This window comes from Poecile atricapillus, chromosome 3 (genome assembly GCF_030490865.1).
Source record: "Poecile atricapillus isolate bPoeAtr1 chromosome 3, bPoeAtr1.hap1, whole genome shotgun sequence".
In the NCBI taxonomy this organism is placed as follows: domain Eukaryota; kingdom Metazoa; phylum Chordata; class Aves; order Passeriformes; family Paridae; genus Poecile; species Poecile atricapillus.
The window spans coordinates 75,245,497-75,496,744 of NC_081251.1; the positions used below are offsets into that span (position 1 = coordinate 75,245,497).

Consider the following 251,248-nt stretch of genomic DNA (forward strand, 5'->3'; position numbering starts at 1 on the left):
AACTTGGCATCAGGACATGCACAGGCTTGGTGTTCAAGAACCTGACTCAGACTAGAGTAATCACCTTATTCCATGGGGCTTCTGTGCTTGCCATAAATATATGACATAGGAGTGGAACTTGTCTGCAAAGAATAGCCCAGCAGCTCTTCTGGGGACAAAGTCAGTATGAAATAATTGATGTACTTTCCCCCCTCTTATTCTGCACTTTTTTTTTTTTTCCTGTAGCCTGTTATCGGAGCTTAATGTGTATACTGCATTTGTATCACCTTTCAGAGCAGCAAAATGTGTCATGGCTTGGAAACTCTTAGTAGAAAACTTATGTTCAAATGACTGAGAAGTCTACAGCCCTGGAGAAGTCTGAGGCAAAAAATAATGATTTTATGAAAGATACTTGAAATAGAGGAACTCTTCTCCAAAGGTGTAAGTTTTAAGGAATTAGAGATTTTTTTTGTTCAGGGAAGTGCAAACTTCTGCATAAGTTCTGGCAGCACTGTGCACAGTGTTGGCATTAGTCAGTTCTTATTTTCTGCACAGGTTGTATGCTAGATTCTTTGTTTGAGCTAGGCCATGTAATGATAAATATCAGTTTCTTGTTCTGAAAATCAGAGCATCCCTCAAATGACTTTATGATCAGTGGCTCCAAACAGGTACTTTTCCCTGTATGGAAATTTGTCAGGGAATGTACCTGTAAGTCCTTTGTGTGCTGTTGTCATTCAAGTTATTTACCCTTTGTTAACCTGCAAAGCTCATTATGTGTTTTAGAGAAAAGAAGAAATTAGCAGCTTCAGAAACAATGAATGATTACCTTGTGTGAGTAAATTTTTTTCTTTGCAGAACTGCAGTTTCTTTTGCAGGTATCCTCAAGAGCAATTAGTAATGTGATTTTGATTGTTTTTTTAATCATCTTTAATTTAGTGCTCTATTTCTTGGCTGAATTTTTAACATACTTTTTTCAAAGCTTTGGTCTATTATACTTCATATGTTTATTTAGCTTGATTTAGCAGATGTGACCACTGCAATACTTTACCCTTTGTACATTGCACCTGAGTAGACTTTTCAAGCTACAGAACTATGCCAGTGGAGACTTTAACTTCATTCTTAATGATAGCATTTCTTTAGCTATCTCTTTGATTATACCTGGTCCTGTACACACATTAGGAAGAAACCAGAATATGTACCTTGATCTATACTGATATTTGCAGGTCTTGTTGAATAAAATGGGCCAGACTGGGGAGAGAAGAGAAGTAACCTCAACGACTGCATGATGTTCAAGCAAAATCATTTTGCACACCTGCACTTAAAATTTAAGTATTCATAGAACTAGATGTAAGCTAAATAAAGTGTGGAGGAAAACAACGTCAACATAAAGAAATTCAATCCTGAAGGCATTTTTAATCTATTATATGCAAAATAATTTAAACACTGCTTGTAATTGTCTTGCAGCTGGATGGCTACTTGCGCGAAACTGCTCGTCCAGTATAGCTCCTGTTGAAATTTTTAACAGTAACTATGTCTGGTCATGACAATTTGCAGCATGTCTGAAGGCTCAGGGCCTTAAATATCATTGGTGCCTTTGGGCTTACTCAGAAACTTTGAAATGTACAAACAGTAGAGTAATTGCTGGTCTTGAAATAAAGCAATGCTAAGTTGACCTTTTATTTGTTTGTTTGCTTTTTTTAATAATTGTGGGAACCGAAAAGAGAGGCAAGACTCAGAACAGTCGGCTGCAAGTGAGAGTATTTCAGTGTCATTGTTAGCTTTGTGCTGTTATATTTTGGTTTAAAGTTCTTGCATCCTGGGCCTCCTTAACTTTTAGCTAGTGGTGGTTGTGCTTTCATGAAATTAAAGCTATTTAACTTACGTTAAAGAATAGTTCTTGCTGTTTTGAAGTATTTACCTTCTTCTCGACTTACTTTTCAGATATCTTCCCTAGCTAAAATTTGGGAATTCAATGTAAACAGCACCCTCCAACATGCATTCAATGTCAGGTCCTCTGAATGTTTTAGGTTCAGTCTTGCATGTGTTGCGGTTGCTGAAGACTTACTCTCCTGATGTGCAGCAAACACAGATTTTGTGGGATCTTGTTTTACCAAAATGCTTCCAAGTCTAAGCGACTTTCTCCTGCAGTCATTCGGTACTGAAGCCTTCCTACAAAGAGAGGTAAAACTTGGCTCCTTTTTGCTTAAGACATAGGCTATTTTGGAAACCTTGTTTCTCCGACTTCAAGGGACATCACTGCCAGAACGAGTCTAAGGCATCTCAAACTACCAATGTTTCCATTTATTTCTTCTTAAGGAAAAACTAGTGGCTGAGCATGGAGATTTTGGTCACAACTCTATTGTACCTTCTCCTTGGATTACACCCAAGGGATGCTGTTCTGAAAGATGGAACCCCCTTTTCTGCTCCTAAATGGGGCTTTAGCTTCTTCCTTTGTGGAGTATCCAAGTTGTTTCTTGTTCTCTGGCATAATCCCTGAATTCTTTGCATTGATTTCCCATTTGTTTTGTCTGTATCCAGGATTCAGTACTGTTGCTAACAGCAAAGCACACATGCTGTGCACCTTCTGCTGCAAGCACAAGTCATCCTTCCTGCTATTAGCTGTTTCAATATTCTGAAGGCCGTTCAGACCAAGTTAATTTTTCTTACTCTTTTGCCAGTATGATCTGCCTTTGCCTTTTTGCTTTAATTAAGGTGGTTTTCCAGTTAATTAATGCATCCCCTTGAACATGGGTATCAAGTGTCTGCAGCAAGTATAATCCATATATATTTTTACACAGGCAGCTGCATTTTTTTCCTTGACATACTGGGACCAGTAGGTATTAGCACTGACGTGTTTCATGCTTTTTGTAGTTTTCCAGAGTGATGCAGTGTTGTCTTTCAGCAGTCACTGCTGACCTTCAGAATGTATATTTAAAAGGGTGAAACACGCACGCATTCAGTCTCCAAACTCTCAGGAAGTAAAAGCAGCAATATTGGCAGAAATCTCTTCTCAATGACTTCTGGTGCTACTATATAAAGGAGGGTATGAGTCATGCGATGAAGGTAGGCTCCTGTACATTTCCATGCTGGCATAACTTGGGCTTTTTCTCACCTGTCTTAAGCTTGGTGCAGGCTACCCAGCTGGGTGAGTCTTAGAAGAAATGTAAACATATAAACCACGTTTTCTAGAGAGTAATAGATCTACACTTTAGTTGTATAGGTGTAGAGATAACTTACCTATTTCTTACTAGCAGTTGTGTCAGCTCAGCAGTGCCTAATGAAGCCTAAAAAGTAAGTCTGAGCTATATCTTCATTTACAGCTCCCTGATGGGTATTACCTGTGTGTAATCTCTAACTGGTCTCCTGCACCAAGCAGAGTAATGTTCCACCAAAAATAGTAGAAATTATTGACATTGCATTTGGAACTTTGCATATAAACTAGGATTTCATATTTTCTAACTTTTTCTAGCTTTTTCATACTGTATGCTGTATTGCAAGACTGTATTAGTTTCCAAAAGACACTGGTAGAAGTGGGGAATGGTAAGATGTGGCTGTGAGATCAACATTAGATCTCCAGAGAGATCCATCAGATCTCTGTACAGAAGTTGTGGGATTGGTCTTTGGCACAAGCGCCCACAGTAGCTACCTTGGGAAGACCTGTCAGACAGAGGCCAAAGCTGGGGTAGATGGTGTGAAAGAAATATAAGATTGTTATTTTACTTGATCTAATCCAGGATGCACCATTTCTGAATTGAATTGTGAAGATGGTTAACTAAGATTTGAAGCACAGACTTCAAATATATTTTGTTTAATGTGAATTCCCCTCCCCATTTTGATAAATTTGGGGGTTAAGTACAATGTTTCAGCCTTTGACTAGAGTGAAGTCAGTGCACCATGACATGCCCTTTAGTCAAAAATAGCTTTCTGGCCAAATGGAAATGGAATTATTTTCCAAAGGAGATGATGTCCCTTCACTTCTGCCTACAGGCTGGTGAAAGGTGTGCCATTCCCAAAGCAAACAGTGAAGCCCTTTTCAAGTAGGCACCAGGTTGTGTTCAAAATGAACTCTGAAAAGTCTGTGGGCTAGGGAGCTCATTAAGATGAGGAGTTGGAAGTTTACAAGTATGTTTTCTCCTTTATTTTTATGATTGTGTTGAAATCAGGGATGTTTATTTAATCTTTAAAACATAAAGGGAAATAGGTAGTGTTGAAGAAAAAGCAAATTTTAGTATGTCGTTAATAGTCATCTAATAAGACAGTAAGTCTTAAAATGGATTGGCAATACTTTACTTCATTACACTACTAGAATCCAATAGATGTATAAAGATACCAGTAACAATGCATGTCTCTAGCTTGAACTGTAGTTAGCTTTCTCTTCTTTTACCATAAGGTTTTATGTTGCAGTCTCTTGCTTCACTCACAGATCTTGGGATTCAGGTATTCCTCAGCTGTGCTTTCAGAGAACTAAACTAGCAGGAGCCATACATATTGTACATATTTTTTCCTTACCCCTTTTCTGATTGTTGCAGTTAGGTAACAAAGGAAATGTGAATGGGCTGTACTGTGGCTTTTTACTTACATCTTTGTTTAGAATTTGGACTTTGTCTGTTTTTTCTCTGCTAGATTATTTCTTCTCTCCATTATGCTGCACTTTTGAAAAACTGCCACACAAAAAACATTTAGAGATGTCTTAACATGTCTTTCCTAAGTGGAAGTTTCTCTGCTGCTCTTAGTCTATTGCTTGGTGCTGTTTGAAATGAGATTCTACAAGCCAGGTGATAGACTAGTATAAAAAGTCTTCTGTATGGAAGTTTTCTCATCCCAAATTGGTTTAAAATTCTGTTTCATGTCCTCTGTATCGTAGATACAGAAACATGTTTGTGGTTCACTCAAGCAACCAAAATGAGAAATGAATCTAGATTTTCAAAACAAAGCTCTTGCATGAGGTTACTCATTCAAAAGAGCTCTTAGGCATTAGCTGCAAGGTGTTGGCACTGTATTAGCATGGAAGGCTGATGCAGCAAGCAAATGGTTCTGCTTCTATATGACTGGATGTTTATAGGATCTTGTTCTCTTTTATTCTCCCTTCCCTTTCTCCCTTCTTAATATTCATTATTTTTTCCACTTCCTCAAGGGTAAAAAAAAGCCCTATTGAAAAAAAAAAACCCAAAAAAAGTTTTCGTAGCTGCTTGCTCAAATACAAGCATTCTATGTCTGGAAAATAAAGGTACATTTACATATGTCATGGAATGACCAAGGCAACTGCTACAGACACTGGCATTTCTTTAAGCATTTTATTAAAAAAGAAAATGAATGCATGTTTGAATTTCATCTCAAGGGGATTATTTCTGGAATCTTTAGCAGAATGTGCTGTTGAGTTCTGAGAATCAAGGAGATCTTGCAGCCATGTGTGCCCTTTTTCTTTTGTTGCCTCCTCCTCAAAGAACAACTCCTTAACACGGGAAGGCATCCACTGTATCTCATTTCAGACTCTGGTGGTAGGCAAAGTCAAATACAAGACAAATAACTATTGTAAGCAGAAAGGAACCTGACTAGAAAGTCTTAAAAATAATTTTTTGCCGCTTCTTGCTGAGGGAATAGCAGTTGTTTTTGTTCAACAGAAAACAGTTGAAGGTGCAGGGCTGTGTAGGGTAAAATCAGCTATTCATGAGGGCACTAAAAAAGTGCAAGTGCGTATCTGTTTGAAGAGCTGTGAAATGCCACGGCCGTGTGTACCTGTTGTACCATTTATGTATTCATAAGCAATACTGTGAGTATGTTTATTGTATGCTGAAGATGCAACCTCTAGTATTGATTTGGCTGAATTATCTTGCAGGATGGAATTGTAAACATTTATTTGTGAAAGAGCAAGCAACTCAGGTGCACTGCAGGGATAACAGTTATGAAAACAATTTTCATAGATAGGAACATACGTAGCGGTGGTGGAGGGGGACAACAGAACAAAAACAACACCCCCTCTTTTTCCTGCAAAGACCCTATGAAACAAAAACAACAACAACAAAAAAACCACCCTTCCCCCCCAAACCAAAACAATAAAAAAAACCCTCAAAGCTGAAAAATCATTTAATGAACTTCATAAGCTCCTTTATTTTCCCTGGAAGTCAAATGATTTTCTCATGCCTCAGATTGTGTCAGAAGGTATCACTTCAATATTTCAGCTTTTGGGGTAATAATAAGATTGCATTATTCATTGAATGACACAAAACATCTGTAAAATAACTGAAGATAGCTGTAAGACACCTGTTGGTTAAAAGAAATTGCAGAAGAAACAGTGATAAACCTAAGCAAGATGTTTCTCAGTTTTGGTCTTGGCCTTTCTGCTTGATGTTGGAAGAGAAGGTTTAACTTTCTTCACCTTCAATGCTTTCTGGTTTATCACATTTAACTTTGTCAAAGAGTTTTTAAAAATAACATTTTCCTACTAAAAGCTGCAGCTATGTGCTCCCTCTTAGTATCAGACTGTAGCGAGAAAGACAAATTCGAGTGCAGAAAACAATCTGATTTAAAGAGAGTCCTTCAGAGGGCTGTGCAGTTGTATCTGCTCACTTAAGTAAATCCAGGCTAACAACACCTGTGATTTTTTCCTTAGCTCTGAAGCAGAGTACTTGTCCTCCTGCTACTGAATGCTTCTGAAGAGACAAATAATCAACTCGCAGGTGGTAAAGTTGGTTACCCAAGGCTGGTGTGTGTCTCGATCCTTGTGTATAAATGTTCCACTAAAATCTCAATGACAAATACTGGTCTGCAACTGATGTTTGTCAAGTCTCTGTGTTGAAAATCTTGCAATTAAATCTTTGACAAGTAGCAGTGGAAGAGGTGACAATATGGGCACAAAGAATGGATAATAGGTGGAAAACCTTTACTGTGAGGGTGACAGCGCACTGGAACAGGCTTCCCGGAGAAGCTATGGTCTCTTTTCTGGAAAGAGTGAAAACCTGCCTGGATGCCATACTCTGAAACCTGCTTTAGCAGAAGGTTGGAATAGATGGTCTCCAGACGTCCCTTCCAACCCCAACCATTCTGGAATTCTGTAATATAGGGCAGACAGGTTAAGGCAAGGAGAACCAAACCTACATTATTAAGGCTATGTAGTTATTTAATGTAAAAGAAATTTAAAAAAAAAAAAAAAAAAGATTAGGACTCTTCTACCAATTTTTCTCCTCCTGCCTGAGAAGTTGGTTCCTAAATTGAATAATGCTGATCTATATTGATGGACCTAGAACAAAAAAACCCAGTTAAATTAATAAAGCATTTCCAGATTTTCTTTTTCAGTCTGCTATGTACACAAATTTGTAAGGAAGAAATAAGAAGTGAAGTCCTTCCATTATTTCATGCTCAGAATTCAAAATTTAAAGTTTTCTTTTAATATTGGTCAAAATTTTGCATGATCATGATGATAGGGAAATAAAATGGGAAAATATATCAGGAAGCCATTGAACATTGCTGTTTTCAGATAATCTTTTTTACAGTAGAACAGATTCAGTGTTGTAATAAAATCTCAACTTACCGCTACTGTGGAGAAAATTAGGAAGCAAATATTCAGTCGTGGTCTCTGATGGAAACTTTACCCAGTCTTCTTTTGTGACTTGGCAGCAACAGCCTGTCATGAGCATTTTACGAGCTCTCCTGTTCGACTCTAGCATTGTGGTTTCAGCTTCTGATCAAGATTAGATGGGGTTCTCGGGTCTGAATTGTGTGCTGTTTCTGGTATGCTGGGGGAAAAGTAATCTCTTGTTAATTTTCATGTTAACATCTGATCCAACTGCCTATTCAATATCAGCAGTAATGAAGAGTAGTTGCTTGTTATGCTGTGTGCGCGTGTATGGGAATATCAAAGCTGCTCTGCGCTGTGGTGCTGATCTTTAGGAGGGAAGTTAAAAGAGCATAACAGATGTTCCCCTCAAACAGCTCCAAATCTAGCAAGGCTGCATTAGCAAACAGTCTCGTGGACAGAAAAGGTGCAAAATGCAAACAGCCTGCTGAATAAAATGTGCTCAACTCCTGGTTATTTCCATTGCTTCCATGACAGCGTGGGGCACCACGGATTGACGCAGCTGAGCAAAGTGGTCTCCTCAAACCTGGCTAATGACTCTCTTTCACACTTGCCAGGGACTAAAAGGAGAGGCCTCCCCTTTTGGGCTTGTTGGCAGCAGTGCTTCTGACAGTAACAGCTTCAGTTTATAGAAATTAGTTTATGGGCTGTTAGAGAGGAGGAGTGGGAGAAGACAGTGGAAACAAGGCAGAAGATCTGTCAGAGACACAGGTGGATGACACTAAATATCCATTCAAAAAGACAGAGTGGGAAAAAAAGGTGCAAAGGAAAGACCACAGCAACTGTCTTCAGAGGACTGAGCTGGGAGAAGAAAGCAGGGTGATTTAAGTGGGGATGGATGTCTATTTTGGGGAAAATGAAAAGGAAGGTATGAGGGAGCATCTGTAAGCTGTTGTGAGGCTCTGGCTCAGGTGGTGGCCATTTTTGTAGCCTTCTGGGAGCTCTCCTTTCTCAGAGACGTATGAGAGGGTGTGAATGGAGAAGGGAAGCCAATGCTTTTCTTTGCTATTGCTTTACAAGCTCCCAAGCTCACTGTGTAAGGATCTATATAAGCATATCTTTAATTAAGAACTTTGGTTTGGAATCCCACAAGCCAATTTGAGAAACCAGTATTTACAGATGAACGACTTTAATTTTGCTCTTATGTTCTCAATGAAAGGCATATGAAGGCAGAAAGAAAAAAAGATGCTCTGTCCTGTAACTCAAAGTAATGTTATAGATGTGGGAAGAGTGCTTGTGATGAAATTTCTAGGCTTCAAAGTGCCATTAGGCTGAGGCTAATAAAATTAGAAATACCACATAATTTTGGCAAGAAATATATTTGGTATTATTATTGTAACTTACCGTGTGATAAGATACAATAACTAAGTCTGCCTATTTGAGAAGTCTCTCCAAGTAAAGCAGATTTTGACCTTTTATTATTAATGAAGGTTGATTCACCTTTGCAAATATGTAAATGAAATATAAACTGAAAGTGACCCATAGTGGTAGACAGTTACTTGGAGGTCAGCAATGGGATAATGTTTCACATTAACTGAATTGAATGAAGGATGAGTACAAAAACATACAAAATTTGCTAATTCCTTTTAAGCCCCCACTAATCTATGTGATTGTGGATAATCCTTCAGGATGGCATCAAAATCAGTATGTGGAGTGTAGTCCTAAGCATGATGTTCAGCCTTGCAGCATTGTTTGTAGCCCACTAAAGCTTTTAGCACACTGCATTGCATATAACTTTTTTCTATTTGCCCAAAATAGGTGTTCTCAAATTTAGAAGTTTTAACAATAGGGACATTTTAACAATGTCCCTATTATCCTCTTGTCCTCTAGGTTTCTTCAAGATTAGATAGGATTGGGCAAAGAAGACAAACGTGTTTTTGCAAATCTAAAGACACAGGTTTGTTTAGGTCGTAGAGACATTGAAAGCAGGGAAGTTCCTGACTCACTGGGCAAAAAAAGCAAATTTTCACCTCCATATTCATCATATCTCTTTACAAGTATGTTCTGGGGCTATTTACTTTGGACTTAATGTTCTTTACCAAAGCTACCAAATATTAAGAATGCTCTCTCTAGTCAAAGGACCACTTGATCTAATGTGGTTTCTTTTTACTCTTTCTGTTTTCTTTTCCATCCCCGCCACTTGGAAGTCTTTCTCAGGACAAGCAAGCTGAAAAATGCAAGCCCTCAGCTTAGCAAGGAATTAAAAGATGCCTCAGTTATGCCTAGAAAAGCTGTTCTTGTTACATGCATGACATTCTTCCTTCTCTAGGTTTAATAGTTTGTTTTGAAACGATGGAAATTCACTTCAGAGTGGTCTTCAGTGTGTGACACAGGAAAATGAAGGGGTGTAGAAGTGTGGAAAGTGTCCTTACAGTTAAAATATCACATGCTTCATTAGATATATCAGTGAATTGAAAGTCAGAAGTTTTTGCAGTTTTGAATCAGAAGCTTTTATTTACTCTGTGCAGCACTGATTTCTGAGCAAACTTCTTCTAAGCTTTAGCAGCACTGCCACAGCAACTTGTTCAGACAGACAGATGGTGTGCTGTTAAATCCACCTGACTGCCTCATCAACAGGGACAGCAGGCATTGGATGGTTTAGCTGCTTTTAGGGAAGGGGAAGAAAAATACAGCATTGATACTAAAACAAATTGATGCAGTATTGTTTATGACAACCCTGAAAGTGATAAGGGGAACTTCTAATGGATTTGACTAGATTTTATTGTTTTTTTCATGAAGTTGGTCCTTTATCTTCACCATTGTTCTCTTGATTTTGTTCTGGACCTTTGATTGTTTAACCTTGAATATATTACACTAGAATAATAACATTGTGCTTAAAGAAAACAGCTTTTATTCAAATGAAAGCAATTGCTATCTAAATATGATATCAAACTCAGTAAGATATCTTAAAAAAATTAAAAGCAGCATTTACAAAAAAAAAAAGATTGTTCTTGTATGTATGAATAATTTGCAATGACTCATGCAGGTTACCAAATAACCTGATTCAAGGACTTTGTTTCTGGCAAAAACTAAACTATGACAAAAGGCCTTTAATCTGGCTATTAATCATTGCCCATTCTAGACTTGTCAAGAGACCTTAAGGCAAATGTACAAATGAAGAACGAAAAACCAACCCCCAAATTATCAGCCTATTTAGCCTTATCGAAAATGAAATATTAACTTGGTGAATCTTGATTAGTTCCTTATTTTCCCCTTCTGTAAGTGGTGGTTGATAGTTGACTGGCAAGAAACTAGTCCTGTTGCAAGTTTGATTAGCAAGGATGAAGGGCTTTTGTTTTGGTTCCATTTTGTTTGCTGTACTGGAGTTCAATAATATGGGGAAGAATGTTTGCACAACACACATTTCTTATGGTCTGGGAGCTTGGTCACGTGTTTATGTGAAACTAGTGATGCAGGTTCCTCTTTCTAATCAATGATCACTGAGTTCTACAGCAGTGGAATGTAGAGCAAGAAATTGCATTTCTTTTTATGGGATTTATGGGATTGTTTTGTCTTTCAAAACCTAAGAACGAATGTGGTTCTTGTATCTACACGTGCATTGGTTATTTCTGTCTGGTAGCTCTCCAACCTGCTTTTTCTTTTATTTATGTTGGAGATGTCCATATTTTATCATTCACAAAAGGTTTAAGTTTCATGATTCATTCTGAGATAAGACATTTTTGGAGACCAACGTATGGATGGCAATGTGTGAAAATAAAGATTAAAAGAAAGTGTCATGTTATGGAAGAAACACAGTGGGAAGTGCTTAGATTTTCTTTATTAAATGACTAAACCTCTGTTTTAGTGGAAGAATTCCCTCCACTTTCCCATGATCCTAAATACTTTTAATGGTGAGGTGTGCTGGAGGACTTTAAAAACTGGATGATAAAATGCATTGCATATGAAAAATACACAATAGCCTACAGATATATTGTTGAAGAACATGAGCCCCAGTAGCACCAAAATTATTCCTGTTAATTATTCCTATGAATTTAGATATTCATGTTCAAAGTAATAGCTGGTGGTAAAACACAGGGTCAGAATATGACTCCAAACACATAGGACTGCAGCATTTTCAGTCTACTCCAAAGATCACCTCTCTACCCACCTCCTCATATCTCCAACTTGCTTATTTTGTTTTGCTACTGAGGTTCATATACATAAAATGCCTTACAGATCTCAGCAGTGATAGTTCTGACACTGTGTGGTATCTTGGATTTGTGCTGAGCACAGGGTTGATAATATAGAGATGTTTCTGTAATTGCTGAGCAGGGCTTACATACAGCCAAGGCCTTTTCTGCTGTTCATGTTGCCACACTGGTGAGGAAGTTGGGGCTGCATGGGAGATTGGGAGGAGACAAAGCCAGGACAGTTGGTGATCCAAACTGACCAAAGTGATGTTTTTACTCTTCCACTCGTGGGGGAGTGAGTGAGTGTCTGTGTGGGGCTTGGCTGGTGGCTGGGGTTAGAGCATGACACACCCTTAAATGGCTTCTGTGCTTCTCCCATAGTCTGCTTCACCTTTAATTTCACTTATTGGAGCACTGTCTTGCTCTATTGCTCTCCATTACCCTAGTTCTCTCCCAGTTGTATCATTGAGAATGTGGATAATACATGTCATTAACTCTCTGACCCTGGGCTTGTGATGTATAGAGATGTTATTAAGGGTTTGAGGTGCTAACAATCAGAGATGATGACAAACTTTCCAAGTAAGTGCTGACCTGATGTACAAGGTTAATGTAACTGTTTGATCTGCTTAATGATGACTGATAACATTAAATATTTGCTGAGTAAACTTCCAGGAATCTAAATGGCTATTACAGATAGAAGGTAAAATGTGTGCAAGGAAGCCTAATTCACATTAGTTTAAGAGGATGTCCATGATAAATGGTCTTTTAGTTGTTGTACTATTTACCAGCCCCTGGTCTTGGGTGTAATATCAGATACCATTGTAAAGGACACCTTCTTCTCACTTGATTCATTTCTAGACACTCTCTCAGACAGTGTTAATAATAGATATTACAGTTAAATCTTTGAAAGAAACTGTGTTCAAATCTTGCAGTGGTGGCTCTTTTGGTTTTATATCCCTCTTTATGCAGCTTGAGGCAAGTATTTAAAGAAATCAGCATCTCTTCAGTGTGATCCAAATGGCCAAACACTTACTCAAATACTTATATTCCCCTTTGGGATAGAAACATGTTTTGTTTCCAGCTGGAGAACAGATTACAGTTCAGTTTGCTCTGAAGGAATATGCTGTGCATGCACCCAAATTACTAGGTGGTCTAAACCAGCATGAGTTTTTGTGGCTGATGGCAGGATTTGCTTCATGGCCTCATTGCTGCTCTTAAATAGAACAGTAGTGCAGGCACAGCGATGGGAGCAGATGAATGGGTGTTTTCTAATCTCGGGGAATTAGTACAATGTTGTCATTAGTGCCTCCCTGCCTTTCGTAGCAATGAGATGGGAGTTTGTTTTCTATGTACTAATATGGGCAGAACTGTCCCATCACAACTTCTGTGCCTTGGTCTCTTTCTCTTTGCAGCTAATTTGTATTGTGCAAAACGGAGCGTGTTGGATTGATGCCTAGATTGTTCATGCGCATAATGATGTGAATTGACTTGTTTATTCTCTGAATTCTCTTTATGGACTCCTCTTAAAATAACTTCCTCAGTTACTGATCTGAGTAGTTTGTGAGGTGGCTGAAAATGTTATAATTGTCCATTTCACAAATGGCAGTGCAGCAGCTGGAGTGAGAATGCTCACGTACGAACAAAGTCCAGTTTGCCTGAACCAAAAGCATGACACTGATGCTGGGGACCCTTAGCCATTAGAGAGAGAATGTACAGTGAGTGAAATTTGATTGAAATGTGCTATGAGATTCACTTGTGAAAAAGGTGTTATTTACATAATACTACAATGCTTCAACCATGCAGAGATGAAAGTATTGCTTAGGTAGACTGTTTTCTAAGCAGATTTAGTAGCCAGCAAGTGCAAAGTGTAAGTGGGTTGGTTTTTTTTTTATTTTTTTATTTTTAACAAAAGAAAATGTTCTTTCAAGAGTCTCTTTTTTTTTTTTTTTTTTTTTTTTTTTTTTTTTTTTGTTATTGAATTTTGTTCTTGTTCATAATTTTTTTCCCAAGCTTCATGGATGTGATCTCACTTCCCATAACAGTGAAGAGAGGAAAGAGAGGAGCTCCAGAACTGCTCCTTTTGCCAGTTTTATAGGACTGAGTACTAGCTAAGAGTTTTGCATGCTTTTTTTCCACCCCCCATAATTTTCTTCATCTGTAGAGGAAATTCTCATTTCTGGAATTGCTGTACTCTTCCTCCGCAAGGAAAAAGTGCTTTGGAGCCTGGTGCATTGCTTTTGGGAAATTACAGCCTCTGTGTCTGACTTTGATATTTGCTTTCCCTGCTCTTTCAATTCTTTTTCTCAATTTCTGATGGTAGAGTATTGTGTGGGACATTAACTTTTATGTTTCTACTTACTTCAGATGCACCTAGAAGAACTTAGTGCTGCTTTTGTTGTTTCAATTGCATTGAAAAGCTTTATGCTATCAGAGTGCTGTGTAAACGGTGAGGAATATGATGCTTGGCTAACGTAGGCATTTCAGCTCTCAAGAGAAAAAGTAGATTTGCGGTGCCAACAGTAGAGAGCTTTTAGGAATGGGTAGATATTTCATGTGTTTCTGATTTGTGCTGTTGGAATGAGTACACATGATAATGAATATCCATATACTTATTTAAATAACCCAAACACCTCTATGTAGAGATCTTTTCTGCATTTTCTCTTTTACCTTGTACATTTCATCGTGGTGCTCTGTGCTAAGTAAGCCTTTTAAGCATGTATGAAGAGATAATGCCACTGAGGTGAGCGCAGAGCATGGTGCTAATAACACCAAGGTTGGAGGTTTGATCCCTCTATGGGCCTTCACTTAAGAGTTGGACTTGGGAGTCCTTGTGGCTCCTTTCCAAGTCAGAATATTCTGTGACTGTGTTAATATAAATATTATCTTCTACTTCATGCTTTTCACATGTGCTTCAATGGCTCACTTAACTCTTCAGCTGCCAGAAGAAACAGCTTTTCCCTGGTGAGTGGAAAAAGTTCTATACTGACAAGTGCTGAGATGTTGTTGGCTCATTCGTGGATTCATTGTTTGATTTGAACTAACTGTTTTCTATTACTATAGATGCTCAGAATATAGTAATTTATCATCTATCATCACTAACTTTGAAGCTTTTCTCCTTCATTTTTAAATAATTTAATAAAGCAAATAAGAATTGCCATTTTGTTATTCTAGAATAATATTTTGATACAAATGCTAAAATAGTGACTGCATAAGGTCACAGAATTACATTATATTTTGGGTTCATTAAAAAGCAAATCATAAGGAAGACTACAGAAAATTGCAGTCTGGTTGAGTTTGTATCCCACACTTTTCTCCTCGGAAATTTGCCCCAGTTTCAAAGTCTCAATATCTTTGTAAGACTGCATCTTAGATCATTTTCTTAAATGCTATTCCTAACTGTGTGAGTATTCTCATAGGGTTTTATCTATATTTGCTTGAAAAAATGTAATATTTGTTTTGGTGTAAGTGTATTTTAAGCCTCCATCAGAATGCATACTGTATCAACATTGTTGAGATACCAACAGTGCATCTAATATATTTTACAGGTTCTTTGGGCTTCAGTGTTTCACAATTAATTTTCTTTCTGCAATTACACTGCATTAGTTTTATTGCTGCTTCATAAATAGACTGGAATTTTTCTCTCATTTTTTGAAATTAATTTTGCCTACAGATTTTCTTAATCATGAACCTTCATCCAATCTTTATTTTCTATAAGCTGAAATAATTTTTCATAACAGTTGCCTATATCATGTGCTTTATAGCTAATAAACATCTATTGAACACATCAGCAAATTTTTAAGAGGAGAACTCAGTAGAGTTCTGTAGTATAATGTTAATTGTAATGTTAACTGGGTAGATGACTTGTGTGGCAATGTTTTTTTAATGATTTTATGGAGTACTTTAACTATGCAACTACTTCAAAATTTTTTTAGTAAAACACTCTTGAACAAAGCTGATGTCTTACTCTTTGAAGGCTATTGCTATTTGAATTTGAATGGCAGGCCATTAAAGTGCTCCTTTTGTATGCTTCACGCATTGAAGTAATTGGTGTTTTCAGAACTTTGTAATAGTGTCTTTTTGTCAGGAAAAAAAAGGTATATAAACATTACAGTAATTTGTATATTGTCAGAGAGCTTTTCTTCAGCATTATCCACAAACATGAGACTCTTCTGGGAAACCTGAAAACAACCTATCAAGAAACCATAACTAGTGCCCACTACAATAATTTTGTATCAGCTGATGTACCTGACAAAGCTAGAGATTGTCTATGTTAAGTTGAGAATAATGAGGTCTCTCTTTTCTTGTTCTTTAAAAGTTTTGGGATGTTTTTTTATTTTACTGTAATATGTATTTCTCACTTGCAGTTTTTGTTGGAAGTTTATGAACTGCAAATCTGAGAGATCTGAACTCTTGGATCCATTTTCTTATTGGTGTTGATAGATATTTTTAAACTGAGTGCCAGTAGTGATGCACACCTATAATGACAACTAGTCTTTTATGAAAGTGGGGTTTTCAAAGGTAGGGATGCAGCAATCACCAAACACCTCCTTAAGTCTGTGCCACAACAGCTCTTGAACACTGCTGTATCTTGTCTCATTGTTGCTTTTTACAGCTTCCCTCTTTACAGGCCTCTTAATTTTGACATCACACACACCTGCTGTTTGAAGAATGCAGTTTTTCGTAACTTCCCCACCAGGAGAGCTACATATACATTTTGTGACATGTTCTGTCCCTAAAATACAAGTACTTCTCTAAGAATGCTTAGCAGTACTCTAAAATCAGTAGATTTTAGCGGTACTCAGTAAATCAGTGTATGCCATAGCTTCTGCTGCTTTGGGCAGTAACTGAACACTTGTTGTTAGAAGCTGGGAAGTTCTGGAGAGGATGGGTGAAGAAAGGGGCAGACAGAGAAATCTTTGCACATTTATCCTGTTTCTTACTAGTTCTCCCAACAGGTTGTACGATCCTCTCTGAGCCAGATGTTGGCCTAATAGTTTCAACCTAATATATCCTCTTGCTTTTATGCCTGCGTCATATTTGCTAATCACATGTGGCTGCTTCACTGCGATAGTTTTAAACACAAGCCTGAGGGAGACATAGCCAATACAGACTTTTTGAATAGCTTTTCATTAAGGTTGCTGCTGTTACAATTTAAGTTCATTGCTGTTAGGCATGGTTTCTGTGCAGTATGTGCTGTAGCGATCTGTTGCTTCAGAGTTGGCTCTACCCTAAAGGGCTGCAAAGTTCTTTCTGTCCCTGCCTACCCTGTCCCCAGCCCCCACCTTTTCTTTAGGCTGATGTGGATTTTTCCTGATTCAAAACGGCATCAGACTTCTGTTTCTGTGACAGAAATACACCCACACAAGGAGTCTGCATCCCCTAATTTCAACAGTAGCCATTACACAGGCTTGTTTGTTTGCTGTAGCAGCTGTGTTTGAAAACTCAGATATCTGTATCCTACAGTCCTTAAGGAGGAATTTCTATTAGTTGTAAAATCATATTCATTATTAATTTTGTTTAGTATTATCTGCTGTAAGGTAACTAGAAACTAATCCCTTCCCACTACCAGTGTAATCCTTCCATTTCCTCTGTAATAGATGCCTTTCAGACTAGTATTGCATGTAATTAGAATGGCACCATTTGTGAGTTTGAATCAGAAGTAATTGACGTTTACACCATATGTTGTTTGGTACTCTATTTTGGGCAAGTGGTTTAAAAAAGCATTTCTGTCTGAGGAGGTTATAGGAAGAAAGAAAAAAGGCATCTTTCATCGCCTGTTCTTCTTACCCATTGTCACTCTACGCTGTTGGTCAGCAGGCTATTCCGTACCAGAAATTTTCAAATTGTTTTATGTGTGTCCCTATGTGAATTGTTTAGGCAAACTTAAGCAATCTATCAATATGTGCAAGGAGTTTCCTTCAGAAAACAAACCATAAATCTTTCGGCCCTATTCCCACTACAGTTTCACGCAGTGTTTGACAGTAGAAGCCACGTTCCTATTTCTTTGTTCTGACTTAAAACCTGAGTTCAAGCTCCATGTTCAGCAGCAGCAGCAGCAGCAGTAAGTTCTTGCTCCGAGAGGCCTCTTGGCTGTGTTCACACTGCACCCACCGAAGCGCTTGTGGGACAGCTGACATATTCCAGACCATCACCTGTAAGCCCATGATCCAGGCAGGTGGTGTTCCCTTAGCCCATGCTGAGATCACCCTGTCCTCATAGCTCTGCCTTGGTCCTCCTGGGAAGCCTCCTGCCCATGGCCTGCTTGGGTCCCTGGGAAACCAAAATGTGAGCTGATGTTTCCAGCCTTCTGCAGGATGACATGCAGGTGATGGATATTGCAATTCCTGCATTTCCAGCTGAGTGGTTGTGTGCAGCAGGAGCAGGATCTCTGCTCTGTCAGAATGTGACAGTGTGAGGAGTGGGGTGGAATGGCTGGAAGTTCATAATATGTGACCAAACAGGCATCCCTTGTTCATTAACCTAATTTTAGGTAGATATACCCCAGTACCGACTGCTTGTGAAGTGGAAAGAGCACTCTACAAAAAACTTAATAGATTTGAAGTGTGATCTGGCAAGAATTTACCATTAAAATAAAACAACTTGAAACCGGTAGTACCATATTTTAAGTATTTAAATACACTGATTACAGCTTCAAGTGCTAATTTTGCTCTCAAAACAATTGAAACAAGTGAAGAAGAATGGTTCGTAAATTCTGGGAACAAATGGAAATTACTGCCTGCCAGCATACCTGGGCCTATGGAGTATCTATTTTGTCTAATGGATACATGGAAGCCAGTGTGATTCCAGACAGGCGTATCTGTTTGTGAAATCTCTCAACAGAATTTAAATCAAAACCAAACCACCTTGTTCCTGTTATCTGTCATGTCAATCCGTGTATTTTCTCCCCATATTTCTTCTTCCCCCTCTCTAACCTTTTATGTGCGACTTTGTATTACAAGCTAAGGAATGAGTTCATATCTTTATTTTGTTGAAGTGGTGTTCCTGTCAGATATGTGTATAACAGTGATGGTGTTAGTGAAGTGGTTTTAAGAGGAGGGATGTTTGCTTATTAGTGGTAGGAACTATTGTTCTGCATCTTACCTTACCCAGGGTTACTCAGCAAATGTTCAGATCTCACAAACTAATTTTTTACTATTCAGCTTCCAAAGATGATGGATGAAAAACATTCACAGTTTTGAGTCAGAAACAGAGGAATTTAGCTCTTTACCTCAGTACTTATTGCTAATTATTGAGCTTCATAGTGCTATCTTTAAAACGCCAGCAGCTAGAATTGTGCTATTGCATTAGAAATGTGGCTTTATCTTTTTAAACTAAGATATTTATTTGCCCTTCTAGAAGAAGCTTTGAAAATGGGAATTGGACGTGGTATAGCCTGAAAAGCTTCAAGACACATGAAAAGAGTGCAATATTAATCTCGGAGGACTTGGTTGTTTTTTGAGTGGGTCGTGTGTTTTTTGGGAGACAAATCTCCCATTTTGAATTTCTGTGTTGAGCAGCTGAGCGGGCTGAAGGCACAGGAAGGGGATGATGGGGTGGGGGAGCTGGACAGGGCTTTCCCATGCCCCTTGGAGGTGCAGGGGGTCAATCACTTTCTCCTTCCAGCCCTATTACATGTCCAAGGCCAATGCTAGGAAGAAATAGTTATAGAACAGAGACTTCTTTTTCTGATTGATTCAGTAATATGAAATGGCATTATTGTAGCTGTCATCATCAGTAAAATCTTGGCACAACAGAGTACTGGGCCAGGACTGGGGTTTGCAAATAATGCTGGCAGTGTATGTTCCAAAGCAACTGATAACCAATTCTAATTTTGAAACAATTTAACAAATGCATATCTTTATTTGTGGGAAAGATACTACTCTTTGCTAAACAAAATCTCATGTTAGAAAAGGGAGATAATTATTTTTTTAATCCTTTCTTCATGCCATGTTTATGCCTCACAGCTTGCACTATGCTAGGAAGTATCTGACATGATTCCATTCTCAGTTGTTAAAGAACATTGAGTTGCAGTATATTATTTGACCACTAAATGTCTCTGAAAACCATATAAAGTGCAAGCAGGAGCAAGCAGTAAGTACATCACAAGTAAGGAGAAGAAAACCCACACAATTCTATTGAATTCCACAGTTATCACTAGTGACTGGCACACAGCAAGTTCTCACAAATTATATTTCCTGTAACGTTGCATATCCCGATAATTGGCCCATTTCTTTAAGTTCTTCTGCTTCTTCCTACTTCACGTATTTGCAGAGTGTAAGCCTGGAATCACCTGCTGCACTGTATCTGGTTCTCCCTGGGTTATCCTGGGTATGGCTTGCAATTGTACTTAAAAGAAAATGTCCAGAATACAGCCAGACCTCGCTGAAAGACTTCAGGGGACAAACACATTCTTTGCATCTCTTAGCAGTTTGTTTCTCTGTCTTGAAACTCTGGCTCAAAAGGTTTTTTTGCCTTTCTGGAAAGTGGTGGGCCTTGGCTTCTGCTATTGTTTCTTTATGTATGTTCCTCATTTCAGGTATATTGGAGGATCAAACTTGTCCTTACAGTTATGATACCTTCATTAAAGAGCTCATTCTAATGAACTTATCAAAAAGCTAAAAAATAGTTCTTGGGGTGTTCTCCAGCTGTTGTCGCATACCTTCTGCAACTTCCTTACATTCTTTTGGAGATATGGAGATCAGACCTGGATCAAACCCATCTGCAGAAGCAAAATTCTCACTGCAGAGTAGTGGCAGGAGCGAGAATATGGTGTCTTGAATCTGCTATTCAAATCTCCTTCTGAGTCACATGATTTTTTTCTATGCAGTGGTGACTATTTTTGTAATCTGCTGTCCAGAGTACTACTCTATTCACTTGATTTTTGTGCTTCCTATTCTGTAAATTTTCTCTTAAACTTCTCCAGAGATGATCCAAAATTGGATTCCTGAGATTTATTTGTAGTAACCTGAGTCTATTCTTTTTAATCTAGCAATTGTTAAGGACGTTGAAAGGCTTTTCACTAGCATTTAGCCCTAAACCCCCCAGGGTTTCCTTTATATACCTAATCAAGTGTGATCTTCTTGTTTCAAGTGTGAAAGTCTTCATCAATACTTTGGTTTGGCGAGTAATACTGTTTGATATATGAACCTGGGCTGTCTGTCTCAAGTCTTCAGCTTTAGAAGCACATGCATATGCCTTCAGAAGGGTATTGAGATTTTTTATACCAAAAAAAAATTTTGTAGGTTTTAAAGGTCTTTGAAATCCTGTGATAATGGATTTTGTATTTGTTTATTTCTGACAATAACAAATTAGAAGTTACTTTTTTCTTCATTTGAACTTTGGACATTATTGAGCTGTTTTGTGTGAATTATTTAATTGCTTAAAGAATGATCTATAAAGTAACGAATAAAGAAGGGAAAAAATATCCTCAATGACAAAAATAGATAAATAAGATCTAAAGAAAATTGTTAAACATTGATAAAAGGCATGACTCATTGTGCTTAAAAACATAGCTGACATTTATTATTGAGTTTTATAACAACAGGTTTTAGTGGAGCTGAGTTTGTTACCAAATTTCCAACTCTGTTTGTTGCAAGGGAAATATATCTGCTTTGGTTGTTTCCCCTGAACAATCTCCTCGGAATCAAAGCTTTTCACACAAACATTTTGTGAAGAAAGTTTCCCTTGGGTGAAGGTAAGGAAGAAGTTTCTGGGGGGTGTGGATGGCAGTGCCTATGGTGTGACCCAAAGCAGGGGCGCTGGCAGAGGGGCACAGGCTGGGCTGTGCGGGCAGTGGTATCAGGGCTGAGTCAGATAGCGCTAGGGCAGGAGAGGTTGCTTGGCCAAGTGTTAGAGGTGTTGTTAATGGTCTTTCAGTTGTCTGAAAAAATTTTGGGGAAAATTTTATATGCCTAATAATATATAACTTCTATCCAAAGACTGTTGAGTTGCCTCTGATGCACATTGCTGAGAAGTGTATGCGTAAAGGCTTCTGGGCACCGTGGTGCTCCTGACTGTATTTCACAAAAGACTAACTGCAGTGTATATCCTACCCTGTGTCGCCCTGAAAATGAAGCCTTCTGATGATCTTTTCATGGCTTTAGTTACTTTCCCATGAAAGTCCTATAAACATGTTGTTTATCACATTCCTTCTAAGAAATGTCTTTGATGGACATTTCACATGACCAGTCTGTTTGAGAAGGTGATAACTTAATTATCCAATCCCTGGTCATTGTCAAGAATCTATAAATACTGGAGTCAGAGAATAAAAGAAGGTTTTTTGTTCTTACATTGACAGAGTTTGTGTGAATCATTTCATGTCCTTTAGCGACAACCCTGTTTTTCATATGTATAGAGTTCTTTCTATGAAAGATCTGAATTGCTGGTTTCATCAGCAACAGTAAGACCTAATGCTAGAATAACATCCTTCAATAAAGTTATTCTCTTATAAAGAAACCATAACTGCGTTTGACCCCAGTCCTTGGGTGGCAGTGGTAGAGTTTCCATGGCCATGTAAGTGGAAAATACGTGGAAGTGATCCACGTGTGTAAGTTCATAGGAGGGTATGTGGGCAGACACAGCTACTGTATCACAGTCACAGGATCCTCTGTGACTACAGTTTTAAAGGCTATCATTTTTCTAATCTATGTGTGTTATAAACACTGAAATACAGATTGAAGAGTAACTGCAACAGCGTTAATGATTTACAGTGCTTGATATATAGAATTTGGCCTAGGATGGGAGTGTTTATCATCAATAAAAGGATAATATTTCTCTAAAGGTTAACTTTTTGTATTTACAGGTTATATTACCAAGATGACAACCTTCTTGCTCTCTGCTTCTACAAGAACACTGGCAGTGAGTGTTTCCTGGGGCAAGAACATGCTTCAGGGAAGCAAGGACCATGTTGAAATCATTAACATTAAATAAATTAAACTAGCAAAGTATTGTTTGTACTGTGGTGATGTGGTTTATGAATGGTACTCTCCAATATAGCGCTCCCACTGAGACTCTCCAAACCATGCTGCCACTTACTTGCTCTCCCTTCTCACTGGGGTGGCATGGAGCGGAGAATTGGAGGCACAAAAAGGTGATGAACGTGGATTGGGGTGAGGACAATTTACTGGAAGCCACAATGTGACAAAAAAAGTGAATAGCAACAGCAACATTAATAACAAAAGTGTACAAAAGAGAGAGTGAATCACACGCAAAAATGCTCACTACAGCACTCAACTCCCCCACCACAGCCTTGTGTTTCCCTGGCTTCTCCTTCCAGCTCAGAATTGGTGCTACCTGACCTCTTTCTCCAGGCACAGGTGTCTGGGCAGGGGACACTTCCCTGCCTATCCTGCTTCAGCAAAACTTAAACAAAGAGAACTTGTGCTACCTGTTGCTGCTTAGCTGGCAGAAGTTTCATCAGTTAGTAATTTTTTTCTTTTGCATAATTTATACAACAGCTGCTATTTGTCTATCCCACTCATTATGCAGGAGGCTTTGTATGGAATATGCTGTTTAAAACCAGTGCCAAAATAAGAATTGTACAGAGTATTTAGTACTTGGTGTTGCATGAGTAATAGCGCTGAACTAGAGTGGTGTAGAGCAATGCTCCCTGTAACTCTTTTGATCCCTTAGAAATTGTTTACAATTCTCTAGTAAGATGTATTTGCATGCAATTTTAATTTGGTAATTTATAGAGCGAGCTGTAACTGACACAGCTAAGAGCATTATAAGCTTGATTTTTGATGCTGCCTCTTTTACAGTCCTCGTGATAAGCAGTTTACTGGCAAAAGTTATGGACCTATGCTTGCCAAGAGACACATCTTTGTAGTTTTGAGGAAGGTATTTCTAGATGTGATCTTGAGGTAGGAAAAATGCTGCTTCATTCACTATAAAATTTGTAACTTTACATATTATATGTTTCAAATTTATCAAAAGAATAAATTAATGAAAGCTTTAGGGGGAAAGCTTCAGCTAATATTAAACATTTTTCTGTCTTGTTTAAATATTTTTCCTTTTTCTCTCTGAACATTTCCAAAAATATTTTGTATTTAGAAAGTACAGGAAAATGACTTCATAAAATGACTGTGGTAATTTTTGGAATTAGGCTTGGCATATTTGTATTATTTTAGATGCTTCAATACCCTATTATTTAGGCAGGTATCCCACCCTTATCCCTATTTTTACAGACCATTAATTCACAGGAGAGTGGTGGTTTCTCAGCGTTCCACAAGGAGCTGGTGTCTGAGAGGGAATTGAATCCAGGCTTCTCAATGTCTGAGCTTGATGCTGTTCTTTCTGCTATGGTAGGGAGAGCAAATATAATACACTCTGCCATGACTAGAGAGACAGGGAAGAGTTGTTCTATAGTTGTTCTATTTATATAAAATTCAGAGAAGAACATCAGGGTTCTGCCCTCCTCTAGTACTGGGAAGTTTAAGAAATCTTTCAGAGTTCTCTCTGGTTTTGGCATTTCTCTGGCTGAGCAGAGCTGGGCCCTTTCCAGACATACCGGGGGCAGCTGAGTGATATTGTGTAGCCTTTTATTCTTCATTCTTTGCTTAAGAATATCTGAAATAAATCTAGTGTTCCAGAACAAAGAGTGAGGATTTGCAAGAATTTGGAGCCTGTCAACATGTAAAATTCCTGTCACTGCTACTTTTGCCATGGTTTTCCCCAAGCAGCACAAAAAGATTTGCAGATACTTGTTTCAAACATGTGGAAACAAATTCAGAAATTTGTAACTTGGCACTAGGACAGAGGTCCATGTTGGTTCAAAGATCTTAATCTTCATCTTAACAAAATGTTGGATTTTGCTTTTATTCACACTACTGTAAATCTTAACTCCGTGGAAAGCTGTTGATTCATTCCAGAATTATGCTAGTGTGACAGAGTAGAAGTTCCTTCATTAGTTTTGTCCAAAAGCAAAGGCTGAGTACCCAGGTAACTGAGTTGTTGTGCTTAAAGAAGTAAATGACTTTCTATATTGTATTCTCCTTCCAAGGAGAAACCTTTGAAAGAGGTTGTTTTGTTTGTTTAAGATTTGGAAGGATTAATAGCCAGCCTTGCCTTGCCTGTAGCCAGTCTCTCTGTGTGAGCTGTGTGCCACTGCCTGTGGCTTATGCTGTGGAGCTGATGCCCAAGGGGGTAATTCGGATGTCTGCACATTGGCCCAGTTCCCTCTTTGTTCTTGTTGTCACTTTTTCCCTTGGCTAATGCCAGAATTACCCTCTGTGCTGGATATTTGCTCTCGTGTCTCAGGGAAGGGTCACCCTGAGGCATCTCCCTGCAAGCTGGTACCCGAGTGTGGCACATGGCAAATACTGCAGCAAGCCTTGGACAGACTTGGGCACAAGGAATGAAGCAGGTCTGCAGCTCCCCTGCCCCTCTTCCTTTGTCTCTGATCACTTACAAGTTCAGAAGAACAAAGCTTGATTTTTGCATTTGGATTTGCCCTAGGGAAGTGGATTCTTGCAGTACATTTGTATTACCTTTTTATAATAGCTCGTCTTAGCGCTTTCCTTGCTCTTGTTACCCAGGAATTTTTGAATGGTTTATCTGGATAAATGTATTTAAGCATTCTAGGCAGTCATTTTCCTCCTAGCTGTATAATAATCTTTATTTGTTCAAGCATTTTTAGTACTTAGCTAAAACTCTTTAAATTAACCGTTTTAATAACTAAAAATAGAATAATGTCTGTGTGGCTTAGTGTAAAACACCTATTAGGCTCCTTTCTAGCACAATGGGAAGGAAAGAAAGTGCACCTCAGCCTTTCCTTGGAAGGGTAGGAAAGGAATGTGCAAATGAAATTAATTAATAAAATTTGAAATTAAACATTGACAACATTTCTGTAAGTGATGCCTGTAAACATATGCAATTACCTCCCAAGTGCTACAGTTCATGCTATTTTTTCCCTTTCAAAGAAAGCAAGAGAGAAGACAGATCTTCACTCTAGGAAACAAATTGCAGTTTAAATATGTGGCTTCTTACCTTCATCATTTTCTTTTAAGTTCTGACAGTGTACCTGTACTATTTATGATACAGCATGAATTTTACAGCAGAAAGAGATGACAAGATTTAGAAAACAACTTGTTTTTTCCAAGCTATGAGACTTTTTATTTCCATCACGAGGGTAACTTGCTTCCTTCAGTATAATTCTATTTGTATCTTTGGCACATCTGTTCCTCTTGGTGTTGAGGTGCTTTTACAAGATGAATTATACAATAATTGCAGGGTGCCAGGGCTAGATGCTGCCACCAGCTGGGTGTGGATGGTGGCAAGGAGAAGCAATTTGGATGAATAGCTGCTGTCTTGCCTTTTAGCCTGGTGCACACATCCTGGGGAGTATGAATGGAAAACGAGGTCTCCCTTCCTGATAAATCTGTAACTGTAATTCTGTTGGGGTGGAGAGACTGGTGTTGCATCTTTCACTTTATATGATCAGTGTAGTAAAATAGTAGCTTAAACTAGAGATCATTGAATGAACCTCTTTGGCTGGGGGACCAGCTCTGCCTAACAATCCTAACTAGTTCTGTTTGCCAGGATAAATAGGGGAACTCATGAAACAGTATTTTCGTTTGTGAGAATTCAAGTCCTTTTCCATCCCTGTGCCCTTCTACGGCTGATTAAAAAACCCTTACCTGTAAAGACTGAGCAAATATATTTCAATCATCTTTTTTGCATGCAGAAGAGAAAATAAGTGTAGCTACAGTGAGCAGAAAAATTGCTGTTGAGGAGTGTACCAACCAGTTGTGCTTGGCATGAGTGAGAGCTAGGTAGTTGACTGAAGTACTTTCCAGGAAAAATTGTTTGAAATACAAAGGGATTTCTTTCCCCTGTAAAGAAGAGAACAAAACCAGCGCTTTAAAGATTTGTTAATCTTACAGCTCCTGCTTTACATTGGAGTAATTTAGATATAGATTACCTTAGTATATGGACTTGTCACTGGAAAGAACCAGTAGAAAAATATTGTGATTTTTTCGTTAAATATGGTTTTACTAATGATGACCATTTACTAATATACTGTAGTGTAAGTGAATAATTGAAGAGTGCAGAAATAAATGTATCTTGTGGATTTAAGTGAAGAGTTTTACAACATTATGACTGTGTTTTAGTTCATGTGATTTTTATAAGCTGAACTGTAATTTTTAATACATCTTACATTGGGAAAAGATACTCAGCTGTTTCCTAACTTGGACAGCTGATGGAAGTGAAGTTTTTCAAAAACCCTGAATAAACATCTGTCCTGAGTATGCAAGTATTTGATGGAGCAAAGCCACATAAGATGTGAATAACAATGCCTCATTAGCTATCATTTGTTTCAGTTCAATTTTGTCATTGCAGGCTGTTTCAGTTCACAAATTAGCATGCCAGTGGCCTTTGACTGCATTCATTTCAATTTTTTCAGGGCGCAATAGCCAACTGATTAGGGGGTCTCAGACCAGATGGCAAGAAACTTGGAACCTGATTCTGATTCTCCTTCCATAAGGAGAAACAAGAAATAGTGTTTATGCAAGTGAAACTTCATGTAGAATAAAATCATTTTAAAGGCATCAGTATGAAAAACCATAACGTTTTCCCTAATCTCCAGAAAGTCCCATAAAGTCAGATGTTCAAATTTATTCAATTTGAATTACATTCATGTGCATTTTAAATTTCTAAGTGAGCTCAACCTTTCAGTGTTTCAGTTAATGTTCTGAGACAAATCTTACCCATTGCAGTTGGTAGACTTAAACTCATAATTAAATTGGCTCCTAAATTTTAATTTTAGTCTTTCTAGCTCAATGTAAAACAAGTTCCCACAGAACTCATGTGTTACATATATTTATATTTTCTTTTAAAATGAATTTGAATTGTAATCTAATCTGTTTTTTTAGTATATTGGTTTTGTTTTCTCTTCTGCTTTTTATTCTATTCCTTTGTCTGGTGGTATTTGTTCTAATGATAGTTGGGCTTTGTGTGATTTCTTGGAAGGCAAAACATTTCAGAAGCCATAATTAAGCTGTGCAGCATTCTTTCTTCATGATGATGACAGTGATGTCAAAACCTTTGGGGGTGATCAATGTATCTGCTCAAAACAAAGACAGGGTTTGTTTTTTTTTCTGGATTTTAAGATCAGGGAAGTTCAAGCATTCTCTCAAAGTAGTAGCTGTTAATCCAGATATGATTTAAAAGAATCCTCAATTCAATACATGCATCCAAAATAGTTCTATGAAGTAGTTTTGCAACACTGTAATTTGTACATTTGTACCTTTTAAGTGTGCAAACTGGTGAGAGATTAACCAATTAATTGTGTTTCCAGCGTCTTGATGCTGATTTTTGTTCATTGTAGAGCAGCTGAGGTGAGGGAAGGTCCTGTAACATCTTTCTATTGCTTGAGATGCCCAACCATAGAGACAGGCAAAACTTGTGTACCCCACCTGAGTTACAGCCAGTGCAGTGCATCTGGGTCATGTCAGTTTTTTGGGGAATGCTCAGTAAATCCCTGTTTGTTGACAAGAGTACTGGGGAAAAAAGAGAGGTGAAATGTTTCATTCCACTGAGAGCTTTGCTATGAACCCTTCTCTTGAAGGCTTCCTGTTGGTCTGTACTTGCTTACCCAACGTATGCTTTTGTCTCCTTCTGCTTTTAGTCTGTAAAATGAACCGTCTGGGCAATAACGTTGCTATTTAAGAGTGACTTGGAAGATCAGGGATATGTTGTGTTGACACTGAGTCAGCAGTTGTCTTGCTGTACATATGTCAGAATGACTGAGGCTTCGGCAGGCAGCCAAAAGCCATTTGTAACATATTTCTTCACAGAACTCTGCTGTGGTAGGAAAGAGTTGGTAGACTTTAATTGCCAGACTCCCCGTTTGTGAAATATGTCTTCAATGTCTTTTAGCTCTGGCCTTTCATAGTAATTTTTGTTCAGTTTGCTCTACAAAATCCAATTATTGGTTCATTTATAAATCCAATTATTGATTTAATTAAATGATAGAGAGATAAACCAACACTGAGTGACTTAGTGAGAATGAAATATTGAGTAGGTTTGCCCTGAGCAGATGTGTAAAGAGGGCTTGTGCTTGCCATAGCCACCTTTCCATGAGGGCACCTGGCAGTTCTCTGGGAGCACAGGCAGACAGGTCTCACCAGGAGACAAGTATTCTGCTCATGCATGCAGGGATAGGTTTTAACAGCTTGTTTTGACCTACAGTGGAAGGAGGCACAGACATACAGAAATGTTTATCAAAAGTACCTGGATGGAGAAACACTTGATGCAGAGCAGGCATCAAGTAAGAACCTGGTTCCTCACACAGTCCAGATAAGTAGGAGTCACAGCCTTTCACCCTTTCTGGAAGAATTCACCTTAAAAAAACAGTAGTTGGTAAAACTGTCCCCAGTTTAAATGATGCCAGAAAAACTGGGGTTATTCTGCCCCTGCTTTCAAACTGCAGTGAGATTAACTTTGAATGAACTCAGAGATAAAAAAAAAGACAATTTAAAATGTTGTCAAATTCCATTTGAATTACAAAATGCCACCAGAAGGAAGCAATTTTATTGTTCTAAGCCAAAACTTTCAAAAGGTTAGGGTTAAAAAGACAAACTTGTGTTTTTTCGAATGCTTGTGACTATGAGGTCTGATACTGCATTTAATTACACAGTCACTAAACACTTCTTTTGGAAGTGTGTCACTGATTGAATGGAATTTAGAGTTAATTGGTGTATGTTGTTTTTTTTATCCTCTTCCAACACATTTGAGGGCTTGAACGTAACGTAACGTGTTACTGTTGTCTGCTCTGAAAACCATGTTCATTTCTTTCAGGTGCATTTGCATATTTTGAAGTTAGAATCTGGAATGCTTTAGCAAAAACACAGTTATGAGATTAATGGGGCTGTTTTGCAGCTTGAAGAAAGGGAGATTATTATGGCATAGATATGAAAACAAAAATATTCTGGAAAAAATAATAAATTAGCTGAACCGTTTCAATTAAAACTTAGGTACAAAAGTCCTGTGGCTGGAAAATTACTCTTTGGAGGGAATCTTTACCATGGCAGTGTTTGCTAGTTGAAATGGGCTGAAGTAAGCTCACGTAGAAGCAGCATCATTCCCAATTCTAGAAAATGCGGTAGCCCTACCTTATAACAGGAGCAGACCTGCTTGTTGGTGCTTTTATCATGCATGGATTTTCATTTAGCATTTCCTTCCCTAATTTGTTTGTATATTTTGTCCAAGAAAAAGTTAGAGTAATATAGGAATTATATTTAAGGAAAAAAAGCCCTAAAACCACAAATATCTGTGGGGGTATGGCAGAGATGACTCATGAATCATATGTCAGATTATGTAGTACACACCAGAGACACTTTGAGCCCCTCTTTAGTAGCATATTTTTAGAACAGGATTTTAGTGAGTGACCAGTGTTGTAAGCTGTGCTGCACTAAGCTTTTAGCACAGAGATGGGACACAAGTTGATAACTTGTTTATGCTGTGATGTTTGCAATACCTGTTGCATTTTGCCTTGAATCACAGCAGAACTGTTGCTGTGCTGCTTTTTCAGCTTTTAAGAGAAGGAGAAGCAAAAATGTATTGATTCATTTGGCTGAATTAAACATGTAATATGTACAAGAGCTAAACTTGTTCTATGTTCTAGCAACTACATCAAAACCTTTAATTTTTCTATTTTTTAAAGTGGTGAGATGAAGATGGTGAAAGGTCTAAGCAGTTATTATTTGGTCTGTGATCCCATTGCTTGAACTCTGACAAATCTGTTCACAAGAAATGCAAGACGGCTGGCACTGAAAAAGATATCTTAGTGTTGTCACATGTCCCAGAATACCTTCAGATGTTGTTGGAGGTGTTGCTCTCAAAGGTGTTTGTAGGAACAGAACTCAAAATGCTGTAGTTCTTGCCCCCCAAAACAGAGGCTGTTTACAGTGATGCCACAGTTGTGCCTTCCTTGGGTGAACCATTAGGGCTGAAGTTCATTTCCTTTTAATTTATGAAGACTTGCAGTGGTTTGTTTCATGATTATCTGTGGGAAGAAAGATGTTGGAATTGGCCCTCATAAGCATATATGCAAGTAACTGTTGTGGTTTACAGGGGAGCCTGTGGCAGAGAATGTTGAATTTGGGCTGTTGAGGGAAAGTCTAGAGTCCCGTGCATAGAAACAGCCTAGGTTTACTTAGACTAATCTGTAGAACTGGAGGAGACCTCCTAAGTGCTTATTTTTTATTGTCAGTAGTAGAGAAATGCTAAAACTTAGAGAATAGCCCTTAAAAGCATCTCTTTGAACATTTGGTGTCTCCATGGCACACGCCAGCTCTGACTCACCAATGTCATTAGGAAAATGCATTATCACAACGTAGCTGAGCCTTTTTCCTGAGCAGCTGAATAAACTGCTTTCTTGAGGCAAATATTGTTGTACCATGGATGGAAATCTTTATCTCAGTTTAGTCTGGGGCTTAAAGATTTCTTGCCTTCCTTTCCTCTTCCCCTCACCCCATCTGCTCCAACTCAGCCTCTTACCAAAAGGCTTTAGTGTAACAAAATATGTGAGATAAGCAGCCTTTGGAAGCCGTGTATCAGAGCAAAGGTGATGTTTTCAGTTGGTCAGCATAGAGCAGACCACATCTGCAAATCTGTAATGAAAGGGCAAGGTGTTTCAAACACCCTGACACTCATATTCCTGCCAATAACTTATTTTTCCTCTGTTTAAAAGAGTTAATGGCCATTCTTCCTTTTTGGCACAAATACTTATTGATTGTTTCTTCATGCGGTCCATCTGTGGATTTGATGAATGGAGAAAGGAACAAGGGAGACCATAATTTAGCAACTCTTAGTGTGAGAGGACACAGGGTTGCTGGAAAGGCTGGGTAATTACAAAGAGCAGGATCAAATACCTTTGGCAGTCCTTGACACCCAATGTATTCTCAATATACCATTTAGCCTCTCTCCAGCCGGCTTATGCATCTCAACAACTTACCCTGACAGCCAAAGCTGGTGCCTTGCACACATCATGACTCTGTGGAAGTGGACAGAGCAAGCAGCCTACTAGATTTGGTGCTTTGAACTGAATTTCACTTTCACCAGTTCAGTTTGCTCCCCTGAAGTTGAATATGAGTCTGGGTCTTCAGAGTTGGGAATGAATACAAACTTGCTTTCCTGGAACAATTGGAGCATCATTCAATAGGATGTCTCTTATTTTTCCACAGACCCATATGCTAGAGAGCTGTATATTATCTATTAAGTCAAACCCCTCTCTTTTTCAATTGATTGGTGAGAGGTTACATTTTTTTTATACTTGTTAGCATTTCTTTTGTTTTGCTTTGTTTTCTTCCTTTCTTTGTAATTATCTTTATACCTTGTTGAATTTGACTGTGTTAACTTGTTCACAGGTGTCTGGGTAAAGTTGAAAGGTTGATTATTTTTAAATCATTGCAAATTAGCTGTGTTCCAGTTGATTTGTTTACTGGGATTGTAATGGAGAGTAAAAAAGGAAAATCCAGAATACAGTAGTATGAAAGGTGGGGAAGTTTCCCACACCTGCTTTTTTAGTTGCCATTAAAGTAACACCTGTGAACACCTGGATCTCCTTTACTCAGGAAAGGGACAGTACAAAATCATAAGTAAAAGAGGCCTGGAACTGCTTAGAAAAAATCCCTTCTGCAAGGAAGATATTTTTGTCCCTTGGTACCACATCTCAGCAGCCTTCAATAGCACAATTCAACAGAGCAGTTTGTGTTCTTTCCACTATTCTTGTTAGGCTTTTCCTATAATGGAGAAAAATACTGATTTATTTATCTAGAATATTTTTGTTTAGTCTTTCCAGTTTATTTTTCATTTAGAGTGTTTTGATTAGGTTTTTTGTTTTTGGTTTTTTTTTTCTTGAGCATATCATAACTTTTTAGCCCAAAAACCCAAAATGGCCACAGTGTGGAGTTCCTGTTCATCATTCACCCCAATCCAGGCTCTTCAAGGTGGGTGGTGTCTGCTCATTTTGTTCAAAAGTCAGTCTCATATATCTCCTCTGTACTCGCCCACTTGTCCGCGTTGGTGTGCCAGGGAGGAGATGTTTTATTTGGCAGGCTGTATCTGAGGGCTTTCCCTGCAGGGGTCTTCACAGCTCCCTCCCCCAAAGAGTGTTTTGCAAAGGTGCTGCTGATGTTCCAGTGAAACTGTTTTCCTTGTGGTCCTTCACAGGGATGTAGGAGTGAGCGCTGAGGGCTGAGAAGAATTAATTTAATAGTAAATGACAGCAAATCTGTGTCAGGAATGGGAATTACTCTGTGACTAGTGAGAGGACTTGAGAGGAAGGGGGGATATGATAGAAGTCTGACAACTGGTTACTACATTTTCAATATTTCAGGAACCCAAATAATGATAGTTGTTTCTTTCTTTCTTACTCTGGGTTAAATACAGACATCTGTAGCTTCAGCTGTAGAATGAGGAACTACTCAGGCAAATAATTAAAAACGCACACCAGATAAAAAAATTTCAAAACAGCTGTCTTCCCTCCTGAGGAACTTTGAATGAGTCTCACTTGTCCAGGATTACTTGCCATGAATAAAGGACAGGTAATGCAGAATAGCAAAAATATTGATGAAGCTACTTGCTTGATGTGTTATTAGAAAAAATGACGGTGAAGTGGAGAACCAGACATGCAGATGAAAAGGAGGACATAAAATTCTACATTAAATAATTTTTTATTTAATAATATACTTTTTGAAAAATGCTATCTGAGGAATGTAAAGCTTTGAGCTGTTAAAAGGATCAGACAATTAGTTTCTGAATCTGTATTATGGCTATCAGTCCATCAAAGTCAAGACATCACCAGATAACTCAAAACTTCACGGACTAGGAGTAGGGAAAACATTCCTTATTATTATATGTGCAGAATTTCTGTAAAGATAAAATATTAATAATCTGTATATATCAAATCCATGTTACTTGATTCCTTTTTACTTACGTTTCTTTATTTTGTTGTGAGGCAGGATGTAAATATTAGTTTTGTAGAACAGGAGATGAGTTGAAGTGAAAACAGGTTCTAACCAGGTAGATCAGTCTTGGGATGGGAACACACTGTGCTGAGTTGCCCACACAGTGCTGCCAACGTATGTGAGTCATGAGTACCAATGCCACTTCCATTTATAGATTCCTTAGGAACAGAGGCAGCTATAAATGCCATGGAGTGGCAATTTTTTAAAAGAAGGTTTGGACTCAGATGTTGAGCTCCACAGAACTAATTAAATCAACACAAGATGTCCAAAGTAATTCCCCTTTGAGAAATTATTGAAGTTGCCAAATACAGCTCCCATCCTCTAGGGAAGTGCCAAGACTTCAATAATTGCATTCATCCCCAGAACACTCAAGCCATCAGAAATGTTCATGTAAGACATTAACAATGAAAAATGAAGTTTAGAATATCAATATTTTGAAGTACAAACTTCTTGAAACAAAATGCTTGGTTCTTATTTTTCTAATGGAAAATTCCAAGATTTCAACAGCAAATTGTATCAGATTCACCTTCTGAAAATCCCCAGGCTAGAAGGCTGCTCAGTTACAGTTATTTCACCTATTTAGGTGGTCACAGATTGAAAGAGTAGGTTACCTTGAACTACATGCATGTAGCATAGGTGGAACATAAGCTGTCAGTAACCATGTAGTGTAACACACTTTCAGAGGTTGAGAACACCATCCATAATGTACATATATTAACTTAATACTTATGCACAGACTTCATATATATGCATAAGTTTTGAGTAAATTAATCTACAATTCCACACACCAAGTATTTATTGAGAAACCACGGAACTAAGAGAATAGCAGTTCCAGATTCCTCTTCCATTATCTTATGGAAAGAGTGGTCTTCATGGTTTGTATAATTCAAACTGCAAAATATCCACTGTAAATTAGGCCTTTGTGTCTGATATAATTATTAGGCACTCCAATGGGATATTTGTTGTTTCTGTTGTTTCCATTTAGATGAATATTCTTCTTCTTCCTTCCACAGTAAAAAATTTAGGGGATACTGCCGTTCATATGCATATACTTGTGTGTATATCCATATGTATATTTTTATAGTTAAATCTACACCTAGGATTGTTTCTCAATGTCAAAATTTATCACTTCTCAAGAGAGGAAGTTTCTGGCATCCAGATGGAAGCACCTACCCTGGCAGAGCACACACACACAGGTCAAGTACTTAAGTCCTGTGGATGTAGTTCAGGCTGAGAACTTGGAATTGTCACTTGTGTCCTATATGAATGTCTTAACCTTGAGGCAGTTTTTGAGATGTTACAATTTCTGCCTCTCTTGTGAAAACAGTTCTGCTTTATGTAAGTAATTAAAATACTAATTGAATCTGGATCTTTCACAATTTGAGATAAGTCCCATAACTAGTAGGCTTGGAAAAACAGCCTAGTTAGCCCTGTGAATGTGTAATTAGTTATACAAGATGAGGTTACTCCAGTAGAATAATTGAGAGCAGTTCACCTGAGAATAGAGAAGCTGGTAATTAGTGCAGTCACCTAGTCTATAGGAGAGCCACCCATTCCTGGTAGGACTTAGCCTGCGCTGGGATTTGAAGTATGGCATCTTGGATTTCCAGTGAGGCTGTGACTGGTTAAACTGTGGGAGATGATTGTCTAGATTTTCACAAGAATTTTCAGATGGTTTGGGGTTTCTCTGGATGAAGTGAAAAAGAGATCCTTAATTTTTAATTTTTTTTATTTTTTTTGTAGCAGAGGAGTTTCTTCTTGCATAGGTCTATCAAGATTAACAGCACAAGAAATTCAAGAACTTCAAAAAAAAGTATCAACAATGATTCCTGAAATATTCATTTATTAATGCTATAATTTATGATGATGCATAATGAAAGTCACTCCTACTGCTGATAGGAAAAGTAGACAATGGGAAATGTGATGTTTGCACTGGTCTCTATTTGTGTCTTCACTTCTCATAATGTTTATATGCTTTTCTTTCTCTTGAGTTATGGAAAAGCCTTAGCACTCTGTTTATAATAGATTCTGCATGCAGCAGCTCCTTTGGGAAAACAAAACTCAAATACCTAGGAAATGTTGCAACCTATCTTGCCTTCCATAGGATATGACAAACTTCCTCCTCACGCGGTACGTGGTGTCTGCCTGCAGTCAGGTTCCAGAACTTCTGATATGGGCTCTTCCCTTCCACGTGCTCTCTACCCACCAGGATGGATCAGTGAAGAATGCAGGAAAAACATTGTGGAGTAGCTTGTGCTGCTTAAATTCTTAACTGTATTTGTTCCTTGGAATGAAGGGAATGCTCCTCTCCAAAACAGGCTGGGGCTGTGTACAACAGATGCAGTAACAACCTGAGCTCCAAAATATATTAGCTTACCTTAAAAGTACTTTGACAGAACACAACCTCACAGAAAGTCTTTTTTCCCCTCTCTAAAGGTGCACTATTTGCACAAAACCTATCCTGCCTTACAAAATATGAGGGTAAGTGCTCCTGCACTTAATTGGTGGCTTGGGAATTTAGTAGATAATATAATCCTACTTATGCAAGACTGTGCTTTAGTAGTCCTGTACTTTGAAATGCTAAATCTGTCTATAAATCTGATCTCTTCTGTTACCTGCTTTGGTTGTCTGAGAGTAGTTTGGCTCCATAATTTGTAGGAGGAAATGGATACATTGAGGCTGATTTAAGTTTCTGTTATAATGTGTTGCATATTAAATCGGCAAATAGTTGCTGTCCTTAATTGCAAACTCTCTTGGGTCTGTAGTCTCCTCTCTTTAATTTTTTTTAATTGAAAATATTGTGTTGCCTGATGCCAGTGAATCATCCCAAAATGTGTTCTGTTTCTCTCACCTAAGCACAACTGTGATGCTGTGCCAGACTTAACTGGAGCAGCCTTCTGACTATGACAGAGAAATAGTAGATGGCTCCTTCTGTGACAGCACCTTAATAGTTTTTGGCAGTTCTTTTTGGCACTCAGAGGAAAACATTACTGAAGAATCCTTGTTCTGCTTAACTGCTCTATCTGATGTTCATTAATGGGAAGCACTGAAGGGAAGGAAGTCTAGATCCACCACAGTGGGTAGATAGATTGATGTTCAGTGGTAAGGTAAACTATTATTTTTATTGTAACTCTGACCTGTCTGGTGCCAGTGTGCCAATGTCCTCATGTGAGATATTTTGAAGATTCGGGTGCAAGTTGTTTCTACTTTTGCACCTGTGGGCCAGTCAGGAGACCAAACCATTTCTCCAGTGTCACGGTCCCAAAATTTTCTCTTTGTCAATTAACTGATGAGGCACCTTTAATTCTGTTACTGTTCTAACTCTCCTTTGCACTTGCATTCATACTTCAGGCTATTGCTTGATATTCTTAAAGCATGTACAAATGTCATCTGTCACTTCCTCCTTGTTAGGCTTTAATATTTTATGTTCATATGGTCAGCCTATGATACCTGACACCTTTTCTATCCAAGGGATTCTGGATTTCTCCCATGAGGTTAAGTTCATCTTTTATTGATTGCAGTTGTAGAGTTCCATGATTATGCATTGGCAAGGAGAGCAGATCTAATAACATGACTAAAAATTTTTGATTTAATATCAGTTTTGATTCATGCTTCTACTTTTATCCTCCTCCCTAAATTTTTAGAAGTTTATCAAAGCCTCTTTCTGACCTTGGTTTGCATTGCTTAAATTGCAGGAGGGTTTATTCATCACCATATGGTCTGCTTCCTTAAAGATAAGGTGATAGAAATGTAATGATATTCCTTTATCTGCCATGGAGCTGGTTTGAAATAATAGGCATGGGTTTTGTCTTCACTCTCAATAAAATGACCAATATGTTTTGCTATGTCTGCTAACAACTGATCTGTTTATTCCACTTGGGAAATGAAGTGAAAGTCACCCAAATGTGCCTTTTTGTTTGTGAAACTTCAGTTGCTCATTGGCCTAATTTTGTTTCACCCCAATGATGATCAGTATTAACAATAACGGGTATTATACATTCTGATCTTGTTCCAGTTGTGATCACGAACAACTGGACTGTCTGACAGCACAATTGTTATCACAGGCTTTTTGAAAATCTCTAATATTTTTCATGAATGGTGCTTGTAACTTTCCATTAGCTGTATAAGATGAAAACAGCCACTTGACACTTGGCTTAAAATCTTCCTGGTGCTTTCTGGCCTGGAAATATACTTGCTTCTAAACAGGTTGCAGAAGGAAATTGCTCTTGATTTTTATTTCCCCTGCTCCCTGGTGTGGAGAATAATACAGGGTTTTGCTAGATGTTGAGGCTGACAATGCTGCCATCATCTGAAATGCCTGCTCTGAGTCTTTCTTCTTTCTGTTGTTGTCTTTTGTACTTTCCATATTCTTAAAAGCATGAGATGAATAAATGTTTATTTGCCCTTTGTTTAGCAAATGCTCTCTATTAAATTTTTTCTTTTTGTATTTACTCAGTTTTATAATTTCTGGCACTTTGAAGTTTTAAAATTAGCCTGTCAGAAGATCTATATTGCCAAATCTTGTTCATCACTTAGGCTTGATCGGTTAAAGACAATATAAGCGTATTCTGATTGTTAATTTTCATTTGAGCTTGCTATCTGTTGAGAATTTTTTCTGCTCGTTTGTTGGAGTGCTGATTCAAAAAGCATTCATTGGCTGTTTAGTCTTTTCTTGGGATCTGTTGCCTTTTCAATCTATATTTCTCTGGAGTTTTTGTCACTTGCTTTTGGTCTGGTTTTTGTTTTTTTTCCCTTCCTGTACTCTTATTATCTAGACTTTGGCTTTCTTTTTGTTGCTGCTACTAAATTAACAATAGAAATGCATTCCTTCCTTTTTAGCTTAATTATCTTTGGAAAAGTCTTTTACTTTTCTACTTGGACTATGAATAATTGTGATTACCACAAGAGACATAAGTCTTCAAGGTAGTTTTTTACCTTTCAGGCTTACAGCTATGAACTGTAAACTTGAATTAATTTTTTGAGATTCTTGTCTTTGATTTTCACTTTAGCCCCATTGTGGTTATTGTTGCAGCCTGTATTTGTTTGTTTATGTGTGTAAATATTTGCTGAAGGATTGTAAAGTTTACTTTAAATGAAGTAATTTATATATAAAGTTCTACACAAATTACAGTCTTGCTTTCTGTTTTCCTGCAAGAAAATAGGGATAGACTTGTGAACTCTCCTTGTGGAAGCTACATTGTTTTTTGTGAGAAAAATATTTTGTAATCAAATAATCAAATTAAAGGCAGCTTGAACCAAGAATATCTGCACCCTGTTGGAGGCAGCAACTCTTTTGTCATGAGGGAAATAGACTTCAATGCTGATGATGGTTAAATGCATTTCAGCTATGTTGTAAAGTGAATTCTTTAAGTGTTCCAATGATAAGCATTTGGACACAAAATCTGTTTCTTCAGTTGTGTGCTGGAAAGGTTTTGTTCGTGCTGTATAACTGAATGTTGGTTTAAACTGTTGTGCCAGGGTGTGTTCATATTGAAGTTCTCAAACGCCATTATAAAATCCTTGCTTTTTCTGGCAGTATTTCTGAATACTTAAGATGCTTAGTTTCACATTAAGGCAACTGACTTCTGTTCCTCCCTCATACCTGGTATTCAATTTCTCTGCAAAGAATTTGCAAGTATAGACACTCCTGTTCTAACAACAAGGCAAGGTCAAAGAATTTTTACGCTCCAGAACCAATTAAAGTCTATGCAAGGGCGCTTAGTTATTTTAGAGAGAGACCTATTTTGAAAATCAATTAACTGCTGTCACCTCAACTCACCAACCTACCAATGCTCCCTCTAGTTCAATGCCTCAGGAAAAAATAGTAAAAAATAACTCTTTCTACTGGAAAATGTAGTAGTTTGACCTTTTCACATGTGCCTCATCATCATGCCTGAAACTTGCTGCAATATGATTTTTTAATTTTTTATTTTTAAATATAAGAGTTGTGCCACTCTTACTAGGAATTCACCCACTAGCAGTGAAAAAGCACAGGCCTCCAGTTCTAGAGCCACTTACAGTGATAGATCAGCTTAAGCCAGCTCAGAGCAATTCACTGGATTCTGAAAACAGCTGCCAGAGCTAACAAGCCTCAAGTTCTCATTCTGGCAGTCTGGATACGTATAGTGCCGAGCTGCTGTTAGCTGTGCTGAGGATGCCTTTCTATAGATAAAGCTGTATGTGGGTCAATTTCAAATACTCAAAATCCAATTAAGACTGAGGGCTTTCAATTTGCCCTTCAGCTACTATGAGGGCAAAATAATCTCATTTTTGCAAAGAAAACTGTCATTATAAATGTTTGTCTTGGCATTGTCTTGGCATTGTGAAAGACATTTTTACAGCAAACTGTACCTTCCTCATTCTGCTCACAAGCAAAGATGAATGTCAGTGCAACATGGGTTTGCACACTTAGAGAAAACACACTTGGCAATATCATTTAAAAAAATCCAAAACCAAGCAACGAAATTTGGTAATAAATGTTTTAGTGTGGATTTTATCTATCTAGAGTGCTCAGGTGGTCACATACAAATTTAGTACACGTGTAGACAGGAGCCAATTGAAAAACAAGCAAATTCAATGTTTTATTATTTCTTTTATTTTTGCAAGCCCTAAACATATAATCCTTAGCCCACTCAACTTTTGTATTTTCCCATTACATATGCACCCACAATGTGATGAATGCAAATGCTTAGTAAATGGGCACAGTAATACAGAGTACTCCAGCAGTAATGTCCCTTTTGGTCTCTTGAAAGCCTCTTGATGCAATTGCTACTCATGATGCAATACTTTCTCTATCAGAGACAAATTGGAGCATCCAAGCCATATGAAAGCTTTCCCCTTGTCTGTGGGTGAATATTGTTACACTCCAGCAAGGTTAAGATTGAATTTGCTCACATAAAAAAAAATAAAATAAATCAACACTTAAGAATTTCTCTGGCTATTAGAATAGCTCATAAATGGATTCAGAAACCTGATTTATCTAAAAATCCTGTGTAGAAGAAGGGAGTTATATTTCCATTTGTCTTTGTCTATAATAATTGTCTACTATGGCCAATTGAAATGTTTAACATTCAGTAAGATGAGTATGAGGGTGTCAGCATTTGCAGTACTTCTTATACTTCACATTAGGTGAATGGAACAGCAAATCTTACAGTAATTTGGCTGAGTTGTCTGAGACAAAGTGCTCACAGTGCTGACTGATCCATGGTTAGGACTTCCAGGTGCTGTGTGATACAGTTAGTCATATGCCAGTTTCAGGCAAGGTTAAATCCCAGCTGTACTGGTAATTTTCCATGCTGGATGTTAATGGTAATCCAGTTCAACTGATGGTTACCTGACAACTAAAATGAGGAAAAAGCTCTGATGAAATTAGACAGGGAACAACTGAAAATTAGGTGGACTGTTGATTCATTAGTTAATTCTTTCTTTATGGAGTTATAAGGATTATTTTTTTTCTCTCCTTTAACAGCATGAATTTAAGCTATAAAGCTGATACAATTATGCCTTTTCACACATAAATGATGTGAAAATCTTGCAAATCGCTCCTAATGCTTCAGACAGTATGACTAGAGGTTTTCCCTTGAGGGGGTTATGGTTTAAAATTGTGCATTTGGTGAAAGTTCTGCAGTGGGAGAATCTTGAGTTAGTGTATGTATAACAGAAGAGCCATAGAGTTTTCAGGAGTTGGAAATTGATTGTTATTACTTAAAATCTGTGACTGTCTCTCAGAGGCTCCTTACAAAATTTAGTAGACAGAAGAGCAGTGAGAAGATCCTTTCAATAAGGAAGAAATGTTTGGAAAATGAGGAAAAGCAGTGAATTAAATGGCAAACTTTCTCAGGATAGGGAACTTGCTATTGAGACCTGTGCTATTTATAAATACTATAAAAAGGAAAACAATTAATTTGGTGGTACTATGCCACTGAGGATAAAGAGAAGCATTGGTAATAAAGAAGCATCAGGATCTTCATGTGCAACAAAATGGCAGATGATGGTGAGTACAGATACGTGTAACCTGTTGCATGTGTGTGTGAAAAAAAATATAAATACCAGTTTTATGTACACTGTGATTGGCCCCGGGCTGACTATTGCCATTCAGGGAAAAAAGGGTGCTGATGTTATTGCCCCAGTTCCATGAAAATGTCAGCACAGCACATGGTAGCTATGTGAAGCACAACACACTACTAGAAATTATCAAGAAAAGCAAAGAACAAAATGTCTTCTTGCCATTGTAGGACTGTATGGTGCACCAGTGGCTCAAATAATGTGCAGACCTCTGGTCCTCCTACATTTCAGAAAGGAATAGTACAGAAATGAGAACACCATGGAGACCAGCCATTAGGGCAATCAAAGATGTTCCCTCTGAGGAACAACTAAATAACCCAAAACTCTTGGCTTGAAAAGGAAACAACTGAAGGAAATGAGACAGAAACCTACAGAATCATGGTACTGGGATGAGGTTAATAGAGGCTGGCCACCTTCTCTCCTACTGCAAGGGCATGGGGCTGCTGGATGAAAGTAGAGAGGGCTTCTTTAGAGTAGTGAAATAAGCTATTGATTTACTGTCTTGTGTAATTAAGCTGTGGAGCTCCTTGCTACCAGAAGCTAATATGTGTGGGTTCAAATGGGGCTGTACAAACTAATGGCATAAGAGATTGTAACTGGCTGTTAAATAGAAAAAATTCTGGCTCAGGAATTCTCTGACCCATAGAAAAGTACTAGAAGGCTATTCAGGAAGTATCAGAACACTTTTGCCATGTTCTCTTGCTTTTTGGACTACTGATACAGCCTGCTGTTGGAGAGGAAATACTCATCTCTGTGGGTCTTTGGTCTGAGCTAATGCCTTAAGTTTTAGCTTTCATATTTTTCAGATTCTGCACTGCCTAGGTGTGTAGTTTTGAGCTTCATATTAAGTGTTAGTGAGCTCTCTTCACAGAGTAGGTAGACAAAACAATTCCTTTTCTAGCTTAATACGAAGGACAATTGTTAAAAGTTTCAGGTCCAAAAGCATAAACAATGGTGGACCGAAGAGAGAAAATAAGGAGGATGGGACTTCGTAACCTGAAGCTGTAATTGGACAATTAATTCCAACATGCAGAAGAACCAAAACTTGTAAAAGTGTGAGACCTCGAGATCAGCCATCCATTTTGTGACCTTTTTGAGTCCATCTTGGGTGTAGCCCTGGCCAGGCCCTTGTACTGCCCAAGATGTGTCATTTAAGGCCTTTCAATAAATACCTACTTTATTCTTAACTCTGTGTAGCCTCTGCCCTAGGTCAGCCTTATCCAGGCATCAGAGCCAATGTGTTTTGCTGCAGCTCTGATAAATTGTCCCTTGCTCACATCTTTGTTGTCTCCTGCTCCAGGTGTAGCAGGCCTCTCCAAGACTCCTAATCCATTTCTATATCTACAGATTTACCAGGGAATACCTGTCATCATAGAACAGATTACCAAGAGTTCCTATTTTGACTGCAGAAAAAGCTTAGTGAACCTAAGATGTTTCTGAGGAAATACTTGGCGCTAAAAAATGGGTGTGTCTGGATGCTCAGTTCACCAGCAAACATTCACTCAGCTCTAGTCTCCAGGAGTTTGTAAAGCTCAGAAACCTGTATCCTGATAAAGGGCAGAAAGGTAAGCTGGATAGTAACACTGCCACATGTGCCTGCAGGCCGTCCTGGAGCTGAAGCAGGGCAGCAGTGCCATGTAGCCAGCACTTCTGTTCTCTGCCCTGTTGGGTGAACACCTGCATCAATGCTTCATCATGTGAATAAACTACATTTTAGCCAGTTTACATTCATAACAATGGCCCTTAGTACAGCTGTCAAAAATCCCTGAAACAGTAAATCTACTTGTTCTATACTGCTCAGAGTTACCTGATGGTAACTATTCCATCTACTTTTTGCTGTGTTTCCTTTTACTGTGAAAATCTGGGCATAATGTTTGAAGCATAGACTAAGTGGAAATCTAGTGAAATGAGAGAGACTGGAGGGTTTATGGGTGAAGGACAAAAAGAAAACATTTTTCTAGTTCACCAATTCTGGACAGTCAAATTATTGCCACATAGTGTATCTGAAGCTGAAAGCCCTGACTGGCAGTACATGATTGGCTGTACAATTATTCAGGTTGCTCTCTCTAGAGACTGATGGAATATTCCTTGTGACAGATAATGTCTGAAGCAGCTGTCTGCATCCAGTTAATATAACTACTAAAAATCCCTTGTTTTTGATTAAAGCAACAGATTCATCTGGGTGCACAATGGACCTTCTGGAGCAATTTTTACAGTGTTGTCTTTGGTAGAACTACTCCTGATTTGCTGGAAGGAGAACCAAATCATGCCCCAAATACTTTTGTTTATATGGAAACATCACAGAACTGTTCCCTGGAAGACCTTTGCCTGTCTTACCCACCTACAACCAGACTTGAAACAGCAACACTGTGCAACTCTTTTGTGGTGTAATTCTCTTCCATTTTTATCCCTTCCTTCATTTTTGTGTCGATGTCAGTTTTGCTCAGGGTATTTCTAAGACTGATCAGACAGAGCACAGTTAGGGTGGAAAATGACTTAAAATAAGGTGCTGGTATTTATTCTTTCCCCAACCTGTGCTCTACTGGTGATGTACTGCACTGCTGAATTCCCTATGTTTTGTGTGCAAATATCAACCCAGCATCTGACCCATTTGTTTCTACAAAAGTAAATGTGTTGACTCAGTATCCTGGCCAGATTTCAACCTGGGTAATTACATACTTCTGTCCATAAGCTACCTTCTGACTCCCATTTCAATAGATAACTGTGTTCAGCCTGTTGTATTTCAACCCCTTTTAAATTCCATTTTTGGTCTTCAGTTGTCCTCTGATACTTGACAGTACCTTCATTTTGAATTCTGTGGCAATCCATTAAAATATTTTCTCTCTTGACACACAACTCATACTGAAACCTTCAGGGAGCAAACGTACTCCTATGTGTCACTTTATTATTATCTCAATTACAATTATATAAGAGAAAATATGAGCATATTTTCAAGTTAAAACCAAGGTGAAACAGCAGAGGACAAACACTAAGAAGAACTTTTGTAATAAAAAATATACAAGGCTATAATATTTGAATATTAAATCTTTTCAGAATTTCTTAATACACAGAGACAAAGAATTGCAGTAGCAGTTTCCTAAACAAAAAATTAATTTATATTTATTTTTTTTCTTTTTGTTTTTACACTATTCCACTCTCATCCTTGTACCCTTTGCCTTGAGGAGAAGAGTAGATTCCACAGAGAGTTTTGATAATTTCCAGTTAGATAATTTCCTTTTTTTTTGGGAAGTCATATCTTTCCTTTAGTTTGTGCAATTAGAAAAATAGGAAATGGTCTCTACTTCCAAAATTCTTGTCATTGTTCGTGATTAAATTTGCAATTTGTCTTCTTCCAAAGTGGATACACTTCCTATCAGGCAAAAACAAAAAAAAAAATACTGTGTTCAAGGGCTTTTTCACTTATTTGGCATTAATTACTCTCATCTCTCATATTTTTAGCAGTTTTTGTTGTCTCCGTAGCAAAATATCTACAAATATCTACAAAATGTCTACAATAGCATGTATATATATATATATAAAAAAATACATACCTGTAAAGATGAACAGGTAACAATGTGAAGTCAATATCTAATTTTACCTTGTCTTTAATTACCAACCTAAGGTGCCCTAGGATATCATGTACCTCCACTTTGTCTAAAGTGTATTGCTTTACTTTTTCATCTGCTGTTATGCTTGCTAGTTCTTTGATTTGTTCTAGTCTTATGCTCATTCACTCATGCACCTCACATGTTGATGGACTAGACCTATTTGTTTCATGGTCTATATAAGGACTAAACTTTTATTCTAGGCACTAACAGCTGGCCTCAATCTCTTTCAGGGGAAACATTACTTTTCTGCAAAAGTCTTTGAGTAATCTGTCTATATCTAAAAATCACCAGATAGTTATTTCTTTCTCTCCCAGGAGATCACAGAATGGTTTGGGTTGGAAGGGACCTTTAAAGGTCATCTAGTTACAGACCCCTTCAAAAAGCAGGGACATCTTCAACTAGGTCATGTTGCTCAGAGCCGCATTCAACTTGACCTGGAATGCTTCCAGAGATGGGACATCCACCACATCTCTAGGCAAACCTGTTCCAGTGTTTAACTCCCCTCATTAAAAATATTCCTTTCTTATATATATATATATAGTCTGAATCTACCTCTTTTGGTTTAAAATAATTACCCCTTGTCCTATTGCAACAGGCCCAGACAGAAAGCTTGTCCCTATATTTCTTATGAGCCTTCTTTAGGTTTTGAAAGAGCACAGTGAGGTCTTCCCAGAGCCTTCTCTTTCCAGGCTGAACACCCCCAAATCTCTTAGCCTGCTTTCATAGGAAAAATGTTCCATCCATCATTTTTCTGTACTTCTTCTGGACCCACTCCAATGGGTCCATCTTGTTCCTGTGCTGATAACTCCACAGCTGGTTGCAGTGCTCCAGGTGGTGTCTCACAAAAGCCAGGTAGAGAAGGAGAATCAGTTCCCTCCAGCTGCTGGTCAAGCTTCTTTTGATGCAGCCCAGGAGAAGGCTCTCTGAGTCACAAGCACACAATGCCAGCTCAAGTTCAGCTTTTCATTCACCACTACCCAGAAGTTCTTCTCAGCAGGGCTGCTCTCAGACCAACCTTTCCTTCCCCAGGCTGTATTGATTCTGGGAGTTGCTCTGACCCAGGCATTTGGACTGTGCATTTGGCCTTGCTGAACCTCAGGAGGTTTCCATGGGCCCTTTAGCTTGTCCAGGTCTCTCTGGATGGCATCTGATTTCCCAGACATGTCAACTCCACCACTCAGCTTCATGTCATCTGCAAACTTGCTGAGGGTCCACTTGATGCCATTATGTGATTGATGGAGATATCAAAATAGTCCCGGAACAGACCCCTGAGGGGACTCCACTTATCACCATTTGTCATTTGGATACGTAATTATTGTCTGCTACCTTCTGTGTGTGATCATCCAACAAATTCCTCATCCACTTAACAGTCTGCCCATCAAATTCATATCTCTCCAATTTAGAGAGGAGGATGGGGGGACCATGTCAAAGAGCTTACAGAATTTGGGATAGACAGTATCCATAGCTTTTCCCTTGTCCACTGATCTAATCACTCCATCATAGATTGGTCAGGCTGAAGCTGACCATGCTAGCTGTCTTGTATCATCTCCTTGTTCTCCATGTGCCTTAGCACAGCTTCTAGGAGGTTCTGTTCCATGATCTTCCCAAGCACAGAGGTAGGGTTAGTAGTTCCTGGAGTTCTCCTCTCTACTTTTTATTAAATAGGTACAGTGATGCCCTTTGAAGTTGAGGTGAAGATGGGTCAATATTCACTTGTGACTATTTTATCCTTAAAATACTATGCAGTGGTAGTAATGGGGCCGTTATTGCTATGAAATGTGTAACTGAGAATGAAATGTCGGCATCTGAGGCCTCATAGCAGAGGCAGATTTCATGATTTAGAGCAACAATCATTGAAAGTACGTGGGGAGCAACCAGTGCCTGTTAGGAAGAGAATAGATGAGGCTCCTTTATGCTATGCAGAATTTGTGATCACTTACATACTTCTCTACTTATAAGCTGTTTCAGTCTCACTGTTAACATGGTCACTGAGCTTTAGCATTTCATGCCAGTATTCTCCAGGCTGTTCTTTAGAAGAATGAAGCACATCAGTGCTGACCCTCAACAACAGCTTTTTGATGAGTGTTGTACAGGGACCAGTCAGTCTGTCACCAAGCTTGGTGTGCATTTTATGGTTCCCCTTGGGAACTGTTGACTACATAGAACAAAAGAGTACGGCAATCATTCACATTCCTTTTGGCAGGTTAATTTATGTGAAATGAACATTGGATGGTACCTGCTGGGCACATTTTATGTGACTTGATGGTAGTTCAAATTCACTGCCTTGAGGCACTCTTCATGACCTAGCATAAGCAAGGGTGTATGACTCAAGGAATGTGTTGGCTGCCATCTGTCCTGGCTGGTGCGTGCTTTCAGATGTGTCCCCCAAGGCTAAGTAAAAGAATAAAGCATCTGGAAGGTTTTGCCCAGTTTTAAATGCCCTCCTGTTATCTGGGCATGACTTAATCTTTTGACCATTAATTTATTATGCAAAACCAGTAAAACATCTGTGGTTAAAATTCACTGGAATTCATGTGCTGTCTAGAAACTTGTTTGAAATAGTAGTGCTTTAGTTTGAAGTTGCTATTCTTAGTAATTTTCTATGAAGAAGGAATTGACCAATCCAGTTCATTTACAGTTGCACGAAGGTTAGGATATCTGCACAGTTTTACCACCACACTCTTGAAGCAAACCATCTGCCAGTGTGATTTACATGAGAAAACTGCTTCGCCTCTGAGCCGCTCATATAAGGAGAGAGCAGCGCCATTGCTGCAGTGAGCTTTGTACCGCGGCTCAGTGTCTGACAACAGCTCACAGAAACTCGCTCTCATGTGTAGCTGTGCATGCCTGTCATTCTTCAGAGCATTCTTCCTAGCTCCCAGTGATTTCTACTGCCTGTCTTCCCTTTCACTTACCTGTGATACCACGTACTCAGCCTGTAGAGAATTTGCAGGCAAAAATAAAAGTCGTGTATGTGCTGGATTGAGTGAAAACTGAGCTCCTTAGCCTTTCTGGGAAGACATATATTTAGAATTGTAGTCATTTGTCAGCTTCAGCACTTAAGCAGCACTGAGAGTTACAGTCTGAGGTACCAAATAATTTGATTTCTCAAAATAGGAGCAAGAGTTACATTTACCTGAGTGTTCTCACTCAGGTAATTTCCCTCAGTTTGTGAGGAGAAAGGGAGCCTCTTTGAGGATTTGTAAAAAGAGACTTCACCAGCCTTAGGGTACTGTAGACCTGATTCTTTGTGTCCCTGAGTCCTTCCATGTGTGCTCTTCTACGGATTACTTTTCTGTTCAGGGAATAATCCATGTAGCAGTAGGTGTGATTAAAGGGGTTAGAAAGATCAAACTTAGGGTGATGTTGTCTGGCCCTGAAAATTATTTAGGTGCTTTCAGGTGCTTAACTGGAATTCTGAACTGTCTCCAGAGTTATTCTTAAAATAGATGTTCTTGTTGACTGGACATCTAGACATCAGTGAGGACTGCTGCTGTTTCACTGCTCTTCCTCAGACGGCTTTTATTCTCCATGGAGTGTCTTTTTTATTTTCTTCTTCTCTACATATGTATTCCATATGCTTCCACACATTGTGTTGCAGACTCTAAGGGTGTGAAAACTGTTTTGCAAGGGTGAAATTCAACTGTTATTTGTTTTGTGCTGTAACAAGTATTGCAAAATGTGTCTAGGTTGTACAAAAAGTCTTTAACTTACAAACCACTTGTATAAATATGGATGACTTTCCCAACATATTTTTTAAAATTCTGATTTAAGTTTTGCTTTCCTGAATAGTGAAGATAGCAGAATGACAGAATTAAGTACAGGAAGAGCCATGAACAAATACTGCAGTCCATGAATATTGTATTGACTCTGAGATACAAGAGTAAGTTGTCCCTAAAGATGTTATTTTGTAAACAGTGCTAGTGTAAACCAGGTTTAGGAAATGACTACTGTTGCTTAATGGCTTTCCAGCAACATTAAGTGCTCTTTCACCCAGAAAAACAAATGCATAGCAACTGGAAATTTAAAGTGGCTCCTATTTATATGATTTGTACTGTTGTCAAAGCAGAATTTTTAAACATTTAATGATCCAAGCAGTTATAATTTGATGCAAAATATTCCAATCTCGTGTTATTGACATAATTGGCAAAATATTTTAAAAAGTTGTACTCTTGAAAAGTCTGTTCTGATATGCCTAAGTACTCCCCATTAATTTAACCATATTTACTGGTTCTGATACATGTGTTCTTCCCTAATATCTCCCTATTACCATACCAATGGGTTTTGCCTTGGTTTTGTACATTTTAATTCTCAGTTAATTACTCAGGTAATTTTAATTCTCAGTCAGCTATTTCTTAGTTGTCTTCATAAAAAGAGAAAAGGGAAATAGAATTGCTGTCATCTCACTTAATTCTTTGTGTTAATCTTTGCTTTTGGAATAGCAAGTAAGGGCTGCCCTGGCCCAGAGAGAAGGTGTGTTCAGGGACTTGCTACCTTATGCATTTCTCTGGAGCTTCTTGGCAGCTGCTGTGGCAGTTTTGGTGGGCAACAACAGTTAGAGGATGGTCAGAAATGACTAGGTTTATAGCTTTGCCCTGAGAATTTAACCCATAGCAGCAGCAGCTCATGCTTTTGTCAGAGATGCTTTTTTAAGGACTTGGGAGAAGGTGATGTGTGCTCTTCCTCTCAGATACTGCCTAGAGGCTGCTTAGCTCTTTTCTCCAGTTAAAAGCTGGAGTTACTCTCCAAGAGATGGTGCCCCAGCCCTCCTTAGATTGCATGATCTTGCTGTGTCACCAATGCATCATAAAAATGTTGCAGAAGAAGTCCTGAACTAAATAATTCTGTTAATGGGGCCTTGACTTTTAGGGGTTTTTTCAATTCACACAAGAACAGAATAATAATTGCAGTCATAGGAAAAGGTATGTAGTACAGATGTGCTATGCTGAACCTGTGTTGCAGACTCTGCTAGCTGTGTCTCTGCCACCACCCCTGTGTGGGTCTTCATCAGCCACCTTGCTTCTGAGGAAGCAATGATCAGGAGATGCTTGGTTCTTTATATGGTATCTCTGATACCATCCTAACTGCAGAAACCTCCCTTATTAAAACACCCCATGCCCCCAAAACAACTGCAAAATGCATATAGCTCGATATCTGGTAAACTTGTGTGTGTCTGGGTACCTGGCATTTCTTTTGAAGGAAACAGCAACAGCAGAACCATTTTGTCCTGCTAACCGCTGAAATTCCTTCTGTGGCTTGTGTGATAGCTGTGGCTTTGCACACCAAAAGAAGCAATCTGCTGCTCCTGCTAATCCTTTCAGCCTCTCCTGAGTAATTCTGGGGCTACGTAGCCCGAGTTCATCAATGTTAACACGAAATCAAATATTTTTCAGAGAGTATTAAAAACGTTGTTTATAATAAAAGTCCCGTAATTCCCTTCTTAGTCTGTTTTGAATGTGCTAGCAGATGGAAAGCTCTCCATGCAGGCTGTGCTGGGAGAACACCATCTGCTTAGCTGTGCCACCATCTCTGTGCCTCTCTTGCCAATCTGGCTTTGGAGTGTGGTCTGAAAACACTTAGCTTTTCGTCTCCCTTTTGTGGATCCTATGCCAACTGTTATGTTTGGGTCTTTTCCTCCTGCACCTCTGTGATTCTGCTTCTCCTCTGGCATCTACAGATCACAGGTCTCTGTGCTCTTGGTGTCATATGCCCTTAGCAGTGATGACAGACTTGACTTCCCAGTAGTTTTCAGGATATCCTCTCCCAGGACACATATTACTCCTGGTAGGGAAAAGCAGTTTTGAGAATTTTCAAGCCTACATAATGTTGAAGAAGTATTACATTCCTAGTCTGGCTCTTTGGTTTCCTAACCTGGAAATGTGATGGAGGCAAAGAGTGTTAGCCACAAAATCTGAAGTATAAATGCAAACAATTTGCTATTTTATTTCTAAAATATAAAACTATATTATATAACTGGCATTATATTGCCCTGCTGGTGGCACAAGAAAACTTCATAATGGATACCTGCTTAGAAGAGTTCCATGCCTCAGAGGTGTCATGCTGTGTCCTAAGAAAATCTTTAGAGATATACTACTTTTCTCACCACATCTATCAAATAGGACATGAATATTAGTTTCGTTTTCCAAGACATTCATTAAACAGCATAAATATTAAAATATGTCAACAAACTGAGTCACTCATAACATTGCATGTTTTCAATTTCTCTGCTCTAGAGCAAAGCAGGGCAGCAGCAAAATTGCAGCAAACTGCTGAGATTCAGTTTCTGGCAAATGACCTTGCAGGGATGCATATTCATTAATCTTCCAGGATTATGACCTATATCCCTGTTCCTCCTGTGTTGATTGGGCTCACCTAATTAAATCAGCTGTCACCTGATTCCTGGTGACATCACAGCTTGGCCTGACCTAAGCTCTGTTCTTGAAACAGGTAAGTAAAATGAACAGAAAAAACCAGCAACTTGAAAAAGACAAGCTGGCAGAGATCCTTCAGCTTCTGTCTCTTTTCAGGACTGTAGTTTCAGAATGTTTAAGGAAGAGACACAGCTCAAGGAATAGCTCCAAAACAGCTTATTGGGCTGTTTTGGTTTTTAGAAAGACAACAGGAAAACAGTATCAATCTTCCCCTGTTTAAATGGTCTTGTGACCATTATCTTGTGACCATTATCTTGTGACCACATGATCTTCCACTGTCTCCAGCCTCTTTCCTAGGGTGCCTGCCTAGCTTCCCTCAGTACCACCAGATGCAGTGTATATGAACTTTGGCAGTGTTCTCTGTTGTAGCAAGGTGGCCTAAAGGTTGCACCTTAAAGTCCTGGAGACATCCATTGTGTATTCTTGTTGCTTTTCCCCAGGTGTGAGGAGGGTTGCACGGGGTCTGCTGGACAGGCTGCATCGTCAGGAAAGGATGTAGTGCTTCTTTCCCAGATGTAGTGTTCAACAAACAAGTGTCAGTGGTTAGATTGGAAAATTCTCTTTTTTCAAGGGAGAAGGCAGCCTTCACCTTTAGAAATAGTCAAGGGAAAATAAATTTTGACCTGAATTCGAAGTGTCCTCTTTCCTTTTCCACAGTTTAGATAGGCTCTCAGAAAGATTTCTTCCTTTCTGTGAAAAGTGTGGAAAACACTTCAATTCTTCTATTCCTATTCAGCTAGTCCTGGTCCTTTCCTTGATCACCTATACTGGGGCAGAATGGCAACACCCACTGCGAGCTTCTCTCTACCTTGAATGGACCCAGCCTGGAAGGAGCACGTGCCAGAGAATAAAGGGGCACCTGAAAAGCTCTGGTTTGTCCTATTCCAGCTTAGAGGCAGAAGGCGCCAATAAGGTGGTATTTGCAGGATGTGAATTTCTATTTGTCATTCTTACAGGTTTGTTCCCATGCTCAGAAACAAATAGGAATCTACAAATGAAGCTTAAAAATTCCTATTAGAATAAAACTTGTAGCCACAAATGCACATTTATATTCAAGCAAAATTCCACCTGGAAAAAAAAATGATGGCTTGCCTATAATTTTATAGTCTTGCCTTGTTCTAGGGTATCTATTGGTTTTTAATTCCATAACTTTCTAGTTGCTATCTTTTGCATTTAAATGAATAGTAGAATCTTTAATTATTTGTATTGCAAGAGTTAGCTATTTGAATTATTTTTTTAGTAAAAAGTTTCATATCTGAATAGCAACTCTTGCAGTAGGAAAACATATGTTTTAATAATATACAGGGACTCCAAGTAACCAAAGGTTTTCTGATTCAGGATGGGATTTTTTTATTTCTTTTTTTTATGCTTTATTTGTTTCTTTTGAAGAAAACTACTTTCTCCTGAAAATTGTCTAAATTTCTGCCCCCAACCAACTTTCCAAACCTTACTCAGCTGGAGAATTGGGAACTTGACTGTCTTTGCAACCCTCTTTTTCTTCATGAATTTTGTGGTGTTTAGTTCTGAAAATTACTGCTCTTGTTCTTATCTGTCTATATTTAGAGTATAACATCTTGAAAATTAGTTTTCTAACTAAAGTCAGGAAGAACAATATAAAACATATTCAATCTGTACAGTGGATTTATAAGCTGATTTTGGGTACATACAGCAGGGTTTAGAGGGAAGATTGTTAAATGCATATATGTATATCTAGATTGCTAGCTATGCAAGATCCATTTTGTGCTGCTTAAAATTGAAAAGTAAGTCTTGGTAACATTGATTTAATCTTTTTTAGCGTGAAAAAACCATCATTGTTCTGTGTAAGAAAAACAAACAAACCCAAAACCTAAAAATGCTAGTATGTTCATAAATAGTGCATATCCAGTAGAGTGTTATTTGTACGAGGGCTTGTCTTCATTTACAGTTTCATGAATAAACTAGTTGGCAGAGGGGCGAGGTCTGTCATGCAGGCACCACGTTTCCTTTTGTATTTAGCCACAAGACTGCGCATTTTCTTCTAAGCTCCATAAATTGTGCTGGGACTCTGCCAGTCAATGGCAATTGCAGCGAGGCCTGGCCGTCCCCAGCTGGGCCAGCCACTTCCATGAGCGCCCCTTCCAGCGCATGCCACGCTCTCATCCGCGCCTCGCCGCGGACGGGGCCGCTGCTGGCACGACTCACACGGAAAAGTGTTCTTCCCACCTCCCAGGCAGAAAATCTTCATTTTGGCTACAATGCCGCTATGTCGTTCATGACCTCCAGACTGAATTTTTATGTTGTATAATTTGAGTCAGAGAAGGAAAAAAATGTGGAGTAATCGCTTCGTGCCACGATGCTCAATAGGGAAACTCTCTAGACAGATGATTTTTAAATGCCTTTTCAGTATGCATTAAATAGTAATTCAGTATGTATTTAACTTAATTCCTTCATTGATTTTTTTGCTTTTGACTAAGAGGTCAAAGTCCTTGAAGCAAATATTGGTTTAAACTATTATTTTCATCACATTCGAAACAATAAGGAATGGACAGGCACAAAATTGTCAAATTGTAGCTTTCTCTCAAACTTCCTCTTGCTTTGGATAGGAGCTGATTTGGTTATGTATCAAAACAAAATTTAAAGATATTGCATGCTCTCTGCTAGCTCACACTTTTTCCATTTTGACCAGCTAAAGGATCCTATAACTCCTGGCTGCACATTACATTTTAGTGTAATACATACTACAGCATTTTACATCTTGATTAGCTGTTAACACAGTCTACTCTTACTTTGTAGTCTCCAACCCCTGCACTTCTTCATCCAGATTGAAAATATTTCTGGTAACAGTGTAGGGTCAGCTGGTTAGTACTGGGGCTGTGTTGGGTTTGCTGAACAAGCTGAATCCCACGGTGAGAAAGAATTACACAAAACAAGTAATGTCAGATCTCTGATTCTCTGTTACACACCGTAGCTAGTCCTATCATGAGCAAGTGGAGTCCTGAGGAGACAGTAAAATATTCCTGGAGATCTGCCAGATATGTAATATGTGCTGTCTGGAATTTGACCATCTGCAGATTTATTTTTTTTTTTGAAAGTTATTAGGTCATATATAGTTCCTGACCCAGCCATGTTCTGCAATAACTGTTTCTAACAGTAGAAACTTTTATGTCTCAAAGTTAGGAGGGTATTATTTTCTTTAAGTTGCATTGGGCAGAAAAGGGGATAGTGAGCAAACTGAAGCAGTTTCTCCAGTTTCAGGTTCTGCCTTCTGATTTGCAGAGAGGATCACTGCTGTCACCCTCATGAGGTCATCCGAGTTTCCCAACTGCTGGCATTTGGGCAATCTTTTTTCACTTCTGACCATTGTTTCTGTGGGGGTCGTCACAAACTCCTTCCTTCCTTTCCTCATCCAGTGTCTGCAATGCTGCCACTGCCAACTGAATTCACTGCTCCATTTTTTAATCTGGCAAAATATGCAAACTGCTGTCCTTGTCATTAACTGACTGGTACTAAAGACACACGTCTGAGTTGGGGTACAAATGACAAATTTGAAGTTAGCATATTGTATACCACATGTTGATGGATGTTAATGAGATCCCTGTTCTCCTAGCCTTGTCACCTCTGATTCATTCATTAAATGACAAGGCTCCAAAAATTAAAGTAAATCCAGAGTACCAGCAATTTGTTTTCTGCCATCAGAGAGGATTAATTTCTATCCATCTTTGGAAGAAAATCAACTCACATTAAATTTTGTATTTGTCTTATAGGGGATGAAATTACAGCAGGTGGTGGTATTTTCAGGACAAGGAGGGGCAGATCCTCCTGCCTGGAGCTGATGTCTGGGAATAGAGCTTGTGTGGGACCCAGTGCTCTCTGGGGGTCCATGGCCATTGTGGTATTTCCCCTTGGCCTGTGTATTTGCTGCCTCCTGTCCTTGTAGCCCTTCAGAGGGGGGAGTAGGCTGTGCGGTTTCCTCTTTGAAGTTGAGGTGATACATATGGGTCATGCTAATGGCTGGAGTGATCCAAGTCTCTTTTCTTTGTCTCGTGTGCTCTGGGCCTGTCTCTGCTTCAATACAGTTTGCTGGAGTTCCTTGTGACCAAAGACAGGACCTGGAAGCAGGAGCTGGCAGCTGGGGGCACATCTGTCAGCAGCCTGGGCGGCAGCGGTTTAAAAAGAGAGAAGCACCTACCGTGCCCTGTGCCCCTGTTGGGGACTGGCCTTTATAGCTCATCATCTGCAGCAACACAGGCAAACAGGCACAGTCAAACACAGACACCATCCCACTAAACTTTTTGCTTTACAGCCACTGTTCACCTTGCACTAAAGTCTTAGGTGAAGCCAAGGCTTTCTATGCTTTGCCTTAGCCCAAAACTCAGTGTTTTCTGGAAAGTTTGAGCTCAGTCACACAGCTGGTCAAAGTGTTATTTTTCTCTCTTTTGTTTGGACTTGCCTGTGAGTCTGTTAGAATACAAACTGCATTATTAGCAGCTCATAACACTATTTGTGACTAATATATTATTTAAGATGAAGATGAGAGTAAATGATCATGCATTCCCTATACAAATTATAATTCAAGTGCATTAGATTATTTCCTTGTTTTAAGAATTTTAATTACTGTGAGGTAATGATGTCTTAACACTATGAATAAAACCCTAAGTAGTATGCAAAATAAGTTATATTTATTTTATATCCCTCTGATAGATACTCGGCATAATGTAGAACATAGCTCAAAGTAAGTATTCTTGTACAGTGGTGGGAATTTAATTTCACATAGTTTTTCAAGGTCACACTAGCTTTTTCACTTGGGATTTAAAAAAGAATAAGTGAGGGTGAGCTCATAAAATCATATTGAATTCATATATACAGGTTTTATACATATGTTGGATGACTAAATTAATTGTAGTGTTTTAGAGATGCTATCATTCTTTACTGGTATTCATAATCCGAGTGGGGGGTATCTTAAAAATGTTGTGCTCAAATTCAAAATTCAGCCTTTATTCTGTGCCTGTTTTGGATTTGCATCTATTGATGCATAATATCCACATATCTCTTTACTTTGCTGCATGTCTGCAACTAATCAATAATTTAAAATTTGGCTTTGTTGCGTTTTTATGCTTCCTCTTTGATAGAAGGAAACTTTGGAGAAACACATTATGCAGTCTCTCATACTCCTCAGAAAGGCTCTTCCACTAGATTTCTGAATAACTGGGTAAGATACTAAAATTAAGACCCTTCTTTCAAAGACAAGTTCTCTCTTAAAATTGTGAGCCCCTGCTGTAGGTATTGAGCAGTTACTGCATTTCAAAACAGGGTGTGCTCATGCGCACACGTACGTGAGTGTCTCCAATAAAGACACGGGCGTTTTCAAAGGCACAGATGGCAGCTAAGCTGTTCAGTCTTTCTTGGCCCAACCTAGGACCAAACGTTCTGTCACAGCTGTGGGAATTAATAACGTAGCAGGAATGCTGATCAAATGTTATAAATGAGTCAGTTTTTATTTCCAGGAGTCAAATAGAAAAGAGAAATGTCTTTGTGAGTACTGGGACTTCGTCTATTTGAATTGGCTTTTTACCTTCCCTCTGGTGATTTGGAGGAGGTACAGGTTGGTGCAAACTGTAGTTCCATCCACTTTTAGGTATCTTTCAGCTGATGGGGCAGGTAAAGGGAGGTTTTAGTTAAAGGGTAATGGTTCTATTAATTATAATGTTCTGCCCTGTGTTATTTTAATGAAGAGAAGTTTCATATGGGAGTGTGAATTTGCTCAGCTGTAGGGGATGTCATCTATATTAGCCTTTCTTGAAGAATAGCCATGGCTAATGCATGTAAAGTGCTTTGATTAGGATAGGGGCTAAACTTGGAAGGTGCTAAAAAGCACTAAGTGATGGATGTGGCAAGTGAGTTTTATGAAGGCACTTACAGACCAACTTCCCTGAACATCACACACCTCATTGCCTTTGTATGTGAATTTCTTCTGCATGAAAATTGAGGTGCAAGGGGAAGGAAGTGCAATTCAGGATCACTTCCTAAATCTGCAAGCAGGGAAGCACAGAAATCAGAGATCTGGTGTCTGGGAACTGAATACTAACCCTGCTTTGATTCTGAACATCTCTATAATTGCATAGCTGTCTTTTTAGATGATGTGTGTATAATTCTGCTGTGTCATCTGCATAGTGGTTTAGGGAATTAGAAATAGATTACAGTATTACAGGAATCAGTCCTGCAAAGATTTATGTGGAACATTTTGCTCTCTTTCATTATGGGGTCATCTATGTCATTCTGTAGGAACAAAATTTACATTTGTTTTCCTTACTAGGAGACTATTGCAGGAACAGTAGTGAAGAGTATAATAAGAAAGATTCTTAATACTGGTCCTCAAGTTTTGTTTCCAAGAAAAGCAGGCTTAAGTACCATATTCGGAAATTAAGTTTTATATTTTGATATTTTCTGTTACTGTGTTTGTACTCCTTACCTTTTTTTTTTTTTTTTTTTTTTTTTCTTTTCCCACAAATGAAGAGTAAAACTTGCAGTTTCATTCTGGAGCACAAATCAGTAACCCAAAATTTTAATAATCTAGACATTATCCACCCATCCAATTAATTCTTCTCTGCATCCTTTTCTAATCCTCACTGTTATCCTGCTCCCTCTCTGAGATGCCTGGAGAAAAAGGAAAAGCAATACTTTCTCAGGGGCCAATAGAAAATCTGCTTTTCTCTAGCAGAAAGTCCAAGTGCATTTGCTGCTGGGTAGCTCCTGAAAGCCATGGCATTGAGAAGAAATCAATCTGACCCCCTGAGTGGGTGCCAATACTTGTTGGGTTTAGCAATCAAGTAAAATGAAACTAATATTTGAAGATGCCCTTATTGCTTATAATCACCTCACTGACAAGAAGTACATAAATCACATGGGAAATCCTTAAACTATTTTCTTTCTATGATCAGTTTTTATTTTTTTATTTTTTGTGAAAAGGCTTAAAACTGTACAGAGGCTTCAACCTTTGCATAGAGACTTGCTGGTTGCATTGGCTTCCAGGATGACACTTTAGCTTCGGAACACAAGGATAATTTACCCTGCATGCCATACCTTTTCTGACCTTGCAAGTTTACACCCTGTTTTCTGAGCTGGGAATATGCCTTCCCCCATGTTTGTCTGTCAGTTTAGCCCAGTGATTAGCATATGTCAAACTTCTGTGGTTTATAAGGGAGAGGTAAATATTCTCCAAGTGGAAATTGTCATTCCAATGAACGAAATTTTTGGAGAACGCTGCCTTTGGTACAGAATTAAAGCATTGTTTTAGCTGAAAGTCTCATTAAACTTGAGAGCAATGAAAACCTGAAGCAGAAACGACATTGCTTTCATTCACTTTCTGTCTACAGGAGACCTTTGGGGAAGGAGGTGTATTTGTGCATGGCTTTCCATGCAGTGACAATAATATGAAATGAATGTGTGTTGGTCATTCAGAAACAAAATGAGTAGCATTACTGCTCCCCTGCTCCCCTTGCTGGTACGTTGGTTCATGTTTTGTGAACCTCTGCACTAGCTGACTTTGATTTCGAGTGGACTGTTCACAAAATTATCTGCTTACACTAACTGCACAGCTGGATGTGTACTCAAAATGAGGAATATAAAGATAATTCTTCTTGTGCATGCTTTTGAGTCATTCAGTCTAATAGATTCCAGAAGTGTTCCCAGCTCTTTATAGAGCCAATTAGTGTTAGTGAAAAGTGAAAGCTGCAAAACTTAGGAATTTGTCTTTGAAAAATTGTTGGTGTTATGCAAATGCTTAGCAGTATCACCCAAGTAGCAAGTGTGACAGCTGTACACTGGTCTAATTAAGTTTTTCAGGCCAGGTGTGCAAAATGAAAATATCAAAAGCTTGTGTATTTTAATGAGTAAATCATCTTCTAAGCTTGTATTTACCAGTCCTGTGGGCTGAAATTAAAGGGTTATCTTTCTTTATTCTGGGCTGTGTCTGATCTTCTTGTTTAATTTAGACTGTCTATTTTACACATTCAGCTGTTACTCCTGGACCACACGTGGCTGTGCATACTCAGTGTCTGTCATACCTGTATCACTGGACAGAAATTCATATTAAAGAAAGAGTCTTTAATTCATGGATCCTTCACAACAAAAGAGAGACTTCTGTGGGGACCATAGCAGTAATGTCTTTGATATGACAGAGAATGAGGATTCCACTCAAATCCATCTTTCCTTTTGGAAAAACATAATAAGGGGAAAGGATGATGGTGATGGTTTTGAAAAATTGTGCTTAGAGGCAAAGCAAGTAGTAACTGGTAAATGTGTGTCATGTTATCTGTTGTTTAATTACTGCTGTGGAAAGACTCAGTACAAAGTGTGCAGCGTCTTACCTAGACCTAGGAAAGAGTCAGGAACAGATAATATGGACAAAAGTCAAACAGGGTTCCTCCAAAAGGAATTTTAAACAAAAGGCTAATCAAAATAAGCTTTAAAATGAAGTGTTACCATTCCATCTCATTCCCTAGATATGAGAGATACCATTTATCACTTAGAGTATTTTGTCTTGCTTTTCTGATCTTTTTCAAACCTAAATCCTTCTGGGCATTGACTCTTTAGTGCCTGGATTGTTAAGAAAGTCCCACAGGAACCATCCTAGCTGAATGCTGTGATGACATGAGTGGCATGGCAGCTATAGAGTGATTCTGCATCTACTCAAACAGGATGGAGGTCACATGTATGTAGCTTATTGTATGAGGAGGTTATATGCTAAAAATACAATAAAATAACAGTCCCACTTAAGCTAATTCTTACAGGAATTTATGTTCGAGTCTTTGTAGCAAGTCCTGATAAACCTTTGTGAGCAGACAGAAGCAGTGACATCAGAAATCTTAAATACCATGTCAAACAATAGAAGTACTCATGTGTAATGATTTCTCATGGTAGATTTAGTTGTTTTGGTGTTTTTTTTTTCTCATAAAGAGATTAGGAAACTAAAAATATTATTTTGGAGCTCCATCTTTACTCAAAATCTTTATAGACTGAAATGCAAGGGTACTCACTATCACTTATTTTCTCACATGCAAGCTTATTGCATCTGAAATTTTGGAAAATGGTTTATAATGAAGCTGAATCATCAGTTGCTTGCACAAACTTTTTTTTTAAATATAAAATGCATCTATTGGAAAAAATATTTTTAAGGGGCAGTGCATAAAGACATAATGATTTTTGAGATTTGAGAGGTTTTTCAGCGACCTAAACTTTTCACTGAAAAAGGAAAGTTTGTTATAGCTTCAGTTGAGGCTATAACAAGCTTCCAGTGATAAATGAAAAATACAGTGATGATTGTGCTGGTTATTGAGCATAAAGTGTGCTTGAAAGCTGAGTATAGCTTACACTCAAGCACGCTTTCATTATTTGAGACTTCCCTGAATTATATTCGGTTGGCTGTTAACTTAGGTTAAAGAGATATTTAATCTGGGATCTGGTAAAACTCAGATCAATGAATAAAACAAAAAAGCATTTGAAAGCATAATCAACCACTATTCTAGTGAATAGTGGAGTGAAAAAAAAGTTAAGCTCATGCTGTTAAATATAACATGTTATTATTAAATATACAATGAAACCAGCTATATGAAATTAAAATCATTGAAACATGTAGTTATTAAATAATCTGTAACTGTTTTCCCATATTTGAAATAATTAAAGGTTCTGATTTCTTTATCTGTGCTTTTCCACATTAGTAATAATATTTGATTAGTTGTTTCTATGTTTCATGAAATGCTGTAGTTTCTCAAATTAGGTTGCAGTAATTATTGATTTTTGCACTGTCATTTGTGCATTACTCAAACGCCTAATACGTGCTTAATGCTTATATAGAGAACATGTGTCCTCTCTGAAGAGCTGACTGTAGAAAGGCCTTGATCCTGGGAACACTGAGTGATGCAGGTACCTTTTGGCAGATGAGTAATTCCACCCTGACCAAAGTCCTACTTGCTTATATTTCACTCTGTTGAATTAAGTGAAAAAATTCCAGTGTGTCTTGCCATGAGTCCCAAATGAGAAGAGGCTAAATATTTGCATTTATGTTATGTGTACTCTCTTTTCTGTCCTCTTCATTTAATCCAAGATTTAAATCTGCATGTGTATCGGGGGGAAGGGAGGTAGTGGTGTTTGATGTTGGTTGTTTTGGGTTGGTTTTTGTTTCTTTGTTTGTTTATTGGGTTTTTTGGGTTTGTTTGTTTGTTTGGCTTTTTCTGCATGCCCGACTGGATGTGGAGACTGAGAGGAATTTGGTTTGGAGGTTTAATTCAAGTTTTTCATCAATTAGTGCATTTCTTTTCCCCCAGTAATTCAGAATATTGAATCCTGCACGTCTCTATAATGGTAAGAAATCTTAGGGAATTTTGTGATGAACTTTCAGAAGGCAAAATGCCATTGTTGGGTGCCAGTTGTTCTCCATTCCTTCTTTTCTGAAGAGGGGAAGAGATGTCATTGCATGTTACCATTTGGTAAATTAATAGCTTCTCATCAAGTGTTTTTAATGCAGTAATTAATGTCACTTCAGGTCATGTTTCACGGCTTGGAAACCCTGCAGTTCAATAAGGTTTTGCAGCTGCCTGGGGTCACAGGAAGTGATGTGGTGACAGAATAGACAAAAGAGGCTGCTGTTGGTCCTGGTCTGTGTGCTTGCATGCTCTGGATCTCCACAGTGCATAAGCACAGCACGCCCACAGCGCGTTGTGTGTCTGGTGTGAGCTGCTGTGTGCACACTGTACACAGGCACATGTGTGTATTTACCATGGGAAATCCTAGAAGCAAGTGTGGTAGCCCCAGCCCTCCTGCCCTAAGTCAGCACTGGGATCATCAGGGCCACGGGGCTACTGATAACTACTGGCATTGTCCATGTGGCTGTCCTGTGGCTGGCTGCACACCTTGCCTATGGAAAGCTCGGAACTGACCTCTGACAGCTCTGAAACAAAACACCATGTTTTTATCAATGATGAGAGTAAGTATTTTCAATTCAGTTTAAAGAGGGCTTCAAGAAAAAGAGGTGCTAAAAAGGTAGAGTCCTGTTTAGCAGTGCAGTTAAGCCCACCCCATGGGCAGCTGTGCTGGAAGGGCACAGACTTGTCATTGTGCTCCTGCATGCTCCCAGCATCTCCTTTTTCTCGGGTACTGAAGCACACCTAGATCCTCGGGGTTCTGTTCAGAGGACCTAAACCAGCAGAAAATGTGTGTATGTAGAGTATAATTTTAATTCATTGTAAGCTCCCCAGGAAAAGGCAAGAGAAGGTGTTAAGGGAAAGGAAGAGGGAAGGTGACAGAGCATGAGAATCCCTTTACCAGTAGCAGTGGGTCATTATAATGTCAAACTGTACCACTGTAGTGATGATAACTAAAGCAGTGAATCCGTGTAGCAGATGGTGTTCTGTGATGAGGCATGGAGATGTAAGGGGATAATCCTGTATTTAATATGAACCTAGTTCTGTTCATAACTCTATCACAGACCTATTGAGAGGCCTTGAGCAAGCAGCTTCTCACCTCATTGTGTGTTTCCCCAATTAAGAGACAATCATATTTCCTTCTTATCGACAGCTGCTATTCAGGTGCTTAGCTGTTCTCTGGTAGGGAACATTATGAAAGTAAAACTAAAAAGTGTAGCACTCTAAATATAGAGAATTAGTAAAAGATTCTAATTTTCTGTACTTCAGTATTGCTTGGACCTACAAGCTTAAAAAAAAAGGAGCTTTCTTTTAATTAAAATTAAAGCTTCATTACTCCTGAGTACATAAGAGCTCGATATGAAAATATCATTGCTATTCAGAACTACCATAATCTATTGAAAGTCATCTGTGAATCATCTCTAATTAACAAGGTGCTCTATTACAGGGCTTTCTGAATAATGGCAGGCTATTCTTTGTTACCCTCTGAGCTAAAGCCTATTAGCTTTTCATTATCTCAATTACTTTTAATATTCTGGAAAAAGTGTTTGTGGGGCTTGCCTGATGAAAAACTCCAAAAAGCAAAGCTGCCACTGGAAAATAAGGACACGAAGTTTGCCCCTCAACTCCCCAGGAAGGATATGCAGATTCCCTTAAATATCTAGAAATCAAAGTTGATGTGAAGTTTTTGTGGCATCTTGATGTACGAGCCACAGACTCACTGTTTATTTTCAGATGGTGGGTTTTGGTCCCTGAAGGCTTAAGGCAGCTGCATATGCACTGTGACCCATTTGGTAGCTGTCAGATGTACCTGCATATGTTGTATTTTCCAAACTATGTTTGCCCAGTCCTCATGCTGTTGTTCACAGACGCTCTCAGAGTCTTTCTGAAACTTTACAGGAAATTTTGCAAATGTCTCTTTTGACTGCCATGTCGTGCAAATTTTTTAAGAAATACCCTTCTAACCAGCACTGATTCAGTGTTCTACTGAGCCACTGGCTTTGAAACTTCAAAGTTTTAAGAGGGATTTAAGAATTGTACATTTATCTAAGAAATAGTAGATGGTATTATTTATACTGTTATTGCTTAGCTTCATTCTATTTCAAATAAAAATCTCCAGGAAGTATCCAAACAAAACTCAAATCAGGGTTAGGGGAAAATTCAGATTGCACATTAGTGGTTGAGCAGGGGAATTTTCTCACAGCTATGTTGGAGTTGATACCAAAACAAGCACTACTATGTTCAAAGTTAATAGTATGCTGAAAAGATGTGGTTATTTATCAAGGGAAGAGAATGGAATCATAGAATGGTTTGAATTGGAAGGCACCTCAAAAATTATACAGTTCCAGCCCTCTGCCCTGGGCAGGGGTGCCACCCACTAGATCAGGTACCCAGGAACCCATCCAACCTGGCATTGGACACTTGCAGAGATGAGGGAACCACAACTCTGGGCAAGCTCTTCCTGTGACTCATCACCCTCTGAGTAAAGAATTTCCTCCTAGCATCTAACCTAAATAGTCCCTCTTTCAATTTAAAACCATTTTGCTTTGTCCTATCACTATCTTCTTATGTAAAAAAGGCACTCTCCATCTTTTTTTATCAGCCTTCTTTAGGTACTGGAAGGCTGCTGTAAAGTCTCCCCCGAGTCTTCTTTTGTCCAGGCTGAACAATCCCAGCTCTCTCAGCCTTTGTAGGAGAGGTGCTTCAGGCCTCTGATCCACTTAGTGGCTCTCCCCTGGACTTACTCCAAGAAGTTCATTTCCTTCTTATGTTGGAGGATCCGGAGAGGGAATCAGAGAGCTTTCCACCTTATTCCATTGAGTACACATCGGGTTTAGAAGTCCCAGTTAGAGTATACCACCAAGCAAGACTGGCTAAGTTTCCAGATTAATTTACAGGGCAAAAGTGAACTACAAATTCGAAATAGTAATGGAAAAATTGAAGAAAATTCTAAAGCACTTCTTGTGATGAAGAATTACTAATTATTGCTACCACCAAGACTCCAATTAAAAAATCTTCTGTTCATGACATCTATAAAGAGAATAAACATAGACATGGTCAAGTCTAGGACAGAGCTTGTATTGGGACACAAGCAGGGAGAGATGGTTGAGTGAGGGGAGGTTAAAATCTCGCTCTCATTTATTATAGCCAAGTCAAAACTGTGAGGAGATATGATTGCCCTTTGAAAAAGGATCTGCCTGGAAAGGTGCTAGTATAAGAGTAAAAGATTTTAGCTGTGGTGCATCTAAGGTAGGCACTAGAGTGAATAGGAAGGAGTTTCTAGACAGCCTCCCAATGAGACCAGCAAGTCCTGAAAACTTAAATAAGTTGTATAATGATTTTGTGATGGCTTTAAAACAACTTCAGAAGAGTTCAAGAATGTTGTGTGTTTACTGGCTGCCTGCGGTTACATCCATGTTGCATTTGATAATGGTTCTCAAATTCACTGAACAGTATGGATCAAACACATCCAAACCATGCAGTTCAGGTCATGCTGTTTGCATTCACACTGGTGTCTCAGACCTGTAGCACCCAACCTGAACTCAAGTTCTGCATATGTGCTGGATAAATAAATACTGCATACCTACAGAGTTTTGTAAGAGGTGCATGCTTGTGTGTGCAGTTATACAGTTTTGGGAGAACATGGAGTTGCCTGACAGGGAAAGGATTAGCACCCACAGAATATTAAATCAGATAAGTGCCAGGAAATACTGTTTAGAAAATCAGTCAAAGTGGTACTATTTAACACTATTGGAACTTGCAGTCTTAGTTCTAGGAGTCTTACTACACTCCTAGTAACTGGGTCTCAGCACTAAAGAGGAGCCCCGTCGGTTCTAGTAGGGTTATCGGCTTTAAACAGCCCTCTGAATTTCTGCAGTGCAGCTGTAGGTTACTCTCTCACTCATTTTGGGATATTTTTCTTTTTAAACAATCCAAGAACCTTTGATAGATTAACATTTTTGGGAAGCACGTTATCTCAAAGCATAAATCCAAGTTTTGCATGTTTTTAGCCAATTCACTTTGGCTAGTTTTATAATAAAGAGAAATACTTTAAGAGATTTTAAAATGTTGTTTCTATACCAGAGCTGTTATTTTAACCTTCACTGTGATCGAAAGGATAGTTTGACGTGGCCTGCTCAGTGATTCCAGTTCTGCCAGGCCAGGCAGCTGCAGAGTGCCAATTTTCTGTATCTGGGAAGCCAGCAGTTCGTGTTGGCGTTATCCATCCCTGCCAACAGAGGAGGCAGAGCCACCTCACAAGCACACACATTCCTGCCCCCACCACTGGAAAAAATATTGAGTAGGCACAGATATTTGTTTAGTGATTCAGATCAGGGAACTGAACTGGTTTAAAATTAGCATTCTGGGGTGGTATTTGGACAAGTTCTCCAGTTTGGTTCATTCTGTGGCTGTGGGAATACTTGTGCCAATAGAGAGGAAGAAGAAAGTGATGTCCTGGAGATGGCAAAGTGAGGCCACAAGTGAGGGCTTATGCCAGGACTAATGATATTCCTCTAATGAGGCAAGAACTTTTGTCTCAAACACAGCAAACCTCTACACAACCTCCAAACCCATGTTTATCTCTGAGGGAAGCAGGTGGATTTAGGTCCATTCCTCCTTCCCATGAAGAACTTGTTTCAGTTCCTGTTTCCCAGCATGTCTTATAGCTGCACCTGTCTTCCAGCAGGTTAACTAAGCCAGGGCTGTTGTATTTTCTTTTTCAGTGAAATCATAGAATCATTTAGGTTGGAAAAGATGTCTAAGATCATTGAGGCTAATCATTAACCTGGTACCGTCAAGTCCATGACTAAACCATGTCCCCAAGTGCCACAGACATCTTCTAAATACTTTAAGGGATGGTGACTCAACCACTTCTCTTGGCAACTTGTTCCCATGCTTGACAACAATTTTTGTGAAGAAATTTTTCCTAATAGCCAGTCTGAATCTCCTCTGGTAGAGCTTGAGGTCATTTCCTATTGTCCTATCGCTAGTTGCCTGGGAGAAGAGACCATACAATCTCCTTTCTTCAGGTATTTGTACAGAGCGGTAAAGTCTTCCCTGAAACTCCTTTTCTCCAGGCTGAAAATCCTCAGCTCCCTCAGCCAGTCCTCACAGGTGCTGTGCTCCTAACCCTTCTCCAGCTCTGTTGCCCTTCTTTGGACTCACTCCAGCACCTCAATGTCTTTCTTGCCCAAAACTTGAACACAGGATTTGAGGCACAGCCTCACCAGGGCCAAGTACAAAGCACTGCCCTCTTTCTGCTGGTCACTCTGTTCTTGATACAATCCAGGATCCATTGCCCTTCTTGGCCACCTGGGCATACGCTGGCTCATGTCCAGCTGGCTGTCCACCAGCACCCCCAGGTCCTTTTCCACTGGGCAGCTTTCCAACCTCTTGTCCCAAAGCCTGTAGCACTGCAACAGGTCAGCTCTCCCTCCTGACTTGGCATCATTTGATGCAAACTTGATGGGGTGCGCTCAGTCCCCTCATCCAGATCATCAATAAAGACACTGGCCAGGATTAGTCCCAATACTGAGCTGTGGGAGACACCACTGGTGACCAGACACCAGCTGGATGTTTCAACTCTAATATTTCCCATGTATCACTACGACTCCAGAAGCCAACAAATTTTAAAGCTTTGTGTAAAGCTTACAAAAACACACAGTAATGCTTAAAAATTCAATCATGCTGCTAAAAGGATTTCTTTCCATCTATTACCTGTTTAAGTGTTACTACATGGCAGGTACAGCCCCATGAATATCCCTTTCTGATTTGTTCTGTCTCATGTTTCTGCTTGCATGTTTTTGGATCTTCTGAAGTCCAGAGATGTGGCATAAAATAGTCCCTAAAAATTGTCAGGAAGTAGTCCTCTTTTCAAGCTCAAGTTTTGCTTTTGAATTTTTTCTTAATTGTTATTTTTATTATTTCAACTTTCTTGAGTTAAGAGGAATGAGTCATGCATTTGAAGAGAAAATCTGGGGAATAGGAAGTAAGAAGAGACGAGGAGATGGCTCTGGAGTGAAGGAAGGGACTAAATATGTAAATATGAAGAACATAGTGAAATCATGGTGGAAAAAAAATAAGCATTTTTCAGTCTCCATGGCGTAGCAAGACTCTGCTGTGCCTTTTTGAAATATTCCTTGATGTCCTTGCTTGCAGTTCCTAAACAGCCCAGCTAGACCGAGATGCCCTTGAAAAGCTTTTAGGAAGCTGTAAAAATTCTCTTTTGTCTGTGATGATGAGAAGGAGGATCTTGTTACAAGTCTGTGTTGTAGTTGCATTATTTGTTCCTCCTATCTGACCTATACATCTATTTTCTCCTTTGGGAGTTGAAACAAAAGAACAATCTCAGTCTCTTAATTGGTAGATATTCTGCCCCACATCATTGTGAATGGTAAGATTTCAGATATTTCAGATGTTAAAGGAAGTATCAGAATATGAAATCAGATCCCAGTAGCATATTAGGGCAAAGGTGTCTCAGTGAATGTATATTACGTGAATCACACACTATACACTGCAAACTTTATGAATTTGAGATGACTGCTTTGTAGCATTAACAGAAGTTTATGATTCAAAGGTAAGTGGTTCTCACAGGATTTTTGATTGGTTCAAAGAAAAATATTGACATCAAACATCAGCATGGCTAGTGAAGCAATGAATTTAATATATTTGTTGTATGTTAAAAGATGTTTCATTTTGTTTGAAGAATGTCAATGTATTTTGGTAGACAGTATCACTTGAGAAGCATTTTATAACATCTTGGCCACAATTGTACATCTTCCCTGTATATTGAAGCATATGAATAAGTATTTGAACCTTTACTAAATAGAATGGCTATTATTATAGCTATCTATTATGATAGAATTAATTGCACACTTTAATCTCTAGCTGGAAAAACAGGTAAAACTGCCAGTTTTGTGTTGTACATATGGGGAGATAGATTCTCGTTTTGGTTGTGTTATACATAGTGTTGATTATTTCTCTGTGTATCTCATGTTAAGGTTATTTTGGGATTTGAAAAGATTTGTGAAATTCACAGAAAGATGTTAAAGGATTAAATTGAGTTAATATGATGAGTGACTTTTTTTTTTTTTTTTTTTTTTTTGGTCCATTAGGTTAATCAAGAATTTGGATGTTGAATGTTCCATGTGTGCTCGTGTGCTCTTTATAACTAATTTTACACACTTGTTAGATGAGTAGGAAGACATATACAAGATGTTGAAGTTTCTTGCAGATATTTGTTAATACATCAGCCAGGAAGACTCACTTCCAGTGTGGGCAGGCTCAGTTATGCAGGAAGAACCTCGTGCACTTCCTGCTGCCTGCTGGCTTAGGTGAGAGAAGTGACACTACACTTCAGGTGATATGTTGTGTATCTAAAATTAAATAAGGAACAAGTCATCTAACACAATAAATATATCCAAATAATAGTGCAATATTGTGAAAACAATCAGTCCTAAATGAGACATTATATGGTTTGTCTTTCTTGCCTTTACTTGTAAGCAGTAAAATGGGACCTTGGACTTTATTGTTCTGGATGAATTAAGAAATCGTTATGTATCTTGGTGAATATCAAATGGAACCTAACTAACTTTTTGAGGGTTAAAATTACATTGTATTTTTTTTCCAATTTCACACTTTCTGTGTTGCTGTATTAGACACAGAATTTAGTCTCTTCTTTTTTTTTTTCTCTGACTGTTTCTTCAGCTTCTATTTCAAACAGGCAGGAATAGATGTGCCTGTAATCTGGAGTTAACTACTGTCTACATTAATTTAAAGCAGTCATTCAAAATTTGTCTAAAAAGCCATACAAATCCAACAAGAAGGAAATTAATGCTACAGATTTCAAGAGTGATTACTTTTTTTTAATTTACAAATCTCATTCTTGTTGTGTGTAACATGGTGTAGGAGTTCATACAACCTTAAGCCAAATTTTCAGTGTGTTAGGTGTGCAATATATTTTGAAAATATTTCATGTGTCATTTCTCCTGCTAGATGTAATGCCTACTGAGGTAAATTTACATGTCCCATTGGTTTATTCTTTGACATTATTCACAGTTAATCTGTTTCTGTAAATAAATCTAGCAAATATGTGACAGCCTTCAATTAAAATTTCAGCTGTGAAACACCTAATATCAATCATTGTGTTTTCTCTGAAAGAGCTGTCATGCAGTGGCAGAATACTCCCAGCCCCATTTTATGGAAGGAGATTTGAAGCAGTTTTTTCCCTCTTCACTGCAGTGCAGGTGCAAACCTTTAGGGTCTTGAGTTTACATACCCACTTGTCAGAATGCACTCTGTCTCCTTTCTGGCTGAAAATACCAGGAGGTATTTTCTTCACCGGGGACAGGAGGTGCCAGTTGGGAAGAATAAGAGGAAAATGGTGCAATCTGTACGCCATTGTGATAGAGGATCCAGGATGTGGCTGGATTTTGTACATGCCCTGGAGCTAGGCATAGCTGGAGTGTTTAAGGTTTTTCAAGGTCATATAAATTGTTTTGGATATAAAAGAAGGATATTAATTCAGGTCACTTGGTTCAACTAAATATGATGCTTTTGTATACCTCATTAACTTTTGTACCTCATGTGTGATTTTGTTAAATAATTAAAGGCAAAAATTGTACCTAAAATTGGTACTTTCCTGAATAAAATTTGCAAGCCCCATTATGCACTTTTCTGTTTCTCCGGGTTTCAGTGGCAAAGAGTGGGCTGGCTTTTCTGGTCACTTCAGTCTCAGCTTGCTCTGTCAATGATTATTAGAAGTAGAAATGGGTGCTCCAGTAAATGTTCCATGCACTATTTCTCCTTTTAGGTGTAGGATATCTTTCAGAGCCTGTTAAGGGAAAATTGCCTATTAGCAGATTTTTAACAAATGCCTCTCCTTTTAATATTGTTCACAGCTAGTCTGAATAAACAGTAAACATATGCTGTGCATAATTAAATTCTTCCATCCAATTTTCTATTGTATAATGTACGCTCAAAGTGATATTCATAAATATTCATATGATAAGACTGTTCATACTTCAGTTACTAAGTAGCATTCTTCCTTCCAGAAAACTTCCAGTCCTTTATAGTATGCCTTTCTGATTGTCCAAAGGAAAGAAAGCAGAATTGTATCTTCAGCAATCTCCTTCGTGTTGGAGTAGAAGCTTATGTAATATGAAGGGAGTTGGATTTTTGGGTTCTTTGTCTTATAAGAACCCAAAGCTAAGCCACCAAAATCCAGCAGGACCGGTATGTAGTATCAGCCAAGAAAGTAAAATGCTCAGTGGCACCACTAAAAAGCAGAAAAAGAAAATTGAGGCTGATACCCTTCCATGCAGATTGTAGACATTGTAATCCCCATCCTAAAAGTGGTCCACAGCTGACTGACGTGTGTGTGGCCAGTGAAGCTCTGTTGCATGTCCCCCTGAGTCTGTAAGAAGCAAAGCACATATGGGAGCAGTCAATACAGCAGCAGTGACATTTGCCAATCTGATGTTCCAGCACTAACACAAGATGCTTTTGTGAGAGTTAAAATGTCTGACATGTGGTGAAAACTCAACCAAATATTGTTTTCTTATTTCTGGAACTATTATTTCAGCAGCACTCCCAGGTCTCCCTGCACAAATAAGAACAAGCCGCATGTCCCCATGGTGCAGCTCATTTGATAGTCTGAAAGTAATACCATAATCATGTGACTGGTGGGTGCTTAGGCGGGATTGAGGAAGGTTTTTAGACCTCAATGGAGACCTCAGTGGTATGAAGCTGTGTCAGGAATTGTATCATATATTAGGAAAAGACTTGTCACCCAGAGGATGGTTGGGTACTGGAACAGGCTTCCCAGGGAAGGAGTCACAGCACCAAACCTGACAGGGTACAAGAAGAGTTTAGAAAATGCTCTCAGACACACTGTGGAATTCTTGGGGCTGCCACATGCAGGGCCAGGAGCTGGACTCAATAATCTTTGTGGGTCCCTTCCAACTCAGGGTATTACATGATTGTTCTGCTCCAGCATGGCACAGAGGTGGTTCACACTCTTAGTGCCACTGTGTATTTTTTATTTTATTTCTAATTTTACCATTGATGTAGTCTACTGAAAACTCTTAGGACTTTTGTCTCCATCTAAGCTACTTTCATCTCTGCAAAATACCGATTTCAAATCTATCAAGAACTTATTTTGATGCCCATTTTTAGCAATGCTTAAAGGTGTTGGATGGAATTCCACTAAGTGGAATATCACCATATCAAGCAAAACAGGTCTTTTAAAAGTTGCTCTCCTGTGGTTGATGCACTTCTATGTATACTATTTACTCTTCAAATAATTGCCAGTGTGTTGGACCATGCTTTTATCAACAAGGGAATTACATAGATGTGGGTATAAGAGTTACTCTGCTTTTTCCTTGAGGTTACAAGTGCAAGATTAAACAGGCATTTTAGGGCTGTTTTGTTTCTCTTGGGATGAGAGAAGACTGTGTCCAAGGAGCCTGTGTCCTGCCCGTTTGTCAGACCCAGTTAGACAAGATGAATGACTTTGTTTTTTCCTTCCTTCTGAGACGTGATTTTAATTTGCAAGATGGCTGAAAGGGGCCTGCACCTCCACTGGAATAACACATATACAGAAAAGTCAAAATTCAAAATTACTAAAGCCTGTGGTACACAGCTGGGAGGTGAGAGAGGGGGAAAAGCACTTTCTTTCTTCCCTATTCCCTTGTATCCCCATCCAGCCAACATGGCTGGTCACTTGTCAATGCTGGTGAGACATGGCAAGTCACTGCCTGTATTCTGCAGTGCTGGCAGGGCAGTGCTCCTTTTTGAGAGAAAAAAATCCAGTAAAGTAAGTGTGTGCTAAATAGGACAAGGTACTTAACTTTGCACAGCAGCTGGAAAGGCTGAGACCCACATTGGTACGTTGGTGTAATGAGAGCAAAGCCCAAGCAGTTCTTCGTGCAAAGCCCATCATGTATTATTGAAAGAAACATCAATAAGAAAAACAGCCACCTTACGTATTCATTGAGGAAACAAAAGCCAATGGCAATTTGTCCAGCATTCAAAATGAGGAAACAGCAGTCACTGAAAGAGTCATATACAATCTTACCACTGGGGGGAAAGTGTTGTTCCTTATTCAGCTAATTGGTGTCTCTTGGAAACATCTGCTCTTGCTCCTGAGTTTCTTTGATAAGAGCATAAATGGTACTGTGTAATTCACCTTTTCTGTAGCATTGTCTCTTGGGCCTCTACTCTGGGAGTCTCATTTTCCTTTTCTCTGCCTGTTTTGTTCTGATAATCTTATTTGTTCTATCTGTGGTGTCTCTGCTTCTGATGCTTTCTTATTACTCTCTGGAAATTTTCTGGCTTTCTGATGATCTTACTGAGGAAGGATTGGTAATACTGATGGCATTTTCAAGGAATATACTATCAATTCATAGTTTTTACTTCTACAGTGATCACTGAATTTACTCAAGTAGCAGAGTCATTCTGGGTTTGCTCATAAATTGTTGATTCACATAAAAAAATAGAAGGCCTAATTTTGACATAGGGCCTGATGTTCTGTGTAATACAGTAATACAAAATTTCTCTTGGTAATTATATCATCCAGTTTGTGGTAGATATCTTCGACTTGCATGTTCTATCATTTAGAAATTGATGACTCATCTGGCATTGGCTACTGGCATCCTTCTCACTTGGGTGCTGTTCAGGCTGTTCTGCTGCCCCTGTTTTTCCTAAGCCTGGGTCCTTCAGTCTGTTACTGTGCTTGGTATGATCCATCTGTACACATCAGGAAAGGACCTTTGGCTTTCATTAGATATTAACTGGGAATTCTCCATTTATCTTTTAAAAATTCAAACCCGGGCCATGTAATATCTAATTTTTGTGATTCCTGTTGGAGAGTTTGTCTTGAATCCTGGCTATGAGCTTTTTGGTTTGGGGTTTCTTTTAAGCCTTTTTCCAGCTGAAGTAAACTTTATTTTGCTGTTAAGCTCACTGGGAGGAGGGGCAGCCGTGATATTATATTTATTTAATTCGTATTACAGCATATATGATTCTAGTTTTAAAAACATAGTTCAGAATACAGATAAATATTACTGGTTAATGCCAGTGTGTCCATATGTCCCCTCCACCATTTTTGTTGTTCTTTGTTGTCTTAAACAGAGACATTTGGAGAGTTTTTTTCCTCCTTCAGGTTCCTCAGCAGTTAAAGTTGCTCAGAGAAGATAAATAATTTAAAGACATGAATTTCTAATTAAAGTTAATATTTCATGTTGTAGATTGATCTGACACTAGTATGTTTATAAATATTATGCTGAATGTTCCAATTTAATTGAATTTATTTTTCGGCTGGCACCTTTTTATTAGAATCACTGTGAAAAGTGATTGTTGTCTGACTTATGTGAAACTTTGAGCTAATTATTTTGATGTCTCTTATTTGTTTTTCTGAAGAAAAGTTAAGTTCAATGTCTTGAAGAAAAGTTCAATGGAGCTGTAGTAGAATTTGCTTTTAACATATCTATCCCTATGCTTTAATTTTGCATGCACATGTATTTTGTTTAATTTCTGCATTTGTATTTTTTTTATGTAGATTTTACATTTCAGTTGCTTTTGCGTTTTTGCAAAAGTTGGAATGTATTCTGTAATATCTCTGCTGCCAGGTAGAGCAAAGATGGTTGGTTGTCCTTCTGTATTTAATCCCTAATCACCTGTCTGAAAGCAGAGTAAGAAAACAAGAAGAGCACGCCTATTTCCATGCCTTTGTCATGTCGGGGATATAAGAGAGTTACTTCCTATCCATGGGCATGGTGCTCAGTGTTACAGTCTAACTTTTAGCATACAAGGCCAGTTTTTGACATGCACAATGTATTGCCAACATATGGTGATGGATTTAAAAAAAAAAAAAAAAATTGTGGTAAAGAACAAAATTCTGAATGTAATAAGTGTACCTGATAGTTAGGTATTAAGTCACGGCCTGTGTAATTTTACTGGAAGTTTATTACAGTGCAGACACATTTAATGGTGAATGCACCTCCCTGCGTGTGAAATCACCACTAATGTAATGAGAAGGGAAGGTTGTGATAAATCTGCCACTGTAATAGTAACAGGCACTCATATACTTCATATTATTAGGCACAGCCTCTGTATTCAAAGCTGGGAAATTATCATCTCCTCTGCATTAATAAAGATGTCAGTGAGCAGGGATGCATCTGTGATGGGAAGGGTTCAGAGACCTTACCCTGGACTTGTCTGGTTGCTATTTAAGGCTCAAGTGGTTTACACAGGTGGGAATGTGTGAAGCTGCCAAAAGCCTTTGCCAGCACAAAGCCTGGTCCAGCTTGTGCCAGGACACCTTTTGCCAGGGAAAAGGCAGGAGAGAAGAAGCAGCAAGCAGCTATGTGGTGTGTCAGGACAGGTGAGGGGGAGGTCAAGTAATCAGCTGAGTGCTTGAGGCTTTTGTGACAATGCAGATTTTACTGCAGCAAGGTTGTGAGGAGGCACAAAAATTGACTAGAGAGGCTGCATCAGCAAGTAATTTTGGCATTGACCAGCTAAATTGCCCTTTTAGCCTATTCATTGTTTTGCCTGTGTATAGGTGTACCTATGCATACCTGAGATTTTCTTCTTGGACACTTGCCTCTGCTCCAGGATCTTTAGCTGGGGAAACAAGGGAACTGTAATAGCAAAGGGCTCCTAGGCTTGACATAGCTTGCACTGGGGCAGCACAGTGAAAGCAACCCCCAAAGGTATTTTTGTTGCAAACCAAGAGAATTAGAGAAGCAATCAGAAGGTCTGCTGAGAAGGGACAAGGAAAAAGCAGACAATCCAGACTGTCACTGTGAAACAGTTACCTTTGGCTGGGGTAACACCATAGTCCAGGCATAGCAGTCAGGCCCTGTGAGATTACAGAGCCCAGCACTAATGGCAGCCTTTCCAATATGGCCTTCTTTTTAATGAAACCATAAATGTCAATTTTTAAATTATTTTTATTTTTATTTTTCTTCTTTTTTTCTTGTTAATACTTCTCTGGGTGCATACGAACCATGGTGAGCTTTAGGCAGAGGAATGGAACAGAGAAAAAAGCAGATACTGACAGGCATTGCTAGCCAAGGTAGTTCACAGCAGAGCCCAGATATGCAAGCAAAACAAAATGCACCTCTCTTTTAGAGCAGATGGACTTGAGAGGTATTGTCATTTAACCTCCAAGTCTTTTCAGGCTGTAGTGATGTCCACTCTCCTTGGGCTTATTTATCTCAGTTATTAATAAGTCATCAGAGTAATTCCCTTTTCATGTGAAGTTATGGGAGAAAGGCATGTCTGGGTGCTCCTTAGTAGTCAGAAAGGAAAAGCTGCCATGGAAAAGGAGCCTGAACTGTGTGCAATAAGCAGAGAAAGCTCTTTGGTCTCTGGAACACACTGAGATTCATTAGTTTTTGAAGAAAAGCTGAAAAATGTGATATTATTGTGGGGAGGTGGGGGTGCCGCTGTAAGTCTGCACGTTTGCCATGCAGCTCAAAATTACAGCCCGTAAATAGATGTACATACTTAACCTCCTGGAAGGGCTGTAGCTCCCTGCTGTAGTACAATAAGAATAGTAATACTTACCATTTAGATTGTGCTTTCTATTTTCAGAGCTGTGCCAGCCTTAGGTATTTCAATGTAAAGCGGGTGGGTGATTGTGAATAGGATGCTGAGCTTTTCAATTTCGGGGAGGGGGGGAACAGTGTTGTTTTGCATACTCCTCGGAATAAAAGGAGATTCAAACCCTTCTATTCTGGCAGTGGGGGCACGACATCTTTCAGCTTTCTTCCAGGAGCGACTCTCACAGGGGAGCCGATTTCTTCTCGGCTCTGACCACCACAGCCCTCAGTAATTATAGCAGCGTCTGAATTCTGAGCTAAAAACAGAAGTGCAGCATGTGCCTATTCCCCATGTGATTCAGAAAGCAGGAAATTGAAAGAGCCTGACTGAGAGGAGAGGGAGCGCAGAGCAATAGACACATCCAATATTTGTCTGAAAGCTGCTACGCCCGGGACGCAGGAGCTGTCATCTGCCGGCGCTGATTCTGCGTGCAGCCCGAGCCGAGCCTCGCTGCGCGCACCGGGGGCGACAGGCGGCGGGGACGGAGCTGGGCTCGCCGCTCCCCCGTGTAAACACTGCGGGGCGAGAGGGAGCCCGCCGCCTTCGTGCTCCGGGCAGCAGGCGGCTGGATGCGGGCTGCCCCGGACCTCCGGCAGGTCTAGCTGTGCCCGGCTCGATGAACAAAACCGGGAGCTTCGGAGGATCTCCTGCCTGTGGATATAAATAGGGATAGGCAATCGGGATGCGCTAGCTTTCTCCGCCGGCGCCGCAGCTCCTCCGTGCTCCGCGCCGCCGCTGGGACAGGGCGATGGACATGAACATGAAGAAGTTCACAGTGCGCCGCTTCTTCTCGGTCTATCTCCGCAAGAAGTCTCGGTCAAAGAGCTCGAGCCTAAGTAGATTTGAGGTAAAATTCGCCTTAAGTTTGTTACGTGTAGCGAATGGTGTTAGGTGCAGGCAGCAGAGGTACGGGAGAATTGTAATGCTGCATTTACTGATGTGGTAAGTAGTTAAAGGTGCTCTTTCCCTGGAGGTGGTGATATTCGCACCTAATGTTCTTTGTTTCGGTGTAATTCAGTGCTTTTTCTCGGTAGTATTCAATACATTGCATAATATATTTAGTGTGTTGCCAGGAGTCCTTTTATCAGCCTTGCAGGGGAGGAGGAAGCTGGTTCAGGACATCGTGAAGTTGTAGGAAATAATTGCAGATCCACTTAAATTAGCACAAATGACACCAGAGTTTGAAATAGCCTCATATTTTAGTCTTCCCCTGCACGCATACCAGTCTTTCTTAGTGCTAAGTTTCCAAATAATTAATCAATTTGCTAGTGCCTTTCATATATATGTGGTGTGTTAGACAGGGACTCTCTTAATTGTTTCTCCATAGGTTCTCATGTTTGCACATATTTTTTTGTATTTGTCTTCTCTCCCATGTAGCTCTCTTGGTATTTTTTCATTTACTTTGTTTTAGGAGAAGTTGTTCTTTAGGAGCTGGGGGCACAATGTCATATTAAACCTTCCATGATTTAGCAGTGTGGGGAGATGAAGGCAGTTCAGGTGGGAGGTATTAACAAACTGGAATGTGTGAATGGGTTAGAACCCGGATTTCTGCCTGCCTTCCTTCAAACCATTGTTCTTCAGCCCTGTATTTGGAGCTGTGAATAGTCGGCAGGATGTGAGATCAATTGAATAGATGTCAGTTATATTTATGTTGTTCACTTTATCATTGCAGATGATCTGCAACCTCTGCATTAAAATAGAGGTAGATGGGGCCTGATTCCCTTCTGTCTCACATTTATTTTGTGCTGGTGTACTTCAATTGACCTCTGAGGAGTTACTCTGATTTGCACTGGTACTCCCAGGAGAAGGATTAGTCTCATGCTGTGTGAATACGTTTTGAAATGTTATTCCCTTAGTGTCCTATTTAAAGCACCAGGTAATTGTTCGAACATAAAGTTCTTCATGTGTCATTGCTTAAACAGGACATGCCAAAAAGCCAAGTTTGTGACCTGTTTTGTTGGTTTTTATTTTCTTTCTTAAATATTTAAAATCAACTTTCTTGAAAAATGATCATGTAGAATTTTATTTTCATCATCAAACAGACATGCTATGCATTTAAAAAAAACCTAAAAACTTTCTCCTTGGAACAGTCGCATCCCAGTAGGACTGAGGGGAGAGATGGGGATACCTTTCCTTACCCGATTTTATAGTCAGAATCACAGAGTTTAAGCTAGAATAAATGTTCTTCATAACACATTGTAAATCCTCTAAGCTCATGCTCCAACAGAGACAACAGGAAGTAGACCTGGAGTTACATGAAGGAGTTCTGAGACAAATGAGTGTCTTCACAGGCCACCAATGTCAGGATGGGATGTTAGGAGGGGAGTTGGTTTAGAGAGAGCAGAGCCCCACCAGACCTCATAACTATTCATTTGACAGTGCCATAGTTTAGGAGAAACAGATTCCATAATACTAATTATTTAATTTACTGGATAGTCTGGTGTGAATGACCAGTACAACTCAGCATTTGTATCAGGCTAGACTCTTGCTTCACTTACAAAAAGAAAAGGAAAGAAAAAGTCTTTGCAATCCCTTTGACCACCAGTGTTAGATTTACTGAACTTTCCCAATCATTATTAAATTGTTTTCCCTTAGGTGAGCTGTATTGTAATGATTTTTTTTCTGATTTTAAATAACTTGCTTCAAGGAGCAACATGATACGTACCCTATCGCACATGTAGCTTCAGAGCATTTCACCCACTTCCCTCCTTTCTTCCCTGGCTTGTCAGAAATGACCAACATGATGCAAAGTGACTCAGTATTACAATGGAGTGGAGAATAAGGGCTGTTCCAGCTATGAAGAAAAAAATATTCATAAAATCTGTTCTTCTATTTAATTGTGAAAATCATCAGAGATGTTTCTTCTTTGGGCAGAGGGCGACGACCGAACATGGACATCAAGTCTCCTGTGTGGTTTTCATCTCTGAGGGCTTCTGTGTATAAATTTGTAATTGCAGGTTAACAAATACTTATCAGACAAACAGAAAGTGTGAGGAAGACCAATATTAGATGGTTTTTTAGAAGTGAGAATATTCTTCATCCTAGTGGGTAGATATTTTAAAAGATGCAGTAAAAAGGTACAGGTTGTTACATCATGGAATGAGTAAAGGTAAAATAAAGGAAAGAAATTTGGAAAAAACACATGGTGCATTGCTTTGCTTAGTGTGCATTAGCTAATGTATCTGGCAGAAATTGTGTTACACGATGTCATTTGAAATTTGGAAGGGAACTGTTTTTACTAGGTTGTGTGGGATTTTTGTTATGTTGTTCTTTTGGCAAGTTGGAAAGGAGGGTTGAAGGGCTCAAGATAGATACTCCTAGGCTCAAGCATTTAATATGTTTAAAATACCACTATTAGAGTAGATTCAAAAATAATACAGTATTAGTTATTAATATAATGATTAATTACTTTTTCTACTGTGGCATTCTACACTTCAAATTCACTTGTAATTACAGTCATAGCTTACAGGGCCAGGATACAACTGCAGAAAAGGACTTACCAAATCACAGCTTGTTACCCGACCTTTACTTGATTGTTTCAGATGCCAGTGTCATTGCTATACCTGAAACAACAAGTACATCACCTTGTGTAAATACCTGGGTTTCACACTTTATCCTGCTAAAAGAGGCAGAGTGCACTCTGGTAAATGAGATGGTATTAGGGTTTCATTTCATCTTGCCTAAAATGCATGCCCTTTTTATTATTCTGGAAAAACCTGGCTGAAATATGAATTTATTTGGCTACAGTTTAGGGGTTTCAGTTTATATTGTTTTTCAGTATGGCCTGCATTGCCCTTCATTTAAAAGGTACCTAGTGATGTAATTTTATTGAATATGCAGAGCCAAGTTTTGCCCTTCTGCATGCACAGAGTTCTGATTGAAGTCAGCTGAAAATCCGGCAAAGTCAATGGGAACTGCATGTGTGCATCTGAGAAAGGGCTTTGTTTATGGTTCTTGCTGAGTGTTGATGAACATGAATGTGAAACCATCAGGATAAAGTACACACAGTGGGGATCTGCTAAAGACTTTGAGACCCAGTGGAATGCATCTTATGGCAGTGAGAAATATCCCTTGATTTATAAATCAAAATTTAAATATGCCATTGGAATAAGCCAGGAAATACCTAAGCATATAAAGACTGGTAATATTTATTCTAATTATGCAGGAGCATCTATTTCTTTTTCTTCTTTTTCTTTTGAGAAAACAACTAATTAAAACATTAACTTTTATTATTTTTGGAGATGTTTCTGACTTTTATATTTCTGACATATTTTTAATTCATTATTCATACACTTTAATTCTTCTAATTAGTTTTTAGTTTTACTGGTAATGATGAATCCAAATTATGCTTAATCTATGTATGTGGCTTAGAGCCTAGCAGGGTTCTTGGAAATTAATTCAGAATTAATTTGGAGCCTGGTGTGCCTCGGCATGGTCAGTTTGAGAGGCAGGATTTCCTGTAGATGATTCAAGTGTGGGTCCTCCTTTGGTTCCAACCCCGGGCACGTAGGAAATGGAAGCGAGCCTATGCGGGCTTGTAAGTGGTAGTGCAGGAGGACTGGCACTGGCTTTGTAATACTTTGTTACCAGAGGTTTTTTGGTTCTAATCTTGGGCTCTGGTTCTGATTTCGTGTGAGGTTATATTCAACAAGTTCAAGTTACAGCAGCCTTAGGAAAGAGCCCAGAAAGTGCTGAGCTAAACTGCTCCTTTTCCACAGTGGGCTGGAGCAACAACGCTTCGCTTGCAACCGCTTGTGGATTCTTCTGCACTTGTATAAAGAACAATTCTCTTCCTTATCAGCAGTGTCTTTTTTTGTATTTTTATAGTTACTTGGTAGAGGAATAGAGTCTTTCTGTCAAATGTTACCCAGAATAAAGGCAAGGTAAAGAAAGGAGATGGGGATTATCAGCCCAAGAACATCTCCACAACGTGTAGGTCCTGAGGCAGCTTTAGTTTTTTGGTTTTTTCCCCTGTGGTAATGATCATTTTTGTGATGTGTGCTCTTGTTACAGCAGAAGGTACCAACACTGTTGTAGTGTCTAACTTCCCCCAGCTGCAGGCAAAAGACTTTTATGAGGAAATGCTGAAGTTCTTGTAGTCTTGCACAGCTTGCTGGGGGGAAGGGAGGCAGAGAGGGGAGAAAGAGCAGGGGGAGCATGTAGTCCCTCAGATAGGTCACTTGAGGAGCCAGGAAATCCATTTTTCAGGCTCATTTTGACGACTTGCTGTGACATCACAGATGGTTCAGACCTTTGTGCTTTGCATTTCCCATTTGAAAAAAAGAAAATTATGATAACTATTCATGTCCTTAAATACTATTCTACCTATTTACATTGGGTTTGGTAGCAATACTCTGTGTAAATTTTCATAATAAAGGAATTGCTCCCAATTCCCCAACTGCTTCTGACTTTATCCCACATAAAGACTCATGTGCCTCAGGCTCGATATGTGCTCCTTCCAGCAAGCCTCAAATTAACAGCTGAGGTACACAAAAGGAAAATTAAGCAGGTAAATATAGGAATAACTTGTACACAGGAAAATCACAGAGAATTGGGACTGGAAGACATCTAAAAATCCTTTATCTGGATTCCTCTTCCTCCTTAGACAACATCACTATATCTAAACTCTTGCACCAAAGACATTTTTCTAACCTCTTACTGAAAGCCTCCAGTGGTAAATCCCCATAACCTTTGTATGTGGCATATTTTGCATCATTATCCTTCTCATCTGAGGTTTTTTCCTAATATCTAACACAAGTTTTCTTAAGGCAGTTTAAGCCTGTGTCATCTTATCCTCCCCACTGTAACTGTGAAAAGGAGTTTTCTTTGCAGCAGGATTTTTATGCATTTGAAAGCTGTTCACGTCCCTTTCTGGTAGGGTAGGAAAAGTATCTTTTCTCCTTTCTGAAAGTTAGGGACTTGCAGGAACAAGACCCTGGGCCAGTTACAGAAACACTGTTAGGGAGTATCTCTTCCTGTTTTGGATGGTAATTGTCCCTTGTAAAAATCACATATATCTCAAAGGCCCCTACCCTGCCAAAGACCAATTCAAATTGTCATTTTATGCTCCATTTCCACCATCTCAGTGTCTGCATGACTCCTTGATTTGATGGTATTTGTCATCCAAGCCAGTGCTGACAGAGCTGATCCATGGGCTCTGGTGTCAGGTGAATTCTGACATAGATCACACAACTAAACGTGGGCTCTGGTCACACAGCCAGGGCACACAAATGTTTGGGCATAGGGGCATGGGACCATCATATAACAGAAGAGGTCTTCATTTGGTGGTGGGATGAGCCCTGTCTGATCCACAGGTGGGACACACACACGCCTACAAACCTGGATAGATAGAATGACTGATGGAGACAGGGCAGTGCCCTCTCTGAGCCAGGCAGTGCCCTGGTTCCCTGTGCCTGGAGCATCTGTGTGTGGGTGTGCAGGAGATGAAGAGCTGAACCTCAGGGACTGTTTGGGACCTGTGGGCAGCTGAGCCCCTGCCTAGCGTTTATTTGGAGTAATGTAGCTTTATGCAAGTGAAAAACATGTAATTTTATTTTAAATTTTAGCTCATAGTATGATGTCCTGTCTGACCCTGTGGCACAGGAAGTCTGTTCTCAGGGGTTTTAGCTCTCCTACATCTATTTTTATTATTAGTAGCATTTGCTTCATGCATTTTTCTGCTAGTTTCAGGAGAAGACTCCTTTTTTGTGTGCTTTCTGCATTTGTGTCCTCACAGGTAACTGGAAGTATTTCTAAAGTAAGACAGAAATCAGAACAAAACCCTTCCTTATGTTGATTTACCAGTTACACAAGTGCAAATACTTTTCACCTAAGTATTTGCTAGTCATTTCCTTTTGTTCATTTAACAAGACTTACTGTCCCAGTTCAGTAAGGATTCAATAAAAGAATTTGCTGTTAATGAAGACTCCAAGTACTTCAGAGAAGCAGCACTTGGTTCTGCACACAGGACACACTCTGTGTATGTGTTACCATCAGCTCTTACAAAGTACAGTTTTGCTTCCTGGAGAACAAAGTTTCAGGAAATGGAAAGAAGCCATTGGATCACTAAATCTGCCTTTCTGGCTGAGAATGTATAAGGAAACAAGTGTTCCATCCATTCAAGGTCCAAGCTACATTTCACATGCAGGGAAGCTCCTTCCAGGCAAAGAGTTTGGGGTGCAAATTCCCCCAGTGAGTGCCTGGATCGTGATGGGGTGGCCACAGCCTGGCTTTGGGAGTCTTCGAAGGGAGCAGTTGTCCTTTGCTGTTCAGTCTCTCTCACTGCTTCGAAGTGTACTGCATCTGAAATGTATCAGTATTTCAGCAGAGCTGTTTTCACTGTGAGATGTGGGAAAACTTACAGCTCTCCTCTAGCTGAGAGCCAGGAGTTCAAGGGTACTGGAAATGCAAACCTTTTAGAGCAGAGAAGACAAAACCACAAAGTTTCTAATGAAGAAAATATTTTCCTCAGATTGCAGTGTATTATTAGGCATTGTGTAGCAGTGCACAGGCAAGAAAGGAAGATACAGTTTGCCAGTGTGTCTTCAGGTGGTAAATAATGATAGTAATTGGCAAAATGAGTTAACTCATTAAACCTCAACACCTGAACTCATGAAAAGTCCAGATGTAATTCAAGGGTGTCACGCCTCTTTCCTCCAGGGCCAAATCTGAGCCTGTGTATGACTGGCAGAAAGCAGTAAATAGTTCTACTTTCAAGAGTTGTTATGAGTAAACTGAAGGCTTTGCAAGGGGGGGAACTGAGTGTGTGGGTTTATCGATAACATTCACCTTTCTTTTCTTTTAGTAGAAATTTCTATTGCATTTTGCTAGTGCATAACAAAGAAAATCATAAATTCAACTTTGTTTTCTCTACCTTCACGTTGCCAGCAACTGGTGGACAGGTTCTGTGGCTCTGAAAGATATCTTAGCCTTAAACTTCTGCATCAGCAGACCTCCATGCCAATCTTTCCTGTATCATACAACTTCTGTGACTAGAATATGTCTGGGACAGCAAATGACATTGTAATTGCATTAATTGAAAAGCCACCTCTCTAAATATCTGAAACCCTGCTGGATCTGCTGCTAGTCTGCACAGTTCCTACTTTGTCCCTGTTTGGTTATGCATTGCAATTATTACTAAAGAGTAAACTGAAAGCAAGCCTTTATGTTAGATTATTTCAGTAACACAGTTTAAGACTGATTCATATCACTAGATTTGAATTTTTTTAGTACTTAGTGTGTGCAGATGTTAAATAAAACACACTTTAAAAGGCTTTTTATAATATTTCATTATGTAATAAAAACTTGAAACTCTTTTCTGGGAAGTAACATCACTAATTTTTATTCCAAAACAAACTAACTTTTCTACTAAATCAACACTATTAAGATAGCTAAACTAATACATTTTCAAAATGAAAATGATTTTCATGTGTTGGCATTGTATGGCTGATTTCAAACACACTGCAGTGAGTGCCTAAATTTGAAAGAATGAAGAAGAGGACATATCTGTTCTCGTTTTTCAGCTTCTTGAATCCTTGAGAGTTACCTTTGTATGTGGCAACCAGTGAAATAGACATAAAAGGAAGGAAGGAAGGAAAGTGTGGTAGTTAATATTAACTCTTCCTTCCACATTCTGTCAGCTTCTCTTCCAATTCTGCTTCCAAAGGAGGACCACATGGTTGGGTTTACTCTAGAAATGGGTGAAAATGTGTTATATGAATCCACACATAAAAGTGCTGTGGGCTGTGAAGGCAACAAAGTTCCCACTGAAGTAGGCATCAATTAATCCCTCTCAGTCTCTCCAGCACTGTGAAGTTGTCCAGCTTTATGATGCCTGCCAGTCAGAACTAATAATGCTGTTCTATTTTCGTTATTTAATCCTCTTTTGTTCATGGTGTAGTTTTAGCAATTCTAAGGCAGAAAATACGTACAGCTAATAAAGCAAGAGTTGGGTCAAACTAAGCTGAGGGGGATTGAGGGGAGGCTTTGCTTTCTCCTTTAAAAAGTTTTAATATGCATTATCCTTAGCTTTGTGGCTAAATCAAGCCATTATATCATAAGGATGAGCACTTCGGAGGCGTTTGGTCTGGTCTGAAAAAAGATGGCTGTGCGTATTATGTTGACTACAAATTGATCCAAGACAAAACAAAATCACCCATGTTAGCAGAGCTGGAGACAAACCAGCTTTCCAAAATCAGTTGCTGAGATTTGTTTTTTCCTCCCATGATTTCAAGTTTTTATGCATTTGCAGAATTGAAGAATCCATGCTAAAAGCATGCTTCATGCTTTTTCTTTTCATAATTTTATGGAAAAACTAATGACGCAACATAATATACCAAGCAGCAATGCTGATAAGGATGGTGGGCCACAGAACTCACACTGTCTGCAAAGCAGATAGGATTTATTCACCTACTTTACTCTCTTCCACCGGTACAATTATGGCAGCATCCAGATGTCTCCTTTTCCCTTCCTATGGCTGTTAATGCTACAGCATCCCTTCTCACACAGCAGAGGAACTCCACCTGTATTTGCTGTTCCCTGAAAAAAAAAAAAAAGCCAAATGGAATCTTTTGCCTGATGGTATGAAATGAATTTCTGGAAGTCTTTTCTGCAACAGGGATTTTGTATTCTAGCAAACAAATTTTTCATTTCTCCCAGACAGGAAAACCCATGTGGGACATATGAAAGGAATACTGTTAATGACTCTGAGGATTGTCACTTCCAAAGCACAAACTATCTATTGTGATTATCTGCCAGAAGATACATGTTTTAGTCCCAATTGTCTTTTTGGAAAATCTCTCCACATGTGAGGATAAAGCTTATACAGCAATTTACTCTTGGAGATGGGTATTCCACTAGGAAAGGGTGTAAGTTACCCATAACAAAGATAATTTTGTGAACGGTGCCGACTGAAATTTTTCCCTTGCTTGGTTTAAAAGTATTTCCTTTCTCTATAACAGGTTGTAAAAGAAGCCATAAAATTAATTTGAATAATGTTTGTATTGAAAGAAATGCTATAATAGGCAAGCATTTATGATGTTATGGGAGGAGTTGTTTCCCTGGAGTTGTATGGAAACTTTTAAAGTTTTGAGTTAGTATTTCTATCTTTCTCATAACATTGTCAAAGGGGTGAATTAAAACTGTAATCTTTTCCAATGCAGGTGATCTGGGTCATTTCAAAAACACAACAATTTTTGAAGAGCCTTATTTATGAAAAACAAATCAGTCCTTTGCTTCTGCTCTTGACCACTTATTCTTCTATTGATCAGTCTTGGGTTTGCTTTTTGCCTCATTTTTTGTGTTTATCTCTTCCTCCTTGTTGTTAACCACAGGCACAACCATGGTAATTATAACCTATCCCCAGGGAAGTGGGGACTTACAAAACATTTAACAGGCTGTATGCACCACAGCCAAGAAAAGGTTTGCCCTTTTACCCTAGCTTTTAAAATTATTCTGCCAGTGTGAAATTTGTGGGACTGAGAGGGAAGTGAGAATAGGGCTCTCTCCATGGAGTACCACTATGGTTTACAAGCACTCATTTATCTTTCTGGTGATCAGTGAGCCGTTGTTGTCTGGGATTTTGTATCATCTCTTCAGGGAGGCAAATCAACTCATTCAGTAACATTTTTCAGTTACTAAAGAGAAGAAATTAAGTTGTTTTGCCCTCCTGGGATATGATTCTTTACTCTTGTCTGCAGGCTTTTCTTCCCTCTTGTAAATAAAGGTTGAAGTCCTGAATGTGCTGTGTGCTGGTGTAGAATCGCACAGCTGGACTGCGGAAATACTGAGCTCCACACTGATGGAAACTGTACCCTTGAGACCAGGCTCTTGCCTCCTGGTGTCTACTGAAACTCACTTTGCCTTCTCTGATGTTTCCCTTGTAAGGTAACAGTTCTGCTTTTTCCTTCTCCCTCACCATATCATTCATCTGATTCTGCTTTTTTGTTTTATGCTTTAGACTCAAACAGTGCAGTCATGTGTTTTTGCTTTTCTTGTACTGCCTCTGTTTTGGTACTTTCCACCTTCACTTTACTGAGGTAACTGGGCAGTCATCAGTAAAAACAAAGCTTTGTTTGAGGAAGCTCTGATTCAGAGACGATACTCACCTCTGAGGCTGGGCAATGGTCAGATGGCTCTGGAGCCAATCCCAGATGCAGTACTTATTATATATCCCAGAAATATCCCCATCTCATATACTACAGTCCTTGCCTATTTCTCTTCAAATGCCACTGCATTCTGGCTTTCTGTAGTTTAAATGTCTTGTGATCATTTCTCCTTCTGGGAGAGCAGCAGAAAAAACTTGTAGGGAGTCCCCTTGCCTCACAGCTCCCGAGTGTGTTGCTGAGGGTTTCATACCTATGACTCAGCTCTGCTCCCAGTTGAGCATGAGCGTCTGTCTGTCTGTCTGGGATCTTAGCTTTGTATAGTACCATCTTCACAGCACCTCTACTCTGATTTTAAAGCATGGTTACTATGGCACCTACAATATCATAGAAAATAGTGAAATAAAGAGATCAGTCTTAACATTTTGTGTTGCACAACAACTTTTGCCTCTGTTTTCACCCTCTATGTTTTGTTTTGAACCTCGATGAAAAAAACTCACAGTGAAAATGAGATGATGATTTAGTCCCTTATTGTTCTAGATATGTGAAATCATGCAAAGTTTCATGATCTGTGCGCAGTCATCATCCATTTCAGCTTCCTGAAAGGAGTAAACCTGCGAAGTTGTTCATCTTGGGATTTCCATGACAAAGTTAAAACTAGCCTGCATGAATTTAGTCATTTATGATGAAAAGATCTTCCACTGAAAGCACCTTACCCTTGTAGTTAAGGGCTACTTCTGTTAAATTTACAATGCCATAAAACCTAAACCAGTGCAAACTTACATGATTCAAAGCAAATGAAAAGCAAATTAAATTGCTCTTTTTCCCTCCCTGGAACTGTTACGAGATCTAAATCAGAAGAAAACCTGTATTGCTTTTGTTGGGACACTAAACACCATAGCAGACTGGCACTGTTGATAGAGCAGCATTCCTTCCTCATTTCCGAAACCTGAGATGTAGCAGAATGCTTTAACAACCTCCTCTGGTACAACCTTCCTTGGCTTCTCTGTCTTCTGGCTGGTGGCCTCAAGTTGCCAACAAGGACTATACCAAAAAAACCCTTGTAGTTTAATGCACACCTTGTATTATTACCAACTTTTGGGCTAGCACAAAATTAGCGTCCTCATAACTGAGTGTGTAAAAGAGGGTTATCCCCTAGCCAAGCCTGTGAAACTAGAAGGCTAAATGTGATAGTGTTGGAGGGTAAAGTGCCCTTGGCAATAGATCTGGATCTGAGATCACAATATTTTATCCATGTGACCTCTAAAATATATTGACACTGTCAAATCAGGAATCTCTCTCAGTGTAATTCAAACTTTTGTCCTGAATCTTACAGAGTGTCTTGTTTTCAGTTTAGGAGGAAAGAACTCTTCAAGGCATATTTATTAAATGAAACTGGCAAAGTGAATCTTGAACTGCTGATGTTCTCAGCTAGTCGTGGATGAACGAGGTATTCTGTTAATCCTGCAGGGATGCAAACAAAAATGTCAGAGTATTTATATGACATATATATATATGTCACTGATTTTCCTTTACTTTTCTGAAATGGGGATGTGTCAGTGTGCTGTGTGTGTGTCATGTAGTCATCTGTGTGAATACAGGAAATTGTTGATTTGGATTCATTTTTTACCTAGGTTCCTAAAAAAATGAGGCTTTATACATGCCCCCACACCCTTTTCTGGCCCTTTGCTTTGAAAGCATTGTCAAATTTAACAGAGAAAGGGAGAAAAAATAGTGTTCTTGAAGACATAATGTTCATAGAAGATTCTTGAGAATAGGGGCCTGGAGAAAGGACAACACTGCTACTCCAAAATGAAGAAATGGGAAGCGGGAGCATATTTATTTTCCACTAAAGAGACTAAACAGAAGGAGATGGCAGGAAAGGGAGAGCTTGATAAGAAATGGGGATTTCTCATTCCACTCTTTTCAGAACATTGCTAGATTTTGATGCCAGGAAGCAAAATAGGATTTTTTTGGTGAGAAGTGTATTTGGATTTGCTGCAGAAACAAGTGGATTAGTCTATTTACCTGTGTAAATATTTAGGCTTTGAAATAAATAGTCCCCGGCAATGATGTCATTTATTGCAATAGTGCTGTCTTTTACTAATGTTTTTCCCTTACTATGAAGTAAGCAAGCTCTTTTGTTTTAGCAATTCCTGCTTTTAATGTAATGGGTGAGGCAGAAGTCACTAGCAATGCTATTTTATCAAGGTTACTGAGATGCTTTTGCTATAAGGGGCAGGCAGCTTAGTATAATACTGTGTGCTTTTCCCTTTGGAATGCAGTGATCATCTTTGTGTGGAAATGTATTAAAGATATTTGCCTGAAGCCACTTAAAACATGATGTACCAAGGGGGAAAAAGAAGCATTTCACTATAATTTATAGAATAAAAAACTCACAGAACTTTAAAAAAAAATAGACTAATTTATCAGTAGAATTATTTAAAAAATCCTATCTAAGTTAGTAGAATGTATAGGTTGACAATGAATTAATGAGAAAAAAAAATCACAGTATAATAACTTCCAAGGTTTCAGAATCCTTTTTACAGAAGTATAATAGAATATCAGTGTTTGCTTGAAATATCTTGTCTTGCTAGCTCATTGTTGCTTTGATGACATGAATAATTAATTTCCTTGGATAAAAATGGATATTTAGACTGGCGAGAGAGGCTTTGCAGGTACAGTGAGGAGTCCTCAGGCATGAATATTTGGAGTAAGGAAGTCTGGGAAGAAAATTGGTGTTTACTGATGTTGTAATTGAAATAGTACACTATAATAATTGTTTTTAAATTCTGTTGTATATAACTAAACACCATCAAATTACTTTGGTGTCTCATATTGGCACGCTGAACAGTCAAGTGGGTCAATCTACAAAATTTTGACGTTTTTTGATGTTTGCAGGATGTGTAAATAGCAAAGCAAAATTTCTACTTGGTGACACTTCACATGGTGAAGCTGCCAAATTTCTGAGCCAAGACCTGACTGCATACCTGTGCTCCACAAATTGGAGTTAAACTCATCCACTTTTGCCCAGCCTCCTTACACTTTGCCTCTGAATTGCAACTGAGACATCAATGCATGCAGGAGAGAGGGGGACTTGTGTGGGCACGTATGACAAATGTTTTACACTAACCAGATTATACACATCTTTTTAACAGACAGTCTGTTCTGTTGTTTGCAGTAAAGGGAACATAAGCAAATAATGTCTAGTGGTCTTTGCTCTTTTTCAGGACAGTTTCTGAGTGGGATTCGTATGATACACTTTCAAAAGAATATGTTGTAATTACAGCCATGGTTTGTGTGTGCATATATATACATGGCATTTACATGAATAATGCATTTAACGGTGTAAATACATATAGAACGGCAGTTTTTCCATGGAAAGTGCTACTAAGAGGATTAGAGTTTGATCTCATAATACCGTACACAGCCTCTCATTGACTCAGAGGGGAGGATTGTTTAGTTCTGGCAGTCACCAAGCAGATCAGCAGCTCACATTCTTGCTGCTGACATTCTGTTTGAACTGAAATTGCTAAAAAGATAACTTGTTTTTTAAACTCATGAAAATGTCTCCCCAATCTGATATTGTGCAATTTATTTAAAAAAAAAAATTCTCCATCATGGTTTAAATTCCTCTTAAAATTATTTTCAGGGCATAAATGAGCAATTTCTGACCTTGTTCCTTCCCTTTTGTTCTCAGCTGTTTTTTCTATATTGTCTCTTGTTCTCACAGGTGTAGATTTTTTCCATTTTGGTCTGTAAGATGTTTTTCCTGTCCCTGAAAAGTGCTCCTAATGAAATCATCTTTTTCCCAGCTGCTTGAGATGCATCTTCTGTTCCACTGCCGAAGCCCATAGTGTAGACAAAGCCACTTACCTCCCCTTGTTTACATAACTTATAAACAATCATTTTTGCTTGTTTGTTTGAAGCAAACAAGCTCAGCAGATCATTTCATGCTACAAATGTACTCTCCTTGAAACTTCTGAGTTTTTTCTGCTGCCCTCACTTCCACTTCCTCTGTAGCCCTTCCCTTTCTCATAGAATGGCAGAATGGTTTGGGTTAGAAGGGTCCTTAAATATCATCTTGTTCCAAGTTCCCTGCCATAGCCAGAACACCTTTCACTAGACCAGGTTGCTCAAAACTGTATCCACCCTGATCTTTAACACATCCAGGGATGGGACATCCATGACTTCTCTGGGCAGGCTGTTCCAGAGCCTCACCACCCTCACAACAAAGAATTTCTTCTTTATAGCTTACCTAAATCTAGCCTCTGTCAGTTTAAAGTCACCATCCCTTGTTCTGTCACCACATGTTCTCCCTTCTGGTGTTGTACCAAAGGCTGAGGATCCCCTTTGGCCAGGGAATGTCTCCAGGTCACAGAAGGCAGCTCATCATTCATATTTCAGTCCTAACAACTGAGAAGTGGTTTTGCCTTCGCACTGACAGTTTTCTTGCACACACTGCACCATCTACTAGTGACACAAATGGCTTAAATATGAAATCACCAGTTGCATTCCTCTTTGTTTTTTTCAAATATCTGTGCTGTTTTACAAAGCCTTCCAGCTTTTCCTTTCATAGTTCATCATGCTAGGGAAGGGAATGGCTTGCACCCAAAACTCTCTCTGGGTTGCCAATGCATTTATTAGCATAATGTTAATGACTATGAGAGTTTTTTGTTCTGTATGATAATCAAAACTGTCTTCATAATTATGATGGTAAAACTCCAAAGCAAAATTCAGACATTTCCTTTGGTTCAAATAATAGATGTATGTGTTCTCCACTGGGCTCCATTTCTTAATGATAAATAGCTCTCACTTAAAGAGAATACCTGCACTATCAAACTTCCCCAGTGTTAGTACACCTGTGTTTTATTTCACAACCAGTCCGTTCACAAGCTACTTATTTTTCTTAGATACTTGAAGGTGGGAAGCCCTCCATTTATTTGTGGTGCTGGTGTCCCTCAGACCAGACAGGCACTCCCTGGTTCCTGCACTGGTGTTCTTTACTGTGCCACCATGGTGAGCTCTTGTGCTCTTATCTGCCCTGATTTCAGTGGTACAGCAGCCCCCTTCTAGAGAATGAGGTTTATGCTTACTACTCCTACACTGAAAGCTCTTTAGTTCTGGACCAACCAACACTGCTGAACTCCTCAGCAGCCTTTAAGTACATTTTTCCTAGAGCCTACTTCATTCACCTCATTCACACTCAGGATTCATATTCAGGAATTCCTGATAGTCTGAGCAAAGAGACTCAAATACTGTGAGGTTTTCAAACCCAGAGAGTTTTATCTTATGAAGAAAAAAGAAAAAAGAAAAAAAAAGTGTGGTGTCAGAATAACTTCTGCATGTGTTTCCTTGCCTTTGTTTCTTCCCCTGCTTAGGTATTATTGGGTTTTGATCAGGGTGCTCTAAGGGGATTTATAGATTTATATTCAGATCTCTGCATCTGATTAATCTTAAAAAGTTTTCTATCCTATCAAGTCCTGCACAGCTTCCCATCCCAGATATTCCTCCGAAAGGATTTGTGCTCTGACCACATTGTTTCTCTTCCTGACTAGTCACATTCAACAATACCCCTCTCTGGAGGGGTGTATAAACAGGAAAACAACTAAATATAGATCACAGAGAGAGAAGGAATAGAATGCAACAGTGTGCATAAAAAGAAGGACTGCTTGCACAGATGGTCTAGGGCCTAGAGGAAATGTGGAGGGGGAGAGAGAAAGAGAGAGGCTTGAGAATGAACAGAGATGGGGGAAAAATTACCTGTGGTGTAAACTGTTTATAGGAGAAAGGAGGCAGACAGAACATCCTTCTGTTGCCTGGAGCACTCTGTAATGAACTGGGTTAGCATGATCAGAGAATAGAGGCCAAACTAGACTTGAAATCTTGTTTCCTTCATGATTATCTGCTGCCTTGATTAGAAGCTGGTCAGCAGAACAATCTTGAATACTGCAGCCACCTTCTTGAGGGCAGCTTGCTTTGGTGGAGCAGAAGGCAGGAGAGGTCAGCCTTCATATTTAACAGAACATAAATATAGTCCCGTGGAATGGCACACCATGAGAATTTTAGGAAGGTGCTATTTCAGGCATCTCCCTGCCTTGGTCTATTGCATTTTTTATTTTTATTGTCTTATGTATTAACACAAGTTGCTGACCCAGAGCAGCCTAACTGCCTCTGGTCAACAGACTGGCTTACGGGAGAAAGAGGAACCTTACACCTCTCCTTCTCCTTCCTGCAGCCCTCAGCCAGCTCTTACCCTTCCTGCCCAGGCAGGTGGGATGTGACTGCGGCACATTGCTGTTTCCTTACAGATACGCAGCAGGACCCATAGGTATTTGCAATTTCCACTTTCTTGGCAGGCATAAGTTGCTTTGAGTGCCTCTGTAAATTGGGAACATGGGGTGCTTTTGTGGTAAATTTTGGACTTTGCAGCAGTGGCAGCAGGAGGGAATGGGTGGTTGTGCTTCGGCAGCCTGCAGACAATGCCTTGGTGTCTTGGCTCGAATCATGGACAAAGCAGGCTGACACTGATACCCCAGGCTGTGGACTAGGGCACTGGTGGGCAGATCTCTGTCTGTACTGCTGTCTCTGACATGAGTGCTGTCATTTTCAAGGGAGATGGAGAAACATATTCAGTTGGGAAGCAGAAATATGTTAGATTGCCATTGCTAAGACTGCCAAACCCTAATGGTTCATTTTTGGGAGAGTACACAGAAGTCTGAGTAAATGAAGGCTGGATTCAAAACCTTCTGCTGCTTCTTGCTGTGCACAAATAACTTCTCTACAAATAATAAATACATTGTCTGACCCCCAGCATCCTTCCAACAGACCTGCACAGGCTTGACTGTTAGTTGCTGATGACCTCTTTTTGGAATTGATGGTTATGTGGGGCTTTTTATATTGCCAAGCAATTTAACACTCTTTTGTTTTCTGTTCTATGTATAAGTCTGCAATTACTCATATATTTTGTTTAGAAATATGTTTGGAAAAAAATTATAGTGACAGAAAATAGCCATCCAATATCCCGTTTAAGTGTTAAAAGCATTCTTCATTCTATCTTTCATTCGTGAAATGAGACACATGTTCATTTGAGGAAATTTTTTCTTGTTTGAGCAAGAATGAGGGAAAAAAAGGCCATTGCAGAAGAACTTTAAGGGGTCTATTTTTCTGGAAATTAAACAAGCAGCACATTTGATAGTGCTCCAAAATGGGGAATAAGTCAGTTTGTTGGTTTTGTTTGTTTGTTTTTTATTTTACCAACTCATTTAGAAGAATATTATTTGGCGGTTAATTTACAGATCAAATATATCTGTATTAGTATTGTCAGATTTAAAGCACCAGAGAGCTAAGTCTGATATTCATCTGTTTGTGGAAAGATCAACTTTGGAGAGATTATACTGCTAGTATTTTGATAAGAAATACTACTTATTATTGAGAAAGAACCAGTAATTGCATTTATATTACAGCAGAAAATTATGGGGAGTAAAATCAATGTATACCAGCTGTTCAGTTGTCTTCAAAATCCTGTAGACTGACTCCATTCTGTACTCTCCTGTGTGGTAAAATCTATTGTGTGTACCTGCATGGTTTTGGTTTTATTTTGTTCCTTTTTCTGACTGTCTGGAAAGGCACCTGACTGCATGAAAAGATTAGAGTGATTATAGCACAGAAATAAAAGATGACACATCTCACCCCTTATTTCCCCGGTTAGACCAAGGCAGCCCAGCAGTAGAGCCACTGAAGAGAAAGCTGTACAACAGAAATATGCTCCTGGTCCCTTAGAGATGGAGGTCTGCTGCAGACTCCAAATTGTTCTATGAGTTTTGCTCTTTCTTTTAACAAGGAGGTTCTCTAAGGTAGAATTGGGAATTTTTTTTTTTTTTTAATGTGGTATTAACTGGCATTACTTCTCAGGCTGAAACTCTTTAACGGCAATACTTGCTACATCCTTCTAACCTTATGTTGGTTAGACAAGTCACTGTGAATTAACAATAAAGTAAATTGGTTAAGAATCATTTTGTGTCTGCCAAATAAAGGCTATTGTCAGTTATTGTTAATGGAGATCTGCATTTTTGTTGCTCTATGTACTGTCTGTTATTCTAAAAGTATATTGTGTCTTACGCAGCTTTAAATGCTCTATATTTATGATAAATTGCCATTCAAATGGACAGTTGGGTGGGGATGAGTTGAAGCCTTCAGTTTCTTTATTCAGCACATACAGAGAGCTGTAGATTCTCTGTGGCCCCTGCCTCCTTTCCCCAGTTCTGGCCCCTGATGCCATCAGCAGTCCTGCTGCAGTCCCTGGATGTACACAGGCATGTGCACGCAAATTAAGCCACACATATACACACACATGTGCCTGTCCTACCTGGTCCATGCTTCAGACAGCTCATTTCACAGATTTCAGGCTTTACCCCACCTGGGGATCACAACCAACACAGCCTGACCCCTTTGGTCCTACCCTGAGCCTTGGGTGTGTCTGAGAAGAGGCTGTGATGCCTTTCTTTTTGGGATGTTTTTCCACACCAGAGATGCAAGAGGAGCAGTGGCCTTTCAGTTCAGCTGAGGAGGTATTTCGTAGCTGTGACTGCTCTGTGTTGGTACCCACCAACAGGACATGGCTGTGCCAGATGCTTTGATTGCAAAGATAGAAAATACCTGTGGACTTAGTAAGGGATGTGATGGTGGGGCTGGAAATGAGGGGCAATAGCAAAAAGTGGGGGAAGTTCAGCAAAATTTAGACCAAAAATGCAGCTCTTCAGAAGGGAGGAAGGCTCCCTTTGAACTCTGTTTAAAATGAGAGCAGAAGGGAGGAGAGAGGAACGTGGCAGAGGGAGGAAAGGAAGCACACTGAAATAGAAGACAGAGAAACAAGGGCGTGGAGATGATTAGAGTGAACACTCAACACAAGGCTGAGAAACTTGTCAAAAGCTCACAGAATGCTGGATGTCTGGAAAAAGCAAAAACCTGTTTTGACTGTTTCAGCAGCTGTTCCTGCCAGCTGGTTTTGTACTCTGCAACTCTTGCCCCCCTCCCCCTACGCCTTCCCCAACATACACTGTGGTGAATCACAGCTGGTAACTCCTCCAGCTGTAGATGCAGTTTGAACAGAGGAAAGCTAATATCCTCTGGTGTTTCCAGTTTTTGGCTGGAAATCCTGTGAATGATAGACAATCTACAGGCTCCTGGTTTTTCTAGCATAGCAAGGTCCAGCAAAGAACGTGCAGATTGTGCCTGCAGTATTTCAGAGGAATGCAACAAAAATCTCGCTGAAAGAGGGAAGCAAACCCAACAGGAAGACTGTGCTTGGTCTCTTGTCTCTGTACCAGACACATCTCTGTCTCTACATCTCTGTACCAGACATTTCTTTTTCATGTTCACAAATAACAAAGCTAGGCCAGCAAAATCTTGATGTTGCAGATCAGGCCTTAAATAATAGTGACATAAGCCAAGCAAACTCAATTTCCCATTTTCAATTACATCTTTTCCAAGTTAGATACTGCTGTTCTGTGACACCTTCAGTAGAGCATCGCAGGCAAACTGCCATTTAAAATTTTGTTTAAGGGCTTTGCTGGAAGAATAACCTGTCTTTTACAGCATTCACTGCATGTGTATGGGACTATAGTCACAATCTGAAAAATATCACTATCATGACATTACTAGGTTACTGTGATTTTCTAGATTACATTGTTATCTTTCTGTAATACAAAAATGCTAATACTTACAATCTCACTTGCACTATTCTTTTTGCTTGGTTCATGTACTTTGCACTCCCCAAAACTAGGATAATGAACTGAAACTGACAGGTCTGGGGTTGGTTTTGTTTTATTTTGTTTTTCTTCAGAGTCAAGAGTTCCTTGAGTTAATTTTCTGGGGAAAAAATGGCCCCACAGACTGAAGGGCTCATTTGTCAATATATGGTGCATGCCAGTTTTTATAAAGATGCTGGGTTAATTTCTGCAGAATATATGGGACTAGAGAGAAAAAATATTTATGTACCTCCATTGCTATAAAGTGTTAAAGATATGCACACATACAAAAAAAGGCCCCATATTTAACCCTTCAATAATTATTTCATTTATTAAAATTACCACCAGAACTCTGAAAAGCAATGCTGTTCTTTGCAAAGCCACTTCTACTGACTTTAAAAATCTATTTTAATATAACTTCCATTTATTTAAGCAAAGACTTCAACATATAATTTTAAATTTGAGGTGTAAATTTTAACACGCATTTTCAAGACCTAAGCCAAAATTACTTGCTGAGACCAGGCTGCATTTAACATAGAATATAAAAGTAGTACTTTGGAGTACAATGGAAGCTGTAGCTCAAGCTCAGCTATTACAAATTCACTCTGAGGCCTTGACTGTGGCTTGGACCAATATGATGATCAAGTTTTCATCTGAAGGGAACATTTTTCCTACTTCTGTGTAGTACTGCAAACTGTGTAAGACGGCAATAGTAAATTACAAATGCATGCTCCCACTCCTGCCTTTCCAGTGGCATGCAAGGCAATAAGAAGCTGATAGCAAATTGGACCATGTACAGAGTAACAATTTTGAGTCAGGAGAATGAGTTATTTTCATTGTGCACGAGGTGGATGCAGGTGATCAGTTCTCTGTTGGGATGGCAGGTTAAGGTGCAGTTGTGCACTGGGCTGCCCAGGGAAGCCCTGTTCAGGGTTGCTGATGTGTGAGTTCACTACCATAGGCAGCATGGCCTGGGTTTTTCTAAACTTTCCCCAGTACTTTTAGCAAAATATGATCCTCTTCCTTTGAGCTCTTACCTCTGTAAAATCATGAGATCTATAGTGTCATGTGAACTAAGAATTAATGTGGAAAAACAAATCAGTAACACACAGCACACTTGTGTAAGCCAATGACTGCCCAGTTCTTAGGCTGTCCTGTGCACTGGTTTTACCACCAGTTCATGTAAAAGCCTAATGCATCCTCTTCCTGGTAGTTTTCTCTTTTCATTGTTGACGGGATGTGCTAAAAATAGTCTCCAGTCTATAGATATCTAAACAATGAAACAACAGATACAATTTTGGGAATGGGAATGTTGTCACGAACTATTTTTTTAAGCTAAGCAGCAGCAGGAGGCAAAACTAGTTTCTGTAGATGTGACTTAGTAGTAATGTCTCCTGAGGTTAGAATATAATTTCTTCCTCATTTTGTATTCAGAGAATAGTTGAGATAGAGTAGAAATATACTTTCCCCCTGAGGAGTGGAGCAATTTGTTTTAAATTTCTATGGTAGTCTGTACACAGCTCAAAAATCCGGAAGACCTGAAGGATAACTCAGCTCCAGCATGCAGAAATTAATGGAATTTCAAGTTATGCTTTGGACAACTATGTCTTTTCCAGTTATGGTGCCTGATTAAAAAGCTATAAATCTTAAAGGATACAAATAAGTTTACCCTAGAATTAGATGAGTTGTTCTTGGTCCATATCCTAAAATTAAGTAAGGTAGAGATGAACACCTATGCTCACCTGGAGACAGAGAGTGGTATTCTGCCTTCTTAAATACATTTCCTGTGCCAGTCTCTGTTGAAGGAGTTTATACTCATTCCACTTGTTGTATTCCTACTACTTGCAGTGAGCATGATTAAGGCTTGCAAGCTCTATGCCAATGCCCCCAAAATGGCTACAGCCGAGGTCTTTGGCTATTTCCCACCACTGCAGGTCAGTGCTGTGGTATGTCAAGCCATTATAAAGTATTCAAGGAGGAAGAGCGCATGGGAATGGAAGCTGTTACCTGCTAGACCTGCTGGAGAGATGCAAGGAGTCCAGGCAGGACAGCAAAGTTACCAAGCTGTGGCCATGGGACAAACACAACCCATACTGAGCAGTTTATGAGAGAGGACAATTGGTTTCTTTCCCCATCATATTATAAAAGTAGATATAATGCACGTTGGAATGTATAATCTGAACTGTATTTATGATGGTGAATGGGAGATACGTTATACTGTGAAAAGTGGTCCGTGATCGTGTAGTGCTATTTTCATGCTTATTATTAATGACATAGCCTGTTGCATACTAGGAAAAGAATGCAGATTTTACACTGCTGCATTTGTCATACAAATCATAATCCCAAGACAAGTCCAGGCAAAGATTGCTAATATTTTTATGAATAATGCAGAACTATGCCTTAGCTGTGTCTGTCTCTCTACAAAAATTTTCACTAGTTCAGGAAAGTGAATGAGCTTCCTCTTAAATTACACTTGCTGACTCTCAGAAGGAAGAGGATTTGTTGGTCTGCACATCCTGTAGCTCTTCTTGCCGCCACCCAAGGGTTTGTCCAAGGGTTGTTTTGTTTTATTGTTTGTGGGGTTTTTTTTTTTGTTTTGTCACATTTTAGTTGATTTTGGTTTTGTTTGGTTGTTTTTTGTTGAACTCAGCCTGTCTTTTCTGCTTTGTTTTCTTCCTCTGTTGCCTTCTGAATGGTCCCCTGTGCATTCACCACTGCTGATTTCTCTCTGCTTCCAGTAGGTCAGTAATATTTTCCCTATTGCATGGAGGCAGATGGTGTTAAAGCAAGGAGACTGCCTATGTGGCATGCAACTTCTTAATATCTGTACCTATAAATACCAGTATTAGGCATGAGAGAAAGAAAGATATCTGAGAATTCAGTTCAGACACGCAAGCAGTTGCAATCCAGAAGTCTCCTCTCATCAGTTCTGCTCTCAAATTCATTTATCTCATGAGGCGGAAGAGGTGCAGTGTCACCCTGTGCCCCAAAGCCTGTCTCTAGCCATGACAGGGCACAGCTTGATGCCACGTCCCAAGACAGAGGCTGGAAATTTCAGAAACTCTCCTTACCCAATACAGTAGGCATACAGGCTGACCTTAAACATCCTGAGCTTTCTTTTCAGGCAAGATAGTAGAAAACTAAAATTGAAGAGTTTTTTTTAGCAATAAAACAGTAATCTGGATGTAAATGAGACTGAATTTTGGAAGCAGCCTAAAAAAGGGAATTTTACAAGGCAGGATTTACATCTTAGTGTTGGATCCCAGTGTTCTCTCTCTCTTCCTTCTCTAGTTGTTTAAGGGATTTCCTGCAGCATGTGTCAAAAACGTGCTTCTAAGCACTTGGCTGGTGAATTGTTCCTCCATGGTGAAGTGTGCCTGGAGTGTTTTACTCTTCTGCCATCCTTAGAATGGTGTTTCTGGGGAGTGGGTACACACTGTGATGAGAAGCCAACTTGAGAGTGTCTTGTAGTGTGTCTTAGAGATGGTCCCGTTCCGCTTGACCTCGTTGTCTCTGGAAATGCCTTTTACAGCTCAGGCTTTTCATTCAGGAATGCTTTACCTCTGTTTCTCACATGCTTCACTGTGGTCTCTGTGTGGATTCTGTATGCTGTGGTGGAGTTCCCCTAAGGGAATCCAAGTCATGGGCTACTTCAGGCCTTCCACCCTGAGGAAAAGTACTCAATTCCTAGATCAAGTGACAAAAATTGCAATGAAAAGAAGGACAGTAATTCCTTCTGACAGGTTCTCAGGGTAGATGAAATGATTTGCCACTTTATCTGAAGTTGTATACAGGACTATGACTGTTAAAAAGTCAGATGAACTTACTTTAGGAATATGTTTGGGAATGTCTTAATTCTGAAATGGTCAGATATTACTTGCAAGCCTTGTTTTTTTCTGTATTACTGAAAACAGAACTTTCCTCAGTAATAATTGTCATGAATCATTGAATACAAGGATTTGTCTGGCAAATAAGTATTTATAGTGTATTCATCAATAATAAAGCCCATTTTTTTCTGCTGTGGTTTTCTTCTTTTTATCCTTTTGTCCTTTGTGGAGGAATGCAAGCAAGAAAAAACATTTTAATTGTATTTTTTGAGTGCTGTGTCACATCTGACAGCCTTGTAGCATATTGGTTCCAATAGACATATGAGTAGTAGCACAGTCCAAAACTGACATAACAGAATTACACATTTTAATACATCATTTGAGAAGTGTGAAAAGGGCAGCAGTCTGTGGAGCAGGCAGTCAAAGAACTTGGGTTTCAAAGAAAGAATGACCTTTAGGCAACCATGCCTATTGTTCTTGGGAGGAGTTGGACTGGGGAATGTAGCTATTCAAATAAGTTGGAAAGTGCAGGAGATTTTACTCTTGCAGTTTCTTTTCCATTCTTCATTCCTTTCTTGGCATTTTTGCTCACTCCCATCTTTGTGATGCCTTTTACCATTGGAATTCCCATCCTGTTTAGAAAAAACCCCAAGTTAAAAAGGTGACCTCAAACAAACAACTGCTGTGTACACAGATACTGGGTGCACAAAAGCAGCACCTTCATTAAGTCCAGTGCACAGAAGTCCTAGTACAAATGTACAAACTGACTTGCATGTGCCTGGATTAATTAATTCAGATTAACTGCTGAATCTTGCATGCTGATCAAAAAATCAGCATGGCCAAGTGACAAATGGAGAGGAGGCAGCCTGTGAAAGCTCACACAAGGCAGTGGAAGTTGCCTGCACAGGGGCTGTTGTGGTTTAGAAAGTAAGCTGGTGATGTTGGGGGCTTTTTCTGTGCCTTACAAAATATCTGGCATGCAAAAGGCACTGAAGAACTTTTCCAGCTACAGCAATGAGGTGGAATTGCCACTCAAGCTGTCCCACATTTCTGGAAGTGATGGATGAACATCAGGACATTTTGAATTGACCTGAATGTCCAGCAGAAGACAAGGAGGATCTTCAGGTGCTTTGAGTTGTCTTAGCTCACATTACTTCCCAGAGATTATCCCAGCCTTATGAACAGTCACCGTTTCCTTCACTCCTTGTAGGAATTTAGTGTAGGGAGGAAAATTCATGGGTTCACAGCCTTGGAAACCAACAAATCATTTTGTTTATGAAGAGCAGAAACAAGCATCTCTTTGCTATGTTACCATTGCCTTCTAAGAGAAACCAGACAAGATAGTAATTCAGTTTTTACGCACAGGCCTATACCTGCTGATCATATGCCGTGTGGTAGTAGTGTTTGACCGAAATTTACAGGGAATTCATTGCAGAGCATAAAAGTAATCTCCACAGATCAGTTTGTTTCTGATAACTACAATCTGTTGGCATTTTAATGAGTGATAAAATTAATGTTACCAGTCACTTTTGTAGGCTTGACCTCTTAAGGTAGCAGTCTTGCTTTATATATTATATTTTTATATTCAGAAAGGGAAAGCTTGTTCTGAGTCTCAAAAATAGTCAGCAGCTGCAGCAGAAAAAAAATTTCAAAGTATTAAAACCATTTCAGAGGGTTTTTTTTCTCAAATTCTTTTTTTTCTTCTGTTTCCCTTCTTGCATGTTACTGTCCATCCCTCACCATGGTCTAGGGAAAAAGCAGCTGCTTACAGTAAGCTGCGTGCAAACTACAAACAGGACCTGGAGGCAGCTGCCCATAAACATCTAGGAGGGGTTCTTTTTAATTTTCCTTTTTTTTTCTTTTTTTATTTTTTTCCATCTCCCTGACAGCTTGAAGATACCACAATTTTGTTTCAGAGGGTCCAGGATAGATAGCAGCTCATTAATAGTCTTCTTTTGAAGGCAAGTCATATGCTGCTGGTGACCTCTGTCACAACACTTTTGTTCTTTGTGACTACTGTCTGGGCTCACTAATGAAATAAGGCCTTTGAAGGTTTAGACTGCACTGCTAGCAGTGTTTCTAAGGTGGCAGCAATTACTCACAATCACGGAGCAACAGCAGCCAGAGTGCAAAATTTGGGTTTGTTTTTCATCCTTTGTTACTGCCTCTTTAATGAAGTAGTCAAGAGAGATTCCTAATTATGAATAAGATTGTTGTATTTGGCATCAGGAGCCAAATAACAGGAAAAAAAAAAAAAGAAATAAAAAAGAAAAAGAAATGTGGAAATACAGATCTTTCATGTGGGCAAGAGCAGTATGAAGGAATAACAGAAGCCAATTGTGAGCCACTGGACAAGCACAGTCATAAAACTGGAGAGAGAAGGGCCCTTAATTTCCTCTTGCGTCACTGGAATTCTTTATCTGCTTCATGGCACTGAAAAATAGTAAAAGGTCATGGAAAAAAAGTATCTCAGCTCTCTGTTTCTCTGTTCCATAGATGAGAGGGATGAATGGGAGGTGCCCCCTTGGAAGTGATGACTGAATTTGACTCATTGTATTTACTTAATTTTTTCAAATGTTGGTTTAATGGTGATTTTAACAGTTTATTTGATGCATGCAGGGACTAGGGATGTTCTGTCAGGATTGCTGAGCTGTGCCTCACCCTCTCGTTTCCCATGAGATTTTTGGTGTGCTGAACATTTCTGCTTCTCAAATACACCAAATTAGGGAGAATTGTGGAACTGTTCCTCTGTACATTTTCTTTCCATTTATAAAATTTGTATTATAAAATCTTGCTTTAGACTGTATCTGCCATTTCCTTTTATGGGACAATATACTGTCACACTCTTTTCCACCAATTGATTTGCAATTGATTGTTTTCTTTTCATGAGGCTGGAATAGTAACTTGGATACACATGAAAGTAACATTTAAAAAATAATACTTTTGTGTTTCAGTGGATGGGAAAAAGGCTTTTGGTCAAATTACATAGAGTACCCTCTGAACATGTCTTTTATTAAATGCAAGGCCTTTCTTTTGTTGCAACAAAGATGTAAATTTTACAATTTTTTGCTCTCTTATTAACGCTGTGGATGAGGAGGTGGGAGTTAGGCATTCTGTTGCAAGACTATGATAAATATTTTCAGGCATACATAGCAGAAAGCACAGTGTGTTACCATGTTCTGTAGTGGCTGGACTCTCAAGAACACTATAAATCATCAGCATAGGCCGGCACAGTCTGGTACAGAGACAGGATTAATGACTCTGGCAAAGCGTTGTCAATAACCTGATCTGTGTTTTTCAGGACCCAAGCTGGAGTCTCTGGTTTAGCTCCATGTTATGTGAGGTGCTGGTGTCCTTAATTGTCATGGAATTGTTCATAGAGTGATTTGGCACTCTGGTGTACTGTGAGTGACTGGAGTTATTTATTTTTGTTCCGAAGTATGGATGTGAAATATGAGTGAATTGAAAGGAGACTGGGAATTAGGCCCATATCCTGCAGATATTTCTGCAGATGTAGCAGATGAGTAGGCATGCTTATATTTAATCATGTGCATAAATGTTTACATGAATAGTGCTTCAGTTTCTATTTTTGAAGAGAGAAGGAACTTTCAAATTGTTGCCTTTTCTTAATTCAATAGACATATTACAAAAATTTAATACCTTTATAGCTTCTTGAAAAATCTGCTTGTACAACAAAAAGTCAATTCAGCTTTATTACAATATCAAAGGAACTATGACCATTGTATAGCTCTAAATAAGTAGTGGAGATACGAAAATTATCCAATATAGCAATTTTGGTCAAATCAAAGTCAGAATTCAGATGCATTTCAAGTAAGAAGAGTGGACAGCATATACTTTCTGACTTTCTAAATGAAAGCCCTAAATACTTGTAAATACAGACACACAAGATGCAGGTAAGTTGCTCCCTTGATCCTCAAATTACTGACAAAGAGTCAGTTTGGAACATCACAAATATGTGAATGTGGTGGACTGACCCTGGCTGGATGCCAGGTGCCCACCAGAGTTGCTCTATCACTCCCTCCTCTGCTGGACAAAAAGTAAAACTACATTGAAATAACCTTGTGGGTCAAGATAGAGGGAGTTTAATAAAAGCAAAAGCTGCTTGTTGAAGCAAAGGAAAACAAAAGATGAAGTCTCCATTTCCCATCAGTAAGCAATGGCCAACCACTTACTTCCCTGGAAGCAGCACTACAGTACGTGTAGTGGTTTGTCTGGAAGGCAAATGTTGTGATAATGAATACCCTGGGACCAAAGTCATGGTTTCTCCTCTTCTGTGACTGCCTTTGCTTTGTAGGTAGGATTGTACAAAGTAAGTTTCTAGTTCCATGCCTTCTTCCAATAGAAGTGGTCCTAAACATCTGTCTTGGATGAAAGAGGTCAACAGGTGTGTTACTAAATTAACCTAACATTTTTTCATCATACTCCATAAACGGAGAAAGTTGATGTTGTTCAAGCCTTTGTATTACAACTGGCCATGAGGATTCACTTACTCTGCTGGCTTGAATCAAATATTTATGTATAAAACAGTCTCTAAACTTCATTTGTGGGTTGGTGAGCAGGCAAATATTTGTAGAATTTATTTGGTTTTAAATAGAGGAAGTTGACAGCATGATTTATTTGCCTACAAATCATTTTTCAAAGATATGAAAGATAAGGGAAAGCAGCAGATTTGAAGCAGTAAAAGTATGAGTTATGATAAGTAGAGACAGTTTGCCTGGAATTTACGGAGGACCCCCAGGAAAGTCCTGGCCATTGTATTTATATTAAGCTGTTGTATATTAAAACAGATTTTTTTTTTTTTTTCCAAATGTGTCTTCTATGACTCATCGTTTTCAAAATAGTTCATCTCGTAATTCAGCAAAGACAACACATCACAGAGATTCTTTTCCTGCAGGTCTGCAGGATGATAATGACAATACAGGGTTGGTTTGGGGGAAATATGCCAATTTACCGATCCGTCTACAGAAGAGAGGAGAGCTGAGGCTGGCTACAGGGAACAGTAAAAGTTATGTCTCCTGGATAAAACACACATAGAAAAAATGTCTCTTTCAGTATTTAAAAGAAGAAAATTTAAGTATTTAGCCAATAAGAGACTGCCAGAAAAATGAATCAATATTTATTTCTGGTATCAGTCCATCTAAAGGAAGAATATGTGGCCAGAAAAAAGAAGGAGGACTTGGGCCATTTTGTGATTTTAATTATCAAAATACCACTGAAGAACATGCCCAAATCCCGCTGTACTCTAATGAACTGCAGAAGACAGGAGAAGCAGTAGGCGAGAGAAAGCAAACAAGGGCAGAGAAGCAAGTTACAGGAATGAAAACTATTTTCAGAGTCACATATCCAGTGAATGAGTTCAACTCATACAGGGACAGGGGCAAATCGAAGGATAAGAAAAACCTCTCTTTTTTTGTTGTTTATACTGTGCAGGATATTTAAGTTACTATATATAAGTTGCTAGTATGTAATAGGACCACAATTTTGTTTAAAGCATGCAATATAAAGCATATATCTATCTTTTACATGTTGTTTTAATGTTCTGACTGTACTTGGAAGGACTTTTTTTTTAATGAAATCTTTATGAAGAAGTAAAATCCGGATTAGAAATTACTGTCAGCCAAATGCAAGGGGTAACCAGATGTCCAGCTAAGAAAGAGGCTTAGAGAAAACTACCTAGTGTGCCAACTCAGAATTGAGGGGTTGGCCTTTTGTTTGTCTGCAAGTTTAAAGGCTCAGGAATTTAATTGAAGTCACCTATTATAAATTAAAATAGTTCTATTCCTGCTGTGAAGCTACTGTCAAATGCTATCTTTCCAGTATCAAATTAAAATTACTATAGTCTGTAAATCATAAAATATATTAAAGACCATAATTGCCACTCTTTTCCCCCTTTCCCCAAGATGTAGAATCTGTCAAAAAAAAATCTTTGCTTGGAACTCTAATGCTTGGCTATATTTTAAGTATGGTCTGCAGTTTCCTATGGTTTGGGGGGTTTTAAAACATATTACTTCTGCTGGATTAAAGTGTGTACAGCCTTCTGAAAATCTTCAGGGCAGCAGAAATCTAGGTAGCAGTCACAGTCAGTCAGTTTCAACATCACTTCTGAAGCCACAGTTCAAAAATCTATCGCACCCTTACTTTTTTTTTTCTAGCTGCTGGTTTCTACTGGGACACATTATAAGATACAGTGAGTACCTTTAACATAACAGAAGGTACGTGTTATTTAAAACCAAATGAACTGTGGAAGTCATGACATTCAAGGCTTGAACTGCCCTGGTCTACACTGTCTGTTGGACCTATGGAAAAAGTCTGTGAGAATGTGTTTGTTTATCATCCACATTTTTCTGTGATTTGCATTTCTCCAGACAGGAATGCTGGTGCAGTGAGCAGGTGTGTGATAAGGACCAGCTCTTAGTGGTGTGTTGTAACTGGGTGTAGTGTACCTGCTTCTAGTTCTTGTGAGCCTAACTGCTCCTAGCAGGCAATAATAGACAGTCCTACGGACTTCAGCAACCACTTGAATCAGATTCTAAATTCCTTATTTAGGCGCATGCTTAAAGATAGATTTGACAGTAGCAGCAGTTATCTCCATGTAGTTAGTTGTCAAATGCATTTTATATTTGCTTTGCTACAAGTACAGCGTTGCATTACTTATTGCTTCCTCTTTCCCCACCTCCCCACACTCATGAGAAGTGGCAAGCTAAGTTATCTGTCAGACTGTAAACAGTTTTGATATTTTTGTGAAAAGAGCTTGCTTAGAGGATGAAGCTGCTACTTCACAAAACAAAGTATATGAGTTCTTTATCATCAAAACATTGGATCATTTTGTGGATTGACTTGCCAAATGCATTTGCAAGTATGCATATCTCACTAATAATTCAAGCCAGCCTGCTGTTGCTGCCCTGATCATCTTGGCTTGCAAGAGTACAGGACAGGAAGTATACACACATCTCTGCTGAGAAAGCATTAGGTCTCAGTCATGTGGTTGTCTTTTCTCTGACTGTAAAAATGTGTTGGTGGATAGCATACCCCTAAGTGGTTTATTCACTCCACATTAATAGCATATTTGCATATACACAGGGTGTAAATGAAGGTTGCCTGACAACATCGTACAATTCTATAATTTCCCAGTCCAAGGTGGAAGCCTTGGAATTAAGAGCTGGAGCTTGTGAATTCAGGAGCTCACCCCTGATAGAGATTAGGCTTTGTTTGTATACTATGGGATTTCTTTATAACAGAGAACTAAAACAGAATTTAAGAGGTCAGCAGCATGTGTCTTCCATGGCAGCCAAAAGGAGTACACAGTGGAGACCTATAGTGTCTTATATGTGAGGGTTTGGGTTTTTTTTTACCTCACTGTGAAATGCAGTGCTTGACTTGGATGTTAGTTCTTACAAGTCATAGGGCTTGTTTGGTTTTTAGATCCAAGCACAATATTGCCACCTTTTTATATATGCAAAGTTCATATATTTCATGTATTCATGTATTACCAGTCATTCAGAAGAGAAAATAAAACTAATGTTCCGTCAACTGATTGTACTCTCGCCCAGATTACCTTGGAGTAATGTAAAGCCCTCAAGTGTTACTATACATATATATATGGTTATGGAGAAAGATCTAGAATCTAACAGATGCAGAGTGCAATGGCAAAAGTTAGGAAGTGTTTTGCATGTGGAATTTTAATTGCTTATGTGGATTCCAGGAGCACCTAGTGAAGCACCTTAGTTAGGCTGCATAGCCAAAGCAAACAAGATTGCCAAATACAGTCCACTTTTTTACAGCTTTTCAGATGCAAATCAGCACAGCAGAAAGAACACTAGAAGATGGAAGAAGACTATTATAGGTTTTGTTAATCGCTGGGAAAAAAATTAATTTTTAGTGTTTTTGCCTCTGAGAACTACTTTAAACTTTTTAAGAAGGGGAGAAAATCTCATTGGAGAGGATGCAGAATGACTCTGGTTTTCTATTTAAATATTGTTATTTTGTCCCATTAAATCAGGACCAAGAGCAGTGGTTGGATCATGATTTAAATCTGTATGTGGATTTGGGAGAAAACAAACAAAATAAAAGATATTTAAATGGGTTAAAGTTTGATGATGGTCATTTGGGTCTTGGGCCATGAGGTTTTTATTTAAGAAAGGAGATGCACAGGGTTGTGTGAGGAGGAATAAATAGCAGTTGACCCAGAAATGACTGAAAATAAGCTTCTTGGTGTCAGGTTAACTAAGTATATTAGTAACAGCTGCTTTTCATGTATGCCAAACAGGATCCCTGACTATCAGCTATCGAATTTTCTAGCAGGCATCTGGACTTTCAAATGTGATATGCAGCAGCCCATTACTATTTTGAACAAGACCTCATATTTCTTCTTCTGGTGATATATGAGAAACTGTAGTTGTGGTGACCTCTAGGAGACCTGTATGACTTAAGCACCCAGGATCTCATTTCTTCCTTGATAATTGTTTTTCTGCTCCACATCTCCCTTGAAAATTGAAGGTATTAGCTTGTTTCAATCATGTGTGACAGTGGTACTCTCTAAACTCTGCATTAGAAATCAGTGATGTGAAGCCAACCTGGCCTATCACATAGGAGGAGGTTCTAGGGGATGGAAAGTGGAGGGGTCTTCGCTCAGAGTCTCTCCTTGGTAATCCCAATTAGTAATGAAGAACTTGCTGAAGTGGAATTTGTGTATAAATTAGCTAAGTTTTTAGCATAGAATATGTTCAGCAGAGTAATACCAGAATACACAAAATACTTAGAGCAACTATAAATACCTTTCTTATTCTGTGCTGAAGTAATGAGAGAAGATGAGGGACTTGCAGCAAAACAGGGGAACATGAGTTGCTTTCCAATGCTTGACTCCCTTGAGGAAGCCAGTGAGATCTCTTCTTGGGCCCAGACCCTACTCAGGAAAAAAAAATTATGTTGACTCTGGCACAGATGTGTGTCTGTAACTTTGGGAATAACTTTTCCCTGAGGGGCACAGATGATTTGCATTCAATTTTTATGAACCCTCATAAGGCCATTGTTCTCCAGTTTCTGATTGATTGACTTTATGTAATAAGGACAGCTAATATAGAGTTGTCAGAGTCACTGAGGAAGGTCAGCTGTCACTGTTTCAGTTTAACACAAGCTGCTAGGGTTGCAGGATGAATTATGTTTTGTTGCATGCTACAGAAAAACACATTATTTAAGTGTTGTTTTTTTTTTTTTTCACTGATGCCTGATGACTTGTGTTTTCTCCCTCTAAATCTTATTCTACTGTAGAGTAGTCCTAATCACAGCTTAACTTAGGTTGATGCATGTCCTCTGGCCACAGTCTCTGTCAGTTACGGAAGGCTGATGTGGAGTAAATTGTTTGAAAAGGGTCTGATTAGGGGTTCTCATGAGGAGGGGTATCAATTTTCAGAGCAGGTAGTCAGTCACACCTTTGAATGAACAGGATCTGTAAGTATTCAGCATCTCAGAAAGCTGAGCCCAAGCTTTATCTTGTGGGCACCTGATATTATTCATTATTCTGCCAGAGTGTAGGGGTAGGAAGGTTGAGAGACCATAGACTCTGCAGCAAAGTTGTTATAAGGCCAGCAACTCAACTTTGTACAATCCCCAGCTCAGCTGCATTATATTAATTAGAGAGTAATGCCAAAGGGTGTTTTGATGTGGGTGTGACAATGATGTCTGAATCACCTGTCTGGACTTCTGCAATAAAAAATTCCTTGCTGCTGCCAGAATGCCTTGGTCACAGACCCAGAGCCCGTTGCATCAGCCCTCCACAAAACCTAAACACAAAGTAAGCAGTTCTGCAGGAAATAAAATAGTCTTGGGTGTACCCTTGCTCCCAGGCTGGAGTAGCAGAAGGAGGTACTGGCTGCAGTTAAGCTCCAGTGAGATTCCCAAATGTCTTTTCATGGAGTCCTTTCTGTTCCTTCCCCTGCACAGTTCAATGAAGGCCCCCACACCAGCCTCAGAGCCTCCCAAAACTTCCACCTGTTCTGAGCTTCCCCACTGATCCGAGCACAAACCTATTCATAGTCCTTGAGCCACCAACCTCAGCCATTGTAGGTCCCTCCCAGCTATTTCCACCCACTATTTCCTTTTCCAGTCCCAAATCCCTGTCCACCTACACCATCTTCCCAATGCCAGCCTTCCTCTTGCATTCCTCTTCATCCTCATCTCTAGGTCCCTAGGGTGCTACACCCATCTTACCCCTCTGCTTCTTTGCTGCTGCTACTGCTATACCTTTGGTGGTCACTGTGAACTCTCTCTTGGCTGCCTCCATTCTGGGCTTCTCTTTCAGAAGAAAATTTTCTTCTGCTGTGAGGATCTAGAAAGCCCAACTGCACCCACCAAAATCATACAAGACAAAAGGCAGGTACTTGGAGGATTGTGTTTCTTTTCATTTGCTCTGCTTCCTGTTCATTATCCACCTCAGAGAAGTTTGTTTGGTGGGCCAGTTGTGACTGTGGAACAGGTCATTCAATTCTTGAGGCTCTACAGCCACCCCATGGCCCTCCCCATTTTCTGAGTGTTCTTTAGAGCCTGAGCCTTTCCACTTCATCCCTAGTCTGCCTGTCCTCTGGGCAAAGCTACCCCTTGGACAGGATAAGAACCACACAGTCCTAATGTCTTAAAGGGAAGGGACTCACTGGAATGCTTTTACTTTCCCTTGAGGAAAGGACTCTTGAAGACGACTTTGCCTAGCTGTTCTTCACACCAGTAGTGAAAACAGCAGCTGTTCATGAGTGGAGCACAGGCAGAGAATGGTTTGCTTTTTTTTTTCTTCTGATTATGACTATAAATGTCAGTTTTGTGGGCATCACTCAGCTGTTTTTAGCAGAAAATTACACTAGATGTGACAAAAAATACTGCCCATTGCAAGCAGTTCCTGTTTTTCAAGAGTGGCCGGATAAATTTGCCTCTCCCAGTGCATAGGAATGGATTGCATTGCCTTCTCTGGTGGTAGGCTGCTAGGCTTGCAAAAAGCATAATAAATTTGTCTTTCCACACTTAAATATATAGCTCTGAGGCTATTTTTGGTGATCTGATTGAGTTTCCAACCCTCAGAGCAGAGAAGCTGGAAAACCATTCATGGAAATCTTGTCCGGGAAAGAGGCTTTTCCATGTGGATGAAGAGAGAATTCCTTATGAAAGGCATGTTATTGTCTCATTTTTATAGCTGACTAGATCTTGATTTGGTTGTAATGTGAATTACTGTTATAATTTAAAATCTGTTGTTAGAGGTTGGTGCATATTTTGGAGTAAGGTGGCTTTTTCTCTAGGTCTATTACAAGAAGGATTTAGGTTTATTGCAGTGGTGGTAGTGACTGGTACCCCAAGGAAAAGGTTTGGGAACTTTCTTGGACTCTGCCCGTACAGCATGGCTGCATTTCTTTCGACAGCTAGTGACCACATCATTTCTGTCTGGACTGTTTATCTGTCACTATCGAGACCTTTGGTGGCAGACCTGTTCACATAGGTGAATAAGAAGTTTAACTGCATAAAAATGAACCATGAAATAGGTATTGCCTGTAAACGGCTCTGTTAAACTAACAGCATTGATAAATCCATGGATTGCTGCTTGCAAACAAAGCCGTGAAAAAAAACCAGCCTGGATTAAAGTACTGTTGCATAATCCATGGGTGTGTTGTGATAATTTTAGAATGAGAGGTGATGTGTTTTGTACTGTCCTCCTTTACTCTGTAAATAATGTATGAAATTGTGAAGATAGATGTTAAGAACAAAACATTTCTAACAGTAGGGAAGAGGTTATTGTGTGGAAATTGCTGTGGTTTAGATGGTGGGTCTGGATTCCTGTGCTTGTTGGTGGGGACCTGCACAGACGGGGGGAAAACAACATATAATATAATATTTTTTATATATATATTTATATATATAGTATATAAAATATACTATATACATATATACTATATGTATTCACTATATATATATACACACCTTACATATACACTATATATATATATATATATATATTATGCTTCAAGGCCTTTTTACATTTCCAGAGGAACTTGATAAAATTGTGTATTAGTATTAACTTTGAATTTTTCTACATTCTCGTAGACATAAATTTTCATTTATATCCATAACCCCAAAGAAATAAAACAAAAAGAAATATACTCTAAAAATTGAATTGAATGTAGTAGAGGAATTGAGAAGCTGAGACTGGGAAAGGGAGAATTTATTTTAAAAAGATCCTTTTGCCTTACAACAGGGCTGTCAGCATCATGCCCATTCCAATCTGTGACCCCATCAGGTCACAGAGACTGCTTCAGTGGAAACACTGTATTTTCAGCAGTATTTCACACCAGGCAGCTTTTTGTTTTGTGTTATTTTATATTTCTTCTGCCTAACAGGAAATTCAGTTACAATTCTGTTGAAAATTTTATTTTTAAGTTTGAAAATGAATATTCCTATTTGATACTGTTGCACTCTTCTGTTCTGCCATCTGTAGCTTTCCTGTGCTGGCAGAGTAGAGGCTGGCTAGAAAATCTGATGTAGTGTTAGGGTCAGTTTCTGGCTAAATTTGATCTGGATGTCACTGAACACTGTAGAATTCATTGTTAATAAAATAAATTATATATTTTCTTTTCAGATGAATATTGTCCATCAGAGGATTAATTAATTATTTTAGCTAAAATAGTTTGTAATGGAAAATTTGAAAAAAAAAATTCAAATATGTTTTATGCATCCTCTATTTCTACAGAAATTTAAGAATTTTGCAAAACAGTAATTTTTTTATTTACAAAGAAAAAAAAAAGATTTGATATCGACAAGCTGATATGAAGTGATTATTTTTGCAGCTTTGTAAACCAATCTACAAAAATATTTAAAAGGTAGAAAACACTGTAAATGCACGGTGTATCAAGTACCCTGTCTAGTATTGTGTTGTCTCCTATTATAAAATCCACACATTTCAGAAAAATATTTTTTAATTTGATGTGACTGTTGCTTTGTGGCCAAAAATGCAGTTTCTGCAGCACAGGGTCTGTTCTGCACTGGTGATGTGTGGTGTTTGTAGGTGTATGTACTGTTCTCAGTTTTACCTCTAATACAGTTAAGTGCCTTTGAAGCACAAGAGGAGTTTTTAAATGAGACTTAATCTCATTATTTGCTTTGATCTGATCCTATCATTTCTTGTTGCCTACATAGTAGGAAAAGAAAAGCTCCCTGGAAATCTTGTTATCAAGTGTGGAATTAGTGTGAAATTGGTCTTTCTTTTTAACAGGAGGCTGGCAGGGAGGGGAGGGGGTGGATAACAGATCAGAAGCAGAGTGCACCAACATTTGGCTTTGGTTTGGGGTTTGTTTGTTTACTTTGTTTGCTTTCCCCAAAGCTGCATGAGTAGAGGATTTCAGTTTTGTTATAATTCTCATTAATTGCGCTGTTAATCTCTCCACTGTAATTTAAAGCTCCAGTTCCTCTAGAGTTACAAACCAATATTTGATGTATCCATCATGCCTGCTAAGGGTCTAACTATAGCAATTTCAGTGTGTTATTACTTGCTCTAGTTGTGCTGAAGCCTACAGTGGAACAGAGATATTACTCAGCAAATGTCTGTGGCAGCAGTGGGTTGTAATTGCTTAATTAGGCAAATGTATAGTAATTTAGCCACTGAATTATTTTAGCCATCCTTGATTAAATTCTGTTCTGTGTGAGTTTGCTATTGCACATGAAGAACTAAGGGGGAAAGTGCATCACAAATTGATCAGAATGCTTCGTTAAACTGAGTTTAGATTTTCCTGAGGATACAGCTGTAATAAACCAGTTTAAGTAGACTATTTCCTCTAGGAATTCAAGCATAAGTCACTGTCAAAAAAAATGTCATTAATTATTCACAGCAGGTCTCAGTCATTGCTTCACTTTGGTCCCTTCTTAATAGGGTACTCTCTTTCCATGTATGCGTATTCCTAGAATTCCTGCATTTCTTTCCTGTAGGCAGGGAGTACTGCAGATATGCTGAATTTATATATTGTTATTTCCTTCTTACATGTAAAACATGTGAAATACCTATAATCTGTTAAAGAAGTGGGTGTATTCTTTTCTTCCAAAATATATTCATGGTGTGTGTGGGGGAACAGGAGGAGGAAGAAGAGGAGAAAAGTAGCATGATCCATTTTAATTTAGAAACCTTTTTGAATATAGTGAGCTGGGTACTCCAAGAAGTTTCTTTACATGACACAACATGGTGTGTGGTGAATGTGGAAGACAAGTGGAAATTCTCATGGAAAACTTCCCTGTTAGAGGCATGCCCACCTATATAGGCTCTCTTCTGTGGAACATCTTCTTTCCCCCTCTTGCAACAGATGGGGCAGAACATGGGATAGAAGTGTGTGGTTTCTCTAGTGGTGCTGCTCTCATGTTTTGCCCAAAAATAGTGTTTGGAGCTCAGGAACCTGCAAGCAAACCTTTCTGCTTGCTGGGTTGGAGCACAGTTTGGGCAAAGGAGAGTTGAGTGTGTTGTTAACTTCAAGGTATTCTAGAAGGTTTGAATGTTTTCTAGTCATGAGGTGGAATGCAGAGATGATGGAGCTGCACCTGCCAACACAGCTGCATTAGGGCTTCTCACATCGCAGCAAAGTCCTGCTCTCCTCCAGTATTGCTCCCTGGATTTAGTGGATAAAACATGACATTTTAATCTTTGTCACTTTTGCAGGGAAGTCACAGCAGAATGGAGACAGCTCAATGCTTCACACTCAGTGCCCCACACCACAGGTGCCCTTTAGGGAGGTCCAAAGCACTGGCTTATGCTTGAAGTTTGAAATCAGGTGTCGTGGTTTTGAACCAGTAATTAACAAAAAGGGGGAAAAAAAAGAATTATTTATTTCTTGCTGTGAGATATGGATTAAAATAAGAGCAAACCAGGCATAAAACTTAAAAGGAGTAAAGAAAGTTTATTGACAAACTACAAGAATAAGAACACTATAATAAACTTTTAGAAAAACCTTTTCATTTCTCACTGCTCACCATTCTTTTGTTCATATAACAGAGACAAAAACTTTATAATTTTGATGGTTTAAATGATCTCGATTCTTTCTACAGTCTTTTTATCAGTTTCTGTAAAGAAACAGAAGTTCCTTTCTGTTAATTTATGGAGTTTTTCACAAGAAAACTATTTTTGTTATAGTTTCTCGTTTTTCTGATATCAGCTGCTCAGAGCTGCTGTTATCAAAGCTCACTCCTCCTATTCCACATCACTCTGAAATGTGTTATAGGTCATTAGTTTGGGGATAGCATTTTAAGGATAAGTTATTCAAAGGCAAAAAGTATTCTTCATCTGTTTTTGTGACCTTCACTAGAAAACAGTTTTCTCATTGCCTCTCAAGGCTTCAAATCTCTCAGCACTTCACTATACCATAATTACTCTACTTTTTCTCAAATTTACACTTTGAACACTCTATTCCTCCCCATACTCTATCATGGATTAAAGGAGTTCTTTTGAGGACTTCATTGTCCATCCCCATAGTTTTAACAGAAAGATATTTCAGCTTAATTAAAGCATCTTCTTAATTCTCTACCTTTCTTGAAGTTTCTTTTCTTTCTTGCTACTAGTAGTTTATAAAGTCTCTTTTCATGTTAATCACTCTCTTTTTCTCTTTCTGGATAAAAAGATTAATCCGCAAGTCTTATCTGGATAAGAAAGAGTTAAAATCTTGCCCAAGCTTTTGTAGATGGTTCGGTGATCTCTGCTGAACAGGAGCTGGAGCTGTCTGCGATGGAAAGTTCCTCACAGCTGCTCTGGAGAGCACAGTCACCGTTTTTGCTTGCAGCAGGCTTAGAGCTCTTCTTCTTTACTCAGCAGTTTCTGGTAAATTCCATCACGGCAAAACCTGCAGCCAAGCCAGGAACCGGCCTGGCCTAGCTTGGCTCGGAGCAAGCTCCCGCAGGCCCCATCTCCCGGCCGGGAGACGGGAGACGCGGTGGGCCCGGCCCGGCCCCCGCCTGGCCACACGTGGCCGGGGAGAGCGAGAAGCCGAAGCTCTGCTACTTTTTACAGCCAGAAAACAAAGAGAACCACAGACTTCTGGTTGTACACTTTAAGGTGGGGTTCACAACTTGATCTCACTTTTCAATGGCTAAAACTGCTGTCAATTCTCAGCAATGACCGATAATTGGTCATGAGAAAGACTGCAGGCAGCCCCCAGCAACTCCAACTTTCCTTAAAGGTAAAGTAACTCCATGACATCAGGGCAGGGCAGAAGAAATTGAGAACAGATTTTTGATCTTAAGTTTCCAGAAGGTAACAGTATTTTATGCTACTAGTTTTATGTTCCAGGAGATGTATGTCCTGTAAAAAATTGTTATAAATTATTTATTGCAGAAATCTGTTATCTCAGAGTTGTATTCTCTTCCTCTTTCAGAGAGTATCTACCTTTCTCTGCCTAATGTTTCATTCTTATTCATGAGCAGCATTAATGAAGAAGGTGTATAATGTAATTTTGTTTGCACAAGAAATACCTGCTTATAGTATCCATAGTTTGTTCCAGTGAGGAAGAGGCACTGAGGTAGACTGTTGAAAATTAAACCTGTTCTCTCTGCTTCTGGAAAGTGTAAATAAGTTTAAGAATCAGAAGAACCTGATTTCATCAGATTGTAGCAGTAAACAGTGGCAGCAATCAACCCTGAGAAGCAAATAATTTATGCAATAATTAGGAATCACTTTCCCTTATATGGAAATCAAATATGGAAATCAAAGGTTAACAGCCTTTCTCAAGCACTCAATGATCTGAATCTTGGTTTCAAAGACAACTTCCATGTCCCAGCTTCAGCCAGCTGAAGTTTTCTGTAGCAGGTTTGCTGCCAGACACTCAGGCTGAGTGACAGCTCCTTATTGGCAGCAGGGTTGCAGATCTGCCTCTTCTCTTTCTCAGTGTTTTCAGTCATACCTTTGTTCATGCTTCAGCTTTCTGCAGTCTGTTTATTCCTGCCTGACAGCATTTGTTTGTCTTGCTGGCAGGTCACAGGAATATAGCTGGGGGTTAGTCAAGTGCACAGAGCAGGCCACTTCAGTGGTACAATTTTAGGATTTTGAAAGGTGTTTCAGTACTTGGAGCATGGGAACTGAACTTTTTCAAATGTCATTGCACATCTGTGAAACATGGCAGATAAAATCCTGTTTAATGAATCATAATTGCTAGGAGATTGTGATATTAAGATATAGACAGCTATACATTGTTAAAATGTGTGCAATTTTTATAGGGAGAAACCCCAGCTAGGTGCCTAGTAACAAGGCTTCATTCAACCTGTACTGGATAAATTCAGGTCATATTTATTTTAGATTGACTTCCAGAATGATGTCTCTTGGAGTGTTTCCAGAAGATAATCAATACACATGGTGTGATAGACTGTTTTTAAAATGTGCATGACCACTTTCCAGTTTCAGATTGGTCATGATAGGCAGATTATCAGCTCTCAGTGAACTCCTAAGCAAACTAAATAATGCGACACAATAATGCAGGCAGATTCCTATGATTGGGGCTGGCAAAACACAAAGGGGCTGCCCAGGACATTCGATGGGAATAAGCAAGAAGCTGTCAAACCTGCCAGGTTCCTTGTAGGGACCTTCTCCTTTCCTGCTCCTCTCAGCTGTACTCTGAATGGGAGTTTGGACAGGATTTTGCCTGGGGACAGAAGGCAAATATAAACACAGAGGAGTAACAGTCACTACATTGAATGGAGTGGAATTTTCCATCATTGTTCTTATACTGCCAGAATGAGCAGCATCCCTGGCCAGCAGCCATGGTCCTCCACTCTGGTGCTCCCAGGGGACACGAGATGACCCTACCCAGGGAACTTGTCAGGCACCCACAGGACACTGCAAAACAAGGCAAGGCAGACAGACACAGTGGCAGATGGGAGTAAAAGGAAACAATAAGAGAAAATTGAGCAAACTGCAAAGCAACCTGCTCAGCTGCCAGTAGCCCTAATGACGGACAGTTTTGATTTCCTTTCTTCCTTTTTTTTTTTTCTTACTGTCTTTTTTTTTTTTAAACCATAAAGTAGGTGTTTGATACGCTTCTTATTTTTTACTAGTGCAATGTTAATCCTGTCAGTAAATCTTCCTCTGTGTCAGTTCCTACTAAGTAAATTTTGACACTTTTCCAGAACATAATGCACATGATGGAAAAATGAAAATATTAGTCTGGATGTGGGGAAAACTCACATACTTGACCTTAAGGAAATGAATAAGAAGATGAAAACCTCGGTAAAAAAAGAATATCTGGCATGTTTTGGTAGTTTTCTCAGGAAAGGGCAGATGGTCAGGAATAGAGAAACAAATGTTTTCACCCTCTGAATCCTAACATTTTCTCCTCAGTGGCTTGCTTGAATATTTCTCAACATGTGTGTGATGCTGTTAAGGGCTGCCACAGTTACAGAAAGCTTGAGGGCTGTCCTTTCTTGCAAGTGATCTTTCAGTTTTGACAATTTTTGAAAGTCATACAGAATTCATGACAGCATGTAAGGAATGTCAATAGTAAATATTAAGAACAAATTCTGGGTTATTTGAGGAATTTCCTCCGGGAAGGGTAGCTGCCTGCTGTGGAATGTTTTATGCCAACTTTTGTGGGAGAAAAAATCAGTCCAAGGACAGTTTAATGGTTAAAAGGCATCATACAGGTCTAAAAGGCAGAGAGTTCCCATTCTCTTAATTTGATCCTTGATGAACATTGCAGATTCAAATATTAAAAGAATTATTCTTAAACCATGTGGAGTCTCATAGATCTTTAAATTTCTTTAAAATATTTCTGTATTGTGAAGTAGAAGTTTTCAATGATGAATTTTTATTGGATGTTAAAAATGATAGTGACTCATGTGAATGATCCACAGATGTGACACTGTGGATCTTTTCTATCAGATTCTATTTCAGTTTCAATTAGAAATTCTTACTCAATATATATTTGATTATGTATGTATTATTACATAAAAAGAGACTTTCCAAGATGCTAAGGGCACTTGATAGTGAACTAAGAGATATTGTTTGGAAAAGCATAGCCCCCAGTTCTAAAGTCTGAGGGAGTGATCTGAAAAGATTATAATTTTCTAAAAGTGAGGAATAAAACTTGCTCATAGCTTTCAGCTTCTAACACTGATGGGTACTCAGTGTGTAGGTGTGATTATCAGCATAATAAAAGTCCATTTTCTATGTGAAATGAAAAAGAAAGTTACTTTGCCCTTGATGATAACGCTGCTAGACATGAGTAATCTTTAGGGTTTTATTGAATTTGTGAGCAATCATCTGAAGTAGCTGCACAGAGCTTTTAAAATTCAGTAGAAGTTTTTAATTAGCTTTTTAAAAAATTTTGGTCTTAAATTCAATTCCCTGTAGGGAAAACTAATACAAAACTGGCATTTGCATGTTATTTAAATGAGAAGTTACCAAAATATTTAATTCTGCTAGGAGTAAAGATAGATGAGTTTGGTACTAGTTGGCTGGAACATAAAGCCAAAGTATTACAGCATTTTGAATGTTGTGCAACTACACCTCCAGTAAAATTTAGACAGTATTTTTCAGATGTATGTTATGCTTGTTTATAATTTTCTGCATTCTCTATAACTCATATGAAAAATTAAAAGTTTGATTGATTCTTCAGGAGCTCTACTGTGTAGAAACCAGTGTTGTGCCTTCTTTCCTATAACTTCAGTTCAGACCTTAATTCTCTGATAGTGCTGGACTTTACTTATTGTGGTGAGCCTCTGCTGTGAGCTGGACCATGGAGCACCTGGGGCTCCTGAGGCCTGGCAGGAGGGGATGGGGAAGGGAGGGCTCTGTGTATCCGACACAGCCTGGGGCTCCTGCAGCCGAGGCAGCCCCTGCTCATCTCCCACTCATCCCACTTTGCCATGGCAGTGGGGAGCAGCTCGGGGGTTGTATCCAGCGGCACAATCTGGTTTGGTTCACGTTGCTGTCAAAGAGCGTGTCCTGACTTTATTTACTTTGGGCCTAATGTGAGGCATTGCATAACTTTAATTTTGTTCTTTTTGCGATGCTCGGCCAGTGGCACTTCAGGCTGGGCGAGACACTGTCCTTAGCTGCCTTTATTTGTAGGTTTTAGGTTTATGTAACCCACTTAATGTTTTTTTTCCTTATATTGTTGCCAGATGGCACCCCGTGTACGTATTTGCCCTTTGCAGCTCATTCAGCTTTTCTTGATCAGGGCTCTGCCTCTGCAGTGCTAGCAGGGCTTGCCCCCACCCGACAGAGGGCAAACAGCTCAGAAAGGGGTGGTCTCTTGGCTGGAGAAAGGGAGGTGAAGCAGCCCACCAGCCCTGGCAGTCATTCCACAGCCTGGCCAGTTCGTTCAGCTGGGAATGAGGAGGCTCTGGATCTGCTCCGCTCTGTCACGTTCAGACCTGAGCAGGAAGGAGAGCTCCTGTGCTTTCCGCAGTGGCTATCGACACACATCAGCTCTGTGGGAAATCCCCTGTATGTGAGTTTCTGAGTGTAGGGACTCTTGTAAAAAGTGTCTGTTGTGATCAGTGCATTTCCTTTATTGTAAACAGGTGCATGGTCATGTCCAAGATGCTGTCACAAAATTTTCCAAGAATTTGAACTTTAGGGAGGGCTTTAAGACTGTCCCTTTTAAAGTCCATGCCAGGTGCCTGTCTCCCTGTCCTCAGCTGGTAGGTGGCTGCAGGGTTGCCAAGTGAACACCCACTTTCCCAGGACAAGTGTTGAGTAGCTGGTGAAGTTCAAATCACTCCATCCGAGCCCAGGTGTCTCCAGCAGCATGACCAGTCTGGGCTCCACCAGGGAAAGCAGGTTGGTCCAGTCTTACTTTTCTAATTTGGGAGTGAATTGGTCTGTACTATGCTGTTTCCCATGTACAGAGAAGTGCTGTGAAATTATGTAATTTGAGGTAACAGCAAGCCTGGTAGGGTTGTGTAGGTGTGGCTTCCATCCCACCCATGTCTCCTTATCTTTTCTGCTACAATACCAAATTTAAATGACAACTACCTAACTAACATGATTTTCCATTCCGACAATTTTCATTTAACTAAGAGAGTCTCCTAGTTAAAGTTTTTAAAGTCACCAATTCAAAGTATTTCTAACAGTTTTCAAAGTTACTTTAATTTTACAAACACTTCCTCAGAATTTTTGCTTCAAAATATCATGCTTTTTGTACATAATTCTTCAATTTTTGTCTTAGGGTGCTCTTGAAAAACAGCATCCTAGTATTTTGAACCTACCATCAAACGAAGATGAAAATAGAATTTTAAAACAGGAAGGAAAATGAGTTTTTACAGCACCTTTAAAGGATTTTTTATAAAATTGTAGCTCAAAAACTGTTCTCAAAACATGCTTAATAAAATAACCCACCTAGTTCTAATTTATAAATCTCTATCTGTATATTTCAAGTAACCTTTGTAATAAAATCCAAGACAGTTAAATAAAATTTCCATCAGATTCTTAGTTGAATACAATATTCTTTCCAATAAGTAGATGCTTCAAATTAAAAATGAAACAGGATGAAGTCTAGTAGTTGTTAAAAAGTGATTTTTAAAGTTGAGCTGGAGCTCCTCAAGAAAGAAGTCTTTATTTTAACATTATCCATGTGACTGAGATAACTGGATGCCTCTGGCTCCAGTTTTAAACACATTGTACATGCAGGTAGTCCCAGACATTCATGGAGAGGTGATTGTCATTAAGAGCATCAGCTGGTATGTTCTAGATTTTGGTTTTCTTTCACTCATACTAAGAAGTCCATTATTCTAGAACTGGTTAAACCCTAGAAGTATGACATAAGTTACGTTTAGTGGCATTGCAAGCACTAATTTCACTGTTTATTACCTGAAATACTGGAGCTGACATTTTTGGAGCTAGAGAAACCTTTTTCACTGTGTATTCTACTTATAAGATTAAAGTACTTTTTCTATGCAAATACTGCCTTCCTGTAGGATTACTATAATTGATGGCTCTGTCCACTGGATTTGTGGAGATGGCTATTTTCAGAATGTCTGCAGGTAATGACTGTTCTCTGACTTGTTAATCTCTTCTGATTATCTGAGCAGATGTTGCCAAAATGGCTAGGACCACTAAGAGCAACAAACCATGCAAGTCAGGGGACAAGTATGAATAAAAATGGGGGGAAGTTGCAGTCAGTTAGCAAGAGAAATGAAGGCACAATGAAGACAGGGAAGGTAAAGAGAAATTCTAAAATTGTATTTTTCATGTGAGAAACTTTCTGGGATGGCCAGCTTTGGTTTTGAGTGAGTACTGGAGGTAGTTTCTGGACACAAGGAGTGACTGACTACTTGTATGGTGGTCTGAGGCATGCGTGCTTCTCTGTGCTTCTTCGGTGAATGGTGTAAACAATGAGTTTCTAAAGGGTGCCTACCTGCAGCTTGTCTTAGCTCTCCACATCTGGGTGCTCTTGCAACCACTGGAAAGAAACAATGTGGAGCTCTTCCAGAGAAATGTATCAGGCACACACTTGCGTCCGCAGAAATGGGACTGGGGAATTGCGGCAGTTGAGCCCTCTAACAGTTCTAATGAGCCACTGTTTGATCTTGTGGAGCCAGAATATCCTATGCCTGCAAAAACAGGCAAGCACACTGCCAAAACACACTGGAGACCCTCACACCTAGTGAGGGCATGCTGAATGTAATGGGAATGACCTTTCTTGGTGGCATTTCAGGCTGTGCTGGCGAGGGTTGGGTCAAGGTTGCACAGAGAGGAGCGTACGGAAATGTCCCAAGGCACCCTGTGCAAAGCTGGCCTGGGCACTGCACTGCCAGCTATGGTGACGGGTGATGGAACCTGAGAGCTGCATCCCAGCATTCCCATACAGCTCTGTCAGCATCAGCATGCTCTAAACAGCTTGGTGTTTCGAGACGGGCCAGTTCATTTCCATTAACCTAAAACCAGCTTTTAGTGTATGTCGTACATTTGAACCTGAAGTAAAGCATTAATACCTGCTAGTACAAGCTCTGGGGATTTAGAAACATGAGTTGTACAGGCCATTAAATTGAAATGAAGCAATTGCATTGGTGTTGCCTCATGATAGTGCTGGGGAATCGGGAAATTTGGCCTCTGTTTCTGGTCCTGTCAAATTCACTGTGTGACCATAGGCAAGCAGATTAACCTCACAGCATCTGAGGTTAATACATTCCTAACTTCCAGGGTTTTCTGAGGCCAGATTAGTGTTTCTGTTGTTTCTTTGGCATCCTGTAATGGATAATGTTTGCAGTGCATATGCTGTTGATAATAGCATTAAAAAAAAAAGTAAATTACTTTTTTATTTGTTATAGGTGGAAAAATGTAGAAGTCACAGCCTGTGTTTTAACATTCTGAAGAACACTGCAAAGGATTTGATAAAAATAATTGCAGATAGTCAAGCAAGTAAATTTATATAAGAATTTTTTTTTGTTTGTTTTTAGGCATGTGATTAATTCTAGGTGTTTGATGACCTAGATTAGGTCATCATTGCAGTTATTTTAGCAATGCAGTAATTCAGAAACTTTCCAATGGAAAATTATAGCAATGGATTCCCTGAGGAAAGAAATGTACAAAGCAGCCATTTCTATGGCAGTCAAAAGGAAACCATCAATTTTTCACTGCTTCATAGATGTAGCTCCAAACTGCAAAACTCGTCTTCTTTTAGTGTAAGTGGTTTTGGGGCCTTTGGCATTAGTGGTCAGTGGAGTAAATCCTGTATGTGGATTGTTGAAATGCTTTTTCAGTGGCAACAGAATGGCAATGAAAACTCTCAGGGGAATTTAATTTCTCTTTCACAGAGAGAGAAAGCAAGATGAGGGGATATTGCAGGACTAATGCACTGCTGGGCTGCTCCTCAGGCAGTTACCTTATGCATTTATAAACAAAGGTTTTATATTCACCCTCTACAGTCAAGTGGTTCTGTTTGGCAAATCATTTTACACTGGATTACTGAAGATTCTGAGTCTTTCATGGTCCAGGTGAACCATGCAGCTTCTCATTTGGCTTTCAGCTGAATTAGCTATGAATTACTGGATTTTATGCAGCTCTATATTATTGAAAAATTTTTGTATAGATTTCTGTGTCTACTGGCATCCTTCACAGGGAGCTTTCAAATCTGGATGAAAGCCTAGATCTTGATTTTCTTAGTCATTTTCTGTATAAACATATAAGCTTGAGTTTTTGTTGTTTAAGTAATCACGTGTTCAGACTTGTATCACTTAAAGAAAAGTTTCTTTAAATACCTAGACCATTTTTAGTCCAGTTTTGTTGGGTTTTTTTTCTTAATGCTTGTTCTTTGCAAATCATTATATTCTATAACTGAGTTTTTTCACAGTGAGGAGTGTTAAAATATAAATGGTATGGTTCTGGAGCTCTTCTGAGGAGATTGGTGTATCAGGAGCTGTGGGAATTCCCCCTTGCAGATTTGCATGTCAGGGATACATGGTCCAAGCAAGGTGCCACCTTGTGAATACCAAAAGAGTTGGCATTTAGTTCAGATATTTGCATTCTGAAGGAGGATGAAATTGTAAAACTCTGGGTTTTCATTCTGCTCCCTTTTACAACACGAGGTGAAATAACACAACATTATCTGGTTGTTTAGTCAAGCAACAAGTAAAATAAAGGCCTAATTCCTCAAACTTTTATCTTTTTATCATTACAGTGAAGTCACACTGTTGGAAATCCACAATTAGGATCTAATAATTTACTATTTCTCAAATAGGTTTTAAAAACCAAGTGATGAATCTGCTCTTCATCCCTGACTTTTCTTCATGGAATGATGCTATTTATGTGTTTTGATGATGCTTTAAAGTCTGTAGGAAGTCCTTTGATGGCTGAGCCAGTATTTTGTCAACAGGATGTTTCCATCTTCTTTTACTGCTTTAAACTTACCAGAAACAAATTTAGAAACTCTCCCTGTTTATAAAGGAGATGACAGTGCTAGCTGATTAAAAGGGGCATAATTTGTTGCCCCACTTATCTCATGTTGTTGATTAGCTGCAACAGATATTGATGCCAAATTCACTTTTTATATGAGTAAATTTGGCACATATGCATGACAGTTCTTCCTCTTGTACCATCATTAACAGACTCTAACTAACTGGCATTCTGCCAGTGGGGAAAAGGAGAACTGTTTTCACTCAGTGTGCATCTTGTGTTCACCATCTGTATCCTCTGTTTTTAGGGCCTGATCCTGCAAAACTATTACAAGAACAGTTAGTTCTCCAACATCTACTTATGTTGCCGGTAATTAATTATGCCTATTTATAAAGAGAGGGGTTTTCAAGAGCTGGGGCTTATATTTGTAAGCCGGATTCTGAATATCTGTTATAAATCTTGTAATGTTCACCATTCGTTAATAGGATTCGTTGTATTTACAGATATGGAGATCATTGTGGGTTCTTGAAAAAAACACAACAAAAGAGTGTAATATCAGGACAAAAAAGAGGTAGCTGAAGGTAGGATAGAAGTTAGCAACACATTAAGTGGCATCTCTTCTGATGTTTTTCTGCCCTTCCCAGGGAAGGATTTTCCAGACATCTCACCTGAATTTTTCATGCTGTGGTTAGGTTTATTGCTACTGACTGTATCCAAAGTATAATTTAGGTTTGGTACATGTCTCTAGTTTTGTAAAACTGGCAAAACACTGCAGGTAGACATTATAACAGGCTTAGTTTAGGGCTTGTGTTTCCATGCACACATTAGATGGTGGAAAACAGCTTTTGCTTAGGCCAGCAGTGTTATCCCCAAGTCCCAGAGTGGCCTGGGAGGGAGTTGCAAAACCAAGTCTGAGAGCCTCCCATGTCTGCAGTGCTCACACGGGTTGCAAACTTGTTTCTTGCCTTTGCTTTCTGTGGCTTTTACACTGCAGCGCTGAACAGTTGTGTGGCTGTGACAGGCTGGGAGATGGTCAGCTTTGCTTGGAGTGACTTGCCACAACCCAAAGCCTTCCATCCTCACTTTGACGGCTGGCTGCTGGAATGTGCCCTATGTGTTTTGCCCTATTTCTCTCCCAGAGCTGGCCACAACCACAAAACAACTTGGCTCCTTTCATTACACCTTGTGTGAACTGCCACCTCACTTGACTGTGGCTCCCTTTCAGGCTGGGATTTAAAAGACTCCTTATAACTTCCCGAGAGCAGAGCAGCTGGAGACCTTTCTGAGGGAGTGCCTTTCTGGGTTTGAGGAGCTGAGGATGGGCTGAGGGGCAGCAGCTCTGCTCATGTCTCCATCATGCCCTTCATGATGCTGGTGTGGATCCCAGGAATCTGCAGCTGCATCCCACCCCAGTTACTGCCAGCCCAACCCTGCATCCTCTTGGCACTCTCCCATACTCAGCTTACCACCCAAATATTTGTGATGGGGTGACTGGAAGGCAGGCAGGAGGTTTTCAGGTAGGGTGGGCAGTGACTTAGTTTGCTTGTTTGTTGGTGAAGAAAATCCTGCAATACTGAATATCCTTTCATTGGTGCCTTTCATAGGTGACTTTTGAAGGAGAGAGATTCAGTAGCTAACTTGGCTGACAGGCACTGTTCCGTGTGCAAGGGACTCCTTAGGTCTTCAGATCAACTTTTGCTAAAAAAAAAAAAAAAAAAAAAAAAAGGTAAAAAATTTCTTCTGATTTTGCTCCAGATAAAATCCAGCATATTCATGTGGATATACATCATACATCACATATTTTTTCCTTGTCAATAATGGGAATAATGTTGTGCACTTTCTATAATACTTATTTGCATTTGGTATACATCACCCAGGTCAACTTGCAGCATTTGTATTAAAGACTATTAGATTCCTCTGCTCTCTGCAGTTCCAGGAATCTTAGTTATAACTGCACCTAATCAACCTTCAGTGTCCTTAAAACATACAATTACAGCTTGTTGGCATAGAAGTCGGTACAGAGATGAGAAGCTGATGTGAATTATTTGTTTCTCTTTACTCTTAACCTTCAAATGAAGGCTATTTACACAGCAGTGTTTTATGTCACCCAGCTTCACTTGCTACTTCATAGAACTGGAAGTTTAGAAATTGCAACTATGCAGAACTGCAATTCTTATGTTACTTGAATTTTTAGATGGTTTCAGTAACATAGTTTAATCCAAACTCACTGATGACATCCATGTGTGTCTTCACGAGCATAAGGAGTTCTATGAAGACAAAAGATTTTGGTTTTGACCTGTACAAAAAAGTTTCAGTTGTAAGTTCTGGATAAAATTCAAAGACAGCAGATGACAATTTACTCAGCCTTTGTGGTAAAGAAACATTTTGAACATTGAAAACAAATCAGAAAAAGCACAGTCCAAAAATAATGTTTTTAGGACAACTGAGCTTTTAATAAAGCAAGCTGAAACTCTGCTTTGGCATAGCAGGACCCTGCTGTGTAGTCAGCAAGAAAAAATAATGCTTTTAAATGCAAATAAATTTAAGAATACAAACAAAGCAAAATTTGTGGCAAATCCACAATCAGCTTTTCACTGTGTTTTACATTAAAGAGTTTTTTTCCTTACAGTATTGTCTTAAACTGCAGAAACTTTACCTCCCATGGTGTCTTGGAAACACTTTGGAATTGCTCTTCTTTTATGACAAAATAAGGAAAACTAACGAGCATTGGAGTTATGAATTTGACTAAACACTTCTTTAAAGTAACACTTTTGTGTGGTTCCAGCTTTCCTCTTTGGTTTTCACTTGTCATCTTCTGGTTGTGTTCTCTATTTTTCCTTTGTCCCTAATATTAATTTCAGCTCATTGATTGATTGAATTACTTCACTTCCCACTCAGTTGTCTTCTTGCTGTTGTTCATAAAATATCACTACAGTTACATGTGATACAGACATGGTTGGCTGCCTAGGGTTATAAAATAAGACTCACTATAAATGTTATAATTTACTGTGGGCATAATTGTCTAGGACTCCCTGAGAAGCACGAAAAATGTCTTATCTGTAAAGGAACAGGAATAGCTGTTGCTTGTTGTCCTGTGTTTCATACAGAATTACTGAATTTGAGTGATTTTCAAATTTTTTATGCGGCATAAAATTATTGGTGTTTATAATGTGTCATCAGATTCTTTTTCAGAATTCTGTCTCCCAGCTTCATTAAGGATTTCACTGATATTGCAGCCCAGTGGAGCCAGCTGGTGATTTTGAGTGTCAATGGGATAACATCCACCATATGGAACACCAAAAAGCATTTTTATTTTATTAGCTTCATATTAAAAAAAATGAGTAAATCTCTGTAATGTATGGCACTGTATTTTTCCATTCATTTTTCTTTGTTCAGGTTACTAATGGAAGCTGTATCCGAAATGAATGTTAAAAGTCAAATAGGAAGAACTCATTTAATCTGTGCCTATTCACTTTTCTCTGAATGGGAGTTTAGTCTCTTCCAGGAGTCCCAGACAGCTCTGTGGTTGCTCTGAGCATAGGAACAATCTCACAGTCTACTGTATAGTAACCTTTAACTTCTCCAGCTCATTGGGGATAAACTTGTGGGAGAGGTCATGATGGTGCACTACAAAGATCTTTATCTGTGCTTTGGTCTTCTTGTAGATACAGCTCTCTAATCACTAGTGAGCAACCTGTCATTTCAGTAAGACAGTAGATTTAAATTTGTCTTCTTTCTCCATCTTGTCCCTTTACAGTGTACAGCAAACTGATTTTCAGTAAAGCCATTTGGATTATCTTTTATTTAAAAAAAAGCAACAACAACAACAAAACAACAAAGCCTTTACCCATTAAGAAGCTGTGTGAATTTGTTTTAACGGTTTTCAGTAAGAACAGAAAAATATCGAAATAGCTGCAGGTCAATGAAAGCTACCCAGCAGGAATTTGGTAATCTCCATTTGACCTTTTACTTGCTTGTGTATGTTAAAAAAATACTTGTAGAAGGGAAGCTAAAGCAGTAAATTTGCTCTAAAACTGGTATACTCAATACTTAAAAACCACAGAAGCTTCTGCACAGAAATGGATTAAACAGAAAGAACTCCTTTCTACTGCCTTCCTTCATCATCATCATCATGTACCTTTGTTTCAAGTAGGGTTTTTGTGAATAAGGTGGCTGATGATAAAAACCAGGACCACTTGATGTAAATGTCCCTTTACACAGTTGGGTGATAAAAGAGCTGCAGGGCAGGTGAAAGCCATGCCTCACAGTCTGCAGGAAGGTGGTGATGAGCACTGCAGCTGGGCTCAGCTTCCAGTTGTCTTGGCAGTTTTCTAACTGATGCCGGGTGATCTAATGGGTCAAACACTACAAGGACTGTGCAAACAAGTAAAATTTATTTTGAATTAAAAGGCTGAAGAAAATGTTTTTCCCCATACCTGTTAAAGTTTCTCCCAGTGTAAAAATTTGTCTGACACAGGGTTGCAGGTTTGCTTCCAGTTTCATGGCCAAGAGCCCTGATTTCCCTGACTTGTGGTGGCAGATCATGGCAGTAGCCACACAGTTAAACAATGTCTCTGCTGAAGAATATTGCAATAGTTTATACAAGTGTACCTCAGGCCAGAAAAATGAAACTATGAGAGCATCATTCATTGTCTGCTGGAGACTGTAGAAAATGAATAGTGAAAAAGGTGGGTTGATCAAAAGCTGGCCTGAAAATATTCAGTAAAATACAGTGTGTATCTTTTGTGGAGCGCATATGCTCCATCTAATGCTAAAAGAGTCATTGAGGAATGAGGGAAATAAGAATTAATGTAAATCTGAACTAATTAACATAGACTTGCTTTACAGTCAGCCAGAAGAGGCAAGCTTACTAAGTCCTGGTTTAGACTACAAGAAATGTACTGTTGTCTGAAAAAAAGAAAAGCCTAAGAGCACCTTTTTTTTTTTTTTCAGCTGTACGGAAGTTTAGACAGCTAACTCAGACAGAGTTTGGTTGTTGATCAGAGTTCAAACATATGTTTGGATGAATTCTACTCTGGAAATAATTTTCAGTAGACTTCAGTAGACTGAGGATCAGCTTTGACTGAAGCTTTGCTGCTGTGAAGCTGTCATGTTGTTTGTCAAGATTCTGTTCAGCTGACAACCAACTAATTTAGCACCACTCCCCTCCTTTTTGTAATACAAAATCACATTATCCATTGTAAATCTTTGCAGAACAGAGTGGTGCAGCAGTTTGACCTCTTTGAAACAGGAGAGTCTTCCAAACAGTGTTGCAAAGGTGTTCTTTGCATCCAGATGGATTTTTTGTGTTTTGTTTGTTCTCATTCTCAAAGTACACATCTTTTCAGTCAGTGTGTGTACATAATGTATACTTCTGTTTAGTATGGTAATTGTAAACAATTATTCCGTTCACAGAAAAGAGGATGTGTGATAATTGTTTCGCAGCTTCTTCCTTGGAGATTGTGAGTGTGAATCTTTGAGGGACATGACCTAATCTAAAGGTTTCTAAGTAGTTAAAAAGACCACAAAATGTTACAGGCCTTTTCCTGGGCCAGATTTTCAGTAGACTGCTGAAACTCTGCTTAAAGAGGTACTTGTTCCTGGTAACAGTCCTGAGGCACTGAAATACAAATTTCTGCAAATAATGACCTGAGGTTTAGCCATGGTTGTAATAAAAGTATACAGCTGAAGAGCTAAGTTTTAGTATCCCTTGCTAAATATTTGTCCATGAAACTGGAGCCAGCATGAAATGAGGCATTGTCAGGTACTTTGTGTAACCTTTTTTTTATTATTTTATCTGTGTGTTTTTGTAAAACTTAAAAAATTGAAGCTAGTGTCTACATAGATAAGTGAAGTCTGGATCCACTGAATTCATACTGTGTTTTGGAGACCCAGTTGAGTTACTGGAGGAGGCTGGATACCCAAGGCTGTTAACTAACTGTGCAGCAAAACAGCTTTGGTCCCCATCATTTGGGGACTCACCCTTTGTTTTGGGAGCAGTTTTGAGTGTGCCAGGACTTTTTACCATCTTCCCCATCATATCAGTACATACATGCATGCCTGTACTTTCTCCTCATCCCAGGAACATGGTTAGGTATTTAAATTTAAGCTGCTTCATAACAGGGGAAAAAAATGCATTTCAAGTAATTTAATATTGCAGTTCTCTTGGTTCAACTCTCTGTTGGTATAGGCACAAGCCAATTGCCCTTGTGTCCTTTTTGATACCTCCTTTTCACTCTGCCCTCCATATCTTATTCCTCTGTCCATGTTGCTAAATTTGTCCTATCATCTCTTAGAATTTCCTTCTTGCCATCTTCTCTCTGCCTCATTCAGCTGCTTCGGCCTCTCTCCTTCAATGCCTTCACTGATGCTGTATGTTGTGAAGAGTAGCATTAAAACTAATTTGTATTTCCTTTGATTCTATAATGACCTCCCATTAGTCCATTTCCCTATTAGTAGTCTGCCTGTAAAATGCCATTGAGATAATGAACCTCATTACAACACGTTTTTCCCTAACATAATGCCAATAGGACTCCAGTTGGTGAAGTACAAGCTGGTTGAACCCTTAGCGGATGCTTGATTTAATTAATGGGAGGATGCAAAATGTGCAAGCAGGTCAGTATTCCTCTTGGAGACAAAATGATAATTACCATACCCTACAAGTGATTTGTAAACAGCAGACGGGTATATTTCCTAAACTGACTAATCCAACACTTCAGTAATGTGATTATCTCTTATTACAGCCTTTTGTTGACTCTGCCTCACATTTCAAGATGAAACCTGGTATTTTTCCTTTAGTATGCATATTAAACATGATTCAGTTCTTTAAAATCACCATGCAAATGCCCCTGGGCTTTGTGTTTTCTGCTTACTGTGTTGTGGTGCCATTTGCACTGCTATGGTGGGCAGTGTTTTATTTGGATCAGGAAACTGAGGAAATGGTTCAAAATATGTTTTGCTTAAGCAGTTTATCTTCCTAGTGCAGCTGGAGTTTTTATTTCACACTCAAATGCACTAGGAAAACATCAGGCACCTTCTTATTCTAGTTTGTGAAGCAGCTGAGTACAGCAATAAGAAAATTGGAGTAATTTAGCAAGTATTTATATTTCTTGAATAGTATCCTTAACATATAGACCTTCTTTTCTGTCGTCCTTCTTTTTCATGCCTAATGTCCTAGTATCTGAGCAGTTGGTATCTTTCTAGTGTGCAGTGCCTAACCAGGGAAAGAGGGAGATGGCCTCACCTGCATTTTATAGATGTGAAGCTGGGACACGGGGATGTGGGGGCTACCTGTATTCTGGAAATGCATGGAGCGTGGGTTGCCATCACATTAGGACTGTCCCCTTAGGGCTTTCCTGTGAGTGCTGATGCACTGCAGCAGGTGCCAGCCAGCTCTGGTGGGAGGCTGCAGTGGCCGTGTGTGGGGGCATCCCTGGGAAGGTCTCTGGCACGAGTCCCCCAGGCCATGCACAGGGAGTTTGTGAGTTGTTCAGAGCAGAGTGCATAGGGAACAATACTGACCTGGGAACCAGCCTTGAACTATGTTGCAATGTGATTATTTTTCAAGGCAGTCCAATGTGTGTTGGCCCCTACCATTGCATGTATCCCTCTTTAGGTTCCTGCTCATAAACCTGTTTAGTGGTGGCATAGAATCATCATAAGGAAACAAGAATGCTCACCCTTCTGAGAGTCACATTTTCTTCCATGCACTGGCTCCAGACACACTGGGAGTTAGTTCCTTGGTGAATGAGTGGCAGATGTTCTTCTTTTGCCTGTTCTCCAGCAGAAACAGTCAGCAATGGACCTTACAGCTCTGTGGAGTTGTGAAGGCCAACGGTGCACCTGGAAGCCATGCCAAGTAGGATCTTGGTGAAAATGTTCCTGCTCTTATTTACTGTAGAATGAGCAATATTGCTGAGTTCTTTGTCCTTTAACAGTGTGACTCATTTTGAGACAGTTTAGTAAAGTTCACAAACGTATTTGAGTATTTGTAGAGAGTATGCCGTATGAGTAAGGCTGCCCAACTCTTTGTAATTTTTGTGACCAGATGGTTCTGCTTTTGTCTTTTTAACCCCTTGCTTTAACATCTTGCTAGGCACTCTTTCTACTCACCACTCCTCATAAGCTATTGCAGTTTGCATCAGAAATAACATAAAAATGAGAGTTACCCTGGCTAGTGTCCAGGTTTGAAAGTTAGATCAAGAGTTGGTGTCTCCCTGTACTTAATGCATATCTGCACTTGGAAGTGGAAGATTGCTCTCCTCATGTAACTTTGCAGTCATAGTTTTGTATATATTTGTCCTAGTCAGGGACTGGGTCTGTAAAGACACTAGCGTCATCATCAGACTTCAAAATGTTTCAATCTGAGCTAAAAGAGAATTCAGTTGTAGGCTGCCTGATATCTCATGTATACTGGATACATTTCAGATAATTTGTCTGTCCATTACTGCAGTATGAGAATTCCAGATTTTTTCTGTTACTTCTCATGATATTCCCACAGGATAGCAAAAAGCAACTATCCCTATTTTTTCAAGTTAGGGAGGAAGTAGAAAAAATGCCTAATACTCTGAGCTGCAAAATCCTGATAAATGGACTATTTCCAACACCTTAGAGTGTTTTTTTAATTGTCTAGATGTTTCAAGTCTATAAGTTCTTTTGAAAAATCTTCCATTTCATGGCATATATCAGCAAACATATCCCTTGTAATGGCATTAAAAATCTGGCCACAATACTTCTCTATTTAAGTGTGTTTCAAAATCAAATGACAAACATGAATTAATCTCATGCAACTGCAGAAGCCCCCAACTCAGCAAGTTATCTTAGGCCTTCTTCATAGTCATCAGACAGAAATGTGCACTTTTTAGGATGTGATTTCTTTTAAGGATCTGATCTCTCTTAACTCCCTGCTTCTCTCTATTGGCTGCAAAGTAAACTTATTCAAAGCGTTGTCTCCTGTGCTATAAATGCTTGCATTTATTTAGCTGAGCTCAGCCTTAAGTGATTCATCAAAGACACACAGGATGCCTTGTAGCACAAAAGATTTTACCCAAATCTCCCAAATACTTAAAACTTCACCTCATAGACTTCATCAATCTATCCAGCAGATTGTATTCACTGCCTTTGCTCTCTGTGATTCATCGCTTCCCATTTAGTTTGTTGGACTTTAGCTGTTCCCCAACTGTACAGGCATGTATTAGGGAGAAGAAACTAAAAATGTAGGATGAAATATTAGAGCTGGAGAGAAGCATTAAAGCATTTTAAAGAGAGCTTAATAGTTCCCCTCTCTAGAAAAAGTTCTGCTAAATTTAACAGCTGATTTCCACAGAAATTGCTCTTAAGGTTTTTGTTTTCCAGTAAGTTATGACATAGTTTTGTTTTCCAGTAAGTTATTACATACTTGTTGGAATTCCAAATTCAAGATAACACATTCTATTCACCTTTGTGAAAGATCTGGAAAAGAAATCCCAATGTCTCTTAAAACTGTAATGTGTTATTTAACTCCGTATGACCTTTGGAGAAGGTAGGTAAATTTACAATGGAAAGCCAAATACTGACCTGGCACAATGTCCAGCAAATTCACTGTGAGTTACACATGCTTCTTTAAGGGCTCAGTAGGTCCAATTCATTGTTGTTAAAGCAAATGTGTATTTGACAGTAGAGAACAAAACAACCAGGCCCATTTATGGTATTATTGCTCAGTTTACATCTTTCCAGATGAAAGTAGAGGCCAGAACTTGGATTAAAACCTATTTAAAATGGAAGATTTCTTTCTCAACTTTTACTCCAGCTTCCGGAGACTGGCTTGGGAAGAGTCTAATCAAAATGCACCAATCCTTTCTTTTTTTTTTTTTCTTTAATGTAGATACTTGTCCTCAAAGAACTGTATGCAGGCCAGCAATTCATTTCCTGCCCTAGGCAGCATTTGAATGGCCTGTTATGTCTATGACACAAATTACTCTCCTATGGGTTGAGCCAGATTAGAAACTGTGAAACAGAGGTAGAAACCTGGCCTCATCTTTATCAGACACATCCTGTCCTAACTATTCCCATATCACAGTTTTAAACATGCTTTCGTAATGAATCGTATTGTTTTGAAATGTGTTGCCTGCCATACTTGGTAGTTAAATAATTGTGATTTGGGTTTATGTGAGGTGGTAACTTGCCAAATGGGAAGATTGGTAACAAAATACAAACAACAGTAAGCTATCTTCTGAGTTATCATTATTTCTTATTTCCTCCTGCCACATTTTTGTTGAGTTCTTCATTGACCTCAGATCCTAAAGCATGCAAGCCTAAATGCAGTGTAGAATCAGACCCAGAAGAGGTCTTTATTGTATTAACGTAGAGAAGCACTCTCCATTCCTCTTTTAATGTATTGCCCTCCCTCTTCTATTCTGTCCTGCTTGACCATGTGCTTTCTGCAAGCCACCAAGAACATCCATCTCACTTTTGTCACGGGATGATGCTTTTTGTGAAAACATAAATATTTAGAGAAGTTTACAAAATATTAAGCTTCATCAAATCAAGCATTCTTGCTAATGCAGTGTGGGACAATACAGCAGGGACCAAGAGCCTGGGCTGGTGTGCACAGCTGTTGAAAGGTCAAACTGTGGAACATTCACTTTTGATTCCACCAACTTCACTGAAGTTGGCTGTTTGTTTTTTTTCCAGAAAGAAATCCTTTCCATCAAAACATCTTCTTCAGTGTGCAGGCTTCGTCTGTATTGTGATTTTCTTGTCTCAGTTTTGTTGTTGTTATGCAAATTCCTGATGCAGAGATGGTGCACTTGCTACTGGAACAGTGAAAAATAAATCTGTATTAAACAAGTTTCTAGTGTGCCACTCAGACCAAAACGGTTGGGAGACCTGCCCACAATAATTGTGCTTTGACAGTTTGGGTTTCACTCTGATCATCAATACGTGAGAAAAATAATGCCAGATTCCATATTAGCATAATACAGGAAGACTTCAAATGAGAAAATCCCATGTAAGAATGTAAATAAAAAATATAAGACTGTTTGGTTTGTGCTGGTTTGTTTGGGTTGGTTTTTTTTTGCTAGAAAGGTAAAACAAACAAGCACAAGTTATTCCGTGATTTATGCAGCCAGTAGGTAATAAGATTATAGAAATACATTCAAGGCAAATGGGTGCATGTGTGCAAACACCCCAGCATGTATTTCCTTTAAGGAGCTGTGTCTGTCTTCAGTCTCAAGCACTGCCAGTTTGGCTTTCTGCTCCAGGGGGAAGTGGATTTGTCATACCAGCTAAAATACTATCTACCTCTTGGACAGCTCACAAGTGACACCACTGTGGTGATGATGGGTGAAAAAACAGCTGGCATGCTTTTTCTTCAGGGCTGCTTTGCTGCCCCGTGCTAGCGAGGCGACCACAGGAAATCCACAGGAAATCCTACCTTCCTAGAAAAATATCCTGCTTCCTCCTAAAGGCACATGGATAAGCCAGCTCCACTGGACTGTGGAAAAATCAAGAGAATAATCTCTTGTAGGAAGTGGTTCAAGCTTCAGTGTTTGAGACACTGCAAACCACAGTGGACAAAAAACCAGCTGGTTGGTCTGAATAAGTGTCAGTGATATTTTGGGCAGGTCTGTTAGATCAGATGACCTCTAGAAGCCTCTTCTAACCAACGTTTTTATATTTTGATATTCACAAAATCCAGCATGTTTTTTCTTTCTTTAAAATCCATGCTTCTCCAGTTAACATTGCTCGGCCTTGTATTTTGTTACATTTTCTGTAAATACTCTTTTTTTTTTTTTTCCCCATATCTTTTAATTAAAGATGCATATAATTACTGTTTTTATTGCATGTTATAAATTATTTATGCTATTATATGGGAGTGTAAAAAATTTTTAAGCATTCTTCCAGCAAGCTGAATTTTCATAATTTTAATATTTTCGGTATATTCCGGTAACTGAATGTGTTTCATGAACCTAAAGAGGTTATATTAAATTTAGTAATACAATGAGAAATATGCTTAGGGTTGTAGGTCTTTGACTTTGATGAGTAATATGAATGGGCAAATCGAAACTCACTTATCATTTAAATTGCAAATGTAGCTGAAAGTGACTCCATGGTGCAGACTGGAGTACAAAATAATTGAAAAAATTATATATTTAGTATCAGAAAGTTATGCTATCTCACACAGCAATTAAAGTCAGAAAAATGAGAAGAGAGATCTTGGCAGTTCTGTACTTAGAAATGCTTTCAATCTCTCTGTGAAAACACATCATTGGTTTTAAGCATTTCCTTTCAGGCAAACCTTAAACTATAGGAATTATGATCAGGAAAAGGAGTTACTCTGAGATGATGATTATTTTCTATAATTGTGGTAGCATGAATGAACTACAGGAAACCTTCCAAACCAAATAGAGGATATAGTCCACTGTTCCAAAGTATGTGAGTATAAAGAGGCAGGGTAGGGAAGAGGAGGGATGAAACTACAATATTACCAATAAGAAAGCAATCTGGGTAATGCAACCCATGCATCTGAAAAATTACAGCTAGTAGAAAGCGACAGCAATTTTTCCGGAGGAGAAGAAAATCAAATTTATTCTTATTTAGCACAGAATGTGTTTTGGCCAAAATTTTCAGGGTTTTTATGCATTTTTGTTTTTAGGATGTTATTTCTGTTTTCTAAACATTAGTTTTTAAGAGTGGGGAATAAATGTTATATTACTGGGTGTTATAAGGATTTTTTGGGGGGAGAAAGGAAAATTGCTGGAAAAGTCCACGTAAAAATGTTTGTGATATTCCAGTTATTTCTGCTGGGTGCACAAATAGTCAAACTTATTCCTAAATAAGTAAGTTCCTTCTTCCATCCTGGGAGATGGAAAAAAAAAAGTTTGTACTGAAAATCCATATTTTTGTTGTGGAGAAGTTAGAACAAATAGTTTGAAAAAAAACCCAAACAAACAAACAAAAAAACTCAAATGTAGGTATACAAAACACTACAGAAATAAAACGGTGTGTAATTATTATCTTTCCTTATCTTTGTGTCCTTGAGAAGCAAGTTCTTTCTTCCAGGTTTCTTTTCACCTCAGTGACTTTCTGGGTTGCTGCAAACTCTGTGTAGTCCCTCTGGGTCTCACATGACCCAGTTCCTTTGTAGAGGAACATGCCAAAATAACATGGAACAAAAAACTGAAACTAATGCCATATGTCACAGCTTGCAAGATGAAGGTCCTAGTTCAACTGATGTCTTTGAGGAATGTGCATCTATTGACAGAGGAAAGATTTTAACAAAAGAATCTGAACAAATCCAAAGCGTATAAAACTAACTCTTGCAAGCAATAAAGTGTGTGTCAGTTTTCTCCCACCACCACCTAATTTTACATATAATCATTAATTTGTTTTCTGTTTAAATGGTTACCAGTAGTAACTCCCCAGTTTTTGAGATAAATAGGAAAAGGTTCTTTCAGCAATGTATTTTCTTCATTACCTACTCATTAGAAGAATTGCTGCTTAAGACTAAGGAATATTTTTAAGTTTAACTTAAATGATGCTTTGAGGGGAAGCTGTGAAAATATGTGGGGAGAAGTGTGATGGAGCCTCTCTAGTGCAGATTTGAGTACATGCCATTCTGCTAGCAAGGTCTCTGATGGGCGCACCAAGCTCTGCAGTTTATTTTTGGCTTCAGCTTGTATAATCTGTCTTTATCTAGTCATATCTTGAGGCTCAATAAACAGAAGTACCAGGTCTGGATGTCCTGACAATTACCCTTCCCAGCTGGTAACAGGCACGTGGAATATTTAGACAAACATTTGTTCCTGTTTTCAAAATTTGCTACACGATTGTAGCATCACAGAAGACGAGCTTTTAATTAAAAAGTATGTTTCCTTAGGATAATGGCTCTGATTTGGGGATTTTTTTGTTTTGTCTTTCCCTTTACAGGAAGAAGGTATCGTGAAGGAAATAGACATCAGTCATCATGTCAAGGAAGGTTTTGAAAAAGCAGATCCTTCTCAGTTTGAACTGCTGAAAGTATTAGGACAAGGTTCATATGGAAAGGTAATTTTTATTGTCATCTAATCACCCAGAGCAACACTGAAAATATTGTGTCCTTTCTCTGAGTTCATTTACGCTGCTGATATTGTCTGGATATAAATTATATTGTAAAGGCAGATAAGAAAAGCCCTTCTATCTCCATTTCATTTCAGTCTTTTAGCTGGATTTCTGCATATGAACCAGTTTAGGAAATAGCACCTATGTCCCTAGACCTGGATTAATGAGCACAAGTGATTGTTAGTAAGCATCATTGTTTATAAACAGTGATATAGCATTAATAGATAAGCAATATTAGTGGGTTCTGACCCATCCACCAGGGAGGTGAGTGTGCCACTGCTGCTTAGTTGGAAGATGTAAATAGGAATATTGAAAGACTTAAGTTAGCTGCACAGTTCCCACTGAGGACAACCTTAAGCATATTTCCATGTCCTAGATTTCTGTTTAGTTCACACTCAAAGACCTTGAAAGGTCCTGGAGATAAACCCCAGTGCAGAATACAGTAATCATTATCGCAAGAGCATGGGGGGAAAAAAATATCCTGCCTGTATGACCACAAGCACCACAAACTTGTGGTGAAATAACATTCTCAACATATCTTAAGACAAAGGATTTTCTTAATTCCAAAGACAGTTCTTCAACAGGGCATGTTGGTTGAAAATGAGAACAGGAAGGAAAGATGGAGAGAAAGAAGAAGCAATTCAGCCTTAGAGTCTTTCTATAAGACACTGAAAACTTTGGAACAGAGAACCTAGTTGAAACTAGGCATTGAAGTCCTCATAATTATAAGTGTATTATTTTGTAGGGTTTTAAAAACATATTTTCCAAACAGAACCTTTAGTTTTTTTCTAAAGGAAGCTATGTTAAGAGTATTTATCAACTTCCTGGTTATTCTAGAATACATTGATGATTAAATCTATTAGAAGTTCCCTGAGATGAAAGATATCAAGAAAGTTAACATTCAATACCAAGTCTTGAGCTTGAGAATTTCTTCTGAGCACAGTGTATTTAAGTTTTAAATATTAAATGAATGTGGAAAAGCAAACAGCTCAAAATTAGGTTTACTATGGGACTCGGTGTGGGAAGGATAAGAACAGAAAGAAACATCTTTGATAAAAGTAACAGAGGCAGAATATTCAGTTTTCATATATAGGCAGTAAAGATTTTAGAAATCGTTTGCTGGTTATCTTAGATTGCATTGATGTATTTTCAGTATTGTTTGTGTTGGCCTTCTGGCCTTAGGCGTTTAATAAACAAAATGCCTGGTCTCTGCAACCTCTTCCCAAAAGGAAGTCTGATTTCTGGGGCATAAGAGTGTGAGTGTGGACAATGTACCTGTCTGGAGCTGCATGTAATTACAAATCACTTTCCATATCTTATGTGAGAAACAGAAGAAAACTCCCTGGAGCAGCAAAGACATGGGGGGGAAGAGAGGTCTGCTCTGGGTTACTTATGCAGTCCCCAACCACCTACATTTTTATCACCTTGGTATTTGAGCTAATAATTCAAATCCATGTCCCTGGGGATGCAAACCAATACGTTTTCAAGTTGTTCACCCAAGGCCTAAATAATATTTTGCAGGATTAGAGATGTCTTTGATGTAAGAGAGAGTGCCCCCAACACTCTTGAGATGCAGAGCACTTGATTAGATTTTTATATCAGGTTTTGGGTGATGCACCAATTGCTCCAGCTAAGGGAGTTCTGCTAGTTCATGTGATAATAACCTGAGGTTCTTGCAAACATATCAAACTAGAAAATTGAAAGTCATGCTCAACCACATGCACATGCTATTCTGGCAAACCAGCCTAGTCCAGCTAATATAACCCGTCATGTAAGCACTTCAAGGCTAGTTGGTGGTTTCAAGAACGATGTGTCACATTGCATTTCAGAATAATCAGAAAGGTGACATCATTTTGCAGTACAATGCATTTTCATTTGTTCTGTTCCTTTCTGGTTTGGTGGTTATTTTGATGTCCTCTGAAATAGAACACAGTGTTCTTGACTCATCTCTTTTGGAGGGAACGTGGACAAGTGTCCTATCCCGTGCTACAGTGAACAGCTGACTAGTGACTAGTAATGTAAATTTGCTTATTACAGCAATGTATTACAAGTTCTGCAAGATTATATGGCACACCAGATATTTCTAGAACTACAGCCTTATATTTCTGCAGGTCCTGTATGCTGTGCTGTTTTATGGGCAGTGCTTCTGAAAACCATTATCTTACGGGTTTAGGTTTTTGGTTCTTTTGGGGTAAAGAGCCCATAAATGTTTCTTAAAAATAATAATACTACAGCTGAAAATATAGTGTCTGTACAAGCTTGCTTTTGATTTTCTCATCCTTTTTAATGTAATAAAAAATTAAATCTTTTACTTGGCCTGGCCAGAAAAATATCCCAACTTTTCTCTGTAAAGTTCTAAATGAATTGACTTCCTGTTAATGCTGGAGCAGCTGAGCTCAATTTACCATGAATAACAACAAAAACACACTTCAGAAATTCTTACGTGCACCTATTGCATCCAGAGTTCATAATTTTTTCCTACAGGTGTGAGCACTGGAGGTGTTTGTATGCTCATTAGAGTAGGAAGCAGGGGCTGGGAGCAAACAACGTGTGCCCAAGCTGGGCTGGTCAGGGCAGCTCAGCTGAGGAGCTCTGCAAATCTCATTTGCACAGGAAATGACTTGAGAAGGACCATCTCACCAAAACCCTGTCAGACCATGTTGTACCAGTGTTGGAGCTGTCAGATGTAAGAGTTCTGATGAATTTGTTCAGAGAGAATTTACTTTTATTTTTTTTTTCCCCCAGCTTCTGTACCTACTTGATAAAATTTGTTCTCCCTTCCCACAAACCTTTCCTCAAATGGATTTGAGAAAATCTAATCTGTTTACAGGTTGGGGTTTTTTAGAAGGAAGAGTCTTTCAGCTTTCAAAAATAGTGCTAGAAACATACTTCCTCCTTCCTTATTTTTTGGCTTTTTATCTTTTAGGTGGAGACAGTCAACAAAGCTGCAAGGTTCCTGGACAGGCAATTAATAAAATAATTGCCATGAAATTTTTAATCCAAATAGACATTCATTAGTTAGACAATTTCACCTAGTCTTTGTTAATTTGTATATTAATGAGTATATGGGACTGAATGGACGTGAGACTATATTTTTATTTTTACATTTGGCTTCACTTCAGCTTCTGTCCAGTACCACAAGTGCTGAAATAAAAATAACTGTTGCCTGGTACTTCTGACCTCAGCAGACAGAGAGTGTCCTGAGAACCAGCTAAAAGAGTTGTTTATTTTATTTCCAATTATTAAAACACTAAAAGTCTTATAAAGACCAAACTGAACCACTGATCCCATTGTTCACTACCCCTCTAGTGCTCAGATGCATTGAGGGGCAGATCAGAAACATTTGCATGTAACACAATAAAAAGAGTACAAGTTTAGCTACAAATTTATTTTATTTTATTTTACTTTAATTAAATTTTTACACTGTCAGAAGATGAAGCATAGGAGACTGTAACAGGAAAAACTGTCCTTTCTTTTATAATAACAACAGATTTTCAGCTGTATGAACTTTCTGCTTCAGCTGCATCTTAGGCAAGTTGTTATTCATGAGTTATAGCATGAATGGCACCAAACTGACTTTTTTCTTTAATTTAATTGATGGCAATAATTTAAGACACTGCACATTCCTAGACACATACGAGACATATTTTTTTTTCATATAAAGCTGGTCAGAATGTGAAGAGATATGTGCACACTGATTCTAACTTTTCACCCATCTTTAACTGAACATATGATGTCAATTAATAATATTGAAAATGGATTTTGTGAGGTGGTAAAGGCTTAAAATGAAAATTTCCAGAGCTAGTTCAACCAATTGCAGGTGAAATAGACATGAAATGCTTTCAGCTAGTAATTTTCATTAGATTTCCTGAACCACAGTATCTATTCTCCTGCTGAATGCAGTAAGTCTTGTAAGTAGAAATTTAGTACTCATCTACAAAAAACATTTGCTTTTTACAGGTATTTCTAGTCAGGAAGATAAAAGGATCTGATGCAGGCCAGCTTTATGCCATGAAGGTACTTAAGAAGGCAACTCTGAAAGGTAAGGATTTGGGACAGTGGCTGCAGTTTCTCTTTCTGTGCTAGGTAGTAATTTATTTTTCTTGCTATTTTTTACATTGTTGCTGCCTTGCAGTACATGAATGCATAAATATGTCCCTGCCATCCTCCAAAATTCTGCCTCACTTTAGGTGAAAAGAACTTTTAAACAAAAATATGTTACCTATACAGTGTGAGAGCAGGAAAACAGGTTTGCAGCTTCCCAGATGCATGCATGCTTTATTTTCTTGGTATTATTTTTAAGACTTCTATTTGGTATATATTAATTTGTATTGAAGTGTCACTATCTTTATGTTGCTGAAATAAACCTGGCTCCTACTGGGCAGAATGGCCTTCCCAGCTGGTGGGTCTCGCTATGTGCCTGAAAAACCATGGGAATGCGTTTTCAAGTGTGAGGAGTTGTTCTGAGACTGTTTAGATCTTGCTGTTTCCTAGCTCATGGGCTGTAGGAGGCTAGGGCCAAAGGACTGATGTTTAAAGCTGATCATTCTCTTCTGGGGCCACTGCCTGCTACAGACAAAACAGAAATTTGTAGTCAAGCCCAGGACTGAAAAGCAAAGAGAGTAAGTTCAGTCTCAGTTGAAGTCCTTACTGTTTGTTCCCCCACAGAGTATGGAGGATGCAGTCATCTTGTTTTCCTGACCTAGCACTGTTCTGATCTTTCCCTCAAAAGCCTCACAGTTCTTGCAGATAAAGAGGAGAGCATTCATTTTGTCTGGAGCAGATATTTTGCTTTGTCTTGGATAGTGTGGGTTTGTGCAATGCAGTGTAGTGTCTAAATTTCTGTCCTAGTGCAAAGAATAATCATTAAGTGACCAGATAGTTCTGATCACTTAAATTTCGTTAGCATGCCTTGCTTTGGGGAACCAAAACACGAATAAAGCTTCCAATAATTGCAAGCAAAGGCACACCAGGCCTTTAGGCAGTCCTTTCCCCTAAGAAAGCCTTTTCAGGGAAACATGAGTTTGAAGCAATGCTGGCGTGCTTATCTTTTTGTTTGGAATCTAGATGAGAATGTTTGCTCTAGCAGAACAGCCCAGGCTAAATAAGCACTTAAACAGTACTGGACATAAGACATGCAAAGAAATAGGTCAGGCCTGTGTACATCACGTGTATGGCAGAGTGATTCTCTGACTTCTCAACCAAGAGCAGGACTGTGAAGTGCCCAAACTGGGCTGAACTCAGCTGTCAGAGTCTTCCCCACTGGGGAACACCTTCTTCTGATAGTGTCTGAGCAAGGTCTGTGTAACCCCTCAGACATCAGCATATACCAGAAACTTATTCCTGTTTCTTTTGACAATACAGAGGTTTTTTACCAAACGGGAAAATTGGATATTCCCTCTTTTTCAGTGTAACTCTGAGGAGTGTTTAGCAGGAAGAGCTTTGGCAAAGGGGATAGGGTTTTTTTTGCATCCCCAAACACTTTACTGTTACTTAATGTTTGATGGTGAAATATGTAAAATTTGATTCCACTGTAAAAGAAAAAAACCTTTATTGTGGCAGTATGTCAGGAAATGCCAAAATTTAGGTTGCAAGTTTAAAGTACCCAAAGTGTTCCATTAAGTTTCTATTCTGTCAAGAACAAGAACCTCTTTGCAGTTCTGTGGCTCTTTATAGCACAAAAAGGCTATTTATTGTCTTTTTGAGTGTGGGTCACAAGATCCAAAAATTGAGGCTACTTTGTGATTTTGGTGGATTGCATTTCTTTCCCATTCAGACTACTTACCTCTCTGACTGCTAGCTCTGGATTCCCCATTAATCTCAAGATAACCAGCACAGGGATAGGAACTAATTTGTCTGCACCAGTTTCTACAAGTAAGTTTAAACTGACAGCTGTTTAACTCAAAGTACAAAAATAAAGACAGAACCCCATTGGCAACAGGGTGAGCGAGACGAGCAACAACGAGGATTGCTGTGAGTAAGCTTCCATATAACTTTTGGCACAGAGATAATATTTCTGACAGCTTAATTTCATCTTTTAAGTGAGAGTGCTGAATTATTGCTGACTACTTACACTCAAAAAGACTGGAAGTCACTCCAATGCGAAGTGTTTATTACCCTGTCAAGCAGTGGGAGCAAAGCTACAGGTACATGTTAGCACTGTGTTCAGCATCTGCTGACAAAAGACACGCTACAAGACAAATTTCAGATGATTTTTCTTTCTGACCTGTGCTCCACACAAGTACCACATGGAGCAGGAAAGACAGAGCTCTCCATGCCAATTCCATTGACTATGGCCAGACAGCCCTAAATGTTATAGCAGTTATTTTCTATAGTGAAACAAATTTGCGAAGCATGTGAATGGAGAAGTCAGAAGGAAAAAAAAAAAAAAAAAAAAAAAAGATGGGATAGCAAAGCTGATTTCTTTCCTGGATTCATCTGAAAAAATAAAACCTGGATAAGTAAGAGACCTTCAGAAGTGATGGTACTTGCTCTGAGGAACAGCCATAGTAGGTCCTGTTGAGGGATTTCCTGCCCTGGGAGCCTGACTGTGGCTGTGGCTATCTGGTAATGTTTAGGAAGAAGCAGAAGTACAAAATGGTGCTTTCTCCAGTGAGCCTGCTGCCCCTTTCCAGGGTAGTTGCCCCTTGTTAGCATGATCCCAACTTCACCAGCAGCAAAGGTTAGCATAAGAAGGGCACAGCAAGCAGCAGCAGAATCCTTCAAGTGTTTACAGTTAAAAAATGTTTTTTGATACAAAAGAGACTTTGTAGGTCAATCACATATGTAGATTTGAGCTTGAAAAAGATCTGATAATCAGCAGCACCACTCCTGCTGTGAAGGAAAAATTAGGCTCCAGAATATTCCAGTTTAGCTTGTAAAAGCTGGCAGAGGCACATGCTGTACACACGAATATTTGTGAAAATTAAATTCATTTTAAACTCATGAACGTTTATTTTAAACATAGGATGTATCTGAATAAGCGCTTGTAATAGCATGGGTCCTTGAAAGAGCAAAAGCTGCTGTTAGTTTTTGTTGTAAATGAGAGTATCACACGTAAGTTTCTTTCCTTTCTGCCTCATTTCCTTTTTCAGGAGCTTGTGGGTATCTGATTTTGAAGCAGAAAGCTTTCTAGATAAGTGTTTCATTCTAATTATCAATTTTAGGAAAACCTTGTTCAAAATGTTAAAGGATGTTATGTGTGTTAGGTGCAAGATATGGAATACATCAGATTTAAGGCTGCATGTACGTGTAACTCTAACTTATCTCTCTTTCAAATGCTGTATATTAAATTACATTACCTTAATAGCTTCCTTTGCAAATATAAACTCTTTTGGGGGCATCTAGGTGCTCAAAGATATTTAGGCATTCAAATACCTTCCAGGAGTGAGACTTTTGCCCTTCAGAATGCCATTAAATAGTACTCTTAAAATACCATCTTAAAATGTTGCCTTCAGGTCTTTGTCATACTCTAGTTTTTCTTTAAAATCAGAGTTTTAGATTACAAGTTGACAGATAATAAAGTTGATCTATATGTTTAAACACTTACAGAAATGTATCAGTGAGTATTGCCCACCCTGAATTCATTGTAAATCTGAGCCAACCAGAAATAAACCAGGGAGTGTTTATTCTGTGTATATGTGTGTCTGGTATTCACCAGCAAAGCAGGAACAGAGGAACAGGGCAAGCTGATTGTTCTGATTCATTCAGTATTTCTCTCAAGGTGTCTCAGGCTCCATCAGCTTTACTGGATGTGCTTCAGAATGCCATGATCAAGAGCTGTTTAGATTGGTTACGGTGTAAGCCTCATTAAACACCCATGAAGTGCCCATAAATCCCCAGCAGGTTGCTGTGCTGGAATGTAAGGGAGCTTGAAAATCAAAGACCCATTCCTCCAGGAGACGTGCAATCTAAGAGAAAGTGGCATGAAGCCATAATTCACTGACATAATGCTCATTAACTTTATAAATATTACAGAGATGATGTAGCAAGGGTTATGTGATGGATCATGAGGATGCAGTTTGCATCTGCCCATCTGGTTGGCAATGGGGTGTGTAAGTCCTGGAACTGGAAGCCATTTGACCCTGAGAATGCAATCTACCTTTTTGTGCTTATGGGGTTTAGAAATCATAATCTCTTTTGTCAAAACCTGTGAAGTGCTTTGCAGCTTATGATCCCCTCAGTTTAAGCCAGCAGGCTTAGGGGTTTGCTGGTGTGTGGTGGTTATAGGTGCAGTAAGCTGTGAGAGCAGCTTTAGTGACTTACAGAGAGCTTGGCTGTTCTCAGGGATGCAGGATGGATAATATCAATTGTACCTGAAATCTAACAACTAACTTGGATGTTACCAGGCCAAGTGTGATTTCTGTCTAAACCACCGATAAAATTGTAGTAGTGATTTCCCTGATTGGACACCAACTGAAGTGGCTTCTTCAGCTTTCCTCTGTATTTGACTCAGTTTCCCTGCAACAAATATGGTGTTTAGATATCAGATACCAAAGTCCAGTGGTTTCCCTCTGGTTTGAAAGGAATAAAATGTCAACAAAACAAGAAATTGTAGACAATTTTACCCTATCAAGCAGGACTCAGAAAAGGTCTTCACCTCAGGTAAAACTACCTCTGTTTTGCTGAGCTTTTCAAGGTGTCTTTTTCTACTTTTTACAGTCCTTGTGTGTGGTGAGAGGCCCTGGTGCTCATCCAGGCTCACCATTTAAATTTTGGGTTATTATCTTTTCTTAAAGAATCCTGCTATATTTTTTATATCTTCTTGGGCCTCTTATTAGCTGCTTCTGAAAAATTCACGAGGGAAATCCTGTTCACAGGACAGTCCAGACCCCACAGCAGAAGTACCCTTGTCCTGCAGTTTGGAGGAAAGATTGTGTGCTCTGATCGATTCAGTCCTTAGAATTGATGCATATGCATGGTTTCTTTAGTCTAAGAATTGTAACCCTCCAAATGTCAGGGGCTCTGAGGTCAGAAAAACACAAACATTGCTGGACCTGGAAGTGCCCTTAAAGATCCAGCTGAGACACAAACTCACCCCTCTCCACAAATAGCCATACGCTAATTTTTCAGTCTTGGAAAGAAATAGCAACTTCTGTGTGCATAAACACAAAATTATTTGATTTCTCTGTATATTTCCCAGTGGCTCAAAAATGTAAAGATCAGCCTAGTGAGTAAGTGCTGAACCAGACAGCAACGCTCTCGGGTCACCATCTGGACCTGGCCCGTTCACATGCATGTTCTATGTGGCTAGGAGTCAAGAAGAGCTGCAGAACGCACCAACCCTCCTCACAGTTTAGGAGCAAATTGGATTTAGTAGCTGTCATCTGAGGAAGCAGAGCTTTCTTTCCTCTGCGGGAGTTTTGAAAATGAAACCGAGAAGTTCTTCAACAACCAGTGCTTAGGGGTCACTTTTGGGCTGTGTTTTTACAGTGCCTTTCCAAATTTACTTGCATCAGACCACCTCCTTCTTCGTCCCCTAAAAAGTCAGCTTTAAGGGCTCACTTAGGCTGGTTCTAATGGGCATGGAGAATAATGTGGTTTTGTGTATTATAAGGAAATGAACTGTGTTTAGGCAACTCATTGTGTGTCAGTAAATATTATAGCGAGTCCTAGCCTGAATATACAGCAGACAGGTCAAAAACAACAAAAAGCATTGCTGGAAGTTTGTTTTCATAGTATTTGCTAAAGCGCTCATTGAGCTTGTAGCTTCTGAGTTAGATACTTAATACTCTTTAGGGACTATGCACAGTGTTTGGATTCAGATTTGGAGGAGAAAGGAAAGCTTTTGCCTGTAAATATAAACTGAACACGCATCTCTTAAAGATTTTATTATCTGTTTAATTCAAACCATATGGGGGTTTGCATTGCATGAAGTCCTGATTAAATTATTGTGTCTTCACAATGCCAAGTACACTATGAAGATCCTGTTAGGAGGCGAAAAAATTCCCACTGTTGATACATTAAAGAAATGAACACTGGATGTTAAAAATGCTCTCTATTTTGTAGCAAGGGAATATTTTGGCTCATTTGTTTTTACACAAAAACCTGTTGTTCCTTATGGGGTTTTCCTAAATGCCAAAGACAACTGAGCTTTCCCTTTGTGAAAATGTTGGCTCTTGAGTTCTGTATAGGGTCCAGAGAGGGGCAACAAAGCTGGTGAAGGGTCTGAAGCACAAGTCCTAGGAGAAGCCGCTGAGTGAGCTGAGGATGTTTAGTCTGGAGAAAAGGAGGTTCAGGGATGACCTTATCACCCTCTACAACCACTTTAAAGGTGGTGAGGGTGCCTGCTCTTCCTGGCAGAAGTAGTGCTAGGATGAGAGGACATAGTCTTAATCTGCACCTGGGGAGGTTTAGGTTGGTCATTAGGAAGAATTTCTTCACAGAAAAACATTGGATGTGGCACTGAGTGCCATGGTCTAATTGACAAGGTGGTGTTCAGTCAAAGGCTGGACTCCATGAGCCCAGAGGTCTTTTCCAACCTGATTGGTTCTGTGATTCTGTTAAAACTGCTGCTCCCGTTCCTGAACAGCAGGTTCTTCCTGTTGTTGAAGCAGGGCAGAATCACCAAGTCTGTGCCTAATTATTGGTAAAAGATTAAAATCAACCTCCCTGTCTTCCAAACAGACTGATTCAGATAGGAGCACACACTTCTGTGTTTGTGATTTCTGCTGTAGGTAAATGCAGCAATGTTGCCCAGTCCTTTCCTGTCCACACATTTCTTTCAGTGTAACTCTTCTGTTGCAATAATATCAAATTATATCTCCCTGCACAGTTGTATGTTCACTTGGAAAGCAGCTTTAGCCACTTGGGACACTGCAGCCTGAAACATTTTCCTTTTAATCTCCCCAGAGAGCAGACAGATCAGGACTTGGAAGCAAACTCCAGCTTTCTTCACGAGCAGTTCAGCAGCAGAAACTGTGGTGGGTGTCCTAGTCTCCAACAGCATTGGTGCTTGGGTTTGACTGAGCTTTTGAAGGAATTCTTCCAGGCATCCCGCTCTGCTGTGCCTTGGTTTGCTGAGCACAGCAGTTTTGGAGCACACAGAGTTCCCTCCTGATGAAATTCACTCAGGAGCCCACCCAGTGCCCTCCAGCCTCTCGTGGATATTCAGGTCACAGCCCCAAAATGTGACAAAAAGAGTGGGACAACCTCAGGTGTCAGCACACACTGTTATTTTCCACAGATTGGAACCACACTGCTTATTAGTGCACCCATAGGTTTAAGCCAAAGTTTCAGACTTGGCTGTGAAGACAGTGAGTGCACCCCTGCTTGTGTTTTTCACAAGGTATAGCACAGAGCTGTCTTAAATTTTTCCATCTTTTTGTTAGGTTAAGGTACCCACGCCCCGGACTTCTAATCCTTGAGCAGTTCCACGGGCCTCAGCATCATCAGAGGGTTGCATTATTCAGGTTTTCATGTGATGATTCTCTAGAGAGCACAAAGGTGATTCAAATCTGAAGTCAGAGGAAGAAAGCACTGAAAAAAACTGCTGGTTTCTTTGGAAGAAAATATATGTTCTTTGCCTGTGATCAAATTATATAAGCTTGTTCTGAATGTTTGTTGAGTCACTCTTCTGTCAGTGAAATATGGAAAGAATGACTTTTTAAAATATAGGAACCTGCAGCAGCTCATGCAGGTTACATTTGATGTTGCCCTCTGGTTATTCTTGACTGTAAATATGTGGTTGCTGGGTAGCTGGGCTGTTGGTTTTTTTTTTTTCAAGAATGAGTAGTTCATCATACTTATGGCTTTTCTGATAGTGCAAAGCAATTTTTCAACTCATCTTGTAATTTTCAGTCAATATGCCATTTACCTCTTTAAAGTTTCAATTGATCTGTGTATTTGCCATGATGAATAAGCAGCAATGGAGACACTTTCAAACTGCAGCTCTTGTAGGTACCACTATTAAAAGGTTTTCAGACCCAGACTCATTCTTCAAACTCTCCATCACAGACTTGTTCAAGAGTTTCACTATAGCTTGATTTCCATTGGATTGTTCCTTTTGTCATTTCAATTGCATTGTATATCTAATAACAGATATTTGCAGTTACTCCCAAACTGGTTATTGTTTTACAGAAAAGACCACATTTGATATTTTTTATTGTCAAATAGCAGATTGCTGTTAGTTGCTTTTGCTGTGGATTCAGGAATGGAGACATTATGTGGACAGTTGTTTTGGAGCCACTAGTGAAATATTTATCCTGTTTGAAAGTGTGATCCAATTCCATTTTATCTGTAGAAAAATTCCTTTTACCTGGAAAAGACTGGTTCAATGACCTTTGTGAGCCCTCACACCCCTCATCAGCACAAGCTGGAAAGCAGAGAGAGGAGAGAAAAAGACAGCTTAGCTTAATTAGAACAGATCTATGAAGACTGACATGAAGCTTCAGCTGAAAGAATGAGTCCAAAATGAGATTGTCACTGCTGGCCACGTACAGTGCTCTGCCTGGCCCAAGAACCTGGGAATGAGGACTAGCTGAACTTCAGGACAGCCACAGAGGCTCAGTGGTTCTGCTTTGGAAGCCTGGATCTGTTCCAGGTAAACCCACTGGTGTGCTACTCTGGGAGGGTTGCCTGTGCCTCGCACTGCTACTGAGGCATCATTTGGAAGGCACCTGAAGAAGTCCCATGGCCCACCCCTGACCTAGCATGGTACAGTGATGCTTTTGTGTCATCCCTCACAGATGTTTGCCTAACTCATTCTTAGACTGTCTCTATCACTATATTGTTACAAAACACTTCCTAGCATCTGTCCAGTGTCTGCCTTGCCACAGCTGAAGCTGTTCATTCATCTCCTCTCTCTCAAGAGCAGTTTCGTCTTTGTGGCTTTCTTCCGCATCTTGAAGTTTGCTATGTTCAGCTTCCAGCTCCTGTAGGCTGAGAATCTTTTATGTTCCTTTACTTCCTCAGTGTTCATTTTCCCTAGATACTCATTTTAGAAGATTTAGCTATATACTAGGTAAGTCAGAGATGATATTCTCTGCTCTGGCTGCATGCTCTACCTTTCAGGTCCTCTCTGAGTGCGTTGCTGTGACAGAGCAGAGGTACTCCTGCTCTATCACAAAGACTATTGAAAATTCAGGAGTTATAATTAAACTGGTAGAAATGTCTTGCTTCAAAGACAGCAGAGTGGTCAGATTGTTGAGATGTTTGTTCCTTTGGAAAGTCCCATTCAGAGAAGGTTCCTATAAAAAGCCAGTCCTTGGGCAGATGGATTTGTAAAATGGTGTGATTCTTGGGATGTCCCATGCAAGGCTAGGAGTTGGTCCCAGTGATCCTGATGGGTCCCTTCCAACTCAGCATATTCTGTGAGTCCGTGATGCTGTGAGGATTTCTGGAGGGTGGTTGCCTGCAGCTGTCAACCTCCACACTCCTTCTCCCATGTGTGCAGTTTAAGAATTAAGCACATTATCAGTGGACAGGATGTTCCCAGGTCAGTCAGGCTCTACCAGTGACAACAAAACCCTGGTCATTGTTTTACCTTCCCTGCTGCACTTTTTCTTCTGCCTCTCTGGCTGGTGTCCTATAAGCCAAATAGAAATCTTCATGTGAAAGTCTACTTTTCTGGTTTTCTTTTGTCTTTGTCTTGAGGCTTGAATTATTTCGTGTCTTGTTTGTCTTAAGGAGTTTTGTAAGCTTTGTGTTTGCTTGCAATGCTTCCAATTTTAAGAAACCCACTGCCAACAGAGAGAAGCTATCTCTGGCAACCCATCACGTCAGCTGTGCAGCATGTGAATGAACTTCTGGAAGTCTTTTAATCCTGCCTGACATCCAAGAGCTTGCTGATGGTACCACAAGGCTGCAAATTACAGGAAAAGAAAAATTGCTCTTTTGGCAAATACAGGCTCAGATGCTCTTAGTCTTCATCTTCTTTGAATTATGTCATGTGGTCTGTTCTTTCATGGCTGGCTGTGTCTAGCATGGGAGCTGGTACATCAGTTTAGGAATTACAACACTTTGTGCTCACATTTCTGCTGCCAGCCAGTTCCATGAACACAAACCAGCTACCCTTTACTGCTGCTCTTCTTCTCCATCTCCATATTCTTAATGCTGACTCAGTTATGCCAGCCTGCTCTTCACAGTGCTCGCTGCCCTTTGGAGGAGTAATAGTCAGATATTAATGGAGATGTTGTTAACACCCCTCCTCACTGAAGTGCAATCTATTGCATTATGGAATTTAATGGCTAAAGAGTCTTCTGTATAATGCATTAATTATTTGAAATGAATCAACTCTGCTTTTGAGTAAATTTATAGCCGTAGTGGAAAGCTAAACTGAAAATACAACAGCTAAATATCCCTGAGATTTTTAACCGCCCTGATGGACTCTGCAAGTCATTGGCTGTGGTACGAATCCATTATCAATATGATAAGCGTTTGTTTGCTCTTTTCACCATTTGTAACAGCCAGGATGATTGCCATTTAACCAAGTTCAGCTGCCTTCAACTGCAGTGCATTTGCAGTTGGTTGGAAACCAAATTCATAGGCGTCCTCTGGGAGGATCTCATCTGCTTTTATTGGTTCCCACAACACAGCAGAAAAATCTTATTTCCTTTCAAGCATGAGGACAGATTAACAGTGAGGTCAACGCTGTCACTTGATGCCACTTTAAGTCAGAGTGACAGCAGAGGATAGGGGTCAGTTGCACTGGTGATGGTTCTCCTCACAGCACTGCAGCTGGATCGCTTGTAAACCTTCGCCAAACAGCTGGCCAGGTGTTCTGTTCACAACTGCTCCAGGAGGTGTGCTAGCACTTAGCTGGCTCTCCACAAAAGTTAGATGGCACCATGTGGGAGACTACCATCGGGAATTTGTTTCTACAGAAGCAAACTTTTGTTTTCACACTCTTTGTGTAGGTCACAGACATCAGTTTCAGCTTCCTCTGGCTGAGGTGTTTGCGCCGAGATGAAGGTTTTGATGACTGAGGAGAGACCAGCAATCAGCATCAATGACAGCCCCTCCTTTCTATTTTCTCTACAGCATTTCCTATCTGCATTCTATAGTAATTGATGCACTCAAAAGGTTTCCATGTGTAGTAATTTACCTGACATTTTCTCAGCGGCAGTAGATTATTTTTGTAAATTCGGGCAAAGCCTAAATTGTTCAGAAAATTGTACTGTGTCCCTGGTCATCTTTCAGATCTTTGTTTGGGCTATGACATAGTTGCCATTGAGTGGAAATTGTCTTCATCAATACTATAAACCTAGAATTGGCTTTTCTGCTGAAAGAGAGTCTACATTTCCTCTCTTTCTGTTTCACATATCTCCTTTTATTTATATTCCTTTATTTCCTTTTATTTTGATAAATAAGTCTTTGTCCTACATTTTTATATCCTTTAAATACTTATCTTCTTTATAGGTTTTGTCAATGCTTATCTGTTCAAATTTGATTTCGTTATGGATACAATAAGCTCTGCAATGAAAAATATCAATGTCATATACGTACTATGTTGATCCTTGTATATTATCATAAGAAAGAAATATTTGTAGGTGTACATTTAGAAGTACTGTTTTGTATTTTTGTTCATACATGTGATTCCCAGCACAAAGCAAGCAACTTCCAAAGCAAAGTTTTGAGGAAGCCTGAAAGTTTGCACTGTGTGTGTGAGGAGTATGGTTTGCTAGCAGTCACTGGAAGTTCTGTCACAGGGCTGGTGGTCACAGGGCTCTGCACTACCCCTCTGCCCTACTCACAGCTGTCACCCACAGGGTAACAGCCTTAGAGATCAAGGATTCTTGATAAGGCTGTTTGAGACCGCAGAATTAAAGGTGCTGTGTGGAAACTAAACTGCTCATGGTTATTCTCAGGGTTTTCAAATTCACTTCCGATATGAATTTTTGGTTTCTGACGTTTTTCTCACTTTGGTGGAATGTTCTGACATAATGCTATGTGCTTGAGTCCTGCTATAAATGTCATGTTTCAGACAACCTTCCAAATACTTGTGCATAATAATGAAACCTAAATTTTTTATTTTTTTTTTAAGATGTCCTTTATTGAGGTGGAGTCACTGCAGCAAAGTAGCACATAGTGAAAAATGCAGTCTCATTCCCCTGCAGTCAGGACAGGCAGGTTTCTTACTAAATAGTTGTTTAACTTTTTCTGTTCAGTTTTGTTTTAAAATGTGTCAGTAAGGAGGTTCCAATCCCAAGCCATTGCTCTGCTCTGTAGGGGTTCATGCAGTTGAAGTTTGCCCAGCATAGCCTACATTTCCTCTGTTTCTGTTTCGCTTACCTCCTCCTATTTATTTTAATTTCTTTCCTTTTATTTTGATAAATAAGTCTTCTTTTCCCTGCATGTTTATATCCTTTAAATATTTATCTGCTCTCCTCCTGTCTCCCTGTAGTCATTGCTCAGTACCGTTTGTGTTTAGCTTTTGGCAGCTACTCAGTGACATAGGGAAAAAAAACCCCAAGATTTCCTTTTCGGTTAGGTATTCTTTTAGAGCTCCAGCAGCTACATATATTTTTAGAGCTGTATATAGGGACTGAGATGTAGATGGTGAGATCCTATTAATGTCAACAGCAGTTTTACTATTGACTGTTTTAGGGCCATGATTTCACCTAGAAACTCTCTGAACTTAGTCATATCTTCCACAACACTCCCTATACAGTGGTGGAGTCCAGGCTGAAAACAAATTCACAATGGTTTGAGGACTGTGTTCCTCTCCTCAAAGAAGAAAACATTAAATTAGCCTTTTCGTCGTTGTTGTTGTTTGTGTGGCCAAGGCTTGCTGATTGCAAAGCTTTAATGAGCATGTTGATAACACCAAAAGACCAGACTTTTTCTTATGCTCTAATTTAGGAAATGACCTTGCCTTGACTTCACACCCTGCTTGCTGGTGGGACTGGAGGCTTTTTCAGTGACAGACAGCCGTCTTGCAGATACTTTTTCATTTTTATGAGGCAAACATATCAGCAGAGCTATATTAAGTACGTCTGCATCACGTCAGGTCCTGGGCAAAGCAGAGGGTTATTTTGTCTGAATGTTAACATTAAATGCCACAATTTTACTGAGCTATTTAAATTCTAAATTCATGTCTGTTTTGTGTGCAGGTAGTATGGAGGGCTGGGTTACAGGTAAACTGATAAACCTTATCCTGTGTGGTTTACAAATAGCATCTGTCTTGGCTTCATATCTCCTAAACAAAGTGTGCCCTCATTGTTGGATAAGCCACTATCCCAGCTTCCTCACGGATGCTTTAAATATACTAGTTATTTGTTTCGGAAACCAAAATTTTTATAATTCAGTAACTGAAACACTCATCCAAAAAAAATTTGTTAGAATGAGTCAGATTGGACTGGCTCTATGTTTACCACATCCAAGCAGCCTAATGGAAGGAGTGTTTAGAGTGAGAAGTCAGCATAGTGCAGTTGTGGTCAGGACAGCTTGGGGAGAATGTTGACATTTACCTCCTGTCCTTTGACCAAATCCATCCAAACCCTCCCTTCTGAGAAATGAACCTCTCACTTGCCAGCCACTGCCTCACGCTACCCATATCAGAACTAAGCTGGTAAACTCTAAGCACAACAATCACAAAAACATCACTTCATAACTTTGTATGTTTACCTTAAACCTGGAAGATATAGGGGTTCTGTTTTAAAACTTCCAGGTGGGTTTTTTTTATTATTCCATCTTCTGAATTTATGTTACAGCTGCTAAGGAAAAGATGAGTTTCTGACAGAGCATCTATCCGCGGGAACAGGACAGTTGAGAGAAGTTTTGCTTGACAAATTATCAGTATTAAGCATTTCAGCAGAATTCTTTGGTTTGATTGCGTACCTTTCTAAACATTATTTTATAGTTGTACATTACAATTACAGTTAAGAAAGAGGAGATTAAAAAAAAATAAAAGAAAACCCTTAACAAAGAGTACTTTGATGCAGCTAAAACAATGTTTCTCAATTTAATTTTGGAAAAACTGACATATTTAGGCTTTCTGTTCCAGTTAGAGAACAAAAAACTCACAGCAAAAACATCTTCAAAAATATTCAAAATTATAAGTTTCAAACAGGTCTACAGAAAACATTCACTAGGATTGCTTCAGCCTATGACTAAAACTGCCCTGGTGGCAAATGACAGCATCCCAGTACATTCTACACAGAGAGGAAATACCACATTTCCTCTCCTTCCAGGAATTCTCGCTTAATATTTTATAAAAGATTATTGGTCTCATCCTTAAACATCTGAACTGGACCAGGCAGAAGGTTTCATACCATGCCACTAGGGGCTCATATAACAAAAGAGAAGGGACTTGGGTGGGCTTTAAATCACTCTCACACAGGGGCCCTCACTGTCACACACTTTGCCTTGAGTTGGTGTGCCAAGAACTCTTGGGGAGATCCTGTGCCACCCTCACCCCCTTTCAGCTCTGCCAGCTTTGCAGGTGAATTAGTAGTTGCTCAAAGGTCCTGAAGAAGAAGAAATACCCCTTCCAGTACAACTGGCTTCCTAGACCTGGAGAGATTGAATAAAGGGGACAGTTTTTTTCCTGTAGAAGGCTGGCATAAGATGGAATATCTTTGCATTTTCATCCCTGAACCAGTGTTCACACCTCATACTTTTTAATCAAAAGCTGTATATTTGCCTTTGATGATATGCTGCAGAAAGTGTTTCTGGTGAGTACCAAAGCACAGACAGCTTTCACACTTCCAGAGTAAAGGTGATGCACAAACTTTATTCAGCTCTCCCTATAAAACCCACCAAACAGCAGGTGTGTTTTCAGAGCAAAGAGCAACAGTGGTTGATTAAACCATGCTGGACTTCAAGCTTAAAAGGCAAGTGGCAAAGCTCATTACCCTGAGAGATCCAGCAGTTCCTGGACGTGTGGATCATCTCCATCACAAGCAGGACAAGAAAAAACAGTAACTTCTTCATTGCTTCTGTTGGCTTACCAACATCTCCTTAATAAAACACAGGTCAGACACTCATTTGATACTGGAATGTCCTATGGATAGGGAATATGAATCTTGGTGATGCCTCTTCTTTGCAGCTGCATGCAAGTTAGCCAGCACTGCAGCAAAGCAGGAGCCACAAGGGGAAAAAAGAGTCTCCCAGGAGACATGAGAGGAGTTCAATGGAAAAAAATTCATCTCTCTTTATCCTGTATTTAAGGGTAGGAATGAGGACTATATGTCCTGGTCATCTTTGGGTTATTGGTTTCTTGTATGCTGGAACTAAATTTGAAATACCTATTTTGTGTGGGGAGAAAAGGCCAACTGTCTCATACATGTTTTAAATAACTTTACTGTAAAACTGTATAAAACCAGTTTCTTCCTTCAGTTCATCATAATTTCCAGAGCTGCTGATGATCAGGGACCTTTGAATTCTAAGGCCAGCCTTCTTATTCATTTGTCATTTTGAAATGATGCCTATTCCTAGAATAATAATACCTAGAAAGGTAATTATTGCCTGTCAGTAAGAGTTAGTACTGAAATTGTTATTGCCTGCAATAGTAGTAATAATAATAAAAAATAGTTAAAAATACCACTTCAGTACAATTGGAGCAAATGAAGTATAGGAGCATCCTACACTAAAATTCAAGCAACAAATAATTTATTGATGATTTCACAGGATATCACATCCACTAAGGTAAATAAATTTAAATCAAATGTATGATTTCCATAGAAAGAAAAAAAAAAGTTCCAGGTGCAACTCTGCAGAGGTATTGAAGACTTTCAGTTTTGCACAAGTTGTGAACAGATGTATTTCCAGCTGTAGGTTTTAGATTTTTAGAGGAAGTTCCCTTCTAGCAGATGGCAGCTTTCTTTTATCTTCGTCAAACTGTTTACTGAGTCTGGTTTTACTTCATTAAGTTAGAACTGATTTATGCAGTTGTAAGGGGTATAATTCTGACTTTGATGGTGATGTACATGACCATAGGATTTGGCTTGCTGGTATCATTTCACATCCACAGCTCACAGACCTTGGTGGGAACGGTTTTACCTGGCAGCTATGCATAAGGGCCTCTGTGGATATTCAGTGTTCTAGTTCTGCTTAAAAAAACATTAAAAAGTTGTAATTTCACCTCTGTATAAGGACATGAGATTTATGTGATCATCTGGCTGGTCTGTCAGTCAGTATTTCCCTAATGATGGGGTTGAGCCCAACAGCTAATTTCAGCCAAAAATCTAAAACACAATCTCCTGCAGCATCTGTGGATTTTTTTTTTTTTTTTTTTTTTTTTTTTTTTGTCAAGAAGAAAGATCCAAGATCCAGTAAGGAAACAGCAGGAGATTGCAGCTGCCAGAGGCTCCATGGGGTAGAAAGGAGACAAATGTGCAGCACCCTCAGCTCATCAGGGTGCTCCTTCCTGGGCAAGGCTATGAGTAAAACGTGTCAAGGGCATGAGTTACTGCTCTGAGGATTTATTTTCAGCTGAGTTTGTAAGCCCTAGAAACCATGTTTGCTCCTGGCAACTTCCATGTGATTTTTTTTTTTTTTTTTTTTTTTCTTGTAGCATCAGACTTCATCAATCTGTTCTTTAATTCTCTTTGTTGGAAAATTGAGCAGAGGTACTTCAGAGGGATACTGAGAGATTTAATTAACTTTTACAAACAGAGGCAATAATGAATAGGTGATAAAGACTATAAATGGAAGTTCAATACTAAAGTGTAGTATTGATTTGGAGACATCTGTCATTCCAAATGACAAATTCTTAACATCGAAGCATCAAGGCTACTTTAAAATAAAACAAACAGAGGCAACTCTTTGATTTCTTTAAAGCCAAATGTGTTGTTTCATGTAAAAGGGATAAGAAAAAATAAAAGGAGGGGAGATAAAGTGACCTCCTCCAGACCCTGGACTCCTAAAACCCAATCTACACTGTTATTGATTTTTCCGATTTGCCCTTCTACAAAGGAGTGTCTCCTGCTCTGCAGATCTGTTTTTCTACCTTTGCTGCAGAAGTGTAGGGCTGTAAAGCTATGGTATAATGGCTCTTCCCCCATCTCTAAAAGGTTCCATATTTCAGGACACAGAGGATCTTTCTTCCAGAAAAATAACCTTCCCAGAATGACATGCCTTTCAAAAGGAAAGCACATGAAGTCCCTATGTGACATTACTGGTATGCTTCTACATCCAGTGTGTCAACAGGATGCTTTTCTGTTTTTCCTTTGTGCTGTAGTAATTCTCTGCTGCTGAAGGTGCAACATGAAAGGCTGCTCTTTAGAGGATTTGAGTTTAGAACTGCGTGGAACAAAAACACAGTAAAGCAAATAGTATTTCCAAGTAAAACCATTGAAGAGAGACTGTGATCACTTTTGAAAAGCCTTTTTTTCTCCGTATCTCAGGTAATTAGGTACCACATACATACACTGTCTTCTGGACATAGGCAGTGTGGATTTGAATTTAGAATGTAGCTCTCTACTTTTGCCTACAATAGGCAGTATTAAAAACAGATTAAAATAACAGCAATAGAATTGAAAAGGATGTTGCAGAGAGTTTTATGTATATATTCTATTTTCATTATCTTTTTTGTGTTCCTGTGCTATGTGAAGAATTTGAAATTGAGTTGCATGTTCCTAAGCCTGAGTCCTGTTTTGCTTTTGCTCCACTTGAGGCAAAGTACTGAGTTTTAAGAAGTGAGGAGGGTAATTGAAAGCCATTGTTTTATTCACTGATTTATTTCTCCTGCTGCAATACTTTTTGATGCTTATTTAATTAAGTTAACTTAGTTTGTAGCTCCCCTTGTTCTTGCTTTATTAATTAATTAGTGCTCCACTCCTCTTCAAGCAGTGACATTTCTTATTGAAAGGTCATTTTGAAAGGTAGGGATGAGCAAATAATTTATAATCAATAATGCTTTTTGACAAAAATCTCTGGGAAGATTGTGAAATCTTGGACCTGAAATCTGCATGTACCTTCCTTCAGAAACAGCTTTCTGTAAGTGGCAGTCGCTTTTGTCACACATGCAGGGGGATTTCTCTTCCTGATATTTCAGGTAAGGGGATTCAGCAGCACTTTGGTTAAAATTGTCAAAAAGGACAAAAAAAAAAATTGAGATAAAGTCACTAAGACACCAAACCTATCATCTGACAACCCATTCCTAATTTAAAAAAATCTAAACTTTCAAACACCAATTTCAGCCTGGTGACATCAAGAAGACAGTTTCTAAATCACTGGAGAGAGATTGTGAGAGGCAACCACAGAGAGGCAACCAAATCACCAGGTGCTGTCGTGAGCCAGCTCCAGGGGACTCAGGGGAGAGCCCAGGCTGCTGGACCTCAGTGCCCTCAGCAGATATTCACACTGGGACTTTGCTGTCCATCACGTTTGCTTTGCAGCCCAGTGCCCTTGGCCAAGGAAGTCCATGGATGTTTGTATATGCACTGCCTTGCTGGATCTTTCTCTATGTAAGATTTTAAAGAGGAAAGTTGTAAGTGGAAAGTGGTATCTGCCATGCCAGCACGAATTTAGAGCATCCATACCCTGACAGGATCCAGCTGGCCCCAAGGGAAGTGTGGTGGGGCACATGTGGGGCACCAGGAGGGTCTCAGCCCAGGGCAGAGCAGGGCAGAGCCCATCTCATCGCCATGAATGGTGCCTGAGGGTCCTGGGCTGGCCCAGGCTGTGTGAGGACAGCAGTGCCCAGACCGGAACAGTCTGTGCTGCTGCTGAGCCTCCCGCTTGACACGCCTGATTTCTGCTCCCAAAAGACAGGTTTTCAAAAGGAATTGCTGCCCCATTGCAGCAGCTACAGGTTCAGAGTGGTGACAGGGCCGTGACTGGAGAGTGAGATGTCTTCTGTGGTGACACCACCTCTCCTTAAGTCTGGTGTGCCTCTTGTGTGTGTGGGGAGAAGGGTGACACGTGTGGTTACAGGTCCACACCCAGTACCCACGCAGCAGCAGGCAGGGCACAGGGCTTTGGCAAAGCTCTGGGCTGCACAGCTGGGCCTTTGCTGCTGTTTTTCACATGTTCCCCAGCCTCTCTGTAGCCACAGTCCGCCCTGCTGCAGTCCAGAGAAGGGGGAAAATATTAATAGCAAGAACTATTGGGACAAAAACGAAGCTCTCTCCTTCCTGAGATGGTATTCCAGCCTTATTCTGGGGATTGCATGAGGAAAGATGAAGAAACTGATAACACGCTCCTTTTTGAAGTCAGGGAAAGGGGGAAGGGTCACAGTCTTACAGCCAATAAGGAAAAACTGAGGAGGAGAGGTTAAGGGGGAGGAGCTAACATTCTGTATTTCAGGGGTACATTCCAGGATTATACCATTTTTCTAAATGCATTACAACACTTTGCGTGTTGAGAGGTTCAAGTGATAGGTGGAGGAGGTTGTGCTGCTGTTCTGACAGCCTGTTCTCACAACTGTGCAGTGCAAATACAGGTAGGCACTTCCCTAGGCTGCCTAACCAAGCTTAATGGGAAATGTCCCATGTGTACAGCAATGCCCACCTATCCAACACAAACACCCACCTGGAGCACAAGAAACAGTCTGTCTTCATGTAGGTTAAGCATTTTGTGAGTGTAAGGATGTGTGATTTTTACCTGTGGGATGAGATTACAATTCCACGATTCCCTTTGATTTGAATTTATTTACAAGGTATCCTGGGTTGAATGAGCTAGTAAAGCTAAAATTGTTATTGGCCTAAGTTAAGCATCAAAATAGCAAGAAACCCATGTATGTCACCTGTGCTATTTAAGGTTTTCAGACCAGCTGGTTTGGACCTATTTCTGTGTATCATTTTTTGAAGTACGGCAATAGACAGGGGTTTTGTAATGGTATGTTCTTTACTTGGGTGCTGAGAGTACTCAGCTTCTGAGCAGCTCCACAGTGCATGCCTGCAATGACAGAATCTGACTGAGATCTCAGGCTTTACTACCTAAAATAGTTTCATAATATCTCTTGTAGATGGTTTCATCTGAAAAGCGTATTGGCACTGTGAAGAGAAAGAAGAAAATGTAAATACTTTCAATAAAATAGTTATTGACTTAAAAATTAAAATGCATCTTTAGGATCAAGATTTGGTAATGTGGGGACTTGAATCCTCCTCAGTGTCTGAATATTCTGTTAAATGATTTTGGTATGAAATCTTCAGCATTAGTTTTGTTTAGCTTGAACTTGGGTCACCTTTGAAATAACTGAGTGAGGACAGCAGTTAATTTCCTTAACGCTCTATTCATCTCAACCACAAAAAGTATTTTTCTCTATGTTATCACACAATAAAGTTATCTCTTCACATAAAAATAGTTAGTTACTATTTTTATTTGGAATTTTTCTTTATTACTGATTGTTTAGGTGGTTTATTGGAAGTTTTGAAAATTGTATCTATAGATCATTTCCAGGAAGTGCTATTCAGTGATACATCATACACACTGTTAAGCATCAGCAAAATACAATAAACTAATTTGAACAAGGTTAATCCAACTTGCTCTGGCACTTGTACATTCTGTTTCATCTTAAATGAAGTAAAGTTGTTAATTTTGTGTAGTTTTCATTTTCACATTAACATTCTCTTCTGCACAGTGTAATTGCCTTCTTGTTTGTAATACTGTAGTCATTTTAGCTAGGGCAGCTCTCTATAGAGAAAGACACAGGGCCTTCCTGGAGAACTTGCTACACAGACCTGACAGTCAGAGGACACTTGTGTGGTATGATTTGTCTAAGGTCATACAAGCCATCAGCAGAGTGAGAAGCAGAATCCAGATTGCCAGAACCTTATTCCAGTACTGTATCTAGTGACCATGCTGCCTCTTAATATGTCCCTGTTCTTATTGTTCTTTCTTTCTAGTTCGGGATCGGGTACGATCTAAAATGGAGAGAGATATTTTGGCGGAAGTGAACCATCCTTTCATAGTCAAGCTTCATTATGGTAACTATAATAAAATATAATTCATGTTTGTTCTTAAATTGGTTGGGGAATTGTGACTAGATGTGTTACACTTTTGTGCAGATACCCCCTGCTGACTTATGATTATTTCTAACAAAGTCACATAGAGGCTGCCTGTGTGAAAGTCTTCATTTAAGCTAAAGGAGACATTTGGTATTTGTAAGTTTCAGCCATTTCTTCATCAAAATAAATTTGTCATGAAGTCTGATGTGGTAGGTAGTGCTGGTGGGGTAGCTCTTGAGTTTACATTTGCCAAACTCTTAACTGCTGTCAGGTATTGTTTAGAAAGACAGAGAATTTAAATAAAAGCAGGTTTTAACAATCAGTACCAGTCTAAATTTGTATAAGTGTGTACATGAATGTGGTGTCCTGATGGAGCTGCCTCCTGCCACGCCAGCCCCACTATCACTGTAACAGATATTCTGAGGACATTTGGATATGTGGGCTGTCCTCTCACACAAACCTGGAGCATCTCTCTATGCCTCACTCTCAGTGATTCCTGATACCTTGTGGAGTGGGAAACACTGGTAACTCATGGGTGCTTACTATGGAAATGAATGCATTAGTAATGCACTGTTGTCTCTCAGCTGACCTCATTTTTTCCCATAGCCTAAGCTCAATTGCTAAGTTCTGTACAGAAATGTTTTTTTTTGGTTCTCAAAGTTTTGAAGTGACAGTGAAGCAATGGCATGAATGATACACTGCTACTCAATGGGATTTACTCATTGGGAATTTATCTTGATCCAACATCTTCATCCTTTTCTAATGCAGCATTTCAAACAGAGGGAAAGTTGTATCTAATACTAGATTTCCTGCGGGGAGGGGACCTTTTCACCAGACTCTCCAAAGAGGTAAGCTGATAGATCTTTAACTCAGAAATTAAAGACTGTCTTGGATTTTCAGAACTCAGATTGAGTTTGTGGGAATGAAAAATGGCCTTGGGAATAGTCATATATATATATATGTAATAAAGTTATCTCATCTTGCATGGTTAAGTGGGTTCTTAATAATTGTATTTGAATTATGCCAAAGGTAATGCAGCAGATACCATGTAGGCATCCCTGCCAGAGAAAACTGCACCACTGCTAAGCCATCCCGCTAGCAAAATAGCCCCAGACTCAATGCTTTCAGAATAGGTCTTGGATGTGATGAGGCACAGTCTGAGAAATCAATCCCCAATACATTCTGCCCTCAGGATGAGCACAGAACCACTGGAAAAACACGTGCACTGCCAGCAGAGGGAAGAGATGGCCATGGTCCAGGGCCAGCCCCTGCAGCTGCTGGGAGCAGGTCAAGGGCCACACACCAGCCCGGACATGGGAGATTGACTATTACGGCCCTCGCCTGCCCTCCTCCTGCCTGCTGGGAGCAGCTGCTGCTTCCATACCCTCCCCAGGCTCTCATCCCTCCCCTGTCCTCTGCATGCCATGCCCCTGGAGAGGGACTGCTGCAGGCAGGGAGCATCCCAAGCCCAAGTCTCACTGATGCCCATACAGAGCAGCTGCAGTAGGTTTTCTAGGTTCATTTAGCTCTATCCTTTATCTCCAAACCTCTGTGGGCCAGCAGTCCCAGAGAGGGCCCTGCAGGAGGGCAGGAGGCTCTAGTGAGGCAGAATGGCTGCCCTGCAGTTGGCTGTGCCCTGGTGTTCTCTGTCACCAACAGAGTGTCCCCAGAACCTTGGTATTTCTCAGAGTGTGGGGACAGGGGTATGGGCAACCACTTATCACAGAGTTTTTAAAGACAGGAACCTTTCAAATGCCATTTTGAGGTGAAGCTCTGTTGCTCTTCTTGGGTTTGGGGAGCTGCTGATGAACTAAAAAAGCTGTGAGAACAGTATTTTCAGTCAAAAGTTCCCTAGCTTTCCCTCGATCCTTTCCCATTCAATTCCTGATTCAGTGACATGCTGCAGGATGTGTGCACTGCAGCTTGGGACCCCAAGTATTTGCTTTTAAGGCTTATTTGCTAATGCCAGAAGACATTGGTAACAAGTTAATTATACTGCTGGGTAATGATCCTTGCATAAATATTCAGTCCCTGGTAGCAGTTGTTTTTAATATGAGGAAAAAGATTTTAAAAATTTGAATTTAAAATGTCTTTCTGCTATTGTCATGAGAGCAAGCTTTATTAGCGAGGCAGCACTGCCATCTCAACAAGGGCCTCTTTGGTTTCATGGAAGAAGACAGAAAATGTGGCTCTTGCCTAAGAGGACAGGTCCCTGTTCTGCACAACCAGGGAACTCAAAAAATGGAAGATAACAACTCAGACTTTGTACTTTTTTAAAGCTTCATATTTTCCCCAAAGTTTTTCCAGGGCAATTCATCAACTCCTGTGCTGTGTACCTTCACTAATGATCATTAAGCTGACAGTGAAAACATACTTCTCTTTTTTCAGTTTGCAGCTCACCTGCCTATACTTTGCAGCTGCTTAGGGGCAAGGTATTGCAAGGGAAGAAGTTCTGGGAAAACTTGAAGTGTTTGCAATTTGTCATTATCGATTTGGTTGAAAGGTGTTGATTTCAGTAGACTTTCAGTCAGTTCCCATATACATATATTGCATGCGTGCACACAGAGCTTACCTCTTTCTTGCTCTGTCTTTTTGAGACATCTGACTTTAACTAGGTGTATATGTATAGATTAGATTTTTCCTGGGTTCTACTGATTTAATTTCTTGGCTACATCGTTTACTTGAAATCTTAAAAGTAATTAAAATTTCTTTTAAAATTAATGTAATTTTTACATTCAATACAATTAAATTTGAGAGCTTTTGCTTGTGTATTTATTTATTATTTTCCTCTTGTTTTTATTTCTAGCCTTTGAAGTAAAATTCTTAATTAAGTTATGTGACATCTGTTCTCTGAATCATCTCTTTTTTCTCTCAGATGTCTGGAACTTCTCAAAGCACCCAGATATTTTGGCTACCTCTTTTTGAGAGCAGAGACTTAATTTTAAAATTAAGCTCTGCAACTTCTACTGTAGAATTTACATTTACATATGACAAGTAAATTTGTATTGAGCTGACTCATTTTACTTCAGTCATGCATAATCACACTTTTGTATCCAATATATCAGCTTCTTTTTCTGCATTATTATCTCTGTGAAAATTGAAATTTAATTAAAGAGAGCATCTGAGATATAATGGAATTTGAACCAAAGGGGTTTTCTGCCATCTGAGTTTTTGAGAGGTTATTGGTTTTTTGATTACAGAAGTTTCTTCTCACCCAAAGCACAGCTTTCAGTGTCGGCAGTATCCGTATCAGCTACAGAAAACATTGTCTTCACTTGGCATCTCATCAGGCCCTGGATGTTAGACAGCACATCACTGCTTAGGGCATCTGCACTGTATTCCGTGAACCTCCAAGGCATGAGGTGTAAAATTCATCTCTGAGTCTCTTTATGCTGTGCATTCTGCACAGACTTGAAAGTATTCCACTTCCCCAGAAAGGTTTCCCATGCTATTTCATGGGAATTTGGTAACGAAATGCCAAGACTGTAGCAAGTTAAGGGATATGAAAGCAATATGGGCTGCACTGAATGTGTTTAATTTTGCTGTTCTTTTCCAAAGGCTAAGGAGTTATAATTTATTCCTAATATTGTGACATAATGTCATCTAAACAGATCAAACAGATGAATGAGAGCAGCATATTTAAAGAACAGAAGTAGTCAATACATCAAGCTTTGTTTTATAGGGAGAATCTGGTAAGAATTGTTAATGTAAGTTCAGACAAATGATGGAAAATTGAACCTGATATGATGATCCTTGCAGCATTCCCAGGTTAGACAATTCCTTGCCCGTGTCTGTTTAAGGCGAGCCAGCCCAGCACTGTCCTATAAATAGATGTGGTCTTCTCTTCCTTCTCTCTAGGTGATGTTTACAGAAGAGGATGTCAAGTTCTACTTAGCTGAGCTGGCCTTGGCATTAGACCACCTCCATGGTCTTGGAATCATTTACAGGGATCTAAAACCAGAAAAGTAAGTTAACAAGGAAAAACGAACTGAAACATAAATACAGGAACTTTTAGGTTGCTTCTGCTCCTTGTCATGCTAGTAAATGAGAAGGTGCCTGGGGCTCTGCCTTCCTTCTTGTTTGTGAGACTCTACACGAGACTGTCACTAACAGTGGCAGGGTTTTCCTGTCATACCACCTTAGCATGAGGCCAAATGTTTTGACTGTGCTCCAGTATGATGGGACCTCTGTGTGCCTGGTCTTCAGTTCTGTGAATGATTTTAGTAAAGCATTCAGAGCCCTGTGCCTTTAACTTCACTATTCTCTGTTTGCAGCATTTAATCTGTCCTTCCCCTTGATGCAGTGTAAACCACTGAGAGCAGCTCCACTTCCAGCTCATACAGAATATGGCGTGGCACAGTTCAGTTTTACTGTAGCCTTTACTTAAATGAGCACGTCTGAGAACTTGTGCGCCTGTTAACTCATGAGAGACATGATAATCAAGACTTTTAAAACACTTGTATTAACTGCGCAAATTATTTTCCAAAGTATTTGTTCTCACTTATATTTATAGCTATTTTTCACTCATAATGTGGTCCTAATTTTCCTTTCTCTTTTTTATTTTCAATACATCAGTAAAGCAAATGACACCCTCAGTGCTATCACTGGGAGTGACGTGATACTGTTTTTATTCTGTGCCTTTGCTTGGTGTTTTGCTGGATTCTGCTGTGATGACTCAAATGAATCAGGCTGCAACATTCCAAAGTTCCTTTCTAATGTAATAGTCACCAGCATTTATAAAAGATAACCACTGAGAGCACTCTGTTAGGCAATTGCTTACACTTCCAAAGTCTAGCAGCACAGCAGCATTTTCCTTCTGTGACATCAAACTGAAAAATATGCAGCTCATTCTTTAAAATGGAGTGTTACTGTTTCCACTCTCATGGGCAAAACATGAGACCAAAAGTGATGGAAGGTGGACTTTGTAGGTGAGAAGTTGAAGGGGAGGAGACTGTTTATCTCCATTGCAGTTCTGTGAGATTTAAATTTTAAATTCAATTTTATGTTTTGGTTAGAAAAATAGTAGTATCAGTAGTAGTACTCTGAAATCAACAGATGTACACAGCAAGAGAGTCTCAGTCTTTTGGACTAGAGGACTTTTTGCAGTTGACCAATTTTCCAGTCTTGCCCATTTATGCAACCAAAACTGGAAACCAGAGTCTTTGGCAAATATGGGAAGTCATCCTACAAATTAAACAACTGGAGGGAGAAATGTGTCAGTTTGTTCCTGATATGAAATGCAGGTAGGAAATGGTGACACCACAGCTGCTGCAGCCACAGGGCCTTGCATCATCTGCCAGCAGCTCCTCTGTTTCAATTTCATTCTGAATTGCTGTTTTATCCATTCAGCATTGTCTTGGTTTGAAAAGACAGGTGTCTGCTAAGGAAGGCAGGAGCCTGCCTTGAAATGGAAAATGTAAACCCCTTTCCTCTGAATTATTATAATATTGAAATTAAGGGGCTCTCAGGCAAAGATATGGGAGTAGGAATAATAGTTCTTTACGAGTATGTATAAATAAAAAGAAAATCTATGACTTAATGGGAAAATCAAAATAAAATGCAGTAGCATAAAAAAACAAGGCACTGTCAGAGTCAGAATACAGCCTGACACCCTGTTGGTCAGGCTGCTGTTAACACTCTGATTAAATGTTGGCTGCAGTCCTCCTGCAGTGACAGATGTGGTTCTGTTGAAGCAGCGATCCTGTAGAAGGGTGTAGTTTTCCTCTGAAGATCCAGTGGTGGTATAGATGGGTCCGGTTTTCCTCTGGAAATCCGGTGGAGAAAGGCTGATTGTGGTGTTCCAAGTCTCAGGTTATATCCAGGTAGGAATGCTTGGCTCCTCCCCCTGGGGGGAGCATCTGACAATGGGATGATGGAATTTATCAGTCATGCAGTGAGACTCAATGGCCCATTAACAGGAGATATCCCCCTGGAGGGAGGATGGGTTGTGGAAGAGATAAAGAACACTGCCTCACCTGGTTTGAACAGCTGGTAATAGAATACATCTAGTTACAGCTTTCATTGCAACTCAATACAAGCATCAACAAACATATACACAATAGAGTAACTCCAATTATAGGTTTTCTGTTTTCAACTTTGATTCTAGTGAGCATTAGTATGAATCATGTACACTGCTTTTCTCTCTGATGTTCGATGAAGCTGATTTTTGACGTAACACATGATACATGAATCTGCTATTAAAAGATATCCAGACAGACATGAGCTTGTATGAGATATGTCGCAATGCTGTTACATTTATAGGCATGTGCTTTAATTTTTTGCTTTAGAAGAAACTGGAAACCAAGCAGAAAATTAAGTGTATGTCAAAATTGTTCATCATATTTGAGATACTGAGAATTGGATTTTTCTGAGTTCTCAGCAGGAAGTATCACTTAGCATCCCAAAAAACATCTCTCAATGACTGCAGTTGCAAGTGAGAGCACTTTATATTGCTGCAGACCAAGCTGCAGTGCTTCAGATCAGGGATCAGTGAATCAAGAAATTGGAGCTTGTCTAAGGAAGGAAGGTGTCACTGATTTGTCATTGTCACATAGAAGCATATTGAAAAGGTACAGATGGAATCGTGTTTTCTGCATGTTTTTGTCTTAGCTGAGACTAGCTATTCCCTTCACTCTACTCCTCTGCTAAAATCTCTCCCAGAGTATTACCAGTCTGCCAACTGAGACAAGATTTCTCTGGAAGAAAATAAAAAGTATCATCACATAACTGAAGACCTTTACACAGAGAGATCACTGTGTAAAGTTAAGGTGGTAGCCCTCACTCTTGCATTTTCTAACTTTTGTATATATGTTTTATGGTCTTTGATGTACATTTAACTGGATTAACTGTAATACAGTTTAATTTGGATGTAATTGATCTAATGTAAAATTAGTTTACATTAATATAACCCTTATATAGGAAATGGAATGACCCAGAAGTTCATATCTGGAGATAAAGCAAGGCCTCTGATTGAAAACCATATCCTCTAAAAATAGCTCTGTAAGTGCAAAGCCCATGTGTAGTCACACCTAGGAGAGCAGAGCATGACAGACCATGATTTCTCTGGAACTTTAGATTTCCATTAAAGAAATAGATACAGCAGAATAAAACAATTACTCTTGGGAAAAGAAAAATGCTAAATTTTTGAGTTACATCTGGGAAATAATATCTTTCTAAATAAGATGTTAAAAGAAAATTAGGACCATCCCAGGATGTTCTCATCCTTCCCTTGCCCCCTGGCAGGATCAAGACAATAACAGGTGTGTTGCTAATCTAGGCTTAAAACTGCTGGTGGGGACTCTGTACTGTGCCCAGGAGGCCTCTTGGCAGTGCTCCAGCACTTGTTCATCTAAATGTTGCTCTTAATAGACAGTTTGGAATTTCTTCTCTGCCACTGCAGGGCAGTGCTCCTTGGCCCGTTCTCCTAGAGGCCCCAACCTGCTTGTTCTGCTCTCAGCAGCAGTCTCAGGGGATTGTGAGAACATCCTTTTCCTTAGACCCTCTTCTGTACCCTAAACAATCCAGGTACTGAACTCTTCACGAGTCAGTCTTTACAGGGGTTCAGTCATTCTCATTACTCCCCTTTAGTTTCCCTTGATTCCTCTCTCCTTTGAAGTGCAACGTGCAGGATCACACACGCTCATCTTCAGCAGAGGCATTACCAGCATGATTACAGTACAAGGTTTGCTCTGTCAGATTTGCAGAAATGGAGATAAATTAATTAATTCATAATTTCCCAATTCTCTCTCTCTCTCCCTCCCTCTCTCCCCTTTAATAAAGATAGGCACTGCATTAGACCTTTCATTGTTCAGTGCTTTTTGCTGTTATTCAGAAGCTCCCAAAAGTAACTGCTGATAGGTTTGAGTTCACTTGTCAGCTCTGTAAGTGTGCTACAATCAAGATCATTTGAATTGTTTATGCAAAAAAAAAAAAAAGGAAAATAAAACAGCACTGTTCAAACCACTTGGAAGAACCCTCAGTACATTAAAATTTAAGGTTCAGCTTGCTTTTTTTTTTTTTTATATATATTCCCTGAGCAAAATCCATGTTAACAATTCAAAGCTATGAGTTAATTTCTAGTGCAGCTGGGAGTTGTTCTCAAGTCAGCTGTACTTACTTCAAAAAGATCAGTAATTGAGCTTTCTGGTTAAAGTCTTGTTTAGAACAAGCAGATACTTCTCTTGAATTGTTGCAGACAAATTCTTCTCCTTGAGCTGTCTAGGTGATTTCAGTGGCACCCCTTGTGGGACAGGGTATTGTTCAGTCACACTGGGAGCCCCTGAGTTCCTGACATGGTGAGGCACGTTTGTACTTAAGAACTGAATAACCAAGATAAAAAATATGGCATATATACTCTGGTATATATGGTAAATAAAGCAAAATAGAAAAATGGAAACTTATTTTAAAGTAGTCTATGATGTATATGTTATTTCTGATACTGTGGTTTAAGGGTATAAGTGACTTAGAAATAACTCTACCATCTGAAAATGGACAAACTATTATTAATCTTTACCATCTATCTTTTCAGGAACCTAGATGCACCTTGAGTTCTGGAATAGGGGCTTAGGTTAACAAGGAGTGATGTACATTTTAAGGCCATCAGTTGTCTACATGAGGGACAGTTCATATAACAAATTCAGATACGTTGAACTATGCTCTAAAAAAGCCAAACACCACTTTTTAATGCAGCATGTTGCCATGACAACTGATTTATGAATGTAACTGCTCTGTGTAGAGAGGGGAGATCTGAGAATCAGTAAAAGACAAAGGCCAATGGTGGAAAGCTTCCATTGATGAAAGCAGTCCCTTTTTCACTTCATGGTGTCAACGAAGCTACAGCAGAGAGCAATTTGTGTTCAGCAGGGTGAGATAGCACGGGGTCATGTGGGATAGTATGAGGTCATGCGAACACTGACATGTCCCAGAACACTGACAATTTGTGAGAATCTTCATCTGGTACTTTCATAACAAAATGTGAAATGAATTAAAACACTCTTGATAAAGTCTCAGGTTTTATTTCCCACCTGAAAATTTGACTTCAGTTTCTGATTAACATAAAGTGTGGGTTGAATCTTCTGCAAAATTGCTCTCACTTAGAAAGCAACTTAGATCATCCAGAAAAAAAATACAAACACAAAAAAACCCCAACAACCCAACCAAACCAACTCCGTAGTTCCAGCTTATTTGGCAGAACTTCACATTGATTTGGGGATGTTGGAGCTCAAACTGAAGCCCAGAAGATATGACTCAAAACCAAAAATAGAGAGAGAGAAACGGGAGAGAATTGTTCAGGCCTTGATTTAAGACATTATATAAAACAAAGCCAACAACCCATAATGAAAGATTTTTTTTTTCCCTGTGTTAAAGTTGCAGCAGAAAAATTGATATGGAGTTTGCAGTCCTAGCTTTGCTATGAGACTTCTCCTGTAACTTGGACTATGTCATTCCTCTGCTACAAATTTACCTGCTCCAGCCTCTAGCATGGAGATTCACAGCCTTTATTTTCTCAAGGCAGACTTTTAAAATGAGCTCAGTGAAAGCATATGGTATTTGAAAATTTGTGGAATGATTGTGATGCTAAAATGTTCAATCATAGAATAATAGAATATCCTCAAGATAATCCCAAGAATCACACCATGTTTCTGTGTGTTGTCCAAACACTCCTTGGACTCTGTCAGGCTGGTGCTGTGACCACTTCCCTGAGGAGCCTGTTCCAGTGCCCAACCACTCTCTGGGTGAAGAAATTTTTCCTAATATCCAACCTAAACCTCCCCTGACACAACTTCAGGCCAATCGCTCAGGTCCTGTCACTGGTCACCACAGAGTGAGTGCCCATGAGATCAGTGCCTGCCCCTCCTCTTGAGAAACCTGTAGGCTGTGATGAGGTCTCCCCTTTTATCTAAGAGACACCCTTATTTTGTGGCATTTTTTGTTCCAAGCCTATGTGTGGTTCACATATTTATGGTGTTAGTATATTTTTCACCTAATAGCTGTTTCTACTGCTTTGAAGAGAAGGTTGACAATGGCAAAATCCTGTAAAAGCACTCAAGCATTAGGCAGAACAAATAACATGAAAAAAACCTCCTGGCTGAAGTTTATCACTTGGTGTGACTGTAACCTAGTTTGGCATTTAAAAGTAGTCTACCTTTTATGGTTCTTATAATTCAAAACATTAATTTAGATGAAAGATTATTCTCAAGCCTGAATCATATTAGAACTTTTGGTTCTTTTTCCCCTTTCATAGAACAATACTGTCTTATTTCAGATTAGTTTATCCTTCAAACCATAGCTAAAGTAATTGTGATTGTCACAATAGAACGTCTGCTATGGATATTGTGGGATAAAAAAGAATTGTAAAGTGATAAAGATACAAAGAGAGTATGATCAGATAATAAGTTTGCCTCTACTGTCACAGGAAAACTAGTTGTCTGTTGTTGTAATTTGTATTCTTAGAAGCAGACACTTTGTTCTTCTTAATTTCCCTCTAAGATAATTCAGTGCAACAGTTGCCTTTTTTCCCCCCCCGTCACTATTAGCATATTGTTTTCTTTTTACATGGAATATGATCTTCGATTACTAACTGTTCCATTATTGGTGCTGCCAGATGGCAAAGGTGCAGGCACCCAGATGTCCAGAGGGTGCTGCCAGGGGCCACAGAGGAAGCTGCCAGCAGCTGAGGGCATGGTAGAAGGGTGATTAGGGAACATGAGAGGAGGAAGGAACTGTAGATCACGTTTTAGGGGATATAGGATACACATCCATTGGAAGCCAGGATCTATTAATTTTGCTGCTCATGCAAACAGTGTGAGAAAGAGTTGCTGTGTGTTTCTGACAACCTCAGGCAGTATTCCCAGTCTGAAAGCTCTGTTGGTGTTGCCTCTATCCCTTTAATTGAGAGTAAGGTGTGAACCCTTTAATCAGGGCAAAGTATGGGAAACATACATAAAGCAGTATATATTTGGTATCTGTACATACCAAAGCAGCATGGATTTTAGATAGGAAATTATGAAATTAAAAATCCATTAAATGTTAAATTAATGATTCTGGGGAAATTCCCACAACCTTTGAATTGCAGTTGTTCACAGGATCTTCCTGGGTGTGTGGCAAAATTTTGGGTGATTTCTGTGAGCTCTATTCCCACTGCTGTTTTTCCAGATCCAGGTCTGGAGAGTTCATACATTCATGCTCACTTCCACACTGGCAGGTGTTTTATTCTGTTCTCTTCTGAAGCACAAGTTTAGGGGTTGGAGTCACAAAAACACATTTAAACATGGTAACGTAGTACTTGAAAATTACGTGTTCAAGAAAACTGCAGAGAAAGAATAAAGATAAGATGCTTTTATGGAGGAGGAAAAAAGGCCTTAATTATTGGACTTATGGTACTCAGTTGCTGGCCTTTGATGACTTGTACAACAGCTTTTTCTAAATACATGACAGAAGAGCATCTTTTTTTCATCCTATTTTCTTCCTGAATAATTTGATTAAAGTGATTCTCTAAGAGAAGAGGAATATAAAAATAGCTGGCACCATGCTAGATCCATTTGAAAAGAGAAATATACTAAGTCTAACTAGGACTGTAGAAAGACCACCTTCATTACTATGTCAGTTTTTATTTACCAAAATAATTCTTTTTCAAATTCAGTATTCCTTCTTGTTTCCGCAAAAACTAGCACTGCTTTTTGCGAACTAGAGAAATTTTGGAGTGCCTTTGTGAGAAAAAAATACGTTGGCAGGTGGCAAATGTGAGAACACTTGAATTTGGCTTCCAGGCTGAATTTTCATCTGTGGTCTGGACAGAAAAAATAAGCAGCGGCTGAGATCCATGCAGTTAGGCTGTGACTAGTCATTGTGCTCTACAATGACTTTTACTACTTCAGTATGAACCTTTGGACTTAATTTTAGGTCCAGTGAATCCAAGCCCTGATTATTTGTGTGATTGCCTTTTATTATGACAAGAACAGGAAACACATAGCTCCTTCTCCTGCTGGAAGGATATACTCTGCAGCCGTTGGCTTTGAACACCCTGTTCTTTCTGAGCATGCCCACCTTGAACATCCTGTGGAGCACAGAGGAGGCTTCTCATGGAACTGCCTCAGGCTGTGCATGCTTCAGACATGAGATTAAACAAACCTCTGAGGTTCATTTTTCTTTCTGGAGCCATAGAGCCCATTAACGTTTTGTTTATGTAAGTATTTGAATCTTGCATATCTCCTTACCTGACTTAAACATTTTTATTCATGTTTTTTAACTTCGTGCTTGACTAATGAATGAATGTTTTGTTTTTGCTTTATAGCATTCTTCTTGATGAAGAGGGTCACATTAAGATAACAGGTATGTGAGGGACAGAAAACTTCGTGCTTGTAAGCTGATTTATTTTTTTTCTGCAGTATATTGCATGGATCCTGGTCCTTGGTTGGAAGGAGCTTGCTTACAAAAACTAGAAGCCAGAAGAGTTTGAGCATTAAGCTTCTCTGTTGATTTGTCAGCCCCCATGCTGCACAGCACATGGAGAACGTGGCATTTTCTTGGTGAAATTGTGCTCTTGACTGACGTGAAGCAGGCAGGTTTGGCTGCCTGCCACTGCAGATGGAAGGATGCTTCCAATATGACTATTTCATCCAGACAGAGGATGACTGGAAAGACATCCCTTTGCCACTCCAGAGGCACTGTCTAACCAAACTTTTCACTGGTGTAATCTGAGATTATTATTCCTAAGACTTCGGTTAGCTGTGCAACAATCCTCACTAGCATTGCCTTCACCAAACCTGAACTGTGTATATCTGCTTATTTAAACTCCCTTCTGCCTTGAGCCAGAGCCTCATTCTGACCAGGGAAAATGATATGCCTGTTTTCAGGGTGTATTAATAAGTGCCAGGCACTCCACGTAGGCACACACGTGTCTGTAGCCTCTTTCTGCACACGGACAGAAGGGCACTTCACCAGCTGGTTGGCGCGTATTGTTCAAACAATTTCAGCAAGCAAAAACTTAAATAATAATTTTTAGAGACCTGACAAGACTTTTTCTGCTTCAATTTATGTAGATTTTGGTCTGAGTAAAGAAGCCATCGACCATGACAAGAGAGCGTACTCGTTCTGCGGGACAATAGAGTACATGGCCCCAGAGGTGGTCAACCGGCGAGGACACACGCAGAGTGCCGACTGGTGGTCCTTCGGCGTGCTCATGGTAATGCAAAAATTGTGCTTGTTTGCTGGAGGGCTGGCTGTGGGAGGGATCACATCCCTCAGATAAAAAGTGCAGTGTCAGTGAAGTTTTTCAGGGAGGTGCTGCACTCTCTTCAAGCCAGCCCCTTAAAATTAAGCGTTCAGATGGTAACCTGCCCCCCCAACCCTGCACCCTCCAGCCTCTTCAGTCTGTGTGCTACTCTTGCTGAGGTAGAGGAAGAAAAGGCTGAGAAGTTGGTTTGTGAAGCTGTGATTTTTTTTCAAAGCTGTATGAACACTAAGTTTTTGGAAGCAGATGTTTGCAGCATTGTTTTATCAAGCAGAGTGCTATCCCTTGAGCCCAGACACCAGGCATCTGCTCCTCTCACAGGGATATGTTTGGATAACAGCGGTGGAGCTGCTCTCTCCTGAGATGTACCCTGTGCTCAGGGTATGGCTATCACCAGGGCACCTCGCCATGGTGGTCACAGCAGGACCAGGGCAGAATCAGAAATTAGCATAGCAATGTGCTCTTCCAATGCAGCACCATTTCCTGTGGTATGGCAGCTGGTTTTGGTAGCTGCATATTACAGAACATACCAAAATCCATAGAATATGTTTCAATTTTGTTTTTCTGAAGCGGACAACTGATGTCACCAGAGGCAGTAAAGGAAGCAATGTGAAAAACAGTTAAATTTTGGGTTAGGGAGGGCCTACATCACTGATCTAGCAGGTTGGCAGCAGTTAATCTACATAAATATTGTCATTTATGGCCTGAATTATAAAAGGAGTGGAACATCCTTATCTCCTGCGGCCACAAATCCATTTGTGGATGCTCAGCACTTCTGAACCATGTACGTTCATTCACAAAAATCAATAGGTTATGTCGCATAGAATAAATCTATCTCTACCCTTTAACTTTTTTATTATATATTTATTTTTGGTGAATAGCTGTGCCTTCTCATCCTTTCTCTCCTATTAAATGATGATGCATTTGGTGTATAGATTGTTATTCTTTCACCAGCTAAAAAACTCTTAATAAACTGGACTACTACTTCCTCTCTGGGTTTTGCTAGGCATGCTTTTCTTTTTTTTTCCTTTCCACTGCTCTTTTCAACCCTCCCCTAAGGATTCAGCATATTAGAATTAGAAAAGATAAGAATCCCTATAACTGGAGATGTATTAAAGTAAAACCCTTTTAACTCCAAGCTAATGCTTTAAGCCTTTAAGACATCTTAGAGAAAAATATGTCAGTCAGTTCAACCTTCTTCCCTTTTCAACATTTAGCTGGTTGAGACAGAAAAACATATATTTCCCCACACAAAACCTCTGGGAGGGTTTTCTGATGTTGTCTTTCACTCTGCTCTTTTCTCTTTGTTTTCCTTGTTCTGTCACATGTATGTTCTATTACAGAAGCTGGTTTTCTGTCAGTCTGAAAAACTGAAGATAATTAAATGGTATTCAAATGATTTATTAGCATTTCTTCCTAAGCACCGTGCAGTATGATGTAAAATAAATGAAGAAAATATATTTTTATATGTATATATAATTATTTTATAATTAATTTTACTTTTATAATAATATAATAATTTTATATGTAAAATAAGTGAAAGAAAATATACCAGTTGATGAAATACGCATAGCTTCAAAAGAAGTGTATGTGATAGTGAAATTTTCATATCTAAAATTTTTATCTAAAAAGGGAACATATTAGGCAGATAGTTACAGCATGGCCTGTATCTTCCTCATCATCAGAGCAATGAAACACTCACTTGTCTGTTCTGTTCTGTGAAGGGGGGTTGATGTTACAGCATGAGGAGCTGGGTTATGCTGGCAGCTTCTTGCCAACCTGCATTGAACTCTGCAACAGAGCACAGACTAGAATCAAACTGAATGATCCTTACACACTCATTAAATGTGGCATGTTGTGATTATTAATAGCAAACAGACTTGTCTGAAAATGACAGTAAGTTCTGGTCTTATTTATTAATTGAGTTATTATTTCATGAATTATTATTCACCAGGAGTTTTACTGTCAACAGCAGTAAAACGTCATTTACTGCCAGCTAGGTCTTTGACACAGGCCACACAACTGAAACTGTTACCTGCTCTGTTTGTTTTCTGTTCAGTTTATTTGAATTGTTTTATGGCGTTATGCAGACTGTTTGTCAGCAGGTACAGTTACACAAATCTTAAAATTTGCCCCTTCCAGCATTCCAGAAGACAGCCCCTGCTTCTCATTCAATATGTGGTGATGACTGCTGAAACCCAGCTATAATTTCTGCTCGTGAATCTGTGTGGTTTATCATGAGCAGACAGCCTTTTTTGCCTTTCTATATCTTGTTCACTGCATTGGAGGTTTTGGATAGGATATACTCTGCAAAAGCTTTGCATCAAGAGATCTTCATGAACAAGTGTTTGGTCTGCATTGTTAAAAAGTTGAACATGTAACTAATACCTTTTCAGCTGCACTGCAAGAGTCTTGATGCCCATACTGCCATCTCTGAAGCCCAGATAAACTGATCTGCCTGATCTAACATGTGCAAATCTCTTGGAAGGCCTCAAAAAGCAGTGCTTTTGTAGTTCATCCTACCAGCTGATTTACAAGGTCATAGACCTTACCGAAGTTGCATTCTTTCAGTTCAGGAAAAAAATACTGTACACCTTTGAGAGTCATGTGAGCAGAGAGGGGACTATAATTAGAGAAATGGCTGTGATTAATTGGTAGCAGTCCCAAACAAGAAAAAATGTGTTCATAGGTGTCAGCAAGTAATTACATCTTCACAAGAAAACAAAATGTCCCTTTGGTATCCAAAGTATTCAACTCTGTACTAATTTTGTAGTAACTATACAGTGGCATTGGAAAAATCAATGCAAGACATCAAAGTATTACAATCTTCTTTTACAAAATCCCATTATAACACTTGTTTTATTCCCAGTGCAAGAGATGGTCTTCATGAAGGTTATTTTGAATGTTTATGCTTGTTGCTATGTTAAGGGGTTCAACCCCTTGTGAGCACTAATTCATTGTGTTTCACACACACAGATAATGAAAAATATTTAATGCATTTTGCAAGTATTAAACTGAGTGCTTGAGCAGTTCTCACATACCTGGAAAATGACTGGAAGTGTTGAGAGGAGAACATGGCCATTCTCTGTTTTCCAAAACTGAGTGGTCTCATGTTTCTTTGTACCTCTGAGTTTTATCCTATGATCACAATACTTCAGCCGACTTGGGCTGAAGTAGTTTGCACAACCTGCTCTCCTTCCATCTTTTAGGAGGATTCATATGGTAGTTACCCAGGCTGAGGATTTTTTCTCATTCATTATCTACCCCGATAATCTTCCTGGGTCATTTCTTGAATCCTGAATTTCCTCAGGAAATATGGCACTCTTTTTCCACAGTCTTCCCATATGTATGTCTTCTGTGAAGTGCTCATGTTTTGGCCACCAAAATTGGAGACTGCCCTGAAAACTAGAGAAAGGAGGCACTGCATAGTAAATTGAGACTGCAGCAGGGGTTGGATTATGTGACTCCAGAGTCCCCTTCCCATGAAGCCTAATTCTGTGGTTCTCTAAACAACCAGCTGAACTGGAACAAAGAATATTTGCCTTTCTTGCACTTTCTTTGGTACAGAAAGGAAGTCAAGGCTGGAGGGAGGTGCAGCCTTCTGAAGTACTGTCTAACAGAAGATGGCCCTCCAAAACACCTGGGAAGTGAATTGGTGGGAAGCAAGGAGCAAACAGATGGTTTCTACAGATGGGGAAGTAAGGAGAATGAAAACTGAGTCTCCCACCAAAACTATTGGGACTGCTTTAATAGACAAAAATACTGTGGAGTTCATTCACCCCTAGTTCAGCTTCTTGTCAGCCTGCTGTGACCCATACAGCTCTGTATCTATGTGCAAGAGTCTAAACAGCATGTTCTCACTTCTGTTTGCATGTTCAGGTTTAGCAGGATTATTGACTTTTTGAAAAAATAAGCAGGAAGACAGGTCACTGTGCAGTGAAAGGATAGCTTCAACTGATGAAACAAACAATTTAATATTTTTTTTTTTAAGTCTTGTTCTTTCATTTTTAACCTTCAACACATTTAGTCAGGCCTGCAGTTGAGAAACTAATGTTTTCTTCCAGATACTGCTTAGCTAAGTTCATTGAAGTAAAAAGCTCTGGTACATTTAACTTACGTGCCTGCCTTTCACTTTAAATATTGATATTAAGTGCATTTCTTCTGAACCTGAATTAATCACAACATTAGGCCTGCACAACTGGAGATGTGGTAACAAAGTGCTGGCCATTACAGCAGCACAGTAAATGTTTCCTGCAGCCTCCAGGACAGTCATTCCCCCTGCTCCCTCCTGCAGCTTAAATTTCTTCCAAATTCCTTCCTTCTTGTTTCCATCCCTTGCAGCCACGGTGCATTTGCAGGAATTTCTGGGATATTGGGATGAGTGGGAGCTACAGCCCTTTCCCACTGACCAAGCAGTTGTTTATATCTGTATCATCTGCATCAACAGCGTCAAGCCCATTTGTGCCAGTATAAATGAGATGTAGCAGCCATTGCTGGTGCCGCTAGATTAGATTTATAATAATAACAAAGGAACATGAGCAAGTGTAAGTGAGCATTAGGTACTTACTCTGAGCATAAACACTCTGGAAATCATGAGGAGGGTTTGGTACAATCTGTACCATTTATGCTGCTGCCCTGGGAAGCAATGTTCTCTGCCCCTCATTCCCAGTATATCTGAGCACTTTTATCAGAACTAAAGCTCTAATAGGTCAGAATTACTTTGAAAATAGTATTTAAGCTCCAGCATCATCTAGTCAGGTTTAAAAATTCTCCTCCATTGTGTTTCTTTGTAGTAAACGAGCTGCTTTCCTCCAGGTCTACCAGGCAGCCTCTCCTAACCCAAGCAGAAGTTAATGCATTTGCTTTTGTCAAACCTTGCTTATATTTGGCAGCCATATACATTTTCTTTTAAGTGGTTTTAATTCTGTTTCTCCTATGTGTTTTAGTGCCTTGAGGTAATTTGTTACTAATGAAGATTAATCCTTCAATTAAGTATATTCAATTAGCTATCTGGCTTCTAAACATCTCCGTTGCCCTTCTCCCAAAATTAGCATAGCAGTTTCACCATTAGTTTTCTTCTGTTTTCTCTATTTTTCTTCTGATATAGCTGTATTTAATCTGGGCAAAAGGAAGAGTCAGGCTGTGGGGCAGTCTGACACAAGTTTTGGTAATGAAAGAATCTTAGCACAAACGTGCATTTTGGCAGCACTGTGGTTTCTTGTGGGATAAGATACAAAAGCTACGTAAGGCTTTAAGAGTCTTTCTTGCCTTAGCAGATACTTGCTTATAGCAGTGAGTATTAATTATTAGATTAATTAATTACCCTAATTAATTAGCTTACTGAAGTACAAGAGATCCAAAGCCTGAGTTACAGGCACAAGTAATAGTTCACCTTATGCTCAGTGGACAGTTTTCCTTTGTGTCCAAACTCAATTATGTTCTTGGTGTCTTTATATTTGGTGATGCACAGCCTTCAGCTTCCCTTAGCCAGAGAAAGCAGCTGCTACTCCATAAAACACCATGGCAAGATCTGTGTGATAGACCTGGTATTGAATCCAAGTTAGGCAAGCTTCTTCAGCTGGGGTTTTGTTGGGTTTTTTCACTCCTTACAGATGTGAAATTCCTGTCAAATTTAATGAAAGCACTAATCTGTCTCCAAGGAACCATAACTGATTGATGTTTCAACACTTGAGTTAGGCAAATAATTGATGATGACTGTTGAGTTTTGCTTTGAGATTTGGGTTCAATTAAATGTGGCATTTATGAGATTCATCACTGAGTTCAGCCAGAGGAACCGAAGCAGGAGAGAAAAGGCACACTCAAAAGCTTTGAAAATGTGGGGTTTAGTCTTGTTCCTCCTGCAAAATATAGTAGAGACATCGCTAAGTGGTGCAAATATACAATCAAAGAGGTGGTTTGACTCAACCTAGAAAGGTGGGGAGTGGCATATCAAATCCATTTTCCATGGTAATCTGTGCCAAACACCCCAGAAGAGCCATATCCATGCAGGCTAAGGGTCCCTCCATCCAAATACCTCATTGCCAGCATTGGTCATAAAACAGCAGGTGCTGAAGGAAACACTGCATATGACACTTCCCAAACATACCAAAACTTGACAACAAATATCAGTGTAAATAGTTTGTAACATATCTCTGGAATGGAACAGTCATCCAGACTTGCTGTGCCATTTTTTTCTGATGCACAGCTTGTTGGATCATTTCTTTTCCTCTAGTTTTCAGTTGTATTGGAAATAGAAGATGGATGTGGTGTCTTGGGCTATGAAGACCATCCTAATGCACATTTGATTTACCATTTTGTTGCTACTCCACAGTTTGAGATGCTGACGGGATCATTACCCTTCCAGGGAAAAGACAGAAAGGAGACAATGGCACTCATTCTCAAGTGAGTATCAAAACTGCTTTCATTCTTCTAACTGCAAGTTAACTCTACCCTCTGGACACTCCATGGAGCCCAAGCATGTGATGGGTAGAGAATAATGATATGCATAATGAACTTTCCAAAGCCATGCAAGGTGTGAATTTAGTAAGACACACATGCTTGATGCCTGTGTTCAACTCTAAAATTGCCTTCAGAATAAACAATAGGAAGTGAATTACTGAGAGAGCCTTACAAAAGAAATTTATCTTACTTTTTGTGACAATGTCAGTATCCACAAAATGTGGTGAAGTCAGATTTCTGCAGGACATCTTATATTTTGTTGTTGCCAAGTTTCAAATCTTTTCCTTTGTAATATCTCATTTGTTTAATATTAAATGCAGACTAAAGTATATGAAGCTTAGATTTGCTCACTAGTGCATTTTTTTTATGTAGTGGTGAACGGCCAAGAGAAAAGTTTTAATCTCTTTAAACAGTATGCAGTTTAGTATAATCTTTTTCATTAAGTTTGTGTAAATTCCTCCAGATTCCCAAATTTATTCCAGCAAACTAAAAAAGTAAAAAAAATCCTGTAGGAAAATGACCTATTTAGGTTGCAAAAGTTTTATGAGATTCATTAGATTCATTCTCTACCTCTAGTGAAGTCAGTGATAAAACCTTCCATATGAACAGCGGAATAATATCAACTTCTCACTCTGTGTTGCACTATGCTTAGGTAGCCTTTGGTGTGTCTGCCCATCCTGACTACTACAGTTCCACTCTTTCAGCCACAGTGGGATGGAAAAAAAGCTTGAAAAATCTATTTTCTTTTCAAGTGTTGTGTTCTTTCAGAGCCAAGCTGGGAATGCCACAGTTCTTGAGCATAGAAGCCCAGAGCCTGCTGCGAGCCCTCTTCAAAAGGAACCCCTCCAACAGATTAGGTACGTGTGTGTTTGATCAGGACGCTCATTATGTGCTCCCTGCCTTGTCGGGTGGGGAGTTGTACCTCTCAGCTCATCTATTCCCATGGTTATCCTCTTCATTAGGTGGCATTTGGCATTCCTTCCCAGAGCACAGTGAACCTTCAGCATCACTAGAGGAATTTGCAATGAGTACAGGCAAAGCATTGAAATCTAAAACATGATAATAACTTGTGTTTCATTTTTTTGGTAAAGATGGTGAGTGAACTGCCAGATTTTATGAATGATTTAAGATACCTGCTGTGTATGATGATAGAGGGAACTGAGAAACAAGTGTGGTATAAAATCTGTATAATTTAGCTGCAAATCTCAGGTTTCATCTCTCCCATTCTCAAATGCATTTCAATCCTGTCTCATTCTATTAGCTAAGGGCAGTCTTGCAGTAGACTTTATTCTTTATTACCCAAATACATCATCTTCTTTTTACTGTTGCTGATGCCTTAGAGAGGCTACCTAAAATAGAGGCTAGAGAGAGTTAAAGTGGGTATTTATTAATGGCCTTCAATAGATACACCTTGGGCAGCGCAAAAGCCTTGCAGAGGCTACACCAAAGATGGAAAATGGTCACAAGGTTTTCAGACAGATATAAGTTTGGTCTATTTGCATATCAGGGGTTAATTCTCCAATTATAGCTTCAGGTAATGAAGTCATATTCCCCCAGCTTGCTCCCCCCACAATTCCCTTTTGTTTATACTTTTCAGGGCCTGAGGCTGTGGTGTGTCCTTGGAACTCAGGCCTACAGGGGTTGCTTTCTCTAATCAAAACAGGAAGACAGTTAACTACACTTTATATGGAGTTTAGACCTATGCACTAATGCAGTATAGAATTTGAAAAATATAAAAGCAAAAATCTTAAGGCACCAATGTGTCTTCACGTTTTGTTAATAATCCTGTTTAGATTGTGATAAACTAAATATATATATTGAATAATGTATCTTATGTTATCTGTACCTTTGTTTACAGGTTTTAGTAAGAAATGAATTGCATTTGATGAGGTCATGGACAGTGCCTATGGCATGACTGCCACTGCAGATTTTGTTGTTGTTCCCCACAGGCACATGGGGACAACCCAATCAAGCCCATTGCTGGGTGGCAGTGAGGAGCCCGCCCTGCAACGTGCCACTGTGGCCCCTCTCCTTCCAGGGGGATCCCATATGGCCCACAGAGGGAATGCCTGCCCACTTGTCTTACCTCTCGACCTAAATGGTAGCCTTGTAGTCTGATGCACTGTAAATATGAGAGTAGAAAAACACGAGAGTAGAAAAACACATTTTCTCAGCAGGCTTCAATTGCTCTCATGCAGTGTGTTTTACCTTGGAAGAAATAGAGTATTGGGATTTCTAGATTTAATCTCTGTTCAGGAAAATTAGGTTCTGCACCAAATATGAACTTTTTCCCACTCCCTACCTCTGTTTCTTTCTTTTGTTTCCTCCCTGTCTCCATCTCTTGGTTTTATTCTGCTCTACTCATTTTCCATCCAAAATGGAGCTCCAGTGAAGTCAGTGGGAGTCTCTGGATACCAGTCCTTAAATAGAAAACTACTCACTAAAACTTGGTTTTAGCCATAACAATTCTACATAACATAAAAATACTAGCCCTCATATATTAATAATGGGGAATTGCTAGGGGTCAAGGTTTTAAAACCTGAGGTTTATTGAAATACTGGGAAGGCTTGGAGGGAAAAAAAATAGAAATAAATAAATTATTTATAATACAAACATCCAAGGAAATGAAATCTAAAAGACTAACAGAAAAATAGATCTTAACATTTCAGGGATAACAGTGGAAAGCTCCTGAAGGCATTCTCTGTTTTAACTGATTGAGAATCAGCACAAAGGAAGATGGAAAGGGACCTTTTGGTAACAAGAGAAGAAAAGCTTGAATTTTTGGCCTAAATACTGAACAGAAGTCAGTAGATAAAAGAACTGCTTCAACCTTGTGGATTTTAGCTTTTTCTGGGAAAGGAATAATAATATTAAAAGAAAAGTAAGCTTAGACACCCAGTTTTGAAAAATCTTTGGAAAATTAATGAAGCATGCTTAAATAAATGAACCATATTATGGCTCAAACACTTGATTTCAGCCATTGTTTCATAGCTTTGCAAATATGGAAAGTGCATTTAGTTCCAAAATCCAATTTTAAACATTTACAAGATAAAAGATGCTTTTTGCCATCTGATTTTGGTATCTTAATCAGCAGAAGTAAAGACTGATGATGTATTCTGAAATTTTGCTTTGAAATTTTGTTTTGAAGCTTTGGATTATTCATTGAAGAAATATTAGGGTTGAAGCAAGTTAGACAAGACTGAAAAGAAGTTTAGTAATCTGATTTACTTGCATCTATTTTTAAGCCTGATGCCCATATTAATATTTGTGCCAAGTTTTTAAGGAATGGAAAGTCTTCCTTTGGTATCCCTGCTTTTGGCCACTGTCTGTTCTTTTCTGAGCCTATTTGCTGTACAAATAATCTGCATAGCACTGCTCTAAGTACAACAAATTTCAGATTATGGATGAGCATAATTTTAAATTCTTAAACTAACTGAATACCCAGGCAAATAAGGAGTAAGCACTCAGAAGTAAAACTTTATGATGAAAGTGTTAGTTCGTTACATTTCCAAGAACTTAGGCAAGGGACTTGCTTTAAGGGCTGGATCTCCGCAGGTAGGTAAATAAATTATTTATTATTTAACATTATTATTTAATAAATCCATATTAAAATTTTATTTTATATAAAAAATATGTTATCTAACAAACTCCCTACTTTGCTGAGCAGTATAAAGTGTCAAGAGTCCTTATAATTGAGAAGCTCAGCCAAGAAAGTTTAAAATAAAAGCATATGCCCATAGGCTCAGAGTAAAAGCCAAGAAAATCACTGCTATTTTCTTAATCCCATGTTCTTAGGTAAGATACATTCTGCCTTGGCACATAGAAAACTTTGGGCTTTAACTTTATAAAATGATGAGTCTAAACAGAAAACAGCTTTCACCTTTGTCAGAGTGACTGTAAAACTTTCTTGTAAACCTTAGAAAAATACCTCAAAAATTCTAGTTCACTAAAAAAATTCTGAAGCTGTAGAGACACTAAAATTTTATTATCTGGAACTGAAAACCTGCAAACTCTTTCTGATGAATTTGAACATCCAAGTAATCAACTTTCAAGTTTCTTAGTTCTCCTTTCTCCCCCTTAATATTTTAGGGCTCGTGTTGTCCACAACGTTTCAATAATCAAAACCAATTAAAAATAAAACATTATACTCTTACTGTTTGTAGGCACTTTTATTGTGGGCATAAAACTTAGATAATAATTAAGTTCTCACTAATGTGAGTCTGCTATTATATAAATGCACTCTATAATGTTTTTAAACTGGCAATTTGACCTGAAAGGATTATTTATCTTCTCAGACCCTCATGGGACTGGATGGCACATAAGAATTTTTGCAGACAATAGGTTTGATTGTGCTGATTATTCTTGGCTGATAGGTCTTTTTGCTAAATTGAAGTCAAAGTGAAGTTAAAAAACCCAAACCCACTAGAAACCTTGAGGAAGGTGAAAGGTTTGTGGTCATGCAGTGCGCTATTGCATGCTGAGCTTCAGATGTTTGCTGAATACCCATCTCTGTGCCAAGAAATGTCCATCTCCATACAGCAGGCCTTTCCAATCATGACCTCTGCAGGGCTTTTCTTCTCTCCATGAAGGCACTTCTCTTTGCAGTAGATTTTTAGATTTTAGATTTTTTAGATTTGCAGGTGGCAGATGAATGGCTGAGACATGCTGAGCAAATCCAGAGCGACTCCACCATAAGCACTGATGCCTAATGTCTCCCCAGGACTTCTGCAGTGGGATCAGGGCTGTCCTCCTGGTCCCAGAGCTCTTCCTGAATGCACCCTTGGGCTGCTTCCCTCCTCCAGCTGAGGAGAGGACCAGGCCACATGCTGCTGCCTGCAGCCACAGCACACAGTCCAGGAAGGAGCTGTGGGCTACACCAGGGGATAGGTCAGGGGATAAAAACTTCAGGAAGTGCTGAACCTTCTCCATAGCAAAAAATCAGTGGCTAAGAATTGGAAGTAAGCCACTCCTTGCAAAATGAGGCTATTAACGTCCTAAATCTCTTTCATATATTAAGCCCTTGCACTTTACAATGTTTTCTTTCTGTGCCAGAGCTGAGGTGGCTCTGACTGGGAAATTAAACTTTTTCAAACAAATGCCTGCCTCAGCTGTATGCTTGCATTTCTTACTGAACACTGCAACCCCCACTAAAAGAAGTAGCTGTGGGTGGACTTTGTTTTTTCTTGGTCCTTATTTCTGTAGGTTTGTGGAAAAAGGAACAACAACAGTAGCAAAAAGTGTGGCTTTCCAATAGATGGTCTGAAAAAAGCATGTCATTCCCAACACACAATGACGTATCCATTAGGCTAAGCAAGAGGGAAAACAGAAGCAGTGGGGAAGGGGTAGAGCAGAGAAAATTGAATGCATTAGCAATTATCTTCAGTCTAGGATGTGCTGCTAGTGTCTTACAGTGTCTGAGCATTTATCACAGTCCTGCAAAATCAGTCTGGCACTTGGGTTTCATCCTGATGTGGTAAACAACATTTACTGCACATTGCAGTTTCCAAACACCACCAATGAACTCGAAGCATTTTTTACAGCTATTTATTTTCTTAAGATTTGCTTAATGTAGTTCTCTTCAGAGTAACTCTGCTCATTTTGTGTTTCTGTTGGCATTGCTAAAATCAGAATGAATCTGCCAAGAGAATCTTGCAGACTTCAGACTGTGCATTGAACAAAAATATGCCAGAGAAGTTATAGAACAAGTCCTATTCTAAGACTTCTTATTTTCTTGTTCAATACCCATGGACCATGAACAACTGCCTAGGGGCATCTAAGAACAGGATAAACATATGTGTTGCTTCACCCAAATTTTCTTCTACACCGTTCATGTTGTAAGGTCAAGCAAGGGGTTTCCTTAGCATCTTGTGATTTGTCAATGAAGTGATCTTCAACAGATTTCTTTTCAACAGACCTTCCTGGCTTCCCTATGAACCCATATAAGTATTTTGTGCCACATCATCTTTTCCAAGTAATTCCACATCACACAACTGTTTCCTGAGGAAACATCTCCAGGCTCTTCTGAACCTGATTTCCTAATGGCATTATTTAGAAGTCTGTTTTATACTTCCCCAATCATCTGTCTCCAGGCTGAAAAGTCCTGACCTTCTCAGTCATTCTGTAACATTCCTTGTTGGCCTTCTTTGATTTTTCCTAACTTTAGTAAGTACACTTTTACAGGGGAATGTGTCAGCCACAATCCATACTCCAGTTGCAGAAATGCAACAGTTACACAGTAACAGTGCAATGGAGTTGTCCCTTTCATCCTCTATTCTTTTTCTAAGGTTTGATTTCATGTTGTGTTTGCCTAGAAATGTCTGTCTGTCATAACCCACAGACTCCTCAGCGGGGCTGCTCACCTCTGAGCACATAATTTTGTATTGCAGGCAAGGATTGTTTACCCTCATGTGCATAACCTGTGTTTGCATATACTGAAAGATTACTAGGATGGGGAATTAATCAGGAAGTCATCCCTCTTCGCTGTTTTCCAGCAGGCCTAACAGACAATCCTGCATGTTATATTTACAAAGCATTTGCCTCCCATGTCCATTCATCAGTGAATGTTAAGCAGGCGGTAGGAAGCAGTTCCTGATCACTGCATTTTGACAAACATTGATAATGATCTTGTACACAAGGAGAGCAGACATCACATTTTACAAAAGCTTGAGTTGACAAGGCCTTTGTAAAGCTGCTTGTAATGTTGATCTTCCCAAAGTACAAATATTGCATGTATAAAACCCTGGGTCCTCTGAGGTGCTGAGTGCCTCTTCCAAGGTGCTTACGAATTCCAAATCCTTTTGGGAATCAAGGTTGCTCAGCGTGCTTGTGAAGAAGTAGGCTGGGTACCCTTCAGGAACTGATTCCAGAATTGCAGTGCAGAGCCTTTGCTTCCAGAGCTCAATTCTCCTTGAAATGAAAATTCAAGGTTCTATTACTAAGGTCAAATCAACTCCAAAAATGGCATTCTAATTCCTCTCTGACAGTTCTTTTAATTATTACTGAGTACCTGTTTGGTTCTGTGAAGCAAATAAATTGAGCTAAAGGAATAAAAAAGTCAATCTTCAGTGAAAACATAAGGCAAAAGTAATGGAGGAATTAGATTCATTACCAGATCTCAGAAGACTTTCCCTAAATTTCCCACAGTAATGTAACATAAATTTAATAGTGAAGGAAACATAGCACTGAGAGTGATGATTTTGGTACTCACAGGAATTTGAAGACAGTATATAAAGAGGGGGAACCTAAAACCCTGGCTTACCTCAAATCATTTTGGAGCCTTTTGGCATTTTGGCATTTGTAGTGCAGCTTTTTGTGCCTGTGGAGAACAGTAACTAGTCAAGCTTGGAAAGTCAGTGTGCATAGAAAAGCTGCTACTGGTGGAGCCTTGCCAGAGTGTCGGGCTATCCTGGGGCCTTTCCTGACCTTGCTGGTGCATGCATTCTGCTGTGGCTAAAATCCCATGTCTCACCCAAGGCTTTGTTTTACTTTTCTCTAACTTAGCTAGTAGTTAGAGAAAAGTAAAAGAAAAGTAAAAGAGCCTTGGAGTCAGAGTCTCATTAATGAAGTGCCCTTGGCTGTATCTATGGCAGTCTTTACTATGATGGCAGTTGCACCACTCAGAATTTCTTGACTAGAACTGTTTAGATGGGGACTCTCACTTTGTCAGAAGAAAACTGGGGATGGGGAGGGAGAGTGCAGAAGAGAAATCATGCAGCTCTCTAATAAGCATGACTTCATTTTGATTATTTTGTTGTCTTCTCAGGTGCTGGATTTGATGGAGTGGAAGAAATTAAACGTCACCCTTTCTTTGTTACTATAGATTGGAATGTAAGTGGAGCAGCGTTATTTTCCTCTTACCTACATTATTTGAAGACAAACTGCCATGCTTAGGAATAGGATTACTTTCTCTAACAGAGAGAGCCTAACTTCTCTAACACAGAGGAGTTAGAGCCTTTTCAGTGGGTGCCTCTGTCTCTCTTGTGTGCATGTTGGCATCAGTACTCAAAACTGGAGCAGTTGATCAAATGGAACATGATTCAAGTAAGGCATGTCAGATGTGATTAACAGAATGGTAAACAAGGATTTATTTTATTGCTATCAGCTACAACTCATAAAGGTGGCGGTGCAGATTACCTGAGTATTTGATTTAGACTGGTAAGAGGTTAAATCTCACATTTTCAGCGTCATAATTGTTCAAATTAACTCATTCTTAGACAAACCTGGAGGCAAACATTTTTCATTCTTGATCTGGACATCTGCCAGTGCATCAGAGCTGCTGTCTGCCACATCCCCTAGCATTTTCTAGTTTAATTTTATCCAACTTGTGTTCTGGTATTGTTGTGTCTCTTCAGTATTTAATGCATTCACTCATGAGTGCTAGTACAACAGATAACATTGATGTGGTTCTTACAATAAATTCTGGTAAGACTGAGTGAATCTACGTGACAGAACCATTCTCAAACTGATGCCCAGGACTTTGCAGTAAAGCTAATTCCTGTGTGAGAGAACATTTTGTAGTGCCCAGGTAGACTTTGAAAGGCCCACAAACCCATTTATTTTGGAAAAACTCATTAGAAAAATCTAATTTGAGTTGCATGTTGAAGAGTTGTCATAAATATATTAAAACAATCAATGAAGGTGGATTTTGAGACTTTATAGTCCAGCTGACTTTTAGTCACATTAAATATATTCTGGAGTCTAGAGTGCCTTTCCTTTTCTGCTTCTTACTAATCATGTGATTCTGTATGAAAACTTTACATTTATGAGAACAGTAAGTGAAAATAAAACATAGAGAATCCAAAGGCTCAGGTTGTTGTTGATGATGATAATGATAATTACTAAATAATATTATTAATATAAATAACAATAATATGGTTTTCTGTATTCTCCCAATATCTCTGCAGTCTTCAGCTTTGCAATCAAAATATGGGTCAGATGACTACATCTTGATGTACTAAGAGGCACTGTAATCTCACTGTAACAGTGAAAGGATCTTCCTTCCTTCCTTCCTTCCTTCCTTCCTTCCTTCCTTCCTTCCTTCCTTCCTTCCTTCCTTCCTTCCTTCCTTCCTTCCTTCCTTCCTTCCTTCCTTCCTTCCTTCCTTCCTTCCTTCCTTCCTTCCTTCCTTCCTTCCTTCCTTCCTTCCTTCCTTCCTTCCTTCCTTCCTTCCTTCCTTCCTTCCTTCCTTCCTTCCTTCCTTCCTTCCTTCCTTCCTTCCTTCCTTCCTTCCTTCCTTCCTTCCTTCCTTCCTTCCTTCCTTCCTTCCTTCCTTCCTTCCTTCCTTCCTTCCTTCCTTCCTTCCTTCCTTCCTTCCTTCCTTCCTTCCTTCCTTCCTTCCTTCCTTCCTTCCTTCCTTCCTTCCTTCCTTCCTTCCTTCCTTCCTTCCTTCCTTCCTTCCTTCCTTCCTTCCTTCCTTCCTTCCTTCCTTCCTTCCTTCCTCCCTCCCTCCCTCCCTCCCTCCCTCCCTCCCTCCCTCCCTCCCTCCCTCCCTCCCTCCCTCCCTCCCTCCCTCCCTCCCTCCCTCCCTCCCTCCCTCCCTCCCTCCCTCCCTCCCTCCCCCCCCCCCTCCCTCCCTCCCTCCCTCCCTCCCACACCTCCGCACTTCCTTCCTCTCTCTCTGCATTTTGGAAATGTTTTCAGAAAAGTCAGTTCTGTCCCATAAGAATACTCAAGACCAGCTTCTGTCATGATAATTGGTGATTGTTTCAAGCTCCATTCTCTAGGGAGCAATTTCATGCCTGTCCTAGGGAAACTACAGTCCTCCATCATTTGAAAAAGCCCTTATGGTTAGGGAAATATCTACCACGAAGAAAATAGGTATGCCTGAACATGCCTTGGAGCTAGAGAGGAAGGTGAATTTAATTGCCTTTTGATGTGTTATCCAGCCCTCTAACTCTGCTGTGAAATATAGCTGTAAAAATCCATTTTAATCCAACATAATTAGTGCTTATTGCATTTTCTTGGAGACAGATCACTATTACACTGACCAGCTATCATCTTTGTAATATATTTCCTCATTTTATCCTAATTTTGCCATCACTCAAGGAGATCTTGGGAGGCTTATCTCATTCCAGCAGCTACAGTACTGTATGTGTTTTAGAGCAGAGTGAGCCTGGCCCTGAGCTGGAGCCAGGACTTTGACTCACAATGATCACCCCACCAGTTGTTAACGTGTTCTCCATGGACAGAAACAGAGCAGGGTCTGTTGCTCTACTAGGAACAACTGAGACGAACGACACAGACTCTCTCAAGGGTCAATCAAGAAAATTTCTCTCAGTTTATTGCTTCAGGTCTTTTTTATAGAACCGATACGTGAAAAGTACAGAAAAGAAACTCTTACTGGTTAGTAAACTAACACATCACCATCATTGGTCAGTAGGGTTCACCACCCCTCGACCTTCTCCTGCAAGAAAACAAGGAACAAACAAACAGCACCTGCAAAGCTGTTTTCTGTCTCTGAGGATTGTTTTAAATCCTCCCCATGATTTCCCAGGCTACTTTCTCAGGCAAGACTGAGAAAGCTATGTGGCCTGTAATTTCTACATGCTCTCTGTTTCAGAGTTAGCATCCACAAGGGTCAGAGAACAGAAATGGATCAGACACAGATGTTTAGCAGTGATCTCTGTACAGTTGCAGGAAAAGAGTCCCTGGTGCCCTCATTTTGGTCTCCCATAATGTATACAGATCTCCCATATCACTTTGCAGACAGTCAGCAAATAGCCCTGTAGAGATGGGACAGAAATGATGCTTTGCTTTATGCTTTGGCCATATAAAGACCTCAGAGAGCAAGAGGCAAGCTCTTTTGGAGAACTTCTGTGCTACCTTGGCAGCTATGATAGACAGGACTGCTGTGACTGACAGCACAGAAAATTTCAGCGACTGTGGTAAAACAGTCCTCCATCAAAAGCCTCTTATTGTGAAGAGTAAGAATGGGTTAGTGTCTGCTAGAAATGCAGTGTGAAACAGGTTTGCTTTTAAGCATGATTTTTCCTACAAGAGCGAAGTGATAACCACAAGCAAAGCACCAAGTAGCATTGTCTAATTTTAAAGAGAGATTCAAAACAGAAATGAGTTAGCTTCTTCCTTCTAAGCCACGTGTGAAGTCTTGATGTTACAGTGGTAGTAGAACTGCAGATGGAACCCTGTGACTCAGGCTTTCATTTCACAGTATTTTCAGAGCTCTTCCCTTGGGGTTTGGATTGGGACTGGTTATTTTCTCTGTCCATGAAGTGTTTACCTGTTGGGGCAGTCGTTTCCCACCTTTTACTGTCTTCAAGCAGACACAACCAGATGTAATGTCTGGTTTGGATGAACACCCAGTGGAAATGGCATACACAGTGCAGGAATGTCCCATCACGAGGCTGCAGGTGCTGCTGCCAAGCCAAACACAGCATGCCAGTAGCATGTGACCACTGCATGCAGAGGCAATAAGGGCAATCCTGGGAAACATGAATGTGGCCAGGGAACCCTTCTCCTCCCAGCCTTTCCCAAAAGCCATTCCCATATTCCAGGGTGCCATCCTTCAGCAAAATCTCCAGCCACCTTAGGTTTAACTTCTGGCTAACTTCTGCACTAAACAAACTGTGGACAATTTGACAAAGAGTTTTTATGCCCAGATTTAAATGGTGGCATGACACTCTCTAAGACTCACATTTTTACAGCTGTTACCCTGTAACAAAGCCCTAAATTCCCACTTCCCAAAGTGAAAAACAGCTGGAGGTTTCTGGAAATATCAGTCTTGCTTCTGTGAGGCATTTAGCAGGCACCATGAAGCAAATTCAATAGATCTGTTGTTAAGTGGATGGACTGTCTTTCATGATCAAGGCTGGGATGCTCAGGAGAGAGATTAAATGTCCAGCTCCTTGACAGTTTTACCTGCTTATTAACCTTGCACCTCCTTTTCTTCTTAAGACCAGCAGACCCAAAAAGAGTTGACCTCAGATAATTCAAGTCATGGGCTCTGAGAAAGCACAGTCTGGTTCCTAATTTTTTTACTACTGTTTCTTCTTTCCAGGTCATGCATAATGAATTTCTGGCTTTTCATTGAAAATGAAAAATGAAATCGCTTTTTGCAGACTGCTGTCGGAAGAGTGGGCTATAAACAGTAGTTGTTGTTTGGATGGCAGACTGCATTGGAACTGGAGCAAATTACATGATTGACAATGAACTGTCAAATACAGCTGAGGAAAGGAATGGGAAGAAAGTGGATTCCAGTTCTTTTCCCTTTAATATTAATCGGAGATCAAACTGAACCAAAAATGTGAATTATTTAATTACAGATTTTACCAACAGCAAAAAATTAATCCTGGGGTCTGAATTCTGCTAGTTTTTCTATCATTTGCCTGCAATAACACTGAGTCATTAATCCAGGAGTGTACAAGCATTTTAGAGTGTAGTTCATCCTTTTGTCTCTTTATTGGATTTGCCATGACAGGTGTATGTATCAAGGGAGTTTGTTCTCACACTACAACTGCACCACTGTGGAGGGTAGCATCTTTCTATTTCTAGAAGATGTCTAAGGAATAATTCAATTCTTCATCAAAGAAACTCATTTGAGGAAATGACTAAATAGTTTTTAATGAAATTAAACCATTTTCTTTTTCTTGATATTTGCCAGGCACGTGTACAGAGTATTTACATCTCTGGGGTTCTTAGGAGTGTGGAATTTTTAAATATGATGAAAAACTAACTACTTATTAATAAGAAGAGAAAGAAACAGTGTGACAGCATTTCATTACTAGTCTCTCCTGTGTATTACTTAAATTCCAGCTGAGGAGGTGTTCAGATGAAGATCGTACTAGGGATGTGGCAACATATTTTAAGAAAAGGTCAGTGGCACCTGGATTAATTGAAAAATTATTTATTTCAAATAAAAATGTTTTTGTCTGAAATCAGAAAGGAAGTCAATAGAAGCTTATTCTTAAACAGCTGTAGAAGTGGTTTCTAGTTAATTCATAGGTACAGATGAAAGTCTCAGGAGGACGTGAGGGGTTGATAAGTAGTCAGAAGCATGGATATGTATCCAGGCATGAATATCTAAATCAGTTCATCTGAGTCCATTGGAGTCCATCTCCCTCGTTCTGTGGATTATGCACTCCCTCACCACAGCCTCTGGAACTCTGTGTGTTATGCAGTGATTCTTCATACCTGTCAGTCACATTTTGTTGTGCTGAGCTAATGCTGTGGCCAGTTTAAAAAAATTGGTAATGGAATGTGGGAGCTTATTCTTTACTGGGAAAGAGAAATAAATAGTATTCCCAATAAAACTTTTAGGTCTAAGGAGTGCAGTTCTCATTTAGGGATGTGGGAACGATATGGAAGAAAAAAATCCTCAGCTTCTTATACCTGTGCAAGATAACCAACATGATCCTAAATATCCAGCCTGAAATTTAAATGCTCCAGTTAGCACTATGGTATCCAAAGTCTCTTTTAAATGCCTAATAAGATGCCCCAAAAGACAAATTTGAATATCAAAACTGGAATGTAAACTGGGAAAACTGAGACCCTGTTCCCATTTATATAGATGATGGAACTCACTTTTACTTTTGCAAACAGTACTAAGACTACCATGACTTAGAATGTACATAAAGGCTTAAACTTCACCAGAAGTTATGGACATTCTGATAGAAATGGTCAAAGGCAAGATTTGAAATTTAACTTTCTGTCATTTCCAGCTCTGGTTGGTTTCTGCCAGAAAAGGTCATGGTCAAGATACATCATCCCCAAATAATTGGGGGACCATGGCAAAAGATAGTAATTAATACATTTCCTAAAATTAGAAATAGTCTTGAAAAATCCAGAAGGATCTCAAATCCTCCAAGAGATTCACTCTCTATGTGTATACGAAGCAATCACTATGATTCTTACAATTTTCTTAGATCAGCTTGTGCCAGAATTGAGTTTTGCAGGTTACAGGATGCAGGTTTTTGAAGGAAGAGGCGTTCTGCCTGCAGCAGGCCTTTGTGTTTCACTGTGTTGGGCTGCCCTGTGGTTTAGTGATTTGGCTTGGGTTGTAGTGGCTCTCTCAGAGAACTGGAGTCAGTGTGGGATGAAGAAGTCCATAGATGATATCTGCTTTTCCTGGTCCACAATGATTTCATTTAGTTACTCTATTCAAGAGCTTGGGGGAAAAAAATGTTTTAGGCAGTTTACCTTTTGCTCTTCTGTTGTTTAATTTTTATCACAAGTGGGTAAGGAAATGGAAAAGAGAGTCATCAGGGTTGTGCTCAAAGGGAGTGCCTTTCACTTGAACAAACTTCTTTGTTTCCATCCCCTCCCAGAAAAAACATTTGTGATTATAAATCTTTAGGTGGCGTGTGACTCACGATGAATCTTAAATCCCTCCCTAGTAGTGGAGGATGTGGGTTAGGGATTCAAAATACAAATGTAGCTGCAGCAGCACTTAAGAAACTACAGATGGGGGAAGGAATTAAGAGGCCAGAGAGAATATGGTTATGATAATGAAAAGAGAGTGCAATTCCTGAATGATGTACAGCTCTGAAACATTTTCCAATTTTTAGACCTCACAGGATGAGCTGTGCAGTTAATTCCGTGAGAAAGCATGTGCATGTGACCCTATTGCTTTCTGCAGCAGAAGCACTGCAGTCCTGAATTAAGACAAATAAAGGGAAGCTGGGAAGTAAATAGCTTTCTCAAGGTGAAATCCTAGCAACAGTAAGACCTTCAGTAGGTGCTGAGTTCTCTTGTAAAGTTCTGTGCAGACAGAAAAAGATGTATGTTAATTACTAGGTTGATACTGTTCAGCTGATGAGTGACACTTCCTGCTTAAAATTGCAATTGGCTTTTAATTATTTGGAAGACTGGCTTTCCATTGTGGCTCACAGCAGTTATTCATCTGCTTTCCTCTCCAAAGATATGGAGCAGTTTTACGCAAGCAGGAACTTTTTATGGTGAAATGGCCATTAATTATTGCAGAGTCATTTCCAACCTCACTGTTTCACTTTCCCAAGGAATCATAATTCAACCACAAATATATCCTTTATGTTAAGGCTAATACTATGCTACAGAATTTTCTGTTTCAAGAACCTTTATTTATCAATGCAAAATCAAATTCAAACTATGGGGATGTGTATCTATCTTAGATTTGACCATGTGCTTTGTATTACAGAAGTTAATTGCCCAGAAAACACACAGTTAAAAAGAATCTTCCTGCACACAAGGAGCTGGACAAGCATTCAGTAATGTCCAGTAAACATTTTGAAAAATCAGCTCATTAGGAAGTCGTTTTAAGAGCTAACCTAAAAGTGCATATTGCAAACAGTCATAAAGTTGAACTCTCCAGTTCTTATCATGACTTGAAAGTTTGCATTAAATGTTATATTTATGCTCAGACATGTTAATTATGGGGAACTGTCTGTGGCAACTAATTCAGCCCTTTGAAACCTGAGGACAAAAGCATTGCTAGAAAGGAAATGCAGTCAAGGGACTGCAACACGGAGCAGGGAGTCAAACTGGAGCTCTGTTTTCCACACTGCCATCAGCATGATGTTCAGTTATGGCCATTTCAGGCAGAGATGATGCAAAGATGGCTGAAATCAATAGGGCTCTTTCCATTAACCTCTACAGGCTTTGGAGCAGGTCCAGACATCCTCACCTCAGTGTGTGTGTCTGTGTGTGTATGAATGCTTGCCATGGAGCACGGCGTAGCAATTTCATAAAGCTCTCTGAGACTGAGTTAAAAGGCCCCAAAGTCCCTCATAATAAAGGCAGGATGTACTGGGATGAATTTAAGGTGCCAGTTACTTAAGTGATCCCCCACATGATCCCTCCAGCAGAAACTCGTACACCTAGCAGTACTTACCTGTTACATACCTTCCTCATGTTTTCCTTTGTTTTGTTCCCAGTTCGAGCCACATGTAGAGCTTCAGTGTGATTGCCCACCCATCCACAGTGCTTTCTCCCTAGCATCTTTTGATGGGAATTTCATGTAACCATCAGCTGTAAACCCCCTTCCCTTTTACCAAGATATGCTAAAAGAACAAGTCTCTCATTTAGGTTGTAAGGACCAGGCCAAGCCAAGCCTGTTGCTCAGCTCAGTCTGGCAGCACGTCAAGCACATTGCTGGTTCTTGACAAATAATAAATGCTAAAGCAGCCACGGCTTCTTAGTAGCTCTTTGTGCTGGTTGCCATTGCTGCACCGCTGAAGTCACCCTGTTTCCTGGTCTTACCATTGCACATTCCAGTCCTGCCCCTGGACCAGTGAATTTCCAGATGCCCCAGCTGGAATACTGTTCTAGTCCAAGGGCTAAAGTTTTTCCAGGAACATTTGTGTTTATATTCAGGATTCCAGTAGCTAAAATGTGCAGGGACCATCCAGGGCACAAATTTTAAGCTGACCAGGAAAGCAAGAGCCAGAACCATGGCTACGTCATCCTCTTCTGTCAGTCTCAGCTGGAGCTGAGAGAGGACACCCTAAAGAAAGCAGGGGAGTCTATCTCCAGATGCTGAGAATGTGCACATTGATGCTGACTGTGATCTGTTTTTCTCCTTATAGAAACTGTACAGAAAAGAAATCAAGCCACCTTTCAAGCCCGCAGTGGGGCGGCCAGAAGACACTTTTCATTTTGATCCAGAGTTCACATCTCGGACCCCCACAGGTTAGTAAGGTGGCACATGGGTAATATATCTTTTCAGTTAGTAAATTCATTCTTCCTCTCCCCTCCCTGTTCCAACACATTCTATAAGTCTGACCACCTGTGGCACTACAGGGTTTTGCCATATCCAGCAGGAAGCAACAACTGGTTTTGCTCTTCCAGCAAAAGAAGCTCATAAGTATTTCACTGACTTCATATTAACTTGTCTTCAGTAAGAACAGATTTCACATTTTTTAAAGGAAAAATAACTATTGTTTTGCTATTTTATTACTCATCTTTGCTTACACTAGCTAAATTTAACTATTTTAAATTACCGTGTCTTCGAAGAACTTTGTATCTCTGCAAGTTAGTATGTAATTATGTATTGCATAGATGTTTTATTTAATTCTGACATCCCGCGGACTGTTAATGTGTGGTTAAAAACAACGAAGAATCATCAAGTTCTCAGGTCAGCAGAGTTATGCCAACAGGAAATTTGGCCCACAATATTTAGAAAATGCTTGCAGAGAGAATGTTGTTCCTGTCACTTCCTAGCAGAAATCCCACACTATACTACACTTTGTATATGAAGGTGACTGTTGCACAAAACTCAGTCTTTCCACTCTTTTAAGTGGAAAGCAAGAATATCAATAATGTCAGAGTGGTAATCCCGCTTACAATGTTGCCTCCTGCTAGACATGGGTAAGTTACATAACATTTCTGCCTGTGATGTACCTGTGTAAAGAAGTACCCGTTTATATTTTCTAAAGTGTAAAACTTGAATTAGTCGTTTTTTCTAAAACACTCTGAAGGTGGTAAGCACTGTAAATGTCACATACTATCATGGTAATAATCAAGTATAAAGTCTCAAGCTTCAATCCTCAAGCTGCCCCAGAACTGTTGCAGTGAGAGGGAAAGAGCTGAGCTTTCATTATGAAAACACCTATATTATAACACGTGAATCAAAGCTGAGATTTCCTGCAGTTTTTGTTCAGGCTTGTCATGACCTGCAACAGTTTATCTTAAAATTAGCCCAAACTTCCATTCAAAGCCTATCTCAAATTTCTTTTCATGGAGTTTGAAATAAGGGTGTCTGCTCCAAATCTTTCCTCAGTCAGTTTTGTTGATTTTTTTTTCAAAGATATTCTGACTTTTACAAACTATAAAAATATTACATTCTTGCTTTTTCAACTGGGACATCCACCTGACTCCAGTATATGTTGGTCATTTTCTGATATTCCTGTTCCACTGCAAAGAAACATGCTCTTAGGTTTCCAGGCATTTCACACATCTGATCTTAACTTTAATGTAGATTTTCAGAGACAAATTTCAGTGATTTCTCTGAAATATTGAAGACTGCAAGTTACTCTGGTCTTGAGGGATGTGTGCTCTGGTGCTGACATGGGAAGTTTCACTGATGTACAAAGAAGCATTAAGAGTTTGGATTGCTTTGGAAGTTCACACTTCATTGCTTGTATTGATGCCTGGGGCTATATTACACTCTACATGTTACTACTGTTGCCTAATTAAATTTGTAATTTCATACAAGACACTGACTTGGAAGGTTTGTTTTGGGGTGGTGGCTGGAGTGGGGAGCCCAAATTCTGCTTTGGGCTACCATGGATAGTGGCTTGAGAACCAAACATTTCAAATATATGTTTAATCAGAAGTATGAACACATTTACACTTTCAGAATGATGGAACAGCCCTTGCAGACTGGTAGAATATTTTGCAGCCCCCGACTGTTGACTGGTTGGGTCAGAAAAATTGGGGAGAGTATCACAAATATGTTTAATATTGGCTCACATTGCCAATGGAATAGAGCAATAACATTTTTTTATTTTGTGGATTTTCTATCAGGACATAGACCCCAAACAAACTAACCCTGTTACTGAGAATATCCTCAGATTGAAAGCACTGTAATAATTCCAGCTTCATGATCATGCAGTTGGGTTTAATGAAGCTGTTAGTCACTACCAAGGAGGAGATACAGAAACATATAGTAATTTTACACTGTCTTTATGGATGAGTTCTCCTGTCTGAAAGCAAGTTTATGTCAAAGTTTTGGATCCAGTAAATCTTGCCAGTGCAGTGATTTGCTGGACCTCAGAAACTTCCTTTACCCTGGAGGCTGAAACCACATTCTGTGGATTCTTGACTTCTGATCTAAGTGCGCCAAAGATGTGGTTTCTGATGCTGACGGATCATTTATGTGGGTATAGTTTCACATCAGTTTTTCTCAGAGATCTGTCCAAGTTGGAGTTGCTTTTTCTGGCCATTTGCTTCCTAAATTCACCACTGTGGACCCACATTTCATTTGGGAGCCGGAGTGAAGCAATCTAGGCTAGAAATGGTGATTTGAATAAGGATCAAACCAAGATCATTCTTATGACCCAACTTAGATTTCAGTCCACAAATGTTTGTACTGCTGTAATTGATGGCACAGCAGGCTGTAACCAGAAGGGATGTTTTAGGCTGCCTTTACTGCTGAGAAAAAAGTATTTAAAATTTCACCTGAAGTATCTAAATATCCTCCTGTGCAAATAAGATGTTTGCTAACCCCAGTGAAACTTAATGAAGGAAATTTCTTAAGAGCTATGAAGCCTTTGAAAACCCTTAAACTTAGATGGTCTAGTGGAACAAAGAATTATTACTTTTTCACAGGAAGAAAGATAACCATGATACATGATGGGTGCTTGTAAGTGGATCTAATTCAGATCTGTGAAATTATTCTGATTTATAAGGCCCAGAAAAATGATTTAGGTTTCTGAGCTATCAGTTAATTAACATGATTTATGCATAATTTTGCACTTAGCAAAAATGTTTTAATGGGCAAATCAGTTGTTGGTGATGAATATTTAATGGTGAACACCAAATCATCAATAGTACATCTGCAGTATTTGCTGAAGCGATTGGCAGTGAATTATGAAGGAACAGTTATTTTTAAATAGAGCTGACCTACTGCTTTAGTTTTAGAGCTGGATCACAGCTTTTCTGAGGTTTAGAAGTGTATTATTGTCATTCCATTTTTAAAAACAAACATTTTTTTTTTCTTAATTAATCCCTCATGTAAAAATCACTGTTATAGAAATGCCACGGTAGGAAGCATCCAGTGATGCAAGAGGTCTGGTGTGATTCATCCACATATTTCATCCATGCAAGGAGAGTGAATGTCCATCAAAAACACTGAGATAAACAAAAAACCCACATCATTTTACCAAAAGACAAGCTTCTCCGTCTGAAGTCTGCTTGCTGTCCAATAAGAACACACTGACTTCTGACTTCTGTGAAAGCTGAGGCAGCTTTGTGATGAGAAATAGAATTACCTGCATTCTCAGTTTTGTTTATTCCCAAGCAGATATATATTGGTTTTATCAAGTTCTGGCTTCTGCTCCTCTACCCATTTGAGCAGTAGATTTATACAGGGGGTGTACACGCTAAGAAGTACACGTTCTTACATATTTTCAGGGCCTCAAGCAGGTGAGTCAGATATAAAGCTCAGTGGGTATTTATTTTCTTTAGATAACTGGGTATTTACACACTTTATTATAGGGAAATAGCTTTCTAAAGAAAGTTTAGATCTGTGACTTTGTCAGTAAATCACATGGTGAATTGGAGGAAATGTGAAAGGAAGAAAAATAAAACAAACAACCCACAAGCCCCCCAAAAAACCAAATAAAAAGTTAGCAAATTTCAGTAATATAGGTTTTAGAATACCCAGCCAGTTGCCTAGGAATGGTTTACAAAGTGATTCTTCTTGCTCACGAAAGTACCTTGGATAAAACATACACTGGAAAGAAAGATCTCTTTAAATCTTTTGAGAATTTTAAGTGAAGCACAGCTCTGCTTGCTTTGTCATGCTGATTCTCTCACTGAGCAGTGGTGCAGGTATAAAGAACTTCTGTCTGCTTATTTCATTCCAAAGGTAGAATAATCCAGAATTTTTTGAACTTTAACCATTCTTTCCCTCCTTTTGGAATGCCAGGGGAAGGAATTGGGGGGGAAAAAATCTCCTAATCACATGAAGGTTAGTTAAAACAATCCTAGTAGTTTTTTTCTGCCTGAGGATAGGTCAGCCACTGTTTTCCCTGGAGTAGATCCCAGCTGCTAAAGCAGCTCCAGAAGATTCCTATAAGGCCACAAACCATGTAGTATGGTGCTTTCGCATTGGTTTCATGCATCCTCTGTATTGTCCTGACCCACACAATGTGCCACTTCAGTCTTTGTAATTTCTGTAGCCAGTTTCTGTAGCCAAGCCATTCTGTAGCTGCAAAGGACAGATAGAGCAGCCTGCAGCTTTCTTCCACTCCCTGGAGAACCTCTGCTGAGCCCTGCAGGGTGCCCTGCCCTGAGTCTCCTCACCGAGCCTCTCTGCCCTGTGCCTTCTCTCTCTCTCCGCACTCTTGGCACAGGCAGTACTTTGCCTAACAATGAAGATGGCCTATGAACAAAATCCCTGTATCCAAGAGGATATTGCAAACAATACCCCTGCATTGTTCAGATCCAGAGGAGAGGGATGGAGAAGGCACACCAAAGCTGTGATATAGAGGTGAATTATATTTCCCTTGTCAGATCTGCTATTGACTGGCAGGGGTGACTTTGTTGCGGTGCAATACTACTCCTTTCTGTTCTTTTGTGCAGCTCATGAGGCCATTCTTTTCCTTCTCCTACAGATTCCCCAGGTGTTCCTCCAAGTGCCAATGCCCATCATCTTTTCAGAGGGTTCAGCTTTGTTGCCTCTAACTTGGTGCAGGAGCCTGCACAGCAAGATGTGCACAAAATCACCGTTCACCCAATTGTGCAGGTACTGATGTTGGTTACATTTCACACCTGATGTGCAGATACGTATGTGTGTATTTAAACTGCCCAATGTTCTCACTGGTATTTCACAGCTACCTAGTGTAGGAGGGAGGTGTTTTACATGCAGTATGTAGGTGTTGGAAAATGAGAATTTTTTGGGGAAGGCTTTTATGTATAAAACATTCCTCACCACCTTGGCAAAGGAAAAAGGAGCTGCACTTTGTCACAACTAAAATAAAAAGTACTTCTCAATACCTGAAACAGGATTCCAGTTGTGCATGCAGGGCAGGTAATGAAATACTGTTTTTTCACTGAATGCATTTTATTCCCAGCAGTTTTGTTTTGGATTATATGATCCAGTCAGTCTGTGCTGGCAAATGGGTTTGAGCTACTGCTATAGGCTCCCAGAGACACAGAGCTCAAACTCCTGGGTGTAAGAGGCAGAGCAACTCCTGTTGCTGTCCAAGATCCTTGGGTGTACTCACCTAAACCAGGGTGCTTGATGGGGGAATGTACCAGACACTGGGTTCTTTTCTGCCACTCCCCTAAAAAAACCTATCCAGTTGTACTTTAAACCAGAAACAAATTGCTACAAAAGATTTGATACATCAGAGGACAAATGAACAGGAGAAAGAACTGGGCTGCATTAAAGATGCAGCCAATTTTCTCACTAGGAAAAAGCTCCCTCTCCTACCCACAGCCACAGGTATAAATACCTCAAGGACAGAGACCCTGCCTGTGTTTTTTGTAGGTTTTCATCTCTATTTTAATTATTTATGGTGGAATATGTCATACTCTTAAAGATGCTCTGATGCCACAATAAGTGAAATGTTACCCAAGAGATTACATCCCACAAATGTTATATATATTCCAGTGATTTGCTTTGTAAAAATGTATTGAGTATTGACATATGTATATCTTAAAATTCAGCAGGTTCTGTGTGGACTTTGCTAGCAAGGCTACATTTTTAGACAGAGGATTCTGGAGAATTTTTAGAGGTGCTGGTTGTTTCTTGAGTCCTTGGATGGAATTTGCAGCAAAGCCTCAGTTGGGGTTCACCATTGAACCTGCCCAGACATTTTCCAAAGAGCATACGAATTAATGGCTTAAAATATGAACTTCTCTCTCACAAAGAAACTACAGATAAACATATCCTGGACAGGATCTCCTGATCTGGAGGCACTCCCCATATATGGGGTATCTCTCTTGGGCACTGTGAAGCTATTAGTATTTTATATGTTATCTGCCCCTCAGTAATTAGAAATCAGTTTTTATTGTCAAGATATGCAGGTTTGTCAGGATTGCAATGAATTTCATTGATTGCATTGATTCATTGATTTCATGATGCAGTTTCCTATGAATTTCTAATATGGGATGATTTTCTGCATTCGAGAAATAGTTTAGAAAACTCCAGCGGTTTTGCCACTACTTCTGCATGGAAAATTCCATCTTACAGACTGGAAAAAGGTGGAAATGAAGACACATTTCCTTGTTTAAGTAAAGTGCTTAATATTTTTTTAACTGGATTTAGGAAGGCTGCTAAGGACAAGAGAGTTCTGTGAATGAGAGGGGATCAAGCTGCTCTTTCAAGGGGAGGCTAGTCCCTGCTTTTACATATCCATGCCCTGATTGCCTTGTTTATTCTGTCTTTCCCTGTAGCAGTTACATGGGAACAACATTCATTTTACTGATGGATATGAGATCAAGGAGGACATAGGAATTGGCTCCTATTCAGTGTGCAAAAGATGTGTTCATAAAGCTACAGAAACAGAGTTTGCAGTGAAGGTAAGAAAGTCTCTGGTAAATGCCAGAAATGCAGCTGAGGCTGCTCTGCCAACCTGGGCAGCAGTGGGGTCACTGGATATTTTGTTGGCTTATTTCTTGTTGCTGGGTGTCACTCGATATCTTTCCTGTTTTGTAAGATGGCAGGTTTCATGGTAAGTCTTTCATATTTTTGCACACTTCAATCCCACCATGTAGAATTCCTCAGTGGAAAAAAACCTTTGCTGTCTTGCATGAAAATCCTGTTAACCACTGCAGCCATGCTCATTACAAACTGAATAAGATTTTTAACATATCCTACACTGAATCATTATAATTTTAAAAACTGACATATAAAATTATTGCAAAGTTGAAAAATTTATTTATTCTTCTTTCTCAAGTTGTTTAGAACTCACTTTTTTTGTAATTAGACAGGTTTTTCAGTGAAAATCATGATCACATAGAAAAACTCAGATTTCCCTTTGTCTTCTCCACCTTCAAAATGGATGCTATCAAAAGGAGTGAAAGTCAATCTTCAGCAGAGATTTAAAATATTGATTTGGCTGGGCATCAAAGACAAGTCAGTGAACTTCAGACTTGATCAAGCAACGGTGCATAAAACAGAGTCACCTCAGCCACAGAGGCCAGGGAGCTGCTGAGATGAGGGAAGAACTTCAGTAGAACTGCTTTGGAAGGCCCTGCTCAGAGAGCTGTCATCATCTCTATTCACTGCTATCGAATAGACAGCATGCAGCCATTTCAGGGGGCACTACAGACCGGTAGCAAGTGGTTGTGAGATAACAGCTCAGAGGAAAAGTTTCAAACATGCACTTTAAGGAAGAGTATAGCAGTGAAAACACTCAATATGTTAGAAAAGTATTTAATGGTTTTGTTCTCATACCAAAAGGGGTAGGATTAGATTATAATATGGAATTTTAAAAGGCAGAGGAAGTTAGGTCAGATCCTTTCCCTCTGTAGCATCTCATGGGAACAGACTGCAGCACAGAGAGAAGTGCAGTTACCAAACTTGCAGCAAATGAGGGGATCTAGCCAACTGCCACTCTACTTGTGCTGTTTTAAAATTTTAGAAAAGAGATGTAAATTTTGCTAATAAATGAGATTGTCTTTGCTATTAAATGAGATGAAAGCTTAAGAAAGTGATCCAAACTGCAGTTCATGAGATAAATGACCTCCAAATAGTCAATAGAATAATATTAAATATTTTATTCAGTCTTATTTTCCACTGCTAGACTTATGGCAATGCAGTATTCATGAAAATCCATGAAACTTTTCACGTTTCCTCATGATGGCCAACAAAAATCTGGAAACCACTATTAACCTACAACCTGCTGATGTCACTGTTCAAACAATGGTTGATTTTTCTAGGCTACACCATAATTAGGAGCAGATCTGTGGGCTTGCATATGAATGTGCTACTATTTTCATTTCTAATGAGTGAAAAAAATCAGAGCTTCTCAGTGCCCAGGTCATTTGTCAACAGATGTCATTATGTTATAGAAGGTGTGGGTTCTGTATAATTTAAACACATCCATGATGAACAAAATGTATACTAAATTTAAGTGATAACTTTAATATTTCATTTATATCAAGTATTGTGGACAGATTTATCAGTGTAATATAGCCAGTGTGAAACCAAAATAGAAAAGCCTCATCCCTTGAAGATGTCTGAGTGCCTGAACCTTACAACATCCAGCGAGCTCAGCAGGCTGGGTGTTTGGGGTACCTCAGAAGATCCAGAACAAAGCCAAGGCATGGAAACACTCAAAGCTCCAGGAGAGTTCATCACTGAGATTGCTAGGTTTATGCTCTTTTACATTGTTTTAATATTTCCTCTTTTTGCTCCTTTCTTCCTCCACTTCTTACAACTCTTTTCTTGTCGTGTAAATATGTCTTGATTTTGACTGCCAGTGTAGGCAACATGTTCAGCATCTCAATTTCTGACACAGTGTGAGTCAAATGTGTAGCACAGATTTGGGGTTGGAGACAGTTTGTGGGTTTCTGTTTGTTCTGTCTTTCCAGAACATTTAGTGCTGCCTCTTTGGCTATTAGTCCTACCAGTATATTAATTTTACTTTTCTTTCAATTTTACTGTAATTTCATAATAAGATTTTATCATTTTGTTGTCAGAGTAGCTCACTTTCAAAAAAAATTGCACAATGCCACCCATTTCAAGTAATTAGCACAGGAGTTGTAACTGATATTATCATGATTATATATCAGTCCCTTTTGACACGCATCCTTTAACTCTCTCTATAAAAATCACTGTAATTAGGCTCTTTTCATTTCTGTTAGTAAGTATAATTTTCTCAGTGTTCTCTAGTACATAACATTCACGGGGAAAAGTATCTGCAGTGATAGTTTGTGTGATAGGCAGCAGCCCCATTTGCCTTGCACCACCTCACTAAAAGCTCTGTCTTTCAGAGGAACTGCCAACACGTCAGAGAACATCATCCTATCTCCCTCAGGGGATGCTGGTGATAGGGAAGGAGCTAAGGAAATTAACCAAAGGATTGGTGGCATCACTGCAGGAAGACACACACCGTGTCACCATGTAAATAAATAATCCTTCCAAGGAGCCTGCCACTCACCTTGTTTGCTATTGTGTGGTGTCTTACTGAGACAGGAGATTGATTACTTGGCCAGAGTAACTCGAGTCCAGAAGCAGAATATATTTATTAAAATGCAAAACACTTCATCCCTTTTTCTTTTGCCGGCCATCTGCTACTAATTGGGGGCATCTTGTAGAGATAACTAGATGTCTAGCATTGCAAAGAAGTTCTTTCCTGGTGTTGTAAAAGCTTTTGAACAGATCTGGAATTTCACTCTTTTCAGAGCTCACTGAGATTAGGCACGTTGCTCACTGAGGAGCTTTTGTAATTTCCCCCAGACACCTCTCTGCACCTGTGGGCAGCTATACTGCCTCTGTAAATCCAATCATGGAGCCTGCTGAAAACGAGAATTTTCTTGCAACCTATTCCCTCTTCTTCTATGTCATCTGTGAAAATGAAATGCTAATAATAAACTCAAAAGCTATTTTAGACATGCCCTTGGGCTCCTAAGTGCAGTATTTCAGAATTCAGACATATCTCCACTTCTGAGAGCATTTCACTACCCTGCAAGAGAAAACCCTGTAGACAGTCAGATTTCCTGCAAATTGAATTTACCCTGAAACTAGTAACCACCTATCTAGGTCAGTGCAGGTAGATGTTGGTTTAGCAAGTCCATGTGTCCATATTGCACACATGTACTCTGAGGAGCTTTTGAAATTTTACTCTTAACTTTCTGTCTCATTCCCAAGTGAAAAAAGTAAAAAAGCTCTGAAATACAAGTAAAGATTTGTTAATTCTTCTGAATCACAGAATATTCTGAGGTGGATGCTTCATAATATTCTGGCAGAAAGAAGAAAGATGGGGAAAAAAAGTTTTTCTCCTCTGATAGACTTCTATTGTGTTTCACATTCTTCTGCTATAATATTAATCATCTTGACTACAGCAGGCCTAATTATTTTTAATAGGAAAGAGAACTTGCATTGTCAGTCATAGTTACAAACTTCACATGGCTATAAGTGTAATGGTGAGGTCAGATACAAAGGAAAATCAAATCAAAGCATTAAGTCACATCAGTATCTATAGAAAATAAAATAATTAAGTAAAAGAATGATGTTAGAGGACATGGTAGGGGTTTCAGTGGGTGGAAGAAAGTTTGCAATGAAAGCCTAAACAGATTAAGAGCTCTTGTTTGGAGCTCAGAGTTCTTGGTGAATCAGATTTTACAGAAACTTACAGAGATGTGATGCAATTAGCATACTCCAAATGTTTTTCTTTTCTTAAAAGTATTGCACAACTTTGAAGCTTGGAGCGCTAGTGAAGCTTTCAAGCTGGATTTTTGGATGTGCTTCTTACTGATGCCAGATTAAGTAAATTAGAAAGGGACTTGATTTCATCTCCCTGTTTCTAAAGGTTTATCTATTCAGATTGACACCTGACCCCCAGGAGTGATTAATCGTGGATAATAGCCAAGTAGAAATTTCTGCTGCTGGGCCAGCTCTACCCCCAGTACTGCCCCAAATATTTCAGAAGTATGTGGTTTAGATGCCAGATTCAACACCTTGATGTCAACTAGCTTTTTCTCCAGGTCAAAAAAATGTCCAGCTGGTTAAGTCTTGCAGGTTTTTAGTCCCTCCATGCTGTTAGAGGCAAGGCAAAAAACAAGGTTGTATATCCTAAATAGAGGATATACATTATTCCCTCCTTTGAAGAAGAAAAATACAATAGAGACAGTCTCAACTGACAAGTCCAATTTTTCAGATGCCAGTGTTACAGTGGAATTTGGATCTTGAAACACATGTGAATCTCATGACTTTTTCCTATCTCTGTAATGTACTTACCAACTGTTTGGCTCCAGATGTTCCACAGTTGTGAGCAAAGCCAAAGTTTGAAGTCTGTGTCTTCCACTGGGATAAGTTAGTTTATGCTAGAGTCCAAGTGAATCCTACAGCTCTTGTGTAATTCTGGCAACTGCAAAGCACTGAAAGCACATCTCTCTAGCATGTTTTGGTGTTTGCAGACTGGAGGGAAGGTGCATTTTAATTACCTACAAAAATTTGATACCAGCAGAGAATTGATGTGAGCAAGCTATCAATAGATAGAAATCAGTAACTCATGAGAGCTAGTGCTAGCTGGCCTGTGTAATCAAACTGGTTGTATATGTCTATTTAATTTGCTAATTACAGTGAGTGACATAGTCACCAAAGCCCATTTAAATTCCAGAGTTTTTTCATAATTTCCTTAAACTTCATTTTCCTCTTCATTAATTTCATGGTCTTTGTTTTTTTCTAGGTGGTTGGTGTAAGTAGATAAAATTGCACACTGATCTGAAGGCACGAGGTTACACAGTAGTATTTAGTGGCTCTACATTTTCCCCTTAGCCTGCATTGTCTAGGTTAGGAGTTTAGTGCTGAATGCAGTAAAGAAAATAGGAATCTTTCTTAGTGAAATAAGAAAGCAAATAAAAAAATCAGTCCAAACATCATTAAAACTCCTTGAAAGTTAAGGTGTCTGTAGATCTCAAGAGATTTGCTTAAAATTGTCTCTCCTTAACTATAGAAAGTCACTAAAGTGAAATAGACAGTGGAAATTTCAGGGAAGGCTTTGTATCTATTTTTGTCTCTTTGGGATCTGGTGGAAAATGGATAAATATATCGGTACTTAAATAGGAAGGTCAATGGAAAGTTTGCTAGATGACCTCAGATTTCTTGGCCCTGAGTCTGACAGCTTCTCAAAACAGCAGGTATATGTTCACTGCTTGTCCAGCCTTTCCCCACTCTGCCTGCACCAGAACTTGGTACAGAGGTCAGGCTCTAGGGTATGTGCACCAATCTCCAGTTCAGAGACACTGGTAATACATCCCTTTTAGATTTAGCTTTTAAATCTAGCAGAAGTTACCTGCTGCTGGAGCAGAGCACTATCAGGACTCTGCCAGAAAGAGGATAGGCTGAATGGGCATGGATCAGATACTTGTTCAGTCCCTAGTGTTGCAAACCACTCTTGACTTTGCTGGGTGGCTGTCTCAGTCAGGTTTGTATGGGTAAGAGTAGACCTCTATCACAGCTCACACTTGGGGAAAAAAATGGCACCAAGAAGAATACAATGTCATGCAGAAGGACCTCATTATAAAACCTATTAGCCAAGTGAAGGGAAATAAGCGTGCCAGCTATGCTTCCAGAAGCCTCTAACTGTCCTTGTTCTTCTCCAAGATGGCTTTTCAAATTATCTATGAAGAGCATATCTTTTGTCTCTGCAAGATCATACTAATGATACTGAAAGATACTTTCCAATATTTTATTGAGAAAGTATGTCTGACCAGTCATGCCAAAGTTTTTTTCATTCCTATTTGTTTTCCTTCCCTGAATATGTAATGCAGCTATTCAGTGTTCTCAAATAATTCATAGGATGGAAATACAAATATTTGAATACCAGCATTAGAAAAGCATTTCATAAATATGTTACTAGTGTAGTTACAGTTTTATTAATAAAATTCATATGCAGATTATATCATCTATATGCATATAGATTTCTATCTTACTACCATGCTTGCATACAAATGAGTTTTTCTTGTAGTACCTGAGTAGGAATACTAAACCCTGTGAGATCATGTGCTCTTTTGGTATCCCTGGTTTAAGATAGAATATGAGTAAATTCGACAAAATCTGTAGCAGAAAATATGCAAGAATTACAAGGCACGTTCTAACGAGAGAGTGACAAATAAGAGTAAGACAGACGAGAGCTCGGTGGGATGCAATCAAAATCTATAAATATCTCTAAGGTGATATAAATGATGGATGACAACCATTTGGCTGCTAAAGACAGCAAGGGAAGACAGAACGTCTTGAAGCTTAAAAAAGGGAGTTTCAGGGAAAAAGAAGTCTGAGTGTGAGAGCAGTTGGTAAAGCAAACTCTTCAAGGAAATGACCGAGATGTCTTCCCCTTCACATGCCAAGCGGTTGCATTTCTCATATTAGTGGAAATGTAGCCTTACAAAATGCAGGGTCAGAGATACAAGACTCATTTTTTACCTTGATAAACTACAGAGAACACTTACCAGGTTTTCCCATGAAATTTTGTTTATAAAGCTGGGCATCAGGAAATAATGTGGACCAGACACTTAGGTAAAAGATGGTTTTGAGTGTCTGAAGGATTTTGGCATATTTCAAGTTTTGGACATCAATTTTGGTAGCCTACAGGGTACCATTTAGGAGATACAGGCTTTAGAGCAGATTTAAGCACAAATCTTTGCCCTTCTTTGAATTTGTAAAGGAAGGGCTGTTTTCTATGCTCTGCAAAGAAACCAGCATTAATAGCCCTAATAAGGGCTAGTTACCATACTAAGAGTGATTACAAACAGCATGGATGGTGTCCTCTCGATGAGATGGAAAGAGAAAATGATTTACAATAAAATGTATGAAGCAGCAAAGGGTGATAGATTGTTGTTGTCTATGAGGATCCTATGTGAGAGTATTTTTGAAGGCTCTTATGTCTGGTCTGTGAGAGTATTTTTGAAGGCTTTCTAGGTTTTCCCATTTCAAAAACTTAATCAGAGATTCTAACTTCCACCCTGGACCAGGGTCGTTCTGTACACTCACCATAACAGGAGGCAACATAGCATATTTTATATGGTGTCGTCATTTTTTAAGATTTGGGGTTTCCAGAGTACCTGCAAAAATTCAACGGGTCTTATTTTTCAATTGTTTTGTGTGTTCAGATAGGAGGTGGACTCAGTGATCCTGATGAGTCCCTTCCAACACAGCATATTCTGTGATTCTATGCTTTCTTCCAGATAGTCTCCTCATAGAAGTAGGTCAGTTCTCCAAATAGACACTGCTTGAGTAGGCAGAGCCCTGCAGCTACAGCTTCAGAAAGGCTAGGCCAGTAAAGAATGCTGGGCTCTGCTGGAAGGACATGGGAGAAGGCAGGGCAGAGGGGCAGGAGTGGCTTGAGCTTTACTGCAAGTAGCCAGCTTGTTTCTAGCCGCAACAGCTGTAGTTGACTTTTGGGGTAAATGGGGGTCAAAGCTATTGCTTAAATTCTTCACAAAATAATCAGAGAGGGCAGGTAGAAATACAGAAATGTATGCAGACCACCTCTTAATCTCAGCTTCAAAGCAAATCTTAAATGTGTAGTGGCTGTACATCTCTGGTTTAAGGATTCCTGCAGCCTTCTTCCCATTTTGTCACAAGGCTCTAAGTGTCTCTTTCCTTGGCATGGCTGGACCTCTGAAAAATGTGAGAATATGGTATTTCTCTCTGCTAACTAGATCTTTTCTGATACTTAGGACCAGGCAGCAGCTTTTCTACAGCTTAATAATATCACGTTTCTCTTCGCTAACTTGCTTGCCAAATACCTAAAGTATTTTGGACAGAATTTGGTCCTTTGTGCCTCTGTTTCTCTTTTGGGGCCATTCAAACTATGTTTCTTGTATTTGTCTTCCATACTGATGTAATAATTTTTTCCCTTTATAAGTTCTGAGTGTGATACACTGGTTTCCATCCCTGAAGCTCTTTGTAGAAGGTGAGAGCAGCATTGCAGTTATTTTATGGACTGAAAACTCATCAGTCTGATCCAAGGATGTGTGCTGGGCAGAGCAGACTGAAACACAGGCAGAGCTTTTCCCACCAAACTATTCTGCTTCCAAAACTGAAGATATAATAATAAATAAATTTGTTAATGTTTCTGCTCTGCTTAAAAAAATGTGTGCTACCATGTAATTGCTAATTAACAAGAGCAGTTAATTAACAGTTCCAGCTGACAGCTTAGGAGTGCTAAGTCAGCAAAGTGTCAGCAAGTGAGCATGCTCTGTGTGCAGAAATGTTTAATGTCTCACCTGCACAGCTTGATCAGATGGGCAGTCCTCATTTCAGAAAATATTGCTAATTAGGCCTGTTTTTTCTAATAGTAATTTTTCACTATTTTTCTGAAGGATTTAAGCATGGATAGAGGGAATGAATTTCTGAAGCTAATCAAAACTAATAGCACAGCAAATAGTCCCTCAGAAACTATTAGGCTTGGAAAAGTTCTCCTTGGAGACCTCTTAAATGTAAAATTATACCATGTTCTTTTAAATAATATTAGCCTTTCTGCAGTGATTTTCATCCAGCTTGAGTTATTTGACATCAAAAAAAGGAACCAAATTAAAACAGATGCTTGGCATGAATAGAGCTTATTTTTAGAAGGAAATATTGCTGAAATGGAAACCTGTACATTTTCCAGCAGCACCGAACTGCAAAACTCTCTCTCTGTAAAGACATTTTCATTGGAATTAGTATTGTAGATGAAACTGTCAGGTTAAAATCTCTGTGTGCTGTCACACTTCCTTTTTTCAGAAGAGAAGAAATCCCACCTATAGTCAGTTCCACTAATAGTGCCCTGAATTTTCAAATACATCACAATGTAGATATAATATGCAAAAGAACACAAAATTAATTTTCCTTTTGCTCATCTCTCCCTTCCCAAAAAAAAAAGGATTTTTACAGAGACTATCACATCATACTATGTAATGAACCTGTTCTTGAAGGAGATTAACCCATGATTACTCTCCAAACAGACTGTAGAAAGAACTGTATTTAAGAGAAAATAAAGCAGCTTTAAAAAGCATATAAAACCCCCTTCCTCCTCCATGCTTTTTCACAAAGCCATTCAAAGTTGCCTAGTGCTGGTCAAAAGGAGCTTTACATCATCCCACTGCCTAAATACACTGGCAGCCTCGGGTGTGGCTGTACCAGGTATGACAATGTCCAGGTGTCTTCCCTGTCTTCTGCTGGACTTTGTGTTGCTGCAGCTGGGGCAGCAGACTGGGACTGTACCAGTAGCTCAGCTGCCCCAGTTCACACTCTGGTGCCTCAGTTGCAGCTGCCAGGAGAGGTCACTTGGGGCAGTTGGAGACAAGGCAGAGGTTGATCCCATTTGGGACTGGGGGCAAAAAGGGCTATGCCTTATGCCTCTGCAGTATGACCCACCAAAACTCCTAATTCAAAGCTCTTCAACCAACTTTTCATCTATTCCTATGCTGCAGGGTGTACCTTCAATGCTTCCCCACCTTTGTGGGTTTTGTTGTGGAATAAACCCATAAAATAAAGTGGAGAAGTTTTACTGCACAGAGAGCCATGGTCATGGCAGACACCACATGGTGTTAGGGGTTAAACTGCTGTGACAGTGTTGGGTGCATTCAGCTTCCCCACGAAGGCAGGCAGCTGCCATCACCCATTTCAGCTGACATGATAAGACAGCTTTTGAGCCCTCTTCCACTTAAAGAGAAAAATCAAGTCAGAGCCAAGCAAATGTTTTATACAATCTTGTTTGGTCATTAAAGATGCACAAGGTCCTTTCTCCCCAGCACAGAAAGGCCCAACAGAGCAGTTTCCTTCCTGCTAGCTTGAGCAAAACCTGGCCAAAGCCCCATCCTTTGTCCTCAGGCTCGTATCACTGCTCTTCCCATCAGTGCATCTCATGTTTCTTTTCTGTCCTTTTTCTCACTCTCTTGCTTCTCTGTCTTACTTCTTTTAGGCTGTTCATTTTCCAGACAGCAGAGGCAGTTAAACTGTCTCCTCCCACCTCTTGCCTTTTCCAGTCTCACAACAGTAGTGATGGAGAATTCCATGTGAGAAACACAGCCATTCTCCATTCTTCTCGTGGACAGTCATGCGGGTTAATTTCAGTGTTGGAAAAGGTAATTTGTATTAGCAGGGCTGGTTCACTGAAAGTGGATTAGGGAGTGCTCGCACGTACCGTTTCTTTGGCAGGGCTGTAAAGGCTTCAAGTCCCAGCTGGTGGGTGGTATCAAACAGCTGAAGGCTCCAACATCTGCTAATGGCATAACTAGGTCCAGAAGAGATGTATCTACATAGTTGGAAGCATGCAAATACCTTCACCAAAAGGCAGCAAGCAAATATATACACTGTCTTTTTAGTTGCTGTTACAATTTCAGCAAGGCTTTACCCATACAGAATTTTATTGATACTCCCTTTAATACTCATCAGTCTGCTCTGGCAGGGCTAAATCCATTGAAAACCCATTAGTAAAGGAGAATTAGATGATTTTTTTCCATGCAGAAGACTTGTAGAATGACTTGTAAAAACTGGACGGATACATTAATTGGAATTTTGAAAATATTCTGTCCTGATCCTTTCTTCCTTAATAGAGAAAGTGTTCAGTATTGTCCTTTAAAGGAGTTTGACTCATGTTAAAATATCATGAGGTTATTACCCTAAATCCCACTGAGGAAAGAAAATGCACTTTTTCCTTTCAGTTATTCACACAAAGGACATGATAGTTAAAGAACAAACAAATCTCCTATCAGAACAAAGGACACTATTGACTGTGCTGAGCCCATTTTACTCTGAAATTCTTTCATGCACTGTTTGACACAGACAAGTTTCTGAACAATCCCTGAGTGTCCAATGCACAGAAAAATGTCTATTTGCTTTATGGCTCAGTTTCTTTCTCTTCTTAAGGGCAATGGACGACCCTTGTACGTCATAGCTCTTCTGGGGCAAGGTACAGTGGAGCTCATGGTACATTTTCATTTAAGTTACTTATACATTAAGGCAGCTTTTTGAGTTGGTCTTCTTCACTACACATCTAAAGGGAGAAACAGAAAAGTAGCATCATTACATATTACTCAAATTCTCAGGACTAGTAGCTGGGATCTTCCCTGAATTCTGTAATAGAGAGTGTTTATATGTACATTTTAGTTGAATTCAAATCAGAATGAGTTTCCTAAAGAAAAGACATCATTGCATGCATGGAAAGAGCTGCAGGAGGTTTATGGGCTCTCCCAGAGGGGAACAGAGAAAAGTCTGTGTTCATGCAAAATACAGTGTCTCAGAGGAAACAGGGACCAGGGTGGCAAATGCTTTTTTTACCACAGGAAATTCTGTGTGGATTTAACAGCACACCAAAAAACTCTCTGAAAGTGTTGTAAATCACTGCACAGACTGCCCAGGGAAATGGTGAAGTCACCATCCCTGGAGGCATTTAAGAGACGTAGATAAGGCACTTTGGTTTAGTAGTGGATTTGGCAACGCTGAGTTAATTGTTCGGCTTGATGATCTCGAGAGATCTTTTCCAACCTAAATGAATCTACGACTTTGTGAAAAGGAAGATCAGAACTGAGTATCACAGTGGAGCTATGGGGCATATTTAATGGACTGCTGTGGCCATTGCAACATACAAATAAAGGAACTGTGCATACTGCAGCCAGTCTGAACTGCAGAGGGATTTCTGCTGAAGTTGCAGCAAACACCTCCTCTGCTGCTTTAGCTGTCTTGGGCCAAGTGTAAGTCACAGGCACACTGAAGAGAAGCACTGTCAGGGTGACAATCTCTTGCTGTGGAGGAGAAAAATGGTTCTGGTCTGTCCAATCAGACTGCCCAGGGACTGAGAGGAATTTTGCAGGTCCCTTCACAGCTCTGACAATGTGGTTTGTGGTGCAATTTGGGGCAGCTTAGTGGAACTGTCTTGCAATTTATATTTACATAGCATATTGTGAATTAGATGCATTAAATTGCTGCTGCTGCTGCTGCTACTACTACGTCAGTAACAGAGTGCTTCGGGTTATGTTGGTTTTAGTTTTGTCAATAGCTGAGACTATTTTTGGTTTGGATTTTTTTAGGCCATATATATGCATTTATAGTCCTGCATTATTAATAGTCGCTTAAATTTTTCCACAACTCTGGATATTTCCTTTCACAGGGAACTGCAACAGAAAAGGAATCTGAAAAATACAGCTTGCTACACCAGTTTAGTGATAGTGGTACTTCACACTGGCGGTAATTCTTGCCACAGTGGGTTCTGCTGGTTTGTACAAGGCAGGCAGATGCTGACAGGGGCACACCTGAGTTACTGCAGTAACTTGACAAGAGGTTTATCAGTGTAGCCAAGGAGGTGGCCTTGAGGATCTTTTTGTATGTTAGGCTTACTGGTTGAGTGGGACACATTCAGTCACTGTGGTTGTACTCACATGAAGTCAGTTGATTTGGGCTGCATTGGCTTCTTGATAATGCCTCAACAAAACTGGGAGAACAACAGCAGAAATTTTTATTTCATTCACCTATTCTTGAGTTTTTCCTTTATTTATTCAAGTGTGGACAACAATCATTTACCTGCAACAGCTGCCTGTTGCACTTTCATTTGTCACACTTCTATTAATTCAGAATCAAATCACTGATATGGCTTCAGAGGCATACCTGAGCCATGGATAGCTATTGACCATCATTATCACTGCACATACCTCCAGTCATGATGGCTATGAAACCTCTGATTTATATTCAGTTATGCATTATTATGGCTAATGCATAAGATTCTACACATGTACTTGAATTTGTATCATCACAATTAAACCATGAAAAATGCAGGCACTTTATAAAAAAACAGACAGGCATTTATCCTCATTAGCAAAAGAGGTTTTTAAAAAGCTGGCTTTTCCCTGCTAACACCGTCATTTAAAATCTGTGCTCTGTGCCTAGTTCTTGGAGAGAACTAACCACATTTAAGTTTGGAAGCCTTGAAATCCAAGGCAATAATGGAAATTATTTTCTGAAAATGTCACCCATTCCACTTTGGTAAACCTGTTAGTCAAAAGTACTGATGTTGTTTTGTGGCAATAAGAAATAGAGCCAAAATAGTGCACTCCTAATGAGTTTCTAGTAGAATGAGCCTTTTGCCATTTCTTGTGCAGTTACTTTTGAGATTCCAAAATGCAGAGATTTCCCTTAAGATTACTTTTTGGTCCATATTTATAATTTAAATCTGCACAGTGAGAAATATTAATCAGCGCTCTCAGCTGGACAAATGACTAAAGCTCTCATGCCAAATATAGGTACCAGAATCACTGAGGAGAAGTCAGTGCCCTCCTGATGGCTGGCTTTCCATGCAGTGATGCTCTCTAAGCAGCAGGTGTCATGTTTTTCTAAGACCTGCTGCAACAAAACAAAAAAATTTGCATGTCTTACTATATTTTCTAATAAGGCAAAAAATACTTACTACATAAACGTGATCTATGTAGTAGATTTCTTTCCAGTTTAGGAATGGGTAGAGAGTTTGGTTACATGGTCAAGTACAATGTCTGGTCACTCTGTTCACTACAATAGCTTGGCCCAAAGAGCCAAGTGATTACCAAGTTTCAATTCAAACCTCTGACAGTAAATGTCCATACATTTTCATTTCTGACATATACATATGACAATTTATTTTAAATTATCAGCATATTTACAAGCATATGCCAATGTTACAATTCTATCAATTTTTTATGTCAAAAAGGTAATTTTAAAACTATGATTATTTTAATATTCTCAATGTTGTTTGATTTCTAAATGACACTTCTTGTAACTGCCATTATTTATGGGTAAACAGAACTGTAGCCATCAAAAAGAGGGCCTACGCCTCCAGAATCTAAACTAATTATTGCTCCGTCTGGCTTTGGCAGACAGTCAGCATGGCTCACATGTGCACATGGTTTGAGCTGTCCTCTCCTAGAATAATGATTAATAGAAGAATTTTGAATAGTAATTTGTTTAAACTATAGGAATTGGTCAGTTTGTGCTTAATGCTGCTAACTGGTATTTGACTACTGTCCTTCATTTATTGCAGATAATTGATAAGAGCAAGAGAGACCCCTCTGAAGAAATTGAGATACTTTTGCGGTATGGACAGCATCCAAACATCATTACTCTTAAAGATGTGAGTAGTCTTTGAGCACTTCAGCATTAAATGATTTTCACCTTATAGTCAGGCTCATTTATTGGTCCATGTCTGGAAAATTCTTCAGTTGAAGGTCCAAGGTAAAACCAGACCCATTGAAATCAAGGAGAAAAACATGACTTAACGAATTACTGGATAGTGTTTGGAAAGACTGGTCAGGTTATGCATTCTATTCATATAGATTCATTCTATTCATATATATTCATTCTATTCATATATACTGTAACAAACCATAAATAAAACCAAAGGGTCACAGTGCTGGAGAATGAGAAAATGAGTTTGGGTTTGCAGCAGCATTTAAAAGGAGATCTCCCTAGCTGGGTGTTTTGGGGCACTGCTGAATACACACAGTGGTGCTATTGGATAGGGAGATGATGTTTCTCGAGCAGTAGCCATTCCCGTGCAGCCTGTGATACCTGCTTTGCTGGGAAGAGGAGAGCTCACAGAGTCACTAGGATTTCCCCCAGTAGTGTTTTAATGCCAGGGACTTTTTGTCTTCTATTCCAACAGCCTGAGATGTCATTAAAGTATTTTTCTTCAGCATTTCATATGAAAAATAATCCTTCATTATGCTTAAATGAAGTAATGGCCTTTAGTCAGAGGTGTTTTACTTTAGCTGCCTGAAATCTCACCTAAGATTTTCCACACCATGTTAGATTCAGAGTCTACAGAACAAAACCCTGCCTGTGTCAGTGGCCAGTACATGATGGTTTAGACCTCCAAGAAGTATATGAGTCTCCTAATCACATGCCCTCAGGAAAGTCTCACCTAATTCCTAAGTGTTAAAGAGTATCTCAACTTCTGTGCAAAAAAAGTTTTTACATTCCTTTCCAAAAACATGTAGCATTTATGACTATAACACTGCCTATTATTGCAGTCCAGATAAAGGATGGTGACATGAAAATGTCATTAAATTGTCCTCCAATTTAAAGGATAAAATGTCTTTTACCAACACTCATTGACATTGAATGTAAATATATCTTGCAGCTGATACCAACAATATATTCACCAGAACTGCAAATATAAACTATATAATAACATTAGATGCAAGTGTTGGCCAACAGTGTAATACAACTCCTTAGTTGATCATGAGTCAAAGGGAAATATTGATATTTGAAATGGCAAATGTTACCCTGTGGAAGTGGAAAGAGAGAACACTACTGAGAAGAATGCTTGGGTGAGAGCCAGGAGACATTTGAAGCTGTGTGGAGTGGTGCCGTTTTTAACAGCTGAGCCTGCTCTGTTGGCATGATAGAAAACCAGAAAGCTACATTTCTGTGTGGACAAATAAGCAAGCTGCTCCTGACACCAGAAAAAAAGTGATGATTTAAGTCATTTTATAAAGTTTTCTTTGAGCATAAAAAGCCCATTTCCCACACATTTGCTGACTTTTTCTTCTTGCAAATTCACACAATCAAGCCGACATTACGATTAAAGGATCAACCTTTATCAAGTTGATGGTTCCAAGAGATGTATTTATTGTGTTACTGTTCCAGGTCTATGATGATGGGAAATTTGTGTACCTGGTGATGGAGCTGATGCGGGGAGGCGAGCTGCTGGACCGCATCCTTCGGCAGAAGTGTTTCTCAGAGCGGGAGGCCAGCGCTGTGCTGTGCACCATCACCAGGACTGTGGACTACCTACACTCTCAGGGCGTAAGCATTGCTTTTTTGGCTTAGCTGCATCAACCTTCTTAAAATTCAGCTTCTTGAAATAGCAAACAGTTGTGATTTTGCTTCTCTGAAATGTAAATATGCTTCCCCCCCTGCCTCTCTGCCAAAAACCTACCTCCATATTTATAATTACATTTGGTTTGTGAAATAGGGTCACTGGCTTTTTATCCATCTTCCACTGGACTGAAGCATGTCAAAGCAGTATTTTCTTTCCCCACACTACAGTAATTTTCAAGTTCATGTACTTTGTAAAGATATTAGTTGTTTACTTTTTATCACAATAATTACTGCAGGACCTGAACTTTTAGCAACACTTCAAATACGGTAGCTGAATCAGCAGATAGGTAGAAAATCAAATGCTCAGCTCTCCAAATGAAGTGGCAGTTTGAGCAGCTGATGGGAAAGACTTCTGACATGCTGTTAAAATCTGACTTAAAATCTAAGCTCTTTATATGCAACAGTTTGAAAATCTCTCCTTTTCTGCATTTCAGGGACAAGCAGTTTGGATAACTAGTCAAATATTTACTGTTTTTCCTGCTTCATGGTTAAAACAAAGTGCATTTTGTGCTTTGGCTTCTATGCTTTCATGGTAATTTTTCAGTCTTGCTATAACAAATAAGGGCTGTTTTCCTGCCACTGATATTCAGCATGTCTGGTAAAACACACAGTCACATAAAATTGTGTGAATACATTTTGAAATTAGGAAAGAAATTAGTTCCTCCTTTCAGGTGTGAGCCACTCACATGGACAGTCACAAGAACCTTACACACTGTCCTCCCATGATGTGATTTATTCTTCACCTTTAAGTTCAGTATTCAAAGCCATCAAGCTCCAGAAGACTCTGCCACCAAGATGTTTGTACAACTGCCCACTTTGTCCACCCTTAGGAAGTTGTCTCCTCTTAGAGCAGCAGCCTCCATCTTAATACACCCACAGAGGCTGTCAAACATTTTGTTTTTCATTTTAACGGACTTTATTTTTTTTCCCCCCTTCATTTGTCCAAGGCTTTTAAGTAACTTTTTTCCCAAAACTTAAATATTTTCAGCATGAGTTCTTGACCTACCTCAACCAGCAGACCAGAAATGGCAGCCAAGCCCCAGTGTTTCCTGACCTCTTCTCACTTGTTTCTCACTGTTCTTTCTTAAGGTGGTGCACCGAGATCTCAAGCCAAGTAATATCCTCTACATGGATGAGTCAGGAAACCCAGACTCTATCAGGATCTGTGACTTTGGGTTTGCCAAGCAACTCAGAGCGGAGAACGGGCTGCTCATGACTCCCTGCTACACAGCCAACTTTGTCGCTCCTGAGGTAGGATCACATTTCAAAGCCTGCAGTAGAAAGTGAGTCCTAGGAAGCAGTCCTTCCTCCCTTGCTGCCTTTACAAGAGGAGCAAGGCAGAAACCAGGCTACTGGCACTTGCACAGCCTCTATTATCGTAACTTTCCTGTTCCTAGTCCTGTCACGGCAGTTGTTTTTCTCCTGACAGAAGCTTGTGTCTGTCTTGGACTGGTGCACACAATGCTTTGGCTCATTACTGGGATAAGTATCTTTTTTTCTCTAGCTGCTTCTGCTCAGACTTCTTTCCCTCTACTGCACTGCATCAGAACAGGATTAAGGCTTAAGAGGGAAATCTTGATGTCCCAGGTTGCCCAGACACGTTATGGAGTCTCCTTCTCTGGAAATATCCAAAAGCCATCTGGACACAATCCTGAGTGTTTTGGGGGATCCTGCTTGAGCAGGGAGGTTGAACTATATGACCTTTCCAATCTTAACCATTCCATGATTCTATGATACAAATTAAAAGAAAAATCCTTGCACTAAATCCTTACTATGCTGAAATCAATGAGAGCTTTATTGTTGGCTTCACTGAGCTCAAGAAATATCTCTCCTCTTGGGCTCTCCTAGTACCAACCCCCCCCCAGTTCTGGGGGATGTAGGAAATGCTTTCTCATTTTTACAGACAGGAAAGTAGAGGAAGACCAAACAGCTTGTCCTAAGCACAGGGAGAGGTGGCTCTGCATCACTGGCAGGTGCTGATCCTTTCATGCAGCCCCGTAAGAGTCGGCTTGGGTCATACGGCTGTTTCATGGCTTGGGCTCTTTGCTGTATTTGACCCATTGTCGTGGTTTTGAACTAGTAATTAACAAAAAGGGGGAAAAAAGAATTATTTATTCATTGCTGTGAGATATGGATTAAAATAAGAGCAAACCAGGCATAAAACTTAAAAGGAATAAAGAAGAGTTTATTGACAAACTACAAGAATAAGAACACCAGAATAAACTTTTAGAAAAACCTTTTCATTTCTCACTGCTCACTATTCTTTTGTTCACATGACAACAGAGACAAAAACTGTATCATTTTGATGGTTTAAACAGTTCTAATTCTTTCTATAGTCTTTTCCTCAGTTTCTGTAGAGAAACAGAAGTTCCTTTCTGTTAATTTATGGAGTTTGTCACAAGAAAACTATTTTTGTTATAGTTTTTCGTTTTTCTGATATCAGCTGCTCAGAGCTACTGTTATCAAAGCCCACCCCTCCCATTCCACATCACTCTGAAATGTGTTATGGGTCATAAGTTTGAGGATAGCATTTTTAAGGATAAGTTAGTCAAAGGCAAAAAAGTATTTTTCATCTGGTTCGGTACGCTTCACTAGAAAACAGTTTTCTCATTGCCTCTCAAGGCTTCAAATCTCTCAGCACTTCACTATACCACAATTACTCTACTTTTTACTCAAATTTACACTTTGAACACTTTATTCTTCTTCATACTCTATTATGAATTAAAGGAGTTTTTTTCAGGACTTTATTGTCCATTTCCATAGTTTTAACAGAAAAATATTTCAGCTTAATTAAAGCATCTTCTTAATTCTCTACCTTTCTTGAAGTCTCCTTTCTTGCCACTAGTAGTTTATAAAGTCTCTTTTCATGTTGATCACTCTCCTTTTCTCTTTCTGGATGAAAAGATTAATCCGCAAGTCTCATCTGGATAAGAAAGAGTTAAAATCCTGCCCAAGCTTTTGTAGATGGTTCGGTGATCTCTGCTGAACAGGAGCTGGAGCCGTCTGCGATGAAAAGTTCTTCATAGTTGCTCTGGAAAGCATAGTCACTGCCTCTGCTTGCAGCAGGCTTAGAGCTCTTCTCCTTCTTTACTCGGCAGTTTTCTGGTAAATTCTATCACAGCAAAACCTGCAGCTAAGCCAGGAACCGGCCTGGCCCGGCTTAGCCCGGGGCAAGCCCCCGCCGGCCCCATCTCCCGGCCGGGAGAACGGCAGGCCCAGCTCGGCCCCCCACCCAGGCCGCATGGACTGGGCAGGGAATGGGAGGCTTGGAGCTCCGCCACCCTTCACAGCCAGGAAAACAAAGAACAACTACAGACTTCTGGTTGGACACTTTAAGGTGGGGTTCACAAGTTGATTCCACTTTTCAATGGCTAAAACTGCTGTCAATTCTCAGCAATGACCGATAATTGGTCAAGAGAAAAGACTCCCAAGAGCCCCCAGCAACTTTAACTTCCTTAAAGGTAAACTAACCCCATGACACCCATGAGATGTTCATCTCTGCTTCCTCACAACGAAGGAGCTAGAAGTTAATTTCTTGGGTAATTACCCATTTCTTGGAGTGATGAAAATCAAAGATTTTAGTGGTTGCAATACACTACTTCATATCTGTGTCTTCCTTTGCTTGTTTTGGTCCTTATAAGAAAAACAAAAAACTACTGTCTTTCAATACTTCATCTGTTCTCTGTTATCAAATACCAGTGTCTCTCAGTTGGTATCATCTAGCAATCTTTTTTTCTCCCTAAGTCTTCTCTTTTTTCCATGCAATGTTCATCTGTAACTGGAAAGAGAAAAATAGGATGATCTTTCTGTACAAGGTCCTTTTATGATACCAAAAGTTACAGGAATCACAGCCTCCCAGCATCAGAAGGAGAATTTGTTCTATAGAGACCATTGCCAGGGTGGTATAAATTCAAAACAGATTTTTCTTCAGAAAAAAAACCAAAAAAACAAAAAAACCCTTGCATTGCCAAGACAGATTGGTTTGGGGGTTTTATTACAGTTTGGTTAGGCTTCCATTTTAGAAATGGGAATGAGCTGTTAAAAATTTATCAAAGTAGATTGAAAAAGTTGTGTGGCACCACAGCCATTCAATTTCTAAACCCCAAAAATAATCATATTTGCAAGATTTGAAGCACTCCGATTTCCTCCAAGGTACAAGATGCTTAAAATAGGTGTAGCTGTTTTTCCTGATGGGCTATTCTGTATAGTGTCTGTAATCACAAACATTGCCACTTTCAGATCAGACTCTTCTGATTTAAACTGAAAGCAGACATCACACTCCCAGACATTCGTGATGAGTAAGACAGTTCCTGCTAATGCAGGAGACATTGGAGATTAATTGAAGCATTACCAGAACTGGCAGAGAGCTTACATGAAGCCTTAATTGATTTTACATTCTACCTGTGATATAATGCTGCCCTACAGCCTAGCTTTGACTTTCACATTCCTTTTCTCAGTCTGACTGCAACGTCTGCCACATGAAACTAATTAAGGAGGCAGAAAGTCAGCTGAGCTGGTGACAAAGAGGGCGGTGACCAAAGAAGGAGGACATGTTTGCCCACTTGGATCACCCCTTATTTTGGAAACAGTTAATTTGGGGTTTAGGTGATAGCAAGAGCAAAGATGAAGGCTATCTGAAAGAGGCACGCTGCCACCTAGTGCGAGTTGTGCTGCATTTGAGGAGCAAAGAGCCAGACTGTTGTACTACTGATGCAGTAGGGTGATCCTGGATAAAGTAAAAATGTCTTATCCTGCAGTTTTCCTACAGAATTCGTGAAGAACTACTGCTTTTTGATTTGAAATTATGAGGGTTTTTATTTCCTTTCTGTACCCATTTGCATCCCTGCTTGTTACAACTGAGAAAAACCTCTATTTGTAAACACTGTGAACCCAGTAAGTCAAAGCCTACAGAAGTAAAAGGGGGTTGGACAAATATCTGAGCCATTCTCAGAACTGGATGAACCCAGGGTATCATATCTCCAGGATACCCATTATCCCCACAATGTCCTGCTATGGTGTGGCACTAAGAACCAGTTTCTGACTCTCTTTCAGATCCCACTAAGTCCTGGAAGTGACCCAATAATTTTGGGGTTGTGTAACCACTTGCTTATTAACCCACTCCACTAAGTATCATCACTGCCCCATTTTTCTGTCACTTTCCTTGGACTTTATTGTCCTTGGATATTGGAGGAAAACAGAGGAGTGAAATGCAACAGAGTTTTTCAAAGAAGTTTTTCCCATAAAAACTGACATTAATACAGGGGGAATGAATGCAGGAACTAAAGAAATACAATTAAATAAATCAGCCAGATAGCCTTTATATTATGTGCAGGAGAGGCAGAAGCATGATTTTACCAGCTTTGTGAACAGGAGGACCTGTAGCTTTTTCTCTGTGTTTTTTGGGTTGTTTTTTTTGTTTGTTTTGGGGGTTTTATTGGGGTTTGTTTTGTTTGTTTGTTTGTTTGTTTTACTTTGGTTTGGTTTTTTGTTTGGGATTTTTTATTTTTTTTTTTGCTGTGGGAGTTTTTTTGTTTGTTGGGTTTTTTTCCCAGGTAGCAAATGTTCGCTTAGCAGCATACCTGGCAGATGGTTGCTTTGCCACTCATCATTTACAAAATCTGTCAAGGCAACATTTTCTCAAACTGTTTTTCCTTAGCAGAATCTGGTCTTTTCTGTGATGGAATTCAGATGCTTAAATCACTCCTGGGTAATAGGGATGCAGGTCAGAGAAAGACTTGCTGAATTTGTACATTCCTTTTTCATGTGCTTTGCAAAAATATCTATCTACTGGTCCATCTAAAGAGGACAAAATTCCTTGTGTGTCAGAACTGAATAAACAGAGGGTAATTTGCTTTTGTGGGAAGATATGAAGGTTGGTGACTTCACTTTCACTTGGACCTGCACTGACCCAAACAGGTATTTCTTCTAGTGTGTACTAGCACAAATGAAATCTGGACTTTACCCTTACTGCTACACTTTACCATCCTGTACTGGTATTGAACCTAGTGGTCAGATCTCTGCTGACTTCCATGGGTCTTGTTTGCCCCATGGGAAAAAGGGGCCAAGTTTTATCCTGCTGTTAACTCCAGCCTAAATGTGCCCACTTGTCACCCTGAAAACTCAGCTTCTGAGCTTGCTAACATAGTTTTCTAAGACTTTCCCAGGACAGTAACTGTAAACATAGATATGTGTACATTCTTTCTGTTACACGTCTTGTGATGGGCATCTCTCATGGCCAGTGCAGTGAGAAAGTGTTATCCTGACCAGCCAATCCCTGGCCATGGTCAGAAGCCTATAAATCCTGGGGGGAAAAATAAACTCTCTCTTCCTTTCACCACATCTCGACCTGTGTCTGTGTGATCTATTCAGCACCAGTGGCTACACCCGCTTTTCTTTATACAGAAGATAAGCCTTTTAATATGCATCTTCATTAGTCTGACATTAAATATGCTTCAGGGGGCATCCATTTGCTGTATCAAATCCAAATACTTGGAATACTTATCACTGCCATATGCATCCACAGTGTTGTTGGTAACTTTTATATTGGAGGATATGTTTTAAAGTATTAATGAGCTCTTTTTTTAAGAAACATTTTAAAACAGTGAAATATTGTTCTGCTTTGCTGCAAGTTGGATGGTCAGTGGAGTTCCAAGACTCCTGAGCTCAAAAAAAATGCACTCTTCTCTCTCTCTGTGAAGAGGAAAGATGTGCTGAGTTTAACCAGCTCGTTTCAGCCTGGGCTTTGCTTTGCTCCATAGCATCACTGGACATTTTGATCCCAAGGCAGCCACCTGTTCCAGGCAGATATGCAGCTATTGGAATGTCAGCAGACACAACCACTAGTCAGTGCTTTTTGTAGAATGGAAGCTAAAAATTCAGGAATGCAGATTAACCTATTTTCATCTCCCTCTTTCCTTCCTACAGGTCCTTAAACGCCAAGGTTATGATGCAGCCTGTGACATTTGGAGCTTGGGGATCCTGCTGTACACCATGTTGGCAGGGTGAGTGACAAGGTTCTCCTAGAGCAGCAGTCTCCAGCGAGCTCAGCACTGCAGCACTGATCAAGCCTGAAAGGAGTCACAGATAGGGATTCTGGGCTCCTTGAGAAGTGTATTCTGTTGTATAAAGCAAGAAAATAGATGCCAAGACTTAGAATAAGGTTTTTTTCTAGAATGCATAAATATCTTTGACACTTGACAAATTGTTTAGGTTTCTAACAAAACTGCCTGTATGCACTGAGACCTAGACTCCTAAAGGGTTCACTCACCACTTAAGCAGTGGGAAAGTTTTCCATCAGGAGGGATGCATAGAAGTATAAAGAGCCTCAGCATATTCACCTTATCAATGGAAGAATGCTAATTCATTCTACTGATACTTTTATTTTCTTCAGCTTCAATATTCTTTATTTGTTATTGTTGTTGAAGTGTCTGAGCACCTCTAAAAGCTAAAAAAAAAAACCACACCCAAAAGTAGCGTTCAGATCCTATTTGAAAAATATGATTCAGAAAGTAAACTAAGAGATCAGCAAGAATAGCAACAGGCAGCAGAAACTTTTGAGAGGTACTTGGCAAAAATACTCCTATGTGTTGGCTAAAGTGAAATATTAAAACAAGAAGATCCAGGGGAAGACACAGATTGAAATAAGCAGTGAAGGATAGGAATAAGGTGTGCAGGGATGATTGGGAAACAAAGTGTGCAAACCCAATCTAGAGTTATCAGGCCCCTGAATTTCATTTCTCAGAGTATGGTATGAGCACATTTATCACACCTAAGCTCAGCTTTCAGCTTTTCAGTGACCTCTCTAAACTGTTTAATCTAATCATTCAGCTGTGACAAGAAGCTTGGATTCATTCCTAGGTTTTATACAGAAAACAAAGAGTTGAACTCTGACTTTCTGTTATTTGCATCTCCTGCCTTGTGGATTATAGGAAAGGCGTCTCTGTCTCATCTATTTTATTCTTGACTATAGGTGTGATCCAGGTCAGCTGAAATATAGCAAAACTTTCTGGAGAAGTTTCCCAGTCTACTAGGATGTCCAAGAACCTGTTTCTATTTGGCTGATGCCCTAGACTGCTACACTGCTGGAATCAGTAAAATAAAATTAACACATTACCCACAGTTACATTTGTTCGGTTGATTATATTCAGAATTCTTCTTTGTTGACTATGAAGAAAAAAATTCAAATCTATTTGAATTGGGAATACAAATAGCACAACTTAGTGGATATTCAATTTACTTACAGGTGCCAGTAACTTGTATCTCACTTTTTCTGCACCTACCAGAGAAAATAATAGTAACACAATCCGTTGAGGAATGCTTTTTTAGGTGCCACCACTGCATTCATGAATGGTTTTGTTCTTCCTCACCACAGGAGATTAGTAGGAACTGACAAGTATTTACATCCAGGACTTTTGTCTCCTCCTATAATCACTATGAGCAGAGAGGGCTCAGACAGCCAGGACTGGAGCACAGGCCAGGGATCATGTTAGTGCAGCTAGTGATAGACCTCAGAGTTTTGCCAGTCCTTAGCTCTTACTGCATCCCTCCTGAGAGCTATAGATTGGAATAGCATCTATCTCATTGGGCTGAACTGCTATGAAGTCTGAAGTGTTTCTGAAAATGAGAAAATACTGCACAAGGAATTGAATTTGGTACCAGAAACCAGGTGGTATAGGAAGCTGTGGCCAATGCAACTGTTTAACAATCTAAAAACTGCTCTGGCAAGTTTAAAGAGAAGACAGATGGAAAGAAAAATATAAAAAATCAAAAATATCTACCTCATGTAAGCCTTCACAGCTGTTCAAAATTGCAGAGTAAAAATGGGCCTGGTAGATGGTAGTCAACTGCAAAAACCTTATCTCTTGCCACTCTCTGTAAACAAAAAGTGTATCTTCTGCATATGATACTGATTTTGTCTCAAGCTGGGTGCATGTTACAAGTCATTTCTGACTGGCTGGACAAGGAAGTAACATATTGCAGGTAATTTAGTTTGCCCAATAATTTTGACTTGCATATTATGGTTAACAAAGCATTGCAAAATAGATTAGGAAGGGTTCTTCTTTATTTTCCTTTTTTTTCTGTTTCAGATTGTATTTCTTCTTCGTTATAACTTTTGTCCTTTCTTGCTGTTACCAAGATACTGGTATTGGCAATAAAAAAGTTGGCAATAAAGTAGAGTTAAAACAAGAGGTCAAAACCTGACTATTTTAACAAAGAATATTTCACTCCTAAAAAATTTAAACAGAACAAAAATTTAAAAAACAATGAAAAAATCTGTCTTTGCCTCTACAGATCAATATGAGGAGCCACCAGATTGTACAGTTTGAGTGAAAATAAAGCAGCAGTATCAGTGGTACATTCTGGAACCAAATTCCTGTTGTTATCAGTGGCAGTTAATACTAGAACCTAAAAATCATGTACTTGCAAATTACATAATTTTTTGTTTTGTTTTTTTGTTTGTTTGGTTTTTTTTAATAGATTCACTCCTTTTGCAAATGGACCAGATGACACCCCAGAGGAGATTCTGGCCAGGATTGGCAGTGGCAAATATGCTCTTACAGGAGGAAACTGGGATTCAGTATCTGATACTGCAAAGGTCAGTGAACCCTTTCTCAGATTTTCTCTCAAGATTTAAATACCACAGAACTCTTTTTTTGGTGCAACTGCTCTTCTACAAGAAGTATATGTTTGTCAATGCCACAGATGTATAGTCTATCCATGAATCACCTTTTTGCTTCCCAGTTAACCAAGAGCAGGCAGTTTTAATTCCTGGACAGTTCACAGTTTAGGCTGCCCATCGATCACAAGGCAAGGAAAACCCCAGGAGAAAAGAAATCATCTGGTGCTGAGATCTTTAGGCATGAAGCTGTGCACTAGTCTCTGAGACAGGTAAATCGGCAGGAAAATTGCAAGCTTCCAGTTGCCCAGCATTAATCAGAAGCTTCTACAGGCTTTAAAGATTCTTGCAAGATACTTCATTTTTAGCAACTGTTAGTACCCAATGGAAAAACATTGATACTTTCCACCACAAAACTGCAAGCATTCCTAGTAACATTAATCTTGCTATCAGCACCTATGAGCCTCACAGTGGATTTTTTTATCAGCTGTCCAGTTTTGAAGTTAAAATGTTTAGATGTTGTAGAGTTAACCTAATTGAACTTTAGTTACCTGAGTGTTGACTTTCTGTTCTAAGTTTCTCTTGTAAGCATGCCTCGAGGTCAGTGAGGAGATGCCTCCAGATGGCGTCCTCTCCCTAGGTGTTTATCACTCCTACAAGGTTGCCAGTAAATAAGTCGTTCAATAAAATGAATACCCTCCACATTATGTTTTGACTGGATTATTAACTTAGAGCTGAACATTACACTCGAAAATTTTGAAGATAAGTCCTGACACTTAAAGAACATAGAGCCTGTCTAAAGTGCATCACTGTCTCCATTGTACATGCTAATGATGACACTGTCAACAGGAAGATCTTAGTAAAACTGCACTGCTATTAATTGCTTTCTCCCTGTTTTCATCCTTTCCAACCCAGGACATTGTGTCTAAGATGCTTCATGTAGACCCTCACCAACGCCTCACAGCAGTCCAAGTCCTGAGACATCCATGGATAGTGAACAGGGAGTACCTGTCTCAAAACCAACTCAGCAGACAGGATGTTCACCTGGTCAAGGTACCTCCTACACCCTTTCCGCCTCCTTGCTTGAAGAATGAGCTGTCATTTGTGTAAATAGTCTGAAAAGTGATAGAGGAGTTGGGAAGATTATTTGCCACAGAGGTTAAATTTAATAAATTTAATGGCACCGTATTAACTGTATTTTTGACTGTCGCCCGCTCAGTATTTTTAACTTTAGGCTGCATTGTAATAACCTGGAAGCACATACTGCTCTTCACCATTCTGAATCTGAGACACTCTAGCTGTCTGCCAGCCTAAGTGTTATCATCTCATGGAAATTGTGCATGTGTGACAGTTTTTTAGGATACTGAATAGGGGAATGAAAAAGCATCAAAGAATTGAATTTCAGCTCAAAGTTTTCTCTCTCTCTCTGTTTTACAGGGTGCAATGGCAGCCACTTACTTTGCTTTAAACCGAGCACCTCAGGCACCAAGGTTGGAGCCTGTATTGTCCTCCAATCTGGCTCAGCGGCGAGGCATGAAGAGACTTACCTCTACCAGATTGTAGCAGTACCCCAAAAGGCCTCCTTGAAAACCCACAGTTTATTATTTGAAAAATTCATCTTTACTTGGCTAGCAGAACTTTCCTGGACAACCTGCACATGAAATTGCCAGAACTAGCAGAAACCCACGTAAGGCAAAGTTCTCATTTGCTACATCTTTTCTTTTACATTCCAGCCAGGGTCCTGAGTTTAACAACTTTGCAAAGATGTGCCAGTTTTGCCAGTAGCTCTGTTTCTTTACTGAGATACAGCCAAACAAAATAGGCGAGCTCCAACCTTTCCACCCTAGGGAAACTATTTTTGAGTCCGTAAGATGTTCCATGGGAAGAGTTTTCATTTTGTTTCTCAAGAAAAGCATTTTTTGCTACGAAGAACGCAGTCGGGTTAGAATGCCGTTCCAGCATGTGTCATGATGAAGTGACTTGGCTGGTCACCAGTAGACATCTGCTGATCTCCACTCACCCCAGCAAGAGTGAAGGCTGCAGAGACACATGAGTAACACCTTATTTGAAACAAGTGCTATACAACATGAGGTAGAGAGAGCTGGTGGTGGTGGTGGAAATACCTTCTGGTTTTGAGGAATCTTTTGCACTTTGCCCCTGCCTTCTCTGGAATGAAGCTAGCACCTCTCAAGGAGAGTGTGCCACCAGCTCTGACTTGCTCAAAAGTCTCAGAGAGCAAAAAATCTCTGAGGAACTCGGTCTTCTGAGGAAAAGAATGGGTCTTATGGGACTGTGGGAAGGCATTCACATAAAGCAGGGTGAGTGAGTAGGAGCCTGTGGATCAGGCAAGAGAAAGGTGTCTGGTCTTGGCAAGCAAGCAGGTCTGGGAGGATTAGGTGAGGGGCTGGGGAATCGAACAAAGGCAGGGAAAGGCGTGAGTGGCTTTGAGGACAGTAGGCAAAACAATTCAAAGGCAACTAGTGTGCAAGTGGCTGGGGGTCAGTGATTCCCTCTCAAAGCAGGGGACAGTCCCTCTTCAGTGGCTGGTGCAGAAGACAGTGGGCGGCTGGGCTGCCCAGGGGCCAAGTGGGTCTGTGCAGCCATTCTCCCACACCATCACCCAGACTGCTCACCAACACTCCAGAGTTCCACACTGGAGCAGGAGAGGCCATTTCCAGTCATTGTTCCCTGCCCTCCCCTGGCTGTTGACCCAAATCTGCCTCCATCACCCAACATTTCATGTCCCTGCCTGGGTGTTCTGCTCTAGCAGAGCTAAACTCCCCATGCCACGTGTGTGCAGAGAGTACCCACTTCTGAAGAGTTCAGCCAACTCTGTTACAAGCTTTAATAATAATATGTTATGAGGAGAAATGGGAGGATGCTCTGCTTTTATATTTATATGAATATGTACATGTGTATTTATATACATATAAAACAAAAATTCTATGCCCTAATACCTGGATTTTCCAGGTTCAGGGAAAGAAAACTTTTGTTGAAATGGTCTCTGCAAAATGGACTTTTTTCTCATTCCCTGGTTTCAAAGAATGCAAGCAAGGTTTGTGGTGCCAGATGTGAACTATTTTTTTATTCTTTTTCTTACCCATCTTGGCTTACTGGTGGTCACAAGCTGACCAGGATTCTTCTTTGTACTGCTTTTGTTAATTTTTGTTTTCTGAGTGAATTTTGTCACCTCAGATGCTTCGTGGGAAAAGCTACTGTGCTGTGTTGGCTTTTTTCTGTTGTGACAGGGGAGAAAAAAAAAAAGAAAAATGTGAACATGGAGCTTCATATGCTAGACATGGTAATGTTTGCTTGCTGGGTAGTTTGTGCATCTTGGTGCTGAACTGGAATTACCAGATCACTGCCTCAGAGTGTCCAAGGGGTTTCATTTGCTATAGTAATATTCTTCCTAAAACTATCTCTTCTTCAAAGTTGACTGAAGTTTGTTTGTTTGCGTTAGTCTGTTTTTAAATTTAACTTTATTCTTAATAATTTAAACTGATATTTAATGTTCAAGTTTATGTGCTGTGCACACAGGATCGCTGCAAAGCAGCTCTCCTTGAAGCCCTTTTCTTTTCTAAAATAAACAATGCTGTGAAACTTCACACAGAGGCTGAATTGGCTGGGACTGATGAGTGCAAACGCACAGGTGGGTGTCTGTGCTTCTGTACACAGCAGCCCATATTCTCTCCTCTGGCTAAATGTGCTCAGTGTCAACTTTTTGCTGCCTTTAGAATTTTCTGCTTGTTAGAAGTTAAATCTCACACGTTTCTGCTAACAGCACACCATGAGGATATCCACCTGCAGGGTTATCCTGGCTGGTGCAGAACAGCTCTGGTCAGGCCTTGTTTCCCTTGAAGTGACTTCTCTCCTGGCACAAGGCAAGGTGGGCATAAGGATGCATAGGGCAGCCTGGAGGGAGGGCTGGATTTTCTGAGGTCCCAGCTGATATGTGCTGTTTTAACAAAATGGTTTTTTAATGGTCAGAGTAATTGTATTGTATTGTATATGAACAGAAAGACTGTTGAAAATACTATGTACAGTTTTTGTCTCCCTCTGGGATTTCCTGGTCATCATGCATTGATCCAGTTTTCTTTCTCTCACAACCACTGGAAAAAGTCTAATTCCCTCTAGATATACTCAGTCTTAATTCTTTGAGCATTTTTTTCAACTGAATATTATTGTAGGCCAAGCTTACAGGATGTTGCTCTTCCCAAAGTTTAAGGGTTTGAATCTCTTCCCAACTTACCTCTTTCTAACCCACCAACTGTTAACATAGAGACACATACAGACTCTTGCATCTTAATGCTCATTAATTACTTTATAAGCCTATAAATAACTATAAGCCCATACACATAGCGGGCTTTGTTTATTAAGGTTTTATTGCCAGTGCATCCTTATGTGTCTGTATGTAAACACATGCACAAAAAAGGTGCTGTCCCAGCTTGTCCAAATAAGGGTAGAAGTGTAGTCAGAAGCCGAGGTGATACTTGGAGAGTTTTGTCTGCAGTATTCTTTGAAATCTGTCATTGATAGCAGTTCTGGCTGTCGAAAAAAAGGCTGTGCCCTTACAGGGAAGAAACTGCACCATCCAGCCTCCCCTCTGTCCCAGATGTGCGCCCCCATGCACTTCCAAGGGCAGATCAGTCTCACCTCTGCAGTCCTGCCATGGGACGTACTCTTCTGAGGGTTTTCTGACCTGTTCCAGTCAAGTGAACCCAATTAAAGCTTTTCCACTGTCAGTTTTGCTGTTCCAACTCACTTGGACTGAAATACAAGAGCTTCCATCAGCAAATCCAAGGGAGGCAGAAAGGGAGGAATATGCCACTGGAAGTCATTATTTCAGGCTGATAGCACCCACCGCTTCCCCTGGCACAGCTGGATCCAGGAGAGGATGCTAAGCTGTGGCCTAATTACTGCAATGGCTGCTTTTACACCAGCATCTCCTTTCTGGACTCCTGGCCGTGGTATTGCTTAGCAATAAGCACTTTTTTCTTTTTCTAGGAGAATACTGAAAAAGGCTTAGCCTCTCTTTTTCTCTCTACCTTAAGAGACTTACTAAATGTTTATGTTTAACTCTTGAAAGTCTAAAAATGTCTTTGAATTAGAACATACCATCTTGCAAGTTTTTAATCCATAAAGTGACCTAGTGCCTTAGGCTATTACAAATATTATAGTTACATTTTTAACCATCAAGTTGCACAATGCAATGAGTGTCCAAGGCATACCACAGTGTACCTGTCACAGACATAGTTCATCTGGAGACCCACTTCAAAATCAGTCACAGAAGGGTTGGAAAGGACCTCTGGAACCCATCTAGTCCAACCACCCTGCTAAAGAAGGCTCACATAGAGCAGGTTGCACAGGACCACATCCATGCAGTTTTTGTTGTTCAGTCCCAGGAGAGAAGTGCAGCAAGGAGGAGGCATATCCCCACATTTTGCAGAACTGGATCCCAACTCTGCAGCTCCAGGACCCTGAAGAAATCAAAGGGCCCTGATGAAGAATATTATGGGAAGCATTGCCCTAGTTCCTACACAGCACCACAGCTTGTCTATAGGGCAGAGGTGTGGGAGATGCTGCTCGAAGGGAGAGCTGACCCCTGCCCCAGCCCCTTAGGAATTTTCTCTTATTTAAAATCTTGTTTAACTTTTTATAAGCAACTTTTAACAGAAGATAGCATTTATAAAGCCTAACTATTTCAGAAAATGGAAAGTGACCCGCATGGACACATTGTTATAAATCTCTATATTTGAAAAAGAAGTCTGTCTGAGAACAGATTCTGGTTTGTTTCCTCAGAAAAAAGAAAAAAAAATCTTCAGTTCCCTGAGAGCCCAGGGAATAGCCCAAGCAGAGAGACCTGAGTGCAGCACATTTTGTGTGACATGACATCATGACATCACATGTGACACTCTTACAAAGTACATATTCTGTGTCCCTGCACTTTATCTAACCTTGGATGTAATACTGGGTTCTCTTTTCAGCCAGACCCTTTCAGCTCTCTCCAACAACTTGTACCCAGCTCTGGTACCTCTGAGTACATTCAAACCTCAGTCAAGTACGTAATTGCTGTGTGTCTGTGATATGAATTATGACAGGGCTTGGCTCATCCCCTGAGCCATGGATGGCACAAAGGTTTCTTATGCTGCTGGTCTACTGAATTTATGCCAGCATATGCAAGTGCTGACACTAAAAATGGCAGACAGTCACTTTCTCTTGACTTCAGCTGCCCATCTGTCCTTTCACACCTCTCTTAGCCAGGTCACCTGGGGCAAAGCAAATGTTTGTGCGTCAGAACAAATGGCTGGGGACAGCAGGAAGGCAACAGAATCAGTTTAGCCAACAGTGCTGTCAACACATTGGAGTGGCTACAAGTTCAGTGTCACCTCTGTCCCTCTGTTGCTGCATTATGCTGAGCAGAGCCCAGGTGTGGCTCAGAGTCAGGGATATAAATGATGTGATGTTTGTACAGTAGCAGGTTCCCAGTGCCAAGCCCTGTGCACAGAGAGGTGGACAAGTCCAGGCTTCTGAAAATTGGCCACAGGTTCATGCAAAGTCACTGTAACCAGAAGGTGTAGGGCCACAGATGGCATGTCATGGGGAAATAATGTTGACTGTATGTATTTTTGCTGTCATTCACTCAATAAGAGTGATAGAAAACACCCAGGGTTTGTTTTTAAATCATCCATTTTTATAGAGGAACTTCTTGATTTTGGGGCATGCTACAGCTTTCTCAAGCCCTAGGAGTAGGGCAGTCAAACACAGAGATACAGGAGATTACTGTAGCAGAAAATACATTGTAGCTTTCACTGGAAAATTATTTTCAGGCAGGTGTTTTGAAGCTCTCTCTTAGGATGTATATATGAGAAATGCCAAAGCAAATATTTAGAAGCAAAGTTCTCTTGTTGAACATCCAGAAATTACACTGTAAAGCAAGAGCCATGTGAGGTCCAGATTTACATATCTGCATCCTAAAAGACAGGCAAGGAGCACAACCCTCAGATATTCCTTGCATTAAAATAAAAAGGCCTAAAATAATCTTAATAAGATTCTTTAGTATAGTTCATTTAAAAAAAAAAAAAAGTGAAATGTGCAAGCCAATTTTTCCTTTCCTTTTTTCAAGTATACATAACTTTCCTTTAGAAGTGTATATTCTTACCTCCTAGCTGACCCTGATCCTGAAATTTTGTGTTGCCTGAAAACACTGCAGCTAAGCTGCTTCTGGTACCTCAGTTCCTGTGTGAACACAGTCCCACATTCCTCCCTCCATGCCTGTCCACAGCAAACACACACAATTGTGCACCCTCTCCTATTCCAAAAGTTAGCAAAAACATGAGAATTTAAACTCTGAAGATGAAGTTAAAAGTAAGGTTCTCAGTGTGTAAAGCAGAACTAAAACTCATAGTATTCAGGTGAAGGGTGGGTTGAAGCCTGTGCAGAACAAAAATGTTACAGAGTAAATAAAGTTACAGTAATTCTTAGAGCCAAATTTTATGTAAACTCTCTTTACAGATTTTCATGAACCTAGACCTTGCATTTCCAGGTGCAACTGTGTGACAACCCATGTATGTCAGCCAGCATCTGATCATGCATGTCATCACAAAGCTTCCACATGGAGATGTGATGCCAACATTTGCAGCCCAAAATTTGGAGTCTAAAGTTAAGAATTTGGCCCTTTTTTGTCATCCCGTATGATGTAAACCACAATGTTCAGTGCCGAACTCTTCAACCACTACTTCTTGCTTTGGTATACATAGTTACAGAGTCAACTTGTGCTCCATTATGTCTCCTAAATGGATGTTATGGACAAATTTTTCAGAGATGCTTTAGCCTGAAAGGAAAATAAGGAAAATGCATGCCTTCTTTGATGGAGGCAAGTTTTGAAAGGAGAGCCTGGAAAATATGCATTTGAAGTGCAGAAAATTAAAACCAGTTGCTAAAAGATTGTTTCTGATTTGCTACTCAGAGCCAAATCTTGCTGCCTTCACTCCTGTGTTAATTCCTTAATCCATATGCACCTTCAGTGACTCTCGTGGGAGACCTCTAAGTCCTCTTTCCTGTTGCAGTAGTGGAGTCTGGCCATTAGGTGATGACATCTGTAAAGGATTTACTTGGGTAGTATTAAATTGACAAAATATGAACCATGATCTAGCACTTTGTTTACCGGCTCCATATTCATGTTTACAAAATGATGATTTCTGAGGCTCACGCTTTTTATGTTTCCTGTATGAAAAGGGCAGCCAGTGTACAGATATTTGTTATGTTTACCAGCGTTTCTGAATAGATTTTTTTTATAGTACATGGTTTTATGAAGTGTAATATTTTTATAGCAGAATGATGATCTTTGGACTTTCTATATTGTTACCTACAATTGTTTGCAAACAAGCTCTTCGCTCCCTTTTTTCTGTGCACTGTATCCCATGTTGCTGCTGCTAATGTTGCTGGCCTCAGCTGCTGCTGCCCCACCATGACGTGGGCTGACGGTATTGTGAAACTGTGCAAACTAACTTCAAAGAGCTGTGATTGTGCTGAAGGGCTGGCTGCATGCTGGGTTCCTCCTGGCAGGAGGGATGGGGAGCTGTACCCTACCAAGGCAAGAGTTTACTGTGGATGACCCCCAAGGAGAAGCCTCAGTGCTCATCTTTGTCTGTACTTTGCCATTTTGGTTTGGCATGCCCATCCTTTCCTTTCTTTATAAAGAAATAAAAAGAAAAGAAAAACAAAAAGGATTCTGCTTGTTTTTTGCATTATTCCTTTCCAGTCCCTGAGCACTGGCCATGTTTGAATGTTATTGTTGGTCACAGTAAAAGCACACAGTTACCTGTTCACATTGTACCTGGAACTGTTACACCTGGGTGTAGCCTGAATACTCCAATGTCTGTTTTGGGAAGCAACAAGCAAACCTTTAATGCCCATCATTCATACAGTTCACCCCCTAGACAAATATAAGATTTCAGTGCCAGACAATGAGTGCTTTCATACAAGCTTTCTCAGTATGAATTTCCCATGCCCCCTTGAGATCTTCCAAGGTACCATTCCTCTAGAAGCTGCCGGTCTCTGGCAAGAAGCCTGCACAGCTTTTTCTGTTTTCTGGACTTACTAGTGACCACAAAAGCAAAATTAACCCCTCCTACTTAGAGGAATTGGTTCTGCTTCCCCGGCATTACATCAGAGTCTGCACACCGTTACACTGGCGCTCACATCTAGATTGTCATCAGACCTGGCAGCATCACAAAGGTCTGGCTCAGGTTCCTTGCAGGAACAGCACGTGGTACCAGAAATGGAGAAACAGCATATGATTTTGGTCCAAGCAAGCATAACCGAGCAAACTTGGACTTCAAGGATGTTGTTCATAGAATTTCTGCTCTGACTATAGGCAGTCTCATGCCTCTTTTCTCCTGCCAGCTGCTCCTGTCCTATGCCCACCTCTGTCCTTCCTTTATTTGCTCTGTTCTTGAAAGAAATTCCTCATGGTCCTTCATCACTGGGACATGCATGTCCCTCCCCATCCTCTTCCTCTGCACCTCAGCATCTGCCATGAGCTATTACACCTTTCTCTAACCATGTTTCTGCCCTACAGGTCCATCTTGTGGGTTTATAGCCTTTTCTGGTAGGAAGGCAAATAAATCTAGTACACCTATCTTTATAAGCCCAGGAGTTTAAAAAGGAGGCTTCTTTGGAGAACCACAATCATTCACAAGAACATGCAAATAGGAAAACTGAAGAGAAAAAAAAAAAAATTAAAAATCCAGGATTTCTCTTCCATTCCCACTTTTAATTCTTCTTGTAATATGACCATGACCAGGAATGAGCCAAGTTCATTCATTGTTGGACACATATTAATTTTTCAAAGGACCTGGTTAAGAAGCCATGGGTCATGGCAGGCCCTCAGCACGCAGATGATAGTCTGTCTCTCCAATGCTAGAAAATTAATAAATGAGATAACTGAGAGGAAGGCTTTCCAGAATATACTCAAATGCCTAATCAAGACACAACCCTTTTAGGAAACTTCCATTGGCAACCATCTTAAACCTCTGCATTTAATGAGAAAGTAACCATGCTTTTTTCCCCCCCTGAGGTACACACTTGTTTGAAATTATTAAAAAAAACAAAACAGTAGCCAACAATTCCCCTCCCACTTGTTCTTTAGTCTGAATTTTGCTCTTTAGTCAACATTCATTTCTTTCTTGTATCTTTCCCCTCCTTTATCCCATCCTAGTTCACTTCACGCTCTTTTTATGTCCCACAACAATATACCATGGGAATTGTCCTGAGGCTCAGAAAATCCTGTTGTATGCCTGAATAGCATCATCTTCAAAGGTAGCACAGCTGCTGGCTGAACACCACAGGCAGGACAAATAAGAGGCAGTTGTAATAACAACTAACATCTGAAGATCATAAGAAGCAAAGATTTTGCATTAAAAGCTGTGAAGGAGAGCTGAAGACAAGGATTTTAGGCTATGTCCAGCTTTTCAGGTTACTCACAGATAATTTCACTGCATTGTCTGTTAAAGGTGCCATACTCCAGCTGTCTGGAGGCAAGATGGTAAAAAAGGATTATCTGACCATTCATCTAGATGGACAGGAGCTCTTTGATTTTTTTTCTAAACAACCAAAGCTGGCCTGAGATCAATTCCATTTTTTGTTGAGGAAATTAGTTTATTAAGAGGCTGGTGAGTCACCATCTGTGGTAAGCCTGTGCATTGTTTTGGCTTGGCACACTCCTGCCTAATTGATTCTTCCTGTCCTTCAGGGTCTGTGGTCACTGGTAAAAACAGCTGCAGCTGCAAAGCCTAACTCTTTCCCTACTGTAGAATTTTGCAGCTTCAGTTTCAATGATAGTGTCCTTGCTAAGGCATGCAAAGGAAGACTAGTGATTTCCAGTGCATTTACCCAGACTTTCTAATTGTCACGTTGTTGTCTGGGCTCTTGTCTCTGTTGTAAATTCTGTTATACTCAGTTATTTGCTTTATTCATCCATTTATTTATTTCACCTGTTGGTATTGAAACAATTTACCCTTTAGGAACATCACCTGTTACAATGAAGACTTAAACACAGAGAACAGAAAGAGCTTTAGAGAAGTGACAAGGGTGACCCATCAGCGTTAAGAAACTCTTTTGGCAGTGCTGATATTTTTTGCTATCTGGTCTCACTTCAACCACCAGTCTGCTGCCATCAGAAGAGATTATATGTAAGTGTATATGTTAAAGGTAATAAAATGTCATGAAAACTCCACCATTCATGCCTCAAGTGTCATTTTTAAAATGGCACCAACTAATATACCTTTAATATATTTAAATGGTCCAGAGTTCAGATGCAGGGGGGGGAAAAAACCCATAATGCCTGCCATGTAGATTATTAAAGACACTTATCTGTTCGGCTTAGCTTGGAGATGGCTGAAAGGTGATTTGATTACTGTCTACAAGAATTTTCACATGGAGAAAAATCACAAGTTCCAGAAGGAGAGAGAGAGAGAGAGACAGACTAGAGCACAAAACCAGACAAATTTCTGGGCGAAAAATTCATGCAGCTGTAGAATGAAAATAAGGTAACTGTTGTTTCAAAATTGAGGGTGTTATGTTCCATGGGAATAAATATTCATTGGAATAAAACATAAAAGGAGAAAAGCGGCTTGTCATTCCCTTTGTATCACTTTTAGTAGTGTCTCTTAGCAGACAGAAGGTTAGTGCAGAAGCAAGTGGATGACTTCAACAGCCTGCAGTAATCTGGAAATCTATTTTAAATGCTTGTGAGGGTCTCTTTGGGCCTCAGATAAGACACACATTCATATCACCTTACCACAAGCAGTTGGCACCGAATGAGCAGATTAAGATTTATGGATGAACTCCAAAGATTAATTCAAAGATTTTAAAGCCACAAACAACTGGAACAATCAGCTTTCTCTGTTTAAAATCTGCATCTTTACTACGGTGCATGTGGAGAATATTTGCTGTCTTTTGACAATGTAGAATATCGCCCTGAAATTTTGTGATGTTTATGACTACCTACAGTGTTAACTTAGAACAACCTGTTCCCCACAGTTGGTACAATATGGTTTAAAACCTGTAACCTGTAGGCAAATGGTATTCCCTAAACACAGTAAAAAACCTCACTGTCTTAAAATCCAAATAAATTATTATAGCATTAATAGTGCACTAATCCTATGAACCACAGGAGGGCCTTACAGAAGTAGATGTCAAACATGAGTGAAATGTTTGAGGAAGAGGAGAGATAAATAAGGCTTTAATTTCAAATGAGATCTCGAAATATAATTAAACTTTTAAAAGAAAGTGAAAATAAGACCACAAAATCTTGAATTTTTACATTACCAAGGCCTGGAGCTGAGTGGCAACTTGTAGAGTGACCGGCTTTATACAGCTTCTGAATATCTATAACGTACACTGAGAAATAAAGAATGCAAAATTCTAATCACAACAACAGATAATTCTTATTATCAAATAAGAATTATAACTGCAGTTCCTAATAATGCATAGTGACTGTTAAAGAGGTTGCTTCTCCAGGGAAGACACTACCCCACTCCTCAGCTTCAAGATGGAGAATATTAGTAATTCCCAGAACTATTTTTGGCAAACCTAAACATTAAGGATTACATCTAGTGAGACTTTTTCCAGCTCTGTGACAAACACTGCTGTAGCAGCCTCCTTGAGGAATGATGTGGCAGAAATTTGCGCAGAGCAGCCACTCAGTATGGAAGCGCTGCGTAGCAACCCCCATCAGGGCACCCTCCTGCAGAGTGACAGTCCCTCTTTTAGTCCAAAGAGCATTAAATAAGCCTACACTGCTGGAAGCTTGCATCATGCTCCCGGGAGGTTGTTGTGTGGGCCTGACCAACACTAGCCTAAGGAAGAAGCTGACAGGGTTCCCTGCCCTGATCTGCAAATACTGGGATCACTGGCTTTCCACGTGATGCAGAGATGATGCTCCCACTGCTTCCTCCTGAGCTTTCAGAGAAAAGAAGGAACTGCATTCAGCAGGTTATGAAAATGTACTTCTGCACAGCCTTCAAGAGGGACAATCTGAGCAAGAAGGCAGCACCAAAGTCACAGAGGAGCGTCACAGTAAGGGCATTGATCTATTCCACGTATTCTTGGTTTGGTTTTGTTGAACTTCCTGCTGTGTGTGAAAGGTTTGGCTTCCACTCTGCAAGGGCTAACACTCTGTCTGTGTGCAGGGCAGATAGTACTGTCCAGCCCAGGTGCCAAGGAGCAGTAACTTTTCGATACAGTTTTTAGTTTATAAGGTATTTGGTGTGAAAGACAAGATAGCTCTTGTAAAAAGCAAGATAGCTTTTGTGAACTGAAGCTGCAGCATCACCAGCTAACATTAATTGGAAAGATCAATACCCACATAAGGATGAATTCAGACATTTGTGGGACACAACATTTCAAATCTTTCTAATAAGAAAAGATCTCTACATAGTTTGGAGGCTGTCTATAACCACCCAATTCAATTTGACACGTTCACATTTGGGTACAAGAGTAAAATGCATCCATTCTTCTATAAGTATACTCCCTTGAATTTTTTTTTTTTTTCATCTGTTAGGGCTTGTGCAAACCTAAATGACTGTGCTGAGTCCTGAATGACTTTGTAGAAGTCCACTATGACCTACTGTTTATTTCACTTTGATCCCAGTAGCTTTGGAAAGGACTTTAGCATGTTTACCTTCAAGTTACTCATCATGTATGGATGCCAGTGGTTTGTTTATACACTGTAGCCTACTGAAATTTCCCCCTTTTCTTTTAGTCAAGGAAATAGGCCAAAGGTGATTTCAGGGTGCCTGTTTGGATATGCATCACCAATTTAGAGACCTCTGGCTTCCTCTAGTAAGTCAGGAACATTGTAGATACCATCTTGCCCTCACATTTCTCCAGTGAGCATGAGAAATGTCAGTCCATCAAGAGAAAAACTGATTTTAACAAAACTGACAATACTCTAATTAGACTGAAGTGAGCCCTGGTGTAATCGTGCATTTCTGTCCCAAACATGACAACCTACTTTGTTTGTTTTGGTTTTTTTCCTAGAATAAGTCTGCCAATATTTATGTTCAGTTTTCCAGTAGCAGTAGGTTATGTAGTTGTTCTTTAACTGGGGAAGGGCTGAAAGAGGAGAAAAGCACAGAACTGTACTTTTCTATCAGGAATGATCCCCTGCTGCTGGCTATCCTCCAGCCTCATTTAGGTTGTTTAGATTGAGGAGACTAAAGGTTCCAGGAAACAGCATACTGTAAGTTAATTTATTAGTAGTGAACCATGCCAGAAACCTATATTTTTATCGTTTTCTACTAAATTTATACTATATACAGCTCAATAAAGACCCATGATTAAAATGACTGTCATTATTTATCCCTCTCTCTCAGCTTTGACACTTCAATTTTTGCTATCAGTCAGAACTCTGACTCTATCTTTTTCCTTATAATAAGTGGGATGTTTGTATTGGTTAAAGCACTTTAAGAAGGACATACATATCTTGGGAGAAAATCAATTACAAAGTTTCTTCATAAAGCACAAGTGTTTCATCACACACTTTGCTAGGCAGCAATGGAGGAAGCAAATCTCCTTCCAACCTTACTCGAGAAGTCTGTCACATTGAGAGTCCTTCCTCAGAAGCTAGAAATAGTTTTTAAAAACATAATTGAAAAGTATTTTTTCACTGTTTTGGTTTTGGGTTTTTTTTTCACTCCTGTTGGATTCATCACCAAGGCAGGTTTTCCAGGATGAGGAAATCAACGCCGCTTTTCAGCCCAGTTTGACACCTGCTAGGAGCTACAGCCTGCTGAGAGAGCATCACCAGCCCTCCCATTCTGCTCCTCTGGATATGATAATTACAGCAATGAAGTGATTATATGTCATTTAACTCTAACAGAAGTTTCCCCAGCTGAGTGAAGGAGGTGAATTTTCAAGGTAATTTTACAAGAAAAGGTCTCTCTTACCTCAGGTGACCTGATTTAGGAGTATAAAGTGCACCTGACTGAAAAGGCAGCCCTCATCCCTTTCTTCCCAAACACAAGATGATCCTCCACAATTGCTTTAGGAATACCAGTAGTGCAGTGGTGTGGTACTAGAAATAGCAATTTGGTGCTTCTGCACACAGGGAAGTGGGCACGTGACTATTAAAAATGACCATTTATTGTAACAACTTCTTTACTTAAGAGAGTTTTATAAGTTAAAAAACAAAGACACTTTTAAAGGTCCATTTATTGAATAGTAACCAATATACCCATGTAGCCCAGTACCTGTACCCACATTACCAACGGCAAGTATATACAACTTGTGAATAAACCCATAAATCAGGTATTTTCTCATGTTTAAAACCTGATTTCTTTTAAACAATGCTAGTAATATACTTCTATGTTAAAAACTAGAATCTAAATTTATCTAATTTGAAGCAATATTATATAGAAGTAAACAGCAAGATGAACTTCAGCCCAGGAAATGCCTTTAAAATACTTAGTATCAGTCTTTATGACAGTAAGCCACACATCAATATAGCCACCCCACTACACATATTTCAGCAGGAAGTTGCTTTATGCAATTTCAGTTTCAATTTTGTCTGTCTCTTTTACCATGCTGACTAATTGAGGACTGAAAGCAGTCTCATCATATGAAGGCCTCATCCTCCAGCTGCCTGAAGTTTCTGCTGCACTGCAAATATGCTACGCATGCAGGGGGCTCATCTACAGCTGGTTGGCTTCCAGGAAAAAAATATCCCAGGAGAAAACTTGCCCTTAAGAACAGCTGTAGTGTAAGTTTAAGCAGGGGAAATACTGTTTGGGTTTGTTTTGTTTTTTTTTGTTTGTTTGTTTTTTTCAGGTTAGTTTGTGGTTTTTCCCACCCCTCACACAAGGTTTGGAGCTGGCAGTGAGCCCAGCAGCGAGGAGCTGCCCCACCCGTAGCAGCGGCCTCCAGCCCTCCGGGCTGCTTCTCAGGCACCAAGGAAAAGAACAGTCTTGCTACAACCCCAGCTGCTTCTCTGCCAGACTGTTGTATCCTGCTTCCCCTCGTCTATACAGTTTTGGACATGACAGCTTTTCACAGCACAGGACTAGATGTGTCCTATGCACGTGTGATATAGACCACAGCCTAGAGCTTGCATGGTTTCTACCTACACAGTTTATAATAACAGGAATAACTATGCTAATAAAAGCTTCAAGTATTCAGCCCCACCCACCTTTAATCTAATCATGACAGACAGGCTTTTTTGCATGTAAGGCAGGGAAAAGCAGTGGTAATTGCAAAAACTGCCTGAAATGCTTGTCCTCCATGCTGACAAAACACTTTCATTTTTTGTTATAGGTAGCACTTTCGCTTTACTGCTGTCCAGCTGTTGCTTGGCTTGCCTACGATCATTGTTAATCACAATAGCTGCTAATTTGCCAATATTTATGTCTTGTCAATCAAAACTTTCTTTCAGATCCATTCTGCATCTTTTTTACTTTTGACTTCTTGACTCCATCCATTGCAATGCCCACATCATAGCATTCTTTTGGGCATTCACAGAGGAGTCTTTTTCTAGTAGTGTTGTAAGACTATTGCCTTATTTGCAGGGCCTCAGCTGGAAATATGTTTTATTTTGCTGTTTGGTCCTGCTCCAGATCCTACCAGAACTGCATATGATAAAATGCCTCTAGCTCCATAATGTGCTAATTTATCCTAATTTATTGTGTTTTACACAGAAACTGTGGATCTCTCAAATGATACATGCTGATTTTGTGCCATAGTGTGCTCCACAGTCAGTCACAGTAAGAAATGTTATCTCTAGAAGCTGCAGCAAAGCTTTTTGCTGTAGCAAAGTACTTCTGAATTTCAGAAAGTGTTTTTTAAAGAGGTAATAGAGGTATATCTTCTTGGGTTATTTAGTTTTTAGGTATTTATTTCAGTTTTCTTTAGACTAATACTGAAGTCATATTTCTACTAGGATGCCTTTGCAAATATTTCAGCACTGAGCATGCATTTTACAGATGTTATTCATTATTTCTGTAACACAGAATCCCTTCTTAGCATTCTCAGGTGTTCAGTCTACTTAGTTACTGCTGTGCACTCACATGGAATAAAACTGCTCAAGCTTCATGCTTTCATGTAGGGATAATGTATCCATAATCAAAGATGCAAAGAGAAATGCAAGTGTCACATCAAGCTGTGTTCTCACTTTGCTCAGTCTGAGATTGAGGCTGATTAAATGTCATAGCGGCTCTAGCCAATCTCATCTCCCTACCATGGGATTTCTGCCCACTTTAATGAACAGGTATCTCCTTACAAGGTCTAGGAAGACTGTCCAAGCAGTGTATCTTCATATTTTTCTGCAACTTTAGAGTGACCACAGCTGGGAAATATTAACTCCTTCAGTCCTGAAGTCACAGTTTCTTCAACAACTTGGTTAATCATTGCTCCCTTGTCTGTCAAGCAACATTCCAAATAATGTTTTACAGCAATTCTTTTCACAAATGGGAAGGGGCACCACTCCTTTCCCCCAAAGATGTTTGCTAAGAATTGTATTGGATACATCCTTTAGCACTGATTTTATTGTCAAGTTTAACTACTGCATAGCATTAGTAGATTGCTCA

The 251,248-nt window shown here is 39.5% G+C and overlaps 1 protein-coding gene and 1 long non-coding RNA gene across 2 annotated transcripts; one reads left to right on the top strand and one right to left on the bottom strand.

Annotated features, from left to right (window-relative positions):
* Positions 1 to 77,260: 77,260 nt before the first annotated feature.
* RPS6KA2 (ribosomal protein S6 kinase A2) lies at positions 77,261 to 236,502 on the top strand. The gene is made up of 21 exons (XM_058836823.1): positions 77,261 to 77,610; positions 140,200 to 140,316; positions 144,331 to 144,412; positions 165,102 to 165,182; positions 165,972 to 166,051; positions 169,062 to 169,168; positions 177,496 to 177,533; positions 178,244 to 178,386; positions 184,766 to 184,836; positions 185,662 to 185,750; positions 192,656 to 192,720; positions 201,408 to 201,510; positions 206,160 to 206,290; positions 207,946 to 208,071; positions 222,210 to 222,299; positions 223,817 to 223,975; positions 225,140 to 225,301; positions 230,975 to 231,051; positions 233,528 to 233,645; positions 234,582 to 234,719; positions 235,104 to 236,502. The coding sequence occupies exons 1-21, from the start codon at positions 77,512 to 77,514 to the stop codon at positions 235,227 to 235,229; spliced, it is 2,202 nt and encodes a 733-aa protein (XP_058692806.1). The 5' UTR covers positions 77,261 to 77,511; the 3' UTR covers positions 235,230 to 236,502.
* Positions 217,957 to 221,530, bottom strand: LOC131578254 (uncharacterized). The gene is made up of 3 exons (XR_009277418.1): positions 221,444 to 221,530; positions 220,582 to 220,634; positions 217,957 to 219,200 (listed from the first exon to the last, which is right to left on the bottom strand). It is a non-coding gene; the product is annotated as an uncharacterized LOC131578254 (long non-coding RNA).
* Positions 236,503 to 251,248: the final 14,746 nt, after the last annotated feature.

Bases quoted from the DNA above. Each gene is read 5' to 3' on its own strand.
- RPS6KA2 (XM_058836823.1), top strand. From the start codon at position 77,512: ATGGACATGAACATGAAGAAGTTCACAGTGCGCCGCTTCTTCTCGGTC. The intron at 166,052-169,061 runs GTAAGCTGATAG...CCTTCTCTCTAG, and splicing joins TCACCAGACTCTCCAAAGAG to GTGATGTTTACAGAAGAGGA. The intron at 234,720-235,103 runs GTACCTCCTACA...TCTGTTTTACAG, and splicing joins AGGATGTTCACCTGGTCAAG to GGTGCAATGGCAGCCACTTA.